Consider the following 288,358-nt stretch of genomic DNA (forward strand, 5'->3'; position numbering starts at 1 on the left):
TTGCAAACAGTAAATTAAACTATTAACCCCTAATCTGCCGCTCCCGACATCGCTGCCACTAATAAATGTTATTAACCCCTATTTTGCCGCTCCCCGACATCACCGCCACTAAATAGAGTTATTAACCCCTAAACCTCTGGCCTCCCACATCACCGCCACTAAATAAACCTATTAACCCCTAAACCGCCAGCCCCCCCACATCGCAAAAAAATGAATTAAATTATTAACCCCTAAACCTAACAACCCCCTAACTTTAAAGGGACAGTAAACCTTAAAAATAATGTTATATAATTCTGCACATAGTGCAGAATTATATAACATTATTTAAGTGCTATAGTTCTAATAGCCTTTTTTCTCTTTAAATATGTAAAAATTACGGCGCTTTTACAGACCCGCCCTCTGCTCTCTGCTGAGCGGGTCTGTAATATTTATTCAGCGCATCGGGCCAGCTGTATAGTCACAGCCTGGCCCGACCGAGCCATAGCACTAAGTGCAGCTCGCTCCTGTCACAGGAGCGAGCTGCACTTAGTCTTATGGCGCGGTCGGGCCGGGCTGTGACTATACAGCTGGCCCGATGCACTGACTAAATATTACAGACCCGCTCAGCAGAGAGCAGAGAGCGGGTCTGTAAAAGCGCCGTAATTTTTACATATTTAAAGAGAAAAAAGGCTATTAGAACTATAGCACTTAAATAATGTTATATAATTCTGCACTATGTGCAGAATTATATAACATTATTTTTAAGGTTTACTGTCCCTTTAAATTAAAATTTCAATATCCCTGTCTTAAAGGGACAGTCTACACTAGAATTGTTATTGTTTTAAAAGATAGATAATCCCTTTTTTACCCATTCCCCAGTTTTGCATAATCAACACAGTTATATTTATATATTTTTTACCTCTGTGATTATCTTGTATATAAGCCTCTGCAAACTGCCCCTTTATTTCAGTTCTTTTGACAGACTTGCAGTTTAGCCAATCAGTGATGGCTCCCAGGTAACTACATGTGCATGAGCACAGTGTTATCTATATGAAAAACATGAACTAACAACCTCTAGTGGTGAAAAACCTGTTAAAATGCATTCTTAAGAGGCGGCCTTCAATGTCTAAGAAATTAGCATATAAACCTCCTAGGTTTAGCTTTCAACTAAGAATACCAAGAGAACAAAGAAAAAATGGTGATAAAAGTAAATTGGAAAATTGTTTAAAATTACATGCCCTATCTGAATCATGAAAGTTTTTTTTGGACTAGACTGTCCCTTTAAAATAAATAAAAACTTTTTTTAAGTTTAAACTAACAATTACCCTAACATAACTATTAGACTAAAACTAAAATAACTACCAATTAAATAAACTAAATTACACATTAATAAAACCTAAGACTACTAAAAAAAATAATTCTAAAATTACAAAAAAATAAAAAATACTAAATTACAAAAAATAACAAACACTAAATTACAAAAAAATAACAAACGAAATTATCCAAAATAAAAACAATTGCACCTAATCTAATAGCCCTATAAAAATAAAAAAGCCCCCCCCCAATAAAAAAAACCTAGCCTAGCATTGCCCTAAAGAAATCAACTCTTTTACCTGTAAAAAAAAATACAAAGACCCCCAACAGTAAAATCCAAAACCCAACCAACCCCCAAAATAAAAAAAACTAACTCTAACAAAAACCTAAGCTACCCATTGCCCTGAAATGGATATTGTAAGGCCATTGCCATTAAAAGGGCATTTAGCTCTTTTGCATTGCCCTTAAAATAGCATTTAGCTCTTTTAAAAAAGCCCAAACCCTAATCTAAAAAAAAATCCCACCAAAAAAAAGTAAAAAAAAAAACTAACACTTACCCCTGATGATCCCCACAGATTCTGAAGTCCGGACATCCATGCGGCGAGAAGTCTTCATTCAGGCGGCGAGGTCTTCATCCATCCAGGCGGCGTCTTCTATCTTCATCCAGGTGGCATCTTCTATCTTCATCAAGACATTCGGCGTGGAGCGTCCCCTCAAAATAACTCAACACACAGCCATTAATGTCTAAACCATTGGCAACGAAAGTGAGTACACCCCTAAGTTGAAATGCCCAAATTGGGCCCAATTAGCCATTTTCCCTCCCCTGTGTCATGTGACTCGTTAGTGTTACAAGGTCTCAGGTGTGAATGGGGAGCAGGTGTTTAAAATGTGGTGTTATCGCTCTCACACTCTCTCATACTGGTCACTGGAAGTTCAAAATGGCACCTCATGGCAAAGAGGATCTGAAAAAAAGAATTGTTGCTCTACATAAAGATGCCCTAGGCTATAAGAAGATTGCCAAGACCCTGAAACTGAGCTGCAGCAAGACCATACAGCTGTTTCACAGGACAGTTTCCACTCAGAACAGGCCTCGCTATGGTCTACCAAAGAAGTTGAGTGCACGGGCTCAGCGTCATATCCAGAGGTTGTCTTTAGGAAATAAGTATGAGTGCTGCCAGCATTGCTGCAGAGGTTGAAGGGGTGAGGGGTCAGCCTGTCTGTGCTCAGACCATACGCCGCACACTGCATCAAATTGGTCTGCATGGCTGTAATCCCAGAAGGAACCCTCTTCTAAAGATGATGCACAGGAAAGCCTGCAGTTTGCCGATGACAAGTAGACTAAGGACATGGATTACTGGAACCATGTCCTGTGGTCCGATGGGACCAAGATAAACTTATTTGGTTCAGATGGTGTCAAGCATGTGTGGCAGCAACCAGTTAAGGATACAAAGACAAGTGTGTCTTGCCTACAGTCAGTGTCATGGTCTGGGCCTGCATGAACTACAGTTCATTAAGGGAACCATGAATGCCAACATGTACTGTGACATACTGAATCAGAGCATGATGCCCTACATTCAGAGACTGGGCCGCAGGGCAGTATTCCAACATGATAACATCCCCAAACACACCTTCAAGACGACCACTGCCTTGCTAAAGAAGCTGAGGGTAAAGGTGATGGACTGGCCAAGCATGCATCCAGACCTAAACCCTATTGAGCATCTGTGAGGCATCCTCAAATGGAAGGTGGGGGAGCGCAAGGTCTCTAACATCCACCAGCTCCGTGATGTCGTCATGGAGGAGTGGAAGAGTACTCCACTGGCAACCTGTGAAGCTCTGGTGAACTCCATGCCAAAGAGGGTTAAGGCAGTGCTGGAAAATAATGGTGGCAATACAAAATATTGACATTTTGGGCCGAATTTGGACATTTCCACTTAGGGGTGTACACTGATATACAGGCTGCACAATCACTACTTTACATTGTAGCAAAGTGTAATTTCTTAAGTGTTATCAAATGAAAAGATGTAAAATATTTTCAAAAATGTTTGGGGTCTACTCACTTTTGTGAGATACTGTGTATATATATATATATATATATATATATATATATACAGTATATATATATATATATATATATATATATATATATAAAACACACACTTACAAGCTCTCAGCAAAGATTTAAAAGCAAAAATGGAAAGGTTAGTCACCGCATCTGGCCAAATGGGACAAGCTCAGGTACCACGCCAAGGTCCTTTCCAATACCTGAGACCCTAAAACAGCCACACAATGCAAGCTTTCAAATCCAAACAAACTGAAAACAAGGGAAGGGTGCACAGGAATATGTAATCACCCTAGACATATACAAAACACGGAAGGGATCTGCATTAGAGTGCAGTTCCCTTCCGTGTTTTGTATATATATATATATATATATATATATATAAAAAATATATATATATATTTATATATATATATATATATATATATATATACACACACAAAAAGAGAAGTATTGCACATGCACAGTCTCAAAGTCCCCCTAAGTGGGTAAAATTTCTCCAACTCCCTCCAAAGGTTTTCTATGGGGTTGAGATCTGGAGACTGGATAGGCCACTCCAGGACCTTGAAATGCTTCTTACGAAGCCACTCCTTCGTTGCCCGGACGGTGTGTTTGGGATCATTGTCATGCTGAAAGACCCAGCCACGTTTCATCTTCAATGCCCTTGCTGATGGAAGGAGGTTTGCACTCAAAATCTCACGATACATGGCCCCATTCATTCTTTCATGTACACAGATCAGTCTTCCTGTTCCCTTTGCAGAGAAACAGCCCCAAAGCATGATGTTGCCACCCCCATGCTTCATAGTAGGTATGGTGTTCTTTGGTTGCAACTCAGCATTCTCTCTCCTCCAAACACGACAAGTTGTGTTTCTACCAAACAGTTCTACTTTGGTTTCATCTGACCATATGACATTCTCCCAATCTGCTTCTGGATCATCCAAATGCTCTCTAGCATACTTCAGACGGGCCCAGACATGTACTGGCTTAAGCAGGGGGACACGTCTGGTACTGCAGGATCTGAGTCCCTGGCGGCGTAGTGTGTTACTGATGGTAGCCTTTGTTACGTTGGTCCCAGCTCTCTGCAGGTCATTCACTAGGTCTCCCCGTGTGGTTCTGGGATGTTTGCTCACCGTTCTTGTGATCATTTTGACCCCACGGGGTGAGATCTTGCGTGGAGCCCCAGATCGAGGGAGATTATCAGTGGTCTTGTATGTCTTCCATTTTCTAATTATTGCTCCCACAGTTGATTTCTTCACACCAATCTGCTTGCCTATTGCAGATTCAGTCTTCCCAGCCTGGTGCAGGTCTACAATTTTGTTTCTGGTGTCCTTGACAGCTCTTTGGTCTTCCCCATAGTGGAGTTTGGAGTGTGATTGTTTGAGGTTGTGGACAGGTGTCTTTTATACTGATAACAAGTTCAAACAGGTGCCATTACAGAGGAGCCTCTTAAAGAAGAAGATACAGGTCTGTGAGAGCCAGAAATCTTGCTTGTTTGTAGGTGACCAAATACTTATTTTCCACCATAATTTGCAAATAAATTCTTTTCAAATCAGACAATGGGGGTAGTTATCAACGTGTCAACTTTCCTGCCTTCGCCGGCCCAATACGTCCGCCTAAGCTCGCCTACCTTCGCCGCCGCGGACCTGAAAAAATACGCCTCAGTTATCAAAAAAAGCTGTCAAAAAGCCGCGGGGCGATGAGCAGCGGACTGTGAGAGATATCACTCATCCGATCTCGCTGCTCTTCGGCTGTTTGACAGCTTTCTTGCTAGCCTGTCACTAAGCACTCACACTAAACTACACTGTTCTACCCCCTATACCGGCGCCCCCGGAGCCCCCCGCAACTAAATAAAGTTACTAACCCCTAAACCGCCGCTCCTAGACCCTGCCGCAAGTCTTATAAATGTATTAACCCCTAAACCGCCGGTCCTAGACCCTGCCGCAAGTCTTATAAATGTATTAACCCCTAAACCGCCGCTCCCGGACACCGCTGCCACCTACATTATACCTAGTAACCCCTATCCTGCCCCCCCTATACGTCGCCCTCTATAATAAAGTTATTAACCCCTATCCTGCTGATCCCGCACCTCGCCGCAAATTAAAAAAATAGTTTAACCCCTAAACCGCCGCTCCCTGAACCCTAAATCTAAATAATATTTCTATTATTAACTAAGTTAATCCTATTTAAAACTAAATACTTACCTATAAAATAAACCCTAATATAGCTACAATATAAATAATAATTATATTGTAGCTATCTTAGGATTTATTTTTATTTTACAGGTACCTTTCAATTTATTTTAACTAGGTACAATAGCTATTAAATAGTTATTAACTATTTAATAGCTTACCTAGCTAAAATAAAGAGAAATGTACCTGTAAACTAAAAACTAACCTAAGTTACAATTACACCTAACACTACACTATACTTTAATAAATTATTCCTATTTAAAACTAAATACTTACCTGTAAAATAAACCCTAAAACAGCTACAATATAATTAATAATTACATTGTAGCTATCTTAGGATTTATATTTATTTTACAGGTAACTTTGTATTTATTTTAGCTAGTTAGAATAGTTATTAAATAGTTATTAACTATTTAATAACTACCTAGCTAAAAGAAATACAAAATTACCTGTAAAATAAATCCTAACCTAAGTTACAATTAAACCTAACACTACACTATCATTAAATAAATTAAATAAACTACCTACAAATAACTACAATTAAATACAATTACATAAACTAACTAAAGTACAAAAAATAAAAAAAGCTAAGTTACAAAAAATAAAAAAAATAAGTTACAAACATTTAAAAACATATTACAACAATTTTAAGCTACTTACACCTAATCTAAGCCCCCTAATAAAATAACAAACCCCCCCAAAATAAAAAAATGCCCTACCCTATTCTACATTAAAAAAGTTCAAAGCTCTTTTACCTTACCAGCCCTTAAAAGGGCCTTTTGTGGGGGCATGCCCCAAAGAGTTCAGCTCTTTTGCCTGTAAAAGAAAAATACAACCCCCCCCAACATTAAAACCCACCACCCACATACCCCTAATCTAACCCAAACCCCCCTTAAAATAACCTAACACTAATCCCCTGAAGATCATCCTACCTTTAGTCATCTTCACTCAGCCGAGCAGCGATGGAACTGAAGAGGACATCCGGACCGGCAGAAGTTATCCTCCAAGGGGCGCTGAAGAAATCTTCCATCCGATGAAGTGATCCTCCAAGCGGCGCTGAAGAAATCTTCCATCCGGGCGAGGTCATCTTCCAAGAGGCGCTGAAGAAGTCTTCTATCCGGGCGAGGTCATCTTAGAAGCCGGGTCTTGAATCTTCATCCTGCCGACGCGGAACATCCTTCTTTCCCGACGAACTACCGACGAATGAAGGCTCCTTTAAGGGACGTCATCCAAGATGGCGTCCCTTCAATTCCGATTGGCTGATAGGATTCTATCAGCCAATCGGAATTAAGGTAGGAAAAATCTGATTGGCTGATGGAATCAGCCAATCAGATTCAAGTTCAATCCGATTGACTGATCCAATCAGCCAATCAGATTGAGCTTGCATTCTATTGGCTGATCGGAACAGCCAATAGAATGCGAGCTCAATCTGATTGGCTGATTGGATCAGCCAATCGGATTGAACTTGAATCTGATTGGCTGATTCCATCAGCCAATCAGATTTTTCCTACCTTAATTCCGATTGGCTGATAGAATCCTATCAGCCAATCGGAATTGAAGGGACGCCATTGCTTTGCTTTGTTGAAACAATGTATTGCTCTTTTTCTGTTCTCTGTATCTGATATAGAATATCAATAAACTTCTTTCAAAAAAAAAAAAAAAAAAAAGAAAAAAAAAAAAAAGGTATTAGTCAATACATTGCATATATCCAATATTGTTGCACTAGATATATACACACTATAGATATTCCAAGATAAAAATTGTGCCAGAGAATATCTTAATCTAGGTGTATCTGTAACATTTCTGTGGCATGAAACTAGATGTACATTCATATTAATATTAATATGGCTGTAAATTTAATTTAACTTTTTAATGAAGGATATAGCAATATGCTAGGCTCTTAGATTAGTATTAGGTTTGCAACTATTAATGAGTTTACTATTTCTTTTCATATAATGGGACATTATGACCTCTTTCATATAAATAACCCCTTCCATACAACTAACCCTTTTATATGAATATCCCCATGTTTGGGATTATATGACATATATACATTGTTTATATTGGTTAAGTATGTAATTTACATTTTTGGGAGGAAAGTTTAGAAACTCTAGTAATACGGAGATATGCTGAATAGATTCACAGGTTTTTTGGGAACAGTAAGGGTTAAATTATACAAATTTCAACACAGGTGATTGTTTTTTATTGATTGATTGATAAGGATCAATGGGGCTGAGCCGGCTGAAAAAAAACCTAACACCTGCAAAAAAGCAGCGTAAAGCTCCTAACGCAGCCCTATTGATTCCTATGGGGAAAATAAATTTATGTCTACACCTAACACCCTAACATGAACCCCGAGTCTAAACACCCCTAATCTTACACTTATTAACCCCTAATCTGCCGCCCCCGACATCGCCGACACCTGCATTATATTATTAACCCCCAATCTGCCGCTCCGGACACCGCCACCTACATTATACTTATGAACCCCTAATCTGCTGCCCCCAACATCGCCGACACCTACATTATATTCACCTACATTATATTTATTAACCCTAACCTGCCGCCCCCAATGTCGACGAAACCTAACTACATTTATTAACCCTTAATATGCCGCCCCAACGTCGCTGCCACTATATTAAAGTTATTAACCCCTAAAACTAAGTCTAACCCTAACCCCCCTAACTTAAATATAATTTAAATAAATCTAAATAAAATTACTATCATTAACTAAATTATTCCTATTTAAAACTAAATACTTACCTATAAAATAAACCCTAAGATAGCTACAATATAGGATTTATTTTTATTTTACAGGCAAGTTTGTATTTATTTTAACTAGGTAGAATAGTTACTAAATATTTCTTAACTATTTAATAACTACCTAGCTAAAATAAAAACAAAAGTACCTGTAAAATAAAACCTAACCTAAGTTACAATTACACCTAACACTACACTATAAATAAATTAATTCCCTAAATGAAATACAATTAAATACAATTAAATAAAATGATCTAAAGTAGGAAAAAAAACACTAAATTACAGAAAATAATAAAATAATTACAAGTTTTTAAAACTAATTACACCTAATCTAATCCCCATAATAAAATAAAAAAGCCCCCCAAAATAATAAAAAGCCCTACCCTATACTAAATTACAAATAGCCCTTAAAAGGGCCTTTTGCGGGGCATTGCCCCAAAGTAATCAGCTCTTTTACCTGTAAAAAAAAGTACAATACCCCCCCAACATTAAAACCCACCACCCACACACCCAACCCTACTCTAAAACTCACCCAATACCCCCTTAATAAAACCTAACACTAATCCCTTGAAGATCACCCTACCTTGAGAAGTCTTCACCCAACCGGGCCGAAGTCCTCAACGAAGCCGGGCAAAGTGGTCCTCCAGACGGGCAGAAGTCTTTATCCAAGCCGGGAAGAAGAGGTCCTGCAGATAGGCAGAAGTCTTCATCCAGGCGGCATCTTTTATCTTCATCCATCCGGCTCGGAGCTGGTCCATCTTCAAGACATCCGACATGGAGCATCCTCTTCAAACGACGTCCAACTGAAGAATGAAGGTTCCTTTAAATGACGTAATCCAAGATGGCGTCCCTTCAATTCCGATTGGCTGATAGAATTCTATCAGCCAATCGGAATTAAGGTAGAAAAAATCCTATTGGCTGATGCAATGACCCTACCTTGCTTCTAACTCTCCCAGTTTGCTTTAAAACATTACTGTGTGCTTGCTAGAGAGTGACAGATTTCTGTGTGTCGAATGTGTGTATAAAGATACAGTATATACAGTATATATATATATATAAAGTAAGTGAAGGAAGCCGACACAAATCTTCTTTTTAAAAATCCAATGTTTTAATAATACAGCTTAAAAAGAAAAACAGCTCAGTGAAAAATGGTTGAACATGTTTCGGCTTGTGGCCTTAATCATAGACTTAAATAAAATAACAATCACATTAAAATATATACCCTAAGTTGTAGTTTTATTGGTCTATCACTAATTGCTCGATGCTTAACCATTTACTAGTTTTATATTGCCATTATCTCCAGTACTGGTGCCTTATAAAATAATTATTTGAAACCTAGTATTGCATAGAAAAGTTATATTGTAATGAATCAAAACATCAACATAATATATTGCACCTTATTCCACCTTATTCAATGGCTTACAAATATCAAATAATGATTTTTGGTTGTTTATTTACTATAAATCAAATTATAGAAAGCTCATCTTAACCATATAATAATACTATTACAGATACTTTGCTTCTTTTTTGATATCTAAATGTACTTTACATTTAAATTTAAATGTAATGCTTGTCTCCTCAGATCAGTAATAGCTTAGAAAATAAATAAATAAATAAATACATCCTTGCTAGGCATATGCTGTAAAACCAGCTATAGTGTATATCTAAACTATTGCTCTCATTATTGTTTGACTGAAGCTGAAATTCACTAATGTACAGAGAACTATACATGCCCCAGAGTGGTAGCTCATTGGAAAAACTCAGATCAAAAAAGGGGATGAGATATCTACAATCAATGGTCCTATTCCCAGAAATTAATTATATCATAAACGGAATTATATCCATTAGGAATTCTAGTGGCCAAGGAAAAAATCAAAATGCCTCTCGTTTATATAACAATTTAGTCATATCACCTCCTCTTTTAGGTTTTCTGAGTTTTTCTACTATCATCCATTTAAAGGTCCGACTAGAACTGTTGTGTGGTTCAATATAATGTTTGGCTAGTTCAGATTTTGCGTCTTATTTTATGTCTGAAGATGCTGTCAGATTCTTTCCCTAGCTTCCCTGGAGGTGCATTCTATATATTGTTTGCAGCATATGTAAATTACATATTTGGATCTACAATTTACACAACTCTCAATCTGATATTCCTTATCTGTGGTAAATTACTTGAATTTTTCTCCTCTTTGGATAAAGCTACAAGGAATACATGGGCCATAGCCACATCTATACATTCCTTTTGAGGTGAGTCAAGAGGAGGTTGATTAATCATTTATAAATTATAAGAATGTGTGCACACTATCTAGACTACAAACAAAACAATTTTGGTGCTAGCAGTCACAATACAATAGTAACTAGATAAATAAAAGAGTAGTCACAGCTGCAAAATACTTGCTGTGAAAAAGAATGACAAGGCAGCACTCAAATTGCATAAATAACAAGTGGTTTATTTGGTAAACCTGCACATGTCAAAAACAATTCCCAAAACTCTTAATTAAACTAAAAAGGAGTAACTAATAAACCCAGGCCTGGTTAGTACTTTATCTAACACACTACCGTAAAGCTACGGTTAATACAAATGATTGTTCGCAGTATATTACATATTTGCACTATGCACTGTTACAAACAAACAAAAAATGTGTGAAAGATACACTGTTGCAACAATATCCAAAGGAGACACAGATAAACAAATGTCCGTTTAACAGAGCACTTAGTGTGAATCACACGCTCTGCAATTGAAATATGTTACAAAGAAGCAGTTCCTGCGTTACTGATTGGAAGGTCAACTGTTATAGATTACTGAGCAAACAGTCTCACCACATTCGCGGTACAAAGTTCCAGTATTCGCTTCAACACTAGCTTGTATAGTTACCACTTGATCACTCCAGACTTTGCATTTTTCTCATGCCGGATCCTGGTAATTCTCCAAACAAAGCAATGTGTGTTGAAAGCTCCATAACGGTTTCAGTACCTCCTTGTATTATAAACCGGAACTCCTCTTCAAGACTGCTGCATGCTTTTCAGTTGTCAGAACCACATAAAGGTAACACAGTATGCTTTTAATCAGCTGCCAGGGATTTAGGGATTTAGTACTCCACTTCAAACAGTTGCCGCTTCACAAAACGTCAGACATGACGCGTTTCGCCCCTCCCCTTAGTGGGCTGACTTTAGGGCCTCATCGGATGCTTACTTGTGGTGAAAACACCCCTTTTATAGCACTATAGCTAATTTAAATATTTGATTGACAGTTTTAGCACCATATTGCAACCTTATATTCGAAGATAAACAAAAACTTATTATTGCACAAACATCATATTTATTAAATAGTTACATGTTATGCAACAAATACTTGGGTTTTACTTTTTCATTCTGGGATGGCAAAATCGACGCTACACCATTTTTCTACCTTTGCAATCTATCACATCTCAAAACCTTTACTTATCATCAAGGCTAAACAAATGACTATTATATACACAACCAAAATAATGTATGTATGAAGAGTCCAACAGGTTCTTTTACAGTTGTCCCCTACTAGGGTTAATTCTACAGAAAGCATGAGAAATCTATTTTTTCATTAAGGCCATTTGGAGACAGAGTGTTTAATCGATAAATCCATCGAGATTCATTCCTTAATAACATATTATCCACATCACCCCCTCGGCGGTGCTGTTTTATGTGCTGGATGCCAGTTACTTTCATTATGGTAAAATCAGAATTATGATATAATTCAAAGTGTCTAGCCACTGGGCTATGCTGCTCTTTATTCTTAATGTCATCCCTATGCTCTCTGACTCGATCTTTTAGATCACGTTTAGTTTTCCCTATATAAAATAGGGGGCATGAGCAGTGCAAGAGGTAAATGACACCTGTAGTGTTGCAGGTTATCCATTGTTTTATATTATATTGTTTGCCTGTTAAAGTTTCAAATTTACATGTTTTTTGTATAAACCTGCAATACACACAATGCCCACAAGGACTACAACCTTGCCATTTGCCTCTTGTGCTTAACCAATTGGTTTTCGGTTCTCTTGTATATTCACTTCTAACAAGCTTATCCTTAAGACTGTCAGCTCTGCGTGCTGTCAACAATGGAAAGTCTCCTACATAGTCTTTTAGTTCAGTATCAATAGTCAGCATGTGCCAATATTTATTCATGATGTCTCTAAGTTTGCCCCAGTGTGCGTTATATTTAGTTATGAGGCGTACTTTATCACCATTCCTTTTAACTACATTCTGTTTATAGAGCAGTTCATTTCTTGTACTGTTCCTAGCCCTTGTCCAGGCCCTTTTTACCTGTCTTTTAGAATATCCCCTTTCAAGGAACCTAGACGACATGTCTTTGGCCTGTGATTCAAACTCCTCTAAGTCGGAACAACTCCTCCACATGCTGACTATTGATACTGAACTAAAAGACTATGTAGGAGACTTTCCATTGTTGACAGCACGCAGAGCTGACAGTCTTAAGGATAAGCTTGTTAGAAGTGAATATACAAGAGAACCGAAAACCAATTGGTTAAGCACAAGAGGCAAATGGCAAGGTTGTAGTCCTTGTGGGCATTGTGTGTATTGCAGGTTTATACAAAAAACATGTAAATTTGAAACTTTAACAGGCAAACAATATAATATAAAACAATGGATAACCTGCAACACTACAGGTGTCATTTACCTCTTGCACTGCTCATGCCCCCTATTTTATATAGGGAAAACTAAACGTGATCTAAAAGATCGAGTCAGAGAGCATAGGGATGACATTAAGAATAAAGAGCAGGATAGCCCAGTGGCTAGACACTTTGAATTATATCATAATTCTGATTTTACCATAATGAAAGTAACTGGCATCCAGCACATAAAACAGCACCGCCGAGGGGGTGATGTGGATAATATGTTATTAAGGAATGAATCTCGATGGATTTATCGATTAAACACTCTGTCTCCAAATGGCCTTAATGAAAAAATAGATTTCTCATGCTTTCTGTAGAATTAACCCTAGTAGGGGACAACTGTAAAAGAACCTGTTGGACTCTTCATACATACATTATTTTGGTTGTGTATATAATAGTCATTTGTTTAGCCTTGATGATAAGTAAAGGTTTTGAGATGTGATAGATTGCAAAGGTAGAAAAATGGTGTAGCGTCGATTTTGCCATCCCAGAATGAAAAAGTAAAACCCAAGTATTTGTTGCATAACATGTAACTATTTAATAAATATGATGTTTGTGCAATAATAAGTTTTTGTTTATCTTCGAATATAAGGTTGCAATATGGTGCTAAAACTGTCAATCAAATATTTAAATTAGCTATAGTGCTATAAAAGGGGTGTTTTCACCACAAGTAAGCATCCGATGAGGCCCTAAAGTCAGCCCACTAAGGGGAGGGGCGAAACGCGTCATGTCTGACGTTTTGTGAAGCGGCAACTGTTTGAAGTGGAGTACTAAATCCCTAAATCCCTGGCAGCTGATTAAAAGCATACTGTGTTACCTTTATGTGGTTCTGACAACTGAAAAGCATGCAGCAGTCTTGAAGAGGAGTTCCGGTTTATAATACAAGGAGGTACTGAAACCGTTATGGAGCTTTCAACACACATTGCTTTGTTTGGAGAATTACCAGGATCCGGCATGAGAAAAATGCAAAGTCTGGAGTGATCAAGTGGTAACTATACAAGCTAGTGTTGAAGCGAATACTGGAACCTTGTACCGCGAATGTGGTGAGACTGTTTGCTCAGTAATCTATAACAGTTGACCTTCCAATCAGTAACGCAGGAACTGCTTCTTTGTAACATATTTCAATTGCAGAGCGTGTGATTCACACTAAGTGCTCTGTTAAACGGACATTTGTTTATCTGTGTCTCCTTTGGATATTGTTGCAACAGTGTATCTTTCACACATTTTTTGTTTGTTTGTAACAGTGCATAGTGCAAATATGTAATATACTTCGAACAATCATTTGTATTAACCGTAGCTTTACGGTAGTGTGTTAGATAAAGTACTAACCAGGCCTGGGTTTATTAGTTACTCCTTTTTAGTTTAATTAAGAGTTTTGGGAATTGTTTTTGACATGTGCAGGTTTACCAAATAAACCACTTGTTATTTATGCAATTTGAGTGCTGCCTTGTCATTCTTTTTCACAGCAAGTATTTTGCAGCTGTGACTACTCTTTTATTTATCTAGGTTGATTAATCATGTTGAAAGTCACTAGGTGAGAGGATATTTCCAAGTGTGACTCCTTTACTGTAGGAAAATCTACAGCCCTTTTTAGCCACCTCTATTAATCCCTCATCTGCACTTAACATGGGTAGATGTTTTTTAATCCCTTTACATATATCTTTATAGTCCGATGAATACTGTGTTACAAATGTTATACAATATATTTCCTGATCATACTTAAATTTTGATGTGTTTGGTCTATCTTTAAGTAAAACTTTTCTGTCTCTTTTGTCAACCTATTCCTTTGCCTTCCTTATAGTGTGTTTTATATACCCCCTCTTGTGTAGTCTCTTTGTAAGTTCTTTACTTTGTAACTTATAGTCCAAATCTTCTGAGCAATTACATTTTGTTCTTATAAATTGTCCCTTAGCTATTGATTTTTGGACTATACTCGGATGGTTGCTGTTGCAATGTAAGAGGGTATTTCCTGAAATAGGTTTTCTATATATGGAAGTCTGTATTTTACCTAACTCAATATTAGATGTAAGTTTCACATCTAGGTAGCAAATAGAGAATTGGTTGGTTTCAGAGGTAAACTAACTTCAAACCATATATATATATATATATATATATATATATATATATATATATATATACACACACAGTATCCCACAAAAGTGAGTAAACCCCTCACATTTTTGTAAATATTTTATTATATCTTTTCATGTGACAACACTGAAGAAATGACACTTTGCTACAATGTAAAGTATTGAGTGTACAGCTTGTATAACAGTGTAAATTTGCTGTCCCCTCAAAATAACTCAACACACAGTCATTAATGTCTAAACCGTTGGGAACAAAAGTGAGTGGAAATGTCCAAATTGGACCCAACGTGTCAATATTTTGTGTGGCCATCATTATTTTCCAGCACTGTCTTAACCCAGGCTCTTGGGCATGGAGTTCACAGAGCTTCACAGGTTGCCACTGGAGTCCACTTCCACTCCTCCATGATGACATCATGGAGCTAGTGGATGTTAGACACCTTGCGCTCCCCTACCTTCCATTTGAGGATGCCCCACAGATGTTCAATAGGGTTTAGGTCTGGAGACATGCGAGGCAGTGGTCGTCTTGGAGGTGTGTTTGGAGTAGTTATCATGTTGGAATACTGCCCTGCGGCCCAGTCTCCAAAGTCACAGTACATGTTGGCATTCATGGTTCCCTCAATGAACTGTAGCTCCCCAGTGCCAGCAGAACTCATGCAGGCCCAGACCATGCAGACCAATTTGATGCAGTGTGCAGCGTATGGTCTGAGCACTGACAGACTGATCCTCCACCCCTTCAACTTCTGCAGCGATGCTGGCAGCATTCATACGTCTATTTCCCAAAGACAACCTCTGGATATGACGCTGAGCATGTGCACTCAACTTCTTTGGTTGACTATGGCGAGGCCTGTTCTTAATGGAACTTGTCCTGTGAAACCACTGTATGGTCTTGCCCACTGTGCTGCAGCTCAGTTTCAGGGTTTTGGCAATCTTCTTATAGCCTAGACCATCCTTCATGTAGAGCAACAATTCTTTTTTTTAGATCCTCAGAGAGTTCTTTGCCATGAGGTGCCATGTTGAACTTCCAGTGACCAGTATGAGAGAGTGTGAGAGCGATAACACCAAATTTAACACACCTGCTCCCCATTCACACCTGAGACCTTGTAACACTAACAAGTCACATGACACCGGGGAGGGAAAATGGCTAATTGGGCCCAATTTGGACATTTCCACTTAGGGGTGTACTCACTTTTTTTTGCCAACAGTTTAGACATTAATATCTGTGTTGAGTTTTTTTGAGGGGACAGCAAATTTACACTGTTATACAGGCTGTACACTCACTACTTTATATTGAAGCAAAGTGTAATTTCTTCAGTGTCACATGAAAAGATATAATAAAATATTTACAAAAATGTGAGGGGTGTACTCACTTTTGTGGGATACTGTATGTATATATATATATATATATATATATATATATATATATATATGCGCATGTAAATGTTGTTTATAAATACATTTCTATTTGTGAGTGAAATGGAGTATATTCGAATGTTTACTCTATTCACATTTATTTTTCCACATCATTTTTACTTATGTAGTGTAAAACACCTTCTGTGATTTTTTCCCCTTCCCTTGCTATCGCTAGTAAATCCTTTAAAAACGACCTTAGTGGTTAACTAATAGAGTCATCATGAAACCGAAGTAAGAACATGTAAGGGAAACAGGAACTACTTAAGTTTTAAAGGTTACATTTTTTTTATTTTTTTTTTACTTTTCATTTAAACAAAAGTTTATTACATTTCTAAAATAAATAAAATGTATTTTTCTTAAAACTGATCCTGAATTAATTGCTTTACTTAAAGTAGTCATTTTAAATGGTGCATTTTTTTGTTTAGTTTTTTCCCATTTTCACAGAGCTCTGCATTTTTCTGGAGAAGTTGTCACTGAGACTGTAGCCAGCTTGTATTCTGGATTTGCTTTCACCTGATTGACACAGCAATTTAATAGCGTCATCATATCTGCTCTTCCAGCCTCACTTACAAAGCAGTACAGAAACGGGTCAGCAATGCAATTGATGCTTGATAATGCAAGAGTAACTTTGTAGGGTACATACATAAGTTGAGCGAATTTGCAGTTGGAAGGTTCCCATATACTGCGTATAAGCAGCACAATATTATAAGGTGTTAAGGTTATCAAAAAAAAAACTAAAATTACCAAGATCAACTGCCTTATTTTCTTTTTGTCGCTATCCCCTGTGGCTTGATTTTTCTTCACTGCAGAGTAGATTTTATGATAGCAAATAACCATAATTATAAGTGGAATTAAATGTCCTAGGCAAACAATCATAATATTGAAGTTCGATTGCCATTTTGTCATAGGGAATACATCAAAACATAGTAAGTGAGAATCTTTATCACGTGATGTTTCTTCATTAACCAGAATTACAGCATTCAAGGTGCTTTGTATTATCCAAACAGCCAGACTGACAAACATTGCCATTTTCCTGGTTCGTAGATGACGAAATTTGAGAGGATGAACCACAGCAAGGTATCTATCAAGAGATATACAAGTGAGAAAACCTGCACTGCTGTATATATTGATGTGCATGAAAAAGGCATTTATCTTGCATATCACAGTGGAAAATCTCCAGTGATTATGATTTAAAGTAAAATCAACCCAGAATGGCAACATCAGAGTGTACAGAAGATCAGCAAATGATAAATGAAAGAGGTAGATCCCCAATTCATTCTTCTTTTTTATCTGTACGCAAGAAACATACAGGGATGTGCTGTTGGACAATAAACTTATCACAATGACAGTGATATAAACGGGTGGGAAAATATAAACATCTATATCATGAATAATTGTGCAATTACTGGAATTGTTGTTGACCATTATCATATCTCCAGAGTTAATCCTAATAACAAAATATGAGGCTAGACACCATACACTTAAAAGAAACTGCAAAGGTCTTCCATGTTAATCCAGAAAAAAAATTGATGTTGGATGCCGATTATAATAGCAAGCTCCCAATAAAATCCTGAACAGCTTCATGTTGAAAACTAAGATGATTGGGTAGTTATAGTTTTCTAAAAGTCAGATTTGCAATTATGGTTCTCTGGAAATCTTCCTGCAGGACACATCTCAAGCCCTTTAGCTGTAAAAGAAATGAGAATATTGTTAGAGCTTTATTGATTAATATATATAAGCAGTTAGACATAGTGATATTTATAGTTATGAATCAATATAATAAGTTATATTACCAGGGATAGGCAAGTTGTCCATACACGGACACTGGTGTTCGTGACTGGCCCTTGCAGTGTACGCCAACCATTTTGCGGTGTGGAGGGAGGACACAGTGTGAGACTGTGAGTGTGTGTGACAGTGTGCAAGCGTGTGTGTGAAAGCTGAGGCTGTGAGACAGTGTGTGTGACAGTGTGCAAAAGAGTGAGACAGAGTGTGAGACTGCAAGATTGTGTGTGTGACAGTGTGAGACTGCAAAAGTGTATGTGTGTGACTAAAGGTATGTGTAAGAGTGTGGGTGGGTTTATGAGACTGTGAGGGTGTGTGTGATAGTGTGCAATCAATAGTGTGTAATCAAATGTGTGTGTGTGAGACTATGAAGGTATGTGTGTGATAGTGTGTAAGGGGGTGTGGGTGTCAGACTGTGAGGGTGTGTGTGAGACCGAGTGTGCAATCGAGTGTGTGTGTGTGTGTGTGAGAGAGAGACTGATCTAGCATAACCTTATGCCTATCCCATGCATGTTTAAACTCCTTCACTGTCTCTACCACTTGTGCTGGATGTTTTTTTCCACGATGCATCCACTACCCTCTCGGTAAAGAGAGTGTTTTTTGATGTCTTTAATTTGAAATATACCTTAGTGTCCTTCACTAAGGTCTGTACTTTGAAAAATATTCACCATAGTCTTGGTGCGTGCCTATCCCTGTATATTACACCATGATTCTAAATCATTCAGCGAGGTCTTGCGGACCTGATCTGCACTGTCAGATCAGGTCCGCAAGACCTTTAATAAATTGGCCTCTCTAAGTAGTTGATTCCAATTCTTCCAGTCCTGTTTACCTTTCACATCTGGCTTTTCCCTGACAACTGTCTTGGATCATGATTTGGCTTGTTCAGTGCCCAACGGGTTTGGCCCCTTTGCCTGAACTGTACTATTCTTTTGTACTGTGATTTGTTACCGCTCTTGTCTGCCTGTTGCACAACCTGCCTGTCTGACTTTGCCTTTTTACTAGTCACGTTCTGGATTTCTTTTGTGCTGGGACACTGTTTTTTAATTATCCTTTCCCAACCTAAAAGTCCCTTTCTGGACGGACATTATCTTGATAGGTTGTTATATAAATGATGCCTAATCTAGAAATGGTGTTTATAAATAACATTTATTTTAAAGTTTATTATTATTTATGACATTTTCATGATTGTAGGTTACAGTAATTTTGTCTTATTAAGTGGGATTTCTATCAGCAATCATATATATATATACTGTATATTGATTTAACATTTTGCCATTCCATCTTGTTTATCGATGACTCAGGACTTTTGCCTTTGTTTTTACAGTTAACTGAAGTCACAAAACAGTGTTTTTTTTAAAAACAGTGATTTACAATATGTTAAACCTTATGTTGCCATCTTCAAACAGCAATAAATATTTAGCAAATCCCATCTAGAACCTCATGTTGTCATTTTCCTACAGTAATAGAAATTAAAACGCAGACAAACCTATGTATAGCAGTTTCACGATTTACAGTATGAGAAATCTTAAAATCCTGATATAGAAGAAGATATAATTTGTGACACTTTCTTCTTATTAAATTAATTTTCTGCACTTTTCATCTTGATTTTAGATAAAACCCTAACCAAAATGGAAAATTAGGTTTTCTCAATGTTTAAAAAAGACTAACAGCTAGATTACGAGTTTTGCGGTATGAGTAAAAAAGCAGCGTTAAAGTGAATGTAAATTTTGATGCTAAAGTGCCTGGTTTTTAAAACTTTGATTAAAAACAGGAGCACTTGAATTCATCAAAATTTACCTTTCAATCCTGTTGTGACAAAAAACTTACCTTTTAATCTTCACAGCAGCTCCAGCTTCCTCCGGTCGTCGCAAGCCATTTCTGATGTCAGAAATGATGGATAGGTCATCCTCCAATCACAGCTTCCCCCCCGGGGGATTCAGTGTCTGATTCACTGCTGTGATTGGAGGAAGCTGGATGCCTCATTTTAGACCCAGGAAGAGGCTTTGAAACAGGTGGAGGAAGCTGGAGCTGCTGTGAAGATTAAAAGGTAAGTTTTTTTTCACAAAAGGAGTGAAATGAAAATTTTGATGAATTAAAGTGCCCCTGTTTTTAATCGAAGTTTTAAAAATCGGGCACTTTAGCATCAAAATTTACATTCACTTTAAGGCTCTTTTTCACTATCGCTGGTATTACGAGTCTTGCAGGTTTAGGTGTACCGCACACTTTTTTGGCCGTAACGCAACGTAACTGCCGCAGCTTTCAAAAAGTCCTTTTCAATGGGACTTCCTTTGCGCCGGTATTTCGAGACTGCCTGGGAGGCCAAAAAGTGACAGCCTATACCATCAAGATCCATACTGTAAACCGAAAGTCAGTAGTTATGGGTTGTACGCTACAAAGCCGTAACATAAAACTCATAACTAAAGTCCTAAAAAGTACACTAACACCCATAAACTACCTATTAACCCCTAAACCGAGGCCCTCCCTCATTGCAAACACTAAAATAAAATTATTAACCCATAATCTGCCGCTCCAGACATCGCCGCCACTATAATAAACATATTAACCCCTAAACTGCCACACTCCCGCATCGCAAACACTAGTCAAATATTATTAACCCCTAATCTGCCGCCCCTAACATCGCCGTCACCTACCTACATTTATTAACCCCTAATCTTTCACCCCCAATGTCGCCGCCACTATACTAAAGTTATTAACCCCTAAACCTTACCCTAAGTCCAACCCTAACACCCACTAACTTTAATGTAATTCAAATAAATCTAAATAAAACCTACTATTAATAACTAAATAATTCCTATTTAAAACTAAATACTTACCTATAAAATAAACCCTAAGCTAGCTACAATATAACTAATAGTTACATTGTATCTAGCTTAGGTTTTATTTTTATTTCACAGGCAAGTTTGTATTTATTTTACCTAGGTAGACTAGTTAGTAAATAGTTATTAACTAATTATTAGCTACCTAGCTAAAATAAATACAAATGTACCTGTAAAATAAAACCTAACCTGTCTTACACTAACACCTAACCTTACACTACAATTAAATCAATTACATTAATTAAATACAATTAACTAATTTAAAAAAAAACAAGAAATTACACAAAATAAAAAAAGAAATTATCAGATATTTAAACTAATTACACCTAATCTAATAGCCCTATTAAAATAAAAAAGCCCCCTCCCCCAAAATAAAAAAACCCTAGCCTACAATAAACTACCAATAGCCCTTAAAAGGGCCTTTTGTGGGGCATGGCCCCAAAGAAATCAGCTCTTTTACCTGTAAAAAAAATACAAACAACCCCCCAACAGTAAAACCCACCACCCACACAACCAACCCCCCAAATAAAAATCCTAACTAAAAAACCTAAGCTCCCAATTGCCCTGAAAAGGGCATTTGGATGGGCATTGCCCTTAAAAGGGCATTTAGCTCTTTTTCCGCCCAAACCCTAATCTAAAAATAAAACCCACCCAACTATTTAATAACTATTCTACCTAGTTAAAATAAATACAAACTTGCCTGTGAAATAAAAATAAAACCTAAGATAGATACAATGTAACTATTAGTTATATTGTAGCTAGCTTAGGGTTTATTTTATAGGTAAGTATTTAGTTTTAAATAGGAATTATTTAGTTATTAATAGTAGGTTTAATTTAGATTTATTTTAATTACATTAAAGTTAGTGGGTGCTAGGGTTAGGTTTAGGGGTTAATAACTTTAGTATAGTGGCGGTGTGGTTGGGGGCGGAAGATTAGGGGTTAATAAATGTAGGTAGGTGGCGGCGATGTTAGAGGCGGCAGGCAAGGGGTTAATAATTTTTAACTAGTGTTTGCGATGCGGGAGTGCGGCGTTAAGTGGGGTAAATATGTTTATTATAGTGGCGGCGATGTCCGGAGCAGCAGATTAGGTATTAATAAGTGTAAGATAAGGGGTGTTTAGACTCGAGGATCATGTTACCTACAATTAAACCTAACACTACACTATCAATAAATTAATTAAATACAATACCTACAAATAACTACAATGAAATAAACTAACTAAAGTACAAAAAATAAAAAACAACTAAGTTACAAAAATTAAAAAAATATTTACAAACATAAGAAAAATATTACAACAATTTTAAACTAATTACACCTACTCTAAGCCCCCTAATAAAATAACAAAGCCCCCCAAAATAAAAAATGCCCTACCCTATTCTAAATTACAAAAGTTCAAAGCTCTTTTACCTTACCAGCCCTGAACAGGGCCTTTTGCGGGGCATGCCCCAAGAAATTCAGCTCTTTTTCCTGTAAAAAAAACACATACAATACCCCCCCCCCAACATTACAACCCACAACCCACATACCCCTAATCTAACCCAAACCCCCCTTAAATAAACCTAACACTAAGCCCCTGAAGATCTTCCTACCTTGTCTTCACCTCACCGGGTATCACACCGATTCATCCTGGCTCCGATATCTTTATCTAAGCCCAAGCGGGGGCTAGACATCCATCATCCGACGGCTGAAGAAGTCCAGAAGAGGCTTCAAAGTCTTCATCCTATACGGGAAGAAGAGTAGATCCGGACCGGCAACCATCTTCTTCCAAGCGGCATCTTCTATCTTCATCTGATGAGGACCGGCTCCATCTTGAAGACCTCCACCGCGGACCCATCTTCTTCCGACGACGACTTCCCGATGAATGACGGTTCCTTTAAGGGACGTCATCCAAGATGGCGTCCCTCGAATTCCGATTGGCTGATAGGATTCTATCAGCCAATCGGAATTAAGGTAGGAATATTCTGATTGGCTGATGGAATCAGCCAATTAGAATATTCCTACCTTAATTCCGATTGGCTGATAGAATCCTATCAGCCAATCGGAATTCGAGGGACGCCATCTTGAATGAAGTCATTTAAAGGAACCGTCATTCGGCGAGTAGGCGTTGGGAGAAGAGGATGTTCCGCGTCGGATGGAAGATGATGGCTCCCGAAGAAAGAAGATTGAAGATGCCGTTGATAGAAGACTTCATCCGGATCATGGACCTCTTCAGCTCCCGCTTGGATGAAGACTTCAGCCGGATCATGGACCTCTTCAGCTCCCGCTTGGATGATGACTTCAGCCGGATCATGGACCTCTTCAGCCCCCCGCTTGGGCTTGGATCAGGACATCGGAGGAGCTCTTCTGGATCGATCGGTGAACCTGGTATGGTGAAGATAAGGTAGGAAGATCTTCAGGGGCTTAGTGTTAGGTTTATTTAAGGGGGGTTTGGGTTAGATTAGGGGTATGTGGGTGGTGGGTTGTAATGTTGGGGGGGGGGTATTGTATGTTTTTTTTTACAGGCAAAAGAGCTGAACTTCTCGGGGCATGCCCCGCAAAGGGCCCTGTTCAGGGCTGGTAAGGTAAAAGAGCTTTGAACTTTAGTAATTTAGAATAGGGTAGGGCATTTTTTTATTTTGGGGGGCTTTGTTATTTTATTAGGGGGCTTAGAGTAGGTGTAATTAGTTTAAAATTGTAATATTTTTCTAATGTTTGTAAATATTTTTTTATTTTTTGTAACTTAGTTCTTTTTTATTTTTTGTACTTTAGTTAGTTTATTTCATTGTATTTATTTGTAGGAATTGTATTTAATTTATTTATTGATAGTGTAGTGTTAGGTTTAATTGTAGATAATTATAGGTATTTAATTTAATTTATTTATTGATAGTGTAGTGTTAGGTTTAATTGTAACTTAGGTTAGGATTTATTTTACAGGTAAATTTGTAATTATTTTAACTATTTTAGCTATTAAATAGTTCTTAACTATTTAATAGCTATTGTACCTGGTTAAAATAAATACAAAGTTACCTGTAAAATAAATATTAATCCTAAAATAGCTATAATATAATTATAATTTATATTGTAGCTATATTAGGATTTATTTTACAGGTAAGTATTTAGCTTTAAATAGGAATAATTTATTTAAGAAGAGTTAATTAATTTCGTTAGATTAAAATTATATTTAATTTAGGGGGGTGTTAGTGTTAGGGTTAGACTTAGCTTTAGGGGTTAATACATTTATTAGAATAGCGGTGAGCTCCAGTCGGCAGATTAGGGGTTAATAATTGAAGTTAGGTGTCGGCGATGTTAGGGAGGGCAGATTAGGGGTTAATACTATTTATTATAGGGTTAGTGAGGCGGATTAGGGGTTAATAACTTTATAATAATAGCGGTGCGGTCCGGTCGGCAGATTAGGGGTTAATAAGTGTAGGCAGGTGGAGGCGACGTTGTGGGGGGCAGATTAGGGGTTAATAAATATAATATAGGGGTCGGCGGTGTTAGGGACAGCAGATTAGGGGTACATAGGTATAATGTAAGTAGCGGCGGTTTACGGAGCGGCAGATTAGGGGTTAATAATAATATGCAGGGGTCAGTGATAGCGGTGGCGGCAGAATAGGGGTTAATAAGTGTAAGGTTAGGGGTGTTTAGACTCGGGGTACATGTTAGAGTGTTAGGTGCAGACGTAGGAAGTGTTTCCCCATAGCAAACAATGGGGCTGCGTTAGGAGCTGAACGCGGCTTTTTTGCAGGTGTTAGGTTTTTTTTTAGCTCAAACAGCCCCATTGTTTCCTATGGGGGAATCGTGCACGAGCACGTTTTTGAAGCTGGCCGCTTCCATAAGCAACTCTGGTATCGAGAGTTGCAGTGGCGTTAAATATGCTGTACGCTCCGTTTTTGGAGCCTAACGCAGCCATTCTGTGGACTCTCAATACCAGAGTTATTTTAAAGGTGCGGCCAGAAAAAAGCCAGCGTTAGCTACGCGGGTCGTTACCGACAAAACTCTAAATCTAGCCGTATATAAATGCTAGACAGAATGATGCAGTCAAATAAAAGATTAGTCTGAGAATAACATGTAGATGTATATTTTAAAGTTTCATTAGCTGCTTAAATATTGTCAAAATAATTGTAAAGTTTTAGGGGCCGATTTACCAACCCCCGTATCGGCACCAATGTAACTGTTTTCACGCGAGCCTTCAGGCTTGCCGGAAACAGGAGTTAAGAAGCAGCGGTCTTAGGACTGCTGCTCCTTATCTCGTCCGCTGCCTCTGAGGCTAAGGACATCAATCCACCCGATTGAATTGAATCGGGTTGATTGACATCCCCTGCTAGCAGCCGATTGGCCACAAATCTGTAGGGGGCGGCATTGCACAAGGAGTTCACCAGAACTGCTTGTGCAATGTTAAATGCAGACAGCGTATGCTGTCGGCATTTAGCGATGCATAGAGGACATGATTCGCTATAACGAATCATGTCCGTCCGGGGTATGATAAATCTACCCCTTAGTGTCTATAAAACATTGGGAGTGGCCATGTTGTAAATTAGGTTACCTTCCCTGCTGTGGCCAATTACACATGAAGATGTCCACAGCACTGGTGTTATAAAAAATGTCTTTATTGACAAAAAATCAGCAACGTTTCGTGACGACTGTCACTTAATTATGCTATCTTCGTATATTCGTATATATTCATGGAATTGGCAGATTTCCACTGTTTTCACAAGCACTGCATGATCCGGCAGCTGTTCCTAACTTTATTTGGATTGATTGCTGTGGCCAATTAGGGACAGCTATAAATAGGTCACTAGAGTGTGCAGCCAATGGGGCCGATTTATCAAATGTCTGACAGACATCATCCGCAGTAGTGATCATGTCTGCCAGACATCGATAAATGCCGACAACATACACTGTCGGCATTTATCATTGCACAAGCAGTTCTGGTGAACTGCTTGAGCAATGCCGCCCCCTACAGATTCACGGCCAATCGGCCATTAGCAGGGGGTGTCAATCGACCCGATCGTATGAGATCAGGTGGATTTATGTCCGCAGCCTCAGAGGCAGCAGACAAGTTATGGAGCAGCGGTCTAAAGAGTGGAATTACATGAAAAGGGGACAAAATTAAAAAAAATTAAGTATATTGCAGAGTTTTTTTTTTTTTCTAAATATGATTTAAATAAATAAAAAAAAAAATATGATATGAATTACTAGTTTTTTGTGTTTTTTTTGCACATCCAGGGTGCTTAAATTGCAATTTGCGTTGTACATTATTAATATAATTTATTTCTGAGTAATTTACATACATTTTACATACATTTTGTTTTTGCTAAAATAAAGTTTTTAGTTAATAATTTTGTTAACAATTTTGATGCACTTTAACAATTACATTTTTTCCTGTGTATTTTTGTGTCAATGGTTAAATTATTCATTTTGTATGATTTTTATTGTGCACTTTTATATTGTTTGCATCTCCTTCCCATATGAAAATGCAGTATATGCCCCTTAGAGAGAAAAAAAAATTGGCTGATTATATATTAGCCGGTCAGATCAGGGGTTATTCAGCTAGCAGCCGTATTGTGGTTTGAGCTCCAGGATTGCGGATTAGCTACAGAATATTATTGCTTATTAATTTGTTATTTAACTTATGTACTCTAGCTACAGAGTCATAGTATTTCCTGCTAAGTATTGTATTCATCTGTGGAGACATTCTGGGACTCTAAAAGGAACAGTACGGCACTATATCGGGCAATATCTTCGCAGATTTCAGCTATCCCACACTGTGAGTACAGAGTAATTATATAACACACGGCTCTTTATACTGCCCTAAGAAGATTCTCTTTTGTCACCAGGAATTTATCGCCTACACGAACCACAAGCATACTCAAATTCAGGATTTAAAAGACTCTTTTAGGATCTTTGATTTTTGAGGACTGTTTATCTATTTTCGGACATTTTGTTCAGTGATTTATTTGTAATTTATTTATCCACAATTTTATTGTCAAATTTTGTGAATTTTATTGTTATTTTATTTTATATTTTTCACAATTATTAAATTGTTTGTTGATTTAAATGAAATTGTAATGTTTATGTATTTTAAATGGTAAATTTGTCTCTAGGTTAATATATCATATTACCTCTTTCATTGTTGTTGCTTCTCTCACAAATATATTGGTGCATAGCTAGGATATATCGATTGTAGTAGTGATTGGCATTAGTGGTTAATCTTCTGCGCTTGCTAACTAATACATCTATCAGATCCCCTAGCATTTTTGCACTTCTGCATTTTTCCACTATCCAATACAGCTATACTTTAGCCTTTTTGTGCGCTCCTTTTGTTATTCTGTATTTATAAAGCTTATTTTTTAGAAGTTGAGAGACTTCTATTACATTTGGAGTTTGTGTAGCAGTTTTATTTTGGCGCGGTTGCACATCCTGTTGTTATTTTAATATCGATCATAATACCAAACTCCTGGGAGATACCAAGATATATCATCGCAGGGAAAAGTGGAAGTTTTTACCAGAAAAGTGCGATTAAAAAGCCTCCTGAGATACACCGGCGAAGACCCCTAGAAGATTTCCCTATCCTAAGGATTAACGGAGGAGAATAATTACTAACCAAATTATCATACCAGCATTGGTTTTCCTGTGTGCATACATTACCTCATATGATTGGGGTAATCTCTGGTAAGAAGAAAACCATTTACCAGCCATATTATTGTCATATTGACTTTTTATTTTTTATTATAATTATTTTTTATTCTTCATCTTTGCTGTATGGAACTTTAGAATTTAGAACTATAAGTATATAGTCTTTTATCTGTGCGCTGAAGTATATTGATTGGTTCTCTTGATTATTAATATCCCTAACAGTGTTAAGGGTACATTGAATCTTTTTTTCATGCAGCACGATAGATCCACATAATACAACACTATAACACACTCATTGAGACCCCCTTTTTTTTCCTTCTACGGGTACCATTACTCCAGGCAGGTATAGAACTTTACCGTATATAATTATATGTGCTTTGATCTATGTTTTAGCGCTGGTAATTCATCTTTATTCTTATATATATTAATATATATATATAATATATAAAACTGGTGATGACTCTGAGCTAAAGATAGAAACCTATCTCAAATATTCCATTTTTCACACTGACAGAGCTGTGTACATTTTTGGACATTGCAGTGTGAGCTTTGATTATCTTTTAAGCTCTTCCTTCCTTAACTTGTAAAACACAGAAACACACAAATCCGCAAATTAGAAGATTATGCTATGCAGTTAAAAGGTCCACATCAAGAATTAAACAGTTAAAAATAACAAATAGTAAAATGTACTAACAGTTTTAATGTTGGCAGTGTTATTACTCTAAGTGGTTTTATACAGAATGGAAGACAGCTAATAGTGCCTAATATTTACTTTTTAAAATCTAATCCTCAATCCTTCAATTAACATAAATTCTAGATAATTCACGCAGCATTGGATGAATTACATTTAAAAAATTTGAATGAATTAGCTACTCACCCTGTTCCCGGCAAACTATGTATCTGCTATCAGCAGTCTAGAGAATAAAAAAAAGTGTAGCAAACAGGATATTAAGCAAAAAACCACTTGCAGAAGAGGAAACAACCACAAATGTCAGATATGCCTTCTTTGATCCTCTATGTAGTTTCAAAATTTTATATTTTAATTTTTTTTCATCAGAACTACATTTGATCATTGCATTATTCGACCACATAATTGTTTCTTAAAATTGTACTCTGGAACGTAAGAATTTATGTTTGAAATAAACACATCATTTTAAAGCAAATAAACACTGTCTAGTCTACCATAACATATTTTCAGAAAATCAGGTGAGGTATTAGGCAGCTCAGGGGCATGGTTTGTAAGGTGTGGGAGGTTTTCATTAAAAACTAGAGCATGGTTAGAGGATCACTTTAATAACTCTTTTGATGGCAATGCGTCACCATTTTTGTAAATGTTGTGCAGTTAATGTGCACAACATGCTACTCCCTCCTGCAAGACATGTTGTCTATGATATTGTTATGCCCAGGAGGTAAAAGGTGTGGGAGTTCCTATAAAAGCTCACCCAGCCCATCACTCTGGGCTGAGTTATTGCTCACTTACCTGGCTCCTGCGTATGCTCCAGAAACAAGGGCAGAATCCAGCACTCAATCCCCAATCAATGCATACCTCTGGAGGGTCACTGCTGAGTGTCAAAAGCTATAGCAACGTTTTGGTAGTGTTACCTTAAAGGGATATTCCAGCCAAAATTGGAAACCACATGGATGTATTTCGGTATTGAACAGAAGACAGAAGCATTTTTGTAATAAGCATGTATTAGCAAAAATGCTTTTAATAAAAGCTATAGCTGTTTCAAAAGTGTATTTAAGTATGCCCCGTGCACCAGCATTTTAAACACAGAACTTGTTAAGAGAGCCTAACGTGCTTGTACCATCTGGTAATTACTCAGTTTGTTAATTGCTTACATGCATTATTTAAAATGTGGGTGCAGTGACAATATCTAGCTATGCTTCACATGCACGTGCAGAGAAAAATGTTAACACTAAAACAGTGATAACTTTTACTAGAAGCATTTTTGCCAATACATGTATATTGCAAATATGTTTCTATTCCAAGATGTAATAATTCTATGTGCATTTGTCAAAGTTCAAGCATACTGGATCTCAAAAAACAGACTCTTCCTAAACACTGACAAAACTGTTACAATGATCTTTGGAACGGGACCTAAATTACACAAACTACAAAATTCCCATCTATGCATAAAAAAAATAATCAATCCTATTGGCTGATTGCAACAGCCAATAGGATTTTTTTCTACCTTACCGTCTGGGTGAAAACTTCTGCGGGCTTGGAAGAAGACTTCAGCCGGCTTCTTGGAGGACTTCTTGTCGCTTCGATGAAGACTTCTTCCTCAAACTGTAAGTCGATCTTCAGGGGTTAGTGTTAGGATTTTTTAAGGGTTTATTGGGTGGGTTTTAGTTTTAGATTAGGGTTTTGGGCTGCAAAAGAGATAAATGCCCTTTTAAGGGCAATGCCCATCCAAATGCCCTTTTCAGGGAAACGGGGAGCTTAGGTTTTTTTAGTTAGCTTTTTATTTGGGGAGTTAGTTGTGTGGGTGGTGGGTTTTACTGTTGGGGGGTTGTTTGTATTTTTTTTTTTACAGGTAAAAGAGCTGATTACTTTGGGGCAATGCCCCGCAAAAGGCCCTTTTTAAGGGCTATTTGTAGTTTATTGTAGACTAGGGTTTTTTTATTGGGGGGGGGGGGGGGCTTTTTTATTTTCATAGGGCCCTTAGATTAGGTGTAATTAGTTTAAAGCTTTGATCATTTTTTTTTAATTTTTTGTAACTTAGTGTTTATTTTTTGTAACTTAGTTAGTTTTTTGTAACTTTGTAATTTTTTAGTGGAGATTTAAATTATTTAAATAGGGTTAGGTGTTTAAATATAGAATATAGTTATTTTAATTTGTAGTTTTATGTAATTTTAGTATAATAGTTAGGGTAGATTATTAGTTTAATATAGTTTAATGTAATTTTAGCATAACAGTTAGGGTAGATTAATTAATAGTTTAATATACTTTAATGTAATTTTAGTTTAAAAGTTAGGGTAGATTAATTAATAGTTTAATATTGTTTAATTTAATTTTAAAGGTAAGTTTAAAATTATAATAAGATAGGGATGAGTTAATATTTAATATAAAGTTAGCGGGTTGTTAGGTTTAGGGGTTAATAGGTTAATTTAGTTTATGGCGATGTGGGGGGCTGGCGGTTTAGGGGTTAATAACTTTATTTAGTTGCGGTGGGCTCCGGGAGCGGAGGGATAGGGGTTAATAACATAATGTAGGTGGCGGCGGTGTAGGGGGCGGCAGATTAGGGGTTAATAAGTATAATGTAGGTGGCGGTGGGCTCCGGGAGTGGAGGAATAGGGGTTAATAAGTTTATTAGAGTGGAGGTGGGCTCCGGGAGCGGTGGTTTAGGGGTTAATAACTTTATTTAGTTGCGGCGGGGTCCGGGAGCGGAGGGATAGGGGTTAAACAGTTTAGTATAGTGTGGGTGCTTAGTGACAGTATACAAATAAAGCTGTGAAAAAGCCGAAGAGCAGCAAGATCGATGACTGTTAGTTAACAACAGTCTGCTGCTCATCGTCCCGTACTTGGTGCGTGGCTTTTTACAGCTTTTTTGTTAAATATGGAGAGCGTATTCAGGTCCGCGGCAGCGAAGTTAGGCAATGTCAGGCGAGCGTATTGGTGCCGTCGAATGCAGCACAGTTGACGGGTTGATAAATAGGCCCCAATGTCTTCATTTCTGACAGAGACTCCCTCCCTCTCCCAGTCACGTGTGGTGTTCCCCAAGGTTCCATTCTCGGCCCCCTACTATTCACATTATTTATAAATGATCTGCCTAATGTCTGCAAATCTTTAACTGTACACATGTACGCAGAAGACACGGTAATCTATTCAAACAATTCTGATCTGCCGCAGCTTGAAGCAGTGCTCCAAGACCAGTTCACAGAGGTAGAAAAGTGGATCTCAAAAAACAAACTCTTCCTAAACACTGACAAAACTGTGACAATGATCTTTGGAACGGGACCTAAATTACACAAACTACAAAATTCCGATCTATGCATCAAAACAAAATCAAATTGCACACTGACCACAGTCCACTCTTTCAAATACTTGGGTATGTTGTTAGACCCCAATCTATCTTTTGGCCTCCACATAGAAAAACTTGCATCTAAACTCTATACAAAACCAGGTGCCCTGTACAGAAACAAATCCTGCCTCAGCCCTACAGTAAAGGAAAAGATTGTACAGCAAATGCTGATGCCAATCATGGATTATGGTGACGTAGTATATGCACCTCCACCGCAAACTCACCTAAATAAACTTAATACATTGTATAACTCGTTCTGCCGCTTTGTGCTACAATGTAACTACAGGACCCACCATTGTGTGAGATACACGTGTCTTCTGCTATCTCAAAGTTTAAGTTTACCATAAAATATAATCTACCTTAGTAGGTAGTGTATCTCTTAATTAGTACCCACCAGATGACAATGGCTATGTTAACTGGGGGATATACAGGGAGACAGTTACTGAAGAAGAATTCAAGTACATAAGGATATAGATCAAAATATCCTCAGCAAGATTGTATACAATATTATGATCATGGATACTAATTTTAGCAAGTATAATATCCAACTGGAGATCATATAAATATATAGATATATATCAGATCCAATCGGATGTTGAGTAATGAGAAGTGACCCAATGACTTCAGAATAATAAGGGTTACACTGATCCAAGCTTATGTCCCTCTTGATAATAATGTTCAGTAAGCGTTAATCCCAGTATTAAGATGAGAGTGGGTCATCCGGTATGATAAGATGCTTCTTCACACACACATACAATCTCACTAAAATATATACAATGTTCATTCACCCCACACTTCATATACTTATTTTAGGAAACAGTAATATTTCAATATATAGCGTTGTGGTTCCACAATATAAAGTTTGTTTGGCAGTTTGGTGAATTTGCAAACAAGCAAAAACAGAAAAAGACACAGGTTAGTAGCAATATTGCGGTTTACAAATACTGCAGAGATACGGTAACAGGCTGTTTATATCAAGCAATGTGCGGAGGCTGATGTGGAGGCATATACATTCTGAAATCGTTAAGTTTCGTTGTGCGGTACCTTAAGCTGTTGAATTACCCAGATAGATACTGTACCGCTCGGTTTGGAGTCCGGTGTGAGTGTGGCTGACTTCCGGAACGCCGGAGGATAAAGATCCATCCTGAAATGATGTGGAGTGATCCAAAAAGGTAGCCGGTGATGGCTAAACAAAAAGTAGATCAGGAGTTTTGATAGAGAGTTAGTTCTAAGTGTAACTTAGGTAGTAAGTTGATATTGAGAGCAATAGGTAGGATCAACCTGCCCAGAATATAAATCTAAATTAGACCTGAAGAAATAAACTAGCATAATAAATGCTTCAATTTTCAGGCAAGGTAAGCGTGTGAATGAGCTCCTTAAATAGGATGGTGATTAACATGGGAGGGGATATACCTTAAAGGTATATCACACATTGTGACATGCTAAAAGAACTAAACTGGCTGTTGCTGGAATCTAGACGCACCCTCCATCTTTCCTGCCTTGTGTTTAAGAGCATTTATGGGAAGCTCCAACCCTACCTGAGCAGAATGCTCTCCCCGGCTATTCCCACCTTTTATAACCTCTGATCCAGTACCAGCACATTATTTAGCTTGCCTCAATACAAAAAGAAAGCAGCTCAATCCTCCTTTTCCTACAGAGCACCACAATTATGGAACGACCTCCTGCACCCTTTCAAACCTTCCCCAAGCCTAATATCCTTTATGAGATCCCTCTCTAGATATCAAAACAGAATGCACCTGTCATGGTTGATTATATATTTCCTACCAGTTCTATGTTAAATCTTTGCATATATTGTGTATTATTATTGTTTTTGTATTTTATTGTACCCTATTGTATCAATGCAATGTTTTGTTGAACCAGGACATACTTGATAACAAGAGAAATCTCAATGTATCCATCCTGGTAAAATATTTTATAAATAAATAAATACAATTTTTGACTGGAATGTCCCTTTAATCATGCCATACAAACAAGTGATACAATTCACCATATATACACTGGTACCACTAGGGGGCACCATTACAATAGAAAAAAATGAACCCTTTATAGTTCAATACATAGTTATCATGTTACAATACATTATACTCAAATACTTAGATATGCTCATTAACAGGGCATTTATTCATAATCCAGACTTTAACCAAATATATTTAAAATAATCATCCTCTGAGATGAAGCAAAAAAAAAAAAAAAAACAGATTATAACCTATTTACAAAAATACTGGCAAATTCCAATATTTATTGAGACCAATTGTTTCTAAAGCATTAACCTCATAAATCCAAAAACATTTGCGTTACTTAAGCAATAATTCTCTATCTCCTCCTCTGTGTGGTTTAATTACATGATCTATGATCTGAAAACAAAACTGACTGATGTTATGAGAAGCATTACAGAAATGATTAGCTAATGGGGCAGAATCTTTATTTCTCCTAATATTACTCTTATGCTCAGTTATCCTGTCATGTATACATTGTGTCTTTTCTACGACATAGGCCCATCCACATGGGCATTTAATCATATATATGACATAAGTAGTATGACAGGTATAATACGCTTTAATAGAGTATTTTTTCCTGTGCCTGGATGGTAAAACTAGGGACCTTTGGTCATATTACTGCAACAGGAACATCCCAAGCAGGGGAAACTACCTTTATTTTCAGAAGTGATATAGCCCTATTTAGCTAATTTCATCGAACCTATATCCACTTTGACTAAATTGTCTTGTATATTGGCACTTCTTTTGTACGCAGGCATAGGCAATGATTGAAATTCAATAATATTAGGGTTACAAGCAGCTAAAACACCCCAATGCTTCTTAACAATTTTCAATATGAATTTACTTTGTACATTAAACTCTGACACAAAGGTCAGATGTTTATTTTTATCCTTAGTTTTACTTTTTACAGAATTATTGAGCAACGTTCCTCTTGGTATCTGCAATACAGCAATAATTTAATTTTTCATTAGGCTAGGGGGATAACCCCTTTCTATAAAGCAATTACCCATTTATATTAATCTATTCTCAACAACCCTTTCGTCTGATACAATTCTCCGAACCCTTAACAGCTGACTTTTTGGTAAGGAGTTAATCAAAGGGGGAGAATGTGCAATACTGTAATGTATTAAATTATTATGATCTGTAGGTTTCCTGTAAATATCAGTCACTAGAGTTGTGCCATTCTTAATTTCTCTAGTATCTAGAAATTCAAGATTAGTTTCAATCCAGATTAGTTTAAATTTAATTGAATTAGTGGCAGAATTAATTTCATCCACAAATTTTACCAGGGTTCCAACGTTCCCCAACCATATTCCAAAGATATGATCGATATAGGGCCAACTTGGCTGTTCACCTTGCTTCTGAGATTAGCATACGTACCTTGATACCTGTGTATGCTCACCTTGCTCATAAGACAAAGCATACTTACCTTAATACCTGTGTATGCTCACCTTGCTCCTGAGACTAAGCATACTTACCTTGACACCTGTGTATGCACCCCTTGCTCCTGAGACCAAGCATACTTACCTTGATACCTGTGCATGCTCACCTTGCTCCTGAGACTAAGCATAATTATCTTGATACCTGTGTATGCTCTTACAGGTATACACCAACAGTATTCACTGGGTATTCTGTGCCTGCTGAGAAACCTGTGTACCATACCAGTGACACTCACGGCCTTCTTCAGATCAGCTGTGCCTGATGTACCGAATAGGTATTCTGTGTTACTCTCACCTTTTACTACTCTAATCAAACACCAGTGTCTAATGGACTTTGTTTCTGCTAAAAGCCCTTAGTGATTTACATAGACCTCTTCTGTGATCTTCATTCTGCACTACCTACTGTTCCTTTTATTTATCAAACAGTAACATTTTCAAAAAAATATAATTTATGCTTACCTGATAAATTCATTTCTCCTGTAGTGTAGTCAGTCCACGGGTCATCCATTACTTATGGGATTATATCTCCTCCCTAACAGGAAGTGCAAGAGGATCACCCAAGCAGAGCTGCTATATAGCTCCTCCCCTCTACGTCATATCCAGTCATTCGACCGAAACCAAACGAGAAAGGAGAAACTATAGGGTGCAGTGGTGACTGGAGTTTAATTAAAATTTAGACCTGCCGTAAAAAACAGGGCGGGCCGTGGACTGACTACACTACAGGAGAAATGAATTTATCAGGTAAGCATAAATTATATTTTCTCCTGTTAAGTGTAGTCAGTCCACGGGTCATCCATTACTTATGGGATACCAATACCAAAGCTAAAAGTACACGGATGACGGGAGGGACAGGCAGGATCTTTACACGGAAGGAACCACTGCCTGTAGAACCTTTCTCCCAAAAACAGCCTCCGAAGAAGCAAAAGTGTCAAATTTGTAAAATTTTGAAAAAGTGTGAAGTGAAGACCAAGTTGCAGCCTTGCAAATCTGTTCAACAGAGGCCTCATTCTTAAAGGCCCAAGTGGAAGCCACAGCTCTAGTAGAATGAGCTGTAATCCTTTCAGGAGGCTGCTGTCCAGCAGTCTCATAGGCTAAACGTATTATGCTACGAAGCCAAAAAGAGAGAGAGGTAGCCGAAGCTTTTTGACCTCTCCTCTGTCCAGAATAAACGACAAAGAGGGAAGAAGTTTGACGAAAATCTTTAGTTGCCTGCAAATAAAATTTCAGGGCACGGACGACGTCCAGATTGTGCAGAAGTCGTTCCTTCTTTGAAGAAGGGTTAGGGCACAATGATGGAACAACAATCTCTTGATTGATATTCTTGTTAGTGACTACCTTAGGTAAGAACCCAGGTTTAGTACGCAGAACTACCTTATCTGAATGAAAAATCAGATAAGGAGAATCACAATGTAAGGCTGATAACTCAGAGACTCTACGAGCCGAGGAAATAGCCATTAAAAACAGAACTTTCCAAGATAACAGCTTGATATCAATGGAATGAAGGGGTTCAAACGGAACACCCTGTAAAACGTTAAGAACTAAGTTTAAGCTCCACGGTGGAGCTACAGTCTTAAACACAGGCTTAATCCTAGCCAAAGCCTGAACGTCTGGAACTTCTGACAGACGTTTGTGTAAAAGGATGGACAGAGCTGAGATCTGTCCCTTTAAAGAACTTGCAGATAAACCCTTTTCTAAACCTTCTTGTAGAAAAGACAATATCCTAGGAATCCTAACCTTACTCCATGAGTAACTCTTGGATTCGCACCAGTGTAAGTATTTACGCCATATTTTATGGTAAATTTTCCTGGTAACAGGTTTCCTAGCCTGTATTAAGGTATCAATCACTGACTCCGAGAATCCCCGCTTTGATAGAATCAAGCGTTCAATCTCCATGCAGTCAGCCTCAGAGAAATTAGATTTGGATGTTTGAAAGGACCCTGAATCAGAAGGTCCTGTCTCAGAGGCAGAGACCATGGTGGACAGGACGACATGTCCACTAGATCTGCATACCAGGTCCTGCGTGGCCACGCAGGCGCTATTAGAATCACCGATGCTCTCTCCTGTTTGATCCTGGCAATCAATCGAGGAAGCATCGGGAAAGGTGGAAACACATAAGCCATGTTGAAGACCCAAGGTGCTGTCAGAGCATCTATCAGTACCGCTCCCGGGTCCCTGGACCTGGATCCGTAACAAGGAAGCTTGGCGTTCTGGCGAGACGCCATGAGATCCAGATCTGGTTTGCCCCAATGATGAAGCAGTTGGGCAAACACCTCCGGATGAAGTTCCCACTCCCCCGGATGAAAGGTCTGGCGACTTAGAAAATCCGCCTCCCAGTTCTCCACGCCTGGGATGTGGATCGCTGACAGGTGGCAAGAGTGAGACTCTGCCCAGCGAATTATCTTTGAGACTTCCATCATCGCTAGGGAACTCCTTGTTCCTCCTTGATGGTTGATGTAAGCCACAGTCGTGATGTTGTCCGACTGAAACCTGATGAACCTCAGAGTTGCTAACTGAGGCCAAGCCAGAAGAGCATTGAAAATTGCTCTTAATTCCAGAATGTTTATTGGAAGGAGTCTCTCCTCCTGAGTCCATGATCCCTGAGCCTTCAGGGAATTCCAGACTGCGCCCCAACCTAGAAGGCTGGCGTCTGTTGTTACAATCGTCCAATCTGGCCTGCGGAAGGGCATCCCCTTGGACAGATGTGGCCAAGAAAGCCACCATAGAAGAGAATCTCTGGTCTCTTGATCCAGATTTAGTAGAGGGGACAAATCTGAGTAATCCCCATTCCACTGACTTAGCATGCACAATTGCAGCGGTCTGAGATGCAGGCGCGCAAAAGGTACTATGTCCATTGCCGCTACCATTAAGCCGATTACCTCCATGCACTGAGCCACTGACGGGTGTTGAATGGAATGAAGGACACGGCAAGCATTTAGAAGTTTTGATAACCTGTCCTCCGTCAGGTAAATTTTCATTTCTACAGAATCTATAAGAGTCCCTAAGAAGGGAACTCTTGTGAGTGGCAATAGAGAACTCTTTTCTACGTTCACCTTCCACCCATGTGACCTTAGAAATGCCAGAACTAACTCTGTATGAGACTTGGCAGTTTGGAAACTTGACGCTTGTATCAGAATGTCGTCTAGGTACGGAGCTACCGCTATGCCTCGCGGTCTTAGTACCGCCAGAAGAGAGCCCAGAACCTTTGTAAAGATTCTTGGAGCCGTAGCTAACCCGAAAGGAAGAGCTACAAACTGGTAATGCCTGTTTAGGAAGGCAAATCTTAGATACCGGTAATGATCCTTGTGAATCGGTATGTGAAGGTAGGCATCCTTTAAATCCACTGTGGTCATGTACTGACCCTCTTGGATCATGGATAAGATGGTTCGAATAGTTTCCATTTTGAACGATGGAACTCTTAGGAATTTGTTTAGGATCTTTAAGTCCAAGATTGGTCTGAAGGTTCCCTCTTTTTTGGGAACCACAAACAGATTTGAATAGAATCCTTGCCCGTGTTCCGACCGCGGAACTGGGTGGATCACTCCCATTAGTAAGAGGTCTTGTACACAGCGTAGAAACGCCTCTTTCTTTATCTGGTTTGCTGATAACCTTGAAAGATGAAATCTCCCTTGTGGAGGAGAAGCTTTGAAGTCCAGATGATATCCCTGAGATATGATCTCCAACGCCCAGGGATCCTGGACATCTCTTGCCCAAGCCTGGGCGAAGAGAGAAAGTCTGCCCCCCACTAGATCCGTTTCCGGATTGGGGGCCCTCACTTAATGCTGTCTTAGGGGCAGCAGCAGGTTTTCTGGCCTGCTTGCCCTTGTTCCAGGACTGGTTAGGTTTCCAGCCCTGTCTATAGCGAGCAACAGTTCCTTCCTGTCTTGGAGCGGAGGAAGTTGATGCTGCTCCTGCCTTGAAGTTACGAAAGGCACGAAAATTAGACTGTTTAGCCCTTGGTTTGGCCCTGTCTTGAGGCAGGGCATGGCCCTTACCTCCAGTAATGTCAGCGATAATTTCTTTCAAACCGGGCCCGAATAATGTCTGCCCTTTGAAAGGAATATTAAGCAATTCAGATTTAGAAGTCACATCAGCTGACCAGGATTTAAGCCACAGCGCTCTACGCGCTTGAATGGCGAATCCGGAGTTCTTAGCCGTAAGTTTGGTTAAGTGTACTACGGCATCAGAAATAAATGAATTAGCTAGCTTAAGGGCTTTAAGCTTGTTCATAATCTCATCCAATGGAGCTGTGCTAAGGGTCTCTTCCAGAGACTCAAACCAGAATGCCGCCGCAGCAGTGACAGGCGCAATGCATGCAAGGGGTTGTAATATAAAACCTTGCTGAACAAACATTTTCTTAAGGTAACCCTCTAACTTTTTATCCATTGGATCTGAAAAAGCACAGCTATCCTCCACCGGGATAGTGGTGCGCTTAGCCAGAGTAGAAACTGCTCCCTCCACCTTAGGGACCGTCTGCCATAGGTCCCGTGTGGTGGCGTCTATTGGAAACATTTTTCTAAATATAGGAGGGGGTGAAAAAGGCACACCGGGTCTATCCCACTCCTTGTTAACAATTTCTGTAAGCCTTTTAGGTATAGGAAAAACGTCAGTACACGCCGGTACCGCAAAATATTTATCCAGCCTACATACTTTCTCTGGAATTGCAACCGTGTTACAATCATTCAGAGCCGCTAATACCTCCCCTAGTAATACACGGAGGTTCTCAAGCTTAAATTTAAAATTTGAAATGTCTGAATCCAGTTTACTTTGATTAGATCCGTCACCCACAGAATGAAGCTCTCCGTCCTCATGTTCTGCAAATTGTGACGCAGTATCAGACATGGCTCTATTATTATCAGCGCACTCTGTTCTTACTCCAGAGTGATCACGTTTACTTCTTAATTCTGGCAATTTAGATAGTACTTCAGTCATAACATTAGCCATGTCTTGCAAAGTGATTTGTATGGGCCGCCCTGATGTACTTGGCGCCACAATATCACGCACCTCCTGAGCGGGAGGCGAAGGTACTGACACGTGAGGAGAGTTAGTCGGCATAACTTCCCCCTCGTTGTCTGGTGATATTTTTTTAACATATAAAGTTTGACTTTTATTCAAAGTAACATCTATACATTGAGTGCACAAATTTCTATTGGGCTCCACATTGGCCTTTAAACATAGTGAACAAACAGCTTCATCTGTGTCAGACATGTTTAAACAGACTAGCAATAACACTATCAAGCTTGGAAAAAAACTTTTAAATAAATTTACAAGCTATATAAAAAACGCTACTGCGCCTTTAAGAAACATAAAAATGTGACACAGTTGAATTAACAATGAACCACATATGTTAAAACAACCAAATTTTAACAGAAAATGTATAAAGTTAGCAGAGGATTGCAGCCACAAGCAAAAGGATGATTAACCCCTTAATACCCAAAACGGATAACAGTTGAAATAATAAACGTTTTTTATCACAGTCAAACACACTGTCACAGGTCTGCTGTGACTGATTACCTCCCTCAAAACTAGTTTTGGAGACCCCTGGGCTCTGTAGAGACGTCCTGGATCATGGAGGAAGAAATAGGAAGACTGTGACAAAAAATTTTCTGCGCAATAAAGCGCTAAAATAGGCCCCTCCCACTCATATTACAACAGTGGGGAAGCTCAGTAAACTGTTTTTATTCAGAAACAAACGACAGCCATGTGGTAAAAATCATGCCCATAAAGTTTTATCACCAAGTACCTCAGAAAAAACGATTAACATGCCAGTAAACGTTTTAAAATTGAAAATTATGAAGTGTTATTAATAAGCCTGCTGCTAGTCGCTTTCACTGCAGTGCAGGCTCAAATATTACTTTAATATAGACAGCATTTTCTTAGTGAAATTCCATTCCCCAGAAATACCTCAGAGTATACATACATACATATCAGCCTGATACCAGTCGCTACTACTGCATTTAAGGCTGCACTTACATTACATCGGTATTAGCAGTATTTTCTCAGTCAATTCCATTCCTTAGAAAATAATTTACTGCACATACCTCCTTGCAGGTGGGCCCTGCATGCTATCCCCTGTTCTGAAGTTACCTCACTCCTCAGAATGGCCGAGAACAGCAAGTGGATCTTAGTTACGACCGCTAAGATCATAGACAAACTCAGGTAGATTCTTCTTCTAATGCTGCCTGAGAAGAAACAAAACACTCCGGTGCCGTTTAAAATAACAAACTTTTGATTGAAGAAATAAAAACTAAGTTTAACACACCACAGTCCTCTCACACGTCCTATCTTTAGTTAGGTGCAAGAGAATGACTGGATATGACGTAGAGGGGAGGAGCTATATAGCAGCTCTGCTTGGTTGATCCTCTTGCACTTCCTGTTAGGGAGGAGATATAATCCCATAAGTAATGGATGACCCGTGGACTGACTACACTTAACAGGAGAAAGACTTTCATTTGTTCTGTGTATCTGTCCCTGCATTCTGAGTTCCACACACACCCATATCCTCACATACTGTGTATTTACTGTAAATATTTCCCATGCTAATGTTCTTCTCATGGGGAATTCTCTGTATATATCTATACCTATATATTATCATCTATATTTTACAAAAAAAATCATATATATATATATATATATATATATATATATATAAAACTATGTATTTAAGAATAGATAGAAAATATGATTCTATATGAGGAACATTGGAATGTGAAAAATTCATATTTCTTGTCGGGTTAGCACACTTGAAAAAAATGTGATCAGGTTTTTTGTTGACTTTTCACTCCATTGAAGTCTATGGGGCTATATGTTATTGGGGTTGTGATATTTGAAGTTTGCACTTTTTGCGCAACCTGACACACGCAAAAAGCAAATGCCCAGCAGGGTTAACGCGCGAGCAGGAGCGCAAACTACCACTCCACTCATAATCTAGCCTTTTATGTGCTCCACATAAGCAAATTAGACTGATATCAATTGTCTGAGAAATTTCTAAATGCCTCCCTAGTTCAAACAAAAACAATATACTGTATATTCTGGAAAGTGGAGCTTATAAAAAAAAAAATGACACAACGGTGATGCATGTGGCCCTCAGATCTTAGACTGCATAATCTTGCTATTCACCAAGATGATATTCTAATAGTTCTAAATAAAACACTACGGGCAATCACAAGTGGAGCGATATTTAGTGATCATGGTTGAGCGCTAATAGTGTCGAAAATAAACTTGGAAATTGTGCAGGGTAGCGCACCTATTACAAGTTGAAAGTAAAAACTGTAGGGCTTCAGATATCGCGACCGCGTTAACTTCTCCCCATAAACTTCAATGTAGAACGTAACTTTAAAAAACACTAACACTTATCGCTGGCGCGCTAACCAAACACCACGTTCAACATATAGCATTAACCCGAAGTGAGTGATAAATAGTTTACATTCCTATGTTCTTCACCTAGGATAAAAGTGGAATGTAAAATATTTACAGTAAAAACCATAATTAATATTAATATTCAACGATAATGATTTTTTTGTTTTCAGGTATTTGAGTGGAAAGGACTTCCAAGTATATATACATATGTATATACTTATATGTATACATTTGTATACATGTGTGTATATGTGTTTATCTATAAATATGTATGTATACACACACATATATATATATATATATATATATATATATACATACACATGTTACACATATATACTTATTGTTAAAAAAGGAGAGTGCCACACACTGAGAAATGTATATTTTAGTTACTTAGTTGCAATCAGCTAAAAACATGTATGTCACTAGTATATACTAGGTATCTAATCACTTGATTAAGGGCTGAACTGCAGCTGTTTTTAGAAACAAGAAAGGTTGTATGGGAGTATATAAATAGCGCTGTATACAGCAAATATAAACTAGAAATACACAATGTGTAGAAAAAAAAACACTTTATTTTACTGACAGACCATGTCTTAGAACATTTAGAAAGATATAACATATACCTATTCACAAAGCAATAGTATTAAATGTTGCTATTGTATATAGTCCTAACACATAGGTTAAAAAACTATTTGCCCAATGGAGGGAAAATTAAAGTTTTTGAGATAAAATGGAGCACTATTGTCCCCACTTTCATACAATATACACATTTACAACATACAAATATGCAGTATTAAATCACAAGTATAATTTTTTTAAAAAAAAAATAAAAATCATATAGTACTCTGATAAATGAAGAGCGAGAGAAACTGCAAACAGTTGCCTGGCCAGACTCTGTGTAAACTTTATTACTACTTGTTTCAGGGACACGCCCCTTCCTCAGGTGTCTGTCTAGTATTTTACAACGCTTGTGAAAAATAACAAATGTTGGTCACTTTCGATTTGTGAATTCTATTCAAAAGTATTATGTTTAAGTCAGTGACGTACGGTGAGCTCAGAGTCTAGTGAGGCAGTGGCTATGATACACCTGAGAAGCACATATATGAACCTAATAGAGGTAACTTAAATTTACTATTAAATTAGCTGGTTACACAATGACGATTAGAATTGTATCTAATATCTTGTATTTAAGCCTCTATAGACAGTCTCCTTATCTCAGGGCTATTCATTTATTATCTATTGACTTGCATTTTAGCCAGTTAGTGCTGTGTCCTGCACAACTTCATGGGAGAGAGCACAATGTTATCTATATGACACACATGAATTAGCAGTCTCTTGTTGTGAAAAAGCTAATAAAAAAGCATGTGATAAGAGGCTGTCTGTAGTGGCTTAAACAGTCAGAAATTTAGTGATTAAACGGTTATAAAGTATATTAATATAACAATGTTAATTGTGCAAAGCTAGGGAATGGGTTGTAAAGGCATTATCTATCTTTTTAAATAATAGCAATTTTGGTGTAGACTGAATTCTGACCCAGGCAGGATGAAATACCTGCAAGCACACAAACAAGGTTTCCAAACAATCTGACCACATGTTAAAACCATAAACTCCATAATGCAACTAATGCATAAAAAATGCAGGGGATAACTGGCAATTTTGGAACCAGGGGGCCAGTACAATTCAGTGGCCCAAGTACTAAAACCCTTCCCACTATGAAATTCTACATCTAAAATACAAGGTAAGCAAAGCACCTAAGAAATTATAGCAATAAGGCTATAAAAACAGAATTTTAATAAAAAAAAATATATATATATATTTATTTTTTACTAACATCCATGTATAGCCCTAGCATACTGCTTACATCATATACATTTCCAGAAAACTGCTGACATCCATGTACAGTCCTAACATACTCCTGACATTCTTGTACAGTCCCTTACAAAACCATGAATCAGGGTCCCCCACACATACATAGAAACACACACTCACAAACATAGATTCACATACACACAGAAACACACTCAAACATACAGAGGCACTAACACATACAGACACACAGTGACACACACATAAACAGACACATACGAAATTACACACAGAAATATACACTCAGATATACAAGAAGACTCACACAAACACACACAGATTGATTTTACTGGTTAAAGGTAATTTTATTGTTTATATTTTAAAAAGCTATTTTTTTTTACCCTTCTAGTAGTATTTTTAATAGAAAGATCTTTTGAAAAGTATTTTTCCTTTGCTAAAAGTTCTAGAAGTCATTGATTGATGCCATCTTTTCTTTGATAAATCAGTGGTATAGTTGATTACATTAGACATGTAAGACTAATCACATAAACAGCACCCATTAGCAATGTATAACATATTTGAAGCTGTTAAAACACTAGACATATATCCATATATAACTAACATGGCTGCCCCATGTGTACCCTATTGCAATAAACATGACATTCGTCAAATACACACAAGCAATTAGTTGGCCTCTTTATCAATAGGACAAAAGCAGGTCATCCGTTAAGACTTAAGGACCCTCACCATATATATATATATATATATATATATATATATATATATATATATATATACAGGGAGTGCAGAATTATTAGGCAAATGAGTATTTTGACCACATCATCCTCTTTATGCATGTTGTCTTACTCCAAGCTGTATAGGCTCGAAAGCCTACTACCAATTAAGCATATTAGGTGATGTGCATCTCTGTAATGAGAAGGGGTGTGGTCTAATGACATCAACACCCTATATCAGGTGTGCATAATTATTAGGCAACTTCCTTTCCTTTGGCAAAATGGGTCAAAAGAAGGACTTGACAGGCTCAGAAAAGTCAAAAAATAGTGAGATATCTTGCAGAGGGATGCAGCACTCTTAAAATTGCAAAGCTTCTGAAGCGTGATCATCGAACAATCAAGCGTTTCATTCAAAATAGTCAACAAGGTCGCAAGAAGCGTGTGGAAAAACCAAGGCAGAAAATAACTGCCCATGAACTGAGAAAAGTCAAGCGTGCAGCTGCCAAGATGCCACTTGCCACCAGTTTGGCCATATTTCAGAGCTGCAACATCACTGGAGTGCCCAAAAGCACAAGGTGTGCAATACTCAGAGACATGGCCAAGGTAAGAAAGGCTGAAAGATGACCACCACTGAACAAGACACACAAGCTGAAACGTCAAGACTGGGCCAAGAAATATCTCAAGACTGATTTTTCTAAAGTTTTATGGACTGATGAAATGAGAGTGAGTCTTGATGGGCCAGATGGATGGGCCCGTGGCTGGATTGGTAAAGGGCAGAGAGCTCCAGTCCGACTCAGACGCCAGCAAGGTGGAGGTGGAGTACTGGTTTGGGCTGGTATCATCAAAGATGAGCTTGTGGGGCCTTTTCGGGTTGAGGATGGAGTCAAGCTCAACTCCCAGTCCTACTGCCAGTTTCTGGAAGACACCTTCTTCAAGCAGTGGTAAAGGAAGAAGTCTGCATCCTTCAAGAAAAACATGATTTTCATGCACGACAATGCACACGCGTCCAAGTACTCCACAGCGTGGCTGGCAAGAAAGGGTATAAAAGAAGAAAATCTAATGACATGGCCTCCTTGTTCACCTGATCTGAACCCTATTGAGAACCTGTGGTCCATCATCAAATGTGAGATTTACAAGGAGGCAAAACAGTACACCTCTCTGAACAGTGTCTGGGAGGCTGTGGTTGCTGCTGCACGCAATGTTGATGGTGAACAGATCAAAACACTGACAGAATCCATGGATGGCAGGCTTTTGAGTGTCCTTGCAAAGAAAGGTGGCTATATTGGTCACTGATTTGTTTTTGTTTTGTTTTTGAATGTCAGAAATGTATATTTGTGAATGTTGAGATGTTATATTGGTTTCACTGGTAAAAATAAATAATTGAAATGGGTATATATTTGTTTTTTGTTAAGTTGCCTAATAATTATGCACAGTAATAGTCACCTGCACACACAGATATCCCCCTAAAATAGCTATAACTAAAAACAAACTAAAAACTACTTCCAAAACTATTCAGCTTTGATATTAATTAGTTTTTTGGGTTCATTGAGAACATGGTTGTTGTTCAATAATAAAATTAATCCTCAAAAATACAACTTGCCTAATAATTCTGCACTCCCTGTATACATATATAATTATGGCAGCCAGAAATTTGAATTCCCGTTTCCTCATCAACTTATTGTTAATGCATCTCATTATGATAATTGTGCTACCAATAATAGAAGTTCTTGTGGGCTAGTGACACTGTGACACATTCAGCAGCAGCTGTCCTACATGTCCTGGACTGGTGGACTCATGATCACGGCCCTACTAATCCTCACATTCCTCAGTGAAGAAGTCCTCCTCACTCTACCCAGTACCTAATCGTAACTCAGTGATGTAAAAGTCCAGTCGGTCACGACAGACACAGACAGTTGCCGGACACTCGTCCTCCTCATCCTTGAGGCTGAGCAGCTCGCTCTTAGTGCTGTGACACTGAGAATGTGACATACTGAGCTCTCTCACGTGGCTCCTGGCTCATCTACGGCGCAGCAGCAGCTCCCTCCTGTTACTGCTGTTGTCTTCCGGCCAAGGCGCCAAATGCCAAGTCACTCAGCCGAGTCAGCCAAGACCAACAGGCACGCCTCCCCTGCAGCGCTGATGCTGCTGATTCTCTGTAAATTTGCTCCATCCTAGAGGCGGTTTTGAGAACCGCCTCTATTGGAGCATGTATGGGGCCTGGAATCCACCACTGGGTGGTGCTAGCTCATAGTGAGCTAAGAACATATTCAGCATCCAGGTTGCGCAATCAATGGAGGGCAGCGGAACAGCTCACTGCCTTCTTATTGTGCAACATGGATGCTGAATTTGAATTATAATACTTATTCAGTGTGACTGTGTGATGGTAATCCTATCGGGTGGCAGGGGGTACCTAAAGGGGGGCGTGCCCCAAAAAATAAAACTGAAAATATATATTTTTTTATTATTATTAATCACATTTAAAAACTATTACTGCATGTCACTGGTTTAAGTAATATTCAACATATACTGTATCTATACAAGCAGTTGTATTTTTTTTCTTTATACAATGTAACACTTCAGTATGAAATGTAACATTTGAACTTTTGAATATTAATATTCAAATAATGATGCCCATAGACTTCAGTGTAAGTCTATGGGAATCAATATTCAAATGGAATACCTGAATGTAACACTTTATATTTAAATGTTTGTGCTATGAAACCCATCAAGGCGATCAAAAACATTAATTATGCTTACCAGATCATTTCCTTTCCTTCTGTATGAGGAGAGTCCATGGCTTCATTCCTTACTTGTGGGAAATACAGAACCTGGTCACCAGGAGGAGGCAAAGACACCCCAGCCAAAGGCTTAAACACCTCCCCCACTTCCCTCATATCCCAGTCAATCTGCCAAGGGAACAAGGAACAGTAGGAGAAATATCAGGGTATAAAGGGTGCCAGAAGAATAAACAAAATTTTGGTCCACCCAACGGAGAACACGGGCGGGGGCCGTGGACTCTCCTCATACAGAAGGAAAGGAAATTATCTGGTAAGCATAATTTATGTTTTTCTTCTTAATATGAGGAGAGTCCTTGGCTTCATTCCTTACTTGTGGGAAACATATACCCAAGCTCTAGAGGACACTGAATGAAAACGGGAGGGAAAAAAGAGAGGTGGACCCTATTCTGAGGGCACCACAGCCTGCAAAACTTTTCTCCCAAAAGCTGCTTCAGCCGAAGCAAAAACGTCAAACGCAACATTTTGAAAAGGTATGTAAGGAGGACCAGGTAGCTGCCCTACAAATCTGCTCCATAGAATCCTCATTCTTAAAGGCCCAAGAGGATGCCACAGCTCTAGTTGAATGAACCTTAATCCTCTGAGGAGGCTTGTGTCCCGCTGTCTTATATGCTAAGTGAATAAGACTCCTTAAACAAAAAGATAAGGAAGTGGAAGAGGCCTTCTGCCCTCTACACTTCTCAGAATAAACAACAAACAAAGAAGAAGTCTGTCTAAATTCCTTTGTAGCATGAAGATAGAACTTCAAAGCCCGGACCACGTCCAAATTATGGAGTAACCGTTCCTTCGAAGAAGAAGGATTAGGACACAAGGAAGGAACCACAATCTCCTGATTGATGTGGCGATCAGAAACGACCTTAGGGAGAAAACCTAACCCAGTACGAAGAACAGCCTTATCAGCATGAAAAACTAGGTAAGGAGGCTCACATTGCAGGGCAGCCATCTCAGAGACTCTGCGTGCCGAAGCAATAGCCAGTAGAAAAAGAACCTTCCAAGACAGTAATTTGATGTCAATCACATGCACAGGCTCAAACGGAGCCCTCTGCAAAACTTTAAGAACTAGATTTAAACTCCAAGGAGGAGCGGTAGATCTAAACACAGGCCTGATTCTAGGCAGAGCCTTAACAAAAGATTAAACATCAGGAAGCTCAGCGAGTCTCTTGTGCAATAAAACAGATAGAGCCGAAATCTGTCCCTTTAGGGAACTAGCAGAAAGGCCCTTCTCCAGACCATCCTGTAGAAAGGAAAAAATCCTGGAAACCTTGACCTTTTGCCAGGGGAATCCACGCTCTTCACACCAGAATAAGTAGGTCCTTCACACCTTATGATAGATGCGATGAGTGACCGTCTTTCGAGCTTGAATGAGAGTATCAATCACTCTCTCAGAAAAACCTCTCTTGGCTAGGACTAAGCGTTCAATCTCCACGCAGTCAGCCTCAGAGAATCTAGATTTGGATAAACAAAAGGACCCTGTTCCAGCAGATCCCTGCAACAAGGTAACCTCCATGGAGGAGATGAAGAAATTCCCACCAGGTCCGCGAACCACATCCTTCACGGCCACGATGGAGCAATTAGTATTGCCGAAGCTTGCTCCTGCTTGATGCGGGCCACTACCCGAGGAAAAAGTAGTAACGGTGGAAAAATGTAAACTAGATTGAACCTCCAAGGCACTGCTAATGTATCTATTAGCTACGCCTGAGGATCCCTGGACTGTGACCCGTATCTGGGTAGCTTGGTATTGAGCCGGGACGCCATGAGATCTATCTCCGGTGTCCCCCATCTGTTGCAAATCTCCGCAAACACCTCGGGATGGACAGACTATTCCCCCGGATGAAAGGATTGTCTGCTGAGGAAATCTTCTTCCCAGTTGTCCACACCCAGAATGTGGATCACTGACAGCGAGCAGTTGTGTGCCTCCACCCATTCCAGAATCCGAGATACTTCCCTCATTGCTAGGGAGCTCCTTGTTTCCCCCTGATAGTTGATGTAAGCTACCGACGTTATGTTGTCTGATTGGAATCTGATAAACTAGGACAAACCCAGAAGAGGCCAAGCCTTCAGAGCATTAAAGATCGCTCGAAGTTCCAAAATATTGATAGGGAGGAGAGATTCCTCTCGAGTCCACAGGCCCCGTGCCTTCCTGACACCCCAAAAAGATCCCCATCCTGATAGACTTGCATCCGTAGTCACAATCTCCCAGGATGGTCTCAAGAAGGATGTCCCTTGGGACAGGTGATCTGGACAGAGCCACCAAGAGAGCAATTCTCTCAACCAGTTGTCAAGAGAAATCTGTTGTGACAGATCCGAGTGGTCGCCGTTTCACTGACTCAGCATGCACAGCTGAAGAGGTCTGAGATGGAATCTGGCGAATGGGATGATGTCTATGCTGGATACCATGAGCCCAATTACCTCCATACACCGGGCCACAGAGGGCCTTAAGAAGGTCTGTAGGGCAAGACAATTGGAAGTTATTTTGTAACGTCTCTGGTCTGTAAGAAATATCCTCATGGATATTATCATACCCAGGAATTCCACCCTGGTACTGGGAACCAGGGCAGCCATCAGGGGGTGAATAGGGTGACTCCTGTCAGGGGCCCAGTGGGCCAGGGGGCCCCATGAGGCAAGCACAACTATTATTTTAAAAAAAATTACATTTTGGCCGCCACCAGAGGGCGCTACAGTAGAGTGCTATTGAGGATAGGGAAATGTCATTACAAGGAGTAAAGTATTAGCATTTGAGAGGATTTCTGAGTGTGCACTAAACCCCTAAGCACAGTTTGACACAGACTTGGCACTTCAATTTGTAGAGTGTGTGCCTGAGTCAGATGGCAGATCACTTAGTAAATGTTTTTTTATTTATTTGTGAAATTTCAGATAGTAACTTTAGTGTGGTAGTTGTATGGTGAGGTCAGGGTTCCATAAAAACACATTTCATTTTGTTAGCAATATGCAGCAGTGTATTTTATGATTATTTGACAATGCTGTAGAAATTCTATATTTAAAACCATGCAGAAATGTTTCTTCCTCGATACACAAATGGTAGGTGCCCTTTTGGCAGACATGATTTTTTTTTATTTATAAATATATTTTAATTACATTATAGTTTACGGCCCCTTTATGCAAGGACTTTCCAATTGCCAGGAGGCATTTTATCTAAGATTTTTACATCTGCATAAAATGTTATACTCTCAGGCGAAGATTGCTCAGTGTTTGAAATGAGACAGGTTAACTTAACACTGTTCAGTTTACACTACAGCTGATTTAATTTTTATATACATACAAACAAGCCTAAATCCTGCATTTAACCAATACTAATGGTATGAGACTGAGTACCACAGCTTATGGTTCCACCAAGACCATATAGAGTACAGCATTTTCAAAATCCATAAGTACAGCTGACAGATTTGAAGTGGTGCTCTTAGTTGGGGAAAATGGGGGGGGGGGGGGAACCAAAAACATATGTCAACCTTTAAAAAGTACTTTTCTTAATCTACCCATTCTGACAGATCAATAATGTACACTTTTGAATTCACAGAAGTATGTTTGCTCATTTACAAATATTAGAAAAGTGATTTCTGCTATTTTTTTTTATCATGCATGTCACACACTGCTGATTTATGGGATGGCAATGTGCAGAAATGTTACCTTCTGTGAGTGTTTCTGTGGGTGTCTGTGTTTATGTCTTTGTTGGTGTCTTTATGAGTGTGTATGTATTTCTTTTCTGTGGGTCTCTCTGTGAGGGTTTATGTGTCTGTCTGTGCATTTTCTGTGGATGTCTCTGTAAGGGTGTGTGTGTGTGTGTGTGTGAGTATATATGTCTTTGTGTGTTTTCTGTGAGTGTCTCTGTGTGTGTGTGTGTCTTTGTGCATTTTCTGTGGATGTCTCTGTAAGGGTGTGTGTGTGTGTGTGTGAGTATATATGTCTTTGTGTGCTTTCTGTGAGTTTCTCTGTGTGTGTGTGTATGTTGTGTGTTTTCTGAGGCTGTCTCTGTGGGTGCTTCCTTGGGTCTATGTGCAAGTTTGTGTTTGAGATTGCTGTCCATTGTCTGTTCCTTTTTAGGACATTTTGACCTTACTACTGAGTTCTGTGTTTGTGTGTTACTACCTTTACAACATTTCCAAGTTTGACTACACTTAAGAATAAAGTGCATATACGTTTTAGTAACTTGGTTGAAAATTGCACATGTCAAAGGGGGTTCTGATCATTGGTTAACGGGCCCCACAATTTCTAGTGGCGGCCCTGCTGGGAACGAGAGAACTATTTTCTAAGTTTATCTTCCATCCATGAGATCGAAGAAGAAATAGAAGAGCTTTTGAATGGTCCTCTGCCAGCCGGCAGGATGGAGCCTGAACCAGGATGTCGTCTAAGTATGGTGCTACTGCTATACCTCTGGTTCTCACCACTGCAAGCAGAGCCCCCAGAACCTTTTTAAAGACTCTTGGGGCAGTAGCTAGACTAAATGGAAGTGCTACAAACTGGAAGTGCTGGTCCAGGAACGCAAATCTTTTGGAACATGAAGGTAAGCATCCTTCAAGTCTATCGTTGTCATGAACTGCCCTTCTTGAACTAAGGGCAGAATGGACCCTATTGTCTCCATCTTGAACGATGGGACCGACAGGAACTTGTTTAAGCACTTTAGGTCCAGAATCGGGCGAAACATACCCTCCTTCTTTGGGACCACAAAAGGGTTTGAGTAGTACCCCAGACCTCTCTCTGCTAGAGGTACCAGCACAATTACTCCCAGGGAGGAGAGATCCCTCACGCACTCTAGAAAAGCTTCTAGTTTTTCTGGTCTTGAAGACAGGTTTGACAAGAGGAATCTGCCTCTGGGTGCATGAGATTTGAAACCTATCCTGTATCCCTGAGCGATGACCTCCAGAACCAAAGGGACTTGCACATCCCCAAGCCAAGCCTCCATAAAGAGAGATAGTCTGCCCCCAACATGATCCAGCAATGGATCAGGGGTCGCCCCTTAATGCCGACTTTGATTCGATGGGCTTCTTGTTCTGAATGGATTTATTCCAAGACTGAGTTGGTTTCCAAGTTTCCTTGGACTGTTCAGGCTTTGCGGAGGGCTGCTGGCTTTGGGATTTATCTGAACGAAAGGGAAGAAAATTAGGACCTTGTCCTTTAGGTTTATTCTTCTTATCCTGCGGTAGAAAGGCACCTTTGCCACCAGTGACTGTGGATATGATTGGGTCCAGGCCTGGACCAAAAAGAATCTTCCCGTTAAATGGAAGGGAAAGTAATCTAGATTTTGAAGTCATGTCCGCAGACCAAGACTTCAGCCACAGTGTCCTACGTGCTAGCACAGAAAAACCTGATGTCTTGGCATTCAGGTGAATAATCTGCATATTTGCATCACAGATAAAATAATTAGTTACCCTCAAGGCCTTAATTCTTTCCTGGATCGCGTCAAGGTGACCTTCCACCTTGATAATTTCAGATAAAGAGTCGTACCAATAGGTAGAAGCTCCAGCCACTGCAGCAACCACCGCTGCCGGTTGAAATAAATATCCTGTGTGCTGAAACATCTTTCTTAACAGAGTTTCTAGCTTCTTAATTATGGGCTCCTTAAACGACAAACTATCCTCAAGCGGAATAGTAGTGTGCTTAGCAAGCGTGGAGATAGTGACATCCACCTTAGGGATGGAACCCCACAACTCCAATTGAGAGTCCGGTACCGGGAACAACTTCTTAAAGGAAGAAGAGGGGGAAAAAGAAGAACCAAGTCTCTCCCATTCATTCTTAAAAATATTCACCATCTTTACGGGAACTGGGAAAGTCTGTGGCACCACCCTGTCCTCATAGACATTATCTAGTTTAGGAGTAGAAGGTTCCTCATGTAATTTAAGCTCTGGAACCTCTAAGGTAGCCAAAAATTCCTTTAACAGAAAGCGTAAGTGTTCAATCCTAAATCTAAAGTCTGGTTCCTCCGCAGCCGGAGGCTTAGAGGCAGCAGATTCAGACCCAGAAAGAGCATCCTCTGAAGTATCAGAGGCATCCTCATCAGCGGATAATCTTGAATCAGATAAATCCAACAAGTTGGTAGATGACCCCTGGGAAGGATAGCAATATTTGACCTTTCGCTTGCGCTTAGCAGGGCGAGGTAAAGCACTGAAGGCTGCAGACACTGCCATTTGTAGCTGTTCAGTAAAGTCTGGCAGTAAGAGGGCCCCTCCTGAAGGAGGAATAGCAGTGCAATGGGAAGCTGCATGTGAAATAGGAGATGATTGCAGGGAACGTACCTCACGGGACGGTGGAAATAACTTGCAAGTTATTTCCACCGCTCACCTTTAATAGGGCTGCTATTACAGGTTTGCAAAAATGGGCGATATGGCTGCGTTGAGCTCCATACTGCACACAAATATAAGCGCTGCTTTGAGCTGCTGGCTGTTACGTGCTCGTGCACGATTTCCCCATAGACATCAAAGGGGAGAGCTGGCTAAAAAAAAGCCTGTCACCTGCAATCACGGACCGTAAAGCAGCCCCATTGATGTCTATGGGGAATGAAAATGTATGTTTAAACCTAACACCCTAACATAAACCCTGAGTCTAAACACCCCTAATCTGCTGCCCCTAACATCACCGACCTCTACATTACACTTATTAACCCCTAATCTGCCACCCCAATGTCGCCGCGACCTACATAAATGTATTAACTCCTACACTGCCTGTCTGCATGTACTACTTTTTAATGGATGAACAATAAAGCATTTTTTCTGTTTTAATCTATATATCGTTCTGGAGTTGTGCCTGCCTATTTCTCTCTTTGTGCATAAATTTATTAACCCCTAATCTGCCGCCCCAATGTCGCCGTCACCTACATACATTTATTAACCCCTAATCTGCCGCCCTCAATGTCGCCGCAGCCACTATACTAAAGTTATTAACCCCTAAACCTCTGGCCTCCCACATCACTAACACTAAATAAATATATTAACCCCTAAACCTAACCCTAAGTCTAACCCTAACGTAACCCTAACGCTAACACCCCTAACTTTAACATAATTAAAATAATTTTAAATAAAACCTACTATTCATAACTAAATAATTCCTTTTTAAAACTAAATACTTACCTGTAAAATAAACCCTAAGCTAGCTACAATATAACTAATAGTTACATTGTAGCTAGCTTAGGTTTTATTTTTATTTCACAGGTAAGTTTGTATTTATTTTAACTAGGAAGACTAGTTAGTAAATAGTTATTGATTATTTACTAGCTACCTAGCTAAAATAAATACAAAGTTACCTGTAAAATAAAACCTAACCTGAGTTACACTAACACCTAACATTACAATAAAATTAAATACATTAAATAAAAAAAATACATTTATCTAAATTACAAAAAATAATAAACACTAAATTACACAAAATAAAAAAAGAAATTATCAAAAATAAAAATAAAAAAGCCCTCCCCAAAAAATAAAAAAAAAACCTAGCCTACACTAAACTGCTAATAGCCCTTAAAAAAAGGGCCTTTTGCGGGGCATTGCCCCAAAGAAATCAGCTCTTTTACCGGTAACCCCCAACAGTAAAACCCACCACCCACACAACCACCCCCCAAATAAAATCCTATCTAAATAAACCTAAGCTCCCCATTGCCCTGAAAATGGCATTTGGATAGGCATTGCTCTTAAAAGGGCATTAAGCTCTTTTACATTGCCCAAAACCCTAAGCTTAAATTAAAACCCACCCAATAAACCCTTAAAAAACCTAACACTAACCCCCGAAGATCCACTTACAGTTTTGGAAGACCAGACATCCATCCTCATCCAGCCGGGAAAAGTCCTCAACGAAGCCGGGAGAAGTCTTCATCCAAGCGACAAGAAGTCATTCTCCAGACGGCATCTTCTATCTTCATCCTTCCGACGCGCAGCGGCTCCATTTAATTTATTTTAGTATTTGCAATGCAGGAGGGCCTCGGTTTAGGGGTTAATAGGTAGTTTATGGGTGTTAGTGTACTTTTTAACACTTTAGTTATGAGTTTCATGGTACAGCTCTGTAACTTAAAACCCATAACTACTGACTTTAAGGTGGCGGTACAGATCAATACCAGCGCTATGGTAGTCCCATTGACAAAGCTATACCTACAAGACTCGCAATAGCAGCGGTAGTAAAAAAGCAGCGTTATGAGCCATAACACAAAACTCGTAATCTAGCTGTGTTTCTTTTAAAGTTTGTAATGTATGGAGGTTAAGAATTCTATCAGCCAATAGGAATTAAGGTTGATGCAATCAGCCAATAGGATTGAAGTTCAATCCTCGCTCAGCGCCGGATGTCTTGAAGATGGAGCCGCTCCGCGCTGGATGGATGAAGATAGAAGATGCCATCTGGATGAAGACTTCTGCCCGTCTGGAGGACCACTTCTGCCCATCTGGAGGACCACTTCTGCCGGCTTCGTTGAGGACATCTTGCCGCTTGGATGAAGACTTCTCACGGTAAGTGAATCTTCAGGGGTTAGTGTTAGGATTTTTTAAGGGTGTATTGGATTTTTTTTTCTTTAGGTTAGGGCTTTGGGCAGCAATAGAGCTAAATGCGCTTTTTTTACAGGTAAAAGAGCTGATTTCTTTGGGGCAATGCCCCGCAAAAGGCCCTTTTAAGGGCTATTTGTAGTTTATTGTAGACTAGGGTTTTTTTTATTTTCGGGGGGGGGGGGGCTTTTTTATTTTCATAGGGCCCTTAGATTAGGTGTAATTAGTTTAAAACTTTGATAATTTCTTTTTTCTTTTTTGTAACTTAGCGTTTATTTTTTTGTGTAACAGTGTAATTTTATTTAATTTATTTAATTGTAGTGTAGTGTTAGGTGTTATTGTAACTTAGGTTTTATTTTACAGGTCAATTTGTATTTATTTTAGCTAGGTAGTTAGTAAATAGTTAATAACTATTTAGTAACCATTCTACCTAGTTAAAATAAATACAAACTTGCCTGTAAAATAAAAATAAACCCTAAACTAGCTACAATGTAACTATTAGTTATATTGTAGCTAGTTACGGGTTTATTTTATAGGTAAGTATTTAGTTTTAAATAGAAATTATTTAGGTAATGATAGGAATTTTTCTTGAGATTTATTTAAATTATATTTAAGTTAGGGGGTGTTAGGGTTAGACTTAGATTTAGGGATTAATAAATATAATATAGTGGCGGCAGCATTGGGGGGCAGATTAGGGGTTAATAAATGTAGGTGGCGGCGATGTTAGGGGCGGCAGATTAGGGGTTAATAATATTTAACTAGTGTTTGCGATGCGGTTTAGAGGTTAATATATTTATTATAGTGGCGGCAGATTAGGGGTTAATAACATTATGTAGGTGTTGGCGATGTTGTGGGCAGCAGATTAGGGGTTAATAAATATAATGTAGGTGTTGGCGATGTGGGCAGCAGATTAGGGGTTAATAAATATAATGTAGGTGTCAGCAATGTCGGGGGCGGCAGATTAGGGATTAATAAGTGTAAGAATAGGGGTGTTTAGACTCGGGGTTCATGTTAGGGTGTTAGGTGTAAACATAAATTTCGTTTCCCCATAAGAATCAATGGGGCTGTGTTAAGGAGCTTTATGCTGATTTTTGGCAGGTGTTATACTTTTTCTCAGCCGGCTCTCCCCATTGATGTTTATGGGGAAATCGTGCACGAGCACTGGAGTGCGGTATGGAGCACAATTTTGCTCTGCGCTCACTTCTTGCCATTTAACGCCGGGTTTGTAAAAACCTGTAATACCAGCGCTGTAGGTAAGTGAGCGGTGACAATAACGTGCATGTTAGCAACGCACAGCTCATAACGCAAAACTCGGAATCTAGCTGTTAGTTAGTGGACCTGGAGAACAGCCCATTATAGAAATGGAAAAGTCACTTGTAGAATGTTGTGCTGAAAAATTAGAGGGAGGGGAACCTTATGTGACCTACCAAGGAGACACATTCCAAAAAGCACGAGTATAAGTGAAAGTGAATATTTCAACAAGATAACATTTTAAACAGGAAGTTGTGCTGTTATTCACTATTTTCTACTCACTATTTTTTTATCTTTGTTTTCATGTAAATATTTTTTATAAAATACAATAGACAAGCTTGCAAAGTGTTTTACACCTAAAAATCTAAATCCTATAATTATAAACTATTAAATAAACCAACAAAATGTTTTTTTTCCCTGTAAATACAGACATTATATAAATAAGAAGTCTAATAATCCTCATATATCAAAATACATGTAAATATTTGCTGTTTAACAAGTTCAGTAAAAAACAAAAAACAATTAAGAGAAACAAATCTAACTTGCACATTCTAGTACAGTTCTACGTATCAGAAAATAGAATGTTTAAAGTTGTGTTTTCCTATATTAACATTTAGATTATTCAGAAACTTACCCACTATTTTCTTCCGACTGAATTGATCTGAAACAAGTGTCCAGTTTTATTCAGATCCATTTTCCAAACAAGGTACTCATATTCCGTTGTGGGCTTTAATTCTCTATAAAACAAATGAACTCACGTACTGACTGCCATCAGAGACAGTGCCAGGTTTGGAAGTGCCAGAGACAGTGTTTGCATATCCTAATAATTATACCACAAAGAATCACATGTGCCTGCAATGTCATTTAATCTGATACCAGTGTGGGAAAACAGTGTTGAAATAATACTTTATTCAGTACAGACAACAGATAAGCTGTGAGGCGACTCAATTAAATATTTAAAGCAAGATCTAGTCCCTGGGTGACTTCAAGGCTTTTATGAAGTTTACATCCTAATATTTCATTCATTTTTAATACTTTAAAAGCAGTTAGGAAAGTAATAGTTTTGCATTTAACAAAAACTGTAGCAGAGTATACTAGATCAGTGTTTTTCAACCTGTGTGCCGTGGCACACTAGTGTGCCGTGAGAGATCCTTAGGTGTGCCACCGCACACTGACAACAGTGTGACATATTTTTTAAACTTAGCTTGTTTTTTACTCCCAGTGCAGGGGTAGTTTGTAGGAGGCATGGCATAACAGCACAATACATACAGTATGTGTGTGTTTGTGTGTATGTGTATATATATTTGCTGTATTAGGCTACAATGTGTGATTTTTTTAAAATTTTGGGATGGTGGTGTGCCACAGGATTTTTTAACGTAAAAAAATGTGCCACAGCAAAAAAAAGGTTAAAAATCACTGTACTAGATGAAAAAACTATTTCCAGTGTAGATTAAGGGGCATATTTATCAGGCTCGCCGGAAAAACAAGTTATGAAGCAGCGGTCTAAAGACCGCTGCTCCATAACCTGTCTGCCTGCTCTGAGGCGACGGACAGACATCGCCAGAAATCAACCCGATCGCACAAGCAATTCTTAAGAACTATTAGATTAGGTGTAATTGTTTTTATTTTGGATAATTTCGTTTGTTATTTTTTGTAATTTAGTGTTTGTTATTTTTTGTAATTTAGTGTTTGTATTTTTTTGTAATTAAGTATTTTTTTTTTGTAATTTTAGATTTAATTTTTTTTAGTAGTGTTAGGTTTTTTTTAATGTGTAATTTAGTTTTTTTAATTGGTAGTTTTTTTAATTTTAGTACAATAGTTGTTAAGTTAATTGTTAGTTTAAACTTAGTTATTTTTTATTTCACAGGTAAGTTTTTATTTATTTTAAGATAGGGATATTGTAATTTTAATTTAAAGTTAGGGGTTGTTAAGTTTAGGGGTTAATAGTTAAATTTAGTTTTTTGCGATGTGGGGGGCTGGCGGTTTATTGGTTAATAGGTTTATTTAGTGGTGGCGATGTGTGAGGCCAGAGGTTTAGGGGTAATAACTATTCCGCCGCTCCCCGACATTGCCACCACTAAATAAAGTTATTAACCCCTTTTAGTGGTGGCAATGTCGGGGAGCGGCGGAATAGGGGTTAATAAATTTTATTAGTGGCAGTGATGTCGGGAGCGCCAGATTAGGGGTTAATAACTTTATTATAGTGTTTGCGATGCGGGAGGGTGGCGGAATAGGGGTTAATAGGTAGTTTATGGGTGTTAGTGTACTTTGTAACATTTTAGTTATGAGTTTTGTGTAACAGTTTTGTTGCGCAAAACTCATAACTACTGGTCTCAGATTGCGGAACGGATCGTGTCGGTATAGGCAACCGTAACTGAAGCATTTTAGCCTCACCGCTATGGAAATCCCACTCAAAAACGTAATTTTTTTTGAGTGCGGGATTGACGTTGCGTTACAGGCTAAAATGCTTGCGGTATAGCTATATATGGCTATATGGCTGCATTATGGTTTTTACGCTGAAATGGCCCTTTTTTCAGCGTTAAAACCGTAACGCAAAACTCGTAATCTAGGTGACTAAAATTACCATTACAGGCAGCGAACAATTAAGCACCTACCTACCTTTAAACACCCACCTTGTATTGTAACAACATTCATATTGGTTTACAATTGATGTTAATATTTCAAAGACATTTTTGTTAACTGATGCATCAGTACTTAAATCTAATGATTTTTTTTGTAGAGTGAAAATGATTGTTATAAATAACTATTGTATTTTTTCAATTGTTTTCTACCAGGCCTACAATTTATTATAAGACATGTTTGTTTCAAACTGCTGTACCTCAGTGCACTTTTTGAAATATTTACAGTGATCAATTGCCTTATTTGAAAACCTAGCTGTTTTCATTTATTGATCTCACAAACATAGTTTGTGCAGAATGGAATGGAAAGAAACAACAGTTTGACTTAAATCAGATGATGGAGCCGATTTATTAAGTGTCTGGCGGACATGATCCGCTGTAGCGATCATGTCCGCCAGACATCGATAAATACAGACAGCATTTATCATTGCACAAGCAGTTCTGGTAAACTGCTTGTGCAATGCCGCCCCCTGCAGATTCACGTAGCAGGGAGTGTTAATCAACCCGATTGTATAAGATTGGGCGGATTGATGTCCGCAGTCTCAGAGGCAGCAGACGAGTTAAGGAGCAGCGGTCTTAAGACCGCTGCTTCTTAACTCCTGTTTCTGGCGAGCCTGAAGGCTCGCGCGGAAACAGGGGTATAAGGCCCCATTTGGGCTGTGATAAATCGGCCCCGATCCCTCTTGGAATACTGTTGTAGGAATGCAAGCTGAATGCTATCATCATATAAAAACTATTTCTATATCTAAAATGGTAATTTTCCAATTCAAATCTCAAAATGAACTCTCCATAAAGGGCTTGATTTACTCTCCATAAAGGGCTAGATTTCAAGTACGATTGGGATGATTGACACCTCCTGCTAGTGGCCGCAAAAGCTTGTGCAATGATAAATGCCGACAGCGTATGCTGTTGGCATTTATCGATGTGGGGCCAACATGATCTGCTATAGCCCGCACATTGATAAATCGGCCCCAAAGACATAAGACTTTAACAATTAAACATAACACCTTTTTAAAGTGTATGAGGTGTAATAACTACATTTTTATGCACTGTTTCAAACACCACTGCCACATAGTGCTCAAGACATGTGCATGCACCTGAGCATATCTACATATGGTCCACAAGAAAGGATTTTAAGAGAATGAAGTACATTTGATAACATAAGCAAATTTTATTGTACGTTCTATTTGGATCATATAGGTCTAATTTTTATTTTATATGCATTTAACTGTGAAAATTGTGAATCATAAAGGATTAAGAACACTCATCACCAACATTCTACATAGAAATTGCTTGTTCATAGTAGGAACTGATTTAATTTTGCCCTGCTTGACCACAACAAATGAAACATGATAAACAATACTAGGCTGCTAAACAATGATGATTTTGCTAACAAAAGGGCAATTTTAAATGTGCCCATTCCATGCGAAGCTTCAACCACGCTATGCTCTACATCCCCCATGAAGTGACGTATTTCTTCCTCTTGTTTGCTACAACTCTGACCCTGGAATTTCCTTACTAACCTTTTTTCATTAATAATTTGTTTCCTAAGTATTAAGCCTAAATATAACTTTATTTTCATAGGCTTTTCATGTGCTTTGTTATGCAAAATAGCAAGAGATAATTCTTTACCTCAGGCCTCAAAAAGCTTTAAATTTTTAAGGTATGAGCATTATAGTATTATATACAATAATAATAATTCCATATAAAATTCTTTCCAATTATGTTTTTTTTAACTATGGAGGTGGGGTAAAAATATTGACATGCATTACTAGCATTTGAGTGGGTTACAGGCATCTAAGGGGGGATAATTACTGTTATTGTAGTGTATTACAGGTATTTCAAGGGATTCTAAATTCTCTGACATTTGTTGCAGGCATATAAGAAGAGTTAGAAACAACAATGAACTATGTCTCTTAGCCAATGAGGTTGGGGAAGAGCCTAGGATAGGTTTGGGGATTGGCTATTTATTGCTATATTGCAAGTGGAGCTCCCCCTCGCGGGTTAGCTTCGCTAGATGGAGGCTTTTTGCGTGCATCGGGTTGTGCTTGTATTACAAGTTGAAAGTGAAAAGTCTGCACACGAGTGATAACCTAACATGCACAAATAGCCGAACTTCGAATCACAACAGACTTCAATGGAGTGCGAAAGTAAAAAAAACAAACTAACACCCATACCTGTGAGCAATCCCGATCGCGTTTAACCAAGTGCGCTAACCCGAAATTAATATTTCACAATCCAATGTACTTCACAGAGAATATAAATATTTCTATATTTATCAGATTTTTTTTGTCTAGTATAGATATATACAGATGTTTATAATAATATCTATTTAAAAATATTTAGAATATGTCCCCCTATGTGAAGAACATTGGGATGTGAGATATTTACAGTAAATGCACAATTAAATACTTTATTAAATATGAATATTGCATAAATATTTTTTTCCCCATGTTTTCAGCTACTTGACTGCAACGGCCTCCAATGCACTTAAATATGTCTATAGTAATATAATTGTTGACTAGGGATAAGTAAGGCTTTTATTTTCTATAATACTGAGCTAAATACTGATTCCATTCAGGCCAGTAACTTGTTTTCACTGGCAAGTAATTTTAAAGTCCTTTAGATGCAGTCATGTAGATAGATAGATAGATAGATAGATAGATAGATGATAGATAGATATAGACAGACAAACATACAGATAGATAGACCGCCAGACCAATGGATGGATGGATGGACAGATGTCCATGTCTAATAAAAATATGTTTTCTTATCTTGATATGTAATTATAGTATAAATAATCACCGTGAAGGGACATTAAAGGGTCATTAAACAAATTTGAGATGGTAATATAAGAGGATAAATTGTATACAAAAAAAACTCTATACTTTTATTATTTATTTTGTCCCCTTTTCCTGTAATTCCATTCTGAAATTGTGATCTTTTAAGTTCCTGTTAGAAATGGAAGGGCATAACACTGTTACATTCCACACAGCCATTGGCTGCACTCTCTAGTGACCTATTTATAACTGTCCGTAATTGGCAACAGCAGAGAAGGTAACCTAAGTTACAACATGGCAGCTCCCATTGTTTTATAGACACTAAAACTTTAGACTAATTTTGTCAATATTTGAACAGCTAATGAAACATTACAATATACATTTACATGTTATTTTCAGAATAATCTTTTCTTTGAATACGCCATTTTAACTAGCATTTATTTAGTGTTTAATATACCTTTAAGTCAACATTAAAGGGGCAGTCAAGTCCAAAAAAAACTTTCATGTTTCAAATAGGGCATGTCATTTTAACAATTTACTTTTATCACCAATTTTGCTTTGTTCTTTTGGTATTCTTAGTTGAAAGCTAAAAATAGGAAGTTCATATGCTAATTTCTTAGACCTTGAAGGCCGCCTCTAATCTAAATGCATTTTGATAGTTTTTCACCACTAGGGGGCATTAGTTCACGTGTTTCATATAGATAACATTGAGCTCTTGCACGTGAATTTACCATGGAGACAGCTCTGATTGGCTAAAATGCAAGTCTGTCAAAAGAACTAAAATAAGGGGGCAGTCTGCTGAGGTTTAGATACAAGGTAATTACAGAAGTAAAATGTGCATAATTATAACTGTGTTGGTTATGCAAAACTGGGAAATTGGTAATTAAGGGATTATCTATCTTTTAAAACAACAAAAATGCTTGTGTTGACTGTCACTTTAAGCTTTTATGGTTCAGACAGAGCATGCAGTTCCAAGATATGTTTCAATTTGCTTTTATTGTCAAATTGATTTTGTTATCTTGATACCTAGGAAGGCTCGGAAGCAGCAATGCAGTACTGTCATTGGCTCACCAGATATTTTCAGCTTGGTCCCAGCACTACATTGCAGCGCTAGAACTTATTTTATATGCTATTAACCACTATGCAAGGGTTAAAACCATAGTTATATGATGGATTTAAAGTGATGGTGAATCCAAGCGTCTAACAAACGCTAGGATTTACCATCACTAAAAATCAAGTGGAGTTTAAGTGATGACATATGTAAGAAGGGGTGCTAAACTCACCCTTTCTGTGCTGTTGCACAGCGCCAAATTCAGCAGCTCCGGCCGCCTACAGTACATCGCTCTTCTACCAATAAGGTGCTGCTTGCACCTCTAAACCAATATCCGTCCATAAATACAGAACACTGTCAGTTGACATTCACGGTTATTGGTTCAGAGGTGTAAACATCCCCTCATTGAAGGAGAGCGATGTGCTGTGCATGGCCGGAGCCGCTATATGTAGCGCTGTGCAACGGCACAGAAAGGGTGAGCTTAGCACCTTTATTTACATATCTCATGACTTAAACTCCACTTGATTTTTAGTGATGGTAAATCCTAGAGTTTGTTATACGCTTGGATTTACCATCACTTTAATTCTTGAACTTTAAATGTTTGGTAAGGTGATAAATGTTTGCTTATAGCTGATATTAATATCCTACCCTAGATTTTTGATGACATTGCACATTTGAATGTATTACTTAAGCTAAAAGCTAAGTGTTTATTTACTAAAGAAAGAAATGATCTGGTTGTTCTGCCCCATTAATCTGCCATCTGGGCTGCCTGTTTTCAGAAATGCTACCCGATCTGTTTGCAATTAAAGGCAGAAAATGTATATCTCCTGTTGTATTTGAAAATTAACCAATAAAGGAACAGTGAGTTGGGATTTATCTGTATACGTTATTTAGATACATTTTTAGAAAATGCAAATTACAGACATTTGCAAGAGTATCCATATTAATAAACGGCAGAGTATTTACATTCCAATCCATATCCTTACAATGCTATATATAATATGTTGCTTGAAGTGCACACTATTAATCATTATAACAATGTTTTTAACCATACATGTATCTGTATTATCACTCACTACTTTCTCAGTTCCACAGTTTGCAGTTACAGAAAAAAATAATTATGGAGAGTTAACCTACTTTCCTCTAGCTGTTATGTCTGATGACTTATCACAAACTGTTTTCTTGGAATAAACAGTGCTCCAGTCTCTATAGCACACATCCTAACCATTCCGCATCTTTTGGGATTGTGAGGTCACCCCCCTGGCTGAGCCCATGACATGCAACTCTGTCCAACCCCACATCACATCAGTTCTTCCTGTTACAGCTATGCCAACCAATCACAAGAAGGCCACTGGCCCCCTCACCTCCCTTGTGCTGCTGGGAAGTGTTGTGAGGTATGTTATATGAACTATGGATATTGTCATATAAAGTAATCATGTTACCTCTCATGCACCACATTTCAAGAGTTAATTACAGAGGTGTCAACAAACACTATGAGACAGTGTGACATACTGTTTAAAGACTGTTACCAGGTTACCAGGTGTAAAGTATTTAACTGGACTGTCCAGTATTTCAGCAGCAGGCTTTTCATTAAAATCTATACAAAAGTACTGGGCACTTAAATGCTATTTTTTTAATCCCCCAAATGACAGCTATAGGGTGTATTATGCCTCTATGCATTGCAAATATGTTGGTAAACATTAAAAAAACAACACTATCTTGTATGTTTTTGCCAGTCATTTATGAGCACTATTAATATATGTTTTGTTATCCACTGGTGTAAAATTTCTAATCTATGTTTTAATGGCAATCAATGTTTGTTTAAAAACACTGTTCAGTGGATGCTACTGGCAGTTAAGGGAGGTCAAATCCCTTATATGTGTTAATGGCAGATAAATAGGTAAAACTATCAATTTTTGTAATACTGGCAGCCAAAAAGGTAAAATCACTGCTCCGCTGTGAAAAATAAATCTGGCAAGGACAAGGGTGGGGCCTAAGGTATAGCTAGGGTTGCCACCTTTTCATCAAAAAAATACAGGCCCTGGGTGAAGGCGGAGCCACAAAAGGGCGGAGCTGAATAAAAAGGCTTTGTTACAATAGTTTTGGGGAGGGGCAATTGTGTGACTACCACTCTTTCACAGTTACAGATCTATAGATTTCAGGTTTTCCAGTACTGTTAAGGGCAGCTGGCAACCCTATCTACAGATAACATTGTTGATCATCAAAATCCCACCATGGATTTAAAAAAAAAAAAAATCAAACTGTGTAAAACTTTTTTTTTATGCGAACCAAGGCTTAGACATTATCAACAACTAACTTTTTTTTTAATTTTTTTTTTTTTTTTAATCAACAACTAACTTTAAAGAGACACACAATGGATCCCATTACAAACTAAAATAAATTTAAAAATATACCTTTTAGATGCTGTAAGAAACAAATGAAAGTAAATAAAACAGTTTGTACATACATACATTACTTGACTAGTGGCTGAGAGAACGTAGTGTGAGCATGTGCCTTTTCTTTCTATACAAGTCTGTATTACAGCTTCCCATTGGCTGTAGTGCTCTGCTTCTGAAATGGAAGAAAGAGCAGCAGACTTGTGGGGAGAACTAACTAGTAAGGTAAGTAACAGTAAATGGTGTTTGATTGTACAAACTTTTGTATTCACTTTAAAAAACAAATTCTTACAGCAAATGAAAGGTAAGTATGTTTTAAATTATAGTTTCAATAGATTAAAGGGACACTAAACCCTAATTTTTTCTTTCATAATTCAGATAGAGCATGCAATTTCAAGCAACTTTCTAATTTAATCCTATTATCAATGTTTCTTATTTCTCTTTAGGTTCAGCACCCTGGACAGTTTGTGCTTATTGGTGGCTACATTTAGCCACCAATAAGCAAGCATAACCTAGGTTCTAAACCAAAAATGGGCTGCCTCCTAAGCTTTACATTCCTGCTTTTTAAATAAAGATAGCAACAGAACGAAGAAATATTGATAATTGGAGTAAATTAGAAATTTGCTTAAAATTGCATGTTCTATCTGAAGCATTAAAGAAAAAAATTGGGTTTAGTATCCCTTTAACCCCTTAGTGACCAGACTGATTTTCAATTTTCTTACCGTTATGGACTAGGGCTATTTTTACATGCCGTGTTTGTGTTTAGCTGTAATTTTCCTCTTACTCATTTACTGTACCACACATATTATATATCGTTTTTCTCGCAGGTTTGAGTGGGATTCTGGGAGGCCTGTGAGAAGCCCCGAGATAGAGTGAATGGGGGATGGGTGAGAAGCTACTAAGGGGTTGTGCCTAAGTTTATCCCAGGCGTGTAAGCATTCAAGTATAACAAGATTTGATATGTTTAGGGTCCTGCGGTAGTGTGAAATATGTGTCAGAATGTCTGCATCATAATATCTAGTGAAAGAATGTGAGGCAAAACCGCTGCGGTATCTGGGGAGCTGTAAAGTCTTATGAGAGACTCGGAGAGTCTTGCCCTGCCATATAAATGTAGTGAATTCATTCGGAAATTAAAGGAGGAGGCACCTGGGGAGTCTAATGGGCAAACCGAAATAGGTATGTTATTTTTGAAAGGAAACTAATTTTTAGGGCTGCAATACGACCTAACCAAGATATGGATTGAAAGTTCCATTTGTGCTTAAGATTCCTCAACTCGTTTAGCAGGGGTAGATAGTTGCTTCTAATTATGTGTGTTTAAAAGGATAACTCCTAAATGTTTAACCCACTCCTTTGACCAGGAGAATCTATATTGGGATTTAAGATTGTGGGTGTAAATTTGTGGAAAGCCTCGGGTATAAACCTCCATCTTAGTAAGTTTTAGTTTGTAGTAGGACAATTCCCAAAAATTGTCTAAATTATTCAGGAGTGTTGGGATTGCTTGTGCTGGTTTGGTAGAGAAGATGGTAATATCATCAGTGAACAGTGCTATCTTATAGGTGGTACCATACAGAGTAATGCCCTCCATTTCAGAGTCTGCGCAGATCTTTTCGGCAAGGGGTTCTAGGGCCAGGGCAAAGAGTAGCCGAGACAGGGGACATCCCTGTCTAGTGCCGTTAGAAATGGGAATAAATGGGGAATGAAAGCCAACCCCATTGACAGTGGCTGTGGGGGATGAATACAGAGCTTTTATTGCTGATAATGTGTCATGGGGGAAACGAAAAGCTTTTAACACCTCCCATAAATATTCCGACCGTACTCCTGGATCAAACGCCTTTATAGCATCAAGGGAAAGGGCCGATAAGGGTTTGTTTCATCTGGAAGATTCACATAAGATGTTGAGAAGACGTCTAGGCCCATTTTGGTATATTTCAGGCCACCATTTCCCCGCAAATGCGATCAAATAAAAAAAATTGTTAACTTCACAAACTTTAGGTTTCTCACTGAAATTATTTACAAACAGCTTGTGCAATTATGGCACAAATGGTTGTAAATGCTTCTCTTGGATCCCCTTTGTTCAGAAAGCCGCTAAATGCTGCTGTGCACCACACTTGTATTATGCACAGCAGTAAAGGGGTTAATTAGGTAGATTGTAGTGAGCTTGTAGGGTTAATTTTACCTTTAGTGTGGTTAGTAGATAACCCAAAGTATTGATCTAGGCCCATTTTGGCATATTTCATGCCATCATTTCACCACAAAATGCAATCAAATAAAAAAAAATTGTTAACTTTTTCACAATTTTAGGTTTCTCACTGAAATTATTTACAAACAGTTAGTGCATTCATGGCACAAATGGTTGTAAATGCTTCTCTGGAATCCCCTTTGTTCAGAAAGAGCAGACATATATGGCTTTGGCCATATATGTCCAAATGGGCCCAATTAGCCATTTTCCTTCCCTGTTGTCATGTGACTTGTTAGTGTTACAAGGTCTCAGGTGTGAATGAGAAGTAGGTGTGTTAAATTTGGTGTTCAACATGGCACCTTATGACAAAGAACTCTCTGAGGATCTGAAAAAAAAGAATTGTTGCTCTACATAAAGATGGCCTAGGCTATAAGAAGATTGCCAAGACCCTGAAACTGACCTGCAGCATGATGGGCAAGATCATACAGCGGTTTCACAGGACAGGTTCCATTCAGAACAGGCCTCGCCATGGTCGACAAAGGAAGTTGAGTGCACATGCTCAGAGTCATATCCAGAGATTGTTTTGGGAGATAGACGAATGATTGCTGCCAGCATTGCTGCAGAGGTTGAAGGGGTGGGGAGTCAGCCTGTCAGTGCTTAGACCATACGCCCGCACGCTGCATCAAATTGGTCTGCATGGCTGTCGTCCCAGAAGGAATCCTCTTCTAAAGATGATGCACAAGAAAGCCCACAAACAATTTGCTGAAGACAAGCAGACTAAGGACATGGATTACTGGAACCATGTCCTGTCGTCCGATGAGACCAAGATAAACTTATTTGGTTCAGATGGTGTCAAGCGTGTGTGGCGGCAACCAGGTGAGGAGTACAAAGACAAGTGTGTCTTGCCTACAGTCAAGCATGGGGGTGGGAGTGTCATGGTCTGGACCTGCATGAGTGCTGCCGGCACTGGGGAGCTACAGTTCATTGAGGGAACCATGAATGCCAACATGTACTGTGACATACTGAAGCAGAGCATGATCCCCTCCCTTTGGAGACTGGGCCGCAGGGCAGTATTCCAACATTAAAACGACCCCAAACAAACCTCCAAGACGACCACTGCCTTGCTAAAGAAAATAATGTTAGAGGTGATGGACTGGCCAAGCATGTCTCAGACCTAAACTCTATTGAGCATCTGTGGGGCGTCCTCAAACGGAAGGTGGGGGAGCGCAAGTTCTCTAACATCCACCAGCTACGTGATGTTGTCATGGAGGAGTGGAAGAAGACTCCAGTGGCAACCTGTAAAGCTCTGGTGAACTCCATGTTTAAGAGGGTTAAGGTAGTGCTGGAAAATTAATTGTGGCCACACATAATATTGACACTTTGGCCCCAATTTGGACATTTCCTCTTACGCCAACCTGTTCATGGGTTGGTGGGAGCTGTTCCACGTCTACGGGGATAGGAACCCCCATGGAGGAGAAATGTTATGGTATGGGCGCTATATCGATGACCTCCTGTTTATCTGGAAGGGTGAGGAAAATAGCCTGTTGGACTTTGCACATGGCCTGAATACTAATGACATCGGTATCAGTTTCACCTGGGAGTTTGATAAACAGGAGGTCAATTTTCTGGACGTCACATTAAAGGGCACACATGGGCAAGAAATAGAGACAAGGGTTTATTATAAACCTATCTCGGGCAACTCCTTATTGCATGCAAGGAGTTGCCACACAGACTCAGTTTTCAGCAATTCATTTGCCTAAAACGGAACTGCTCTAATGATGCCACATACCAGCAGGAGGCAGATAATCTTATGAGAAAATTAATAGAGAGAGGGTACTCAAAAGAGTTAATAAGAAAAACCAGAGGAGTGGTCAACAAAATCCCAAGGGAGGAACTATTAAGAAGCAAGAGTAGGAAGAGTAGTCAGAGAGTGTCCAGGAGCCAAAATAGTGGGAAGGAAAATAGGAGTGTGATGTTTATAACAGACTATTCCAATCAATATAATGAGGTGTGTGGAATAGTAAAATCTCACTTCAATATGTTGTCAGCAGATGACAACCTAATGGACACAGTGAGGAGACAGTGTAAATTTGCATACCGCAAAAATAAGTCAATAGGCAATTTGGTAGCACCCACAGAATTGAAGTCCATGGAATCTGGAAGTGGTTCTGCATGGTTGAGATTAAATGGCACGTACAAGTATAATTTTGCAGCATGTAAAGCCTGTGAAAAGGTGACGATGGGAGATCATTTCCAGTCTATGGTAACAGGGGAAAACTTCTCCAAAAAATATTGTTTAAACTGTCGCTCAAATCATGTGATTTATCTTATCACCTGCCTGGACTGTCGGGTCCAGTATGTGGGGATGACAACTAGAGAGGCGAGGACTAGAATCAAGGAACACTTGCTGGACATTAAGCAAGGAACGCTCACTACCCCACTAATTAAACATTTCACACAATCACATGCTAAGAGATCAGACAGCTTTAGATGGACTCTCATAGAGCAGATTAAAAACACAAGCAGGGGTGGGAATAAAGCAGAGAAACTCGCTAAGAGGGAGATCTATTGGATCTTCCGTCTAAAAACTAGGGTCCCAAAGGAATTAAATTCCCAATATGATTTGATTAATTTTTGGTAAAATCTATGGAGATGAAATTTGGCGGTATACAGGTATAGACAGTGATTATTAAACTCTAATTGGAGTCTTAGAATATTTAATCTGTGAGAATATTATGGAACTTTGTTCAGCTTGTAACAGTATATTCTGATATAATTCTACACTGTATATCTTCTAATTATGATCCGTCTGTATATGTTCATCCTTCCCTGTTCTCTATCCCCTCCCCCCTCTTCCTCCCCCCACCTTCCCCCTATTTCAACCCCCCCCCTTCCTTCCCTCCTTCCTCCCCCCCTCCCCTTCCCTCCCTCCCCCCTCCCCCCCCCCTCCAAACCCATTATATACTCTGGAGAAAGCAACTATTACCCTGTTATTACTTATGGTATTAAGGTTTGAACATGCAATACAGACACAGATTTAACTGTTTTGATATATAACATGTCTTTATTTATCTTCAAATTAAAGGGACACTGAACCCAATTTTTTTATTTTGTGATTCAGATAGAGCATGCAATTTTAATCAACTTTCTAATTTGACTCCTATTATCTAATTTTTCTTTGTTCTCTTGCTATCTTTATTTGAAAAATAAGGCATCTAAGCTTTTTTTTTTTTGTTCAGGACTCTGGACAGCACTTTTTTATTGGTGGATGAATTTATCCACCAATCAACAAGGACAACCCAGGTTGTTCACCAAAAATGGGCCGGCATCTAAACTTACATTCTTGCATTTCAAATAAAGATACCAAGAGAATGAAGAAAAATTGATAATTTGAGTAAAGTACAAAGTTGCTTAAAATTCCATGCTCTATCTGAATCACAAAAGAAAAAAAAAATGGGTTCAGTGTCCCTTTAAATAAAACCAAGTTTTATAAAGAAAAAAAATGGAATATTTTCCATAAAGGGCCAGTAATTAGATATGCATTGATTATAACAACTTGCATATGACATTCTTCATTTTTTGAAGCAGAAGTGCAACTCTAAAATATTAAAAAGAACTGTATCAGCTATAATGCCATTGCACATATTACTTAGCCGTCTGTATAGGACTGGAAGTCCAAAGAGATTAGTTCTGATTGGATTTCTTTCCAAAATGTCCCTCCCTAATATTTTAGTCATAGTTTTAGATAGTCAACTAAAATGTCAATAGATTTTCTTTTTAGTTTTAGTCATTATAACTTAGTTTTTATTTAGTTTTAGTCACTGAAAAATTGTTGTTGACGTAAACTATGATGAAAATTATTAGTCAACTAAATTAACACTGGGACTGAGCAGTCGGGCACATAGGGCCTGGACTCTGGGTCCAGCACTTAGGGGGGCACGCCAGTGGCATTTCCAAGGCTTCTGGTATAGTACTTTCTCTCACAGTCATAGGCGGTGAAGGGACAGCTGAGCTGCACTAGTGGTTGTGACCATGAGCGGATGGAAGCTGGCAGGCAGCACATTTTAGTGTGGGCATACAGCCCTTCCCTTATTCAAAGATTAGCTAATGTAGCTGTAGTGCTGACAGATTCACTAGCATACTTGCCAACTGTCCCGTTTTTGCCGGGACAGTCCCGGAATTTGGGACCCTGTCACGGCCATTTAAATGTCCCGGACTGTCCCGGCAAGTTAGTAGCAGGCTGCAGCTTTGCTAGCTAGCGCGATCGTGTATGCCACTCCTGAGTCTCCTCCTCCATGAATTTCATCTATCTAGACTATTGCGCGTCAGGCAGCGACGTCAGCACCTCCTCAATGTCACCATCATGTGACCACCCCGCTTTGCCGCTCACTGTGCAGTGCACCAGCCTTCTCACAGACACGCGGCTGCAGGAGGACAGAGAGTGTCTCACTCTGTTGTGTCACACACCCTAAAGTTTGTTCTCAGAACTTGTCTTAGAGCCGATCATCAGTCACTCAGTGGACCAGCAGCAGACAGAGGTGAGTCACTCAGCCCTAACTAAAGTTAACCCAGCAGGCTCGGGAGGCAGGCTCGGGAGGCAGTCCTGCAATTCAAATAATTTATATGGTGCTGCTCAGAGTCACTCTCTGTTTTGTTAAGGTGACCGTGAATCACCAATGATTATTGAAAAAAAAATGCAGCTAGCTGTGACTCTTTTCTTGACTTGTCACTCAGTCTTTAACTAGCCGATCAGTGAGGACCAGCAGAGCGGTGAGACTCAGCCTATAACTGAACCGGAGCTCCTGCAATAAAATATGTGCTGCTGCTCAGCTGTTGTTAAGGTAACCAGACCGTGAATCACTGTCTACTTTAAAAAAAAAATGCTGTGAATCCATCTTTACTTGTTACTCAGTCAGTGTTTAATGCAAAGGGTAATTAAACTTTTTTTTACTGCAAAATATAATAATTCTGTGTACTTTATAAAACCAACAGAATATCTGTACTTACATACAGTTTATTTGTTATTATAATTATATCTGTTGGTTTTATAACAGTGCCAGATCATTTGCTAATATATCAGGGGTAATTCAAAAATGAAGAAGCTTTACTGAATAATATCTGTAACTTATACAACCAGCAGCATATATAATAACAAATAAACTGTATATAACACAGTGGTAGTGGTGGGGTTTAAATGCCAGTCACTTACAGTCATGACATGTTACTGTCTCATGTGTTACCTGTCCCTGGGAAAGGTCAAATTGATATTTAGACTCACTGCTATGACTTCTAATTGGAATCTCTTATTAGTTTGCAGGGATATTTTGGATATGTGGTGCTTTTACCTATAATTAATTTGCAATAAAAATTTACATTTAATTACATTCTGTACATTCTACTTCTATTTTAATATTTTAATATGTATATATATATATATATATATTCTGCACCATAAAAAAATGGGCAGAGCTAAATTATCCTAATTATGTGGGTTTGGCAAAGTGGGCGGGGCTTTAGGGCAGGGGTGTGGTTAAACATTTCATGCAGGTAATTGATAGCTGCAAAGTGTCCCTGGAATTTTTTTTCAAATGTTGGCAACTATGCACTAGTGGTTTTGAGCTGGGGCGGGAGGCACATTATCAGGAGTGCTGAGGACTCTTGTACTAGCCCTGGAGTGGGTGCCCAGTACCTGGATACAGAACCTGTTACTTTGGGTACCCTAAAGTCTGTGATCTGGCCCTAGAGATTATAAACCCTGTCCCTGGATTTATTTTGGTAATCGCTTGGATGTGGGGTGGGACATAAGGGGCAGGTTGGGTGAGGCGGTTGAGGGCCCATTCTGTATTTTTTTCTGGGCCCTTTTTGGTCTCAGTCTGCCCCTGCTAAAACTCAAACAAAGGAATCATTTGGCACACCCGAGATATCATCAGTGATGGCGAGCCTTGGCACTCCAGTTGTTTCAGAACTACATTTCCCATGATGCTTTGGCTCTCTGAAGTCCAATTTAGCATAATGGGAAATTGCCAAGGATTGCCATCACTGCTCTAGATCTTTCCTTTGTGGCATTTTTGATGACACCATCAAATATACAAATAAGTGCACTGTATAAAATATTTTAAAGGTACATTATAGTGTAATGTATGTTCTAATTTGTTGGTCTGGAGTAGATGTAGACTCTGAGCCAATCAGAAGTAGCAGTGGCTAGGTCCAGCAAATACCACTGCTGATTTGCTGTCTGTATCTGCTTGGGACTTGGCAATTCTCTAAGGCTTCTGTCTTCAGATCATTATTTTTTAACTATGTATTGAACCCTTAGTGGGGGTTAAGCACATAACAATTAGAATATGTATTTTTTGCTCTATAAGGTCACTTTAAATCTATCAGGGTTTAACTGAGTCCGTTTTGCTAGAGGTGATGAGATTACTTCACATAGAAATATATTATACCTAACCTATACAGAACAGGCAAGAACACGTTAGATAACTTTAAACGTTACTATTATCGTGCCATAACATTTTTTGACTTGGAAAACATCTTTGTCATTAATCGAATTAAAGCAAAACGAGTGACTCCCCCAATATGTTATTTAATTGAAATTAGAGCATTGACTTCTTTCCTGCAGATTGCTTTCCATACGTAGACTTTGAGCGCATGTTCCGAAGCTTCCGTGTTTTGTCAGCTGACCGGTCATGTGACCAAGTCTCAGGTGACAGTCAGCTGAAGTAGTGATGGCTGTGCTTGGTGCATTGAGGGGACTTGTCCCCGCGCTTGCTACTCTGATTATATTACTTGCTTTGGTACCGGTGCCAGTTACATGTGCTCAGTATGTGCTGGATGACCGGGGAGGATTGGGTCGTATGTTTGATGGAATCGGGGCTGTGAGCGGCGGAGGGGTGAGGCACTTGCTTTTAGAGAGATAGCATGAAGGTTATATAGATAGTGTAGTGCACGAAGTCTAATGTGTCTCAACTCCATATATAGCTCGTAAATAATTTTGTATATAGTTTAGCGCCGCCCCACACTGTATTCATTATATCTCCTCTGTTATTTCACATAATATATAACAATTTAAAATATTGTTGTGTATGTATATATATATATATTTATATAAAAGTGTGTGTTTGCAGTATGTGTAATAGGATATATTTTTGGGCAGGAAATATATTGATTGTTTTTCAATTTAAAACAACTTTTAAACATTTTTGTGTATCACAAAAGTTATAACATTTGGTTTTAAATTCCAAAGTTTCCCTCCAACTTCTGGAACATGATGCAGTCAAATAAAGATGGTGTTTGCATTATGTTTGTGAGCTAACTGCCCTTGTGAAAGGTATCTGATATGGAGTGTTATATCACTTGCATATGGCTCATCCTTGCTTGTCAGTAATTGAAATAGTTCCTACAGTTATTTATCTTTGTTTTATGTTTAATATCTATCTATGTATCTTCAGCCTGTTATTATTTAACCAATGATTATTACATATAGTGCTGGTGTAAATTATGCTTGATTGGGGTAACAGGTGCCTTGTTCTTTGATACAATTTGTTTTTTTTTAGTAACTTCTGAACATTGTAAAAGTTGACCATAAGAATAAATTAGTAAACCAGGAGCTGCTTATACAGGTAGCCCCCGGTTTACGCCGGGGTTAGGTTCCAGAAGGAATGGTTGTAAATCGAAACCGTTGTAAATTGAAACCCAGTTTATAATGTAAGTCAATGGGAAGTGAGGGAGATAGGTTCCAGACGCCTCTCAAAATTGTCATAAGTAACACCTAATAAATTATTTTTAAAGCTTTGAAATGAAGACTTTAAATGCTAAACAGCATTATAAACCTAATAAAATAATCACACAACACAGAATATATAATTAAACTAAGTTAAATGAACAAAAATATTTGCTAAACAACATTATAAACCTAAAAAAAAAATATCACACAATACAGACTTCACTTGCATTTTTCTGCAAACCGTTCTTTGTATGCATTTCAATCTGGACTGATTTATAGACAGGAAGATCTTGTTCCTTTGAAATCTGCTCGATAGCTCAGGTCTGGTTAAACTGATTAATTTCAGCTTGCTTGGCTTTGCTGCAACACAAGCAGACAGCTCCACCATCTGGCTATTTTAATAAATGCACTGCTTCTCAGTGCTTTTCAATAGCAGTCACATGACTGGAAAAAAAGGTTGTTATTCTGAAACAGTGTAAATTGAACCGTTGTAAAACGAGGGCCACCTGTACTTTGTTTTCCTCTTTATGTCATGACCTTCTGCAGAGAGAGTATTATGCATGTATGATGTGTTGTGCTATCGTATATAGGTTTTCATAGCTGCTGTAAATAGGCTGCTGATTTTCAGAAGCCTGTAGTGCTTATCTCATACCTCCTCTGTATTTCTTTTGTTTTTGTTATCAGTGTTCTGCAAAGATTCTATTTTTTTTCTGTTTCAAAAGCTCTAGTTAAAGCAATTTTAAGCAACTTTCTAATTTACTCCTATTATCAATTTTTCTTTGAACTTTGGTATCTTTATTTAAAAAAGCAGGAACATAAGCATACAAGCCGGCCCATCTTTGGTTCAGCACCTGGGTAGCGCTTGCTGATTGGTGGCTAAATTTATCCACCAATCGGCAAGCACTACTCAGGGTACTGAACCAAAAATGTGCCTGCTTGTAAGCTTACATTACTGCTTTGTCAAATAAAGATACCAAGGGAATGAAGAAAATTGATAATAGGAGTACATTTTTAAAGTTGCTTAAAATTGCATGTTCTGTATGAATAGTGAAAGAAAAAAATTGGGTTCAGTATTCCTTTTAAAGGGCAGAAACGCCAAAATTAAACTGTTGTGGTTTAAACAAAGCAAGCAATTTTAGGATTTATTTCAGTGTCTTATCAAATTTGCTTCATTTTCCAGGAATCCTTTGTTGAAGAGTAAACCTAGGTAGGCTCAGGAGCATGCAAGTCTGTGGCAGCAATATCTTCAACAATATTTCTAGCAATGTTATACATTGTTGCAAACACTGATGCCAAAGAAGTTTTACTCTTCAACAAAGAATACAAAGCAAATTGGATAATATAAGTAAACTAAAATCCTTGTTTCTTAATATGGCAGTTTCTAACCATAAAATCTTGACTGCCTGTGCTCGCTTAGCTTTACTGCTGTATGCATAGGCCGTCTGTTTATCTGTAGATCATAATCCTAGTTCACATCCGTCCTCCATGAAAAAAAATTATATAATTATCTTCTCTATCCTTAGCATTGTTTTAAACCCCTAGCTTAAAATGACACACTCCCATGCAAAATGGCATAGCTAAAATTCTGAATTCTAGCACTTCATTATTTTATCTGTTTGTTCTGAAACGAATATTTGCTACACAGGTTTTTCTACTTTTTCTGACTTATGGTTGTGTTAACCCTTTTTATTCTTTTGTTTCAGGCTACTTCTCGTCTGCTTGTAAATTACCCAGAACCTTACAGGAGCCAAATACTTGACTATTTATTTAAGGTAAATGATTTCCTTGTTAAATTGCATCCTTATTTGAGAATTTCGAGGTGTGGTTGTAAGATATACCAGTAACAGTTTATATTATATTGTAAAATGCCATTTTATTGCTTTTTGATCAAGCAGGCTGGATGTAGGTTTGGAACTTAACCACTTTTTTATAAAGGTGAAATGCATTTTACAAAATAGTTTTTGTCTTGTTGCAGGGCTTTAAATATCCAAGGGACCTATGGAGCCATAGCGCTTAAATTTTACCCCAGCACCTTTTTTAAAAAAAAAAATATTTCACATATAAATTTATATTCTGGTAGCCAGGTGGCTATGGTTTTTGCTTCTGACTCAAACCTTGTGGGTTTTTCAATATATCTATAAATACATGTCATTTTTGGGTCCTAAAACATATGTGGCTGACTTAAAGGGAAAATAAAGTCAAAATTATTATTTTTTGGTTCAGATAATGTACACAGTTTTAAGAGGCTTTTTAATTTTCTTATGTTGTCAAATTTACTTAGTTCTCTTGGGATAATTTGTTGAAAAACATACCTAGGTAGGCTCAAGAGCAGTAATGCACTCCTGGGAGCTAGCTTATGATTGGTGGCTACACACACACATACCTCTTGTCATTGGCTCACCATATGTGATCACTTAGGCCCCAGTAATACATTGGTGCTCTGGAACCGACTTTAAACCCTGCAAAGGGGTTAAACACATGCAAGCAAAAGTGCAATGTTAACATGCGTTACAGTATTTTCTTTATTTACTTTTAAAAGGGAAAATTACTGAGCACAACTACAAAAGAATAATAACTACTCACTATGTTTTTCATCCTGTTCCTGTAGCTCTTTTCAAATAATTTTTCCTGTTTTAATAGTTTAAAGGTGCCAAATACTGAAGCTCCGCCTCTTCGTAATGGGAGCCGCCATCTTGGGGCTCAGGCATTCTCACAGCCTGGGACAGAAGCGGTGCACACTCACAGATCAGTAACATTGGCTACTTTTCTTTATAGTTGCATCGTTTGCTTGGAGTTAGTGTGAATGATACATTGTGTGAGCTTTACATTTTTGCATTTTTTTTTTTACACAGATTTACAGTTACACAAAATATATTTTAAAAGAACTTTACAATAATATAACAACAAAAAATATACAGCTCCTGCTTTGTATCATGCACCCAAACCTAAAGCTCATGCAGGTTTTAAAAAGTTGACAACCTCATTAAAGGGATAGTAAACCCCAAAAATGTTATTGTTTAAAAAGATAGATAATCCCTTTATTTACCATTCCCCAGTTTTGCATAACCAACACTGTTATAGAAATATACCTTTTATCTCTGTGATTACCTTGTATCTAATCTTCTGCTGACTGCCCCCTTATCTCAGGTCTTTTGTCAGGCTTGCATTTCAGACAATTAGTGTTGACTCTTAAAGGGACATTCCGGTCAAAATTGAAATGCACATAGATTAATTGCATCATTGAAAAGAAACATATTTACAATATACATACATTACTAAAAATTCTTCTAGTAAAAGTTATTACTGTTGTTCTCTGCACGTGCATGTGAAGCATAACTAGATATTCTCAGTGCACCAGCATTTTAATTACTGCAGCATCTCAGAGAGTGAGTGGGGCTTGTGTCATTTCAGTCATTGCCAGATGGTACAAGCACCTTAGGCTCTCTGAGCAAGTGCTGTGTTTAAAATGCTGGTGCACTGTGCATACTAAAATACTCTCTTGAAATAGCTATAACTTTTACTAGAAGCATTTTTGCTAAATGTATCTGTATCTTTTTCAATTTTGACTTGAATGTCCCTTTTAAATAACTTCACGTACATGAGCACAATATTATCTATATGAAACACATGAACTAACGCCCTCTAGCGGGAAAAACTGTCAAATGCAGAGGCAGCCTTCAAGGGCTTAGAAATTAGCATATGAGCCTACCTAGGTTTAGCTTTCAACTAAGAATAACAAGAGAACAAAGCAAATATTTGGTGATTAAATTAGAAAGTTGTTTAAAATTACACACCCTATCTGAATCATGAAAGTTTAATTTGGACTTTACTATCCCTTTAATATGTAAATGGACACAGCTTCTGTCACAGTATGTTAGAATGCTGGTGTCCTATCGAAAAGAGCTACCTTGTCGTGAAGCATTTGAATGATAAAATATCAAGATCTGATCTGCCTGCAAGCATAGCATATTTTGATGGGCTGTGGTTCCAAACAGAAAATCCAGCTATTTATTTTGCAAAAAGAAACATAAATGAGCAATTTCTCATAAATGTTATACGCTGCAGCTAATGACAAGTCATGGGGAACATATTAAAGGGACAGTCAACACTTGCGGTAACATTATTTGATATTGAAAAATAAAAAACGAAGATCCGCCTGCACTATACCCCTTCTGCCTTGCCGCCTTGCTTCTTGTACTAATCACCGTCGATAACTTCTCTAATACCAGGTAAATATGGCAGCCGAACTCCCCCCACCGTTACGTAGCTACCTTCTTCTTAAAATGATCAGCAAATCGGAATCCAATCCTCAGTCAGAAATTGCACGCGCTTGCAATTTCTGACCGAGGATTGGATTCCGATTTGCTGATCATTTTAAGAAGAAGGTAGCTACGTAACGGTGGGGGGAGTTCGGCTGCCATATTTACCTGGTATTAGAGAAGTTATCGACGGTGATTAGTACAAGAAGCAAGGCGGCAAGGCAGAAGGGGTATAGTGCAGGCGGATCTTCGTTTTTTATTTTTCAATATCAAATAATGTTACCGCAAGTGTTGATTATCCCTTGAAAAAAACCCACACAGATAACAGGCAAAGCAGTACAAATAAATAGATTTTGCTTTCAGATAGTATACAAAGGACCATTGATTTCCTCTGTAATATGAAAGAAAACAAAGCACACCTTGCAAGTAATAATAGCTTTAATTTTTCATAAACTGTATATTCACTGTAAGTTGCTGGATACTGGAATAATGTATGTTTACAGTAGTAAGCTTAGGAGCCTGGCCCATTTTTGGTTCAGCACCTGGGTAGCGCTTATTGGATGGCTACATTTAGACACCAATTAATAAGCACTACCCAGGTGCTGAACCAAAAATGGGCTGTCTTCTAAGCTTACATTCCAGCTTTTTTAAATAAAGATAGCAAGCAAATGAAGAAAAATTGATAATAGGAGTAAATTAGAAAGTTGATTAAAATTGCATGATCTATCTGAATTGTTAAATCTAAATTTTGACTACACTACCCCTTTAAGTATGAGAATGTGGGGGGCCCTGCTTAAAAGAGATTGTGATCATTTATAGACCAGGTGCAAGGTATAAATACATAATTAAAAAATGAAAATATTTACTTTTTCTTTATTCTTAGAAAACAAACTGCTAATTGATAATAATTTGTTAGAACATAGGGCTAGATTTATCAAAGCTGAGGCGTACAGGGGCACGTATACGCGCCCCTGTACGCCTCTGCTCGCCTGTGGCGGCGCGAAATTACCCGCAAGTAATAAACATTGCACACAAGCGCATTTTTGCGCTCGCGTGCAATCCTGCCCGCGCACAGCCACTCATGCGTGGGCAGGAGCTGTCAATCTCCTCGGTCTGACTCGACCGCGGAGATTGAATTTCGCCACCTTAGAGGTGACGAAGAGGTTAAGGAAGCGGCGGGCTGGTGACCGCTGCTTGATAAATTACGGCGAGCAAGTTCTTGTGAGAACTTGCAGCCGTAGGGCTTTGGTAAATCGAGCCCATATAACAAGCAAATTCTCATTGCTAATTATGCAGTTGATCTTTTATGTGTTATCGGCAAATACAGATTTCTGAACTTTTCTAGTATTGGAAGTACTTTGTTTTTTCCCAGTGATCACAATACTAAAATGGTTCTGCTGTTAAAGGGACAGTCTAGGCTAAATATATTGTTTTATTAACTTTTAAATGCCAGGCAAGCAATTTTTAACATGTCCCTCATCTCTCTGCTTCTATAAAGTGCAGGGAATTTTTAAATATACATTGCTAGCTAACAGTTGAAAATGGAAGCTAAGCTCCGCCCACTGCTTGGTATATAATTGTTTATGTCTTGTTGTGGCCAATAATGATCGACTCGTAAATTCGTTTTAACATGCACATGCTCAGTTTATGCATAAGAGTGCCGCTGCCTAATCATTCCCCAAAACCTGTATTTAAAAAATTTAGTTGTAGAAGAACTAGTGATTATTGTTTACGGCTCTGCAAGCATAACGCTATACTGGTATAGAGGTGTGTGTCTCAGTTTGTTTGAATTTGTATTCCTTTTGTGTCAGGCTGTGGGTAGTATGAGCAGAGGGACCGCTCTGCTTACAGGTAGTGAAATGTTAGGACTGGGGAGCTGGAGGGATTTTCAAGGCGGGGGGCAGCCTAACCATTCATTTTAATATTTATCACATACCCATGCTTTTTGAAACAGTGTTTGTCCTCAGCTTTAACGTAATCCAGCTCAGCACAAAGTCCTACTTTCTTTTTACTGGCTCTCCTGCCTTCAGTGCTGTCAATATGCAGCTATGCGCAGGGTAAGGCAGGCAGAGACTGTGACATCTACATTGAGGTGGTAAAAGACTGCACGCTGTAGTAGCTATCTATGCTCTATGTTCTTTTTGCTCGGAGCACTCCCCCTATTCCCGATGTCTGCTCCACTAGAAAATAGATTGGAAGACAGAAGCTGCCCTCAGTGTGCGCAGGAATGGGGCAAGCAGTCAGGGAGCAAAGCACACAGAGGTAGTTCCTTGTGGGTCCTGTGTGTTCCATAGCTGCTAATCTAATGTGTTCCTGCTGTGCCTGCAATGTGACAGCTTTAGGGCTAGGTGATTTGTGTGACAAGGTGCTGCCACTGCTGCAGAACAAAGCACAAGAGAATTGGATCAGTTAGGGCAGCTTTATTGTCTCTAGCCCAACCTTCACTGTCTTAAAAAAACACTAACTATTAACATGCTTTCCTGCCTAAATATATAGTGTCTCAGGAGGAAGGTCTGTAACTTAATTGAGCTGCTTTACCTTCTTAAAACTGTTGTGTGTGTGTGTGTGTGTGTGTGTATATTTGAATTATGTGTGTATGTGTGTATATACAGGCATACCCCGCTTTACGGACCTTCACTTTACGGACACTCGCGAGTATGTACATAGCTATTACGGACCCTCTCTTTACGGACACTCGCGAGAATGGACAAAACCCGCCCCTGCGCACATGAAACAGTTAGTCTCTATGGTTCAGGAAGAGGTTGCCGCGCGCCAGGAAGATGTTGCTGCGCACCAGGAAGAGGTGGGGTTTCCGCTCACTGTGTAGAAGCCGCGCACTTTGCAAGTAAAAAAGTGAAGTTAAAAAGTGAATCGTGTATAGAAGATTCCTGCACCCAAATTGTTATTTTATTCTTGCCATAATACTGCACTGTACCACTACTGTACATAGAACTTTGGGGAACATATACTGTATACAGTACTGATTGTAACATGCTTTGCACACACTGTGTATAGAAGATTCCTGCACCCAAATTGTTATTTTATTCTTGCCATAATACTGCACTGTACCACTACTGTACATAGAACTTTGGGGAACATATACTGTATACAGTACTGATTGTAACATGCTTTGCACACACTGTGTATAGAAGATTCCTGCACCCAAATTGCTATTTTATTCCTGCCATAATACTGCACTGTACCACTACTTGTACATAGAACTTTGGGGAACATATACTGTATACAGTACACGTACAGTACTGATTGTAACACCCTTGGCACACAGTACAAATGTACCTTTACCTAGAGCTGATAATGACAGATAAAAAGAAATGCCATAAATCTATTACCTTGGATATGAAGCTTAAAATTATTAGATTGTATGATGAAGGTGTAATTTAAGCTGAAATAAGCCCAAAGCTAGGCTTCACTAGGACCACAATTAACACAGTCATGAAGAACAGAGAAAAAATTGTTGCAGAAGTGCTACACCTGTTAACACCACAACAATTCGAAAAAGGGATAGCATTGTTGCAGACATGGAGACTCCTAATACTTTGGATAGAAAATCAGACAACACGCCATGTTCCTGTAAACCAGGCAATTATACAAAGTAAAGCCTTAAGCTTATTCAATGACCTGAAGGCTAAGAAAGGTGAAGCAGCAAAGGATGCTGAATTTGTTGCAAGCCGTGGATGGTTTGATAGGTTTAAGAAGAGGTCTAACCTACATAACATCAAAGTACAAGGAGAGGCAGCTGCTGCAGATACTGAGGCTGCAGAAAGCTATCCAAGTGAATTTGCAAAAATTATTGAAGATGGAGGCTACTCCATGGATCAAATTTTTAATGTGGATGAGACTGGTCTATTCTGGAAGAAGATGCCTGCAAGAACCTTTATTGCAAGACAGGAAAAATCAATGCCAGGCTACAAGCCAGCTAAAGATAGAATAACCCTTCTTTTAGGTGGCAATGCTTCTGGTACCTTAAAGCTAAAGCCTTTGTTTATTTACCATTTTTAAAAATCTAAGAGCTTTGAAGAACTACGTTAAAACTAGACTTTCAGTGCATTGGAGGGCAAATAAAAAAGCATGGGTAACTGCAGCCCTTTTTGAGGATTGGTTTGACACCTGCTTTGTTCCAGAGGTGAAAGCTTATTGCAAGGACAATAATATACCTTTCAAGATTTTGCTGCTTGTTGATAATGCTCCTGGACACCCTCGAACGCTAGATGAGCTCAACCCTAACATTAGAGTGGAATTCCTACCACCAAATACCACCTCATTACTGCAGCCCATGGATCAATGTTTCATAGCTGCCTTCAAGTTAAACTACTTAAAAAGAACATTCAGTAAGTGTATTGCAGCAATAGACAAAGAAGAAGGTGCAGGGCAAGAAGTCCTATCGAAATTCTGGAAAAGCTACAACATCTTGGATTGCATTAAAACTGTAAGAGATGCTTGGAATGACATAAAGGATACCACAATGAAAAAGGCCTGGAAAAAATTATGCCCACAGTTAGCTGATGATTCTGAAGGCGTTGATGATTCTGTAGCTAATGTTACTGAAAATATTGTAGAGATGGCAAGGCAGTTAGAGCTGGAAGTAGAGCCAGAAGATGTTGCTGAACTGCTTGCGTCCCATACTGAGCCCCTCAGCAATGAAGATCTAGAACTTGAAGAGGAGAGAGAAGAAGATGTGCAAAATGGGGTTGAGACCATTGAACAGCCTGAAGGCTTAACTTCAAAAATTCTCTTTCAAGCTTTCCGTCATCTTGATAGCGCCATGGCTCTTTTTGAAAAGCATGATAGGGACTTTGAAAGAAGCTTCACAGTCAATGGTAACATTTCAGGGGCTTATTCCTGTTACAAAGAAATCTACAGAGAAAAGAAGAGAGCTACACTTCAAACCTCCATAGAGACTTACTTTTCTAAAAGTCCATCAGCAAGCAGATCATCATCATCATCGACAGACAGTCATTTGGATACCAGATCATCAACTGACAGTCCATTTCCAGCTCTGGCATCACCACCCAGTCCTGCTCCTTCTCTTATTGCTACTTGTAGTACACCTAATTCGCCAGCAAGAAAGCGTTTCGCCTTTGAAGAGTTGACTTGTGAAACAGAAGATACCAGTATGACTTCATCCTTACTAGAATAAATGCTCATAGCTGATCCTAAGCTTAGAAAATGTTGTGTTTATTTTGCAATACTGTACTTTACAGTAAAAATGTTCTCTTGCCCTAAGCTGATCCTAAGCTTACAAAATGTTGTGTTTATTTTGCAATACAGTACAGTACAGTAAATATGTTCTCTTGCCCTAAGCTGATCCTAAGCTTACAAAATGTTGTGTTTATTTTGCAATACAGTACAGTAAATATGTTCTCTTGTCCTAAGCTGATCCTAAGCTTACAAAATGTTGTGTTTATTTTGCAAAACTGTACAGTACAGTAATTATGTTCTCTTGTCCTAAGCTGATCCTAAGCTTAGAAAATTTTGTCTTTATTTTGCAATACAGTACAGTAAATACTGTATGTTCTGTTGCCCTAAGCTGATCCTAAGCTTAGAAAAAAATGTGTTTATTTTGCAATAAATATTTTATTTTGGCCTAACCTTATAGTATTGTGTTTATTTTAGTTATAAATGTATTATTTATATCAGTTATGCCTATAAATGACTATTATAATGCAGTACAAGCATTGAGAAGTGAAAAAAAAGTATTGCTTCACTTTAAGTACATTTTCGTTTCATACATGCTCTGGTCCCATTGTGTACGTAAATGTGGGGTATGCCTGTATGTGTGTGTGTATATATAAATAAATTTACTTTCAACACCAGAAATAAATATGAAGAGGACACGGTAGTGTCCTCTCCAAAAAAGGCAGGGATTTCAGCACTCCATAAAATTATAGAATAATTAAGTCAATGACACATTTGAAAAATTTATTAAATTTATTATAGACAGGTGTAAGCAGCTTCAGCGTGAACTAAACAACTTCTGGGTCCCCTAAGCGAAAACCACACACACATAAAGTATTAATAAAATTTAATATTTGTGCAAACAAAACAAAAAACATACATTTCAATATACAATATGTAGATTAAATGCATAGTTAAAGCTGGCCAGCTCACTAAGAGTTAAACACGATGCAAATGATATCCTGAAATAAGGCTAATAAAGTTATTAAGCAACACCCCTACCAGCGGGTAGCCCTGTATAACCACAGGAATCTGCTACCATGGATAATACTGGGGATCCATGCAAAATAACTCAGAATACAGAAGAAATGGTGGCAACACCTCTCTCAGAGGATAACCCAATCGAAATTGGAAACTTATCTTGAGAATAACCTGAGGATCTATGCCAGTCACTAAAATATACTGTAATTTTAGAAAAAAGCTAATAATTACATGCTTCACATTTTACACTCTATGTTAAATAAACAACACCCCGACCAGAGGGTAGCACCAATATTACAAAGAGGTACCTGCTACCTTGGTACTACTTGGGGATCTATGTTTATATAGTGATAGATGTGTAATCACAGCAATTATGGTAACCACATGTATAGGTTAAGCAAGGTGAACTTTAAAGATTTTTTTAGATAAGAAACACTTCTGTTCCGCTGCAACTTTGTTCAAGCTGTAATGTGTGCAGTTCATTACGTTTCATTAATCCCAGACAGTACATTCCATTTTAGACTCGTAAGTCCGTAAATACGTTACAAATAACTCCTGGAGCTCGAAATCCTCCTCCTTTTTAAGGTGATGTAAGTCCGGGTGCAGTGCCTGCTAGCTGCTGTGGTTAAGGAGCTGTGTATGCATCGAGTAGCATCGAGTAACACTCAGGGGCTGGATCTCAGCTGTGCATGATGACGTCACACGCAAACGGCCGTTTCACCCCCACGTGACTAAGCGTCATTGGGGCTTCCTCAGGGCGTATCGTGTGTTACAGGGCCTGCACCCAAATAATAAATAATAAATTATCAAGTAGAATTTTGGTACCTTCTCCCTAATAAAACAGTGTATTTTATTTATATATATATATATATATATGTATGTGTTTGTGTGTATATACATATACAGTGGATATAAAAAGTCTACACACCCCTGTTAAAATGTCAGGTTTCAGTGATGTAAAAAAATGAGACCAAGATAAATCATTTCAGAACTTTTTCCACCTTTAATGTGACCTATAAACTGTACAACTCAATTGAAAAACAAACTGAAATCTTTTAGGTGGAGGGAAGAAAACAAAAAAACTAAAATAATGTGGTTGCATAAGTGTGCACACCCTCTCTTATAACTGGGGATGTAGCTGGGTTCAGTATTAAGCAATCGCATTCAAAATCATGTTAAATAGGAGTCAGTACACACCTGCCATCATTTAAAATGCCTCTAATTAACCCCAAATAAAGTTCACCTGCTCTAGTTGGTCTTTCCTGAAATTTTCTTAGTCACATCCCACAGCAAAAGCTATGGTCCACAGAGAGCTTCCAAAGCATCAGAGGAATCTCATTATTAAAAGGTATCAGTCAGGAGAAGGGTACAAAAGAATTTCCAAGACATTAGATATACCATGGAACACAGTGAAGACAGTCATCATCAAGTGGAGAAAATATGGCAGAACAGTGACATTACCAAGAACTGGACTTCCCTCCAAAATTGATGAAAAGACGAAAAGAAAACTGGTCTAGGAGGCTACCAAGAGGCCTACAGCAACATTAAAGGAGCTGCAGGAATATCTGGCAAGTACTGGCTGTGTGGTACATGTGACCACAATCTCACGTATTCTTCATATGTCTGGGCTATGGTGTAGAGTGGCAAGTCGAAAGCCTTTTCTTACGAAGAAAAACATCCAAGCCAGGCTACATTTTGCAAAAAACACATCTGAAGTCTCCCAAAAGCATGTGGGAAAAGGTTTTATGGTCTGATGAAACCAAGGTTAACTTTTTGACCATAATTCCAAAAGATATGTTTGGCGCAAAAACACTGCACATCACCAAAAGAACACCATACCCACAGTGAAGCATGGTAGTGGCAGCATCATGCTTTGGGGCTGTTTTTCTTCAGCTGGAACTGGGGCCTTAGTTAAGCTAGAGGGAATTATGAACAGTTCCAAATACCAGTCAATATTGGCACAAAACCTTCAGGCTTCTGCTAGAAAGCTGAGCATGAAGAGGAACTTCATCTTTCAGCATGACAATGACCCAAAGCATACATCCAAATCAACAAAGGAATGGCTTCACCAGAAGAAGATTAAAGTTTTGGAATGGCCCAGCCAGAGGCCAGACCTGAATCCGATAGAAAATCTGTGGGGTGATCTGAAGAGGGCTGTGCACAGGAGATGCCCTCGCAATCTGACAGATTTTGAGTGTTTTTGCAAAGAAGAGTGGGCAAATGTTGCCAAGTCAAGATGTGCCATGCTGAAAAACTCATACCCAAAAAGACTGAGTGCTGTAATAAAATCAAAAGGTGCTTCAACAAAGTATTTATGCAACCATATTTTATTTTTATATTTTTTCATCCCTCTACCTAAAACATTTCAATTTGTTTTTCAATTGAGTTGTACAGTTTATAGGTCACATTAAAGGTGGAAAAAGTTCTGAAATGATTTATCTTTGTCTCATTTTTTTTTACATCACAGAAACCTGACATTTGAACAGGGGTGTGCAGAGTCTTTATATCCTCTGTGTGTGTGTATATATATATATGTATGTATGTATGTATGTATGTATGTATGTATGTATGTATATCTATCATCTCCTATCTCCCTCACAGCAGGAAAAGGCACAAGGAGACTTACCCAGCAACCCCATATAAAGCCCAATAGTAAAAACAAGAGATTATCAGTCTCCAAAAACAAACAGGGATCCCTGTTCTAGGCTTCTTAGTTTTGATTATTTTTTTTTTGTCTTGTAATTTTCCCTAATAAATTGCTATTTAAGTGCATATTGTGTCAGTGTGCTTTTTGGAGACCAATATTATCTTGTTTTTACTATTGGGCTTTATATGGGGTTGCTGGGCAAGGTTTCCTTTTCTTGCTGTGAGAAATTATCTTTTGAAACGTCCGTGCACCAGTGTTTCCACAGTATATTTTGTTTGTGTGGGGACCCTGTCCATAGCCATCTATATCACTAGCAGCTGGTTCTACCTCATTGTATTTATTATATAGATAGATATATATAGATAGAGATATATATATATATATATATCTATATCTCTATGTGTGTGTGTTTTTATAATTTTTTAAAAATGTTTTATAGTTTATTAACTAGTAACTAAATATTTGTAATGTGTGTGTGTATATGAATGCGTGTGTGTGCTTGCATGCGTGGGTAAAGTCTAAATGAAAACACTCTGCAGAAATCAGTAACACTCCCTCCACCACCCCTAATTAGTGGACGATTATGGCACACCTACACCTCTGCGGATTCTCTCCTGGTCCACATATTTTAGACCAGACCTGTGATGTTTTGGCTGAGTGCCAGCCAAGGGCTGTACATCTGTACAAAGATAGCCGACAGACAGCGATCCACAGTCCAAAATGCCACCGTTTCCCCTTCTAAGACTGCTGAGTGAGCAGAGCTAACAGAGAGCACTCCCCCAAACCCCTGTAAAAAAATTTGAATAGTAATTTTTCCTAATTTATTTAAAAAAAAAAACAAATAAAAAAAAAATATTTTTTATTAATGACTAGGCGATAAGCCTGACCAGTCTATTTTTTTTTTAAAGTTAGGTCCATCTATCCCGGTCCCTATCCCTCTAGCCGTGATTCCCCCCTCAAACAGCTCTCTAACCCTCCCCCCTCTATTACCGCCATCTTAGGTACTGTCTGCCAGTACCTATAAACCCCCCCTTTTTTTTTTTTCTATTTTTTCTTTTCTTTTTTTTTTCTGTAGTGTAGTGGTACAGTGGCGAGAGGCCCTCTTGAGTGCCGTGTCCTTGGTCAAGGGCCGACTTTACTGAATGGTCAGTACGCCTCTGATGTGTGTATGTGTATATATATATATATAACACACACACACACACACACACACACACACACACACACACACACACACACCTGTTAAAAAAGACCACTGCAAAGCTATAATTTTCTCTGGTTTTACTGTTTTATATGTATGTGTTTGAGTAATATAAACATTTTTGTTTTATTCTATAAACTACTGACATTTCTCCCAAATTGCAAATAAAAATATTGTCATTTAAAGTATTTATTTGCAGAAATTGACAACTGGTCAAAATAACAAAAAGATGCAGTGTTTTAAGACCTCAAATAATGCAAAGAAAACCAGTTCATATTGGTTTTGAAATAACTTTTTTTTTTTTTTAAATCAATAATTGAAGAAAATATATTTTCTTACCAGAAGAATATAAAGATAATTTATATGCTAATAATCACTCACAGTAAAAAAAAAATATATGCACAAGTAAAAAGCAAACAGAACTGCCAATTGACAGCCACAATAACTATTAATAGTTGTTAGTACTGATGCTGGTCCGCCTACAGTAAATGTCCCCTGCATTTCCAGTTTCACGTGCAGAATTTTAAATGGCTAAATGAAAAATATTAAACGTGCACTGTTAAACTGACACCCAAGAAAAAGGCTAACTAGACAAGAAGAAAGCTGTGGGCGGAGCTCGGTGGCCATTTTCAGTTGCTAACAAACAATGATTAATTTAAAAGTTTTAATGTACTTCTTACAAGCTTATAGATGTGGAACCCCTTGCAAGATGCTTGTCTGGTATGTAACAATAAGTAATAAAGAATAAGTATTGGGTCTAGACTGTCCCTTTAATGCCACTGAAGCTGGATAATTTTATCTTGTGAAAATAACACAAAACTGTTATCTTCTTCATCCAAAAACCAAATGCACAGGATTAATGACAAACAAAATGGCGATTTCATGGGTATTAGTGATGGCATCACAGAGTAAAGTGTTTGTATGTTGAGTGATCCCTTTTAATATTGAGTAGTGAAGCTTATAGATGAGGCTAGCTCCCAGCCTCTAAGCCTACCTAGGTATTGTTCCCAAAAAGGATACCAAGAGAATGAAGCAAATAAGATAATAGACCATGTTTTTCCAATTTATTTCTATCTGAATCATACAAGTTTAATTTTGACTGTTTCTTTAATTGATTTGAACAGGTGGCATTTGGGTAGTGTGTGTTGTCCATGTGAAAATCCAGTTACATATAAATACTTTTTGAGGTACCAAGTCTTTTTAGCTGTTGAATTTGGTAAATGAAAAATGGCCGCATACATATGTCATGTGCTCAGGATCTGCAGGACATCGCTGTTGAACCAATGGTCATGTATTCTCCACTCTAGTTGTCATGATTGGAAATGTAAAGCATCAAGCCAGGCTGGTAACTATGCAATTAGTCCACTTGCAGGGGTTAAATACAGAGTTAGCAGCAATTAAATACATGCTGTAATGATTTCTACATACACTATTTGGTGTTGGAGCACGGTACTAAGAGGGCATGCTGGCCATTGGCAATCCCTCAGCTAAAATGAATCTGTCGCAAACTGGTCCACTGTGCTTCCCAGGAGCACGAAATGCTAAAAAATATATAATGAAAACTACATTTGCAATTAGAATCTAGTAGGAGGGGTAGAGAAGGGAGAAAGGTGACAGAGTGCCATAATGGTTTAAAATCACCATGGGAACAACCCATGTCATACATTGGGCACAAAAAAGATTACAAATCCTTTGATAACTTTTCTGAGAAGCATTTTTGTAAATGTAATCATACACAAAATGCGTATAAGCAAATATGAGGCTTTGCATTTCAAATTTACTGTTTTGTCCCTTTGATTTTGAATGAGGAAGTACATATTTGTGCACAACTGATGCACAGCATAGAAGTTCTCTGGTTGATAAGAACCTCCTCCCCAGTTCTATTATGGCATAATGATATGCCCAGTCAGTGTGTGTGTGTGTGTCTATATATTTTATATATATATATATATATATATATATATATATATATATATATATATATATATATATATATATATATATATATATTTTTTTTTTTTTTTAAAAAGCAGGAATAAACACTTACAAGCCGGCCCATCTTTGGTTCAGCACCTTGGTAGTTCTTGCTGATTGGTGGCTACATTTAGCCACTAATCAGCAAGCGCTACCCAGGTGCTGAACTAAAGATGGGCCAGCTCACAAACTTACATTCCTGCTTTTTCAAATAAAGATACCAAGAGAATGAAGAAAAATTGCTATTAGGAGTAAATTAGAAAGTTGCTTAAAATTGCATGCTCTATCTGAATCGTGAAAGATAAAAATTGGGTTCAGTGTCCCCTTAATTTTCCTTTTTAAAGATATGTTGTAATTTTGATTTTGCTTGCACTTATTTTTTTCTGTTTTTTGTTTGTTTTTTTGCAGCCTAATTTTGGAGCGTCTTTGCATATCCTTAAAGTAGAGATTGGAGGTGATGCCCAGACAACAGGTATGATGTAGTGAGAAAATGCAGGTCTATTTTTTTATGTTATTTTACCACTTAATCAAAAGACATACTTGGAGATTTCACTATGGAAATCAGCACAACTAATTGGACCACCAATTCATTGCAGTATTTTTCTCTTTACACTTATTATGAATAGTATTTAAAAATAATGTATAGACGACAAATATGTAAAGTGCAAGCTGTTAGCCTCTGGTCAGTGATTATTAAAAAGGCATAAAATTCCCTACCATAAATAAATCACTTTTTTAACTGTTGATGGTTTAATAGTTTTAAAAAAATAAATACAAAAGCACTGAACCTTTTAAAAGACACATCTGCAATCTTTGAAAATTCCAAAGTGTTGCTGACTTTCTACTGGTTACAAAAACTGGCTTATTGTGAATAATGACCTCTTGTGCAATAAAGGGGCTGCAGTCATGTGACAACTCAGTTTTTTTTTAACCAATGTTCAGCAAACGCACCTATACAGTGAAAATCTCCAGAGGAAGCTCTACCCTCAGTATTTTCAAACATAGCAAATGTATAGAAACGTAACCCATTGAGAAAAGGGGTAAACTGTGTCTGAAATATCACTTTAAATAAACATGATATGTGTTTCACATAAAGACGACTGGTGAGTGTCTCTTCCTTTTTTTTTTTTATTTGGCAAACGACAAGTGATGTATTATTAATGCTACAGACACCCAGTGAGTTTATCACTGTCAGTCCCAATGGTCCCTAACAATAAATATATATATTATAAAAAGTCTACACACCCCTGTTAAAATGTCATGTTTCTGTGTTGTAAAAAAAAATTAGACAAAGATAAATCATTTTAGAACTTTTTCCACCTTTAATGTTACCTATAAACTGTATAACTCAATTGAAAAGTTGTATGTATATGTGTGTGTGTGTGTGTATGTATGTATGTATGTATGTATGTATGTATATATATATATATATATATATATATATATATATATATATATACATGCATGCATGCATGCATGCATACATACATACATGCACTCTGAATTTTATTATAACCATACCTTTATTGTGAGTTAAACACCCCTTCCTCAGATTAAAATATTATTTTCAATGTTTGTTGCACATAGTATCCTTTAAAGGGACAGGAAACTCCAAAATTCATGATTTGGATAGAACATACAATTTTAATCAACTTTCCATTTTACTTCTATTATCAAATTTACTTCATTATCTTGTTATCCTTTGCTAAAGAAACATCATTACTGTACTGGCAACTAGCTGAAAACATCTAGTTAGCCAATCACAAGAGACAAATGTGTGCAGGCACCAATCAGCAGCTAGCTCTCACTAGTGTAGGATAGGTATGTATTCTTTTTCAACAAGGAATACTAGAAGAACAAAGCACATTTTGAAATAGAAGTGAAATTAAGTGTCTTAAATTTTGATTTTCCTATCCCTTTAATTCAATGTATGTTAAATTATTCATTTATTTGTCCTTTGAATAGCTTTAGCAACATTTTACAAAAAACAGGAAATGTTGTTATATTTCAAACTATTACACTGCCCCACCCTGCTACTTATAATGCCACTTATAACCATATAAGATATAAATAAAACACGGAACGTTGCTGGTGATTTGTTTTGCTAATAAGAAAGAGATAATGAGGATAGACATGAGTACACCATACAGAGTAGAGTGGGGTTCTTCCCTGAGTTATAAAGTGCAGGGATACAGTGTGCAGGTATTGAGATTAGCTGATGTGGCAATGAAATGGTGATAATTGACATTGTATGATTAGTTGCCCCCACATTCATCCAACATAGCCACCTCTTGGAAGTTTAATATTATACTCATCTACAAGAAAAATAAATGCCAACTTCCAGTTGATGAATAATTTTCTATTTAGGGCAATCTGCTGAGCATAATTCAAAGTAATATGGATTTATAATATACCCACAAAGTCGGTAACATACACATATTCTCTAAAACGGTTTTAGCTCCAATATTGAACACCATGGGGCATATTTATCAAACTCCGTACAGGTTCAGGTTCGCCGGAAACACAAGTTATATCGGATCATGTCCGCTGGCACAATGATAATTCGGCCCCCATGTTGGAAAATTATTTTCCCCTCTCTCCTGTTCTTTACTTTTATTGCAACACAAAGATATTCAGGTACCAGGTATATAACCAAACAGATAAAAGTCCTCCTATGTATGCTAGACCTGTCTTCAGCTATATAAAAAAATCAAGTAGCACAAATCTATACACTGGCTATTCCTCTATTGACCATCACATTGTATAGTCACTTACTTGTCTCACCACTAACCGCGGTACATTCAGTTCCTCTTCTGCCCAGTATTACAACATAGCCAGCAAAAAGAAGTAGAATAAGCAGACCTATTTTATTGACAAAGTGTGATGAGTTGGACAGTGATTTACCTCCTTGAGTCTATCGTCAATTATTTTGATTGACTTTATTTGCGAAAGGTTTTCCGTAATCAGACCAAAAAAATGGGCCCTAGCAGCCAATGCAATGTCCCTGAGTGCAGACATGGTTGTAGGGGAGTGGAGCAGAAGCATAACATTCCCCCTTTATGGTTTGCAATGTCACACCTGAGGGCCACGTCTGCCCAGCTGCTTTGAGCCCACTAAACAGCCAGGTTCAGCTCTTTTCACTAGAGGTAAAGAGCTACAAAGAGGTTTAGTTGCTAATTAATTGTGTTAATGTTTCGGGTAGGTTCTTACTGGTAATCAAGAAACAGGGAAAATGGTTTCAGTACTGCCTTAAAGGGACACTAAATACATTTCATACACCCCCCTCCAATCATGAGTGCTGCCATTTTGGAACCTAGGTTACACTGCTGGCATCTGAAGGAGAGCTCCTGCACATGTGCAAACAGGTCAGCACTGGAATGCAGTGGCAGATTTCAACATGGCGGCCCCCACGACTTGCAGGAGGTGGGGAAAACCTCAGTACTATGCTTATAAAATGTATTTAGTGTTCAATGTCCTCTTTAATATACATTCAGAATTAACCCTCAGTTATTTTGAAAATGTTGTTGATGGATAGAAAGGTCCTTGACACAAAGAGTTTCTTTATTCATGTAGTGCTTGTAGTCTTCATTCAGGCAAAAGCGAGAGCACAGAGTTTGTAGCAAATTTATATTAAATGTAAAGAGAATTTAAAACCTAATAATACAGCACTTTATTATTGCACTATTGCTTGCTAATGACTATGTGATTAACCTCCACAGAGTTTTTTTTATGATTCAGCTAGAGAATACAATTTTAAAAAGTTTCCAATTTATATTCAAATTTACTTTGTTCTCTTGTTATTCTTTGTTGAAGATATATCTAGATAGGTGGCATGCACATGTTTGCAGCACTACTTGGCAGCACTATTTCCTGTCATCTAGTGCTCTTGCTAATTTATAACTATAGTACATGCACACTCCTGAGCAGAATTGCACTGCCGAATCTGTGCTGAACACAGCCAGTGATTTAGTGCAATAATAAAGTGCCCTTTCTGAGCTTTAAAGTGAAGCATTTACAGTTCTGCTGTGAGTATTTGTAAATCACAACAAAAATACTCAAAATACTGCAGTATCTCCTTGATCCCTATACGCTGCTATGTTGCTTCTCAGATATATTTAGAAGTTGGGAGCTGATGTCATAAAAACCCTCTGCAACTTTCTTCAGAAAAGGGGAATTTTAAGAGGAAATAAAACATGACACAGATGATTTTGAAATGTTTAGTCTGTGTAAATTTCCTTGAAAATGATGGCAAAAGGATTTTTTTTTTCCGATCCACATGATCTACTGTATTCAGTAGTTTCCCTTCTGTTTAGACTTTCTTCTTTAAAAGGACAGTCTACTTGAAAATGTGTATTGTTTCAAAAGATAGAAAATCCCTCTATGACCCATTCCCCAGTTTTGCATCACCAACACTGTTATATTAATATACATTTTACCTCTGTGATTATCGTGTATCTAAGCCTCTGCAGACTGCCCCCTTATCTTAGTTCTTTTCACAGACTATCATTGTAGCCAATCAGTGCTGACTCATAAATAACTCCATAGGAGCGAGCACAGTGTTATCTATATGATACATGTAACTGCGCTGTCTAACTGTAAAAAAACTGTCAAAATACACTGAGATAAGAGGCAGCCTTTAACGGCTTAGAAATCAGTTTTAGCCTACCTCGGTTTAGCTTTCAAAAAAGTATACAAGAGAACAAAGCAAATTTGATGATTAAAGTAAATTATAAAGCTGTTTAAAATTGCACGCCCTATCTGAATCCTGAGTGTTTAATTTTTACTAGACTGTCCCTTTAAATTTTAGTATATCACCTGTAATAATGTATACATATTATGGTCACAAAGTCTTTAGAGTTATAGCCGCACCTTTTTTTCTTTTATCTATGATATTACAGAATGTATTGTGTACACTGTATAGCATTACATAGATATTGACGGCAGATAAGAGCCATAGGCCCAGCAAGCCAGCCCGATATTTTCTAACAGTATAAACGTATCTAATGCTTGTCCCAGGCATTTTTAAGTCCCCCATAGTGTTTGTCGCTACTACCTCTTGAGGAAGTTTATTCCATAAATCAATCACTCTTTCTGTAAAGAAGCTTCCTCAAATTACTCCTGAATCTACTACCCTTTAGCTTGAGAATCAACAGTACCCATGGGTAGATTCAAACTCTTGACTATTGACTTGCTAACCACTAAGCTATGACAGAACATTACATTGCTTTTCTATGTAAATTGAATGTGGATTGCTATATATGTACATTTTGTTCCCTTTTCCTCAGATGGCACAGAGCCTTCCCATATGCATTATGAAGATGACCAGAACTTCTTCCGCGGTTATGAGTGGTGGCTGATGAAAGAGGCAAAAAAGAGAAACCCAAATATTAAACTTATAGGTAAATATTGTTTACGTACCTAGAATTGAATCATTATTTCAGTTACAATTCTATGTTTATTTATTTCGGAATAATATTTAGGCTCTTCACGCCTTAAGATATAAACATTTATTCCAACTTTTTCCAGAACCATGGTTACACCTATACCATACTTAGGTAGACATTCTTAAAGGGATATATATGCAGATTTTGCTTTATACTGTTGCTGTTTGTTTAACCCCCTACAAAAAGGTTAAACACCTAGGTAAAGTCCCAGTTGGGAGTTGTTAGTTCATGAGCAGGACACAGTGATTGCCCACTAGGTGTGACTTCCAGTCCTGATTGGCTCGCTGGTTGGGATCTGTTCAGGTGCTTCCATGTGTGTTGCACCTTGGCAGAATATTATATTTGTCTATCAACCTTTTTTATTAGATAAACAGGGCACATGGGTAGATAAATAATAAACAGGAATTTAATGCTGAAAAATGAAAACAAAGCATGCTTTAGCATTTTTCTTTAAAATAATTTCTACACGACTAGTGAAGCTAAAGAACAACAGAGTCAGTCACAGTGATCACGTCATAAATGACCCGAAGTCAGGCGCAAATGGTTTTGCACTAGCGCAATCATGTTTTTGCTAGCCATTTTCATTTTGCTGATATTACAAGTGGAGCGAAATCGCCCTTTACGCTTCAATCCTTTCCACAATCTCAGAGCTGTGGTGAACTGTTTTCTGAAAACTAAAAAGTTGCACAAAACACTTCAAAATTACATTACAAAGTACAGTTACACTCATAATAACACCATCTAAGAATTATTTTAATAAAATATTGCTCAAAAAAGGGTTATAAGGGCTCAAAGATATGAGATCTCAGGTAGGCAAATGGCTAACATTGAGACATACATAAACATTGCTAAATATGTATTTGTATGTGTGTATATGTATATTTTTTTTTATTGTTTTAAAAGATGGATAATCCCTATTACCCATTCCCCAGTTTTGCACAACCAACACGATTATATTAATATACTTTTTACCTTTGAGATGACCTTGTATCTAAGCATCTTCTGACAGCCCCGTGATCACATGGCTATTTATTTATTATCTATTGACTTGCATTTTAGCCAATTAGTGCTGTGTTGTGCTGACTCTTAAATAACTCCACGGGGGTGAGCACAATGTTATCTATATTGCTCACATGAACTAGCAGTCTGTAGTGGCTTAGAAACAGGCAGACATTTAGAGGTTTAAAGGTTATAAAGTATATTAATATAGCTGTTGGTTGCACAAAGCTGGGGAATGGGTAGTAAAAACAATAACAATTTTAGTGTTGACTGTCCCTTTAATGTATTTATATGTATTTACAGTCATATATACACACATAAAAACATTAATAAGTGTATATATATATCCCTTTGCCATTAAGCAGATAAAAACATGATAAAACATATTTCTGCAATATTCATATTTAATAAAGATTTTAGCTATGTATTTACTTTAAATATTTCACATTTACTAATGCGAATAGCTGTGTTTGCGTGTGGTTTTCCCATTGACTTCTATGGAGAATGCAAAAAGGCGATGCAGTTTGCGCAATCTCGGGTGTTAGGTTTTTTTTTCTCCATTAATCTCTATGGAGGAATAAATGTATGCGCACGTGAAAGTTAGGATTTTCGCGCTATTCGTGTTAACATCAACAAAAAGTAATTTTTTTTTTATTTATTTTTTTACGAACGTCTAATGCAAACGCAACCCGAAAAGCCCAAAAATGAAAATCAAAGCGGAATTTTCGCTTACGCAAAAAAAACATACCACGCCACTCGTAATCTAGCCCAATGTTTGTAAACTGTCTCTGCTGACAGATACAGAGAAGTCACCATTGATACAAATAGTATAAATTTAATGCTGCATATTTTTTTTTCCAATTAAGTGTATTTTGTTTTGTTTTTGACCCCTTAGTATTATTTTTGGTCCTTGGTTATAAAATAGTTAAAGGGATATGAAACCTCAAATTTTTCTTTTGTAATTCAGAAAGAGCATTCCATTTAAAAAAAAAAAAAAAATCCAATTTACTTCTATTATCAAATTTGCTTTGTCTCCATGATATTCTGTGATGGAGATACCTAAATAGGCATCTGGAGCACTGCATGTCAGGAAATAGTGCTGCCCTGGATAACATTCTTGCAAGACTGCTCCCATATAGTGCTTCAGGAATGGGCAGTCTCCTAAGCTCAAGTCACTGCTTTTCAACAAAAGATACCAAAAGAACAAATAAAAAATGACAATAGAAGTACATTAGAAAGTTGTTTAAAATCACATGCTCGGTCTGAATCATGAAAGAAACATTTTGGGTTTCATATCACTCTAACTAAAAGTGTCAATATGCTATTAAACTTACAGTCCTAGAATAGCAAACAGCGTTAAACCAATAATTCCAACCTTCTAGAATCTGGCCTATGTTTGTACTAAATTACTTGGAAACCTAAACTTATGAGGTATTCCTAACCTCAAGACAAAATGATCTATTATTTTTATAAGGTATTTTTCTTTAGTTACACTAGTTTTGTAGAAATTTTTATAAAGAAATGTTTTTTTAATTTCCCCCATTTTCAGTATAAATTCCTATTTATTGTTTTATGTACCATATAGGTAGGCTGACCATATTGCTGCTTTACAAAGGGACACATATGAAAAATACATATGTCTGGGCTGTTCAAAGAAATGCTTTGAATAATGTTCTGTTATAAGAACCCTGACATATGTATTTTTCATATGTGTCCCTTTTTAAAGCGGCAATATGGTCAGCCTACATATAGGGTAACACAAGAAAGCCATGTTCAGCTGTTAAAAACCAGGTTATAATACGTAAGGGTGCTGTTAACAAGAGAGCAGATAATTATGGTGAAACCAATACAGAGGAGCATTTCCAAAATTACCTTTTTCATGACATTGAAGCATGGAATTTGGGAATAACCTTCATCCTCAAGAGGTTACAGCGCACACGATCATATAGCTCTTCAAAAGTAGATTGTGATGTAAACATAGATATTGACGGCAGATAAGAGCCATAGGCCCAGCAAGTCTGCCCGATATTACCTAACAGTATAGACTTACCTAGTTCGTATAGCCATATGCTTGTCCCAGGCATTTTTAAAGCTCCCCACAGTGTTTGTCATTACTACATCTTGAGGAAGTTTAATTCCACAAATCAATCACTCTTTCTGTAAAGAAGGGCTTCCTCAAATTACTCCTGGTTTTTAACATTTCCTGAAAATTAAAGGGGGGGGGGGTGATTTATGAAGATACCTATATCTCAAAAACCAAAGATGTTACAGACATGAAAATTGGTATTTAGATTTACGAGAAACACAGAGAATTAACAAAATTTCACCAAGTTCATGTCAGCGACTGTGCAACCTAAACGGGCACACGTTGTTTTGCGAGTAGTCGTTTTCTTTGCTATTTTTATTTTATACAAATCACAAAATCCACGCAAGCGAAGCCGTGGGCAACAGCTAGTATTTAATACAGTTTAATTTACTGTCCCTTTAAGTTTTTTCATATATTCTGTTTATCTTTTACTTTTTTGAGTGGGCTTTAAAACATTGCTATCCATTAAGTTGCAGAACTGTGCCAGTCAGTGGGTTAATGTGTAGAGTGTAATGACTCTAAAAGCAAGGCTGATGACAGAGCTTTTTGCAGTTCATGACAACAATAATGCTTATTGTATCCACAAACTTGCGTGCTGATGGTGTGTAATATATTCTGTCAGGTTTGCCTTGGTCATTTCCTGGATGGATTGGTCGCGGCAAGAGCTGGCCTTATGATTTCCCTGATGTAACTGTTCACTATGTGGTTTCTTGGATTATTGGTGCCAAACAGTATCATGATTTAGATATTGATTATGTTGGGGTAAGTGCCATTTAATATAAACAAATATATATTAAAAAGACAATACAATAGATGCTCTTAATTTTATATAAGCAGAAGATTTATTTTTTTGTGACAAATTTTAAAATTTCCTTCAGTTTGCCACCTCCCCTGTATCATTTGATAGCTGTCAGCCAATTACAGACTCCTATACATATACACTGTGAACTCTTGCACATGCTCAGTTGGAGCCTCAGAAAGTGAACTGGAAAATGACATTCTCTTTCTGAATCATGAAAGATTATTTTCTCATCCCTTTTAATCACATTTGTAACATGCATTATTGATTCACAGTTTTAGTCTTTGTAGGGATATTAAATAAATATTAATGTCCCCGCACTAACAACCAACGAGTCAATATGCAAATAAAGTTCATATCTAGTCATGTATGCTGAAGTGAAAAATGACTTATTTAGGTCAGACCTATTGCTGCTGCATACTTGGTGCCGGTATTACTCCTTACACCTTGCATGTGAAATGTATGCTGAGGTCATCTGTACTTATATTAACCCCATGCTTCTAACAAGGCAATCCTTTTGCATGAACTGCTTAATTAGTCCGCTTAAAAGCTCTGCATTTCTAACCGCTTGCATATAACCCTGCTGCATCTGTATTCAAGTTTACAGTTTACCTATACTCTGGAGGCACATGTTGTCTAAAACTGGACATTCTTGATAAGGGCTTGGCTCTGTTTTTGCATCCTTGCAGAATTGTGCATTATATATGTATTTTCACTACTGTATATTAGGTGTATATTAAGTCATTTTTTACTTCAGCATACATATGACTAGATATGACCTTTTATTTGCATATTGACTCTTTGTTAGTGCGGGGACATTAATATCTATTACACCTTGGTCCCTGACATTATTATCTTTATTCTATACATCTTACTTTTCAACTGAACCTTATACCTTAGTGCTTATCCATAATTTTGTATGTATATATGTGTGTGTATGTCTATGCATGTATATGTGTGTGTGTGTGTATATATATATATATATATATATATATATATATATATATATATATATATATATATATATATATATATATATATATATATATATATATATATACACACTGTTGTATTTCCCCCAGAAAACAATGTTACCAAGCAGTGATTCAGCCTACTCCCAGCTGATGAGTGGCAATAACCACGAAACAGCTGTCCTGGGATTGGTCTGAATCACTGTACTACCCCTAGCTAAGCTTAAAAGCTGTGTAATGCAGCGATGCTTTGGCACAAAGAGAAGTCTGCCTTAAAAAGCAGGCTAGAAGTAAAAAAGTGAGTCATTGTGAACCTCATTTGCATATATCACCCAGAATCCTTTGCTGCATTGGAGACAGTGTAATCAGAGTTTCTGTGGTAAAAGCAAGTCTTCTGACTTGTCTAGATTTGTAAATGGTTTACACAATGAGTTATTTTCTCTACATTTTTGATTTAGTGGAGGATTTTAAACTCACTTTCTTTTGCAAGATGTACCGAGTCCACGGATTCATCCTAACTTGTGGGATATTGTCCTTCCTGACAGGAAGTGGCAAAGAGAGCACCACAGCAGAGCTGTCTATATAGCCCCCCCTTAACTCCACCCCCCAGTTATTCTCTTTGCTGGCTCTAAGCAGGAAGAGTAAAGAGAAGTGGTGTTAAACTGTTAGTTTTATTTTATCTTCAATCAAGTGTTTATTTTTAAATGGTACCGGTGTTGTACTATTTACTCTCAGGCAGGACATAGATGAAGATTTCTGCCTGGAGGATGATGATCTTATCATTTGTAACTAAGGTCCACTGCTGTTCCCACATGAGCTGAAGAGTACAGGAAAACTTCAGTGTGAGGAACGGTTTCTTGCTATACAGCAATGAGGTATGTTCAGTCATATTTTCTGCAGAGACTGTGTTAATTCAGAAAGGCTGACAGTGTCCCCATTAGGGGAAAGGTAAGCAGTAATCCTAGTGTTATCAGAGGTTTTTACTAGCTTGCATAAAGGGTTAATTTTTTGTGGGCACTCAGATTTTCTAAGTCGTCAGACTTTTCATCCGGGGGAGTGGGAGCTCCATCCGGAGGTGTTTGCTCAACTGGTTCAGCTATGGGGCACACCAGAACTGGATCTGATGGCGTCTCGTCAGAACACCATCTTGCTTGTTACGGATCCAGGTCAAGGGATCCTCAGGCAGTACTGATAGATGCTCTAGCAGTACCCTGGTCGTTCAACCTGGCTTATGTGTTTCCACCATTCCCTCTCCTTCCGCGTCTGATTGCCAGAATCAAACAGGAGAGAGCTTCAGTGATTTTTGATAGCGCCTGCGTGGCCACGCAGGACTTGGTATGCAGACCTGGTGGACATGTCATCTCTGCCACCATGGACTCTGCCACTGAGACGGGACCTTTTGATTCAAGGTCCATTCAAGCACCTTTTGATTCAAGGTCCATTCAAGCATCCAAATCTAATTTCTCTGCAACTGACTGCTTGGAGATTGAACGCTTGATTTTATCAAATCGGGGTTTCTCTGAGTCGGTGATAGATACCTTGATTCAGGCTCGAAAGCCTGTCACCAGGAAGATCTATCATAAGATAAGGCTTAAATATCTTTTTTTTGTGTGAATCCAAAGACTACTCATGGAGTAAGATCAGGATTCCTAGGATTTTGTCTTTTCTCCAAGAAGGATTGGAGAAAGGATTGTCCGCTAGTTCCTTAAAGGGACAGATATCTGCTTTGTCTATTCTGTTGCACAAGCGTCTGGCAGATGTCCCAGACGTTCGGCTTTTTGTCAGGCTTTAGTTAGAATTAAGCCTGTGTTTAAACCTGTTGCTCCGCCATGGAGTGTCAAATAAGTTCTTAAAGTTCTTCAGGGGGTTCCGTTTGAACCCATGCATTCCATAGATATTAAGCTTCTATCTTGGAAAGTTCTGTTTCTAGTTGCTATCTCTTCAGCTTGAAGAGTTTCTGAACTATCTGCATTACAATTTGACTCGCCTTATCTTGTTTTCCATGCTGATAAGGTGGTTTTGCGTACCAAACCTGGGTTCCTCCCTAAAGTTGTTTCTAACCGGAATATCAATCAGGAAATTGTTGTTCCTTCTCTGTGTCCTAATCCTTCTTCTAAGAAGGACCGTCTGTTGCACAACTTGGACGTGGTTCGTGCCTTGAAGTTTTATTTGCAGGCAACCAAAGATTTTCGCCAATCCTCTTTTTTGTTTGTTGTCCATGCTGGAAAGCGAAGAGGTCAAAAGGCTACGGCTACCTCTCTTTCCTTTTGGCTGAAAAGCATCATCCGTTTGGCTTATGAGACTGCTAGACAGCAGCCTCCTGAAAGAATTACAGCTCACTCCACTAGAGCGGTGGCTTCCACATGGGCTTTCAAAAATGATGCTTCTGTTGAACAGATTTGTAAGGCTGTGACTTGGTCTTCGCTTCATACCTTTTCCAAATTTTCCAAATTTGATACTTTTGCTTCTTTGGAGGCTATTTTTGGGAGACAGGTTCTACAAGCAGTGGTGCCTTCCGTTTAGGTTCCTGTCTTGTCCCTCCCTTCATCCGTGTCCTAAAGCTTTGGTATTGGTATCCCACAAGTTAGGATGAATCCATGGACTTGGTACATCTTGCAAAAGAAAACAGAATGTATGCTTACCTGATAAATTTTCTTTCTTTTGCGATGTACCAAGTCCATGGCCCGCCCTGTCTATTCAAGACAGATAGTATTTTTTTTTTTTATGTAAACTTCAGTCACCTCTGCACCTTATAGTTTCTCCTTTTGTTCCTTGGCCTTCGGTCGAATGACTGGGGGGTGGAGTTAAGGGGGGATATATAGACAGCTCTGCTTTGGTGCTCTTTGCTACTTCCTGTCAGGAAGGACAATATCCCACAAGTTAGGATGAATCCGTGGACTCTGTACATCGCAAAAGAAAGAAATTTATCAGGTAAGCATAAATTCTGTTTTTCGCCTCCCCATATTTTAAATTGCTGATATATATATATATTTAGCCTGTTCTATGGCGATTTACCACCTGGGTGCAGCTTTTTTTAGCCCAGTAATGCTTTTCACAGAGAAGAACTTTCCTGTAGTATATCAGTCTGATCCCGCCTATTACGGTCAGTCCAGCGCCGAAATACCAGGCAATTCCTCTTTGAACAAGGAACACAGCAACACCAGACTATATAGTTTCGGCCTTCATTGGGACTCGTCAGTGAGGTGTAGCCATATTCCTCTAAGCACACTGAGCAAGGAGTCCACGTCTGGTTTCCCCTTTCTTTCATGTAATTAGCAAGAGTCCATGAGCTAGTGACGTATGGGATATACATTCCTACCAGGAGGGGCAAAGTTTCCCAAACCTCAAAATGCCTATAAATATACCCCTCACCACACCCACAATTCAGTTTTACAAACTTTGCCTCCCATGGAGGTGGTGAAGTAAGTTTGTGCTAGATTCTATGTTGATATGCGCTTCGCAGCAGACTGGAGCCCGATTTTCCTCTCGGAGTGCAGTGAATGTCAGAGGGATGTGAAGAGAGTATTGCCTATTTGAATTCAATGGTCTCCTTCTACGGGATCTATTTCATAGGTTCTCTGTTATCGGTCGTAGAGATTCATCTCTTACCTCCCTTTTCAGATCGACGATATACTCTTATATACCATTACCTCTACTGATTCTCATTTCAGTACTGGTTTGGCTATCTACTATATGTAGATGAGTGTCCTGGGGTAAGTAAATCTTATTTTTTGTGACACTCTAAGCTATGGTTGGGCACTTTATATGTAAAGTTCTAAATATATGTCTTTAAACTTATATTTGCCATGGTTCAGGATAATCAGTATTCCTTTATAATTCAGACTGTCAGTTTCATTATTTGGGATAATGCATTTTAATTCAATTTATTTTTCATTAGCTTGAAAATTCTCAATTGACCATTTTCCCTGCGTGCTGTTAGGCTCGCGGGGGCAGAAAATGTTGCTTTTTATTGCGTAATTCTTGGCGCGGACTTTTTTGGCGCAAAAATTTTGTCATTTCCGGCGCCGTAGTTGACGCTGGAAGTTGTATTTTGTAAACGTCATATTTTGCCGCATGTATATTCAGACATTTTTTTCCCGCCAAAAAATGTGGGCGTCGGTTTCGGCGTCAGAGGATGTGGCGTCATACTTGGCGCCAAAGAATATGGGCGTTGTATTTAGCGCCAATAATGTGGGCGTCATTTTTAGCGCCAAAAAATGTGGTTATTTAAATTTTCACTTTTTTATTGCTTCTGGTTTTTAGAAGCTTATTATTTTGCATTTCTTTTCCCATTCCTGAAACTGTTATTTAAGGAATTTGATAATTTTGCTTTAAATATTGTTTTTTTCTATTACATATTGCAAGATTTCACTGTTCCTGTTTCAAAATCGTTCTAAGGGATTCCTTTTGACTGAAGTTCAGTCCTACCATAGCTAAGTTCATTTATTTTAAAAATGTTATGAATGTTTTTTCTTTAGCTATGGTTTGTAATAAGTTATCATGATAAACTTTTACATGCAGAATCCGTTAGTATTTATGCTTTATATATTTGCTATTCTTTTTACATCTTATGTACAAGAATTACGTAGAAGATTTATAAGAATATTTTTCTGATTCTATTTTAAAGGCTTTGTCTGACATCGTGCCTTCAAAAAAAATAAAATAATTTTTTAGGTCTTTTTCAAACTTCTTTTTTAATTATTGAGTTTTCAAATGACCAATTACATAATGATTTATCCTTCTCTGATGATGTTTTTTCTCATTTCAGAATTTTCTTCATCAGATATTGATACTATCAAATCCACTTTTTTATTTTTAAAGTACATTTGTTCTTTGTTGAAAAGGTGTTGATTATTTTGGATATTAAGGTAATTATTTCTTTCAAGACTAACTAACATTTTATTCTTCTGTATTTTCAGAGGTTTTTTCCAGTTCCTCATACTAGGGAATGGAATAGGCTGGGAATTTTCTTTTATTCCTTCTTTAAAGGTTTTAAATTATATTCTTTGCCGGCAGTTCATTTCAATTTTGATGGTTCTCCAATTTAATGGGGCTATCTCTACTCCTGCTAATTATGCTATTGTTTCTATAGCAAAATAGTATTTATTTTTCCTTTAGATGGTTGTATCCTATTTAAGGAAAATTATTTTTCTGGTATTTTTCTTGGACCTGTGTTTTATTTGAATGATGTTGCAATTGCTTCATTTTTTTTCTGTTTACTTTAAAATCAAGTATCAGATTATGTTTTTATTTAGCATTGTTAAGGGACAAAGTCTACTGCTCATTTGAGGTTAGACTGGGTGCTGTTGCATTTGTTTTGTTGTCTTGCATTTGTTTATGCAAGTCTGGTGTGTTGACTGGTCTTTTAACTGGATTAACATGCTAATAATTTCATTTGTATCTTCATTTTATTGAATATTTTCACAAATGAGGTTTTAATCTATGTCTTTAGCTAGAAGAATTTTGTGATTTCTAAAAAATCCTTATTTCTTTTTTTCCAAGATAATCAATTATTTGGTTCATTTTGGATTCAATTCTTAACTGTTACTCTGGGCTTCAAGATTGAGTTCTAAGACTAAAACTTTAAGCTTATTTTAGTTTGGTTGTTCTTACTAAGGAACACAATTCTAATTCTTATCCAAGTAACATGTTTTTTTTGGTTCTATTCTGTCCAAATTTCTTAGATTTTGGTACGGAATAAAATTTAGAGTTAAACCGTCTATGAGAAGTCTTTTTCTCTCTATTATATTCCAGCTATTCCAGTAAGGCTAACATTTTCCTATATATTTTGGGTAATGTTGAAGTGCGGCTGATCACCTGTTGGGGCTCAAGCGCTGCTCAGATCTGGAATCTCCTGGGGTATTTATTCCAGTTCCATTTTTAGGAACTGGGTTTTGGGGGTTTTATTCAAAACTATTCATTGTTCCAAAGATAGAAAATCTTTTTATTATGTACCATCTTTTAGATTGGTATTTATATGGTCTATTCTGCCTTTTTTTGGTCAGTGATAGCATTATTTGTTTTCATTAGATACAATAGATGCATATCTTCATTTTCTGTTTTCATTCAGATTATTTTTATTTTCTGAGACTACGGAATCTCATATGATTCAACTTTGTTTTTTCAAGACATGGTTAGAGGATCTTTTTATCAAAAGCCCTTTTTTAGGTTTCCAGATAGATTGTGTCACTGTCTTGGTCTCTAACAGACAAGTGACTTTTTATTGGGTTTTGTCTGTCGGTACCTTCAGTCTCTATTATTTCCTTCAGTTGCTATATATGCATGGAAATTTAGGTCTTATGGCTGCAGCATTAGATTCAATTCTCTTTGTTCATTTTCATAGAAAACCTTTCCAGTTTTTTATGCTGAATAATGGTGCAGGGATTCTAGGATTTCACTTTTTAAATCTTCGAATTCTATGTTTATCTATCTTTGATTCGGTGGTTAAGATCACCATCATTTAGTTCTACAGGTCTCTTCGATTCTTTCAACCTGGACCATGATCTCTATAGATGCGAGTCTTTTAGGTTGGGAGGCTGTCTGAGGTTCTCTGTCAGCACAAGGGGTTTGGAAATCTCAGGAGGCGAGATTACCATTTTATATTTTTGAACTCCGTGCATTCTCAGAGTTCTTCAGTTGGTTTCTTTTGAAGAAGAGATGTTTATTGTTTTTTCAGACATTATCACATCTGTGGTGTATGTCAATCATCAGGGTGTGACTATTAGTCTTTAGACTGTGACAAAAGTATCTTGGATATTTGCTTGGGCTAAATCCAGCTCCTATCTAAATTCTGGGGTCCTTTTCCCAGGTATAGACGTTTGGGAAGCGGGTTATCTCTGTTAATCAAGCTTTACATCCGGGAGAATGGTCTTTACCCAGATATGTTTTTCAATTTTTCAGATGTGAGGGCTTCCAGAAATAGATCTGTTGGCCTCTCGTCTTAACAAGGAACTTCCCAGGGGCCTATTTCAGGTCCGGGGATCCTCAGGCGGAAGTAGCGTATGCATTGACACTTCCTTGGATTTATCATTCTGTCTATATCTTCCGCCTCTAGTTCTTCCAAAATTCTAATTGAGCGTTCGTTTGTACTGCTGGTGGTTCCAGTATGGCCTCACAGGTTTTGGTATGCGGATCTCATTCGGATGGCCAGTTGCCAACCTTGGACATTTCCTTTAAGTCCAGACCTTCTTTCTCAAGGCCCATTTTTCCATCAGGATCTCAAATCATTTAATTTGAAGGTATGGAGATTGAACGTTTGATTCTTAGTCATAGAGGTTTCTCTGACTCAGTGATTAATACTATGTTACAGGTTTGTAAATCTGTCTCTAGAAAGATTTATTATCGAGTTTGGAAGACTTACATTTCTTGGTGTTCTTCTCATAAATTCTTTTGGCATTCTTTTAGAATTCCTAGAATTTTACAATTTTTCAGGTTGGTTTAGATAAGGTTTTGTCTGCAAGTTCTTTGAAAGGACAAATCTCTACTCTTTCTGTTCTTTTTCACAGAAAGATTGCTATTCTGATATTCATTGTTTTGTACAGGCTTTGGTTTGTATCAAGCCTGTCATTAAGTCAATATCTCCTCCTTGGAGTCTCAATTTGGTACTGAGGGCTTTACAGGCTCCTCCGTTTGAACCTTTGCGTTCTCTGGACATTAAAATTACTTTCTTGGGGGCGTGTCCGGGCAGCCTGCAAGATCAGTCGCCAAGGCATGGAGCTCCTGCCATGGAATAACTATTCTGTCGATTAGACTTTGTCTACTGCCCCATCCATTGATAAAACTTACATAAATGAGCCCTACATACTCTACTGAGCAAATCAATACCAGGAAGGAGGTACTTATGACTGCAGGGCCTAAGAATGCTTTACTAAAATTGATGACGGAGGCCTAACACAAGCTCTGGGCACCCTTTCATTCGCTAACAGAGGGCGGATGGCTGCATGCTGAACATATTGCTTCTCAGCACATTACAGTTGTAGATAGCACACCAATATCCCCTACCTCCTCATCATGGATACACAACTACCTATTGATACTATTATGGCCATGCTGACAGGTCTCGAGAAAAGAATGGAGGACCAATTCAATGACCTCATCTGGGTGATGCAGGACTCAAGCGGCAAGAGGTCTGACAGAGCTCGTGTGGATGTGTGTCAGTAGATTGCACAGACCGGCACTCAATTCATGCCTCCCTCGTCCCCTTCTAAGAGTGATGTCAGTGACGCATTGATTTCAGTGGAGAAACCTTCCAGGCTCAAGCGGGTAGATTGTTTTACGATGGCTCTGGAGACAGGTCCTTTTCATGTGGGACGGTACTGCGGACCCCCTATGAAACCCCTCTGCAGAGTGACACCTTTCAAAAGGGAGAATAATTTGCAGACCCGATTCAACATCTTCCAGTCAAGTACCCGCACAAGTCACCAGATGCTCCTGTGGATAATACAGCCTAACCAGGACTTGTTCTTTTCTTCAAGTAGCGTTAGGAGGGGCATCGGCTAATACAGCTGTTAACATGATTGTGTAATAGAGAGATGCAGACGAGACTATCTTGGACAAGAGGTTAATGCGTGCAATGTTATGTTTCTAACTTTCTTTTTTTTTAGCTGTGTCCTGTTATCGCAAATATTGTTTTGTTAAAGGGGGGTTTATTTGTGGCTAGTATCTTTTATTTTGCCTGGTATGTATTCACTCAATCAAGATGGCGCTACACACATCAGAAGAACTTTCTCGCACCATATTTGTTGCCGGGGCCGGGCTGCATGCGGCCGGTGTGGCGCGGTCTTGGCCGTGAATCCACTTCTCTGTAATTTGAGACCTCTTCTAACCGAAATTAACTCTGCGCAAGTCTCACAATTAGGTATACGAGGCATATGTAACTAGTTCAAGACTTTCCCAAATACCCAGCTTGGATGCAATAAATTGTTATCACGCTAATTTTCTTAAGGCCCCTGTTCATGTGGCTTCATCAGAACCGCATTCTTAGAGATACACAAACCCGCCACAATTATGAGCTGTAGTCATGTATAATGTCTGAGGTGGGCAATATCCACATTTGCTATTCCCCTACTGTCTAGTATTATTTATGTTCCTTATGGCATAAGTATGAGTCTTGGAGTTATCCCTTTAGGGAGGTACCTACACCCCACTCTGTTAACTTGTACCCCTCTTTATTAGTCGAATATAGTGGGTATATATTTGAAGCTGAGTTTATGTGAATTGCATACCAGTAGTTTATAAACACAAAAATCCAGACACACTGTTAATACATGCTTTGTCTGACTTTAACGGCATGTTCCTACAGCTTATATTTCATAACCTATAGATAGCTCCAAAACTATCATCCTGAGTGTTATATATTAGGGGGTGTAAATTGCATTAGCTTGAAGGTTGTCCCTGTTTGGCAGTTCAGAGCTCTACTGTGTCGATGGGAGAGACATATGGAGTATCTGCACTGACTTTGTACTTACAGGAGACATAAGTGCAGTAAAATGTTGATCTCTAACTTTTTATATTGTGATATGTTTCATACTGTTCTGTGTATATTATTAATGTTTATAATGGGTTTAAGAGAGATCGATAATATCGTTAATAGAGGATGAACTATTACGTTTATGTGCATAATACTTATCCTGTTATACCAGCAACATATGAGATAATAGATAATGGTTCTGTATATTCCTTATAACCTTAAGGTTCTGCGTGCTGAATTGATAGTTAGCCCTTTTCATATACATTCCATATGACTTATGACAAGCCCAAAAGAGGCTCGTTCCCTAATGCGAGTTTATTAGACGTCCTGGACACGCCCCCCCTTTTCCCCCCTTCCCCCCCCCCTTTTTTCCCCTACCTATTATAAGAGCAGCTTTTCAAACCCCAATCTGATATCTGCTGTTATCACTATAACGCCTGGCACCCTCTCAACGTTTAGTGTCAATTTATTATATACCTATAGATTTACATAAGGTATCTCCCCTCACCCTTTCCCACTCTGTGAATCGGAGTGGGTCATATCCAATATCCCTTTTCCGTCTCCGTCCAGTGGTGACATTAACCCCTGAGGGGAGATACAGTACATGTCCAGTACACGCATTATTCATGTTTGGGCAGGGTACAGTAGCTTTGCCTTATTCATTTTACCTATTCCATTTAAGCTAACCTTATTTGATCTTTAGGAGTAGTTTTACTGGGTATGAAAAAGAGGTCTCGAAGGCCAGAGTTTGATACTGATCCAAAGCTCCCTGCTTCTGTGTTTTATTTTTCTACCTATAAGCTCCCCTATTCTAATTCTAGCATTTTCCCTTCCCCTCCCCCACTCCCTCCCCCCCTTCCCCCCTTATACATCACACAACACATTGTTTGCCCCCTACCCCATACTGTTTATCGTGCCACCGTACACCCTTACTTTAGGTGTACAAACAAGCGGTATTTACCCGCTATTAATATTGTACTGTTATAAGTTGCTCTTATCCTTCTGTCTATAAAGAAAATGAGGCAATTTGCCCTCCAATTACGTGCATTTAGTAGGAGCAACTTGTTATGACTCCCTATAATTTGTACATTTTCAGATAATAAATACATCTATTTTATAATTAACATATCACTCTATAAGAAGTATAAGTTTCTCTGGCTGTTCAAATTCTATCATTCTTTCTTGCGTTTATATAGGAAACAAATGGAAAAAAGAGGCAATGCTTGATTATATGTATTTGATTTTGTACTCGCATACAATGTCCTTTATTTTCATTATGTTCCCTTGGTGAGATATATGATGTCTGAATTAAGATTTCTTTACTCTCTTATATGTAAAGGTTTCATTGTCCAATGGATAAACAATATCTTGTATGCAAAATTTACTAAAGTAATGTAAAATGTATATTATGTTTATGTTCTTTTTTTTCTTGTATTGCCTCAATAAAAATCTTTGATTCAAAAAAATTACTTTCTTGGAAAGTATTGTTCCTTTTGGTTATCTCTTCTGCTAGAAGACTTTCTGAGTTTTCTGCTCTTTCCTGTGGATCTCCTTTTCTGATTTTTCATCAGGGTAAGGCAGTGTTCCTTCCTGTTGTTAATTATTTTGTTCAGGCTTTGGTTCTTATCAAACCTGTCATTAAGCCAATTTCTCCTCCTTGGAGTTTTAATTTGGTTCTAAAGGCTTTACAGGCTCTTCTATTTGAGCATATGTTTTCTCTAGACATTATTTACTTTCATGGAAAGTATTGTTCTTTTTAGACATCTCTTCAGCTAGAACAATTTTTAATTATCTGTTCTTTCTTGTGAGTCTCCTTTTTCTGATTTTTTTCATCAGGATAAGGTGGTTTTTGCTATCCTCATTTCAATTCTTACCTAAAGTTGTGATTTCTATCAACATTAGGGAGGAATTATTGTCTTTTCCTAAGACTTCTTTGGTAAGATTCTTACATTCTTTGGATATGGTAAGCGTTTTGAAATCTTATGTTGAAGCTATTCAGATTTCAGATAGTCTTCTAGTCTATTTGTTATCTTTTCTGGTGTTAGGAAGGTCAAAAGGCTTCTGCCATTTATTTGGCATCTTGCTTAAACTTTTGATTCATCATGCTTATTTGGAGTCGGGTGAATTCCCGCCTCGGAGGATTACGGCTCATTCTACTAGGTAAGTTTCTACTTCCTGGGCTTTTTAAGAATGAAGCTTCTGTTGATCAGATTTGCAAAGCAATGACTTGGTCTTCTTTGCATACTTTTACTATGTTCTACCATTTTGATGTTTTCTCTTCTTTAGAAGCAGTTTTGGTAGAATGGTACTTCAGGCAGCTGTTTCAGTTTGATTCTTCTGCTTATATTTTCAGTTTTTTTCATTATAAAAATTGAAACTTTTTTTATTTGGGTAGTGGATTAATTTTTCAGCGGAATTGGCTGTCTTTATTTTTTCCCTCCCTCTCTAGTGACTCTTGCGTGGAAGTTCCACATCTTGGGTATTTATTATCCCATACGTCACTAGCTCATGGACTCTTGCTAATTACATGAAAGAAAACCTAATTTATGTAAGAACTTACCTGATAAATTCATTTCTTTCATATTCGCAAGAGTCCATGAGGCCCACCCTTTTTGTGGTGGTTATGATTTTTTTGTATAAAACACAATTATTCCAATTCCTTATTTGATGCTTTTGCTCTTTTCTTATCACCCCACTTCTTGGCTATTCGTTAAACTGAATTGTGGGTGTGGTGAGGGGTGTATTTATAGGCATTTTGAGGTTTGGGAAACTTTGCCCCTCCTGGTAGGAATGTATATCCCATACGTCACTAGCTCATGGACTCTTGCTAATATGAAAGAAATGAATTTATCAGGTAAGTTCTTACATAAATTATGTTTTTTCCCATAGGGAGACTAAATACACACAGAGAGAAGCCTGGTATTTCGGCGCTGGACTGACTGTAATAGGCAGGATCAGAATGATATACTACAGGAAAGTACTCTACTCTGTGAAAAGCATTACTGGGCTAAAAAGTTGCACCCAGGTGGTAAATCGCCATAGAACAGGCTAACAATGTTATTGAGCCAGTTGTTCATTCCTGTTAGTGCACTTCTCTCTGTATGTATTTGGTCTTCCTATAGGTAAAAGGGGCAACCAGACGTGGACTCCTTGCTCAGTGTGCTTAGAGGAATATAGCTACACCTCACTGATGAGGCCCAATGAAGGCTGAAACGATCGTCTGGGGTTGCTGTGTTCCTTGTTCAGAGCGGAATTACCTGGTATTTCGGCGCTGGACTGACTGTAATAGGCAGGATCAGACTGATATACTACAGGAAAGTTCTACTCTGTGAAAAGCATTACTGGGCTAAAAAGTTGTACCCAGGTGGTAAATCGCCATCGAACAGGCTAACTATGTTATTGAGCCAGTTGTTCGTTCCTGTGAGTGCACTTCTCTCTGTGTATATGTATATGTATATGTGTGTGTGTATATGTATGTATATATATATTAGGCCAAGTGTGTTTGTCCGAAGCTGTCATGCGCAGTAGCAGTAGAGACTGCGCGCAAGGACAAACACACCTGGCCGCCTAACTGACCTGGCGTCGGGGAGTGGGCGTGGCCGGGCGTGATGCAGGAGGGGCTGGGCGGGGCCAGATGCCAGGGCTGCTGAGAGACAGAGAGCTCTAAAGAGGGAGGGGATAGAGAGAACAGAAGAGGGTGAATAGAGAGAGCAGAAGAGGGGGGATAGAGAGGGGGAGAGAGACGGCAAAAGAGAGAGGGGGAGAGAGACGGCAAAAGAGAGAGGGGGAGAGAGACGGCAAAAGAGAGAGGGGGAGAGAGAGGGCAAAAGAGAGAGGGGGAGAGAGACGGCAAAAGAGAGAGGGGGAGAGAGACGGCAAAAGAGAGAGGGGGAGAGAGAGACGGCAAAAGAGAAAGGGGGAGAGAGAGACGGCAAAAGAGAGGGGGAGAGAGAGACGGCAAAAGAGAGGGGGAAGAGAGAGCGCGCAAAAGAGAGGGGAGAGAGAGCGCGCAAAAGAGAGGGGGAAGAGAGAGCGCGCAAAAGAGAGGGGGAAGAGAGAGCGCGCAAAAGAGAGGGGGAAGAGAGAGCGTGCAAAAGAGAAGGGGAAGAGAGAGCGTGCAAAAGAGAGGGGTAAGAGAGAGCGTGCAAAAGAGAGGGGTAAGAGAGAGCGCGCAAAAGAGAGGGGGAAGAGAGAGCGCGCAAAAGAGAGGGGGAAGAGAGAGCGCGCAAAAGAGAGGGGGAAGAGAGAGCGCGCAAAAGAGAGGGGGAAGAGAGAGCGCGCAAAAGAGAGAGGGAAGAGAGAGCGCGCAAAAGAGAGTGGGAAGAGAGAGAGTAAAAGTGAGGGGTGGGACCGCTGTACTGCAAAAAATGGCCCGTGTACATATACATACATACACACACACACACACACACACACACAATGTTTATTTACCAGGCAGTCTATGTTTAAAAAATACAAACACCCCAAGCTAAAGTTACAAAAATTAAAAAAAAGTAAAATTACAGAAAAAAAATAAATAAAGAAAGCTATCCAAAATAATTTTTTTTTAACAAACTATTACTCCTATAAAAATAAATAATCCCTCCCCTCAAAATAAAAACACCCCTTAATCTAATACTAAACTACCAATAACCGTTAAAAAGGCCTTTTTGGATGGCGTTGCCCTAAGTTAAACAGGTCTTTTACTTACAAAAATGACCAATTACCCCCTAACGGTAAAACCCCCCACCCACCAAACCCCCCAAAATAAAAAAAACCTACCACTAAAAAAAAAACAAAAAACTACCGATTGCCCCTAAAGGGGCATTTGTATGGGCATTGCCCTTAAAAGGGCAATCAACTCTTCTCCAGCCCAAAAAACCCTAATCTAAAAAAGAAGCCTAAGACTATCTTCATCTGGAACAAAGAAGGTGTGTAGCAGAGGTGCGGAGCTGTCTTCCCCGATGCGTGGTTCCGTGGCGGCAGCATTCCTCGGGGGCATGGAGGCTCCCATCCTATTGGCTGATTTCAAAATTTCAGCCAATAGGAATGCACGGTACCCCAAAAAATTTGGGGTACCTTGCATTCAATCTTCAGTGTGCGACGAGCGATCACCTGGAGAGGAGCCTCCACGCCGCCGAGGACAACGCTGAGGATCTACTCATCCGGAAAGCCACCTCCGCTCCTCGTCGCCTTTGCTCCGGATGAAGATAGAAGATGATTAGGTATTTAATGTGCAGTAAATGCCCATACAAATGCCCCTTTAGGCATTTAGGGTAGTTAAGGTTTTTTTTTTAGTGTTTTTTTTTTTTTTATTTATTTTTTTATTTTGGGGGATTTAGTAATTTTTAAATGTAAAAGAGCTGTTTAAAGTGAAAGTAAAGTCAGGGGTTGCGCTCTTTTTATATATCGAAATTACATGCAAAATAAAGTTAACTTTCATTCATGAATTTTTAAACATCTGTTTCTAAACACCTTTTTTAGTATGTATCAGCGTAGTGAGTGTAAGTGCGCATGCACAAATTTTGGATTGTCGGGTACGAGCGCGCATCCTTACGCAATTGACTGTTCTGTCAGTTGAATAGTGAAGACGGCATAAACCAGGAAGAATGCGAGGGGGCGGAGGAACACACTGCACAATGCGATCTGTAAAAATAAAATTATTTACAGATACTTATATGTTTTGAAAAAACAAAGTTAGCGACTTGAGTATTTACAGTGGCGTCACTAGGGTTGGTGTCACCCGGTGCGGTAAGTCATGGTGTCACCCCCCCCCCCCCAGAAAGCAGACACACACAAAAACACAGGCAATTACACATACAAACACTCAGACACACTTAAAAACATACTCAGATGCACACACAAACACTCGGAAACACACTCAGACACACACACAAAAACACACACACAAAAACACTGAGACACACAAAAACTCAGACACACACATACAAAATATGTAAACTGCACTGCATTAATTAGGAAGCTCATGCCTAGAGCTGCTCTCTGGCTCAGCAGAACATCAAATGAAAGATAAACAGAGCACTCTAAAATAAATCACTGAAGGAAAGGTTTAGGCACACAAACTATGAAAATTCTGCTCTCTGACTCTGTTCCAAGTCTGTCAGTGCACAGCCCTGGGCCGCATGTCACTGAGCAGTGAGCACAGATAGGCAGGCAGGTTTAGGCTAGCAGCGCAACTTTGCAAGCCCCACGGCACACCCACAACATTCATAGTGAAATTGGGCAGGGGAGGAGCAAAGTACAAACAAGCAAAAGCAGCCGGGAAAACTATTTGTTGAAATTGCAGCACTGGCTCAAGGGGCAAAAAAATTGTGTGTCTACAACTTCCCCAGTCCCACTAATGTTCACAAATGCCAGCCTCTAATAAAATAATCTATGCATCTCAACATTGTATTTCTTTGAATTTCAATAAAATTAAAAAAAAAAAAAAAAAAAAAAAATTTTTTTTTTTTTTTTTTTTTTGGTGTCACCCCCTGGAGGGTGTCACCCGGGTGCGGCCCGCCCCCCCCTAGTGACGCCACTGAGTATTTATTAGGAAGGCTTGATTCACTGGAAGCAAAATTAACTTTCACTTGAATGCCTTTTAAGGGCTATTGGTAGGGTAGTTTAGGGGGTGTTTTTATTTGGGGGGGGGGGGTTTATTTTCATAGGGATTAGGATTAATTTTTGATAATTTTTTTTTGTGCGATTTAATGTTAGGTTTTATTTAAGTGTAACTTGGTATTGGGGTTAATTTAGGGGGTGTTAGGTTAGGGGGCTTAATTAAATTAGTTATTTGCGTTGCGGGGGTTGGCGGTTTAGGAATTAATAGGCTAATTAGGTTTATTGCGATGAGGAGGTTTGTCGGTTTAGGGGTTAATAGGTTAATGAGGTTTATTGTGATGTGGGGGATTCTTTCACCACCTTGCCATTTTTCGGAATCCAGGTGGATTCTTTTGGCTGCGCACGCAGCCAACATCCTTTTGGCTGCCTCGCTCTGCCAGCATTCCTTTGAGGATGCGTGCGCAACTGGGACACCGACGGACGTGTTACAAATGAGATTTTAAAATATAGAACTGCTATGTGCTATCAGCAAAAATACAATCTTTTAGACACTGGTACCTTAAAATAATATAAAATGTTAAAATGTGACATAATGCCCAGGTTATTTTAAAGTCATATGACGCGTATCAGGTGATCAACATGTTTCAGCTCATAAGCCTTTATTAAATTGCTTTGAAATATGAAATGGTTAACAATGAGCATACTCTAGTTAAGGGAATATTACCCCCTTAATAACCAGCAACATACCATGTACAATAGCTATTTTAGCAAGCTTTTCCGGAGGGAGAATCTAATAGTGCGGGCATGCAGCTTGCGGCAAGACCTGCACTATTATAGTCACACAATCCCTTAACGAACAGTGACTTACAGGGTACGTTGCAGTTGTTAAGGGGTTAAAGACTATTTTATAAAGGCAAAGCACTTACTTGCTGCAATATCCTTGTAAATGTCTTCTTTAATTCCCCCGCACTTGTTTTTATGTATGATTAGTTTACCATTTTTGCTTTCGTTTTTGGTGTTTTTTTAAAAAATTTAACTTTTTCATATCTTAAAGGGACAGTCTACACCAGAATTGTTATTGTTTTAAAAGATAGATAATCCATTGTTTACCCATTCCCTAGTTTTGCATTACCAACACAGTTCTATTTATATATTTTTTACCTCTGTGATTATCTTGTATCTAAGCCTCTGCAGACTGCCCCTTTATTTGTTCTTTTGACAGATTTGCAGTTTAGCCAATCAGCGATGGCTCCCAGGTAACTTCACATGCACAAGCACAGTGTTATCTATATGAAAAACATGAACTAACACCTCTAGTGGTGAAAAACCTGTTAAAATGCATTCTTAAGAGGTGGCCTTCAAGGTCTAAGAAATTAGCATATGAACCTCCTAAATTAAGCTTTCAACTAAGAATACCAAGAGAACAAAGAAAAATTGGTGATAAAAGTGAATTGGAAAATTGTTTAAAATTACATGCCCTATCTGAATCATGAAAGTTTTTTTGGACTAGACTGTCCCTTTAAGTTATTTCTTTATAATAAATGTGTTCAGTATACTTTAAAGGGGAAGTACGTAGTTGTGTTGCTATAGAATAACGTCAGACAAGTAATGTTTTAAAAACAAATTAACATAATTTTTACTACAATTAGTTTTCAGTAGCCAAACTCTACTCACCATTTGCCTTATATGGATTAACCACTTTGCCATTAAGTCCACAGATATCTAGGCTAACCACTGTCATAAAGTTAGTTTATAGCACATTGTTTTTGAGTTGTTAGCATATTTCAAGGTTGTTTCATTACGCATAACTAAATATATCTAAAAATCTGAAGGTGTTTACTGTCCCTTAACCAGTTTCATGTGCACGGCCTGTATGCGCCTGACAAGCCTCATCATGCAGGGGGATCGCCAATCAAACCCTGTTTCTCTTGTTAAGTGTAGTCAGTCCACGGGTCATCCATTACTTATGGAATATATCTCTTCCTAACAGGAAGCTGCAAGAGGATCACCCAGCAGAGCTGCTATACAGCTCCTCCCCTCACATGTCATATTCAGTCATTCTCTTGCAGCCTAACTAAGATAGGTCGCTGTGAGAGGTCTGTGGTGTTTTTTAACTTAGTTTATTTCTACAATCAAAAGTTTGTTATTTTAAATGGCACCGGAGTGTGCTGTTTATTCTCAGGCAGCATTAGAAGAAGAATCTGCCTGCGTTTTCTATGATCTTAGCAGACGTAACTAAGATCCACTGGCTGTTCTCATCTGAGGAGTGAGGTAACTTCAGAGAAGGGGAATAGCATGCAGGGCCCCCCTGCAAAAAAGGTATGTGCAGTAAATTATTTTTCTGAGGAATGGAATTGACTGAGGAAATACTGCTGATACCAATGTAAAGTAAGTTCAGCCTTAAATGCAGTGATAGCGACTGGTATTAGGCTGATGAGTGTGTGTACACTGAATGTATTTTTCTAAGGAATGGAATTGACTCTGAAAATACTGTTAATACTGAAATAATGTATGAGCCTTAACTGCAGTAAAAGCGACTGGTAGCAGGCTTATTAAGAACAATTCATAACTTTTCAAATGTATGTTTAAAACGTTTACTGGCATGTTAATCGTTTTTTGTGAGGTACTTGGTGATAAAACTTATTGGGGCATGATTTTTACCACATGGCCATCTTTGTTTTCTGCATAGAAACAGTTTTCTGAGCTTCCCCACTGTTGTAATATGAGTGGGAGGGGCCTATTTTAGCGCTTTTTTGCGCAGTAAAAATTCAGTCACAATCTGTCTACTTCATCCTCCATGATCCAGATCGTCTCTAGAGAGCTCAGGGGTCTTCAAAATTCATTTTGAGGGAGGTAATCAGTCACAGCAGACCTGTGACAGTGTGTTTTGAATGTGAGAAAAACGTTAATTATTAAATTGTTAATCCGTTTTTGGGTATTAAGGGGTTAATCATCCATTTGCTGGTGGGTGCAATCCTTTGCTTAATACATTAACTTAATACATTTACTGTGAAAAATTGGTTGCTATAACTATTTTGGTTCATTGTTATTTCAACTGTGACAGCTTTTTGTGCTTCTTAAAGGCACAGTAGCGTTTTTTATATTGCTTGTAAATTTATTTAGAAAAGTATTTCCAAGCTTGCTAGTCTCATTGCTAGTCTGTTTAAACATGTCTGACACAGATGAATCTCTTTGTTCACTATGTTTAAAGGCCAATGTGGAGCCCAATAGAAATTTATGTACTAATTGCATTGATGCTACTTTAAATAAAAGTCAATCTTTACATGTAAAGAAATTATCACCAGACAACGAGGGGGAAGTTATGCCGACTAACTCTCCTCACGTGTCAGTACCTTCGCCTCCCGCTCAGGAGGTGCGTGATTTTGTGGCGCCAAGTACATCAGGGAGGCCCTTACAAATCACTTTGCAAGACATGGCTACTGTTATGACAGAAGTATTATCTAAATTGCCAGAATTAAGAGGCAAGCGCGATAGCTCTGGGTTAAGGACAGAGCGCGCGGATGAGGTAAGAGCCATGTCCGATACTGCGTCACAGTTTGCAGAACGTGAAGACGGAGAGCTTCATTCTGTGGGTGACGGATCTGATCCAGGGAGACTGGATTCAGAGATTTCTAATTTTAAATTTAAGCTTGAGAACCTCCGCATATTGCTAGGGGAGGTATTAGCGGCTCTGAATGATTGTAACACGGTTGCAATTCCAGAAAAATTATGTAGGTTGGATAGATACTATGCGGTACCGGTGTGTACTGACGTGTTTCCTATACCTAAAAGGCTTACAGAGATTATTAGCAAGGAGTGGGATAGACCTGGTGTGCCCTTTTCCCCTCCTCCCATATTTAGGAAAATGTTTCCTATAGACGCCACCACACGAGACTTATGGCAGACGGTCCCTAAGGTGGAGGGATCAGTTTCTACTTTAGCTAAGCGTACCACTATCCCGGTGGAGGATAGTTGTGCCTTTTCAGATCCAATGGATAAGAAATTAGAGGGTTACCTTAAGAAAATGTTTGTTCAACAAGGTTTTATCTTACAGCCCCTTGCATGCATTGCGCCTGTCACTGCTGCGGCGGCATTCTGGTTTGAGTCTCTGGAAGAGGCCATTCGCACAGCTCCATTGGATGAAATTATGAACAAGCTTAAAGCACTTAAGCTAGCTAACGCATTTGTTTCTGATGCCGTCGTACATTTAACCAAACTTACGGCTAAGAACTCCGGATTCGCCATCCAAGCGCGCAGAGCGCTATGGCTTAAATCCTGGTCAGCTGACGTGACTTCTAAATCTAAATTGCTTAATATTCCTTTCAAAGGGCAGACCTTATTCGGGCCCAGCTTGAAAGAAATTATAGCTGACATTACGGGAGGTAAGGGCCATGCTCTACCTCAGGACAGGGCCAAATCAAAGGCCAAACAGTCTAATTTTCGTGCCTTTCGTAACTTCAAGGCTGGAGCAGCATCAACTTCCTCCGCTCCAAAACAGGAAGGAGCTGTTGCTCGTTACAGGCAGGGCTGGAAAGTTAACCAGTCCTGGAACAAGGGCAAGCAGGCCAAGAAACCTGCTGCTGCCCCCAAGACAGCATGAAGAGAGGGCCCCCTATCCGGAAACGGATCTAGTGGGGGGCAGACTTTCTCTCTTCGCCCAGGCTTGGGCAAGAGATGTCCAGGATCCCTGGGCGTTGGAGATCATATCTCAGGGATATCTCCTGGACTTCAAAACTTCTCCTCCACGAGGGAGATTTCATCTTTCAAGGTTATCAGCAAACCAAATAAATAAAGAGGCGTTTCTACGCTGTGTACAAGACCTTTTACTAATGGGGGTGATCCACCCAGTTCCGCGGACGGAACACGGGCAGGGATTCTATTCAAATCTATTTGTGGTTCCCAAGAAAGAGGGAACCTTCAGACCAATCTTGGACTTAAAAATCCTAAACAAATTTCTAAGAGTTCCATCATTCAAAATGGAAACTATTCGAACCATCCTTCCCATGATCCAAGAGGGTCAGTACATGACCACAGTGGACTTAAAGGATGCCTACCTTCACATACCGATTCACAAGGATCATTATCGGTACCTAAGATTTGCTTTCCTAGACAGGCATTACCAGTTTGTAGCTCTTCCCTTCGGATTAGCTACGGCTCCAAGAATCTTTACAAAAGTTCTGGGCTCCCTTCTGGCGGTACTAAGACCGCAAGGCATAGCGGTGACTCCGTACCTAGACGACATTCTGATACAAGCGTCAAGTTTTCAAACTGCCAAGTCTCATACAGAGATAGTTCTGGCATTTCTGAGGTCGCATGGGTGGAAGGTGAACGTGGAAAAGAGTTCTCTATTACCACTTACAAGAGTTCCCTTTCTAGGGACTCTTATAGATTCTGTAGAGATGAAAATTTACCTGACAGAGGCCAGGTTATCAAAACTTCTAAATGCTTGCCGTGTCCTTCATTCTATTCCACACCCGTCAGTAGCTCAGTGCATGGAAGTAATCGGCTTAATGGTAGCGGCAATGGACATAGTACCATTTGCGCGCCTGCATCTCAGACTGCTGCAATTGTGCATGCTAAGTCAGTGGAACGGGGATTACTCAGATTTGTCCCCCCTACTAAGTCTGGATCAAGAGACCAGAGATTCTCTTCTATGGTGGCTCTCTCAGCCACATCTGTCCAAGGGGATGACCTTTCGCAGGCCAGATTGGACGATTGTAACAGACGCCAGCCTTCTAGGCTGGGGCGCAGTCTGGAACTCCCTGAAAGCTCAGGGATTATGGACTCAGGAGGAGAAACTCCTCCCAATAAATATTCTGGAATTAAGAGCAATATTCAATGCTCTCCTAGCTTGGCCTCAGTTAGCAACTCTGAGGTTCATCAGTTTTCAGTCGGACAACATCACGACTGTGGCTTACATCAACCATCAAGGGGGAACCAGAAGTTCCCTAGCGATGTTGGAAGTCTCAAAGATAATTCGCTGGGCAGAGTCTCACTCTTGCCACCTGTCAGCGATTTACATCCCAGGCGTAGAGAACTGGGAGGCGGATTTTCTAAGTCGCCAGACTTTTCATCCGGGGGAGTGGGAACTTCATCCGGAGGTCTTTGCTCAACTGATTCATCGTTGGGGCAAACCAGATCTGGATCTCATGGCGTCTCGCCAGAACGCCAAGCTTCCTTGTTTCGGATCCAGGTCCAGGGACCCGGGAGCGGTGCTGATAGATGCTCTGACAGCTCCTTGGGTCTTCAATATGGCTTATGTGTTTCCACCATTCCCGATGCTTCCTCGTTTGATTGCCAAGATCAAACAGGAGAGAGCTTCGGTGATTCTGATAGCGCCTGCGTGACCACGCAGGACCTGGTATGCAGACCTAGTGGACATGTCGTCCTGTCCACCGTGGTCTCTGCCTCTGAGACAGGACCTTCTAATTCAGGGTCCTTTCAAACATCCAAATCTAATTTCTCTGAGGCTGACTGCATGGAGATTGAACGCTTGATTCTATCAAAGCGTGGCTTCTCGGAGTCGGTTATTGATACCTTAATACAGGCTAGGAAGCCTGTTACCAGAAAAATTTACCATAAGATATGGCGTAAATATTTATATTGGTGCGAATCCAAGAGTTACTCATGGAGTAAGGTTAGGATTCCTAGGATATTGTCCTTTCTACAAGAGGGTTTAGAAAAGGGCTTATCTGCTAGTTCGTTAAAGGGACAGATTTCTGCTCTGTCTATTCTTCTACACAAACGTCTGGCTGAAGTTCCAGACGTTCAGGCTTTTTGTCAGGCTTTAACTAGGATTAAGCCTGTGTTTAAGACTGTTGCTCCGCCGTGGAGCTTAAACTTAGTTCTTAATGTTCTTCAAGGCGTTCCATTTGAACCCCTTCATTCCATTGATATCAAGCTGTTATCCTGGAAGGTTTTGTTTTTGATGGCTATTTCCTCGGCTCGAAGAGTCTCCGAGTTATCTGCCTTACATTGTGATTCTCCTTATCTGATTTTTCATTCAGACAAGGTAGTTCTGCGTACTAAACCTGGGTTCTTACCTAAGGTAGTTACTAACAGGAATATCAATCAAGAGATTGTTGTTCCATCACTGTGTCCTAACCCTTCTTCAAAGAAGGAACGACTTTTGCATAATTTGGACGTAGTCCGTGCCCTGAAGTTCTATTTGCAGGCAACTAAAGATTTTCGTCAAACTTCTTCCCTGTTTGTCGTTTACTCTGGACAGAGAAGAGGTCAAAAGGCTTCGACTACCTCTCTCTCTTTTTGGCTTCGTAGCATAATACGTTTAGCCTATGAGACTGCTGGACAGCAGCCTCCTGAAAGGATTACAGCTCATTCTACTAGAGCTGTGGCTTCCACCTGGGCCTTTAAAAATGAGGCCTCTGTTGAACAGATTTGCAAGGCTGCGACTTGGTCTTCACTTCACACCTTTTCAAAATTTTACAAATTTGACACTTTTGCTTCTTCGGAGGCTATTTTTGGGAGAAAGGTACTTCAGGCAGTGGTTCCTTCTGTTTAATGTTCCTGCCTTGTCCCTCCCTTCATCTGTGTACTTTAGCTTTGGTATTGGTATTCCATAAGTAATGGATGACCCGTGGACTGACTACACTTAACAAGAGAAAACATAATTTATGCTTACCTGATAAATTTATTTCTCTTGTAGTGTAGTCAGTCCACGGCCCGCCCTGTCTTTAAGGCAGACCTAAATTTTAATTAAACTCCAGTCACCACTGCACCCTATGGTTTCTCCTTTCTCGTCTGCTTTGGTCGAATGACTGAATATGACATGTGAGGGGAGGAGCTATATAGCAGCTCTGCTGGGTGATCCTCTTGCAGCTTCCTGTTAGGAAGAGATATATTCCATAAGTAATGGATGACCCGTGGACTGACTACACTACAAGAGAAATAAATTTATCAGGTAAGCATAAATTATGTTTTTCAGAGATCCCCCACACTACAGGCCGTGGATCCTTGGTGGCACTACCAGGCTTCATGGTAGTGCTGTTGATGTCTCCATGTACACACATGTTGATGTCACAGAGGTGCTGAATCTAGATGCATCCGGTAGCTGCAAGGGAGCTGGATGGGCGGAGATTCTTCAAACCCCTCAATTTCAGCTCCCTTAAAAGCTGCAAACCTCCAAGACCCCTCATTTGAAAGATAATTGATTGCTTTTTCAAAATGTGATGGTCTTGGAGCAGTACTAGAAAGCAGATAAAAAAAATAATGACATGGGGATTTGCTTGGGGATGTTACATTATATGCACAATTAAAAAATCTGGTTTGTCTAGAGACCCCTAATAAAGTCCCTCTTTTTTAAAAAATATATGAATTTTGTCTATAGTCAGGTGATCACTGTGGTAAGAATAAAAGTGCTTTTTTTATTTACTGCACAAAGGGGTCTCTCAAATCTGTATGATAACCACTTAAAGCCCCTATTTCACATGTGGCTACCCTTGATTTAGTAAGGTGGTCACTGGGCAAATTTCAATGTTATTTACTAAAATCTATGCAAAAATTATACATTATTATTTTATTTTTTTGTATTTTTTGCCGCAGCTATCACACATGCCATAAATTATAAATATAATAACGATATATGTTTTCTTTAAGTCGCTCAATGAAATTTGACTTACAATGGGGTTTAAATGTAGGTAGCAAAAATAAAAAACACTCAAAATTTGCACAAAAAAAAAGGCTTAGCAGTGAAAGGGGTAAACATTAACATTGCAGTTTGCGTTTAGCTGTGTATAAAATTATGATGATCACTGAAATGTCACAGCCCAGCTTTGATTTGTAAAAAAGTGTTTTGGATGTCTACAAACTGTATTTTTTCCCTCAGATCTGGAATGAAAGATCATTTGATGTCACATATATAAAGGTAGGAACAATATATGATTAGCTATACACAAATAATGTAGTCTTGGTGTATGTATTCTTAGTTCCAGTTGCTTTGTGTACCTTGGGTTTAATTGTGTGATTGTCCCTTTAATACCAGTATTTTTTTGTTGTAACACAAGACCACGTCACTCCTGTCCTGAAGAGCTTACTGTGCTATAGCCCAAGGTTTCAAGACATAACAAGAAACCTGATTCTTTTTTTTGTTGATATGGGAACAATTTAGTTTTTTTTTTGACAAGTCCATAGTTCCACGTTGGGCTGGAAAAAAGTTGAGCCTGGTGTTTAGATTTTAGAACCCTGCTTTTACCCCATTAACCTACTGCTATACTGCCTTTTAAATAATCAACCTGATTAATTTAAACCCTTTTAAGGACTAGGAGTTATTTAAACATAAAGCCTTCATTTATCAAGCGGCAAAAGTCCTTGCAATAAATGTTTGCTTATGAGAGCCTGCACCCACAACTTAAGAGACCGTGGTCTGCTGCTAAGACTGTTGCTTCTTTAGAGGACTTAAATTATCCTGGAAGAATGGTTGCCAAGTTTTGAACCTTGTCCGCTTTCAACTTGATAAATGGGACCTAAAAAAACAAATACTTTTGTCAAATTGTGTGTGTGTGTGTAATCTCTCAGTAAAGCAGGGAATCACAGATGACATAATCTTTGACATCACTTCAGCTTCTATCAGTGCAATATATGGCTCCTGCTGCCACAACAATGCTGGTGGCACATACCATGCAGGTACCCAATCAGCTGCCTACACATACACTATGGCTGTCAGGAACATATCTTTATACTATCTGGATGTGTGAGCACATCAATACAGTCCTTAAAGGCAAGGACCATGTGATGTATATAAATGTTTAGATGGTCCCTTCGTTTGTTAAAGGCCACATTCGTGTTCTGTGGTCGCCAGCATCAAATCCTTCGTCTCTTGCTGTAAATAGGTTATGCAGCAATAATTTAACCTCTTGATTGCCCATATATGGGTGTGACAACAAGGGATTAATTCACGGCCCATACTAGGCAAACTGAAAAATTTCATGTTTTCTAGATTTTTAACAAATTTCTGAAGCCCTGATTTATCTACATGAAGTGCTTTTTAAACAAAGACAAATACTCTCTAAAGTTTAAAGACAATGTCATTTTATGGAAACAATGATGTAACTCAAATGGCCTCATCACATTTTCTTTTGTGATTCAGATAGAACATACAATTTTTAACAACTTTGTTGTTTGCTTCTATTATATATTTTTTCTTCTTCATTTTTTTGTTATCCTTAGTTGAAAAGCAGGCATGTAAGCTCAGGAGTGTGCACTAGATGGCAGCACTATTATCTGTCATGCGGCGCTTCAGGCATGTGCACACTACCTACCTAGGAATCTCTTCAACAAAGAATAACAGGAGAATGAAGTAAATTTGATAATAGAAGTAAATTTGAAACTTTTTTTAAATTGTATTCTCTATCTGAATAATGATAGAAAAAAAATTGGGTTTCATGACCCTTTAACCATCCCAGGCATTTAAAGTTAATGAATCTAGTGTTATACAGTCTTTACCTTTTAATAAAGGTGTTCAAGATTTCCTTATACATATGGTTTCTATTTAACAAGTAGAACATTAATATTTGACACTAGTTCTTTTATTTGTATTTTGCAAAATTGCCAAACTAAATAAACATAATTATATAGATATAGATATATATAGCAGTAATAGCCATTCTGTAAAATCTGTCACAAGGTTCTTCGACACACTTTGGACAGACTGGGTTTACAGAACGTTGGCATCATCGGTACTGATGGAGATTGGGATATTGCGAAAATCATGGTATTTGATCCTTATCTTAATGAGGCTGTGCAGGTCATAGGGTAAGTTATATTCGAGATATAACTTGTTTTTCTTGTCCCATGCTTGGTGCTGGATTAGTACGTAAACTTCAGTCTTCTCTCACTCCTGAACCTTTAGTCATCCCAGGGCTACATTAGTTTTTGACTTTGATACTCTTCAGTTTCATTGCTTTTTTCCTGTAAAATTGAATTTATTAAACAAACCCCTTTCAAAAAATTTCATTAATTTGCTCATATTCTTTTAAAATTATAAAACAAAAACTTTAAGTAGTTGTTTTCCAAACTTTAGCACCCTTTATAGTTCTTAATTTAACATCAGTTCTATTTTTCATAACAATAACCTTTAAGACTGCACATCTGTGGTTTTGAATAAATATTAGTAATTATAAATTAGAACGCTAATTAGTTTTTTTGCAGATGCATAGAATTGTAGCATTCTGTCCATACTATATTAAAGGGATAGTCTAGTCAAAATTAAACTTTTAATATTCAGATAGAGCATGCAATTTTAAGCAATTTTCATTTACTCTTATTATCATTTTTCTTTCTCTTGGTATCTTTATTTAAAAAAGCAAAAATGTAATCTTAGGTGCCGGACCATTTTTGTTTCAACACCTGGGTAGTACTTGCTGATTGGTGTCTAAATGTAGCCACCAATCGGCAAGCGTTTCCCAGGGTTCTGAACCAAAAATGGGCCGACTCCTAAGCTTACATTTCAGCTTTTTCAAATAAAGATACCAAGAGAATGAAGAAAAAAATGATAAGAGTAAATTAGAAAGTTGCTTAAAATTGCATGCTCTATCTTAATCATGAAAGTTTAATTTTGACTAGACTATCCCTTTAATAATGCATTGTCTATCATAATCTAAGCATTGAAAATGCATTATATACCTTAAAAAAAATGTATTGGTTTTAATGAACCCCTCTCTGCAAAATAATTTTTTACTTACTTTGACAAGCAGGTGGCACAACCAATAGGAACCACACTACTTGTGCTGCTGGTAGACTGAAGGATTGTCTGTCACTCAGTAGATTGTCTGTCACTCAGTGTAGCAGAAGCGCTAGAGCACGCTGTTACAGACTTGCATGGTGCGAGCTGTGCCGCCTGCTTGTCAAAATAGGAAAAACGTATTTTTACAGGGGCGGTCGGGGATCAGTAAAACCAAAATATTGTCATTTTATTGTAAATAATGCATTTTCACTACTTGGGTTATTATAGACTTGACCCTTTAAGCTTTATAAATATTTAGTGGGCAATCACTTAAAGGACTAGTTGAACACAAACAGGCACTTCCTGTCAGTTTCAAAATAATTTTCAAGTTAACCATGCAAAAATCATTTTAACATGTGTAATTTAGTTCTCTTTCATATGCATGGTAGCCATTTGTAGAATACACTGTGCCCTTAATTAATAAAATGTGTATGCCATTACCCTTAGCAAACGATCTTAGCTTATGTAGCAAATACACTTGCCACATAAAGTTTAGAATACTTACATTTTTCAACGTTCCTTTATACACCTACCTTAAAATCTCTGTTAATACACCCTCAGTTCTCTCACATGTTAGCATATACAGGTATACATTTAATTTAACAAAACATACCATGCACAAAGTGCAAAATTAGCCTACTTGTAGTTGCCATTTGATAAGTACTTAGTTGTTTATATTATATAGGCACCTATTTGTTCAATGGAACATTCCTCTTTACTATGAGGGTTCCTAAGATTTATTCTAATATTTGTTGTGCATAAGGGCTTTGCATCGTTCTAACAGAACATATAAAATCATTGCCTTAGGTTCTATTGTGATTGCAACAATCTGACATGACAGCTGGGGGAAGATTTCTTGTTTTGAATAAGGGATCAAATAAGCCTTAATATGCTATGGGATCAAATAAGCCTAAATATGCTATGGGATCAAATAAACCTAAATATGCTATGGGATGAAATAAGCCTAAATATGCTATGGGATGAAATAAGCCTAAATATGCTATGGGATCAAATAAGCCTAAATATGCTATAGGATCAAATAAGCCTAAATATGCTTTAGGATCAAATAAACTTAATATGCTATGGAAGAAAGCTACATGCTACATATTATCTCCCACCTTCTTAAGTTTCAATCAGTTGGTGGGGATTACCTCTTTGCCACCTTTGCTTGGGACTTCTTTCTCAAAGGGTCCACACCTCCTGCTCTGACACAAAGGATTGGTTTTGATGTCCTTATTAGGCTAAGTATCACTTAGTAAACAGACTATGCTAGTAATTTGCTACCGATAAGGAATTTTAATCAAACGTTTGATATGTGGAATTCACAACTGCATGCTGTCTTTGGAAAATATTTACTTGTTTGGAGCCCGGCTCTATCCACCAAACATTAAATAACCAGGCATTTCTTATGGAAATCCTCTACTAGTAAAATGGGATCTTCCAAATTAATTTCATAAGCACATATAGTAAATTCCCAATCCCAATTGTTAGCAGTTTGCATTTTTCAGGGACACATTAATTGTGAACCACCTTGTCCCATAGATAGGTCAAGAATTCTAAAAGTATTTGTGTAACTCTTCCACAAGCATAGTCTTATAAGTCCCTACGTGTGCAGGGACTAATGGTGGACTTCCTAGAAGCAACTTTTTGGTGTCTGGTTAGGCCAGTGGTTTTCCACATGTTAGAGGGTTCTTGAAAATGGCTTTTTTCCCAGTGCAAGGGGCATCATTCCCTTCTTAGTAACTGTGGATGAGCTCAAGGGTATATAAGAATTTCTGCTAGCTTTACAGGTTGGTGTAAACTGTGTTTGTTACACGTCATACTATTTTGTTCTATATTACTCTTCAGTTTTTGTTTACCTAATAAAGGTGTAGCAGTCAGATGCTGATTGTAGCCCCAATGTACATACTGTGGTATATTTGCCATGACAAACTGGGCCCATACATTCTGAAACATATGCTCAGGCACAATTGTAAAATCTTACAAATTCAGAGCAGAGTTTACTGGTATTCTGGTGTTAGTTTGTCATTTTGGATTGGACCAGAAAAATATACTTAGAAATAGTAAACACTTAGTAATTACAATATATTTCTGCACTGGTGCAACAAATTTATATACTAGGTGAGGGTGATATTTTGTTTTTTGGTGCAATTGTTTTTCAATAGCTAAACTCTACCTACCACTTGATTTATTTGGAGGAGCTAATCCAGACTTATTACTGGACTAAACACAACTAGAAATGGTCATTTTGTCAGTAAAATCGCTATTGTTTTCCAGATCTTTATATTATTTTATACTGAGGCCAATTAGGGACAAGTATGTGGCAGAGGTAGGTTTGTGATGTCTGCAGACCACAGTTATTATCTATATGTAAAAGGGACATAAAGACAGTCTTAGCCAAGCAGGAATGCAAATGCACGTATGGGGGAAAACAGAATTCCAGGAAGAGACTGTAAGCTCTTCAGAACAGTTTGTGTTTGTTAACTGCAAAAGATCCATTTGTAATTAGCATTGTGTGTCAGTCCATTAACTTTTTGTAATTCTTATATTGTGGGGGGGGGGGATTCTAATTGCTGGCATCTTGCTGTGTATTTTTGTTTTAATCTTTTGCATTTATTTAAATCGGTTATCACTGCTTTTTTCTTATTATTAGAATATTTTTAGTTTGTAAAATAATGGTTTATGCAAATTAAATGCAGGAAACATGATTTAATTATTGTTACATTTATCCTTTATCAACTTTTAAGAAAAGTCAATACACACAATGTGCTAAAGGAATTTAACATATAGACACTAATATATATTTATATATATATATATATATATATTTCTTTCATGTAATTAGCAAGAGTCCATGAGCTAGTGACGTATGGGATATACATTCCTACCAGGAGGGGCAAAGTTTCCCAAACCTCAAAATGCCTATAAATACACCCCTCACCACACCCACAATTCAGTTTTACAAACTTTGCCTCCTATGGAGGTGGTGAAGTAAGTTTGTGCTAGATTCTACGTTGATATGCGCTCCGCAGCAAGTTGGAGCCCGGTTTTCCTCTCAGCGTGCAGTGAATGTCAGAGGGATGTGAGGAGAGTATTGCCTATTTGAATGCAGTGATCTCCTTCTACGGGGTCTATTTCATAGGTTCTCTGTTATCGGTCGAAGAGATTCATCTCTTACCTCCCTTTTCAGATCGACGATATACTCTTATTTATATACCATTACCTCTGCTGATTCTCGTTTCAGTACTGGTTTGGCTTTCTACAAACATGTAGATGAGTGTCCTGGGGTAAGTAAATCTTATTTTCTGTGACACTCTAAGCTATGGTTGGGCACTTTGTTTATAAAGTTCTAAATATATGTATTCAAACATTTATTTGCCTTGACTCAGAATGTTCAACATTCCTTATTTTTCAGACAGTCAGTTTCATATTTGGGATAATGCATTTGAATTAATCATTTTTTCTTACCTTCAAAAATTTGACTCTTTTTTCCCTGTGGGCTGTTAGGCTCGCGGGGGCTGAAAATGCTTCATTTTATTGCGTCATTCTTGGCGCGGACTTTTTTGGCGCAAAAAATCTTTTCCGTTTCCGGCGTCATACGTGTCGCCGGAAGTTGCGTCATTTTTTGACGTTATTTTGCGCCAAAAATGTCGGCGTTCCGGATGTGGCGTCATTTTTGGCGCCAAAAGCATTTAGGCGCCAAATAATGTGGGCGTCTTATTTGGCGCTAAAAAATATGGGCGTCGCTTTTGTCTCCACATTATTTCAGTCTCATTTTTCATTGCTTCTGGTTGCTAGAAGCTTGTTCTTTGGCTTTTTTTTCCCATTCCTGAAACTGTCATTTAAGGAATTTGATCAATTTTGCTTTATATGTTGTTTTTTCTCTTACATATTGCAAGATGTCTCACGTTACATCTGAGTCAGAAGATACTACAGGAAAATCGCTGTCTAGTGCTGGATCTACCAAAGCTAAGTGTATCTGCTGTAAACTTTTGGTAGCTATTCCTCCGGCTGTTGTTTGTATTAATTGTCATGACAAACTTGTTAATGCAGATAATATTTCCTTTAGTAAAGTACCATTGCCTGTTGCAGTTCCTTCAACATCTAAGGTGCAGAATGTTCCTGATAACATAAGAGATTTTGTTTCTGAATCCATCAAGAAGGCTATGTCTGTTATTTCTCCTTCTAGTAAACGTAAAAAATCTTTTAAAACTTCTCTCCCTACAGATGAATTTTTAAATAAACATCATCATTCTGATTCTGATGACTCTTCTGGTTCAGAGGATTCTGTCTCAGAGATTGATGCTGATAAATCTTCATATTTATTTAAAATGGAATTTATTCGTTCTTTACTTAAAGAAGTACTAATTGCTTTAGAAATAGAGGATTCTGGTCCTCTTGATACTAATTCTAAACGTTTAGATAAGGTATTTAAATCTCCTGTGGTTATTCCAGAAGTTTTTCCTGTTCCTAATGCTATTTCTGCAGTAATTTCCAAAGAATGGGATAAATTGGGTAATTCATTTACTCCTTCTAAACGTTTTAAGCAATTATATCCTGTGCCGTCTGACAGATTAGAATTTTGGGATAAAATCCCTAAAGTTGATGGGGCTATTTCTACCCTTGCTAAACGTACTACTATTCCTACGTCAGATGGTACTTCGTTTAAGGATCCTTTAGATAGGAAAATTGAATCCTTTCTAAGAAAAGCTTATCTGTGTTCAGGTAATCTTCTTAGACCTGCTATATCATTGGCTGATGTTGCTGCAGCTTCAACTTTTTGGTTGGAAACTTTAGCGCAACAAGTAACAGATCATGATTCTCATGATATTATTATTCTTCTTCAGCATGCTAATAATTTTATCTGTGATGCCATTTTTGATATTATCAGAGTTGATGTCAGGTTTATGTCTCTAGCTATTTTAGCTAGAAGAGCTTTATGGCTTAAGACTTGGAATGCTGATATGGCTTCTAAATCAACTCTACTTTCCATTTCTTTCCAGGGTAACAAATTATTTGGTTCTCAGTTGGATTCTATTATCTCAACTGTTACTGGTGGGAAAGGAACTTTTTTACCACAGGATAAAAAATCTAAGGGTAAAAACAGGGCTAATAATCGTTTTCGTTCCTTTCGTTTCAACAAAGAACAAAAGCCTAATCCTTCATCCTCAGGAGCAGTTTCAGTTTGGAAACCATCTCCAGTCTGGAATAAATCCAAGCCTGCTAGAAAGGCAAAGCCTGCTTCTAAGTCCACATGAAGGTGCGGCCCTCATTCCAGCTCAGCTGGTAGGGGGCAGGTTACGTTTTTTCAAAGAAATTTGGATCAATTCTGTTCACAATCTTTGGATTCAGAACATTGTTTCAGAAGGGTACAGAATTGGTTTCAAGATGAGACCTCCGGCAAAGAGATTTTTTCTTTCCCGTGTCCCAGTAAATCCAGTGAAAGCTCAAGCATTTCTGAATTGTGTTTCAGATCTAGAGTTGGCTGGAGTAATTATGCCAGTTCCAGTTTCGGAACAGGGGATGGGGTTTTATTCAAATCTCTTCATTGTACCAAAGAAGGAGAATTCCTTCAGACCAGTTCTGGATCTAAAAATATTGAATCGTTATGTAAGGATACCAACGTTCAAGATGGTAACTGTAAGGACTATCCTGCCTTTTGTTCAGCAAGGGCATTATATGTCCACAATAGATTTACAGGATGCATATCTGCATATTCCGATTCATCCAGATCATTATCAGTTCCTGAGATTCTCTTTTCTGGACAAGCATTACCAGTTTGTGGCTCTGCCGTTTGGCCTAGCTACAGCTCCAAGAATTTTTACAAAGGTTCTCGGTGCCCTTCTGTCTGTAATCAGAGAACAGGGTATTGTGGTATTTCCTTATTTGGACGATATCTTGGTACTTGCTCAGTCTTTACATTTAGCAGAATTTCATACGAATCGACTTGTGTTGTTTCTTCAAGATCATGGTTGGAGGATCAATTTACCAAAAAGTTCATTGATTCCTCAGACAAGGGTAACCTTTCTGGGTTTCCAGATAGATTCAGTGTCCATGACTCTGTCTTTAACAGACAAGAGACGTCTAAAATTGATTTCAGCTTGTCGAAACCTTCAGTCACAATCATTCCCTTCGGTAGCCTTATGCATGGAAATTCTAGGTCTTATGACTGCTGCATCGGACGCGATCCCCTTTGCTCGTTTTCACATGCGACCTCTTCAGCTCTGTATGCTGAATCAATGGTGCAAGGATTACACAAAGATATCTCAATTAATATCTTTAAAACCGATTGTTCGACACTCTCTAACGTGGTGGACAGATCACCATCGTTTAATTCAGGGGGCTTCTTTTGTGCTTCCGACCTGGTCTGTAATTTCAACAGATGCAAGTCTCACAGGTTGGGGAGCTGTGTGGGGATCTCTGACGGCACAAGGAGTTTGGGAATCTCAGGAGGTGAGATTACCGATCAATATTTTGGAACTCCGTGCAATTTTCAGAGCTCTTCAGTTTTGGCCTCTTCTGAAGAGAGAATCGTTAATTTGTTTTCAGACAGACAATGTCACAACTGTGGCATACATCAATCATCAAGGAGGGACTCACAGTCCTCTGGCTATGAAAGAAGTATCTTGAATTTTGGTTTGGGTGGAATCCAGCTCCTGTCTAATCTCTGCGGTTCATATCCCAGGTATAGACAATTGGGAAGCGGATTATCTCAGTCGCCAAACGTTGCATCCGGGCGAATGGTCTCTTTACCCAGAGGTATTTCTTCAGATTGTTCAAATGTGGGAACTTCCAGAAATAGATCTGATGGCGTCTCATCTAAACAAGAAACTTCCCAGGTATCTGTCCAGATCCCGGGATCCTCAGGCGGAGGCAGTGGATGCATTATCACTTCCTTGGAAGTATCATCCTGCCTATATCTTTCCGCCTCTAGTTCTTCTTCCAAGAGTAATCTCCAAGATTCTGAAGGAATGCTCGTTTGTTCTGCTGGTAGCTCCGGCATGGCCTCACAGGTTTTGGTATGCGGATCTTGTCCGGATGGCCTCTTGCCAACCGTGGACTCTTCCGTTAAGACCAGACCTTCTGTCACAAGGTCCTTTTTTCCATCAGGATCTGAAATCCTTAAATTTAAAGGTATGGAGATTGAACGCTTGATTCTTGGTCAAAGAGGTTTCTCTGACTCTGTGATTAATACTATGTTACAGGCTCGTAAATCTGTATCTAGAGAGATATATTATAGAGTCTGGAAGACTTATATTTCTTGGTGTCTTTCTCATCATTTTTCTTGGCATTCTTTTAGAATACCGAGAATTTTACAGTTTCTTCAGGATGGTTTAGATAAGGGTTTGTCTGCAAGTTCCTTGAATGGACAAATCTCTGCTCTTTCTGTTCTTTTTCACAGAAAGATTGCTATTCTTCCTGATATTCATTGTTTTGTACAAGCTTTGGTTCGTATAAAACCTGTCATTAAGTCAATTTCTCCTCCTTGGAGTTTGAATTTGGTTCTGAGAGCTCTTCAAGCTCCTCCGTTTGAACCTATGCATTCATTGGACATTAAATTACTTTCTTGGAAAGTTTTGTTCCTTTTGGCCATCTCTTCTGCCAGAAGAGTTTCTGAATTATCTGCTCTTTCTTGTGAGTCTCCTTTTCTGATTTTTCATCAGGATAAGGCGGTGTTGCGAACTTCTTTTGAATTTTTACCTAAAGTTGTGAATTCCAACAACATTAGTAGAAAAATTGTGGTTCCTTCATTATGTCCTAATCCTAAGAATTCTAAGGAGAAATCGTTGCATTCTTTGGATGTTGTTAGAGCTTTGAAATATTATGTTGAAGCTACTAAGTCTTTCCGAAAGACTTCTAGTCTATTTGTTATCTTTTCCGGTTCTAGAAAAGGCCAGAAAGCTTCTGCCATTTCTTTGGCATCTTGGTTGAAATCTTTAATTCATCTTGCCTATGTTGAGTCGGGTAAAACTCCGCCTCAGAGGATTACAGCTCATTCTACTAGGTCAGTTTCTACTTCCTGGGCGTTTAGGAATGAAGCTTCGGTTGATCAGATTTGCAAAGCAGCAACTTGGTCCTCTTTGCATACTTTTACTAAATTCTACCATTTTGATGTATTTTCTTCTTCTGAAGCAGTTTTTGGTAGAAAAGTACTTCAGGCAGCGGTTTCAGTTTGAATCTTCTGCTTATGTTTTTCATTAAACTTTATTTTGGGTGTGGATTATTTTCAGCAGGAATTGGCTGTCTTTATTTTATCCCTCCCTCTCTAGTGACTCTTGTGTGGAAAGATCCACATCTTGGGTAATCATTATCCCATACGTCACTAGCTCATGGACTCTTGCTAATTACATGAAAGAAAACATAATTTATGTAAGAACTTACCTGATAAATTCATTTCTTTCATATTAGCATGAGTCCATGAGGCCCGCCCTTTTTTTGTGGTGGTTATGATTTTGTATAAAGCACAATTATTCCAATTCCTTATTTTTTATGCTTTCGCACTTTTTTATCACCCCACTTCTTGGCTATTCGTTAAACTGAATTGTGGGTGTGGTGAGGGGTGTATTTATAGGCATTTTGAGGTTTGGGAAACATTGCCCCTCCTGGTAGGAATGTATATCCCATACGTCACTAGCTCATGGACTCTTGCTAATATGAAAGAAATGAATTTATCAGGTAAGTTCTTACATAAATTATGTTTTATATATATATATATATGTGTGTGTTTGTGTTTGTGTGTTAAATTCCTTGAAAGTGATTCATATATCTGTAAAAATCTGAGCAGAAAATATCACATGAAGAAAGTGTTCTTCAAGCAGTTTTTCGAGCAGTTATCCCTCAGCTACTCTTTTTTTTTTTTTTTTTACAAAACAATAACCAATCGGCATCATCCGTGTGCTCTTGTGAGATTCCACTATAATCCCACGAGATTTCATGGTAAACCTCCGTAAACTGTGGTGGGAAATAAAGCGACTGTGCCTGCATGTCATATGCATGCTGCATTGTAAGCCCCAGGACACACATACTGATTGGATGCTTAAAGGCCCTTTTCAATGGGATGTGGCTACTAAGAAACTGTTGAGGTAAAATACCTTTCTTGTTTACATACAGAAACTTATGTGATGTTTTCTAGTCAGCTTTTTACAAATATTCACAACATTCTTATCACTCACTTTTTGTTTTCACTGTCTGCGCAGTGTCCCGTGGTACTAATGTACCTGGACACTTTTGTCCAGTGATGATAAATAATGTCAAGCCGAAGTTCCAAATTTTCTCTATTAGAAATAACAACAATGACTAAATTAAAAATGTTATCGTGCCCTGAGATAGTAAAAATTTATAAAACTCAACACTGGCACTTGCTGTGAATATACAATGGTAAAAGTGCATTCTTGTGCATGCCCAGCTTGACTGAGAGTGCATACTTGTGGGCTAGGGGGTATGGAAGTTGAAGGATTTGCTGAATAAAGCCTATATAAAGCAGCATATTATAAAAACATACTTGAGTTTTTTTTTTTTTTATTTAATTCCTGTTGATACATTTAAAAAATATTTTATGTCCAAGTAAACGTGGTCCTCTGTTTTTTGTTGTTGTTTTTTTAATTAAATTTTGAATTCTCTTTTTGCTTTTAAAATATATTTCTCTTGTAAGGTGTATCCAGTCCACGGGTTCATCCTTTACTTGTGGGATATTCTCCTTCCTAACAGGAAGTGGCAAAGAGAGCACACAGCAGAGCTGTCCATATAGCTCCCCCTCTAGCTCCACCCCCCAGTCATTCTCTTTGCCGGCTCTAAGCAATAGGGTCCCTCTCGGAAGGGTAAAGTGAATGTGGTGTTAGATTTGTAGTTTTTGTTCTACAAGCAAAAGTTTATTTTAAATGGTACCGGTTTGTACTATTTACTCTCCTGCAGAAAAGAGATGAAGATTTCTGCAGGGAGGAAAATGATTTTAGCATGTTGTAACTAAAATCCACTGCTGTTCCCACAAAGGACTGAGGAGTACCAGAAAAGTTCAGTTGGGGGGAACGGTTTGCAGGTTAGGCTGCACTAAGGTATGTTCAGTCATTTATTTCTAGACAAGACTGTGATAATGCTAGAAAAGGACTGATGAGATCCCCATGAGGGAAGGGTAAGCTTTATTCAGAGACTAAGTATGGAATTACAAGCTTACAGAACAGGGCTAATTTAGGCTGGTTGACACTATTTTATGGCAAACGTTTTTTTACTAATAAATATCGTTTTTTGAGACATTTTGAGGTTCCTTTGGGTTTCTTTCAGGGGTTGTTACCCACATGGCTATTAATATAACACTTAGGAGTGTTTCTTTAGGCCTCACAACACCGGAGTAAGGTGGGAGGGGCCTAATTTTGCGCCTCAGATGCGCAGTTAGACTGACTAGATCTTCAGGCTGTTTCACATGGAGGGTCCTGCTGCAGTTTGAGGGCCTATAAGAAGCTTTTTCCCCACAAATCTGGTTCCTAAGGGCAGGTAGGGCCACAGCAGAGCTGTGGCAAGGTGCTGAAGTCGTTTTAACCGGTTGTTAGCTTGCTATTGATCCGGTTTGGGCATTAAGGGGTTAATCGTTTTTCTTGCTAGTTGTGCAATCTTACCAATTCTTTAGGTACATACTGTGAAAATTTCGAAAAGTTTGCTGCATTTTTCACTGTTTTGGAAAATTGTGTGCCTTTTTTATCTCTTAAAGGCACAGTAACGTTTTTTGCAAAGTGTGTTTTTACTTGATTAAAGTGTTTTCTAAGCCTGTTTGTCTTACTACTAGTCTGTTAAACATGTCTGACACTAAGGAAAATCCTTGTTCAATGTGTTTAGAAGCCATGGTGGAACCCCCTCTCAGAATGTGTCCCACTTGTACTGATATGTCTATACATTTTAAAGAACATATTGTTGCACTTAAAAATGTGGCCCAAGATGATTCTCAGACAGAAGTTAATGAGGTTAGCCGTTATCCTCTCCCCAAGTGTCACAACCAGTTACGCCCACTCAAGCGACGCCTAGCATCTCTAGTGCGTCTAACTCTTTTACCTTGCAAGACTTGGCGGCAGTTATGGATAATACCCTCTCAGTGTTTTTATCTAAACTGCCTATGTTACCTGCAAAGCGTGATAGCTCTGTTTTAAGAACAGATTCTGAGCATTCTGACGCTTTAGTAGCCGTATCCGATATACACTCACAACGCTCTGAAATGGGGTCGAGGGATGTGCCGTCTGAGGGAGAAATTTCCGATTCGGGAAAGGTTGCTCCTCAGACAGACTCATATACGTTGGCATTTAAATTTAAACTAGAACACCTCCGCTTATTGCTCAGGGAGGTACTAGTTACTCTGGATGACTGCGACCCTTTGGTGGTTCCTAAGAGGATTGCGGATATAGTAACTAGGGAGTGGGATAGACCAGGTATTCCGTTTGTTCCCCCTCCTGTTTTTAAGAAAATGTTCCCCATATCTGACACCACGCAGGACTCGTGGCAGACGGTCCCTAAGGTGGAGGGGGCTGTTTCATCACTTGCTAAACGCACAACCATATCAATTGAGGACAGTTGTGCTTTTAAAGACCCTATGGATAAAAAATTAGAGGGTTTACTTAAGAAAATTTTTGTTCAACAAGGTTTTCTTCTCCAACCTATAGCGTGCATTGTTCCTGTAACTACTGCAGCTGCTTTCTGGTTCGAGGCGCTCCAGACGGAGACCTCATATGAGGACATTATGGACAGAATTAAGGCTCTTAAGCTGGCTAATTCTTTTATCACAGATGCCGCTTTCCAACTAGCTAAGTTAGCGGCAAATAATTCAGGTTTCGCCATTCTGGCGCGCAGGGCGCTATGGCTGAAGTCCTGGTCGGCCGATGTGTCATCAAAATCCAAACTACTGAACATCCCTTTCAAAGGAAAGACCCTTTTCGGACCTGAATTGAAAGAGATTATCTCAGAAATCACTGGGGGAAAAGGCCATGCTCTCCCTCAGGACAAGTCCTTTAAGACAAAAAACAAACAAAATCATTTTCGTTCCTTTCGAAATTTCAGGAGCGGTCTCACTTCATCCTCCCCTGCTGCAAAGCAAGAGGGTAACACTTCACAACCCAGGGCAGCCTGGAAACCTTACCAGGGCTGGAACAAGGGTAAACAGGCCAAGAAGCCTGCAGCTGCCTCCAAGACAGCATGAAGGGGTAGCCCCCGATCCGGGACCGGATCTAGTGGGGGGCAGACTCTCTCTCTTCGCTCAGGCCTGGGCAAGAGACGTACACGATCCCTGGGCCTTAGAGATTCTATTCCAGGGATATCTTCTAGAATTCAAGGACTCCCCTCCAAGGGGAAGGTTCCACATTTCTCGTTTGTCTACAGACCAGATAAAGAAAGAGGCGTTCTTACGCTGTGTAGAAGATCTACATACAATGGGAGTGATCCACCCAGTTCCAATTGTGGAACAAGGGCTGGGTTTTTACTCAAACCTGTTTGTGGTTCCCAAAAAAGAAGGAACTTTCAGACCAATCCTGGATCTCAAAATTCTAAACAAATTCCTCAGGGTCCCGTCATTCAAGATGGAGACCATTCGGACAATCTTACCAATGATCCAGGAGGCTCAATATATGACTACCGTGGATCTACAGGATGCGTATCTGCACATTCCTATCCACAAAGATCATCACCAGTTTCTCAGGTTCGCCTTTCTGGACAAGCATTATCAGTTTGTGGCTCTTCCTTTCGGGTTGGCCACTGCTCCCAGAATTTTCACAAAGGTGCTAGGGTCCCTCCTGGCGGTTCTAAGACCGCAGGGCATAGCAGTGGCGCCTTACCTAGACGACATCTTAATTCAGACGTCGACTTTCCAAAGAGCCAAGTCTCACACGGAAATTGTATTGGCCTTTCTGAGGTCTCACGGGTGGAAGGTGAACATCAAAAAGAGTTCTCTCTCCCCCCTCACAAGAGTTTCCTTCCTAGAAACCTTAATAGACTCGGTGGAAATGAAAATATTTCTGACGGAGGTCAGAAAGTTAAAACTCTTAACTACTTGCCGAGCTCTTCATTCCATTCCGCGGCCGTCTGTAGCTCACTGCATGGAGACAATCGGACTAATGGTAGCGGCAATGGACATAGTCCCTTTTGCACGGATACACCTCAGACCACTGCAACTATGCATGCTCAAACAGTGGAATGGGGATTATGCAGATTTGTCTCCTCAAATACAGTTGGACCAGGAGACCAGCGATTCTCTTCTCTGGTGGTTGTCTCAGGATCACCTGTCTCAGGGAATGCGTTTCCACAGACCAGAGTGGATCATCGTTACGACCGACGCCAGTCTATTGGGCTGGGGTGCAGTCTGGGACTCCCTGAAATCTCAGGGCTTATGGTCTCGGGAAGAAGCTCTTCTCCCGATAAACATTCTGGAACTGAGGGCGATATTCAACGCTCTTCAGGCATGGCCGCAGCTAGCTGCGGCCAAATTCATCAGATTTCAGTCGGACAACATCACGACTGTAGCTTACATCAACCATCAAGGGGGAACAAGGAGTCCCCTAGCAATGATGGAAGTAAACAAAATAATCAGGTGGGCGGAGGATCACTCTTGCCACCTCTCAGCAATTCACATCCCAGGAGTAGACAACTGGGAGGCGGATTTTCTAAGTCGTCAGACTTTTCATCCGGGGGAGTGGGAACTCCACCCGGAGGTATTTGCCCAGCTGACTCAGCTATGGGGCACTCCAGAATTGGATCTGATGGCGTCCCGTCAGAATGCCAAACTTCCTCTTTATGGGTCCAGGTCCCGGGATCCCCAGGCGGTGTTGATAGATGCTCTAGCAGCGCCTTGGTCCTTCAATCGGGCCTATGTGTTTCCACCGTTTCCTCTCCTTCCTCGCCTGGTTGCCAGAATCAAGCAGGAGAGGGCGTCGGTGATTCTAATAGCGCCTGCGTGGCCACGCAGGACCTGGTATGCAGACCTAGTGGACATGTCATCCGTTCCACCATGGACTCTGCTAATGAGGCAGGACCTTCTACTTCAAGGTCCTTTCAAACATCCAAATCTAATTTCTCTGCGTTTGACTGCTTGGAGATTGAACGCCTAATTCTATCTAAGCGTGGGTTCTCTGAGTCGGTTATCGATACCCTGATTCAGGCTAGAAAGCCTGTCACCAGGAAAATCTACCATAAGATTTGGCGAAAATATCTTTGTTGGTGCGAATCCAAGGGTTACTCATTGAGTAAGATTAGGATTCCCAGGATATTGTCTCCAAGACGGATTGGAGAAAAGATTGTCAGCTAGTTCCTTAAAGGGACAGATATCTGCTTTGTCTATTCTTTTACACAAACGTCTGGCAGAGGTACCAGACGTTCAAGTGTTTACTCAGGCTTTAGTCAGAATCAAGCCTGTTTATAGACCTGTGGCTCCGCCATGGAGTCTGAATTTAGTCCTTTCAGTTCTGCAAGGTGTTCCGTTTGAACCTTTACATTCCATAGATATTAAGCTTTTATCTTGGAAAGTTTTGTTTTTGGTAGCTATCTCTTCTGCTCGAAGAGTTTCAGAGTTATCTGCTTTACAGTGTGACTCACCTTACTTGGTGTTCCATGCAGATAAGGTAGTTTTGCGTACTAAACCCGGTTTTCTTCCTAAGGTTGTGTCTAATAAGAATATTAACCAGGAAATTGTTGTTCCTTCTCTGTGTCCTAATCCTTCTTCGAAGAAGGAACGTTTGTTACACAATCTTGATGTGGTTCTTTGCTTTACAAGCAACTAAGGATTTCAGACAAACAGCTTCATTGTTTGTTATCTTTTCTGGTAAGAGGAGAGGTCAGAAGGCAACTGCTACCTCTCTTTCCTTTTGGCTGAAAAGCATCATCCGTCTGGCCTATGAGACTGCTGGCCAGCAGCCTCCTGAAACAATTACTGCTCATTCTACCAGAGCAGTGGCTTCCACATGGGCTTTTAAAAATGAGGCTTCTGTTGAACAGATTTGTAAGGCAGTGACTTGGTCTTCGCTGCATACTTTTTCCAAATTTTACAAATTCGATACTTTTGCTTCTTCGGAGGCTATTTTTGGGAGAAATGTTTTACAAGCAGTGGTGCCTTCCGTTTAAGGTACCTGTCTTGTTCCCTCCCTTCATCCGTGTCCTAAAGCTTTGGTATTGGTATCCCACAAGTAAAGGATGAACCCGTGGACTGGATACACCTTACAAGAGAAAACAGAATTTATGCTTACCTGATAAATTACTTTCTCTTGTGGTGTATCCAGTCCACGGCCCGCCCTGACTATTAGTCAGGTAGATTTTTAGTTAAACTACAGTCACCACTGCACCCTATGGCTTCTCCTTTTTCTTCCTAACCTTCGGTCGAATGACTGGGGGGTGGAGCTAGAGGGGGAGCTATATGGACAGGTCTGCTGTGTGCTCTCTTTGCCACTTCCTGTAGGGAATGAGAATATCCCACAAGTAAAGGATGAACCCGTGGACTGGATACACCACAAGAGAAAGTAATTTATCAGGTAAGCATAAATTCTGTTTTTTTTTCTTTGATCTTTTTGACTATTTTAACTCTGCTTCTCTGTTAAGCTTTTGCGCTACACACTGGATAAGAGAGGTTTGGGCCGAGTGGGTATCATAGCCAGTGATAACCTGTGGGAGCCAATTTCCTTTCACATGCTGCATGATCCTGAGCTTCTAAGAGTGGTCGATGCAATAGGGTAGGGATTTATTAATAAAAAGCTTGATTTTATTGTTATAACTTGTGCTGTTCTGTTAAAGTCCTAGCTAATTGGAAGTCAAAATTGTATTTGCATCCATATTAACACTGACATTTAGTATTGTTTCTTTCATGTAATTAGCAAGAGTTCATGAGCTAGTGACGTATGGGATATACATTCCTACCAGGAGGGGCAAAGTTTCCCAAACCTCAAAATGCCTATAAATACACCCCTCACCACACCCACAATTCAGTTTTACAAACTTTGCCTCCTATGGAGGTGGTGAAGTAAGTTTGTGCTAGATTCTACGTTGATATGCGCTCCGCAGCAAGTTGGAGCCCGGTTTTCCTCTCAGCGTGCAGTGAATGTCAGAGGGATGTGAGGAGAGTATTGCCTATTTGAATGCAGTGATCTCCTTCTACGGGGTCTATTTCATAGGTTCTCTGTTATCGGTCGTAGAGATTCATCTCTTACCTCCCTTTTCAGATCGACGATATACTCTTATTTATATACCATTACCTCTGCTGATTCTCGTTTCAGTACTGGTTTGGCTTTCTACAAACATGTAGATGAGTGTCCTGGGGTAAGTAAATCTTATTTTCTATGACACTCTAAGCTATGGTTGGGCACTTTGTTTATAAAGTTCTAAATATATGTATTCAAACATTTATTTGCCTTGACTCAGAATGTTCAACATTCCTTATTTTCAGACAGTCAGTTTCATATTTGGGATAATGCATTTGAATCAATCATTTTTTCTTACCTTAAAATTTGACTCTTTTTTTTCCCTGTGGGCTGTTAGGCTCGCGGGGGCTGAAAATGCTTCATTTTATTGCGTCATTCTTGGCGCGGACTTTTTTGGCGCAAAAAATCTTTTCCGTTTCCGGCGTCATCCGTGTCGCCGGAAGTTGCGTCATTTTTTGACGTTCTTTTGCGCCAAAAATGTTGGCGTTCCGGATGTGGCGTCATTTTTGGCGCCAAAAGCATTTAGGCGCCAAATAATGTGGGCGTCTTATTTGGCGCTAAAAAATATGGGCGTCGCTTTGTCTCCACATTATTTAAGTCTCATTTTTCATTGCTTCTGGTTGCTAGAAGCTTGTTCTTTGGCATTTTTTCCCATTCCTGAAACTGTCATTTAAGGAATTTGATCAATTTTGCTTTATATGTTGTTTTTTCTCTTACATATTGCAAGATGTCTCACGTTGCATCTGAGTCAGAAGATACTTCAGGAAAATCGCTGTCTAGTGCTGGAACTACCAAAGCTAAGTGTATCTGCTGTAAACTTTTGGTAGCTATTCCTCTGGCTGTTGTTTGTATTAATTGTCATGACAAACTTGTTAATGCAGTTAATATTTCCTTTAGTAATGTACCATTGCCTGTTGCAGTTCCTTCAACATCTAAGGTGCAGAATGTTCCTGATAACATAAGAGATTTTGTTTCTGAATCCATCAAGAAGGCTATGTCTGTTATTTCTCCTTCTAGTAAACATAAAAATTCTTTTAAAACTTCTCTCTCTACAGATGAATTTTTAAATGAACATCATCATTCTGATTCTGATGACTCTTCTGGTTCAGAGGATTCTGTCTCAGAGATTGATGCTGATAAATCTTCATATTTATTTAAAATGGAATTTATTCGTTCTTTACTTAAAGAAGTACTAATTGCTTTAGAAATAGAGGATTCTGGTCCTCTTGATACTAATTCTAAACGTTTAGATAAGGTATTTAAATCTCCTGTGGTTATTCCAGAAGTTTTTCCTGTTCCTAATGCTATTTCTGAAGTAATTTCCAAAGAATGGGATAAATTGGGTAATTCATTTACTCCTTCTAAACGTTTTAAGCAATTATATCCTGTGCCGTCTGACAGATTAGAATTTTGGGACAAAATCCCTAGAGTTGATGGGGCTATTTCTACCCTTGCTAAACGTACTACTATTCCTACGTCAGATGGTACTTCGTTTAAGGATCCTTTAGATAGGAAAATTGAATCCTTTCTAAGAAAAGCTTATCTGTGTTCAGGTAATCTTCTTAGACCTGCTATATCATTGGCTGATGTTGCTGCAGCTTCAACTTTTTGGTTGGAAACTTTAGCGCAACAAGTAACAGATCATGATTCTCATAATATTATTATTCTTCTTCAGCATGCTAATAATTTTATCTGTGATGCCATTTTTGATATTATCAGAGTTGATGTCAGGTTTATGTCTCTAGCTATTTTAGCTAGAAGAGCTTTATGGCTTAAGACTTGGAATGCTGATATGGCTTCTAAATCAACTCTACTTTCCATTTCTTTCCAGGGTAACAAATTATTTGGTTCTCAGTTGGATTCTATTATCTCAACTGTTACTGGTGGGAAAGGAACTTTTTTACCACAGGATAAAAAATCTAAGGGTAAAAACAGGGCTAATAATCGTTTTCGTTCCTTTCGTTTCAACAAAGAACAAAAGCCTGATCCTTCATTCTCAGGAGCAGTTTCAGTTTGGAAACCATCTCCAGTCTGGAATAAATCCAAGCCTGCTAGAAAGGCAAAGCCTGTTTCTAAGTCCACATGAAGGTGCGGCCCTCATTCCAGCTCAGCTGGTAGGGGGCAGGTTATGTTTTTTCAAAGAAATTTGGATCAATTCTGTTCACAATCTTTGGATTCAGAACATTGTTTCAGAAGGGTACAGAATTGGTTTCAAGATGAGACCTCCTGCAAAGAGATTTTTTCTTTCCCGTGTCCCAGTAAATCCAGTGAAAGCTCAAGCATTTCTGAATTGTGTTTCAGATCTAGAGTTGGCTGGAGTAATTATGCCAGTTCCAGTTCCGGAACAGGGGATGGGGTTTTATTCAAATCTCTTCATTGTACCAAAGAAGGAGAATTCCTTCAGACCAGTTCTGGATCTAAAAATATTGAATCGTTATGTAAGGATACCAACGTTCAAAATGGTAACTGTAAGGACTATCTTGCCTTTTGTTCAGCAAGGGCATTATATGTCCACAATAGATTTACAGGATGCATATCGGCATATTCCGATTCATCCAGATCATTATCAGTTCCTGAGATTCTCTTTTCTGGACAAGCATTACCAGTTTGTGGCTCTGCCGTTTGGCCTAGCTACAGCTCCAAGAATTTTTACAAAGGTTCTCGGTGCCCTTCTGTCTGTAATCAGAGAACAGGGTATTGTGGTATTTCCTTATTTGGACGATATCTTGGTACTTGCTCAGTCTTTACATTTAGCAGAATCTCATATACGAATCGACTTGTGTTGTTTCTTCAAGATCATGGTTGGAGGATCAATTTACCAAAAAGTTCATTGATTCCTCAGACAAGGGTAACCTTTCTGGGTTTCCAGATAGATTCAGTGTCCATGACTCTGTCTTTAACAGACAAGAGACGTCTAAAATTGATTTCAGCTTGTCGAAACCTTCAGTCACAATCATTCCCTTCGGTAGCCTTATGCATGGAAATTCTAGGTCTTATGACTGCTGCATCGGACGCGATCCCCTTTGCTCGTTTTCACATGCGACCTCTTCAGCTCTGTATGCTGAATCAATGGTGCAAGGATTACACAAAGATATCTCAATTAATATCTTTAAAACCAATTGTACGACACTCTCTAACGTGGTGGACAGATCACCTTCGTTTAATTCAGGGGGCTTCTTTTGTGCTTCCGACCTGGACTGTAATTTCAACAGATGCAAGTCTCACAGGTTGGGGAGCTGTGTGGGGATCTCTGACGGCACAAGGAGTTTGGGAATCTCAGGAGGTGAGATTACCGATCAATATTTTGGAACTCCGTGCAATTTTCAGAACTCTTCAGTTTTGGCCTCTTCTGAAGAGAGAATCGTTCATTTGTTTTCAGACAGACAATGTCACAACTGTGGCATACATCAATCATCAAGGAGGGACTCACAGTCCTCTGGCTATGAAAGAAGTATCTCGAATTTTGTTTTGGGCGGAATCCAGCTCCTGTCTAATCTCTGCGGTTCATATCCCAGGTATAGACAATTGGGAAGCGGATTATCTCAGTCGCCAAACGTTGCATCCGGGCGAATGGTCTCTTCACCCAGAGGTATTTCTTCAGATTGTTCAAATGTGGGAACTTCCAGAAATAGATCTGATGGCGTCTCATCTAAACAAGAAACTTCCCAGGTATCTGTCCAGATCCCGGGATCCTCAGGCGGAGGCAGTGGATGCATTATCACTTCCTTGGAAGTATCATCCTGCCTATATCTTTCCGCCTCTAGTTCTTCTTCCAAGAGTAATCTCCAAGATTCTGAAGGAATGCTCGTTTGTTCTGCTGGTAGCTCCGGCATGGCCTCACAGGTTTTGGTTTGCGGATCTTGTCCGGATGGCCTCTTGCCAACCGTGGACTCTTCCGTTAAGACCAGACCTTCTGTCGCAAGGTCCTTTTTTCCATCAGGATCTGAAATCCTTAAATTTAAAGGTATGGAGATTGAACGCTTGATTCTTGGTCAAAGAGGTTTCTCTGACTCTGTGATTAATACTATGTTACAGGCTCGTAAATCTGTATCTAGAGAGATATATTATAGAGTCTGGAAGACTTATATTTCTTGGTGTCTTTCTCATCATTTTTCTTGGCATTCTTTTAGAATACCGAGAATTTTACAGTTTCTTCAGGATGGTTTAGATAAGGGTTTGTCCGCAAGTTCCTTGAAAGGTCAAATCTCTGCTCTTTCTGTTCTTTTTCACAGAAAGATTGCTATTCTTCCTGATATTCATTGTTTTGTACAAGCTTTGGTTCGTATAAAACCTGTTATTAAGTCAATTTCTCCTCCTTGGAGTTTGAATTTGGTTCTGGGGGCTCTTCAAGCTCCTCCGTTTGAACCTATGCATTCATTGGACATTAAATTACTTTCTTGGAAAGTTTTGTTCCTTTTGGCAATCTCTTCTGCCAGAAGAGTTTCTGAATTATCTGCTCTTTCTTGTGAGTCTCCTTTTCTGATTTTTCATCAGGATAAGGCGGTGTTGCGAACTTCTTTTGAATTTTTACCTAAAGTTGTGAATTCCAACAACATTAGTAGAGAAATTGTGGTTCCTTCATTATGTCCTAATCCTAAGAATTCTAAGGAGAAATCGTTGCATTCTTTGGATGTTGTTAGAGCTTTGAAATATTATGTTGAAGCTACTAAGTCTTTCCGAAAGACTTCTAGTTTATTTGTTATCTTTTCCGGTTCTAGAAAAGGCCAGAAAGCTTCTGCCATTTCTTTGGCATCTTGGTTGAAATCTTTAATTCATCTTGCCTATGTTGAGTCGGGTAAAACTCTGCCTCAGAGGATTACAGCTCATTCTACTAGTTCAGTTTCTACTTCCTGGGCGTTTAGGAATGAAGCTTCGATTGATCAGATTTGCAAAGCAGCAACTTGGTCCTCTTTGCATACTTTTACTAAATTCTACCATTTTGATGTATTTTCTTCTTCTGAAGCAGTTTTTGGTAGAAAAGTACTTCAGGCAGCGGTTTCAGTTTGAATCTTCTGCTTATGTTTTTCATTAAACTTTATTTTGGGTGTGGATTATTTTCAGCAGGAATTGGCTGTCTTTATTTTATCCCTCCCTCTCTAGTGACTCTTGTGTGGAAAGATCCACATCTTGGGTAATGAAAACATAATTTATGTAAGAACTTACCTGATAAATTCATTTCTTTCATATTAGCAAGAGTCCATGAGGCCCGCCCTTTTTTGTGGTGGTTATGATTTTTGTATAAAGCACAATTATTCCAATTCCTTATTTTATATGCTTTCGCACTTTTTTATCACCCCACTTCTTGGCTATTCGTTAAACTGAATTGTGGGTGTGGTGAGGGGTGTATTTATAGGCATTTTGAGGTTTGGGAAACTTTGCCCCTCCTGGTAGGAATGTATATCCCATACGTCACTAGCTCATGGACTCTTGCTAATATGAAAGAAATGAATTTATCAGGTAAGTTCTTACATAAATTATGTTTTTTTTGTGTTTTATTGGGATCTTAAAATGTATGTGCTACAGCAGTGAATACAAACTAAATCTCAGACTGTAGGTTTTTAATTATAATCTAAAATATGTTGGCTGATATAGGCTAGTTAAAGTGACAGTAAAGTAAAAAATAAATTTGATTAATGCAATTTTAAACAACTTAACAATTTACTTCCATTATCTAACTTGCCTTGTTTTCTTGGTATCCTTTTGTTAAAAAAAGCATACTTGGGTAGGCTCAGGAGCAGCAATGCACTACTTATTGGTGGCTGCAAATATAAGCCTTTTTTCATTGTCTCACTCAATGTGTTCAGCTAGCTCCCAGTAGTGCTGCTCTGTTAACAAAGGATACCATGAGAATGAAGCAAATTTGATAATAGAAGTACATTGGAATTTGTTTATAATTGTGTGCTTTATCTAAACCATGAAAGAAAGAATTGGGATTTTACATTCCTTGAATTTAAATGTTTATTGAATATTCTATAATTTTTTTGCTTGAAATAGTTGCCATAGAAGTGAGAAGTATTTGGTCGGTAACTTCTGAGAGCTGCAAGACTTTTTTTTTTACACTGTAATGGTTGTTGTTTTATCAGCCTTTGTGTAGACTGCAGCAAAATCTGGTTAATGAGCAACAGACACTGAAAATGTGGAAGTCTCAAAAGTATAGGTCAAAGGTGCTTTTCAATGCTAAATCAACAGATGAATGAAATACTTCCTAATTACAGCAAGATTTAGAGCACAGGCATTTTAAAGGGCATCAAGTAATGATGGTGTCAATGTGCTTATGCAAACATAGGGCTAAATTACAAGTGGAGCGCTAATTTATCGCGCAACCACAAACTGGTTGTTTATGGCGTGGCTGTAAACTGGCAAATTTGCCAGCCATTACAAGTGGCTAAAAAATGAACCCCAATTGCCCCCAAAATAACACGTGTGGTCCCTTTTTTTAAAAAAACATGCGAGGTCCTTTTTTTAAAAAAGAAAAAAAAAATGTAGCATTTTAAAAAAAAAAAAAAAAAAACTGCTCCAGGCAGTATTTTGGGGGCTAAATCTGGCGGGTGTGGGGTGTTAGAAAAGAAAATAGCACTGAAAATTGCCTTTACATTGCGGTCTATGGAAACTGTGTTTCCAGTAAATTATATATGTATATAGATATATATTATGTGTTAATATGTGTGTATATACGTTTTTGGGTTTCATGTCCCTTTAAATTTGGTTCCAGAATAATGAGATCTTTGCTATATGGTAACATTGAGTTCATGCTCGCCATAGAAAGATAAACCATACAAATCATTCATGGCACACATTTTAAGTTGTGTGTGCTTGTTTTGCTATTTCTATTGTTTTTTATATCCTTTTCATTGTAAAATATGGATTGTTTGAAGATGATGTTTACCTGTTCTAATTAAAGGGTCATGAAACCCAGTTTCTTTCTTACTGTTTGGAATATCACTCCTGGCCAGCAGGAGGAGGCAAAGAGCACCACAGCAAAGCTGTTAAGTATCACTTCCCTTCCCACAACCCCCAGTCATTCTCTTTGCCTTCACTGCAAGGAGGAGGTGAAGATTTTTTTGTTTTGAAGCCAGAGCAGGTTTGCTCTGATCTTCCTTATCTGCAGGGTTTAGCTGTATCCCATGTCAGTGTCTTCAGTAGGGCTGTGGTAGCTTTAAAGCAGTCAGAAACTTGTGGGCCTCACTGTTTTCCTGACAGGTTGCTGCCCTCTAACAGAACGCCAGAGTAGGCTTACTCTGTTCCTTCTTCAATCCAGGGTCTCTGTGAGGAGTGGCTTCCTCTCTTGCCGGTGAGATGTCCCCCTGTCGGACAGAGGTGCAGGTAAGTGCCATTTTGAACAGTTTTATTCAGAATCCCTGGCACTTGAGTAAATTTGCTGCATCGGTTATGGGGGTGAGTTATCCTGAGTTCAGGATATTTTGACAGGTTGCAGGGCACTGCTACGGTGTGTGAGAGAGATTATAAAGAGGAGAAACATTTTATTTGTGTAAAGTTTTTATTATTATTGGTGGCTCAGTGTTTTAAACTTCTGGGTTCAGTCGTTTTAGTTTATTAGGAGGGGGCAGTCACTATTCGGTACTTGTGTTTAGTTGCGAGTTGCGGACGTGTATCGGCCATTATGTGACGTCACAGGAGCGGAGCTTATTTTTCCCGGCTTCAGTGCGCACTTTAACTTTGTGCCTTTTCCCTACACTTAACTTGTGACGGTTGCACACGCAGTTTATCCTCAGCTGTGTCGATTCTCTACTGTTTAAGTCAAGGTTCAGGTAGGCACCCAGGCTTAACGCTAAGATGTGGAGGGGCCAGACGTTTTTCTATAACTGTTTTAAAAGCATTCTGTTATTACTCAAAGAGTGAGCTTGTTAACAAGGGAGGCTATCCGGTTTAGCTGCGGTTCCTGTAACCGATGTCCTACTATGTTTTTATGGGTTTTTTTTTATAACGTGTCTATTTAAAGGGACAGTACTTAAAATTGAAAAACCATTTTTTTTTTTTACTTGTTTTCCTATATCTTTTACAAAGATGGACTTAGAGTCTGTGCCTGAATTAGAGTGCAAGATTTGTTTAAGTGCCCATGTTGAACCTCCTTTGCCTTTTTGTGGTTCTTGTATTGAAAGAACCTTGATGTATAAAGACAGACTTTTTATTAATGAGCCACCATTCTCTTAGGCGGATTCTGTTCAAGCAATGCCACAGTCTCCTCCTCAAGTATCGTTACCGTCTCAGGCAGTGCCCTGCGGTTCCTCGCAGACTCAGGTGTCCTCAGCAGTATCTGAGTGTCATGTTCCGGTGTATATTCGCTCAGGACACAGACCCTCGGGGCAGTGGTAGGGAATTGGAGACACCGACCCCTGACCCGGGGAAGAGTATCCTGGATGTGGATAGATGATATTCTGTGATTCATAGTTGAAGAAGTTATTGTAGAATTCATAGAGAGTGCAACATATGTATAAAATATATTCTGGCTTCACTGTGACTTATAGTTAGTTAATAGGAGTAGCTGCAAGATTCATGAGAGAAAAATATAGCAATGTAGGATGTTCAGGCTTCAGAATAAACTGGTAGAAGATTGACTCATAGATCCAAACTAAGGTTTGTTGCAGATTCACAGTACATAATATTATATAGAGCTGTATGTCAGTAATAAGCAGAGCAGCACAGGTGATAGACAAGTTGCAAGTTTTAAAGGCATTAAATACTGTTTGTGCATATATTGGAGAATAGCATGAAAGCTTTTTAACTGAACACATAGATGCAGAGTTCTGAATATATTAACATATTTGGAGGAGGATATTTCAGCTATGACAACTTGTAGCAGAGAATAGTTATAAAGTTCTGAGTAAGATTCTGTTGTAGTAATTAGAGAGTGATTATAACCAAATGCATACAGTACTTGTAATTTAGAATAAAGTTCAGAGTTTGTTAAGCAGCAGTGTCCAGGAAATAAAATGGTATTATATGGATAATTGTGATTTAGATGATTTTAAGCATAGCTAAAAGGAAAGGCTGTAGCTTGAATATGCTGGTAAAATCCATGCAGTAACAGTCACAGACCTCTGTTGTTCTGTAACACAACTTTAAAGCTAATGCAATGCACATTAGGCCTGAGATAGTTTAAAAAGAGGCTGAGGGAATCGGGTGCATGAATGATTAATTAGGCAGGTAAGTTGAATGCAGATACTGCCCAAACCAGCATGATTGTCAGTAGCAGGGAAGGCAGTCTTAAAGGGACAGTGGTATCAGGCAGGCATATGTTACAGAACCCCCTCCTTAAAGGCGACCTCCGGGCGCCCAACACAATCCAAATGGAGAGAGAACAACAATGATATGGGGAGCCGGTAGTAGCTGCATGGAGGTAGTGAGTCCATTCCGAAATCAAGAAAGGAGGGTTGGAAACCTCTTGAAAAAGCAAAATGACAATGCAAAGGCCATGGATTTCAGGTATCAAAAGATCTTGAAAATGATGAGAGCAAAACTTGAAGTCATCTTTCTTGTAGTCATTGTGAGAATGCTTGAAAGTAACATACAATGAGCTTCCAATCACGGAATCATCCTGAGGGTTGATAGGCAAATGTACTTTATGACAGATGACCATGTACACAGCCAATGAAAAGGCACCCAGTCCTAGACATATGAATAGGCTTTCCTCAACTTCAGAAATATAGATGCAGCATTCTGGATTGTAAACCAGATTAAACCACCTTTGGATCAAAAATTTGAGTACCCTCAGAATTAACCTCTTGGCTGAGGATTAGATCTATTCCAAAAGAAAAAGCTATAGCCACTTCTAATCCAATAGTAGGGCTTTCTTCAAAGTAGGAGATAGGAGTGTAGAGTGCAAGATTTGACCAGTTCTTGCCATCTTCTGGTTCAATATCAAATGTGTCCTTACTGGATTCAGAATCAAGACAGTCCTCACTAGGATCAGGTATATGAATGCCCACTCCAGGGCAAGGTTCAGGAATAACCTCAGTAGGATCAGGTACAGGAATGCCCAGTCCAGGGCATAGTTCAGGAATGCCCAAACCAGGGCAAAGTTCGAGGACAGAAGAACTGAGGCTAGGTGTGCCAACATCAAGGCTTTGTTCATGGACAAGAGGCTTGAAGACTAATATGCCCTCATTAGGGTTAGAAACATGAGTGTCCAAATTTGGGACAGTTGCTGAGATACTTGTACTGGGATCAGGTTCAACTCTAGAAAAAGAAAAATAACCCACTTTAGAGCCAGGAAACATACTCTCTTCTGAGCAGAGGGCAAGGCTTTCTTCAGGATCAAGTATTTTTACACCCATTTCCGGGTTAAACAAAGGAATACCCATACCAGGGTCAAAAACAGGAGAGTCCACCTTGATTCCAGGTTTAGTAGTAACATCATGGAAAACAGGGACAGGAATGGCCACTGGGAATCTTGTTAAAAAATTTAAGTACAAGTTTCAGGGTCAAGAACGTCCACTTGGGAACTAGGTTCAATGATATCCTCACAGGGTTCAGTATCAGGAATTCCTGTACAGGAAACAGATGTAGTAGAAAATATAGGTTGATGCAAAGTATCTCCCAAGGAAAACATTTACTTAGATTCAGTAACAGAAGAATTTTGAGAAGGTGGAGTGTACTGAAATATGCCACTCTCGGGTAGATGCGGAGGAATTGTGACACAAGATTCTGACTGAGAAGTTTTCTGGGGTTCAGCAGGCATACTTATTTGAGTTTGAATTTCAGAGCTAAATTCTCCAGGAACTACCTCTGGAAAACTGAAAGGTTTTATATCTGGAACAAAATTATCTTTTGCTTCTAGCACATGGTTTACAGACATTGAGGCAGCATGATAGGGATGTAAGGAATCGGCAGTTGAAAGCAGTTTTTGTAATTGTAGAGTTTAAGATGATAAACCATTAAGTGCTTCAAAAACAGACTGATGGCGACTAGAGACAACATCCAGCTTGGTGTGGAAAGTATCATGAGGCAAGAGAGGATCTGGCACAACAGAAACTAAATCATGAGATTCAGGTTGAGTTTCCTCTTTACACTTCAGAGTTTATGTAGGCAGAAAGATTTTCTTTTTCTGTTCATTAGAGAGCTTAGATAACTGAGATTTCTTCCCAATATGAGGATTCTTAGGGTGGTACCACTGTGGCCTGGAGTACCTTATATCAGTTTGAGAACATAAATCCTCTTCATCTTTGGATGCATAATTCTGAGATAAAAAATCTGCATAGTTCTTGAGGGGACCATTTCTCCAAACGGCAGTCTGTAAACCAGATGTCTCTTCTTCCAGCTCTGAATCCGTCCAATCTACAGAATTCCTGGGAATATCAGTATTTCCATGAGAGATTTCATGATGGGAGCTGTCTGCAGCATCTATATTGTAAATATAGCTTCCAAGGATGTCATTATAGCCAATAGGTTGAGGTTTTGTCTGAGTTTGTGGCGAATTAAAGTTGCGCTCATACCAGTCTGCCAGTTCAGCTGGATCTCTGAAGATATCCTCCTCGTTGATATATTCAGACTCCGAGTCAGTATCACCAGGATGGGAATCACAAACAGGAGGAGTAGATGGTATTCTGGAACAGTAGTCCTGTCTCTTTAAATCTTTAAAGATCTGATTTTTTTCTGCTGAATTTATGGATACATTCTCTTCAGTTACATAGTCAGATTCAGAATCAGTTTTACCAAAATAGGAACCACGAACATGAATAGAGGATACTCTAGAATGGGAGTACTGTGTCTTTTTTAGGCATTAGCTTTCTGTCACGTTCCGGTGTATATGCGCTCACGACACAGGAAATTGTTGTTCCCTCTCTCTGTCCTAATCCTTCTTTTGATAAAGAACGTTTGTTGCACAACTTGGACGTTGTGCGGGCTCTTAAATTCTATCTGCAGGCTACGAAGGACTTTCGTCCGTCTTCTGCATTGTTTGTTTGCTTTTCTGGGAAACGTAAGGGCCAGAAAGCTACTTCTTCTTTTCTTTCTCTATGGTTGAAGTGTTATTCGTATGGCTTATGAGACTGCTGGACAGCAGCCTCCTGAGAGAATTTCAGCTTAGTCCACTAAGGCCCTTTGGGCCTCCAAGAATGAGGCCTTTGTAGAACAGATTTGTAAGACTGCGACTTGCTCTTCTTTGCACACTTTTTAAAAATTCTATTAATTTTATACTTTTGCCTCGGCTGAGGCTTCTTTTGGGAGAAAGGTTTTGCAAGCCGTGGTGCCTTCTGTTTAGGTTACCTGTCTTGTCCCTCCCTAATCATCTGTGTCCTCTAGCTTGGGTATTGATTCCCAATAGTAATTGATGATCCGTGTCTTAAGAGAGAAAACAAAATTTATGCTTACCTGATAAATTTCCTTCTTTCTTGACACGGTGAGTCCACAGCCCTCCCTGTTTTCAGACAGTTTTTTTTATACAAACCTCAGGCACCTCTGCACCTTGTGTTACTTCCTTTCTCCTTTTCCTTCAGTCGAATGACTGAGGTTGTGGGAAGGGAAGTGATACTTAACAGCTTTGCTGTGGTGCTCTTTGCCTCCTCCTGCTGGCCAGGAGTGATATTCCCAACAGTAATTGGTGATCCGTGGACTCACCTTGTCAAGAAACAAAGAAATTTATCAGGTAAGCATAATTTTTGTATTTTTTTATTTCATAATTCATTCAGAGCATACAATTTTAAATAACTCTTCCAATGTATTTCCTTTATATAATTAGTTTTGTTCCTTTTTGTATCCTTTGTTGAAAGGTAGGCTGCTGATTGGTGGCTGCACCTATGTCTCTTGTCATTGGCTCTGATAGCTCCTATTAGTGCATTACTGCTCTAGTAAATTGGAAAGTTGTTTCAATGTATGTATCTTAATGGAAAAACAGTGTTTCATGTAGGTTAGCAGCGGCGCTAGTCTGGTGTCATTGACTATATGTTATCAACCACTTTTGTTTTCTATGGATAAAATACGTTGTTTTGCCGGGTGCGTAAAGAACGCAATGAAATGAGCGGTACCACACTTTCCATTGCGCTGCCATTACGAGTTACTGAAAAACCTCCTTGTGCTGTGCATTATGGTGTGTTAAGCTTCATACCGCACAAAAGCCAAGGGCTGAGTTTACGTGCTCGTGCACGCTTTCCCACATATACATCAATGGGGAGAAAGTGTTAGAAAACCTGCAATCGCGGAATGGTAAATTGGCGTAATGCAACCAGATTGATGTCTATGGGGAAAAGAAAGTTACGTTTAAATCTAACACCCTAACATAAACCTCTAGTCTAAACACCCGTAGTCCGCCGCTCCCCGACATCGCTGACACTAATAGTTATTAACCCCTAATCCTCCGCTCCTCAACATCGCAGACACTATATTAACCTATTAACCCTTAAACCGCTGCCCCCCACATTGCAACTAATAAATAAACCTATTAACCGCTAAACCCCCGCACCCCACTTTGCAAAACACTAAATTAAACTATTAACCCATAAACCTAACACCCCCCTAACTTTAAGTTAAAAGTTACAATATAACTATCTTAAAATAAATAAAAACTTACCTGTGAAATAAAAAAAAAAAACCCCAAAGATTAAGCTATCAATTAACCTAACATAACTATTCTTCTAATAAAATAAAATAAACTACCAATTAAAAATCATAAATTACATGATTAAAAAACAAACACTACGAAAAAATAAAAAATCTAAATTACAAATTTAAATAAATCTAACATTACAAAAAAAATAAAACGCTAAGATTACAAAAAGTAAAAAACAAAATTATCCAAAATCTATCTTCATCCCGGTGTCGCGGAGCAGTTTAGGATTTTTTTTTTAGATTTAGTTTTTTTTTTAGGGGGGAAAGTCGTAATTTTTTAATGTAAAAGATCTGTTTAACTTAGGGCAATGTCCTACAAAAGGCCCTTTTAAGGGTTATTAGTAGTTTATTGTTAGGTTAGAGGGTGTTTTTATTTTGGGGGGTGGCTCTTTTGTTTTTATAGCGCTATTATATTATAAGTAATTTTTATTAATTTGGATAATTTCGTTTTTTTTTTCCTTTCCTATGGCATGGAGAGTCCACAACTTAATTCTAAATACTAGTGTGATATTCACCTCCTGGCCAGCAGGTGGAGGCAAAGAGCACCCCAGCAGAGCTGTTAAGTGTCACTTCCCTTACCCATAACCCCCAGTCATTCTTTGCCTCTATCAACGGGAGAATGGCGAAGATGAGTGTCTAAAGATATTTAATCCTTTAATGGGTACTTTTCCCTGCAAGCAAGGATTGGGGCCTAGCTGTGTCCATGTCAATCTCTTTAGTAATAGTAATGGTGGCTTTTAGCAGTTGGAAGACGGCGAGATAGTCTTTGCTTTACTTCTAACACTATTTGGTTACTCTGTTTTTTCTCTTTCTACAGGTCCCTGACAGAGGGGCATATTTATCAAGCTCCGTATGGAAACAGAAGTTATGAAGCAGCGGTCTAAAGACCACTGCTCCATAACCTGTCCGCCTGCTCTGAGGCTGCAGGCAGAAATCAACCCAATCGAATACGATCGGGTTGATTGACACCCCCCGCTAGCGGCCAATTGTCCGTGAATCTGCAGGGGGCGGCATTGCACCAGCAGTTCACAAGAACTGTTGGTGCAATGATAAATGCCGAGAGATTATGCTGTCGGCATTTATCGATGTGCAGTGGACATGATCCGCTATATCGGATCATGTCCGCTTGCACAATCATAAATATGCCCCAGAGTGTGATTGTCTGTCTGTCACACCTAAGAAGCTGTTCCTGCCTTGCAGCTGGATTCACAGGTAAGTGCGTTTGCCTTCTAGGTACTGAAGGCCAGCACCTTGGTGGTTAACTTTTCAAGTGTATCTGTATTTGGGACACTATCCCTTTTTATTACGGATCATGTAGATGGGCAGCTCTGCAGGTTTTTTGGTGTGTGTGAGGAGGACATAAGGGATTAATACATTTTCCCTTAATTTGAGGATATGAGACTGGCTCAAGGGTTAAGGGGTTAATTCTCCTTGGAGTTAATACTCCTTTATTTTTCAACTTAGCATTCAAAATACTGTAGAGGACAGAGATTGTTATTTACTGTAACGGTTCCCTTAAGAAACGTGCACCTTTATTATATGGCGCAGTTTCTTTTTCTCTATTCCACTCACATGACACTCCGCTCTTCTGCATTTCTCACTTGAAGAGCCGAGCGTAGTTCGTCAGTGAAGTTCTTCTGTGACGGCTGATATTTGTAAAACATATTGTCTGTTTTAGGAGGAAGTTCTCTGATCTGTGCTGTGGAGACTCCCGATGATATCTAGTGGTGCCTTCCTGGTCCGGTGTGGTAAGACTCCTTAGTGTGACTGAGGTTATAGAAGTGGCAATTTAGAATTCTTTTTTCATATTTTTCTGCCTATTTGACTACTTATTGTTTAGGAATAAGGGAGGTGCTTATATATATATATATATATATATATATATATATATATATATATATATATATATATATATATATATATATATATATATATATATATATATATATATATATATATATTAGTGGGAATCAATTCTGTGATTATGGACACAGATCAAGACTCTGTTGCTTTTGACATATGCTTACTCTGACCTTAACATTTAAAGATAAATTAAACCCTTCTGAGCCATATGTCTCTCAGGATAATGTTGTTCAGGATATGCCTCTTTTATCTCCTCAAATGTCCCAATCCTTAGTGGTTTCAAATGCAGTGCCCTGTGGTTCCTCTTAACATCCTCCTGGGGGAGTTTACCAGGAGATTTTGCTGCGCAGATAACTTCTGCGGTTTCCGCAGCTTTCCCTGCTTCGGGTAAGTGTAAGGGGAAATCTAAAAATATTTCTGCTAGTAACGTTTCTGACCCCACTAAATCTGCGCTGGTCAACCTTTCCCATATGTCTGACGAGAATGATACCTCCTGTAGCTTCTGAAGGTGAGATCTCAGACTCTGACATGATGGTGGAAAATTCTGCAGAATCTGAAGAAGTTAATTTCAGATTTATACTTGAACACCTCCGGTTACTTCTGAAGGAGGTTTTATCTACTTTGGACAACTCCGAACCTTCTGTCGTTGTCAACCCTAAAAGGGCTACTAAACTTAATAGGGTTTATGATACTCTCATCCGTGGAAGTTTTTCCTGTTCCAGACCATATGTCGGAGATTATAGCTCAGGAATGGAAAAAGCCAGGGATTCATTTTTCCCCTTCCCCTGTTTTTAAAAAGATGTTTCCTGTTGCTGAGACTATTCATGACTCGTGGTGCACTGTTCCGAAGCAATAAGTGCTATCTCTACTCTAGCCTATAGAGGATAGTTGTTCTTTCAAGGATCCAATGGTTAAGAAGCTAGAGGCTTACTTAAAAAAGATGTACATTAATCAGGGATTACAGTGGCAACCTGCTGCAAGTATTGCTATGGTTGCGGGGGCAGCATCTTATTGGTGGAATGCCTTGACTGACCTGATTTCAGAAGAGACTAGTAAAGAGGATAGGATCAAGGCTCTTAAGTTGGCAATACTTTTATCTGTGATGCCAAAATGCAAGTGATTAGACTGGGAGCCAAGATTTCTAGCTTCGCTGTTCTAGCTCGCAGAGCTCTCTTGTTAAAATCTTGGTCTGCAGATGTTTCTTCAAAGTCCAAACTTCTGTCTTTGCCTTATAAGGGCAAGATCTTATTTGGTCCTGGTCTGGCTTAGATCATTTCCGAAATTACGGGTGGAAAGGTATCTTTCCTTCCTCAGGACAAGAAGAATTTTCGTTCCTTTTGTAACTTTAAGGTACAGAAGTCTTCCTCCTCCTCTTCCAAGCCGGATCAGTCCAAGTCTTCTTGGAGGTTCAGTCAGCCTTGGAATAAGGGGAAGCAAGCCAAGAAACCTTCCTCTGATTCTAAATCAGCATGAAGGGACTGCCCCCGATCCAGTCTTGGATTGGGTAGGTGGCAGGCTTTCCTTTTTTCAACAGGCTTGGATATGCAATGTCCCAGATCCTTGGGTCGTGGACATAGTATCCCAGGGTTACAAAATAGGATTCAAGACTTGTCCTCCCAAGGGCAGATTTATCCTGTCAAGGTTATCTGCGAACCAGGTAAAGAGAGAGGCCTTCTTAAACTGCATAAATGACCTATCTTCCCTGGGAGTGATTGCCCCAGTTCCCGTAGAGGAACTGGGTCAAGAATTATATTCAAATCTGTTTGTGGTTCCAAAAAAAGGAGAGAACTTTCCATCCTATTTTAGACCTAAAGTGCCTCAACAAATTCCTCAGGGTTCCGTCCTTTAACGTGGAAGCCATTCGTTCCATTCTTCCATTGGTTAAAGAGGGTCAGTTCATGACGACCATAGACCTGAAGGACGGGTATCTCCATGTTCCCATTCACAGGGATCATTATCGGTTTCTGAGATTTGCCTTCCTGGACAAGCACTTCCAGTTTGTTGCCCTTCCGTTTGGTCTTGCTATGGCGCCCATCATTTTCATGAAGGTTCTGGGGGCTCTTTTGGCATTGGTAAGATCTCAGGGAATAGCGGTAGCGCCTTACCTAGACGTCATCTTGGTTCAAGCGTCATCTTTTCAATTAGCAAGATCTCATACAGTTATGTTGTTGTCTATTCTATGTTCCCACGGGTGGAAAGTGAATCTGGAAAAGAGTTCCCTCGTACCAGCAACAAGGGTGTGTTTCTTGAGAACAATGATAGATTCTCTATCCAGGAATTTTTTTCTGATGGATGTCAGAAAATCCAAACTTCTTGCTTTATGCCTTTCTCTCCAGTCTTCTGTTTGTCCATCAGTGGCTCAATGCCTAGAGGTGATCGGTCTGATGAAAGCTTCTATGGGCATAATTCCTTTTGCTCGGTTCCATCTGAGACCTCTGCAGCTCAGCATGCTAAGTCAATGGAACAGAGGATAAATCTGGATCCCCTAACTAGGGACTCTCTCTTATGGTAGATTTCTCAGGACCATCTATCTCGGGGCAAATGCTTCCTGAGACTATGACCACGGATGCCAGCCTGTTAGGCTGGGGTGCGGTTTGGGGCTCCTTAAAAGCTCAGGGTCTGTGGACTCGGGAGGAGTCGTCTCTTCCCAAAAATATTCTGGAATTAAGAGCAATCTTCAATGCCTTGACAGCTTGGCCTCAGTTAGCCTAGGTCGGACAACATTACCTCGGTGGGTTACATTAACCACCAAGGAGGAACTCTAGTTCCTTAGCTATGAAGGTGGTGACGCGTATCCTACAGTGGGTCGAAACTCACGATTGTCTATCTGCCATCCACATTCCAAGTGTGGACAACTGGGAGGAGGATTTTCGGAGCAGACAGACCTTTCATCCCGGGGAGGGGGCTCTCCATCCGGAGATTTTCTCAAAATTAACCCTCAGTGGGGGTTTCCGGAATTGGATCTGATGGCTTCTCGTCAAAACGCCAAGCTTCCAAAGTACGGTTCAAGGTCAAGATATCTTTAAGCAGCTCTGATAGACGCTCGTATCAAACAGGAGAGCGCGTCTGTGATTCTGATAGCTCCTGCATGGCCTCACAGGATCTGGTTCGCGGATCTGGTGAAGATGTCATCTCTTCCACCTTGGAGGTTACCTCTGAGGAAATACCTTCTACTTCAAGGTTCCTTCCTTCATCCAAATCTAGATTCTCTGAAGCTGACTGCTTGGAGTTTGATAGTTTTGGCTAGGTGTGGCTTTTCTGAGACTGTTATTGATACCATGCTTCAGGCTCGTAAGCCTGTTACACGCACGATTTACCATAAGGTATGGCGCAGATACCTCTATTGGTGTGAATTGAAGGGTTTCTCTTGGAGCAGGGTAAGGTTACCAAGAATTTTGTCTTTTCTCCAGGAGGGTCTGGAGAAGGGTTTGTCAGTCAGTACTCTGAAGGGTAAGATTTCTGCACGGTCTATTCTTTTGCACAAATGTTTGGCAGATTTGCCAGATGTCCAATCTTTTGTTCAGGCCTTGGTCAGAATCAGGCCTGTATTCAAATCTGTTGCTCCTCCTTGGAGTCTTAATCTTGTTCTTAAAGTTTTGCAGCAGGCTCTGTTTGAGCAGGTACATTCTGTTGATATTAAATTGTTATCTTGGAAGGTTTTGTGTCTTCTTGCTATTTCTTCTACTCGCAGATTTTCTGAACTTTCGGCTCTGCAGTGTGATTTCCCCCTACCTTATTTTTCATTCGGATAAGACTTTATACTAAGTTGGGATTTCTTCCAAAGGTAGTGTCGGATCGTAATATTAATCAGGATATTGTTTGCCCCAATCCTTCTTCCCAAAAGGAACGTCTTTTGCATAACCTGGATGTTGTGCGTGCTCTAAAATTTTACCTTCAAGCAACTAAAGATTTTGGTCAAACTTCTGTCCTGTTCGTTGTTTTCTCTGGTAAGCGTAAAAGTCAGAAGGCTACTTCTACTACCCTTTCTCTCTGGTTGTGAAGTGTTATACGGTTAGCTTATGAGACAGCTGGACAACAGCCTCCTGAGAGAATAACGGCTCATTCCACTAGGGCTGTCTCCACTTCTTGGGCTTTCAAGAATGAAGCCTCTCTGGAGCAAATTTGCAAGGCGGCAACAAGGTCCTCTTTGCATAGCTTTTACAAATTCTACAAATTTGATACTTTTGCCTCGGCTGAGGCTTCTTTTGGGACAAAAGTTCTTCAAGCGGTGGTGCCTTCTGTTTAGGTCTACCTGTCTTGTTCTCCCTCCCTTTTCATTCCTTGTCCTTTAGCTTGGGTATTGGTTCCCGCAAGTAATTGGAATGAAGTCGTGGACTCTTCATGCCATAGGAAAGAAAACAAAATTTATGCTTACCTGATAAATTTCTTTCCGTGCATGGAGAGTCCACGACCCCGCCCTTATTGAAATTTAAGACAGCAGGTTTTTTTGTGTAAACTTCAAACACCTCTATACCCTTTTGTTATCATCTTTTTTATGGGTAATGGGTAAGGGAAGTGACACTTAACAGCTCTGCTGGGGTGCTCTTTGCCTCCTCCTGCTGGCCAGGAGGTGAATATCCCACTAGTAATTGGAATGAAGTCGTGGACTCTCCATGCCCGGAAAGAAATAAATGTATCAGGTAAGTATAAATTTTGTTTTTGTAATCTTAGTATTTTTTTCTTTTCGTAATTTTAGCAGTTTTTTTTTTTTTTTTTAAATGTTAGGATTTTTTTTTTTTTCATGTTAGGTTTATTATTAAAAAAAAAATGTAATCATGTAATTTAGAATTTTTAATTGGTAGTTTTTTTATGTTACGTTAATTTATAGTTTAATCTTAGTTTTTTTTTATTTTAAGATAGTTATATTGTAACTTTTAATTTAAAGTTAGGGGGGTGTTTAGGGGTTAATAGTTTAATTTAGTGTTTTGCAACGTGGGGGTTCCGAGGTTTAGGAGTTAATAGGTTTAGTTTAATAGTTACGATGTGGGGGGCTGGTGGTTTAGGGGTTAATAGGTTTAGTTTATTAGTTGCGATGTGGGGGGCTGGAGGTTTAGGGGTTAATACTTTATTATAGTGTTGGCGATGTGTGGGGCCGGCGGTTTAGGGGTTACTAGATTGATTTAGTGTTGGCAAAGAGGGGGGCCTGCGGTTTAGGGGTTATTAGATTAATTTAGTGTCAGCGATGTGGGTGGGTGGCAGATTAGGGGTAAATAGGTGTAATATAGTATTTGCGATGCGGGAGGGTGGCGGTTTAGGGGTAGTTTATGGGTGTTAGTGTGCTTTGTAACATTTTAGTTATGAGTTTTGTGAAACATTTTTATTTTGCAATTTATTTTACTGGTCTCAGATCGCGGAATGGATCCTGTCGGTATAGGCTGTAATGCAAGCATTTTAGCCGGACAGCACAACCTGTTATAAGGCGCTATGGAAAATCCTGCACTCATACATAATTTTTTGAGTGCGTAATGGAGGGTTGTGTTAAGGCTAAAATGCTTGCGGTATAGCTATACCGCAGCGACTTGTAATATGCGTTACCTGCCATTCCATGTGCAATGTCCAATTTTTCAGCGGTATAGCCGTACCGCACTATAACGCAAAACTTGCAATCTAGCTGAAAGTGTTTTCCTAGGTTCCTTGCCTACAATATTTTATATATACATCAATTCTGTCCCAGAAGTGAAAGATCTTCACAATAATCTCAAGGGCCTATCCCACCAGTCTTGTGGTCCAGCTAATGGCTGAGTTGCATTTCTTGATCATGTGATCTTTAAATCAGTGTCACAAGTTGTGGTTGTAATGAGCTAACAGCCTTATTGTAGAAGCATCACTTGTTATTGGATCTTACGGACAGATATTGTTTAACAATTTATCTTCCCCAGTTTTGTTACAATAATATCTGCAAAACAGATGTGTTTTTTGTTAAACCCAAGTCTACTAAGAGCTCACTTTCAGCAGTAACTTATTGGAATTGTTATAATTTTTATTGCATTTTTTCTATTTATTCCGAATTGGTAATAAATTATGCTTATAATATCAGTGCAAATACTATATGTATAAGTCAAATAATGTTTGCATGGTTACAAATGTAAATTAGATTAGTTTGATATGATTACATTTCTCATGGTAGGTGGTTCGGCAAGTTAATTTCTTATTTAATACATTAAAGGGACATAAAACCCAAACTATTTTCTTTCATGATTTACGTAGAACATACAAATTTAAACAACTTTTTAAATTTACTTCTATCATATTTTCTTTGTTTTCTTGTTGAAAAGCAGGAAAGTATGTTTAGCAGAGTGCACGTGTCTACAGCATTATATGGTAGCAGTTTTGCAACAATGTTGTACATTAGCAAAAACACTAGGTGGCAGCACTATTTCCTGTCATGTAATGCCCCAGAGATGTGCACGCTACCTATCTAGATATCTCTTCAAATAACATGAGAATTAAAAAAAAATTTGATAACAGAATTACATTGGAATCTTTTTTTTAAATTGTATTCTCTTTCTAAATCGTGAAATAAATTTTTTGGGTTTCATGTCCCTTTAAGTCAGGGGTGTCCAAGGGAAATGTAGTTCCAAAACCTCTGGAGAGCAAAGTTTGGACACCCCTGCTTTAAGTCTTTCACAAGTTTATTAATGCAGCCTTTGTGGGAACCTTCCCATTTTGCACCGCTGCTGTTAAACCATTTGTTCTTTTGGTTTTTGCTCATAAACAAGGGATGTAAATGGATGAGGTAATGCATGGTTTGGTCGTCCTCCTTGTCATCTGATATTATCTAAAATAAACAATTTATTTTTTAAGGTATGAGGTCAAAGCTACTATTCAGTCACTCTTTCATATATTTTTTAAAGAAGTGCAACAGAGAATCAATATGTGCTCCAGTCTGCATAATCTTTTTTTTTTTTTTTCTGGGGCCAATTTGTTTGTATTAGAAACATGTCTAATAGAGGTGTTGACTAGTCTTCGCAGACATTAATTGGACACTTAAAAATCCATAGCCATCAAATAGTGGAGCACACACCCTCTCATATTCATTTCTGATTACCTTATATAGGTACATATTTATATTTCAGTAGCTTTACTATAAACATAAGCTAAGCATTAGGAATGCTTCTGTATTTTGATCATAGATTGCAAAAAAAAAATGCCATTCCTCATAGGTTGCGAAATAAGAGAGTCTTGTTAGCTTATGTCAAAGGAACATTAAAGTAATATCAATGTATAGCATGTTGCAGAGTCAGGGTTCTGTATTCTACAAGATATACTGTGGTTTTTTCTGAGGGTAGCGAAAAAACCTCTAATTTTCAGAATTTAATTTACAAGCAAATTGGGTAGGTAAAGTTAGTAATGAAAGTAATTGAAACATTGTCAGGGAATTACATTTAAATGCCCTTTGATTACTGTAGTTACGCTGGCGAGTTGTCAAGCCTGAAGTCTATTATTTAGTAATGCAGAGTGAAGGGACATGGAAAGTCAGCATTTGAAAGAGCATATTTTAAACATTGGAAAATACTTTATCAATCACAATATTTGAAATTTAAAAACTATTCTTGATATGTAGTAGCTTTTCAAGCACTGCTTGATTTTCTTCAGTGTTACAGTGAGTGTATTAACTTCTCAAAATTGAAAGCAGTGTATAAAATAACACCATAGATCCTGATAGGCTGAACAGAATTTAAGACTCATATAGCCTAGTCTATAGACTTATTGAAAAGTAAAATAAAGGGACATACTTATATGCATAACTGTAAAAAGCTGACCGGAAAATATCATCTGAACATCTCTATGTAAAAAAAGAAAGATATTTTACCTCACAATTTCTTCAGCTCACCAGAGTAAGTGCTGTGTATAGTAACAGTTATACTTCAGCTGCTGTCCAGCTGTAGGTAAAAAAAAAATAAAGAAAAAAGGAAGAAATGAACAGAAGCCAATCAGCGTCACCAGTGCTGAGGTCATGAACTGTTTTACTGTGATCTCATGAGATTTCATAGTAAACTTCCTTAAACTGAATAGGGAAATAACATGAGTGTGCATGAGGAACGCTCCCTTGCAAGCCCCGGGACAGGCATACTGATTTGCTGCTTAAAGTCCTTTACAATGGGGTGTGAATACTTAAGACATTTTGAGGTAAATATCTTCCTTTTTTACCAGATGTTCAGGTGATATTTTCTAGTCAGCCTTTTAAAGTTATGCTGCATCACTTTCAAGTGTTTCTACATTTAGTTATCATGTCCCTTTAAGATAGAATTGTTCTCATCCTTTGCATTCCTGAAGTATTTTTAATTTATTTTTCTCTCCTTTCAAATTAAGTGCCCACTATCCAGGAACCTACACTGTGCAGGATGCCCTTAAGACGGGGAAGAAGCTTTGGGCTTCAGAAGATTATAGCACTTATAATAATGAAGTTGGGGGAGGCTGCTGGGCACGGCTTCTCAACCAGAATTATGTAAATGGAAACATGACTTCGTAAGTAAAGACATCTTGATGAAGTGCATCTCAGTACCCTTAAAGGGATATTAAATCTAATTTGTTCTTTCATGATAGAGCATGCAATGTTAAGCAACTTTCTAATTTACCCCTCTCTTGGTATCTTTATTTAAAAAGTAGGAATGTAAGCTTAGGAGCCGGCCCATTTTTGGTTCAAAACCTAGGTTGTACTTGCTGATTGGTGGATAAATCAGGAAAGAAACAAAATGTGGTTTTCATATCCCTTTAAATAAAGATTTACCTGCTAAAACTTATTCAAAACCGTATTCATTGTGGTTGACTTACCTGTTTGTAGGTCAGTAAATCCTTTCTGTCTTGTTGTAAGTCATTTAAAAGACTTTATTATACAGGGAAATATGTTTTGTTTGTAAGATGCATTAGAAAGAGCATACCATTTTAAACAACTTTCCAATTAATTTCTATTATCAAATTGACTTCATTCTCTTGATATCCTTTGTTAAAACTCATATCTAGATAGGCTCAAGTAGCTGCTGATTAGTGGCTGCACATAGATGTCTTGTGTGATTGGCTCACCCATGTGCATTACTGTTTCTTCAACAAAGGATATCTAAAGAATAAAGCAAATTGGATAATAGAAGTAAATTGGAATATTGTTTAAAATTGTTTTCTCTCTGAATCATGTCCCTTTAAACATATCCAGTTACAGAAGTTGCCATACAAAGTCAATGAGATGATCTTACTAATCGATATTCTTTTTAGCAGTGAGCTGCCTCACATTTATTCTGTATCCGCTCTAGGTTGGCCAGAGAGCTTGCAATCAGTTAAAGGGATGCAAAAGCGAAAAACTGTCTTTATGATTCAGAGCATGCTATTTTAAAATAGTTTCCAATTTGCTTCTGTTATCTAATTTGCTTTGTTCCCATGATTATTAGAAAATTGTTTAAAATTGCATGCTCTATCTGAATCCTGAAAGTATAATTTAAGTGCTGATGCAGAAGTAATGCAAAGGCGCAGTGTCAAGGAAGTAAAAGTGTTACAAGCAGCAGACTTTCTGTAGTCTTGAAAGGAACATTATGTATTTTATTGGCAGAGGATTTTTCTAAGACACTTAAAGGGACACTGAACCCAAATTTTTTCTTTTGTGATTCAGATAGAGCATGCAATTTTAAGCAACTTTCTAATTTACTCCTATGATCAAATTTTCTTCGTTCTCTTGGTATGTTTATTTGAAAAGCAAGAATGTAAGTTTAGATGCCGGCCCATTTTTGGTGAACAACCTGGGTTGTCATTGCTGATTGGACAGCACCAATAAACAAGTGCTGTCCGTGGTCTGAAACAAAAATGTGCTGGCTCCTTAGCTTAGATGCCTTCTTTTTCAAATAAAGATGGCAAGTGAACGAAGAAAAAATTGATAATAGAAGTAAATTAGAACGTTGCTTAAAATTGCATGCTCTATCTGAATCATGAAAGAAAAAATTTGGGTTCAGTATCCCTTTAAGTTGAATTAGGATTTTTTTTTTTTTATCTCAGTGTATTTTGGAATTCACATATTATTTCTTCCAGAACCATCTCATGGAATTTGGTTGCCAGCTATTATGAACAGTTGCCCTTTGGCCTGGAAGGGCTGATGACGGCCAAAGAACCATGGAGCGGAAACTATGTTGTGTCCCCACCAATCTGGATCACCGGTAACTTGCTGGCAAGAGATATTTCTATTTCAGTCACCACATTTGGGGGTTAAAGAACGGATTTCACATTTTTAGTCATTTTATATTTGAAGTAAGCAGTTAATTACAGAGGAAGTTTGTAGTTTTGCAAGACAAGTTATACACACTTAAATAAATATTTAAAGGTAGTTATTTATTATGTTACATCTAAAAAACACATTACAAATGTATAACTGTTTTTTAAATATTTTTGTTTCTATTGGTTTTGCCATTGGACACCTATAGAACTGAAAGAGTTGTTCTGGTCAGCCAATGAGCAGTTTGACCCTAGGTATGAGTTGTCCACACAAATGCAGTTGTTGGTTTATTAAATCAATTTTAAAAAAAAAGAGGTTTATTTGACCTTTTCTCCAACATAGGTGTGTCCGGTCCACGGCGTCATCCTTACTTGTGGGATATTCTCTTCCCCAACAGGAAATGGCAAAGAGCCCAGCAAAGCTGGTCACATGATCCCTCCTAGGCTCCGCCTTCCCCAGTCATTCTCTTTGCCGTTGTACAGGCAACATCTCCACGGAGATGGCTTAGAGTTTTTTAGTGTTTAACTGTAGTTTTTATTATTCAATCAAGAGTTTGTTATTTTAAAATAGTGCTGGTATGTACTATTTACTCAGAAACAGAAAAGAGATGAAGATTTCTGTTTGTATGAGGAAAATGATTTTAGCACCGTAACTAAAATCCATGGCTGTTCCACACAGGACTGTTGAGAGCAATTAACTTCAGTTGGGGGAACAGTGTGCAGTCTCTTACTGCTTGAGGTATGACACATTCTAACAAGACGATGTAATGCTGGAAGCTGTCATTTTCCCTATGGGATCCGGTAAGCCATGTTTATTAAGATAGTAAATAAGGGCTTCACAAGGGCTTATTAAGACTGTAGACTTTTTCTGGGCTAAATCGATTCATTATTAACACATATTTAGCCTTGAGGAATCATTTATTCTGGGTATTTTGATATGATTATATCGGCAGGCACTGTTTTAGACACCTTATTCTTTAGGGGCTTTCCCTAATCATAGTCAGAGCCTCATTTTCGCGCCGGTATGGCGCACTTGTTTTTGAGGACAGCATGGCATGCAGCTGCATGTGTGTGGAGCTCTGATACATAGAAAAGTCTTTCTGAAGGCATCATTTGGTATCGTATTCCCCTTTGGGCTTGGTTGGGTCTCAGCAAAGCAGATTCCAGGGACTGTAAAGGGGTTAAATATAAAAACGGCTCCGGTTCCGTTATTTTAAGGGTTAAAGCTTCCAAATTTGGTGTGCAATACTTTTAAGGCTTTAAGACACTGTGGTGAAATTTTGGTGAATTTTGAACAATTCCTTCATACTTTTTCGCAATTGCAGTAATAAAGTGTGTTTAGTTTAAAATTTAAAGTGACAGTAACGGTTTTATTTTAAAACGTTTTTTGTGCTTTGTTATCAAGTTTATGCCTGTTTAACATGTCTGAACTACCAGATAGATTGTGTTCTGACTGTGGGGAAACCAAGGTTCCTTCTCATTTAACTATATGTATTTTATGTCATAAAAAAATTTAGTAAAAATGATGCCCAAGATGATTCCTCAAGTGAGGGGAGTAAGCATGGTACTGCATCATCCCCTCCTTCGTCTACACCAGTCTTGCCCATACAGGAGGCCCCTAGTACATCTAGTGCGCCAATACTCCTTACTATGCAACATTTAACGGCTGTAATGGATAATTCTATCAAAAACATTTTAGCCAATATGCCCACTTATCAGCGAAAGCGCGACTGCTCTGTTTTAGAAAATTCTGTAGAGCATGGAAAACTGATGATATGGTTTCTGAAGGGCCCCTACACCAGTCTGAGGGGGCCAGGGAGGTTTTGTCTGAGGGAGAAATTTCAGATTCAGGAAACATTTCTCAACAAGCTGAACCTGATGTGATTACTTTTAAATTTAAGTTGGAACATCTCCGCGCTCTGCTTAAGGAGGTGTTATCCAATTTGGATGATTGTGATTATCTGGTCATTCCAGAACCACTATGTAAAATGGAAAAGTTCTTAGAGGCCCCGGGGCCCCCCGAAGCTTTTCCTATATCCAAGCGGGTGGCGTACATTGTTAGTAAAGAATGGGACAGGCCCGGTATACCTTTAGTACCTCCCCCCATATTTATAAAATTGTTTTCTTATAGTCGACCCCAGAAAGGACTGATGGCAGACAGTCCCCAAGGTCGAGGGGGCGGTTTCTACTCTACACAAGCGCGCCACTATACCCATAGAAGATAGTTGTGCTTTCCAAGATCCTATGGATAAAAAATTAGAAGGTCTGCTAAAGATGTTTGTTCAGCAAGGTTCCCTTCTACAACCAATTGCATGCATTGTCCCTGTCACTGCAGCCGCGTGTTTCTAGTTTGATGAGCTAGGAAAGGCGATTATTAGTAATTCTTCTTCTTATGAGGAGATTATGGACAGAATTCGTGCTCTTAAATTGGCTAATTCTTTCACCCTAGACGCCACCTTGCAATTGGCTAGGTTAGCGGCGAAAAAATTCTGGGTTTGCTATTGTGGCGCAGAGCGCTTTGGTTAAAATCTTGGGCAGCGGATGCGTCTTCCAAGAACAAATTGCTTGACATTCCTTTCAAGGGGAAAACACTCTTTGGCCCTGACTTGAAAGAGATTATCTCTGATATCACTGGGGGCAAGGGCCACGCCCTTCCTCAGGATAGGTCTTTTCAAGACCAAAAATAAACCTAAGTTTCGTCCCTTTCGCAGAAACGGATCAGCCCCAAGGGCTACGTCCTCTAAGCAGGAAGGTAATACTTCTCAAGCCAATCCAGCCTGGAGACCTATGCAAGGCTGGAACAAAGGAAAGCAGGCCAGGAAACCTGCCACTGCTACCAAGACAGCATGAAATGCGGGCCCCCGATCCGGGACCGGATCTGGTGGGGGGCAGACTCTCTCTCTTCGCTCAGGCTTGGGCAAGAGATGTTCTGGATCCTTGGGCGCTAGAAATAGTCTCCCAAGGTTATTCTCTGGAGTTCAAGGGGCTTCCTCCAAGGGGGAGGTTCCACAGGTCTCAGTTGTCTTCAGACCACATAAGAAGACAGGCATTCTTACATTGGGTAGAAGACCTGCTAAAAATGGGAGTGATTCATCCTGTTCCATTAGGAGAACAAGGGATGGGGTTCTACTCCAATCTGTTCATAGTTCCCAAAAAAGAGGGAACGTTCAGACCAATCTTAGATCTCAAGATCTTGAACAAGTTTCTCAAGGTTCCATCGTTCAAGATGGAAACCATTCGAACACTTCTTCCTTCCATCCAGGAAGGTCAATTCATGACCAAGGTGGATTTCAAGGATGCGTATCTACATATTCCTATCCACAAGGAACATCATCGGTTCCTAAGGTTTGCATTCCTGGACAAGCATTTCCAGTTCGTGGCGTTTTCTTTCGGATTAGCCACTGCTCCTAGGATTTTCTCATAGGTACTAGGGTCCCTTCTGGCGGTGCTAAGACCAAGGGGCATTGCTGTAGTACCTTACTTGGACGACATTCTGATTCGAGCGTCGTCCCTTCCTCAAGTAAAGGCTCACACGGACATTGTCCTGGCCTTTCTCAGATCTCACGGATGGAAAGTGAACGTGGAAAAGAGTTCTCTATCTCCGTCAACGAGGGTTCCCTTCTTGGGAACTATAATAGACTCCTTAGAAATGAGGATTTTTCTGACAGAAGCCAAGAAAATCAGAGGACCAGAGACTCATTCCGTTGGTGGCTGTCCCTGGACAACCTGTCACAAGGGATGACCTTCCGCAGACCAGAGTGGGTCATTGTCACGACCGACGCCAGTCTGATGGGCTGGGGCGCGGTCTGGGGATCCCTGAAAGCTCAGGGTCTTTGGTCTCGGGTAGAATCTCTTCTACCGATAAATATTCTGGAACTGAGAGCGATATTCAATGCTCTCAAAGCTTGGCCTCAGCTAGCGAGGGCCAAGTTCATACATCAACCATCAGGGGGGAACAAGGAGTTCCCTAGCGATGGAAGAAGTGACCAAAATCATTCTATGGGCGGAGTCTCACTCCTGCCACCTGTCTGCTATCCACATCCCAGGAGTGGAAAATTGGGAAGCGGATTTTCTGAGTCGTCAGACATTGCATCCGGGGGAGTGGGAACTCCATCCGGAAATCTTTGCCCAAGTCACTCAACCGTGGGGCATTCCAGACATGGATCTGATGGCCTCTCGTCAGAACTTCAGAGTTCCTTACTACGGGTACAGATCCAGGGATCCCAAGGCGGCTCTAGTGGATGCACTAGTAGCACCTTGGACCTTCAAACTAGCTTATGTGTTCCCGCCGTTTCCTCTCATCCCCAGGCTGGTAGCCAGGATCAATCAGGAGAGGGCGTCGGTGATTTTGATAGCTCCTGCGTGGCCACGCAGGACTTGGTATGCAGATCTGGTGAATATGTCATCGGCTCCACTATGGAAGCTACCTTTGAGACGAGACCTTCTTGTTCTAGGTCCGTTCGACCCACTCCAGCTGACTGCTTGGAGATTGAACGCTTGATCTTATCAAAGCGAGGGTTCTCAGATTCTGTTATTAATACTCTTGTTCAGGCCTGAAAGCCTGTAACCAGAAAAATTACCACATAATTTGGTATATCTGTTGGTGTGAATCTGCAGGATTCCCTTGGGACAAGGTTAAGATTCCTAAGAGTCTATCCTTCCTTCGAGAAGGATTGGAAAAAGGATTATCTGCAAGTTCCTTGATGGGACAGATTTCTGCCTTGTCTGTGTTACTTCACAAAAAGCTGGCAGCTGTGCCAGATGTTCTAGCCTTTGTTCAGGCTCTGGTTAGAATCAAGCCTGTTTACAAAATTTGGACTCCTCCTTGGAGTCTCAACCTAGTTCTTTCAGTTCTTCAGGGGGTTCCGTTTGAACCCTTACATTCCGTTGATATTAAGTTATTATCTTGGAAAGTTTTGTTTTTGGTTGCAATTTCTTCTGCTAGAAGAGTTTCAGAATTATCTGCTCTGCAGTGTTCTTCTCCTTATCTGGTGTTCCATGCAGATAAGGTGGTTTTGCGTACTAAACCTGGTTTTCTTCCAAAAGTTGTTTCTAACAAAAACATTAACCAGGAGATAGTTGTGCCTTCTTTGTGTCCTAATCCAGTTTAAAAGAAGGAACGTTTGTTGCACAACTTGGATGTAGTTCGTGCTCTCAAATTTTACTTAGCAGCTACTAAGGATTTCAGACAAACTTTGTCTTTGTTTGTTGTTTATTCTGGTAAACGGAGAGGTCAAAAAGCAACTTCTACCTCTCTCTCCTTCTGGATTAAAAGCATTATCCGATTGGCTTATGAGACTGCCGGACGGCAGCCTCCTGAAAGAATCACAGCTCACTCCACTAGGGCTGTGGCTTCCACATGGGCCTTCAAGAACGAGGCTTCTGTTGATCAGATATGTAAGGCAGCGACTTGGTCTTCACTGCACACTTTTTCTAAATTTTACAAATTTGATACTTTTGCTTCTTCTGAGGCTATTTTTGGGAGAAAGGTTTTGCAAGCCGTGGTGCCTTCCATTTAGGTGACCTGATTTGCTCCCTCCCTTCATCCGTGTCCTAAAGCTTTGGTATTGGTTCCCACAAGTAAGGATGACGCCGTGGACCGGACACACCTATGTTGGAGAAAACAGAATTTATGTTTACCTGATAAATTACTTTCTCCAACGGTGTGTCCGGTCCACGGCCCGCCCTGGTTTTTTTAATCAGGTCTGATAATTTATTTTCTTTAACTACAGTCACCACGGTAACATATGGTTTCTCCTATGCAAATATTCCTCCTTAACGTCGGTCGAATGACTGGGGTAGGCGGAGCCTAGGAGGGATCATGTGACCAGCTTTGCTGGGCTCTTTGCCATTTCCTGTTGGGGAAGAGAATATCCCACAAGTAAGGATGACGCCGTGGACCGGACACACCGTTGGAGAAAGTAATTTATCAGGTAAACATAAATTCTGTTTTTATGCAACATATATTTAACATGTTTATAAGCATGATAGGGTATTAATCTTGAATACATACCTAAGTGGCGAGCAAATGTGGGTATAATTTGTATGCACCAGTCAGCAAATCAATATTCCCAAATATCAACTAAATGACCCCAGCATAGTTAGAGAGATTTTAATTTATTCCTCCCTGCTCCCCCTTCCTATTCCTTTCTCTATAGAGTGGTCCCACATCAGGTAGCAATAATTGTTTTAAAAATACTTGCATAGCGTATTTAAAAAAGAAAGGGAACACAAAGACAGCATTAGCATCTGCTATTTGTAAAGTAGTGTAATCTGCTTCCTATGATATGTACGTTTGCTATCGCTTTAAAGAGACATGGCAGTGCAGAAATTGGCAAACCACTCCGCATATCTATGAGTTTAACCTCACAAAGGCATTTAAATACATAGTTAATGTACTGTCCAAAAGCCTTGTAGGGTCTGCAGTGCTAAAATGACATTCTCTAACAAATAAGAGCATGTAACATTTACACTACAGTGTCCCTTTAAGATCACGATAGATCCCTTCAGGTCAACATGTTCCAAACCCTTATATTCACACCACTCTTTCTTTAATCCCTATTGGTTTTCCCAAATGCTCTCGATACACATTGGTTTCTCATTTTGCTGTGATCTCCCTTTTGAGTAGATACTTTATTAAAAGGACACTAGAGCCATACATTTTCTGCAAGGTACCTTCAAGGGACATGAAACCCAAAATGTTTCTTTCATGATTTAAGTAGAACATACAATTTTAAACAACTTTCCAGTTTACTTCTATTATCTAATGTCCATTCTATTTGTATCATTTGTTGAAGGAGCAGCAATGCACTACTGGTTTCTAAATGAACACTTGGGTGAGCCAATGACAATCGGTATATATATGCAGCCACCAATCAGCAGCTAGAACCTAGGTTATTTTCTGCTCCTGAGCTTTCCTAGATAAACCTTTCAGCAAAGAATAACAAGAGAAGGAAGCAAATTAAATAATAGAAGTAAATTTGAAAGTTTAAAATTGTACACTGTCTAAATCATGAATGTCTAATTATTACTTTACTGTACCTTTAATAAACCTTGCTGTAAGTGCTTACCGCCTGTCCTTCTAGCAAGTTGAAAGCTCTGTATTTATTTGTTCTCCCCAGGTGCTGCTATGGCACTTATTGCAATGGCTGACCATAACCTCAAGCTATTTTTTCACTTTTGACATTTTTCTTTCATGGGTCTTATAGAGCATACCATTTTAAACACCTTTCCAATTTACTTCTTTTATCTAATTTGCATCATTCTCTTTGTATCCTTTGTTAAAAAGCATACCTAGGTAGAGTCGGGAGCTGAACTGGTGGCTGTACATATACGCCTCTTGTAATTGCCTTACAGATTTGCTCAGCTAGCTCCCAGTAGTGCACATTGCTGCTCCTTTGATAAAGGATACCAAGTAAATTAAGCTAAATGGATCATGGTAAATTGGAAATCTGTTTAAAATGTATGCTCTATCTTGCTCATAAAAAAAAACATTTTGGGTTTCATGTCCCTTTAAGCTTATAGTGCAGGCATATGAACTGTCATGATGGCTCTATTTAAGATTATTATCATATTAGACTTACATTTAGTTCTGTGTGTGTATGTATATGTGTGTGTGTGTGTGTATCTATTTATATATGTGTGTGTGTGTGTGTATCTATTTATATGTGTGTGTGTGTGTGTATCTATTTATATATGTGTGTGTGTGTGTATCTATTTATGTGTGTGTGTATCTATGTGTGTGTGTGTGTGTGTATCTATTTATATGTGTGTGTGTGTATCTATATGTGTGTGTATGTATGTATTTATGTGTGTGTATGTGTGTATTTATGTGTGTGTATGTGTGTATGTATTTATATGTGTGTGTGTGTGTGTGTGTATGTATGTATATGTATGTGTGTATGTATTTATATGTGTGTGTGTGTATGTATGTATATATGCGTGTGTGCATGTATATATATGTGTGTGTATGTATGTATATATGCGTGTGTGCATGTGTATATATATATATATATATATATATATATATATATATATATATATATATATATATATATATATATATATATATATATATATATATCTCATTATGCTCAGCTGCTGCTATTTACAAGTATTGGCTTTTCACTGAAGGCTGTTCAGGCAGAGTGATAAGCTGATATTTATAAAGAGCATGAGTTCAAGAGTGCACTGCTATACATAGAAACATAGATTTTGACGGCAGATAAGAACCATAGGCCCAACTAGTTTTTCCTGATATTTCCTAAAAGTATAAACTTCTCTAGTTTGTAGGATAGACTTATGCTTGTCCCAGGCATTCTTAAAGTGCCCCACAGTGTTCCATTACCACCTCTTGTGGAAGTTTATTCCATGAATCAATCACCCTTTCTGTAAAGAAGTGCTTCCTCAAATTACCCCTGAATACACTACCCTTGAGATCATGACACCTTGTTCTTGAAATGAAAAATACTCACAGCCTCAGTTTTACTAAGCCACTTAATATACTTGAAAGTTTACTATCATATTGCCTCTTTCCCTTCTCTCCTCCTAAGCTATACATATTTAGGTCATTGAGCCTCTCGTGGTAATTTTTTTATTTTTTAGTCCATGTACCATTTTAGTAGCCCTCCTTTGCATGAATGATCTGTAAAATGGCATACGAACCTTACTATTTCTACTGGAAATATCTCTCCCAATACAACCAAGCATTCTACTGGCCTTACTTGCTGCAGTACTACATTGTTTACTAAATTTCAAATCATCTCAAATAATAAGTCTCAAGTCCCATTCATCATTTGTAATAGTGAGAAAATTGTCATTGAATCTGTAATTTAACATTTGGATTTTTCTTTCCTAAATGCATAATTTCTCCTGTTAAGTGTAGTCAGTCCACGGGTCATCATTACTTATGGGATATTAACTCCTCCCCAACAGGAAGTGCAAGAGGATCACCCAAGCAGAGCTGCTATATAGCTCCTCCCCTCTACGTCACACCCAGTCATTCTCTTGCACCCAACTAATAGATAGGATGTGTGAGAGGACTGTGGTGATTATACTTAGTTTTTATATCTTCAATCAAAAGTTTGTTATTTTAAACAGCACCGGAGTGTGTTGTTCCTTCTCAGGTAGAATTTGAAGAAGAATCTACCTGAGTTTTTGTATGATCTTAGCGGACGTAACTAAGATTCATTTTGCTGTTCTCGGCCATTCTGAGGAGTGAGGTAAACTTCAGATCAGGGGACAGCGGGCAGGTTTACCTGCAAAGAGGTATGTTGCAGTATATTATTTTCTGAGGAATGGAATTGACTGAGAAAATACTGCCAATACCGATATAATGTAAGTTCAGCCTTAAATGCAGTAGTAGCAACTGGTATCAGGCTGTTATGTATATATGTTTACACTTCAGTATTCTGGGGAATGGCACTTCACTGGGACAATACTGTATGCATATAACTTTTAGCCTAACTTGCAGTGGGAACGACTAGCAGCAGGCTTTTTAATGACATTTCATATTGTTAGATTTTAAACGTTTGCTGGCATGTTAAATCGTTTAATTATCTGAGGTACTTGGTGAAAAATTGTTTTGGGCACTATTTTCCACTTGGCTGTCGTTTATTTTAAATTTAAAACAGTTTCACTGAACTTCCCTCACTGTTGTGTGTGAGGGGGAGGGGCCTATTTTGGCGCTTTTGCTACGCATCAGAAATTCAGTCACAAGTCTGTTTCTCTCCCTGCATGATCCGGATCGTCTCTACAGAGCTCAAGGGTCTTCAAAACTTATTTTGAGGGAGGTAATCACTCACAGCAGACCTGTGAGATTGTGCTTTGACTGTGATAAAAAACGTTTATATTTTATAAAATTTTTTCTGCTATTAAGGGTTAGTTATCCATTGCTAATGGGGGCAATCCTTTGCTAAATTTATGCCTTTACCGGGAAAAATTTGGTTTTTATAACTTCTCCGGTTCATTGTTATTCAACTGTTATAGTTCTTTCTGTGCTTCTTAAAGGCACAGTACGTTTTACATATTACTTGTAAATTTAGTTGAAAAGTATTTCCAAGCTTGCTAGTCTAATTGCTAGTTTGTTAAACATGTCTGACTCAGAGGAATATCTCTTTGCTATATGTGCAAAAGCCAAGGTGGAGCCCAATAGAAATTTATGTACTAATTGCATTGATGCTACTTTAAATAAAAGTCAATCTGTACAAGTTGAACATCATTCACCAAACAACGAGGGGGAAGTTATGCCGACTAACTTGCCTCACGTGTCAGTACCTGCATCTCCCGCTCGGGAGGTGCGTGATATTGTAACGCCGAGTACATCAGGGCGGCCATTACAAATCACCCTACAGGACATGGCTAATGTTATGACTGAAGTTTTGTCTAAATTACCAGAACTTAGAGGTAAGCGAGATCACTCTGGGGTGAGAACAGAGTGCGCTGATAATAATAGGGCCATGTCAGATACTGCGTCACAATTTGCAGAACATGAGGACGGAGAGCTTCATTCTGCAGGTGACGGATCTGATCCAAATAGAGTGGATTCAGACATTTCAAATTTTAAGTTTAAACTAGAAAACCTCCGTGTACTGCTAGGGGAGGTATTAGCGGCTCTGAATGATTGTAACACCGTTGCAATCCCAGAGAAATTATGTAGGCTGGATAGATACTATGCGGTACCGGCGAGTACTGACGTATTTCCTATACCTAAGAGGCTTACAGAGATAATTACTAAGGAGTGGGATAGGCCCGGTGTACCCTTTTCCCCCCCTCCTGTATTTAGAAAAATGTTTCCAATAGACGCCACCACACGGGACGTATGGCAGACGGTCCCTAAGGTGGAGGGAGCGGATTCTACTCTGGCTAAGCGTACCACTATCCCGGTGGAGGATAGCTGTGCTTTTTCAGATCCAATGGATAAAAAGTTAGAGGGTTACCTTAAGAAAATGTTTGTTCAACAAGGTTTTATATTGCAACACCTTGCATGTATTGCGTCTGTCACGGCTGCGGCCGCATTTTGGTCCGAGTCTCTGGAAGAGACTCTTGACTCAGCAACTATAGATGAGATTTCAAACAAGCTTAAAACCCTTAAGCTAGCTAATTCATTTATTTCAGATGCCGTAGTACATTTAACTAAACTTACGGCTAAGAATTCCGGATTCGCCATTCAGGCACGTAGAGCACTGTGGCTAAAATCCTGGTCAGCTGATGTTACTTCTAAATCTAAATTACTTAACATACCTTTCAAGGGGCAGACCTTATTCGGGCCCGGTTTGAAAGAAATTATCGCTGATATTACAGGAGGTAAAGGCCATGCCCTGCCTCAAGACAGAGCCAAACCTAGGGCTAGACAGTCTAATTTTCGTGCCTTTCGTAACTTCAAGGCAGGAGCAGCATCAACTTCCTCTGCTCCAAAACAGGAAGGAGCTGTTGCTCGCTACAGACAAGGCTGGAAACCTAACCAGACCTGGAACAAGGGCAAGCAGGCCAGAAAACCTGCTGCTGCCCCTAAGACAGCATGAATTGAGGGCCCCCGATCCAGGAACGGATCTAGTGGGGGGCAGACTTTCTCTCTTCGCCCAGGCTTGGGCAAGAGATGTCCAGGATCCCTGGGCGTTAGAGATCATATCTCAGGGATATCTTCTGGACTTCAAAACCTCTCCCCCAAAAGGGAGATTTCATCTTTCAAGGTTGTCAACAAACCAAATAAAGAAAGAGGCGTTTCTACGCTGTGTACAAGATCTTTTACTAATGGGAGTGATCCACCCAGTTCCGCGGTCGGAGCACGGACAGGGGTTTTACTCAAATCTGTTTGTGGTTCCCAAGAAAGAAGGAACCTTCATACCAATCTTGGATTTAAAGATCCTAAACAAATTCCTAAGAGTTCCATCGTTCAAAATGGAAACTATTCGGACAATCTTACCCATGATCCAAAAGGGTCAGTACATGACCACAGTGGATTTAAAGGATGCCTACCTTCACATACCGATTCAGAAAGATCATTACCGGTATCTAAGGTTTGCCTTCCTAGACAGGCATTACCAGTTTGTAGCTCTTCCATTCGGATTGGCTACGGCTCCAAGAATCTTCACAAAGGTTCTGGGCTCTCTTCTGGCGGTACTAAGACCGCGAGGAATTTCGGTGGCTCCGTACCTAGACGACATTCTGATACAAGCGTCAAGCTTTCAAACTGCCAAGTCTCATACAGAGTTAGTACTGGCATTTCTAAGGTCGCATGGGTGGAAGGTGAACAAAGAGAAGAGTTCTCTCTTTCCACTCACAAGAGTTCCCTTCTTGGGGACTCTTATAGATTCTGTAGAAATGAAGATTTACCTGACAGAAGACAGGTTAACAAAGCTTCAAAATGCTTGCCGTGTCCTTCATTCCATTCAACACCCTCAATGCATGGAGGTAATCGGCTTAATGGTAGCGGCAATGGACATAGTACCCTTTGCACGCCTGCATCTCAGACCGCTGCAATTGTGCATGCTAAGTCAGTGGAATGGGGATTACTCAGATTTGTCCCCTACTCTGAACCTGGATCAAGAGACCAGAAATTCTCTTCTATGGTGGCTTTCTCGGCCACATCTGTCCAGGGGGATGCCCTTCAGCAGGCCAGACTGGACAATTGTAACAACAGACGCCAGCCTACTAGGTTGGGGCGCTGTCTGGAATTCCCTGAAGGCTCAGGGATCATGGACTCAGGAGGAGAGTCTCCTTCCAATAAACATTCTGGAATTGAGAGCAGTTCTCAATGCCCTTCTGGCTTGGCCTCAGTTAACAACTCGGAGGTTCATCAGGTTTCAGTCGGACAACATCACGACTGTAGCTTACATCAACCATCAAGGAGGGACAAGAAGCTCCCTAGCGATGATGGAAGTATCAAAGATAATTCGCTGGGCAGAGTCTCACTCTTGCCACCTGTCAGCGATCCACATTCCGGGAGTGGAGAACTGGGAGGCGGATTTCCTAAGTCGTCAGACTTTTCATCCGGGGGAGTGGGAACTTCATCCGGAGGTCTTTGCCCAAATACTTCGACGTTGGGGCAAACCAGAGATAGATCTCATGGCGTCTCGCCAGAACGCCAAGCTTCCTTGTTACGGGTCCAGGTCCAGGGACCCGGGAGCGGTCCTGGTAGATGCTTTGACAGCACCTTGGACTTTCGGGATGGCTTATGTGTTTCCACCCTTCCCGATGCTTCCTCGATTGATTGCCAGGATCAAACAGGAGAGAGCATCGGTGATTCTAATAGCGCCTGCGTGGCCACGCAGGACCTGGTATGCAGATCTAGTGGACATGTCATCCTGTCCACCTTGGTCTCTGCCTCTGAGACAGGACCTTCTGATTCAGGGTCCTTTCAAACATCAAAATCTAATTTCTCTGAAGCTGACTGCTTGGAAATTGAACGCTTGATTTTATCAAAGCGTGGATTTTCGGAATCAGTAATTGATACCTTAATACAGGCTAGGAAACCTGTTACCAGAAAGATTTACCATAAAATATGGCGTAAATACTTACATTGGTGCGAATCCAAGAGTTACTCATGGAGTAAGGTTAGGATTCCTAGGATATTGTCTTTTCTACAAGAAGGTTTAGAAAAGGGTTTATCTGCTAGTTCCTTAAAGGGACAGATCTCAGCTCTGTCCATTCTTTTACACAAACGTCTGTCAGAAGTTCCAGACGTTCAGGCTTTTTGTCAGGCTTTGGCCAGGATTAAGCCTGTGTTTAAAACTGTTGCTCCACCATGGAGCTTAAATTTAGTTCTTAACGTTTTACAGGGTGTTCCGTTTGAACCCCTTCATTCTATTGATATCAAATTGTTATCTTGGAAAGTTCTGTTTTTAATGGCTATTTCCTCGGCTCGAAGAGTCTCTGAGTTATCGGCCTTACATTGTGATTCTCCTTATCTGATTTTTCATTCAGACAAGGTAGTTCTGCGTACTAAACCTGGGTTCTTACCTAAGGTAGTCACTAATAGGAATATCAATCAAGAGATTGTTGTTCCATCATTGTGTCCTAACCCTTCTTCAAAGAAGGAACGACTTCTACACAATCTAGATGTAGTCCGTGCCCTGAAATTTTATTTACAGGCAACTAAAGATTTTCGCCAAACTTCTTCCCTGTTTGTCGTTTATTCTGGACAGAGGAGAGGTCAAAAAGCTTCTGCTACCTCTCTCTCTTTCTTTCTGGCTTCGTAGCATAATACGTTTAGCCTATGAGACTGCTGGACAGCAGCCTCCTGAAAGAATTACAGCTCATTCTACTAGAGCTGTGGCTTCCACTTGGGCCTTTAAAAATGAGGCCTCTGTTGAACAGATTTGCAAGGCTGCAACTTGGTCTTCTCTTCATACTTTTTCCAAATTTTACAAATTTGACACTTTTGCTTCTTCGGAGGCTGTTTTTGGGAGAAAGGTTCTTCAGGCAGTGGTTCCTTCCGTATAAAGATCCTGCCTGTCCCTCCCGTCATCCGTGTACTTTAGCTTTGGTATTGGTATCCCATAAGTAATGATGACCCGTGGACTGACTACACTTAACAGGAGAAAACATAATTTATGCTTACCTGATAAATTCCTTTCTCCTGTAGTGTAGTCAGTCCACGGCCCGCCCTGTTTTTTATGGCAGGTCTAAATTTTAAATTATTCTCCAGTCACCACTGCACCCTATAGTTTCTCCGTTCTCGTTTGGTTCTCGGTCGAATGACTGGGTGTGACGTAGAGGGGAGGAGCTATATAGCAGCTCTGCTTGGGTGATCCTCTTGCACTTCCTGTTGGGGAGGAGTTAATATCCCATAAGTAATGATGACCCGTGGACTGACTACACTACAGGAGAAAGGAATTTATCAGGTAAGCATAAATTATGTTTTTGCACTTTGCAGTGTTAAACTTTAGATCCCAGTCATTTGTCCAATACTCCAATTGTTGTATATCACTTTTCATTTTGTCTACCCCAATCTCTGATACATATGTTAAACAAAACAAGCCCCAGAGCTGAACCCTGAGGAACAACACTAGTAACTGCCCCCTCTGCTGAATGTACTCCATTTACTAGGACACTCTGTTTTCTATCCTTGAAAAGGACAGTCTAGTCAAATTAAACTTTCATGATTCAGAGCATGTAATTTTAAACAACTTTCCAATTTACTTTCAAATGTGCTTTGTTCTCTTAGTATTCTTAGTTGAAAGCGAAACCTAGGTAGGCTCATATGCTTATTTCTAATCCCTTGAAGGCTGCTTCTTATTTGAATGTATTTGACACAGCTAGAGGGCGTTAGTTCACGTGTGCCATATATAAACCTGTGCTCACACCTGTGGGTTACTTATGAGAGGGCACCGATTGGCTAAAATGCATGTCTGTCAAAAGCACTGCAATATTTATTTAGTAAAACATTCATATGGTGTGCTTTAATGTTTAACTTACTCCTAATATTATTGTTTGTTTTTTAAAGCACACACTACACAGTTCACACAGCCTGGCTGGGTCTACCTTCGCACGGTTGGTCATTTGGAAAAAGGTGGTAGCTACGTGGCACTGACTGACAGACAAGGAAACCTCACGATTATTATTGAAACCATGGTGAGAAAATCTAATTTGCACAGCCTTTCTTTTTCAAACCAGACCTTCTCTTATCACCCAAAAAGTCATAACCTGTTATAGAGACCAAAAAGCACTAATTGGAAATGAATAAGGCCAGTATCCACTTCCTCAGGAGGGGAACTTTTATATTATAGAGAGATTTCTGTCCAGCATTTAAAGTTAGCTTTGGTCCACAAATGGGCACCATTTTTATTACTTATATACTACACTTTGTCCAAGACACAGTCTCCAGTGCTTCTGTCACAGCAAGTAGACTGTTTATCTCTCAGCAGTTTTATGCCATTTGGAAAAAAAAAGGCACATCTTATACACTTGAATACTGATTCTGTTTTGGGAGTGTTTTTTTTTTAGCTTAGCACTTTAAATTTAACATTTAATGCTTCCAAGTATTTTTGTGTGCTTGAAATATTAATGGCTAAGAGTAGTTTGCATATTATACACAAAATATTTTTCATAGTTTTGGGATGATTAAACCATTTTTCTTCTGTTATGTGTGATCAGTCCACGGGTCATCATTACTTCTGGGATATAACTCCTCCCCAACAGGAAATGCAAGAGGATTCACCCAGCAGAGCTGCATATAGCTCCTCCCCTCTACGTCAGACCCAGTCATTCTCTTGCACCCAACGACTAGATAGGATGTGTGAGAGGACTATGGTGATTATACTTAGTTTTTATGACTTCAATCAAAAGTTTGTTATTTTAAAATAGCACCGGAGCGTGTTATTACTTCTCTGGCAGAGTTTGAGGAAGAATCTGACAGAGATTTTTACTATGATTTTAACCGGAGTCGTTAAGATCATATTGCTGTTCTCGACCATCTGAGGGAGGTAAAGGCTTCAGATCAGGGGACAGCGGGCAGATGAATCTGCATTGAGGTATGTGGCAGTTTTTATTTTCTGAATGGAATTGATGAGAAAAGCCTGCCATACCGTTAAAATGACATGTATGTATACACTTCAGTATTCTGGGGATGGTATTTCACCGGAACTACTCTGTTAAAGGTCATTAATCCTTTTAATAACTATTCTCATGTTAAACGTTTTTGCTGGAATGTAGAATCGTTTAATTTTGCTGAGGTACTGTGTGAATAAATATTTGGGCATTAATTTCCACTTGGCAGTTTTGTTGCTTTAATTGTGACAGTTTCGTTTCTCTTCACTGCTGTGTGGGAGAGGGAGAGGCCGTTTTTGGCGCTCTTTGCTACGCATCAAAAAATTCCAGTCAGTTACTTTTATATTTCCTGCATGATCCGGTTCATCTCTGACAGATCTCAGGGGTCTTCAAACTTCTTTGAAGGGAGGTAAATTCTCTCAGCAGAGCTGTGAGAATCCTTATAGTGACTGTGAATAAAAACGTTGTTTTATTTTCTTATGTACAAATTTAATTAGTGTTGTTTTTACTAATGGGTACAAACCTTTGCTAAAAGATTGTGTTGTTTTAAAGTTTGATGCTATAACAGTTTTTCAGTTCATTATTTCAACTGTCATTTAATCGTTAGTACCTCTTTGAGGCACAGTGCGTTTTTTTGCTAAAAAAGATTATAACCAAGTTGTAAGTTTTTTTGCTAGTGTGTTAAACATGTCTGACTCAGAGGAAGATATCTGTGTCATTTGTTCCAATGCCAAGGTGGAGCCCAATAGAAATTTATGTACTAACTGTATTGATGCTACTTTAAATAAAAGTCAATCTGTACAATGTGAACAAATTTCACCAAACTGCGAGGGGAGAGTTATGCCGACTAACTCGCCTCACGCGGCAGTACCTGCATCTCCCGCCCGGGAGGTGCGTGATATTTTGGCGCCTAGTACATCTGGGCGGCCATTACAGATAACATTACAAGATATGGCTACTGTTATGACTGAAGTTTTGTCTAAATTACCAGAACTAAGAGGCAAGCGTGATCACTCTGGGGTGAGAACAGAGTGCGCTGACAATGCTAGGGCCATGTCTGATACTGCGTCACAGCTCGCAGAGCATGAGGACGGAGAGCTTCATTCTGTGGGTGACGGTTCTGATCCAAACAGATTGGACTCAGATATTTCAAATTTTAAATTTAAATTGGAGAACCTCCGTGTACTACTAGGGGAGGTCTTAGCAGCTCTCAACGATTGTAACACCGTTGCAATACCAGAGAAACTGTGTAGGTTGGATAAATACTTTGCGGTACCGGCGAGTACTGACGTTTTTCCTATACCTAAGAGACTAACTGAAATTGTTACTAAGGAGTGGGATAGACCCGGTGTGCCGTTCTCACCCCCTCCAATATTTAGAAAGATGTTTCCAATAGACGCCACCACTAGGGACTTATGGCAAACGGTCCCCAAGGTGGAGGGAGCAGTTTCTACTTTAGCTAAGCGTACCACTATCCCGGTGGAGGATAGCTGTGCTTTCTCAGATCCAATGGATAAAAAATTAGAGGGTTACCTTAAGAAAATGTTTGTTCAACAAGGTTTTATATTACAACCCCTTGCATGTATCGCGCCGATTACGGCTGCGGCAGCATTTTGGATTGAGTCGCTTGAAGAGAACCTTAGTTCCTCTACGCTAGACGACATTACGGACAGACTTAGAGTCCTTAAACTAGCTAATTCTTTCATTTCGGAGGCCGTAGTACATTTAACCAAACTTACGGCTAAGAACTCAGGATTCGCCATACAGGCACGCAGGGCGCTGTGGCTAAAATCCTGGTCAGCTGATGTTACTTCTAAGTCCAAATTACTTAATATACCTTTCAAGGGGCAGTCCTTATTCGGGCCCGGTTTGAAAGAAATTATCGCTGACATTACGGGAGGTAAGGGCCACGCCCTACCTCAGGACAAGGCCAAAGTTAAGGCTAGACAGTCTAATTTTCGTCCCTTTCGGAATTTCAAAACAGGAGCAGCATCAACCTCCACTGCACCAAAACAGGAAGGAGCTGTTGCTCGTTACAGGCAAGGCTGGAAGCCTAACCAGTCCTGGAACAAGAGCAAGCAGGCCAGGAAACCTGCTGCTGCCCCAAAGACAGCATGAACCGAGAGCCCCCGATCCGGGACCGGATCTAGTGGGGGGCAGACTCTCTCTCTTCGCCCAGGCCTGGGCAAGAGATGTTCAGGATCCCTGGGCACTAGAGATCATATCTCAGGGATACCTTCTAGACTTCAAATTATCTCCCCCAAGAGGGAGATTTCATCTGTCAAGGTTGTCAACAAACCAGATAAAGAAAGAAGCGTTTCTACGCTGCGTACAAGATCTGTTAACAATGGGAGTGATCCATCCGGTTCCGCGGTCGGAACTAGGACAAGGGTTCTACTCAAACCTGTTCGTGGTTCCCAAAAAAGAGGGAACTTTCAGGCCAATCTTAGATTTAAAGATTCTAAACAAATTCCTAAGAGTTCCATCGTTCAAAATGGAAACTATTCGGACAATCCTACCCATGATCCAAGAGGGTCAGTACATGACCACAGTGGATTTAAAGGATGCTTACCTTCACATACCGATCCACAAGGATCATCACCGGTATCTAAGGTTTGCCTTCTTAGACAGGCACTACCAGTTTGTAGCTCTCCCATTCGGATTGGCTACGGCTCCAAGAATCTTCACAAAGGTTCTGGGTGCCCTTCTGGCGGTACTAAGGCCGCGAGGGATTTCGGTAGCTCCATACCTAGACGACATTCTAATTCAAGCTTCAAGCTTTCAAACTGCCAAGTCTCATACAGAGTTAGTTCTGGCATTTCTAAGGTCGCATGGATGGAAAGTGAACGAAAAGAAGAGTTCTCTTTTTCCTCTCACAAGAGTTCCATTCTTGGGGACTCTTATAGATTCTGTAGAAATGAAGATTTACCTGACAGAGGACAGGTTAACAAAGCTTCAAGATGCATGCCGTGCCCTTCATTCCATTCAACACCCGTCAGTAGCTCAATGTATGGAGGTGATCGGCTTAATGGTAGCGGCAATGGACATAGTACCTTTTGCACGCCTACACCTCAGACCGCTGCAATTGTGCATGCTAGGTCAGTGGAATGGGGATTACTCAGATTTGTCCCCTACTCTGAATCTGAATCAAGAGACCAGAAATTCTCTTCTATGGTGGCTTCATCGGCCACACCTGTCCAGGGGGATGCCATTCAGCAGGCCAGACTGGACAATTGTAACAACAGACGCCAGCCTACTAGGTTGGGGCGCTGTCTGGAATTCTCTGAAGGCTCAGGGACTATGGAATCAGGAGGAGAGTCTCCTTCCAATAAACATTCTGGAATTGAGAGCAGTTCTCAATGCCCTTCTGGCTTGGCCCCAATTAACAACTCGGGGGTTCATCAGGTTTCAGTCGGACAACATCACGACTGTAGCTTACATCAACCATCAGGGAGGGACAAGAAGCTCCCTAGCAATGGTGGAAGTATCAAAGATAATTCGCTGGGCAGAGTCACACTCTTGCCACCTGTCAGCAATTCACATCCCGGGAGTGGAGAACTGGGAGGCGGATTTCTTGAGCCGCCAGACTTTTCATCCGGGGGAGTGGGAACTTCATCCGGAGGTCTTTGCCCAAATACTTCGACGTTGGGGCAAACCAGAGATAGATCTCATGGCGTCTCGCCAGAACGCCAAACTTCCTCGCTACGGGTCCAGATCCAGGGATCCGGGAGCGGTTCTGATAGATGCTTTGACAGCACCTTGGAAATTCGGGATGGCTTATGTGTTTCCACCCTTCCCGCTGCTTCCTCGATTGATTGCCAAAATCAAACAGGAAAGAGCATCAGTGATTCTAATAGCGCCTGCATGGCCACGCAGGACTTGGTATGCAGATCTAGTGGACATGTCATCCTGTCCGCCTTGGTCTCTACCTCTAAGACAGGACCTTCTGATACAGGGTCCATTCAAACATCAAAATCTAACTTCTCTGAAGCTGATTGCTTGGAAATTGAACGCTTGATTTTATCAAAACGTGGTTTTTCTGAGTCAGTTATTGATACCCTGATACAGGCTAGGAAGCCTGTTACCAGAAAAATTTACCATAAAATATGGCGTAAATACCTATACTGGTGCGAATCCAAACGTTACTCCTGGAGTAAGGTTAGGATCCCTAGGATATTGTCTTTTCTACAAGAAGGGTTAGAAAAGGGTTTATCAGCTAGTTCATTAAAGGGACAGATTTCAGCTCTGTCCATCTTATTACACAGGCGTCTGTCAGAAAATCCAGATGTCCAGGCTTTTTGTCAGGCTTTAGCTAGGATCAAGCCTGTGTTTAAAGCTGTTGCTCCGCCATGGAGTTTAAACTTAGTTCTTAACGTTTTACAGGGTGTTCCGTTTGAACCCCTTCATTCCATTGATATAAAATTGTTATCTTGGAAAGTTCTGTTTTTAATGGCTATTTCCTCGGCTCGAAGAGTCTCTGAGTTATCAGCCTTACATTGTGATTCTCCTTATCTGATTTTTCACTCAGACAAGGTTGTTCTGCGTACTAAACCTGGGTTCTTACCTAAGGTAGTCACTAACAGGAATATCAATCAAGAAATTGTTGTTCCATCCTTGTGTCCAAATCCTTCTTCAAAGAAGGAACGTCTTCTACACAATCTAGATGTAGTTCGTGCCCTCAAGTTCTACTTGCAGGCAACTAAAGATTTTCGCCAAACTTCTTCCCTGTTTGTCGTTTATTCTGGACAGAGGAGAGGTCAAAAAGCTTCCGCTACCTCTCTCTCTTTTTGGCTTCGTAGCATAATACGCTTAGCCTATGAGACTGCTGGACAGCAGCCTCCTGAAAGAATTACAGCTCACTCCACTAGAGCTGTGGCTTCCACTTGGGCTTTTAAGAATGAGGCCTCTGTTGAACAGATTTGCAAGGCTGCAACTTGGTCTTCGCTTCATACTTTTTCCAAATTTTACAAATTTGATACTTTTGCTTCTTCGGAGGCTATTTTTGGGAGAAAGGTTCTTCAGGCAGTGGTTCCTTCTGTATAATGAGCCTGCCTATCCCTCCCGTCATCCGTGTACTTTTGCTTTGGTATTGGTATCCCAGAAGTAATGATGACCCGTGGACTGATCACACATAACAGAAGAAAACATAATTTATGCTTACCTGATAAATTCCTTTCTTCTGTTGTGTGATCAGTCCACGGCCCGCCCTGTTTTAAGGCAGGTAAATATCTTTTAAATTATACTCCAGTCACCACTTCACCCTTGGTTACTCCTTTCTCGTTGATTCTTGGTCGAATGACTGGGTCTGACGTAGAGGGGAGGAGCTATATGCAGCTCTGCTGGGTGAATCCTCTTGCATTTCCTGTTGGGGAGGAGTTATATCCCAGAAGTAATGATGACCCGTGGACTGATCACACAACAGAAGAAAGGAATTTATCAGGTAAGCATAAATTATGTTATTTTGTTTTTAAAAAATTCTATACAAATAAGCAGCTTTCTTTTGATGCAATACATGCAGCATGTCTCTATAAATGTTAATATTTCTGTAATAACCCCATTACTGGTTTTGTAAAAAGTGTCCCATTATTTCACTTGAGGGCTTTACCTCCATTAAAGGGACAGTCTAGTCAAAATTAAACTTTCATTATTCAGATAGGACTTGTAATTTTAATCAGCTTTCCAATTTACTTTTTTTTAATCAAATTTTCTTTGTTTTCTTGTTATTCTTAGTTTAAACTAAACCTAGGTAGGCTCATGCTAATTTCTAAACCCTTGAGGACTGCCTCTTATCACATGTTTTTTAAATAGCTTTTTACAACAAGAGACTGTGGGCCATACAGATAACACTGTGTTCAGGCACAGGGAGTTATTTAAGAGTTAGCACAACACTGCTAAATGCAAGTCAATAGATTTTATATGGTCAGTCTTGTGATCAGGGGGCTGTCAGAATGTTCTTAGATACAAGGTAATCACAGAGGTAAAAAGTATATTAATATAACAGTGTTGGTTATGCAAAACTGGGGGATAGGTATTAATGGGATTATCTATCTTTTAAAACAATAAACATTTTATTGTAGACTGTCCCATTAAGTACCCCATGAACTGCAAAGTTAAATCCACCTTGTGCAATTAATTTGATGTTTCTGGTTCTTCCTTCCATATCTCTAGAGTTTCTACATGTGTAGGCAGAACTGTCCATTTGTAAATTTGTCTTTAAATTACTTCAGAAAGATTCTTTCTATCCTGATGAAAGTCTATTGTCTTGGATAAATCTATACAGAAAATCACAGACTGTAAAGAAGCAAAAGCCTTGTTTATCACCTTTAATTCCCTAGATGATCTTCCTTTTTGCCTCCAGTCTTCCCCAAGATCTTTGTTAAAATCAAACGCTCCTTAATGGTCTACCTTGAAAATGACCCTAAAGCCCTTTAAAGGTATAGGTAACACTAAATTGGCAGCACTATTTTTTGCTATTTAATACTCCAGATGCCTACCTAGAAGTAAATTGAAAACTATATTTCTTTTACAAGATATGCCGAGTCCACGGGTTTCATCCTTACTTGTGGGATATAATCCTCCTGCTAACAGGAAGTGGCAAAGAGCACCACAGCAGAGCTGCTATATAGCTCCTCCCTTAACTCCTCCCCCCAGTCATTCTCTTTGCCTATGCTAGCAATAGGAAGGGTAAAGTGATAGTGGTGATAAAATGATAGTTTTAATTTCTTCAATCAAGAGTTTATTTTTAAATTGTACCGGTGAGTACTATTTCTCTCAGGCAGCATTGGAAGAAGATTGCTGCCTTGAGATTGATGATCTTAGCAGACGTAACTAAGATCCATGTTGGTTCCCACAGTGTGCTGAGGAATGCTAGAGAAATCTTCAGTGTGAGGAACAGTTTTCATGCTACAAGCAGCATTGAGGTATGTTCAGTCATTTATTTCTGAGGAGACTGTGATATATCAGAACTGGCTGACATAGTTCCCATAGAGGGAATGGGTAAGCAGTAATTCTGTGGAAAAAATAGGGTATTACTGTAATCCTGGGCATTATTTTGTTTTCAAGACTAATGCATTATATGTTATGGTGAGACACTGGGGCAGCCTAACGATTTTATTGTCAATCTAAAATGGGTGGCTGGTTGTTATACTTTTCCTCTAAAGAGGATACACATGGCTAGCACTTTATTTTTTTTTTATTTTTTTTAAATTTTTTTTTTTAGCTTTATTGTGAATTCAAACATTCATTTCAAAAATAGAGCCACTTTCAGAACATACAATTTCAAGGAAATGAGTACCCTTGTGGGATAAAAATAAAGTCTTTCTTTTGACTAAGTGATATTGTCCAACTCTTAAGCTTGACATGAGGGGGTTCCCCTCTAGAGGTCCGTGGGGCTTTGAACTGCCCTTATGAACATGAAGAATGAGTCGCTTGGGTACTAATGCAGTAGTCTCTATTAAGCGAAGCTTGACTTTTCAATATATTTTTTAACAAACAAGCATATAAACAAAATGTTCAAGTTTAAACATCATGCATACACCGGGCGAAGGAGAGAAAAATAGTGTGCTTATGGGCAGAGGAAGAAGTAGTCTGTAGAGAGTGGGAGAAGAGGGGGAGGGATAATAGGGTGGGAGAGAGGAGGGGAAAAAAAAAAAATATATATATATATATAATTGACCGTTATTATATGGGTATTAGATCTATTTTGTAAGAATCGCTGGCTATGTGACTTGTGTAGGAGTGGGATTCCAAGCAGTCAGCATCATGTCGTGCTGATCTAATTGGTTGCTTTTGTAGTAATGTAGCCTTTCCAGAGCAAGAAGCTCGTCCACGGCTGAGCGCCATTCAGCAAGAGTGGGCACCTCCCCCGATTTCCAGTGTCTTGGTATGAGCCTTTTTGCTCCTGTGAGCATGATCAGGAGAAGGGCCCGCTCATGCCTGTTCAGAGTGTCGGGGAAGCATAGAAATAATATTGTCTCGGGTATGACTGGAATGTGTGTGTTGATCTTGTTAGCCATTTCCCTTATGACAGTCGCCCAGTAATTTGTCAGTTTGGGGCATGCCCACCATATGTGGATGAGCGTACCCATCTCTCCGCATCCCCTCCAGCATAAGGCAGAGGCCGCCGGGAAAAACCGGTGGAGTCTGGCGGGTGTGTAGTACCATCTGGTTAATAACTTAAGTTGTATTTCCTGGACAGTGGCCGATACCGAAGATCGCTTAATCAGTCTAAATGACTTAAGCCAATCTTCTTCCTCAATTGTGTTGTTGAGGTCCCTGTTCCAAATTCTAGTGTATGTCGGTAGTTGTGTGTCTGGGGGGGTGAGTAGCAATTTATATATTTTTGAGATCAATCTTTTTGGTGGAGTGATCCCGGTACACAGAGTTTCGAAAGGAGTGAGGTCTCTAAGGAATTCAATTTTGTTTTTGTGGTGCATTAAAAAATGTGATAATTGATGATACCTTAGCCAAGACGAAAATATGTTTCCATGTATTTCTAACATCTCTTGTTGTGTACGTAGTCTGCCCTCTACTAGTGCAAAGTGTAGTGTGCCCTGTCTCAAGCTATGAGGAGAACACTTGTGCCTACTTAAGTCACAGTAGGGTAGCTCAGGATTCTCGAGGATTGGCATCAGTGGTGAGGTTGTAGTGGAAATATGTGTGCTGGTGGATATTAGTCTGTCCCATTCAAGGAGTATTGCTGTCATTAAATGATATTTGTGAAGCAATTTGGGACGTTTTGTTGCTGGGATCCACTCTGTAAGCTTCTGCAACAATATGGCCCTTCTGTATAATGTCAAGTCGGGAAACCCCAATCCTCCCTTGTCTCTAGGAAGGTATAGTGTCTTTTTAGGTATTCTGGGTTTAACACCTGTCCAGATGAACCGTTCTAGTGATTTTTGTAAATGGGGGAGATAGTCTGCTGGTAGGAGGATTGGCACGGTTTGCATTATATATAGGATTCGAGGCAAGATATTCATTTTGATTAGGCCAATCTTTCCCAACCAAGATAACTGTTTATTCCTCCAAGAGGATAGGTCATTAATTATTTCTCTCCGGAGGGTAAGATAATTGTTTCTAAACAGGTCGGAAGATTTTGCAGATAGATAGATACCTACCTAAATATTTCAATTTGTTAACTGCTATGGGGACCTCATAATTTGTTGCTACGAATTGGACGTGTTCAGTCGGAGAATTAATGTTGAGGAGTTCGGATTTTGAAAGATTTAAGTGGAAGTTGGAGAGTTTTCCATATGTGGCGAGTTCCGTGAGGAGCTCTGGTATCGACGAATCGATACTGGAGAGAGTGTAAAGAACATCATCCGCGTATAACGCTTGTTTATGTTCCACATCTCCAATCCGGACTCCTTTTGATTTTAGGGTTAAGTCGTACCTTCTGAGCTAATGTCTCAATCGAGAGAGCAAAGGTGATAACGGACACCCCTGCCTGGTCCCATTTGATATGGTGAAAGTATTTGATAACGTACCGTTGATTCTAATCCGAGCATTGGGAGCCGAGTAAAGGGCAAAGGTCATATTGAGGAATGAGTCACCAAAGTTCATGGCCTTCATGACCCGACGCAGAAAAAGCCAGTCGACCCGGTCGAAGGCCTTCTCCACGTCCGTTGAAAAAAGTGCCATAGGCACTCCTTCGACTTGGGCATAATTCAGGATTTGGATTATCTTATTGGTGTTATCCCGTGCTTCCCTCCCCGGTATAAAACCCACTTGGTCAGTGGAAACAAGTCCTGCAAGGTATTTGTTGAGGCGGTTCGCTAGTATTTTAGCTAAGATTTTGATATCTAAATTTAGCAAAGAGATGGGTCTAAAATTTGCTGGGGCGTTGGGTGGCTTGCCTGGTTTGGGTATGACAGCTATATGTGCTTCAAGCATTGTGTTAGGGAGTGATGGTGCTTCTGTCAGATTATTAAAGAGTTGAGTCATCATAGGCCCTAATGTGTCGCCAAAAAGTTTGTAATATTTTAAGGATAAACCGTCTGGTCCTGGACTTTTTCCGCTGGGGAAATCTTTGATGGCTTGCTTAAGCTCAACTATAGTAATGTTGGAGTCCAAGGTATCTCTTTGTTTTGTTTCCAGTTGGGGAAGTTTTAGAGTAGCTATATACTGGTTTATCATTAGTTCCTTGCTAGGCAGGTCTCCTAAGGAATCTGATGCGGTCGGGGACTGGCTTAAGTTATAGAGTGCTTGGTAGTAGGAATGAAAGGAGTTGGCTATCTGTTTACTACCTTTTATCACTGTTCCGTTTGGGGTTAATATATGATGTACGTGTGTTTTTAATTGCTTCCTACGAATCGCCCTGGCCAACAGTTTCCCAGGTTTATTGCCTCCTTCGTAGTATTGTTGTTTCATATGTAGGTACTTGCGTTGGTAAGCTTCCATGAGATGTGTGTTAAGTTCTTTTTTAGCAGTGTCTAATTTGATCTTAGTGAATGTGTCTAGTGGGGTTTTTTTGTGCGACTCTTCTAATTGTGTTATAGTTTGTAATAATTGTGAATGTTTTAGTCTATATTGTTTGGTGAGGCGTGCCTTATGTTTAAGGAATTCACCCCTTATGACACATTTGTGCGCTTCCCAAACGTTTGTAATTGATGTGTGCTGAGGATTATTATGGGTGAAATACTCCTCTAGCGCCTTTTGAATGTCTAATTTAATGATAGGGTCATTCAGTAAAGAGTCGTCTAGTCTCCAAATGTAGGACGTAGGTGGAAGATCAGGCCATTGTACTGTGCATGTGACTGGTGCATGATCTGACCAAGTTATAGGGCCAATAGAACATCCGGTGACCATGTCAAGGCCGTTTGAGTCATTGTAAAAGTAGTCTATGCGAGAGTACTTGGTGTGTGGTGGCGAGAAATATGTGAAGTCTTTTTCCAATGGGTGTAGTGTGCGCCAAATGTCGTGAAGTTGGACGTTCAAAATCGAGTTTTTTACAGATTTAAGTACCTTGGGAGGAGTGCTAGTAGTGCCGTTTGATGTGTCTAGCTGGGCGTCCATGACGAGATTAAAATCCCCAGAGAGGAAGACTGTACCCTTCGCTAAGTCTAGGAGAAGCTTTGAAACCCTAGTCACCAAGATGTGTTGTTCGGTGTTTGGGCAGTACAAGGTAGCTAAGGTGATTGGGTGTTCGTATAGTGTTCCCACCACTATCAAGTATCTGCCTTCTGGGTCTTTCTCAATATTTGTGATTTTAAAGGGTAGGGAGTAATGAATCAAAATACCCACACCTCCTTTTTTTGTTCGCCCCGAGGCAAAATAAGCTGTGGGGTATTGTGAGTTGAACCATTTCGGCTCCTTCCCTTTCCGGAAATGTGTTTCTTGGAAAAACAGCACATGGCTGTATAAGTTTTTTAGTGCTCTAAAGGCAATGGACCGCTTACCAGGGTTGTTCAGTCCTTTGGCGTTGACAGTAGTCAACGTTGGATTGTGCGATCCGAACCTGCTGGATCGTTGATTCATCCTGAAAAAAAAAAGGGGGGAAGGGGAGGAAAGGGTTAAAGGAGGGGGATGATATGGATAAGACTTAGAGAAGAGGCAGCTAGATAAGCCTAAGAAGAGAAAGCAAGAAAGTTGGAGGTTAACAGATATGGAAAAGGGTCCGGTGTATGTTTTTGGACCGAGAAGTACACAATGTATAACAAACTAACTCCTCGATTCTAAAAGATGTATCAACAAATTTAGAACAATAAAGTAGAAGAAAAATGGTTTAAACGGGGTAGTAACCCCCAAGCTAGTACAAATACAAAATAAAATAATTATTAAATAACTCCCAAACCCCCAAAGGTATTGGTATCTTTTTTTTTTTTTTTCTGTGAGTGTTGAGGACTGGCTAGTAGTATTTATCCGGTGGGTAGGGTAAGATTGGAGGGTTGGAAGGGGAAGGGGGTATAGAGGGGTTTGAGAGGGGGTAGGGGGGAAGGGACTAAGCAAGGAGTGGGTATAGGGCGGGGATGATATTTAATGCAAAGACCAGTCGTGTGGGGGATTAGGGGAGGTTCTAGTTAGGTAATTAGGTTAATTGTGTGTAGAATTTATGTTTCGCAAATAGGTGGTCTGTATTTGAAACACTGTTGTGACAACCATAAAAACATACAAGGCCAGAGGAGGCATATGGGAGGGAGAATACAACTACACCAGTAAAGGGGACATCACCGTTGACTGGGCTAACTTGGTTACCCTTACGGGTCTTTGAGTCTATGTAGGAGCTCCACTGCACATTAAGTAATTTATACAGTGTTGGGAGTGGTTATGAATCTCAATGGGTACCTCATATCAGGCTGTAGGCGAGGTGTAATATATCGAGCCTAAGGTGGGTCTTTGAGTGGTCAGCCTCCCATCTCTCACTGAACCCTGCTAGAGGACTGTAGATTGTGGGCTCTCACAATGTTATATGCAACTTTACCTCCCCTATAACCTAATAACACAAAGTTAACTAAATCTGTGAATCCATATCAGACTCCTTGATTAACATTATAACGTTCAAAACTGCAAAGGATACTGTAGCATTTGTTTGAAGTTAATGCCTCAGAGTCTTTAGATCTGCAGCAGTCTGAGTCTATGGCTGAATTTTCAGGTGCTTGACTGTGCTGTCTCGAGGGAAGAGTCCTGATGCAACTGAGTAGAACCAATGGAAAGTCCCGCAAGGAACATCTTTTCATCTGATCATGGAAGGAACACCGTTGTCCTGTTCTGGTGGGTGGCAATTATGGATACCGGGAAACCCCATCGATACTGAACTTTGTGAGCCCTCAGTTTGGCTGTGATGTGGCCTAGATCCCTTCTTTTCTGTAGAGTGGTGGGGGATAGATCAGAAAAAATTTGTAATTCCTCTTCCGCGTGATGGACTGGGTGCTTGAGTCGGGCACATCTAAGAATCTCCTCCTTATCTTTGTAGTTTAGGAAGCGGACGATGATATCTCTGGGGGGGGGGGGCCTTTGGTGGAGGTTTGGCCCTAAGCGCTCTGTGAGCGCGCTCTAATAATATGTCCGGTGAGGAAGGGGAGTCTTTTAGGGTTCGGAACAGGCTCTGGAGGTACCCGTCAATGGCAGGGGGGTGTATGGTTTCTGATATTCCTCTGAAACGTAAATTGTTCCGTCGACCCCTGTTATCCAGATCTTCAATTTTGTCTGACAATTGTTGTATTATTTCTGAATTGCCCCTGATATCAGAGCTCATTAATTCAACAGAAGTGGAGTGTTCTTGCTGCTTGGTTTCTACCTGGGAAACCCTAGTGTCCAAAACAGAAATGTCTCTTCTTAGGTCATTGAACAGATTGCGCATCTCCTGGACAGCATTTCTGATATCTTCTTTAGAAGAAAGATGCCGAAGATCCTCTTTTGTAATTATATGTTGCCCTTGCACTTCAAGGGCAATGGTCTGTGTGTTGTGATCTCGCTGGGGTGTTTCCATGTTGTCCGTAGGGGGTAGTGGTAGGGGTAGCTGTTCAACTTGCTTTAGGTATTTGCTGAGCGTGCGTACTGGGGTATTCTTATCAGCCTTGTTTTGTTTTTTGCAAGGCATCACTCAGCCCTCTTACTGCCGTGTCAATGAGTCCACAGTAATTTCAGACCAACAGGGAAATCATTACTTTCTTAGTACCACAATGTGCAAAGAGTTGCTGGAAAAGGGGATGTAAAGTGTCAAGGCGTGGAGTGCCAGAGAACCAGCAGCTGCCTCCCTTTATTATTATTTTTTTATGTTTTTTTTTTTTATATATTCTTTTTGATCTTTATTATTATTTTTTTATATATGTGTTTTTTTGTTTTTTTTTGTCTGTAGAATAGTGTAGGGGACAGACACCCCAATCATCCCCTTCCCAAGTGTGACAGTCTCTGTTACTTGACAGTGATACTGATGGAGCTGAGGGAAAGGTTTTTAAATCCTGTGGTCTTTCGATAAAGTTCAATATGGTCTGTTCACTATCAATCTGTTTTTGCTGTAAATGCTGATGTAAAGTGTAAAATGACTCAAAAAGGCCAGATTATGCCAGGGCTCTCACTATTTTCTTTTCCTGTCTCTTCCTCCCCCTCCTGTCTCCTTCTCCCTCTCCCCCCTGCTTTTTTATCTTTCCCCTCTCTCCTTCCTTTCTTTCTTCCTTTTTTTTTTTTTTTTTTCCTTTTTATTTTGTATATTCTCTGTTCCAGTTATTATGTATTTTAAATCTGCAGCAGCTCTTTGGGCCGGTTGTCTGCGGCTGCTGGCTTCCCGCTTCCCCCCCGTGTGTTCTACTACCAAGATGGCCGGAGGGTTTTCATTACCCTCATAAGGCTATTTAATTAAGGTGTGTTCTGGCCACTGTTGTATGAGTCACGCTATGCGGCAAGAAGCGTTGCCGTGTTGACTTTTTTATGTAAGAGCCAAGTTGTGACCGATGGTTTGTTCGGCTGCTATCCGGTGCGTGTGTGCGGGCAAAAATGGGTTGGTGCGCACTAGGGCCCTGCAGTTGCGGCCACCGCGCGGCAAGGTAAGAAGTTTGCTGGTTTGCCCTGAGTGGCTTGTTATGTGTCTGGGCTTACCGCTGCTGGTTTTAGTAGTCGGGTGGCGATCTCTCCCTCTTGGTTCTTGTAGTGTGTTCAGTGGGGGAAGATTAGGTTTCTGCACCGCCACACTGAGTCTTCCGCCGCAGTGTGAAAGAGAGCCGGGTCTCCTGCACTGCTGATGTCCGTTCTTGCAGACGAATGTAATCTTTTGAAATTCAGCCTTAGGCTATGTCAGGGATTGGAGGTGGGTTTAGCATTCCCAGATATAGGGAAATATTGGCTTGGGAGTTCAAATTAAGTTAGATATACATATTGTACTACTTGAGGGTTGAGGAGCTCTCCTAAAACACCGCCATCAGCCTGCGTGGTTTGGTTCCGCACCCAGCACTTTATTTTTTATACCCACATGGCTTATGTTTGACTGCTTTACTGCGGTTGTTTAGGCTCAGCTTATTCCGGAGAGGATGGGCGGGGCCTAATTTTGTGCCTCAATGGCGCAGTTTCTTCACAATACCAGAGTGATTTTCAAACTGTAATTTTCAGCTCCGGTTGGGCCCAAACTGACTCCTGGTGTTCCGGAGTGATTTTGAGGCTTGATTAAGATCCCTGGGGGCAAGTAGGCGCCACAGCATAGCTGTGGTGTGGTGCAGGGGATTATAAAGTTTTCCTAATAAACGTTGTTGTTTTATTGATAATTCAGAGGGTTAATTGCTCTTTCCTGTGGGGTGCAACATATGACTGCATTATAGGGCAGGTTTATCTTAAAATTGGGCATATGTGAACACTTTTAATCTGTTTTGCAAAATAGTGCGCTTTTTATTTTCTTAAAGGCGCAGTACCGTTTTTTTAAAAAAATGGTGTTATCTCACTAAATAGAGTGTTTAACGACTTTGTGGTGTTTACATAGCCTGTTTAACACTGACACTAAGGAAGTTCAATGTTCTATGTGTTTAGAAGCCATTGTGGAACCCCCCCTTACATTGTGCCCTTCTTGTACTGAAAGGGCCTTACACTGTAAAGAACATATTTTATGTAATGAAAGTGTGTCTAAGGATGATTCTCAGGCTGTAGAGAATCAGGATACGCCATCTAATTCTCCCCAAGTGTCTCAACCTTTAACGCCCACTCAAGCGACGCCAAGTACTCCTAGTGCGTCTACTTCTTTTACTTTGCAAGATATTGCTTCAGTGATGACTACTACCCTTACAGAGGTACTATCTAAACTGCCAGGTTTGCAGGGTAAACGCAGTAGGTCAGGTATTAATGTAAATACTGAACCCTCTGATGCCTTAGTGGCTATTTCTGATACACCCTCACAATGCTGATTTGGGGGTTAGGGATTTTATGTCTGAGGGAGAACTTTCAGAGTCAGGAAATTTATTACCTCAGACAGACTCGGACGTCACGTCCTTTGAATTTAAACTGGAACACCTCCGCCTGTTGCTCAGGGAGGCTTTAGCGACTCTGGATGATTGTGACCCTATCACAATTCCCCCAGAAAAATTGTGTAAAATGAACAAATATTTAGAAGTACCTACTTACACAGATATTTCTTTCATGTAATTAGCAAGAGTCCATGAGCTAGTGACGTATGGGATATACATTCCTACCAGGAGGGGCAAAGTTTCCCAAACCTCAAAATGCCTACAAATACACCCCTCACCACACCCACAATTCAGTTTTACATACTTTGCCTCCCATGGAGGTGGTGAAGTAAGTTTGTCCTAGATTTCTACGTTGATATGCGCTTCGCAGCAGGCTGAAGCCCGGTTTTCCTCTCAGAGTGCAGTGAATGTCAGAGGGATGTGAAGGGAGTATTGCCTATTTGAATACCATGGTCTTCCTCTAGGGGATCTATTTCATAGGTTCTCTGTTATCGGTCGTAGAGATTTCTTCTCCTACCTCCCTTTTCAGATCGACGATATACTCTTATATACCATTACCTCTACTGATTCTCGTTTCCGTACTGGTTTGGCTATCTACTATATGTAGATGAGTGTCTTGGGGTAAGTAAATCTTATTTCTATTTATGACACTCAAAGCTATGGTTGGGCACTTTTTATGTAAAGTTCTAAATATATGTCTTAAAACTTATATTTGCCTTGATTCAGGATAATCAATATTCCTTCTTTCAGACTGTCAGTTTAATTTTTTGGGAAAATGCATTTGAATAAATATTTTTTCTTACCTTAAAAATTTCAATTGACTTTTTTCCTTGCGGGCTGTTAGGCTTGCGGGGGCAAAAAATGCTTCAATTTATTGTCATTTTTGGCGCAAATTTTTTTGACGCAAAATTTAGTCATTTCCGGCGCCATAGTTGACGCCGGAAGTTTTCACGTGGTTGCGTCATTTTTGACGCATGCGTGTTAGACTTTTTTTGGTGCCATTTTTTTGTTGCTTCTGGTTGCTAGAGGCTTGTTTGTTTTGCATTTTTTCCCATTCCTGAAACTGTCATTTAAGGAATTTGATAAAGCAAAATTATATGTTGTTTTTTCTATTACATATTGCAAGATGTCACAACCTGACCCTTGATCAGAATCTACTTCTGGAAAGACGCTGCCTGATGTTGGTTCTACCAAAGCTAAGTGCATTTGTTGTAAACTTTTGGTAACTGTTCCTCCGGCTGTAGTTTGTGTTAGTTGTCATGAAAAACATTCTAACGCAGATAATGTCTCCATTAGTAATAATCCATTACCTGTTGTTGTTCCTTCAACATCTAATGTTCAGGATGTTCCTGTTAATGTAAGAATTTGTTTCTAATTCTATTAGGAAGGCTCTATCTGTTATTCCTCCTTCCAGTAAACGCAAAAGGTCTTTTAAAACTTCTCATATTTCAGATGAATTTTTAAATGACCGCCATCATTCTGACTTATCTATTTCTGATGAGGATCTCTCTGGTTCAGAAGATTCTGCCTCAGATATTGACACTGATAAATCTTCATATTTATTTAAGATGGAGTTTATTCGTTCTTTACTTAAAGAAGTATTAATTGCATTAGATATGGAGGAGTCTAGTCCTCTTGATATTAAAACTTATAAGCGTTTAAATTCAGTTTTTAAACCTCATGTAGTTATTCCAGAAGTTTTTCCAGTTCCTGATGCTATTTCAGAAGTAATTTCTAGGGAATGGAATAGTCTGGGTACTTCATTTACTACTCCTCCGAGGTTTAAGAAATTGTACCCTTTGACATCTGACAGATTAGAGTTTTGGGAGAAAATCCCCAAAGTTGATGGGGCTATCTCTACTCTTGCTAAACTTACTACTATTCCTACGGCAGATAGTACTTCGTTTAAGGATCCTTTAGATAGGAAGCTTGAATCTTTTCTAAGGAAGGCTTATTTATGTTCAGGTAATCTTCTTAGGCCTGCTATTTCTTTGGCTGATGTTGCTGCAGCTTCCACTTTTTGGTTGGAGGCTTTAGCACAACAAGTGTCAGACCATAATGCTTATAGCATTGTTAAACTTCTTCAACATGCTAATAACTTTGTTTGTGATGCCATTTTTTATATCATTAGAGTTGATGTCAGGTATATGTCTTTAGCTATTTTAGCTAGAAGAGCTTTATGGCTTAAATCTTGGAATGCAGATATGACTTCTAAGTCAACATTGCTTTCTCTTTCTTTCCAAGGTAATACATTATTTGGTTCTCAGTTAGATTCAATAATTTAAACTGTTACTGGGGGGAAGGGAGCCTTTTTGCCTCAGGACATAAAATCTAAAGGTAAATATAGGGCTGCTAATCGTTTTCGTTCCTTTCGTCAGAATAAGGAACAAAAGCCTGACCCTTCCTCTAAAGGAACAGTTTCCGTTTGGAAACCTTCTCCAGTCTGGAATAAATCCAAGCCTTTTCGAAAGTCAAAACCAGCCCCTAAATCCACATGAAGGTGCGGCCCTCATTCCAGCACAGCTGGTAGGGGGCAGGTTACGATTTTTCAAAGATGTTTGGATCAATTCGATTCACAATCTTTGGATTCAGAACATTGTTTCACAGGGGTACAGAATAGGTTTCAAGGTAAGGCCGCCTGTGAGAAAAAATTTTCTCTCACGCATCCCAGTTAACCCAGTAAAGGCTCAGGCGTTTCTGAAATGTGTTTCAGACCTAGAGTCAGCTGGGGTAATTATGCCAGGTCCAGTTCTGGAACAGGGTCTGGGGTTTTACTCAAATCTATTCATTGTACCAAAGAAGGAGAATTCCTTCAGACCAGTTCTGGATCTAAAAATATTGAATCGTTATGTAAGAATACCAACATTCAAAATGGTGACTATAAGGACTATTCTGCCTTTTGTTCAGCAAGGGCATTATATGTCTACAATAGACTTACAGGATGCATATCTTCATATTCCAATTCATCCAGATCACTATCAGTTCCTGAGATTCTCTTTTCTAGACAAGCATTACCAGTTTGTTGCTCTTCCGTTTGGCCTAGCAACAGCTCCAAGGATCTTTTCAAAGGTTCTCGGTGCCCTTCTCTCTGTAATCAGATAATCAGAGAACAGGGTATTGCGGTATTTCCGTATTTGGACGATATCTTGGTACTTGCTCAGTCTTTACATTCTGCAGAATCTCATACGAATCAACTTGTGTTGTTTCTTCAAAGACATGGTTGGAGGATCAATTTTCCAAAGAGTTCATTGATTCCTCAGACAAAGGTAACCTTTTTAGGTTTCCAAATAGATTCAGTGTCCATGACTTTGTCTCTAACAGAAAAGAGACGTCTGAAATTAGTTTCAGCTTGTCGAAACCTTCAGTCTCAATCATTCCCTTTGGTAGCTTTGTGCATGGAAATTCTAGGTCTCATGACTGCTGCATCGGACGCGATCCCTTTTGCTCGTTTTCACATGAGACCTCTTCAGCTGTGTATGCTGAACCAATGGTGCAGGGATTATACAAAGATATCACAATTAATATCCTTAAATCCCAATGTTCGATCTTCTCTGACTTGGTGGTTGGATCACCATCGTTTAATTCAAGGGGCTTCTTTTGTTCGTCCAACCTGGACTGTGATCTCAACAGATGCGAGTCTTTCAGGTTGGGGAGCTGTATGGGGATCTCTGACAGCGCAGGGGGTTTGGGAATCTCAGGAGGCGAGATTACCAATCAACATTTTGGAACTCAGATTTTCAGAGCTCTTCAGTTCTGGCCTCTTCTGAAGAGAGAATCGTTTATTTGTTTTCAGACAGACAATGTCACAACCGTGGCGTATGTCAATCATCAAGGAGGGACTCACAGTCCTCAGGCTATGAAAGAAGTATCTCTGATACTTGTATGGGCGGATTCCAGCTCTTGTCTAATTTCTGCGGTTCACATCCCAGGTATAGACAATTGGGAAGCGGATTATCTCAGTCGCCAGACGCTACATCCGGGCGAATGGTCTCTTCACTCAGAGGTATTTCTTCAGATTCTTCAAATCTGGGGACTTCCAGAAATAGATTTGATGGCCTCTCATCTAAACAAGAAACTTCCCAGGTATCTGTCCAGATCCAGGGATCCTCAGGCGGAAGCAGTGGACGCGTTGTTGCTTCCTTGGAATTATCAACCTGCTTATATCTTTCCGCCTCTAGTTCTTCTTCCAAAAGTGATTTCCAAAATCCTAATGGAGCGTTCGTTTGTACTGCTGGTGGCTCCAGCATGGCCTCACAGGTTTTGGTATGCGGCTCTCGTTCGGATGGCCAGTTGCCAACCTTGGACACTTCCGTTAAGGCCAGACCTTCTATCTCAAGGCCCATTTTTCCATCAGGATCTCAAATCATTAAATTTGAAGGTATGGAGATTGAACGCTTGATACTTAGTCATAGAGGTTTCTCTGACTCAGTGATTAATACTATGTTGCAGGCTCGTAAATCTGTATCTAGGAAGATTTATTACCGAGTCTGGAAGACTTACATTTCTTGGTGTTCTTCTCATAAATTCTCTTGGCATTCTTTTAGCATTCCTAGAATTTTACAGTTTCTTCAGGATGGTTTGGATAAGGGTTTGTCTGCAAGTTCTTTGAAAGGACATATCTCTGCTCTTTCTGTTCTTTTTCACAGAAAGATTGCTAAACTTCCTGATATTCATTGTTTTGTACAGGCTTTGGTTCGTATCAAGCCTGTCATTAAGTCAATCTCTCCTCCTTGGAGTCTTAATCTGGTTCTGAGGGCTTTACAGGCTCCTCCGTTTGAACCTATGCATTCTCTGGATATTAAATTACTTTCTTGGAAAGTTTTGTTCCTTTTGGCCATCTCTTCTGCTAGAAGAGTTTCTGAGTTATCTGCTCTTACTTGTGAATCTCCTTTTCTGATTTTTCATCAGGATAAGGCGGTGTTGCGGACTTCATTTAAATTTTTACCTAAAGTTGTGAATTCTAACAACATTAGTAGAGAAATTGTTGTCCCTTCATTGTGTCCTAATCCTAAGAATTCTCTGGAAAGATCTTTACATTCTTTGGATGTGGTTAGAGCTTTGAAATATTATGTTGAAGCTACTAAAGGTTTCAGAAAGACTTCTAGTCTATTTGTTATCTTTTCTGGTTCCAGGAAAGGTCAGAAGGCTTCTGCCATTTCTTTGGCATCTTGGTTAAAGTCTTTGATTCATCATGCTTATGTGGAGTCGGGTAAGTCCCCGCCTCGAAGGATTACGGCTCATTCTACTAGGTCAGTTTCTACTTCCCGGGCTTTTAGGAATGAAGCTTCTGTTGATCAGATTTGCAAAGCAGCAACTTGGTCTTCTTTGCATACTTTTACTAAATTCTACCATTTTGATGTTTTCTCTTCTTCTGAAGCAGTTTTTGGTAGAAAAGTACTTCAGGCAGCTGTTTCAGTTTGATTCTTCTGCTTATTATTTCATTTTTTTGTTTTGGGTTGTGGATCTTTTTCAGCGGAATTGGCTGTCTTTATTTTATCCCTCCCTCTCTAGTGACTCTTGCGTGGAAGTTCCACATCTTGGGTATCTGCTATCCCATACGTCACTAGCTCATGGACTCTTGCTAATTACATGAAAGAAAACATAATTTATGTAAGAACTTACCTGATAAATTCATTTCTTTCATATTAGCAAGAGTCCATGAGGCCCACCCTTTTTTGTGGTGGTTATGATTTTTTTGTATAAAGCACAATTATTCCAATTCCTTATTTTTGATGCTTTCGCTCCTTTCTTATCACCCCACTTCTTGGCTATTCGTTAAACTGAATTGTGGGTGTGGTGAGGGGTGTATTTGTAGGCATTTTGAGGTTTGGGAAACTTTGCCCCTCCTGGTAGGAATGTATATCCCATACGTCACTAGCTCATGGACTCTTGCTAATATGAAAGAAATGAATTTATCAGGTAAGTTCTTACATAAATTATGTTTTTTTCCGGTTCCTAAGAGAATTTCGGAAATTGTTAAGAGGGAATGGGATAGACAGGTTTTCTCCCCCTCCTAACTTTAAGAAAATGTTTCCTATATCTGACACCATACAGGACTCCTGGTGATTGGTCCCTAAGGAGGAGGGAGCTATAGCTACTCTAGCTAAGCGAACAACTATACTCATTGAAGACAGTTGTGCTTTTACAGACCTATGGATAAAAAATTAGAGGGTCTTCTAAAGAAACTATTTTTCACCAGGGTTTTCTCTTACAGCCTGCATTGTTCCAGTAACTACTGCAGCTGCCTTTTGGTTCGACGCCCTGGAAGAGTCTCTGAAGGTAGAGACACCTTTTAGAGGACATTTTAGACAAAATATAGGCTCTTAAATTAGCCAATTCATTTATTACTGATGCTGCTTTTCAAATTGCAAAATTAGCAGCGAAAGACGCATGCCATTCTGGCGCGCAGAGCGTCATGGCTAAAGTCGTGGTCCGCTGACGTATCGTCTAAATCTAAGTTTTTATCTATTCCCTTCAAAGATAAGACCCTATTCGGGTCTGAGCTGAAGGAAATAATTTCTGGAACTAGAGGCACGCCCTACCTCAGGACAAGTCCCTCAAGATGAGGGGTAAACAAAATGATTTTCGTTCCTTTCGAAATTTTAAAGGAGTATCCTCTGCATTTTAACGGAGTATCCTTTGCTTCCTCTTCCTCCACTAAGCAGGAAGGGAACTTTGTTCAATCCAAGTCGGTCTGGAGACCTAACCAGGCCTGGAATAAAGGTAAACAAGCCAAGAAGCCCACTGCTGCTACCAAGACAGCATTAAGGGGCAGCCCCCGATCAGGGACCGGATCTAATTGGGGGCAGACTCTCGTTCTTTGCTCAGGCTTGGGCAAGGGATGTACAGGATCCCTGGGCATTGGAAATTGTGACCCAGGGGGACCAGCTGGAATTCAAGGATTTCCTCCCAAGGGGGAGATTCATCTTTCACGTCTGTCTGTAGACCAGACAAACAGAGAGGCGTTTCTTACGCTGTGCAAAAGACCTTTACACAATGGGTGTAAGTTGCCCAGTTCCAGAACTGGAACAGGGGCAGGGGTTCTACTAAAATCTATTTGTGGTTCCCAAAAGAGAAGGAACCTTCAGACCAATTTTAGATCTCAAATGTCTAAACAAATTTCTTAGAGTCCCATCGTTCAAGATGGAGACCATTCGTACAATTTTTGCCAATTGTCCAGGAGGGTCAATATATGACCACTGTGGATCTGCTGGATGCGTACCTTCACATTCCTATCCACAAGGCTCATCATCAATTCCTAAGATTTGCATTTTAGGACAAACATCTGTTGGTGGCCCTTCCCTTCGGGTTGGCCACGGCCCCCATGATCTTCACAAAGGTTCTAGGGTCCCTTTTAGCAGTTCTCAGGCTCCGAGGCGCCCTATCTGGGCGATATCTTGATCCAGGCGTCAACCTATCATCTGTCCATATCTCACACGGACATCGTGTTGTCCTTTCTAAGAACTCTCGGTTGGAATGTGAATGTAGAAAACAGTTCACTGGTTCCACAGACAAGAGTTCTATTCCTGGGAACTCTAATAGGCTCGGTAAACATGAAACTATTCTGACAGAAGTCAGAAAATCAAAGATTCTAAATACTTGCCGAGCTCTGCAGTCCTTTCATCGGCCATCAGTGGCTCAGTGTATGGGAGTCATCGGACTAATGGTAGCAGCGATGGATATCATCCCGTCTGCTCGCTTCATCTCAGACCACTACAACTGTGCACGCTCAGTCAGTGGAATGGGGATTATGCAAATTTATCTCCTCAGATAAATCTGGACCAAGAGACCTGAGACTCTCTTCGGTGGTGGTTGTCACTGGACAATCTGTCCCAATGGATGTGCTTCCGCAGGCCATCTTGGACTGGGGTGCAGTCTGGTATTCCCTGAAGGCTCAGGGTGTGTGGAGTCTCAATTGCCAATCTTTATTCTGGAACTGAGAGCGATATTCAACGCGCTGCTGGCGTGGCCTCAGTTGGCTTCCGCCAAATTCATAAGATTCCAGTCGGACAATATCACTACTGTGGCATGTATCAATCATCCGGGGGGAACAAGGAGTTCTCTAGCCATGATAGAAGTATCAAAGATAATTCGATGGGCGGCTCACTCTTGCCATCTGTCTGCGATCTATATCCCAGGAGTAGAAAACTGGGAAGCGAATTTTCTAAGTCATCAGACTTTTCATCCGGGGGAGTGGGAACTTCATCCGAAGGTGCTTGCAACCTTGATTCATCAATGGGGCATACCGGAAATTGGATCTGATGGCATCTCGACAGAATGCCAAGCTTCCACGTAACGGGTCCAGATCAAGGGATCCCCAGGCTGTACTGATTGATACTCTAGCAGTACCTTGGTCGTTCAACCTGGCTTATGTATTTCCACCAGAATCAAACAGGAGAGGGCTTCAGTAAACATGTCGTCTCTGCCACCGTGGAGACTGCCATTTAGAAGGGACCTTCTCATTCAAGGTACTTTCCAACATCCAAATCTAACTTCTCTGCAGCTGACTGCTTGGAGATTGAACGCTTGATTTTATCTAAGCGGGGTTTCTCTGAGCCGGTCATTGATACTCTGATTCAGGCTCGCAAGCCGTTTTCTAGAAAAATCTGCCATAAAATATCTTTATTGGTGTGAATCCAAGGGTTACTCATGGACTAAGATTAGGATTCCTAGGATTTTGTTTTTTCTCCAAGGATTGGAGAAGGGATTATCAGCTAGTTCCTTGAAGGGACAAATTTCTGCTTCACAAGCGTCTGGCAGATGTCCCAGATGCTCAGGCTTTAATCAGAATCAAGCCTGTGTTTAAAACAATTGCTCCGCCATGGAGCTTGAATTTAGTTCTTAATGTTCTTCAAGGGGTTCCGTTTGAACTCATGCATTCCATAGATATTAAACTATTATCTTGGAAAGTTTTGTTTTTAGCAGCTATTTCTTCGGCTCAAAGAGTTTCTGAGCTTTCTGCATTACAATGTGATTCCCCTTATCTTATATTCCATTCTGATAAGGTGGTTTTGCGTACTAAACCTGGATTCCTTTCTAAGGTTGTTTCACATAAGAATATAAATCAGGAAATTGTGGTTCCTTCCTTGTGTCCTAATCCTTCCTCTAAGAAGGAACATTTGTTACATTATTTGGATGTGGTTCGCTCTTTAAAGTTTTATTTACAAGCGACCAAAGATTTCCGTCAAACATCTTCCCTGTTTGTTGTTTATTCTGGGAAGTGTAGGGGTAAAAAAGCTACGGATACCTCTTTCTTTTTGGCTGAAAAGCATTATCCGTTTGGCATACGAGACTGCTGGAAAGCAGCCTCCTGAAAAAAATACAGCTCATTCTACTAGAGCGGTGGCTTCCACTTGGGTTTTTAAAAAACGATGCTTCTGTTGAACAGATTTGTAAGGCTGTGACTTGGTCCTCCCTTCATACTTTTTCCAAATTTTCCAAATTTGATACTTTTGCTTCTTCTGAGGCTATTTTTGGGAGAAAGGTGCTTCAAGCAGTGGTGTCTTCCGTTTAGGTTCCTGTCTTGTCCCTCCCTTTCATCCGTGTCCTAAAGCTTTGGTATTGGTATCCCACAAGTAAGGATGAAACTCGTGGACTCTGTATATCTTGTAAAAGAAAAGGAAATTTATGCTTACCTGATAAATTAATTTCTTTTACGATATACCGAGTCCACGGCCCACCCTGTCATTTTGAGACAGGATTTATTTATTTTTATAAACTTTAAATCACCTCTGCACCTTGTTAGTTCTTTCCCTTTCTCTTCCTATACCTTCGGTCGAATGACTGGGGGGAGGAGTTAAGGGAGGATCTATATAGCAGCTCTGCTGTGGTGCTCTTTGCCACTTCCTGTTAGCAGGAGGATTATATCCCACAAGTAAGGATGAAACCCGTGGACTCGGTATATCGTAAAAGAAATTAATTTATCAGGTAAGCATAAATTTCCTTTTTTTGAATGATATGCTCTGTCTGGATCACAAAATATTTTTTTTTGGGGTTTCATATCCCTTTAAGATCAATCCCAGAAACCCCTGACATGACTAGGCTTCTCCTGCTGATGCTTACAATAAATGTCTGGCTGTTGCTTTTCCCTGGGTATGTCTATTCTCTTTAACACTAGAAACATTGTATACTATTTAAATTTTGTGTGTGTGTGGTGCAGGTAAATTTAATCTTTTACAGATCCGTACCCTAATAAACCTATTCATTGATCAGTGTTTAAGCAGTTCTCACGATATTCAGAGTTATGCAATAGTCAGCCTTTTATATAAAGGTCTTCCTTTCAAAATCGGAGTATAAAATGTATATGGCTGGATGGATATAGAATACTTTATAGCTACTCAATAGCTAGGGGAAATGTCTAATATTGAATCTATCATGGGGTTGGTGTTGCCATGAAAGCATGTGATGGCTGGACTTTTGTGATGTGCCTTTTTTAAAAGCATTTCCTTCCTTTCTTGCAAATGAGAGATTGGTTTAATTGTGTTATAATAAATGGGGGGCAATAGGGGTCCCCTTGAATTATAGAAATCACCTGAGATAAATGGTTATAAGCCTCAAGAACAGACTATTCCTCATGAAAGTGCTGACAGTTGGGAGTCATTATGGGCACTCAATAGGTTAATATTATTATAAGTAAATTTGTGATCTCTGGTAATTGTGAAATTGTCTTTAGTCATAAAGTATGAAATAACACGGTGTTCCATTAGACATTTTATAGAACTAAGCTATATAACAGTTAACGTCCTTGAATCTGTTCTCTGCTGGGAAGACATTTGCCTCTGCTTTCATGCATGATTATAATGCTTTATGCATCTGTTTGTTGTTTTCCCAGTCCCATAACCACTCCATCTGCATCCGTCCACCTCTTCCAGCCTTCAATGTCTCTGCTCAGAATGCCACATTCTACCTCGGGGGCTCTTTTGTAAGTATCGATTGCTTTACACATGCTGTAATCCATCAACTGATGATAAAATGATAGCTTGAAATTGATCCCGCAATATTTGGATTGAAGACCTTTTGTTAGTAGCAGAAAATACAGAATTTCAATCCTCCTGGAATTGATGAAAAGCCACTCTTTAAGAAGGGCCAATACTGTGTTGTGTCACAAAGGACCAAATCTAAAAAGCAGACAGTAGAGATTGGACTAAGAAATATTAGTTCTTTATTTGTATTCCCGTCAGTCTGCTAGGTCTGTGCAATAAACTGGAACATTTGTACTAAAAGCTTTCATCTGAAATAAACTAATACAATGTGGGATACATTATGATCTATGCTTATGCATGTTTATGTTGTGATTATTTGTGACTATGCCTTTGGCTTTTAAAACTGCATGAGTTTATAAAACTGATTTATACTCTGTCTTGTAGGATAAACTGAAAACCCTACAGGTTTGGCATTCAAAACTGAACATCAATTCCAGCAAGCCTGTGTTTTTTGGAAAGCTCTCACCTGTAACGGTAAAGACCTCTCCTTTGTTTTCTTGTTGTGTTTTGATTTTCTTTGCACTCTTCTCTAAATGTACTCTTTATTAGTATATAAGTTTTAAAACAAATCCGTAATTCTATCTGACAGCAGTATATGGAATGTTTTTCACTTAAATGGACAGTAAAGTGAAAATTAAGTTTAAATTGATTGTTTAAAATGCCTTGCTCTATTCAACCAATTAATATTGTTAATTTGCTTAGGTCTCTTGGTATTCTTTGTTTAAGAGTAATCACAGGTGAGCTCAGGATCTGGCAGCAGTGTCTGCAACAATGTTTATAGCAATTTATACATAGTTACAATCAAACTTGTGCCATAGTTTGCGAAAGACGTGCACGCTCCTATCAGCCTACCTAGGTTTATGCTTTAGCAAAGGATACAAAGAGAATGAAGCAAGTTAGATAATAGAAGTATATTGGAAAGTTGTTTAGAATTGCATGCTCTATTGGAACCATGAACGTTTAATAATGAACAAATAGTTTATAGAATGGGATCATATTGCCAAAAATACACACAATGTTGTGATGAATATTGTGATCTGTGGTTGCTCTCAATAGACATCTAGGAGAATGCTTTTTGAGAAGAGAACTAATTAGACTACTGAGTTTGTAGTTTTGTTAACAGGGCATGGAAGTAAAAATTTAAAGTGACATGAAACCAAAAATTATTCTTTCATGATTCAGATAGAGGATACAATTTTAAGCAACTTTCCAATTTACTTCTAGTATCAATTTTGCTTAATTGTAGTATCTCCTTTATTGAAGGAACAGCAATGCACTACTGGGAGCTAGCTGAACACATTGGTAAGCTAATGATAGTAGGCATATATGTGTAGCTAGCTCCCAAGACTACCTCGGGATGCTTTTCAACAAAGGACACCAAGAGAATGAAGCAAATTAGAAGACACAATTTGGGTTTCATATCCCTTTAAAGTTTCATAAATCATGTAGAGCTTTCAATTGAAGTAAAAACTGTCCAATTCACTTTTATTATTGTTTCTTCTTTCTCTTTTCATCCTTTGACGAAAACCTAGCTCCTTTCCATGAGAGCATAGGTTAAGGTAGGTTAAGGAGTGGGCACATCTTGAGCACTATATGGCAGCAGTGTCTGGAATAATGTTTACAATAATATTATACATTGTGGCAAATACCACTGTCTTATAGTGCTGAAGACACTTGCACACTCCTGAGCCTACCTAGGTATGCTGTCATGTCAATTAGCTATTTTTCAACAAAGGGTGCCAAGAGCAAGACCTAAATAATAATTAACAGAAGTAAGCTTGAAAGGGTTTTTGTTAAATGCATATTCTAGCTGTATCATAACACCTCATTTTTTACTTCCATGTAACTTTAATTAAATAGAAAGCTTAAGTAGAAGAGTGTAAGCCTACTAGATGGTGCTATTGTTGTGTGTGTACATATATGTGTATGTATATATATATATATATATATATATATATATATATATATATATATATATATATATATATATTGAAAGGGGCAATACTATTTTTCTGATTTCTCAGGTTCAAAATGGTTCCTTCACCTTGGAGCTAGGTGTGGATGAAGTTTACACTTTAACAACCATCACAACTGGTCAAAAAGGTTCCTACCCTGACCCTCCACAGTCTCAGCCCTTTCCACGGAAATACAAGGATGACTTTAATGTCCGTAAGTCCTTATGTTTCATAGGGGGATTTTGTAACCTAAAGGCTTCCCTGACATGGTGCTCTTTAGGCAGGACAATACTGAGTCAGTGAAATGTAAGTCACTATTAAACATTACCGTATTGTCACACCTGGTCCCTGTATCTGCAGAATGTTAAAAAGTAATGCAGAAAAGATTTACTAAAACTGTGCTTGATCTGAATGGGTGAAAAAAGCTTCTACAATAGGAAATGTAAACTCTCTATATTTAAATATGTTAATAAGTGTGAATTAGTGGAATGAACTACAAAAGAAACATTAAGGTACTGGGCATAGTACACAATAGTTAGATTTTATTAGTAATACATTTTGAGTAATATGTAATATTTTAGTCATTTTGTAGTTATTCTAGGATGTAATTGAATGTATACTAATTTATTCAGATATAGGTAGAGATATTCTTAACATAGTATAATACCAAATTTTGTGGGTTTTTATTTTTTATTTTTTTTTATTTAAAGCCTGTAGGAAAATCAGGATTTTCACTTGGCGCTATCTCTGTCACTTTTTCTAATTTTCTAGGAAACCCTCCATTCACAGAAGCCCCTTACTTTGCAGACCAGTCAGGTGTGTTTGAATATTTCATAAATACAGCTGACCTTGGAAATCACACATTTACATTTCGCCAAGTCGTAAATCAGCGTCCTATTACCTGGGTGAATGACCCCGATCAAGCTATTAGTTTTATTGGAGATTTCACATGGTAAGTGATCCGTACGTCAAGTACGCCGAGTGCTGTTTGTCTGAGCCATAAGCAGTTTACTGTATGTATCTTTCAATATATCTCTGTATTTACAATAGAATTAAATTCGGTAGAAAAAGACAATGCAATATCACGTACATTTAATTTTAAATGAATAGTAGATTTAAATTTTTTTGCCAAATTTCAAAATGTACTTATTTGCTGGCCCCTGTATCATGTGACAGCGATCAGCTCATATCTGTATACAATGTGAACTCTTGCACATGCTCAGTAGGAGCTGATGCCTCAGTGTACGTATACAAAGACTGTGCACACTTTGATAGTGTAAGTAAATTGGGAAGTTTCCTAAAACTTCATGATCTATCTGAATCATAAAAGATTAATTTTGATTTTAGTTTCTTTAACAAGCTTGTGGTGGTGAAGGATACAATGGGGTACTGTGGTTCTTGCACTGTAACACTCGTAAGTCTGTGAGTGCTTATAGCATGTTTTAAAGGGACATTATATGCTAGATTTTTCTTAGCATACATGTTTTGTAGATGATCCATTTATACAGCCCATACATTTTTTAAATGTATAGTTTTGCTTATTTTAAATAACATTGCTCTGATTTTCAGACTCCTAACCAAGCCCCAAAGTTTTAGGAGAATACTAATGTATACCTACCCCAGCTTGCTCCTGTTTGTGTAAAGAGTCTTTTCATATGCAGAGGAAGGGGGGGGGGGAAGTGTCTGTTATTTCCCACTTAAAGGGACAGTATACTGTAAAATAGTTTTTCCCTTAATGTGTTTACAATTGTTTTTTTTACCAACTGCAGAGTAAAAAATGTATGAAAATTAGCTTTTTAAGGCTTATTTGTGTATATTAAAGCTCTGATTTTGTGTTTTGAAGCCACAAACTAATAAAATGGGTTGAGCTTGTAGGTATAATCAGAACTCATTACTTTATCACATTGTGTAAATATACTTGCTTCTTTATCTTATATCTGTCCATAAAACAATCACCAGTACCTTGAGAGAACAATGGAAAATCAACATTTTATTACCTTATCTCTGCTATATCCAACTGGGAGTGTAATTTCTTCTGCTGGCTGTGTTTACAAAGCTTATCTATAGCTGGTACGCGCGGCCACAAACTTTCAGAATAGGTGGGGATACCACCTGCTAAATCAACCATTTCAAATGCCAATATAAGGGTAAAGGAGCTACTTGTAAACAATTTAATACACTCCAGCAGGTAAAGTGGATCATTGGGAACACATTAAAGGGGAGACATTTTTTGAGTAAACTGTCCCTTTAATGAGGGTGTTCTAGCTACCTTTTTAACAGAGCTAAACTGGGAGCTTCTAAGTACGTTTATAAATGGGTTTTATACTGGATTTTTATATCGGTATCTGTGCAGATTTTTCTTTATAGTAGTGTCTATTACATGCAGTTATATCAAAATTGGTGTATACTGTCCCTTTAAGGAAAAGAAAGACAGGAATTTTTTTTTAAAATAAATTTTTATTGAGATTTGTTACCAATAACAAAACAGTGTATGTCCGTTTACAAAAGGAGCAAATGCAAAGAAACATTACATTCTAGATGATTTAAGGGATATATACGTGTGTTTGATCTAGCAACAGGTGTACCTGCATCTTCTGCAGAAGTTAAAAAGTTGTTACAGTATGATGGCAAATAGTGGATTAACAAATATAGCTCTTAGCATAGCAGGCTAGGCAATATCCTAAAGGAAACCAACATATAAATAGTTAGCATGTACACTTAACCGCTTTTTTTTTTTCTTTTTTCTTTTTTTTTAACAGTCAAACTGCTTTTACATTAAGAATGCAAATCTCATTTTAAGTAGAAATGCTTAAAGGGCCACTAAACCCAAAATCTTTCTTTCATGATTCAGATAGAGAATAGAAATTTAAACAACATTACAATTTACTTCCATTATTTATTTTGCTTCATTTTCTAGATATCCTTAGTTGAAGAAAAAGCAATGCACATGGTGAGCCAATCACACGAGGCTTCTATGTGCAGCAACCAATCAGCAGGTAGTGAGCATATCTAGATATGCTTTTCATCAAAGAATATCAAGAGAATAAAACAAATTAGATAATATAAGTAAATTAGAAAGATGTTTATAATTGCATTCTCTTTCTAAATCATAAAAGAAAAAATGTGGGTGGCATGTCCCTTTAACCTCTTAAACTAAGCAGGGTCACTTTTGCATCCAATAAAAGGTCATCTGAAAAAGGGGAGAGTCTCAAGTGGTACATGCTGCTGCTCCAGGGCCACTAATAAGAATAGCTTAGCAACTAATAAAGTCAATAGTAAAACAAATAAGTAGAAGACCTAGAAATTGCTGTTATGAAGTATTGGTAGAAAGCCCCCAACTATCTCCTATTAGGTGGGAAGCGAGTAAGGACTTATGAACCATATCACTAAATTGTGACCAGTATCTACCATAAAATAGTGAGCATTGATAGGGGTTGGTACTTATGTTATATTGTGAGGCTATGAAGTATTAAGTCTGTAACGAAACCAAATGAGCTCTTGTCGGTGAAGTACCAATGGTTGAAAGGCTTAAATCAGGCGTATTAAGAGAGAGTTCAGAGTAGGGCTGACTTTTATATGGAAAGTAGGTAAGAACAGCTTGTACAGTTGTGCTCATAAGTTTACATACCCTGGCAGAATTGATGGTTTCTTGGCCATTTTTCAGAGAATATGAATGATAACGCAAAAACTTTTCTTTCACTCATGGTTAGTGTTTGGCTGAAGCCATTTATTATCAATCAACTGTGTTTACTCTTTTTAAATCATAATAACAGAAACTACCCAAATGACCCTGATCAAAAGTTTACATACCCTGGTGATTTTGGCCTGATAACATGCACACAAGTTGACACAAAGGGGTTTTATTAAAGGTAACCATCATCAGGCATGGTTATGGAATTTCTAGGAACTTATGGAAGTAGTTGCTGAAAATGGGAAATAACTATATGAGTACCATTTTTGTTAGTAAGGTATATAGAAAAACAGCAGGCAAGAGCCGCTCATATAAAGATTGGATACAGCCTAATTGCAATAAGTGTTGAATGTTAGGGGGAAAAAAATGCCGGCTACTCGCAACAGTCAAAAACGAAGTCTTTATTATCCAATTAAAACATGGAGACGGTAGCAAAAACACACATATGGAGGGGAGCCCCTCCATATGTATGTTTCTTTCATGTAATTGGCAAGAGTCCATGAGCTAGTGACATATGGGATATACAATCCTACCAGGAGGGGGAAAGTTTCCCAAACCTCAAAATGCCTATAAATACACCCCTCACCACACCCACAATTCAGTTTTACAAACTTTGCCTCCTATGGAGGTGGTGAAGTAAGTTTGTGCTAAGATTTCTACGTTGATATGCGCTTCTCAGCATTGTTGAAGCCTGATTCCTCTCAGAGTACAGCGAATGTCAGAGGGACGTGAAGGGAGTATCACTTATTGAATACGATGATTTCCCTAACGGGGGTCTATTTCATAGGTTCTCTGTTATCGGTCGTAGAGATTCATCTCCTACCTCCCTTTTCAGATCGACGATATACTCTCAATTTACCATTACCTCTACTAAGAACTGTTTTAGTACTGGTTTGGCTATCTGCTATATGTGGATGGGTGTCTTTTGGTAAGTATGTTTTTTATTTCTTAAGACACCTCCGCTATGGTTTGGCACTTTATGCATTTATATAAAGTTCTAAATATATGTATTGTACTTATATTTGCCATGAGTCAGGTTCATGTAATTCCTTCTGCAGACTCTGTTTCATATTTGGGGAATATAAACATCTTTAAAATATGAAATTTATTTCTTACCTGGGGTTTAGTCTTTTTTTCAATTGACTACTTCTTACAAATTGCGTGTGGTATTAGGCCCGCGGGTGCGACAAATGCTAAACTTTATTGCGTTATTCTTGGTGTGAAATTTTTTTTGGCGCGAAAAAGTACGTCTATGATGCAAGTTAGTCACTTCCGGCGTCATACTTGACGCCGAGACCTTTCACACTGTTGCGCCATTAGTGACGCGAGTGTGTCATTTCCGGTTATTTTTTTGGCGACAAACTTTTTTATTATTTCAATATCCCATTGATGTTTGCCTCTTGCTTTTTTCTATCAGAGGGCTATGCTATTTGCATTTTTTCCCATTCCTGAAACTGTCATATAAGGAAATGGATAATTTTGATTTATATGTTGTTTTTTATCTTACATTTCGCAAGATGTCTAAACCTGATCCTGCCTCAGAAGTTTCTACTGGAACATTGCTGCCTGACATCGGTTCAACCAAAGCTAAGTGCATTTGTTGTAAAATTGTAGAAATTATTTCGCCGAATGTCATTTGTAATAGTTGTCATGATAAACTTTTACATGCAGATAGTGTATCCATTAGTAATAGTACATTGCCAGTTGCAGTTCCTTCAACTTCTAATGTGCATAATATACCTGTAAATTTTAAAGAATTTGTTTCTGATTCTATTCTGAAGGCTTTGTCTGCATTTCCACCTTCAAATAAACGTAAAAGGTCTTTTGAAATTTCAAATGACCAACAACATAATAATTTATCCTCTTCTGATGAGGATCTATCTGATTCAGAAGATCCTTCCTCAGACATTGACACTGACAAATCTACTTATTTATTTAAAATTGAGTATATGCGTTCTTTATTAAAAGAAGTGTTAATTACTTTGGATATTGAGGTAACCAGTCCTCTTGACGTTCAGTCTAATAAACGTTTAAATGCTGTTTTTAAACCTCCTGTGGTTTCTCCAGGGGTTTTTCCTATTCCTGAGGCTATTTCTGATATGATTTCCAAGGAATGGAATAAGCCAGGTACTTCTTTTATTCCTTCTTCAAGGTTTAAAAAATTGTATCCTTTACCAGCAAATCTATAGAGTTTTTGGAAAAGATCCCCAAAGTTGATGGGGCTATTTCTACTCTTGCTAAACGTACCACTATTCCTATGGAAGATAGTACTTCCTTTAAGAATCCTTTAGATAGGAAGCTTGAATCTTATCTAAAGAAGGCCTATTTATATTCAGGTCATCTTCTCAGACCTGCAATTTCTTTGGCTGATGTTGCTGCTGCATCAACTTTCTGGTTGGAGAATTTAGCGCAACAGGAATTGAATTCTGACTTATCTAGCATTATTCGCTTACTGCAATATGCTAATCATTTTATTTGTGATGCTATTTTTGATATTATCAAAATTGATGTTAGATCCATGTCTTTAGCTATTTTAGCTAGAAGAGCTTTGTGGCTTAAATCCTGGAATGCTGATATGACATCTAAATCTAGATTACTATCTCTTTCTTTCCAAGGTAATAATTTATTTGTTTCCCAGTTGGATTCTATTATTTCAACTGTTACTGGGGGAAAGGGAGTTTTTCTGCCTCAGGATAAAAAACTTAAGGGTAAATCTAAGGCTTATAACCGTTTTAGTTCCTTTCGTCAGAATAAGGAACAAAAACTCAATCCTTGCCCAAGGAATCTGCCTCCAATTGGAAGCCTTCCTCAAATTGGAATAAATCCAAGCCTTTTAGGAAACCAAAGTCAGCCCCTAAGTTCGCATGAAGGTGCGGCCCTCATTCCAGCTCAGCTGGTAGGGGGCAGATTAAGGTTTTTCAAGGATATTTGGATAAAATCTGTTCAAAATCAATGGATTCAAGGGTATCGAATAGGATTCAGAGTAAGACCTCCTGTGAGAAGATTTTTTCTCTCTCACGTATCCCAGTAAATCCAGTAAAAGCTCAGGCTTTCCTGAAGTGTGTTTCAGACCTGGAGTCTTCAGGGGTAATCATGCCAGTTCCTCTTCTGGAACAAGGTTTGGGGTTTTATTCAAATCTATTCATTGTCCCAAAGAAGGAAAATTTATTCAGACCGTTTCTGGATCTGAACATTTTGAATCGTTATGTAAGAGTACCAACTTTCAAGAGGGTGACTATAAGGACTATTCTGCCTTTTGTTCAGCAAGGACATTATATGTCCACAATAGACTTGCAGGATGCATATCTTCATATTCCGATTCATCCAGAACATTATCAGTTTCTGAGATTCTCTTTTCTAGACAAGCATTACCAATTTGTTGCTCTTCCATTTGGCCTAGCAACAGCTTCAAGAATCTTTTCAAAGGTTCTGGATGCCCTACTCTCTGTAATCAGAGAACAGGGTATTGCGGTGTTACCTTATTTGTACGATATCTTGGTAATAGCTCAGTCTTTACGTTCTGCAGAATCTCACACGAATCAACTAGTGTTGTTTCTTCGGAAACATGGTTGGAGGATCAATTTTTCAAAGAGTTTCTTGATTCCTCAGTCAAGGGTCACCTTTTTAGGCTTCCAGATAGACTCAGTGTCCATGACTCTGTCTCTAACAGACAAGAGACGTTTAAAATTGGTTGCAGCCTGCCGGCGCCTTCAGTCTCAGTCTTTCCCTTCAGTGGCTATGTGCATGGAAGTTTTAGGTCCCATGACTGCAGCATCGGACACGATCCCCTTTGCTCATTTTCACATGAGACCTCTTCAGCTTTGTATGCTGAATCAATGGTGCAGGGATTATCACAATTAATATCCTTAAATCCCAATATACGACACTCTCTGACATGGTGGATAGATCGCCATCGTTTAGTTCAAGGGGCTTCTTTTGTTCGGCCAACCTGGACTGTGATCACAACAGATGCAAGTCTCTCAGGTTGGGGAGCTGTTTGGGGATCTCTGACAGCACAAGGGGTTTGGAAATCTCAAGAGGCGAGATTACCAATAAATATTTTATGCAATTCTCAGAGCTCTTCAGTTTTGGCCTCTGTTAAAGAGAGAACCGTTCATTTGTTTTCAGACAGACAATATCACAACAGTGGCATATGTCAATCGTCAGGATGGGACTCACAGTCCCCAAGCTATGAAAGAAGTATCTCAAATACTTGCCTGGGCGGAATCCAGCTCCTGTCTAATCTCTGCGGTGCATATCCCAGGTGTAGACAATTGGGAAGCGGATTATCTCAGCCGCCAGACTTTACATCCAGGGGAGTGGTCTCTCCATCCAGATGTGTTTTCTCAGATTGTTCAGATGTGGGGTCTTCCAGAGATGGATCTCATGGCCTCTCATCTAAACAAGAAACTTCCCAGATACCTGTCCAGGTCCAGGGATGTTCAGGCGGAAGCAGTGGATGCGCTGACAACTTCCTTGGTGTTATCATCCTGCTTACATCTTCCTGCCTCTAGTTCTCCTTCCAAGAGTGATTTCCAAAATCATCATGGAACAATCATTTGTGTTGCTGGTGGCGCCAGCATGGCCACACAGGTCTTGGTATGCGGATCTGGTTCGGATGTCCAGTTTGCCCGCCTTGGCCACTTCCGTTACGGCCAGACCTACTTTCTCAAGGTCCGTTTTTCCATCAGGATCTCAAATCATTCAATTTGAAGGTATGGAAGTTGAACGCTTAGTTCTAAGTCATAGAGGTTTCTCTGACTCAGTTATTGTAACTATGTTACAAGCTCGTAAATCTGTCTCTAGAAAGATTTATTATAGAATTTGGAAGACTTACATTTCATGGTGTTCTTCTCATAAATTTTCTTGGCATTCTTTTAGAATTCCTAGAATTTTACAGTTTCTTCAGGATGGTTTGGATAAGGTTTTGTTTGCAAGTTCCTTGAAAGGACAAATCTCCGCTCTTTCTGTTTTTATTTCACAGAAAGATTGCTATACTTCCTGATATAAACTTTTTTGTACAGGCTTTAGTTCGTATTAAGCCTGTCATTAAATCAATTTCTCCTCCTTGGAGTCTTAATTTGGTTCTGAAGGCTTTACAGACTCCTCCATTTGAGCTTATGCATTCTTTGGGCATTAAACTACTTTCTTGGAAAGTGTTGTTCCTTTTGGCCATCTCTTCTGCTAGAAGAGTTTCTGAGCTATCTGCTCTTTCTTGTGAATCTCCTTTTCTGATTTTTCATCAGGATAAGGCGGTTTTCCGGACTTCATTTGAATTTTTACCTAAGATTGTGAATTCTAACAACATTAGTAGAGAAATTGTTGTCCCTTCCTTGTGACCTAATCCTAAGAATCTTTTGGAAAGATCCTTACATTCTTTGGTTATGGTGAGAGCTTTGAAATATTATGTTGAAGCTACTAAAGATTTCAGGAAGACTTCTAGTCTATTTGTTATATTTTCTAGTCCTAGGAAAGGTCAGAAGGCCTCTGCTATTTCCTTGGCCTCTTGGTTAAATTTTTTGATTCATCAAGCTTATTTGGAGTCGGGTCAAGCCCCGCCTCAGAGAATTACAGCTCATTCTACTAGATCAGTCCCCACTTCGTGGACTTTTAAGAATGAAGCTTCAGTTGATCAGATTTGCAAAGCAGCAACTTGGTCCTCTTTGCATACATTTACTAAATTCTACCGTTTTGATGTATTTGCTTCTTCGGAAGCAGTTTTTGGTAGAAAAGTTCTTCAGGCAGCTGTTTCAGTTTGATTCTTCTGCTTTTGATTTAAGTTTTTCTTTCAAATGAAAATAAACTTATTTTTTTGGGTGTGGACTAATTTTTTCAGCGGTATATGGCTGTTTTTATTTTATTCCCTCCCTCTCTAGTGACTTGAGTGGAGATCCACATCTTGGGTATTGATATCCCATATGTCACTAGCTCATGGACTCTTGCCAATTACATGAAAGAAAACATAATTCATGTAAGAACTTACCTGATAAATTAATTTCTTTCATATTGGCAAGAGTCCATGAGGCCCACCCTTTTTATAGTGGTTATGATTTTTTGTATAAAGCACAATTATTTCCAAATTTAATTTGTTGATGCTTTCTACTCCTTTCTTTATCACCCCACTGCTTGGCTATTCGTTATCCCATATGTCACTAGCTCTTGGACTCTTGCCAATATGCAAGAAATGAATTTATCAGGTAAGTTCTTACATAAATTCTGTTTTTTGCTACCGTCTCCATGTTTTAATTGGATAATAAAGACTTCGTTTTTGACTGTTGCGAGTAGCCGGCATTTTCTTTTTTCCTTGTATGCTTGCGGCTGTCCTCCGCTAACTTGTCATTGCTGGCTCCACTGCTCCCCTCACCTTGGCGTGCTTTGGGATCATCTGCACGCGAGAATACTGCAGCGGCACTTCCGCTTTCTCCTTCCCAAGTGTTGAATGTTGATGGAGGAGTTTAGTAAATACTGATGGAGTATGTATATTATCTGGGCGGGAGTATAGAGTATGGGAAAGTAAAGAAGGCTATTAAACTGTGACTTGGGGAGGAAAATAGCTGCAGGTGTGTGTGTGGCTTTTTAGCTAGACAATGACCATGAATTTGAAGGTCTCTATAGGGATAAAGTAGGGTATAAATGAGCTTGTATAAAGTATGTGTAATGTAGAAGATTAAATCTATAAGTTGGTAGGCATGAAATAGATACTGGGAAACATAGTTGAACTTACAGGACATGTAACTTAGATCCACAAGGAGTAACTTAATAGGAGTACTTCACAAACTAGAATAGCTTTGATAAAACTGATGAGCATGTAAATATTTTTACACTAAATACAAACTATATACAGGATATTATAAATATTATTACAAATAACCACGTTCATTTGAGGTCTGGAAGTGGCTCTGTATTCAGATAGACCAGGTAAAGGAGTATATAAACTACATTTCCGCATGATCTAGGGTAAATTAAAGGAACTTCGCTAGGTGTTAGATGACAAATAAAGTAAACGTTGCCAAGACAGTGAGTAAAACAGATGCTAAGGGCAGTTAATAAAATTCAGTACAAATAATATGCCTACAAACCATTCGCCTGACCGCGCTATGAACTTCTAAATATGCTTTCAATAAAAACTAAGAGAGAACAAAGGAAAACGCTGAGAATAGTCTCAAACATGTATATATACTTTGGTCATGTAAGCAAAGGTAAAAGTCCTCTGGATCGTGTAAAGATCTTTTCTAGCCTACTCCTATTCTACAGCCAGTCTGCATGTAACGGTAGGCATCTGGATTAACCCATGTGATGAAGTGGGGCTTCCGTGGCAGTAAACCATGTCGGACACTCAATTCGTAGATAAGTGACAGTCCTGCTATCCAGTTTCTTTTCTCCCACTCGGTATGTCCCTTATGTGGAAAGTAAAAAATTTCTGATATTTGCCCGCGGGAGTCGGCCACACCTCCCAAAGACGTGGTCAGAGGTAAGGGATCAAGTTTTAGTTCATGTCGGGAACATTGGCTGGGAGGGAGAGGATGCTGACAGTGCTGCCAAATGGTGATCGGGATAGACCCTACTGGCACTGGTGTATCGTCAGCGAAGCATAGTGAGCTATCCATATGGAGCAGTGTCATATCGCTATATGCAGCATTAGGCATGGTGGTTATTGAAGCCCCTCTGAACTTCCTCTCTTGTGTCTGATAATGAGGGTGTTGTACAATGGGCAGGTCCTCTATCCGGGTTCGAAGTTTGAGTGTCATAGCTGGTTAGTTGACTGACGCCATCTTGGATAAGCATGTCTTCTTTCGGCTTTACATCCCAGCTCCTCCAGTAGAAAGGTGATGTTTGCGTAGAACTTCTCCATCCTAGGAATATTGCAGTATCAATGTTACCCGACTAGATGTTAACCCGGGTGGGGGAGGTGTCGGTATAGTAGATTAGGCCGCTAAATTCAGTTTTGGTCAAAATATGTGGTCAGGTGTTATGAAAAGACAATGTTGTAATCGTAAATAACATCTCACTTAGAATCTTCCTCCAAGGTAGAAGTTAGAAGCGCGTTGCAGGATGACTTGTTAGAAGGGGGATAGTCAGTGGATTGTTGAGGTTACAACAAGAGCTACTGAATATAGAGTCCGACCATGGCTGCGGCTTAGACATGCCCCGAAAAACAGCAATTTTAATGGCAATGCCTTTAATGGAATTATTTGTCTCACAACTTTAAGGGACATGAAACCTACAACTTTTATTTCAAAATTCAGATAGCGCACACAATTTTAAACAGTTTTCCAATTTACTTCTATTAGTTTTTTTTTGTTCTGTTGGCATCCTTCATTGAAAAGTAGGGATGTTAGTTCAGGAGTGTGCACGTGTCTGCAGCACTATGTGGCAACACTTTTTCCTGCCATGTAGTGCTCCAGACGTGCACACTACCTATCTAGATATCTCCTTTTACAAACAATACCATGAGAAGGAATCAGATTTGACAATAGAAGTAAATTGGAAACTAATTTAAAATTAAAGACTCTGTCTGAATCACAAATGTGTTTCATGTCCTATAAAGACTTAGACTGTTGTCTAACATGATGTATTTTGGCAGTAAAATAAAAGTAGCATCTTTGACTAAGAGCAGTAGATACAACTTACTTAGATTTTAAAGGGACACCAAAACCAATTTATTTATTTCATGATTCAGATAGAGCAGGCCATTTTAAGCAACTTTCTAATTAACTCGTATTATCAATTTTTCTTAATTCTCTTGATATCTTTATTTCAAAGGCAGGAATGTAAAACATTGGCCCATTTTTGGTTCAGAACCTGGGTTATGTTTGCTTATTGGTGGCTAAATGTCAGCCACCAATAAGCATGCACAATCCATGGTGCTGAACCTAAAATGGGCTGGCTCCAAAGCTTTACATTCCTGCTTTTTAAATAAAGATAGCAAGAGAACGAAGGAAAATTGATAATAGGAGTAAATTAGTAAGTTGCTTAAAATTGCATGCTCTATCTGAATCATTAAATAAAAAAAAGGTTTCTTTCATGTAATTAGCAAGAGTCCATGAGCTAGTGACGTATGGGATATACATTCCTACCAGGAGGGGCAAAGTTTCCCAAACCTTAAAATGCCTATAAATACACCCCTCACCACACCCACAATTCCGTTTTACAAACTTTGCCTCCGATGGAGGTGGTGAAGTAAGTTTGTGCTAGATTCTACGTTGATATGCGCTCCGCAGCAAGTTGGAGCCCGGTTTTCCTCTCAGCGTGCAGTGAATGTCAGAGGGATGTGAGGAGAGTATTGCCTATTTGAATGCAGTGATCTCCTTCTACGGGGTCTATTTCATAGGTTCTCTGTTATCGGTCGTAGAGATTCATCTCTTACCTCCCTTTTCAGATCGACGATATACTCTTATATATACCATTACCTCTGCTGATTCTCGTTTCAGTACTGGTTTGGCTTTCTACAAACATGTAGATGAGTGTCCTGGGGTAAGTAAATCTTATTTTCTGTGACACTCTAAGCTATGGTTGGGCACTTTGTTTATAAAGTTCTAAATATATGTATTCAAACATTTATTTGCCTTGACTCAGAATGTTCAACTTTCCTTATTTTTCAGACAATCAGTTTCATATTTGGGATAATGCATTTGAATTAATCATTTTTTCTTACCTTTCAAAAATTTGACTCTTTTTTTTCCCTGTGGGCTGTTAGGCTCGCGGGGGCTGAAAATGCTTCATTTTATTGCGTCATTCTTGGCGCGGATTTTTTTGGCGCAAAAATTCTTTTCCGTTTCCGGCGTCATACGTGTCGCCGGAAGTTGCGTCATTTTTTTGACGTTATTTTGCGCCAAAAATGTCGGCGTTCCGGATGTGGCGTCATTTTTGGCGCCAAAAGCATTTAGGCGCCAAATAATGTGGGCGTCTTGTTTGGCGCTAAAAAAAATATGGGCGTCGCTTTTGTCTCCACATTATTTAAGTCTCATTATTTATTGCTTCTGGTTGCTAGAAGCTTGTTCACTGGCATTTTTTTCCCATTCCTGAAACTGTCATTTAAGGATTTTGTTCAATTTTGCTTTATATGTTGTTTTTTCTATTACATATTGCAAGATGTTCCACGTTGCAACTGAGTCAGAAGATACTTTAGGAAAATCACTGCCGGGGCTGGAGCTACCAAGCTAAGTGTATCTGCTATAAATTTTTGGTATCTGTTTCTCCAGCTGTTGTTTGTATTGCATGTCATGACAAACTTATTAATGCAGATAAAATTTCCTTTAGTACTGTTATATTACCTGTTGCTGTTCCGTCAACATCTAAATTTCAGAGTGTTCCTGATAAACATAAGAGATTTTATTTTTTAAATCCATTTAGAAGGCTATGTCTGTCATTTCTCCTTCTAGTTTACATAAAAGTCCTTTAAAACTTCTCTTTTTTTCAGATGAATTTTTAAATGAACATCATCATTCTGATACTGATAATGGTTCTTCTGGTTCAGAGGTTTCTGTCTCAGAGGTTGATGCTGATAAATCTTTGTATTTGTTCAAGATGGAATTTATTCGTTCTTTATTTTAAAGAAGTATTAATTGCTTTAGATATAGAGGATTCTGGTCCTCTTGATACTGAATCCAAACGTTTAAATAGGGTTTTTAAATCTCCTGTAGTTATTCCAGAAGTGTTTAATCTCCCTGATGTTTTTTCTGAAGTAATTTCCAGGGAATGGAATAATTTGGGTAATTCTTTTACTCCTTCTAAACGTTTAAGCAATTATATCCTGTGCCATCTGACAGATTAGAGTTTTTTGGGACAAAATCCCTAAGGTTTGGGGCTGTCTCTATTCCTGCTAAAATGTACTACTATTTCTACGGCAGATAGTACTAAATTTAAGGATCCTTTAGATAAGAAAATTGAATCCTTTCTAAGAAAAGTTTACTTATGTTCAGGTAATCTTCTTAGACCTGCTATATTTTTACCGGATGTTGCTGCAGCTTCAACTTTTTGGTTAGAAGTTTTAGCACAACAAGTAACAGATCATAATTTTATAGCATTATTATTATTCTATAACATGCTAATAATTTTATTGGTGATACCATCTTTTGATATCATTAGTGTTGATGTCAGGTATATGTCTCTAGCTATTTTAGCTAGAAAAGCTTTATGGATTAAACTTGGAATGCTGATATGTCTTCTAAGTCAACTTTGTTTTCCCTTTCTGTCCAGGGTAATAATCATTTTTTCGTTCTTTTTTTCATAATAAGGAACAAAAGCCTGATCCTTCATCCTCAGGAGCGGTATCAGTTTGGAAACTTTTTCCAGTTTGGAATATATCCAAGCCTTATAGAAACCTATAGTTAGCTCCTAAGTGCCCATGAAGGTGCGGCCCTTTTTTCCAGTTCAGCTGGTATGGGGCAGATTACGTTTTCTTCAAAGGAATTTGGATCAATTCCGTTCTCAATCTCTGGTTTCAGAACATTGTTTCAGAAAGGTACAGAATTGGCTTCAGGTTAAGGCCTCCTGCTAAGAGATTTTTTTCTTTCCCGTGTCCCAGTTAACACAGCAAGGCTCAGCATTTCTGAAATGTGTTTCAGATCTAGAGTTGGCTGGAGTAATTATGCCAGTTCCAGTTCTGGAACAGGGACTAGGGTTTTATTTTATCTCTTCATTGTACCAAAGAAGGTCAATTCCTTCAGACCAGTTCCGGATCTATCAATATTGAATCGTTATGTAAGGATACCAACATTCAAGATGGTTACTGTAGGACTATTCTGCCTTTTGTTTAGTAAGGGCATTATATGTCTACAATAGATTTACAGGATGTGTATCTGCATATTCCGATTCATCCAGATCATTTTTAGTGTCTAAGATTCTCTTTTTAGACAAGCATTAACAGTTTTGTGGCTCTACCGTTTGGCCTAGCCTCAGTTCCAAGAATTTTTTTCAAAGATTCTCGGTGCCCTTCTTTCTGTATTCAGAGAACGGGGTTTTGGTATTTCCTTATTTGGACGATTATCTTGGTATTTGCTCAGTCTTCTCATTCGAAGAATCTCATGCGAATCGATTTGTGTTGTTTCTTCAAGATCATGGTTGGAGGATCAATTTACCAAAAAGTTCATTGATTCCTCAGTCAAGGGTAACCTTTCTGGGTTTCCAGATAGATTCAGTGTCCATGACTCTGTCTTTAACAGACAAAAGACGTCTAAAATTGATTTCAGCTTGTCGAAACCTTCAGTCACAATCATTCCCTTCGGTAACCTTATGCATGGAAATTCTAGGTCTTATGACTGCTGCATCGGACGCGATCCCCTTTGCTCGTTTTCACATGCGACCTCTTCAGCTCTGTATGCTGAATCAATGGTGCAAGGATTACACAAAGATATCTCAATTTAAATCTTTAAAAACCGATTGTTCGACACTCTCTAACGTGGTGGACAGATCACCATTGTTTAATTTAGGGGGCTTCTTTTTGTGCTTCCGAACTGGACTGTAATTTCAACAGATACAAGTCTCACAGGTTGGGGAGCTGTGTGGGGATCTCTGACGGCACAAGGAGTTTGGGAATCTCAGGAGGTGAGATTACCGATCAATATTTTGGAACTCCGTGCAATTTTCAGAGCTCTTCAGTTTTGGCCTCTTCTGTAGAGAGAATCGTTCATTTGTTTTCAGACAGACAATGTCACAACTGTGGCATACATCAATCATCAAGGAGGGACTCACAGTCCTCTGGCTATGAAAGAAGTATCTCGAATTTTTTTTTTTTGGTTTGGGCGGAATCCAGCTCCTGTCTAATCTCTGCGGTTTATATCCCAGGTGTAGACAATTGGGAAGCGGATTATCTCAGCCGCCAAATGTTCCATCCGGGCGAATGGTCTCTTCACCCAGAGGTATTTCTTCAGATTGTTCAAATGTGGGAACTTCCAGAAATAGATCTGATGGCGTCTCATCTAAACAAGAAACTTCCCAGATATCTGTCCAGATCCCGGGATCCTCAGGCGGAGGCAGTGGATGCATTTTCACTTCCTTGGAAGTATCATCCTGCCTATATTTTTCCGCCTCTAGTTCTTCTTCCAAGAGTAATCTCCAAGATACTGAAGGAATGCTCGTTTGTTCTGCTGGTAGCTCCGGCATGGCCTCACAGGTTTGGTATGCGGATCTTGTCCGGATGGCCTCTTGCCAACCATGGACTCTTCCGTTAGACCAGACTTTCTGTCGCAAGGTCCTTTTTTCCATCAGGATCTGAAATCCTTAAATTTATAGGTATGGAGATTGAACGCTTGATTCTTGGTCAAAGAGAGTTCTCTGACTCTGTGATCAATACTATGTTACAGGCTCGTAAATCTGTATCTAGAGAGATATATTATAGAGTCTGGAAGACTTATATTTTTTGGTGTCTTTCTCATCATTTTTTTTGGCATTCTTTTAGAATGCCGAGAATTTTTCAGTTTCTTCAGGATGGTTTAGATAAGGGTTTGTCTGCAAGTTCCTTGAAAGGACAAATCTCTGCTCTTTCTGTTCTTTTTCACAGAAAGATTGCTATTCTTCCTGATATTCATTGTTTTGTACAAGCTTTGGTTCGTATAAAACCTGTCATTAAGTCAATTTCTCCTCCTTGGAGTTTGATTTTGGTTCTGGGAGCTCTTCAAGCTCCTCCCTTTGAACCTATGCATTCATTGGTCATTAAATTACTTTCTTGGGAAGTTTTGTTCCTTTTGGCCATCTCTTCTGCCAGAAGAGTTTCTGAATTATCTGCTCTTTTCTTGTGAGTCTCCTTTTCTGATTTTTCATCAGGATAAGGCGGTGTTGCGAACTTCTTTTGAATTTTTACCTAAAGTTGTGATTTCCAACAACATTAGTAGAGAAATTGTGGTTCCTTCATTATGTCCTAATCTTAAGAATTCTAAGGAGAAAGCATTGCATTCTTTGCATGTTGTTAGAGCTTTGAAATATTATGTTGAAGCTACTAAGTCTTTCCGAAAGACTTCTAGTCTATTTGTTATCTTTTCCGGTTCTAGAAAAGGCCAGAAAGCTTCTGCCATTTCTTTGGCATCTTGGTTGAAATCTTTAATTCATCTTGCCTATGTTGAGTCGGGTAAAACTCCGCCTCAGAGGATTACAGCTCATTCTACTAGGTCAGTTTCTACTTCCTGGGCGTTTAGGAATGAAGCTTCGATTGATCAGATTTGCAAAGCAGCAACTTGGTCCTCTTTGCATATTTTTACTAAATTCTACCATTTTGATGTATTTTCTTCTTCTGAAGCAGTTTTTGGTAGAAAAGTACTTCAGGCAGCGGTTTCAGTCTGAATCTTCTGCTTATGTTTTTTCATTAAAAATTTTATTCTGGGTGTGGATTATTTTCAGCAGGAATTGGCTGTCTTTATTTTATCCCTCCCTCTCTAGTGACTCTTGTGTGGAAAGATCCACATCTTGGGTAATCATTATCCCATACGTCACTAGCTCATGGACTCTTGCTAATTACATGAAAGAAAACATAATTTATGTAAGAACTTACCTGATAAATTCATTTCTTTCATATTAGCAAGAGTCCATGAGGCCCACCCTTTTTGTGGTGGTTATGATTTTTTTGTATAAAGCACAATTATTCCAATTCCTTATTTTATATGCTTTCGCACTTTTTTATCACCCCACTTCTTGGCTATTCGTTAAACTGAATTGTGGGTGTGGTGAGGGGTGTATTTATAGGCATTTTAAGGTTTGGGAAACTTTGCCCCTCCTGGTAGGAATGTATATCCCATACGTCACTAGCTCATGGACTCTTGCTAATATGAAAGAAATGAATTTATCAGGTAAGTTCTTACATAAATTATGTTTTTGTATCCCTTTAACAATGTTTTTGACAATGTCCTAATTATCAAAGCTGTAATTTCTGGCTTTGGAACTATTATGGATGATTAGTAGGTTATTGGCTAAAAGGCGCATTTGGAGTACAGTAAATGGAGTGTGAATGTACTACTGGTGTTTGAAGCTGGTTTCAGACATTACATTATTTATAGTGTGTGTTTGTTTTTTGCAGATGGGAGTAAAATATGTAACAGAGTTTATATTCTTGCTGGTGTGAGTCAATCTAATTATTATATTGTATACGTTAAGACATTGGCAAACAGTGGGATCCTAAATCTAATGCCCTAAAAGTTCAAAACTCAAGATTTATTAAACTAAAACTCACATAAATATAGAATTAATAGCACATATTGGGCAACATTATAAGAGAAAAAAAGTGAGTTGTTCTGTGTATTTAGTAAGTTACAAAAAGCCTAGAAATAAACATATTTATTGGTACATTCCAATACAAAAATGCTTTAATTTGTTAGACTTAAACGTAACGTGTTTAGCCAATGTAAACACAAGTTAAGTCCTGCAAGCACTGCATCTCCTGTTGAGAACACGGCTGGTCAGCCAATCATGAGTAGCAGTAGCACAACCCTGCAATGCTTGTGGCTCCTATGCAGGACTTTACTAATGTGTTTAACCTTTTTGTGGGGTTACACACATACTAAGCTGGAGTCACTGATGTAAAAAGTACATGCTCTATGTGATTATTTCTGCATTAGAATGTCCATTTAAGAGAGTCTGACATAAAAAAGTTCATACATTTCCTCAGACTCATTTAAATATTTAAATTAAGCTGTATTTTTTAGACTATTTAAATATGGCCAATATAATAGTGCATGGTCTGAGACACCTAAACATAGAAGGACTCACGTTTAGTGGGTTTAATATACATACTCAGAGGATATATGAATTTATTATAAAGTTTATTAATGGTCAGAAGGAAAGCATTTTTAATAAAGAGGACTAGAAGCATAAGGAAGGGGGTACGATAGAAGTCTTAGGGAAGTAGGCTCAGGGACAATTTGTAAAGTCTTATATTTACTTGATTTGTGGCAAAGTTTGTGTTCTCTCCAGGACCTTTTTAAGGGGGCACCACCCAACTAAAATTTAAGCCAATATTAAGCTAAATTTGGCTAATATTAAAAAATGTTTAGTGTTTTATTGCACAGATTATCATTAAATACATTTACGTATTGAAGAACATTGTATATAATAATCCAAGAATCCCTGGGATTAAGCATACAGCTAATCTGGTTAAGCCTAATTATGAGGTATATGGGATATCTGGTTCTTGCCTACCATTCATAACTATGTTTTTATCTTTCAGGTCCAATGTTACAGTAACCTGTGATATCTACATCGAGACTCCAGAAACTGGTGGTGTGTTTATTGCTGCTAGAGTGGACCAAGGTGGATCCCCCAGTCGACTGGCAAAGGGGATCTTCTTTTGGGTATTTGCAGATGGTACTTATAAGGTCACTGGGGATTTGTGTAAGTGCTCTCTCAGTTCTACCTATTTAACAAGCTGTTCAGTAGTGCAGCAGAGACCTGTGATGCAAAGCTCAATATTAATGTAAGTTTTATGTTTATTATAAATATCTTTATTCTATAGGTGGAAAGATTGTGCTCAGTAAGGGCCAGTCGGGCGTTCGTGCAGAGAGGTGGCACACACTCACCTTGATTGTTGATGTAAGTAGACACTTGCATAGGTTATCAGCGTTTGCTTAAGGGCATTTATGATGTCATTATTGTTTTATTTCCTCTACATTGATGTTTATTATATTAGTGATATTTACAATAGCTATGTTTCTTTGCAGGGTATATATGCTTCTGGGCTAGTAAACGGACAACAGTTATGGAAGGATGTAATCACTATCGGACCTTTACACGGCTGGACTGCCATAGGAACAAGCTCCTTTGAATTTGCCCAGTTTGATAACTTTATGATAGAAGCCAAATAACATAAAACACATTTTCTACTGCAATTCATCCTGTGAAACTTGCAATTAACAGACCCATCAGGAGCAAGAGTAATGCTAGGGTGTGCTGACTTGTGATTAGGTGCCAATACTGGTAGATGTGCCAGCTTATCAGAACACACAGAACATTCTGTAATAAGGGCTTAAAGGGACATTCATTATTTCTTGCCTTTGTGTAAATATTGTGCCGTGTCCCACGCTCCATAGCATCCAAAAAGCAAAAGCTGGAACCTAGATTTTCAAAATGCAGAAAATCACCTAAATCGGTTATTTCCAGGTTACAGAATTTGAGTTTTGGCCTTTTAGAGAGCTTGGGACAAGAACACTTTTTTAAATAAAATCAAGACGTGTTTAAAGTAGTTTCAAATGTACAGAAAAAAATGTGTACTGTACCATACTGATCTACTTTGTATGCTTTATTTAAGAGGAAGGATCAGGTGACTCTTAAACTTTCTAATCTTTGATTTCGAATGATTTTTTTAATAGGATTTTTATATTTTTGGGGTTTTTTTCAGAATTTTTTTGTAACTAAAAAAAAAGTCCTTCATGTTTACTAAGATTCGGCTTTGGTACGCTATGTGTCATGCAAACTGTGAGGTTAATAGACAGCAGCTGCTTTAAGGATTTACATGAATATTTTTTTTTTCTCACTGCAGTTTTTTTACAAGCTTCTTCTTGAGGAGCTAACGGTACCTTGTGAATAGCGGACTGGGCCATACTTTGCCTACTGAGCATAACAGGTATACACTGTGATTAAAGGGATATTTTACCCACGTTTTTTTATTTCTTGATTCAGATAGAGCATGCAATTTTAAGCAACTTCCTAATTTACTCCTTTTATCAATTTTTCTTCGTTCTCTTGCTATCTATTTAAAAAGCAGGAATGTAAAGCTTAGGAGAAGGCCCATTTAAGGTTCAGGACCCTGGATAGCACTTGCTTATTGATGGCTACATTTAGCCACCAGTAAGCAAGCGTAACCCAGGGTCTGAACCAAAAATGGGCCTGCTCCTTAGCTTTACAATCTTGCTTTTTAAATAACGAGGGCAAGAGAACGAAGACAAATTGATAATAGAAGTAAATTAGGAAGTTACTTAAAATTGCATGCTCTATCTGAATCATGAAAGAAAAAAATTGGGTTTAGAGTCCCTTTAAAGGGACATGAAACCCATATTTTTTCTTTCATGATTTAGAAAGAGAATGCAATTTTAAACAACTTTCTAATTTACTTCTATTATCTAATTTGCTTCATTCTCTTGATATACTGTGCTGAAAAGCATATCTAGATATGCTTAGTAGCTGCTGATTGGTTGCTGCACATAGATGCCTCGTGTGATTGGCTCACCCATATGCATTGCTATTTCTTCAACAAAGCATATTTAAAGAATGAAGCAAATTAGAAAATAGAAGTTAATTGGAATGTTGATTAAAATTGTATTCTCTATTTGAATCATGAAACAATTTTTTGGGGTTTAGGGTCCCTTTATGGACTTGGGATATGTCATTAATAGTCATTCCCTGCTCCCTTGTTGCACAATATGTCAGTTTTCTCAAGGTCTACATATTCAAGAGCAGCTGAATTTATATTCAGTGTATATTTAATTATTGAAGTACAGTTATTACTTTGTTAGTTTGCTATTTTCTTTTAAACATTATTTAATATCCTAACATATCTAAAAAAATAAATTTACTGTCAAAATACTTTACTGACTTAAATTAATAAATATATATAAAAGTCATGCAGAACTGGAGAGGTCTTCTAATTATGCAACTATTAGTCAAAAAAATAACATATCGTTATTTTAACTTTTTTTTTTTTTTTTTTACTATCAGAAATATAATCACCACAGGTTGCAATATATAAACATACTAAAATGGATACTGGCATCATAAGCTAAAAATGCCTCCACTATTGAAGTGCCTCTATAAGGAGTAGTGTCTACAATATCTTGCTAAGATGGTATCATGGGATTATTATTTTTACTAAAAACATAATGGGAGTATAGTATACTTAAAGCTAGATTACAATTGGTGCGCAATATTGCGCCTACGCGGGTGTGATATTTGTCATCACTCGATAATACTAGCGCACGTAAATGTGCCCTGGTATTACAAGTGCGCCGCAATGTGAACGCGACCATAGGCTTCAATGGGAGGCTTGTTTTCATGCCAACAGACACGGCAAACCACCTAGCGCAGCGCAGGGGGCAAATCGCAAATCTTATCTCTGGTTAATGATTTTTAGCGCTAAGTGTAAAAGTAATCTTGCGGTAGCATTAACCAGCCACTTGTAATGGCTGGTTATTTGACATTCTCTGGTAAAGGGACAAATTTTCCTCTTTACCAGTCAAAAATAAACTTTCCTGATTCATATAGGGCATGTCATTTTAAGCAACTTTCCAATTTACTTTTATCATTTGCCTTGTTCCTTTGGTATTCTTAGTTGAAAGCTAAACCTAGGTAGACTCATATGCTAATTTCTTGCCCTTGAAGGCAGCCTCTTATCAGAATGCATTTTGACATTTTTTCACTTCTAGAGGGCATTAGTTCCGGTGTGCCATATAGATAACATTGTGCTCACGCCCGTGGAGTAACCTAGGAGTCAGCACTGATTGGCTAAAATGCAAGTCTGTCAAAAGAACTGAAATAAGGGGGCAGTCTACAGAGGTTTAGATACAAGGTAATCACAGAGGTAAAAAGTGTATTAATATAACAGTGTTGGTTGTGCAAAACTGGGAAATGGGTAATAAAGGGATTATCTTTCTTTTTAAACAATAAAAATTCTGGTGTAGACTGTCCCTTTTACAATAGCTCCTCACTTGTAATCTGGCCCTTAATGTGCGGTGAGTTCTGAGTTAGATATGAAAGATACACTGAATGTAAAAAAAATGTTTTTACTTGAAATATTTGGATTGGTTTTGTCCCCCCTAACCCTTATACCTCAGCTTTATTGAGCCTGGTCCTTCCTTCCAACCTATTGATTCTGAATGTGACTGCAGTTATAGTTCTGTTAAATCTTTGTAAGAATTCCTTTATCTGTTAAACTTGTAGCAACCAACACACTCCAATATGTTCAGATCTCTTTAAAATGTCAGTTTTAGAATTTATAAAACAAGTGATTTAATAAAAAAAAAAAAACGGGTACCGTTGCATTTGTGTGTACAAAATAACTAATACTGCGTAAAAATAAACCGTTTTCTAGTTTGATACAAGTCACTGTGTGTAAGTGTTTTTAGTAAAAAGAAAAAAAAAAAAATTCCTCCTACAATTGATATAAATTTATGTGTGTTATTTGCTGTCACTATGGAATAAAGTTTTTTTTTAACTCAGATACAGTAAATACATTTGGTTGGTGACAACTATTGTTATAGCAGTAACTTACTAATGACAGGGCTATCACACCCTGCATTGGAAAAGGGGGCTCCCCTTTTTCAAAAACTGGGGTTTTGTGCCCCTCTGTGTTTTCTGGGGGTGATAGGAACTCTAAAAGAAACCCCTACACTTCATTAATCACATCCTATGTGCCTATTTTTTGCAGGTAATCGCCATTACCATCTTTTCTGTAAAGAAGTGTTTTCTAAAATGTATTACTGAGACTATTAGCTTCAACCGTAAAGGGATATGAAACTCAACCATTTTCTTTCAGATACAGACAGAGCATACAATTAAAAAAAGAAAAAAAGTTTCATATTTACTTTCATCTTTTTACTATTTTATTCAAATTTGCTTAATTCCCATGGTATTCTTTTATTGAATAGATACTTGGTTATATGTCTGGAGCACTACATAACAGGAAATAGTGCTGCCATCTAGTGCTCTTGCAAATGGATTCAATTCTTGCAAAACTGCTGCCATATAGTGCTCCAGACACATACGCATTCCTTCGGTCACTTCCCGCTTTTCAGCAAAAGATACTAAGAGAACAAAAAACTTTGATAATGGAAGTAAATTATTTTGGCTTTCATGTTCCTTTAAAACATGAATTCCTTGATTTGGTGTTGCTGTTAATTATTTAATTTTCCACTCTCTTTAATCCCTTAGTATTTGTAAAAGATATCTCTCACTTTACACCTCTCCGTTTTCTCCTCTGAGCTATACATATTACGGCCATAAATTCTTTCATTATGAGATTCTTTATGGTGACTTAAACCCTTCTCTGTTTCTGACTTGCAGGAAAGGATTTACCAGACCTACCTCTAGTAGGGTGTTGATTACACTGAACCCTTTTATTCCTTCTTGGTAATGTTATTAAACATGTGCTTTTGTGAGCTTATCGCTTTTTAGGATACACATTCCTTAGAATAAACTGGATTGCAGAGTGATTAGTTTAAATATTAACAAATCTAACTGAATTGAACTGCTATCTAGCAGTATAGAATTTATGATGATATATACATGAAAATAAACATTCTATTTTTTTTTAGTAATTGGATAACGTGACAGCGCTGCTAATCTAATAAATCAATAACCAATGAATTATATGCCCATGCCCGGGATAGAATGTAGTCTAACCACCCTAATAATATATAGCTTAAAAACGATCCCAGCACTCTATAACAATATAATTGTTAATCCATAAAATTCATTTAACGTCTACAATCAATTTGTATATATGTGTCCTTTAGGATTAAAATTATTATACTAAAGGCTTTAATAAGAGGTTGCCTTTGATCTCCTTTTACAGCATACAATTAATATGGTTTACCTAGTCAATTCTCATCTTGAGTTCAATATATTTATGTTATTGTAAATTACCAATAGCATACCAAACTATTGATCCTGGATCAATGTAGTCTCACATCTAGTATCTATAATAGACTATAGTTCTCACTAGGGTTTTTATAAAAATCATAGCCTATATTGGATATTTATTATTGCCAATAGTTGATCTCCCTCAATGTTCATGCCGAATAGCCTGCGTGTATGCAATTTAAAAATCCGGAATGCTTCTTTTTTATATAGTTCTGTCATTCCACTGCCACCCCTAGGTTTTGTAATCAGATCTATAATCATCCATGTAAATTACCTAACATATCCATCATGTTCATATATGAAGTGTTTTGATGCACCCGTTATCGTCCTGCCTCTCTCTATATCATTTAGGTGTTCACGTATCCTGACATGTGTTACCCTATATACTGTTTCTCACAGGAGGTACAGGTTATCATATACACTGCATATTCTAAACGGCAATTAGTGCAAAAATTACAGTCAAATACCTGTTGTGTATAGAGTGACTAAATCATCCTATTTGTCAAAGTGTGACTGCATGCTATGCAACTATGTGTACCACATTTGTAATGACCTTTACTAGTAAGCCAGCTGCTCTGTTTCCTTGGTTTTCTTAGAGCACTGGGTGAAACCAGATTCCCAATAGTAATATTCCTTTTTGAGATAAACCTACATCCCTTATCTATAACATCCTTAAGAAGGTCATCAGCTTTGAGAATCGGTAGATTCTTCTTGATAATATTACATACCTCCCTACATTGATTGGAATATGTAGTAATAAAATAAATCTGACTTGTTTCTTTTTTATTAAGTGCTCTCTCTACTCAACTTAGGTTTTAATAGGTCAATTCTAGGTATTCTCAAGACCTCCCTGTACGCTTTTCTGATAGGTCCATCTGGATACCCCCTGGCTTTTAACTTACTCCATAATGTCCCGCTCTCTGCCAAAAATTCTTTCTCCTACGAACAGTTCCTCTTGATTCGTATGAATTGACTTTAGCCACCCCATGGGGATGGCAACTCTTGGCATGGAGCAGGGCATTCGCAGTTATTGGTTTAACATATAATGATGATGTCACTTTTTTCCTTACAGTATCACCCTCTAATTCAACACCTAGGTAAGTTACCTTGTGTTTGTTATATACAGCTGTAAACTGAAGACCCAATTTATTGTGGTTTAAATATCCATAAACTTATGGTATTCAGACTCAGTTCCTGACCACACTAATAAGAGGTCATCAATAAATCGCTTGTATGCGACAATACTTCTCCTGTAAGGATTGATATCTGCAAAGACGTGGGACAGCTCCCAACATCCCATATAGATGTTGGCAAATCCCGGGGCAAATTTAGCCCCCATAGCTGTCCCACGTCTCTGCAGATAATATACGCCATTAAACTCAAAATAATTAAGTGTCAACAGAAACTGTAATGTCCTTATAATAAAGGCTTTCAAACTTTCATCATTGTAGCTTAACATATTCAGCATAATTTCTGTGGCTTCCAGCCCTTCTTTATGTGGTATTACTGAATATAAACCTACCACGTCTATAGTAAGCCAACTATAATTGTAATTCCAAATGAAGCCCTCAGTTAAGTTAAGAAGATGTTTGGTATCTTTTTGGAAAGATGGTAATTTCCAAACTGTGGGTTGTAATAAGGATTCTATCCAGTTTGACAAATTTTCAAACAATGATCCGATCCCTGACCACACTAATAAGAGGTCATCAATAAATCGCTTGTATGCGACAATACTTCTCCTGTAAGGATTGATATCTGCAAAGACGTGGGACAGCTCCCAACATCCCATATAGATGTTGGCAAATGCCGGGGCAAATTTAGCCCCCATAGCTGTCCCACGTCTCTGCAGATAATTGGCAAATTTAGCCCCCATAGCTGTCCCATGTCTCTGCAGATAATACACGCCATTAAACTCAAAATAATTAAGTGTCAACAGAAACTGTAATGTCCTTTATAATAAAGGCTTTCAAACTTTCATCATTGTAGCTAAACATATTCAGCATCATTTCTGTGGCTTCCAGCCCTTCTTTATGTGGTATTACTGAATATAAACCTACCACGTCTATAGTAAGCCAACTATAATTGTAATTCCAAATGAAGCCCTCAGTTAAGTTAAGAAGATGTTTGGTATCTTTTAGGAAAGATGGTAATTTCCAAACTGCGGGTTGTAATAAGGATTCTATCCAGTTTGACAAATTTTCAAACAATGATCCGATCCCTGATACAATCGGACGTCCTTTGACGTCTTCAATTGACTTGTATACCTTTGGTAGATGGTGGAAGATCGGTGTAACCGGTTCCTCCACCATCAAATATTCAAAGGTCACTTGGTCAATCACCCCAATTTCCATCCCATCATCCAACAAACTTTTAAGCTCTCTTCCATATATTGAAACCGGATTACGTGGAAGTACTATGTAAACTTCATCATCCTCTAGCTGTCTAAGTGCTTCCCTAATGTAAGCGGACCTATCCATGACAACTATGGATCCTCCCTTATCGGAGTTTTTTATCACTGTCTTCTCTTTGAGTTTTCTGAGACCTATCTTTTGTTTGAAAATAAGATTGTCCCTTTTTATTTTTCCCTCCGATTTGAGTTTAACTAGATTCTCCTCAACTCTTCTATGGAATTGTTCTAATATATGTCCCCTGTTTTGGATAGGGTAAAATATTGATTTGGGCTTATAACCAGTATGTGAACTTTTTTTTTTTTTTAAATTCTTTTTATTAGTCAGGAACAAATACAACAGGAACAATCAGAACAATCAGATGCAAGGTCATTAGCAAATGCAAGCTGCAAGATAACAAATACATCATGATGGTACAGGTTCCAGAGGCAAGACATGGCAGGGTGTGTTAACAAAGTTTTACTCCATGATGAATAGTAGGTCGTACATCCGAGAATGATTCATTTAACCCTGGTGCATCTTAATAAAAGTCTCTTTATAATCACAGGTTAAAGTCCGTCATATCTGCCCTGATTTTACAAAATTTTCTTTCTTTTAATTATCAATCATCAAAACAGTGTATAACATTATATAACATACTAACAACAAAGCCTTAACTTTACCCTGAGATTACCCTTCATGGAAGAGGGACAGGGGAAGAAGGGGGAAGGGAAGAGAGCGGAGAGAGAGAAAGAGAGAAAAAAAAAAAAGGGGGAAAATATTAAAAAACCATAATCTCTGTTGGGAGAGTTGCGCCGCTGGCACGCTCATTAGGAGGGTCAGGTTGCACCAATGATGCATCACCACCCTCTCCAATATTGAGCGAGGGTAGTATTTCGGAGTGTAAGAACGGTTTTATGATTTGGTTTTTCAGGTCCCTGTGTAGGGTATTTATAAACGGACAGCATTTTTTCCAAAACGGCCTTAGTCTACGCATCGTATCTAAACGTGCATCATATTGCTCTATGTATAGCTGTCTGATTAGCAAACGTTTAAACTGAGCTATAGTTGGAGGATGTTTGGAGGTCCATCTAGACAAGATGCACTTCCTCGCCAGCAACATGCATAATGTTAGTATCTGATGGTGTCGTTTATTTGCGTCGCCCCACTTAAAGAGGTAAATCTCCGCTGTTGTTATCTCTATCTCTATATGGAACGTGGTTGTAACCCAGTATTGTATATGGCCCCAGAAGCGTCTGGTAATCGGGCAGGCAAACCAATAATGTAAGAAAGAAGGGGATACACTGCTACATTTAATACATCGGTTGGGGTACCGATCATTCCATTTAGATAGTCTATTAGGTGTGATATAATCTTTGTGAAGTAGTCTGACCTGCGCCTCCCTGAGAGTAATCGCAAGTGTGGCCCGTCTTGTAAAGTCTAGGCTGTCCGTTAAGTCTTGTACCGTCACCGCCGTTGGAAGGTCCGCGACCAGTCTCGTCAGCATGTTGGTTTGGATCAGAGTCTCTGTTTGTCTCACCAGGCGGGTGTAGAAGTGCGAGAGAGAAAATCTCCCCACCTGAAATAGTGTCTGCGCTATGGCGAAAGGCGATGGGTCCCAGAAACCAGCGTTGGTTGTCAGTAGGGACGTTGCATAGTGTCGCAGTTGGAGATATACATAGAAATGCCGATGCGGGATCCGGTATTTAGCCTGTAGCTCCTGAAAAGAGCGTATAGTGCGAAGCAGAGGGTCCAGAACATCCCCCAAAACTCTGATACCGAGGGTTTTCCATATGAGAAATGGTTCATGCTCACTTCCTGCTCGGAAATCCGCATTCCCGGCAATAGGTATGTATCTAGGGGGAGGACTGGCCACCCCCAAGAACTTGTGAATCATTTGCCATGCTTTCAGAGGATCTCGATATAGTACACTACAGGCAATTGCAGGTGGCAGGGATGATAATTTTGCATACGGAAGGTAGGCCGGCTTCAGAGGCGCGAGAATCGCTTCCTCCAGAATCGGCTCGGAGAAGTTATTCGTAGTTAGTTGCCAGTCAGTCAATTACCAGTCTGGCCAGTGCCGCCCAATTGTAAAGTTTTAGATTTGGAAGACCCAGGCCTCCCCCCTGGAATGGGAGGTGTAGTTTGTCTGTAGCAATCCGTGATTTGCCACCCCTCCATATGAATCGCGATACTGCATGGGAGAGGATATTTAAATCCCTTTTTGCAATCAGAAATGGCAACATGAGTAGGGGATACAAGATCTTGGGTAAGATCGTCATTTTAGTCAGACTGATACGACCAGATAAACCCAAGGGGAGGTTAGCCCAGTTCGTCAGCAAGGAGACCAGCTCCGAACACTTGGAAGATATATTTAGATCATACATTTTAGACGGGTCCCGGTGCAATTTAATACCCAGGTAGGTGAGTCCCCCCGATATCTCCACAAACGGATAGGAGTGATTCACATTCTGATGTCTCTGCAGCCACAAAATCTCCGACTTTGCGGTTTTTATTCTGTAGCCCGAGAAGGTGCCGAAGTCCGCAATTGTGCTTAGTATATGGGCTATATGCGCGGAAGGCGTATCCACAAAGAGCAGCATGTCATCGGCGTATAACGCCAAGTGCAGGGAAACCCCTTTTATCGTTATTCCTGGGAAAATTTGCCGCAGCTTCAAAGCCAAGGGCTCCAATGCCATGTTAAACAGCAACGGCGACAGAGGGCACCCTTGTCTGGTGCCTCTCTGTAACTGAAAATCTGATGAAAAGAGCCCATTCACCATAACCCGTGCTGTCGGGTGTTGATACATTTTGTTTATGATCTCTAGAAATGGACCCCTGAAGCCGAATTTGTACATGGAATCTACAAGGTGAGGCCACTCCACCCTGTCTAAGGCCTTCTCTGCATCCAAGGATAGTAGGAAGGCCTCCGATCTGACCCCCTCAGATCTCTCCTGTCCTTTTACCCAATAGTGCTCTATTACTTGCAGCACCCTACGGAGATTCACCACCGACTAGCGTTTGAACACGAAACCCGTTTCATCAGGGTGTATAATGTCTGGAAGGACTACTTTTAGTCTGTTCGCTAGAATCTTCATGAACAGCTTGTAGTCCGTGTTCAGCAGCGATATCGGCCTGTAAGACCCTGGTAAGGAGAGATCTTTCCCTGGCTTGGGAATAAGTGTAATGTGAGCTGCCGTGAAATTATTGGAGGGAGATGCTTCCGTATGTAGGAGAGCATTGTACAAATTGGTCAAAGTGGGTGTGATTTGGGGCTGAAGCAACTTATAGAATTCAGCCGGTAGGCCGCCAGGGCCCGACGCCTTGCTCGTCGGCAGAGACCTCAGAGTAGATGTCAATTCCTCCACAGTTATGGGGGCATTAAGTGCATCACTCTGCTCTTGCGTTATTTGGGGGAGTTGCATCGATTGCCAAAACTGAGCCTGGACACCCTCCGGGGCTCTGTCTTGCTTTGTGTATAATTCTGCGAAGAACTGTGCAAAGCATTGTGCCATGTCAGCCGGTTTAGTGTGTGTCACGCCTCGTGATCTAATTGCTGCTATGTTGGTCCTAGATGTCTGCGGTCTTGTCAGAGACGCGAGCATTTTACCTGCTCTGCTCCCAAACCTGTAATATCTACCCGCAGTCTTTAGTAGCCCAGATGCGGTTTGTTGTTTCATAAAGGCCTCCAGCTCTGCTTTGCTCGCTATATATGTCTCATAGTTTGTTTTTGTCTTAGCTTGTAAGTAAGATTGGTAAGTCAGTCCCAACTGTCTCTGCAAGGATCTATATCTATATTGTGTGTTATGCCGCAGTTTTGAGACATAAGAGATTATGGCCCCCGCAGACACCGCTTTCGCCGTGTCCCAGAAGAGCTGTGTGTCATCTACATGAGCAGCGTTGTCTGTGACAAAATCTGTCCAAGTGTGTCGCAAGAATCTAGAGAATGCCTCTGAAGTAGATAAATATGTAGGGAATCTAAGGATGTTCCTATTGGACCGCGGCCCCCGGGTTCCAAGTGTTAGCTCCACAGGTGCATGATCTGAGAGCAGGATGTCATGTATTTTACACCTATGAATGTGGGTGATTAAGTTACCGGCCGTCATGAAAAGGTCAAATCTGGATAGTGTGTGTTTAGCTTTGGACAAGCATGTATAATCTTTTCCCTCTGGGTTCTGCAACCTCCAGATGTCACAGACCCCCAGGTCGGCCTCCAACATACCAAAGATTTTTGTTTCATATCTAGCTTTATAGTTTGATTTGGGGTCCCGAAAAGAGTGTGGTTCCAACCAAAGTCTGTCCAAAGTGTGTGTGTGTGCGAAATATTAAAGTCCCCCCCAATTATCAGGTTTGAGCCTATATGTGGAGCTAGGTGTCGTGTCAAGTCAGTCCAGAAGCCCATCGCTCTATGATTAGGGGCATAGAGATTACAAAATACATGTCTCTCTGAATTTACCACGGCCTGTACTATCATATATCTACCGTCCCTATCAAAATAGGAATTGTCCACCTTGACTGAGACTTTCTTTCCAAATGCAATGGCCAAGCCGCGACTGGCACTAGTATGTGAGAGGAATACTACATGTCCTACCCAGTCCCTCTGTAACTTCTGATGCTCTATGTCTGTTAGGTGGGTCTCTTGTAATAAGGCAACGTCAGTACCCAGTTTTCTAAGATGCGTGAGAATTGCCTTACGCTTTATAGGGGAGTGAATACCTCCCACATTCCAGGTCACTACTTTTAGAGACAAGTCAAACTATAATAAGCATACCAGCAACGAGAAGAAAAAAAAAAAAAAAAGGGGGGGGGTTGAGAAAGAAGGGAAAGGACAAGGACGGGGTACCAACACAGTAATATAACATATAACAAAGCAGCGCTCGACCTATAAGAAGGCATAGGACCAATATGAAATGCATAGGATGATATAATACACACATGATGTAGTAAACTGGTTTAGGTACAGCAGCAGTCAACATAATGTGGGTCTCTACCTCAGTGAAACCTAATCGTTCTAGACCAGACTCCAGGGGCAAAATGGGGGATTGTACCATGGGAAGCAAGGGTGCCAGGCGTATGTATATGGCAGGCATGCATGTTAGGGATATGTGTGCTACCAGCAAGAACCCCGGAGCAGTTACAGTAGCAGCATTTTCCAGCAAAAATTAAGATAACTGCTCTATAAGGTGTTATAAGGTTGCGCCAGTGAATGTTTGCTTTCTGTGGTGTGGGCCGTCTGTATGTAAACCCACCCAGTGGTCTGATACTATCCCCAGTGATTATCCCCGTATAGTACAGTGTTGCATAATTAATCCCAAATAGTTGGAGCTTTAACCCAACTATGCCACATGATGGCAGCCTCAGATACCTTCTAAACGTAGGCAGTTTACCAAACCACAAAAATAACAGGTAAAACAAGCAAAACATATCAATATCTTTGGTAAAATGCAGAATTGATAACAAATACATAAAAGAAAGTGGTGTGCACATGATATCACAGCCTAGATCAAATACGGTAGTGGTCAATAGCCCATGCAAGCGGAAGTGGGGGTAAAAGTGAGTCCTCCTCCCGATGATACCTAGCCGTACCATATCAGCACCCAGGGGCGGGGTGGGTGATTGTGCCAAGGATGTTAGGGGCACCAGACTACCAAACATGTTTGAATGGGGGGGGGCATACATACTAATGGTGACATTGGAGGTGGCTGATACACCAGTGCCATTATAACAGTGGAATTTTCTAGCAAAAATTAAAGTGAACACTATGTATGGTATTATAGGGCAAGTCCAGTAAGTGCCTGTGTGCTGGGTCATGGGCCATCTATGTGTAATCCCGCCAAGTGGTCTGTGAGTATTGCCTATAATAAGCCCCGTACCTTGAGGAGTTGGATGCTTAACCAGAAGTGGTTGAGGTGTTAACCGGACAGTATTACATAATGACAACAGTGAGAACCTTCTGCATATAAATAACTTATCAAACAAAACAAATAACAAATATAACCAGCAAAACATTACAATATCAGTATTCAACATTACCCAAGAGGCATCGTCCAGCCTCTTACCGGAGTCCAGAAGCCCCTCAGGGCAATAGTCCCCTCCGTTCTCCGAGGGAGTAAAGCAAAAAACAGATTCAGCCATTTCCTAGCCTTTGAGGCCTATGGCAGAGAAAGGGAAATATAAAAGAGCAGAAAAAAGGAGACTCTTCAAGTTGGTGGACATTGATTTTGATTTTCAGTGGCCAAGTAACTTCTCACAGCCTGAGGTGAGTGAAAGATCTTGACGCCATATTGGGTTTGAAGACGTAGCTTTGCAGGGAACAGCAGTGCCACCTGCCTTCCCTGTTCATGTAGCTGGGTACATATTGGGGCAAATTCCTTCCTCTATCTAGAGACATCCATAGAAAAGTCCTGGAATAGGAGTAATTTTGAACCTTCATACAAAAGTTCTTTATGAGAGCGGTAGGCCCTTAGGATTTTCAGCTTTTCTTGAAAGTTTAGACACTTGAATATGACCTGTCTAGGTCTTGCTCCTGCCTGATCCAAGGCTCTCTCTGGACCCACACGATGGGCCCTCTCCACATCTATGGGTAGTATATCATGGTGTAGGCCCAGCATCCTCGGCAATTTGAGTGCCGGAGTATGTGAACTTTTGTTATTCATTACTTCTCTACTATCTAGTTCTAATTGATATAGTGATAAAAAATCAATAGTGTCATCTACAAGAAAATGATCATGAGCTACTGTCCTCTCCACTTGACTATGTATTTGAACACTCTGTTGTTCTGAACTCTCGGTACTGAAATGTTTTTTCAAAGTTAGGGTTCGAATACATTTATTGACATCTATTATGGTTTCAAACACATTAAAGTCTGTGGCTGGTACATAGTTCAGTCCTAATTTCAGAACCTCCATTTCTTCATGATTTAATTCTACTGAAGAGAGATTAATGACCTTTAGACTTTGTATTTGTTCTGCCTCCCTCTCCTCAGAGTATATCAGTCTCTCTGGTTCATGGGCTGTTGATCTCCCTGTGTTAACTGGGTTTTGCTGTTCCCTCCTCTCTCCCCTCCTCCCTGTCCAGCCCCTGCTTCGTGAAAATCCTGTTGCTTGTCTGTATGAACAAAGTGTAGAGCTAGTATCACTATCCAAGGCCCTAACATATCTATTTCTATGTATATCTTTGGTTTTATGTTTAAGTATTCCACCACTGGCAGTGGCAGGTAACTGAACTGAAGGGGGCTGCGGGCCTACCACTGGCCCATCATCAGAATCATAGTTAGGTCCAACCTAATCAGATGAGGGACCACTGATCATAAAGTCAATAAAGTCTTGGACATTGCCATCATCATTGGAATCAGGATCAGTGTCTGAAAATGTAACTTGTTTCTTGGCCTGTATGTTTTGTTGGCTAGAATGTCCATTTACATCAATGTCACCTCCTTTTTTCTGTCTCCTCTGTTGTCTATTTCTCCTGTTCTGTTGTGGCCTATTCTCATAGACTCTGTTGTTAATATAGTCCTCAGAGTCCCTAGAAAACTTCCGGAACTTCAGTTTATGTCCCTTTTCATATTATCAACAGTTTGTCTAAGTAGATTGTCTAACTTCATATAATGATGATGATCAACAAACTGATTAAGGTCCTTTTGAATGACTTCTATATATTTCCTAGCTTCTATTAGTTTTTGTTCCTTGTGTTTAATGATGAGAAGCATTAGCCTTATGGAGCAATCTGTAAGTATATCATTCCACTCTTGTAAAAAGGCATCATCTATTACTAGAAATGAGGGTCTCTTATTTTTAAAAATTGCTTGTGGCCATGTTTATGACAATCAACTTCAATATCCCAATACTGAATTTCGGTTATTTGGGAGTGATTTTCTTATTTTATTTATATGCTTAATTATAAGTTGATAGGCTTAAATAAATGTCCCACATTCCACAGTGTTTTTTTTAAAACGGTATGCTGTGATTATAGCAAAGTGGTAATGTCAGTTCACTAAGGTAATTTGACTATTTTCCAGAGAAACGTAAAACAACCAGTATTGTAATCAATGTCAAAATTACCTTACCGCTCCAGTGACACCCCCAATACGGTCCTTGACTCGTCACCTGCAATGTGAACAAGTACTGACCTATTAGTGTGCCCTGAGGACTTTGAGAAACTCAGGTGTATATACAGCAACTTAGAGGTGTGGAAAGGGTTAATGAACTTTCTAATCTGTATTGGTGTGCATACATACATTTTCCTTGTGAGGGGTTCTTTGGAAAGGGACACTATTTATTTATCTTGCTTGCTTTGTTGTAAAATATCTCTGAAAAGTGTGCTTGTGCTATTCTCTCCAGAGCGACTGGATTGCCTCCATCTTATATCAGTATGATGTCATTTCCCAAGTTTGCAACATCCAATAGAATGTTTACATTAGAGCAGGAGCCCTGCTAGCTTTCAGTAGTCCATTGCTGTTCCTAAGCCTGCCTAGATATGCTTTTCACAAAGGGTACCAAGAGCACAATCTAAATTTGATAATAGAAGTAATTTGGAAAGTCTCAGAATTGCATGTTTTTTACTCTGCAGCCAATAGTTAATGACCGCTTCTTCTTAAACAATAAGCCAACTTGTAACAAGTGTTTTATCAATCCCCCAAGACTTGTCAGACCGAGGTGATTGACAGCCCTTGCTTATGCGCGAGCAGGGGACGGCATTCGGAGATGCCTGCCCAGCATTTAATAAATTGACCTCTTTATTTGAACCACAAACGTTTAATTTTGACATTCGTGCCCTTTAACAGCTTTTATTTGCTATGACCTTAAAGGGACATATGTCCAAAAAAAAAGAACATTCTCTTATATGGTACATCATTTTATTATGGCACTATTGCTTGTATATATCTGGGTTTATCCCTGCTAAGGCTTTAAACACACAGTTAAAATCCACTCCAGAGCAACAAAGCACAACTGGGCGCTAGCTAAAAAAGCATCTGGTTAGCCAATAGCAAGATATTGATTATGTGTATAGCAACCAAGCACCAGCTAGGTCTCAATAGTGCATTGCTGCTGCTGAGTGGATGCAAATATGCTTTCTCTTGTTAAGTGTATCCAGTCCACGGATCATCCATTACTTGTGGGATATTCTCCTTCCCAACAGGAAGTTGCAAGAGGATCACCCACAGCAGAGCTGCTATATAGCTCCTCCCCTCACTGCCATATCCAGTCATTCTCTTGCAACTCTCAACAAAGATGGACGTAGTAAGAGGAGAGTGGTGTATTATAGTTAGTTTTTTAACTTCAATCAAAAGTTTTTTATTTTTAAATGGTACCGGAGTGTACTGTTTCATCTCAGGCAGCATTAGAAGAAGAATCTGCCTGTGATTTCTATGATCTTAGCAGAAGTAACTAAGATCCACTGCAGTTCTCACATATTCTGAGGAGTGAGGTAACTTCAGAGGGGGAATGGCGTGCAGGTTTTCCTGCAATAAGGTATGTGCAGTTAACATATTTCTAGGGATGGAATTTGCTAGAAAAATGCTGCTGATACCGGATTAATGTAAGTTAAGCCTTAAATGCAGTGATAGCGACTGGTATCAGGCTTATTAACAGAGATACATACTCTTATAAAAGTGTAATATAAAACGTTTGCTGGCATGTTAATCATTTTTATATATGTTTGGTGACAAAACTTATTGGGGCCTAGTTTTTTTCCACATGGCTGGCTTGATTTTTGCCTAGAAACAGTTTCCTGAGGCTTTCCACTGTTGTAATATGAGTGGGAGGGGCCTTATTTAGTGCTTTTCTGTGCAGATAAAAATACTGACAGAGACATTCAGCTTCCCTCTGCATGATACAGGACATCTCTGAAGGGCTCAAAAGGCTTCAAAGTCGTGTTTGAGGAGGGTAACAATCACAGTAGACTGTGGCAGTTGTTGTGACTGTGTTTAAAAAACGTTTTTGTCATTTATTATTCTGTTTTTGTTATTAAGGGGTTAATCATCCATTTGCAAGTGGGTGCAATGCTCTGCTGACTTGTTGCATACACTGTAAAAATTTTGTTAGTGTAACTGCCTTTTTTCACTGTTATTTAAAATTTTGTCAAAATTTGTTTCTCTTAAAGGCACAGTAATGTTTTTTATATTGCTTGTTAACTTGCTTTAAAGTGTTTTCCAAGCTTGCTAGTCTCATTGCTAGTCTGTACAAACATGTCTGAAACAGAGGATACTTGTTCATTATGTTTAAAAGCCATGGTGGAGCCCCATAGGAGAATGTGTACTAAATGTATTGATTTCACCTTAAACAGTAAAGATCAGTCTTTATCTATAAAAGAATTGTCACCAGAGGGGTCTGTCGAGGGGGAAGTCATGCCGACTAACTCTCCCCACGTGTCGGACCCTTTGCCTCCCGCTCAAGGGACGCACGCTAATATGGCGCCAAGTACATCAGGGACGCCCATAGCGATTACTTTGCAGGACATGGCTGCAATCATGAATTATACCCTGTCTGAGGTATTATCCAGATTGCCTGAATTGAGAGGCAAGCGCGATAGCTCTGGGGTTAGACGAGATACAGAGCGCGTAGATGCTGTAAGAGCCATGTCTGATACTGCGTCACAATATGCAGAACCTGAGGACGGAGAGCTTCAGTCTGTGGGTGACGTCTCTGAATCGGGGAGACCTGATTCAGAGATTTCTAATTTTAAATTTAAGCTTGAGAACCTCCGTGTATTGCTTGGGGAGGTATTAGCTGCTCTGAATGACTGTGACACAATTGCAGTGCCAGAGAAATTGTGTAGGCTGGATAAATACTATGCAGTGCCGGTGAGTACTGATGTTTTTCCAATACCTAAAAGACTTACAGAAATTATTAGTAAGGAGTGGGATAGGCCCGGTGTGCCCTTTTCCCCACTTCCTATATTTAGAAAAATGTTTCCAATAGATGCCACTACACTGAACTTATGGCACACTGTCCCTAAGGTGGAGGGAGCAGTTTCTACTTTAGCAAAGCGTACCACTATCCCGGTTGTGGACAGTTGTGCTTTTTCAGATCCAATGGATAAAAAAATTAAGAAAATGTTTATTCAACAAGGTTTTATTTTACAGCCCCTTGCATGCATTGCGCCTGTCACTGCTGCGGCGGCATTCTGGTTTGAGGCCCTGGAAGAGGCCATCCATACAGCTCCATTGACTGAAATTGTTGACAAGCTTAGAACTCTTAAGCTAGCTAACTCATTTGTTTCTGATGCCATTGTTCATTTGACTAAACTAAAGGCTAAGAATTCCGGATTCGCCATCCAGGCGCGTAGGGCGCTATGGCTCAAATCCTGGTCAGCTGATGTGACTTCAAAGTCTAAATTACTCAACATTCCTTTCAAGGGGCAGACCTTATTCGGGCCTGGTTTGAAAGAAATTATTGCTGACATTACTGGAGGTAAGGGTCATACCCTTCCTCAGGACAGGGCCAAATCAAAGGCCAAACAGTCTAATTTTCGTGCCTTTCGAAATTACAAGGCAGGTGCAGCATCAACTTCCTCTGCTTCAAAACAAGAGGGAACTTTTGCTCAATCCAAGCAGGCCTGGAAACCTAACTAGTCCTGGAACAAGGGCAAGCAGGCCAGAAAGCCTGCTGCTGCCTCTAAGACAGCATGAAGGAGCGGCCCCCTATCCGACAACGGATCTAGTATGGGGCAGACTCTCTCTCTTCGCCCAGGCGTGGGCAAGAGATGTTCAGGATCCCTGGGCGTTGGAGATCATATCTCAGGGATATCTTCTGGACTTCAAAGCTTCTCCTCCACAAGGGAGATTTCACCTTTCAAGATTATATGCAAACCAGATAAAGAAAGAGGCATTCCTAAACTGCGTACAAGATCTCCTTGTAATGGGAGTGATCCATCCAGTTCCCGCGGACGGAACAAGGACAGGGGTTTTATTCAAATCTGTTTGTGGTTCCCAAAAAAGAGGGAACCTTCAGACCAATTTTGGATTTAAAGATCCTAAACAAATTCCTCAGAGTTCCGTCATTCAAGATGGAAACTATTCGAACTATTTTACCCATGATCCAAGAGGGTTCTGGGCTCACTTCTGGCGGTCCTAAGACCGCGAGGCATAGCGGTGGCTCCTTACCTGGACGACATCCTGATACAGGCGTCAAGCTTTCAAATTGCCAAATCTCATACAGAGATAGTTCTGACATTCCTGAGGTCGCATGGGTGGAAAGCGAACGAAGAAAAGAGTTCTCTATCTCCTCTCACAAGGGTCCCCTTCCTAGGGACTCTAATAGATTCTGTAGAAATGAAAATTTACCTGACGGAGTCCAGGTTATCAAAACTTCTAAATGCTTGCCGTGTTGTTCACTCCATTCCGCGCCCCACGGTGGCTCAGTGCATGGAAGTAATCAGCTTAATGGTAGCGGCAATGGGCATAGTGCCATTTGCGCGCCTGCATCTCAGACCGCTGCAATTATGCATGCTCAGTCAGTGGAATGGGGATTACACAGATTTGTCACCTCTACTAAATCTGGATCAGGAAACCAGAGATTCTCTTCTCTGGTGGTTATCTCGGGCCCATCTGTCCAAGGGTATGACCTTTCGCAGACCAGATTGGACAATTGTAACAACAGATGCCAGCCTTCTAGGTTGGGGTGCAGTCTGGAACTCCCTGAAGGCTCAGGGTTCATGGACTCAGGAGGAGAAACTCCTCCCAATAAATATTCTGGAGTTAAGAGCAATATTCAATGCTCTTCTGGCTTGGCCTCAGCTAGCAACACTGAGGTTCATCAGATTTCAGTCGGACAACATCACGACTGTGGCTTACATCAACCATCAAGGGGGAACCAGGAGTTCCCTAGCGATGTCAGAAGTCTCCAAGATAATTCGCTGGGCAGAGACTCACTCTTGCCACCTGTCAGCGATCCATATCCCAGGTGTAGAGAACTGGGAGGCTGATTTCCTAAGTCGTCAGACTTTTCATCCGGGGGAATGGGAACTCCATCCGGAGGTGTTTGCTCAATTGGTTCTCCGTTGGGGCAAACCAGAATTGGATCTCATGGCGTCTCGCCAGAACACCAAGCTTCCTTGTTACGGATCCAAGTCCAAGGACCCAGAAGCGGCACTGATAGATGCTCTAGCAGCGCCTTGGTTCTTCAACCTGGCTTATGTGTTTCCACCGTTTCCTCTGCTCCCTTGTCTGATTGCCAAAATCAAACAGGAAAGAGCATCGGTGATATTGATAGCGCCTGCGTGGCCACGCAGGACCTGGTATGCAGACCTAGTGGACATGTCATCCTTTCCACCATGGACTCTGCCTCTGAGACAAGACCTTCTAATACAAGGTCCTTTCACTCATCCGAATCTACTTTTTCTGAGACTGACTGCATGGAGATTGAACGCTTGATCCTATCAAAGCGTGGCTTCTCCGAGTCAGTAATTGATACCTTAATACAGGCACGAAAGCCTGTCACCAGGAAAATTTACAACAAGATATGGCGTAAATATCTTCATTGGTGTGAATCTTAGAGTTACTCATGGAGAAGGGTTAGGATTCCTAGGATATTGTCCTTCCTCCAAGAGGGTTTGGACAAAGGATTATCAGCTAGTTCTTAAAGGGACAGATTTCTGCTCTGTCTATTCTTTTACACAAGCGTCTGGCAGAAGTTCCAGACGTTCAGGCATTTTGTCAGGCTGTAGTTAGAATTAAGCCTGGGTTTAAACCTGTTGCTCCTCCATGGAGCTTAAACTAGGTTCTTAAAGTTCTTCAAGGGGTTCCATTTGAACCCCTTCATTCTATTGATATCAAACTTCTTTCATGGAAAGTTCTTTTTCTGATGGCTATTTCCTCGGCTTGAAGAGTCTCGGAGTTATCTGCCTTACATTGTGATTCTCCTTATCTGATCTTTCATTCAGATAAAGTTGTTCTGCGTACAAAACCTGGGTTTTTACCTAAGGTGGTTTCTAACAAGAATATCAATCAAGAGATTGTTGTTCCATCATTATGTCCTAATCCTTCTTCAAAGAAGGAACGTCTTTTGCATAATCTAGACGTAGTCCGTCCCTTGAAGTTTTACTTACAGGCTACTAAAGATTTTCGCCAAACATCTAACCTGTTAGTTGTTTACTCTGGACAGAGGAGAGGTCAGAAGGCCTCGGCAACCTCTCTTTCTTTTTGGCTTCGGAGTATAATCCGTTTAGCCTATGAAACTGCAGGACAGCAGCCTCCTGAAAGGATTACAGCTCATTCTACTAGAGCTGTGGCTTCCACCTGGGCCTTTAAAAATGAGGCCTCTGTTGAACAGATTTGCAAGGCTGCAACTTGGTCTTCACTTCATACTTTTTCCAAATTTGATACTTTTGTTTCTTCGGAGGCTGTTTTTGGGAGAAAGGTTCTACAGGCAATGGTTCCTTCCGTTTAAGTTCCTGCCTTGTCCCTCCCATCATTCATGTACTTTAGCTTTGGTATTGGTATCCCACAAGTAATGGATGATCCGTGGACTGGATACACTTAACAAGAGAAAACATAATTTATGCTTACCTGATAAATTTATTTCTCTTGTAGTGTATCCAGTCCACGGCCCACCCTGTCCTTTTCAGGCAGGTCTAAATTTTAATTAAACTACAGTCACCACTGCACCCTATGGTTTCTCCTTTCTCGGCTTGTTTCGGTCGAATGACTGGATATGGCAGTGAGGGGAAGAGCTATATAGCAGCTCTGCTGTGGGTGATCCTCTTGCAACTTCCTGTTGGGAAGGAGAATATCCCACAAGTAATGGATGATCCGTGGACTGGATACACTACAAGAGAAATAAATTTATCAGGTAAGCATAAATTATGTTTTTTCATCAAGATACCTAAAGAATAAATTAAACTAAATAGTGTATTTAAAAGTGTCTTAAAGAGCTATATAGGTCAAAATTGAAATATGCATGTGTCTTGAAGAGCTATATAGGTCAAAATTGAAATATGCATGGGTGTATTTTGATTTGAAAGAGAGAATCATTTTTTGCAATATACTTCTATTAACAAAAATGTTTCAAGTGAAAGCTATTACTGTTTTTACCTGCATATGCACATATACTGTGAATGCTTGTGCACCAGTATTCAAGCACCATGCCTGCTCAGAGAGCTTGTGTTGATATGTATTGTGTCTGTGAAGACTTAAAGTGATGGTAAACCTGATTCTAAAAATAGAGCTGATAACTAGTAGAGTCGCTAACTTTATTTTTTAAAAAATCACTTAGGTATTTCTATTATATATTTCTTATTATCATATAACGCAGTGTTTTTCAACCAGTGTGCCGTGGCACACTACAGGGAGTGCAGAATTATTAGGAAAATGAGTATTTTGACCACATCATCCTCTTTATGCATGTTGTCTTACTCCAAGCTGTATAGGCTCGAAAGCCTACTACCAATTAAGCATATTAGGTGATGTGCATCTCTGTAATGAGAAGGGGTGTGGTCTAATGACATCAACACCCTATATCAGGTGTGCATAATTATTAGGCAACTTCCTTTCCTTTGGCAAAATGGGTCAAAAGAAGGACTTGACAGGCTCAGAAAAGTAAAAAATAGTGAGATATCTTGCAGAGGGATGCAGCACTCTTAAAATTGCAAAGCTTCTGAAGCGTGATCATCGAACAATCAAGCGTTTCATTCAAAATAGTCAACAGGGTCGCAAGAAGCGTGTGGAAAAACCAAGGCGCAAAATAACTGCCCATGAACTGAGAAAAGTCAAGCTTGCAGCTGCCAAGATGCCACTTGCCACCAGTTTGGCCATATTTCCGAGCTGCAACATCACTGGAGTGCCCAAAAGCACAAGGTGTGCAATACTCAGAGACATGGCCAAGGTAAGAAAGGCTGAAAGACGACCACCACTGAACAAGACACGCAAGCTGAAACGTCAAGACTGGGCCAAGAAATATCTCAAGACTGATTTTTCTAAGGTTTTATGGACTGATGAAATGAGAGTGAGTCTTGATGGGCCAGATGGATGGGCCCGTGGCTGGATTGGTAAAGGGCAGAGAGCTCCAGTCCGACTCAGACGCCAGCAAGGTGGAGGTGGAGTACTGGTTTGGGCTGGTATCATCAAAGATGAGCTTGTGGGGCCTTTTCGGGTTGAGGATGGAGTCAAGCTCAACTCCCAGTCCTACTGCCAGTTTCTGGAAGACACCTTCTTCAAGCAGTGGTACAGGAAGAAGTCTGCATCCTTCAAGAAAAACATGATTTTCATGCAGGACAATGCTCCATCACACGCGTCCAAGTACTCTACAGCGTGGCTGGCAAGAAAGGGTATAAAAGAAGAAAATCTAATGACATGGCCTCCTTGTTCACCTGATCTGAACCTCATTGAGAACCTGTGGTCCATCATCAAATGTGAGATTTACAAGGAGGGAAAACAGTACACCTCTCTGAACAGTGTCTGGGAGGCTGTGGTTGCTGCTGCACGCAATGTTGATGGTGAACAGATCAAAACACTGACAGAATCCATGGATGGCAGGCTTTTGAGTGTCCTTGCAAAGAAAGGTGGCTATATTGGTCACTGATTTGTTTTTGTTTTGTTTTTGAATGTCAGAAATGTATATTTGTGAATGTTGAGATGTTATATTGGTTTCACTGGTAAAAATAAATAATTGAAATGGGTATATATTTGTTTTTTGTTAAGTTGCCTAATAATTATGCACAGTAATAGTCACCTGCACACACAGATATCCCCCTAAAATAGCTATAACTAAAAACAAACTAAAAACTACTTCCAAAACTATTCAGCTTTGATATTAATGAGTTTTTTGGGTTCATTGAGAACATGGTTGTTGTTCAATAATAAAATTAATCCTCAAAAATACAACTTGCCTAATAATTCTGCACTCCCTGTAGTGTGCCGTGAGAGATCCTCAGGTGTGCCACGGCAGACTGACAACAGTGTGACATATTTTTTAAACTTTGCTTGTTTTTTACTCCCAGTGCAGGGGTAGTTTGTAGGAGGCATGGCATAAAAGCACAATACATACAGTATGTGTGTGTATGTGTATATATATATATATATATATATATATATATATGCTGTATTAGGCTACAATGTGTGATTTTTTTTAAAATTTTGGGATGGTGGTGTGCCACAGGATTTTTTAATGTAAAAAAGTGTGCCACGGCAAAAAAAAGGTTAAAAATCACTGATATAGCGGCATCCGTTCATTCCGCCCTCCTTGTTGTTCCTGGTTTGTGCCCAGCGTGTTAGAGAGCGTTCCTAACCGCTCTGCTGACGTGCTTGCTATGACTGTTATAATTGGATGCTTTTAAAATTTGTGATCGGAGCTCCGTATCTAATGAGCTGTGGGCATTGATTTCTTAAAAATCGCAAATGTGCATGCGTTGCTGTAAGGTTGGGCATATCCATGAGGTAGCGAACGCATGTTTAAAAGAACTGTTTTTTTTTAATATATAAATACAAACATTCCGAAATGCCACAAATCTAATTGGACAACAGCATTGTCATCCAAAAAAATGCACTTAGTGGTGGGGCTGCCGGAGTTCACAATACAATCAAAGCGGTTTTATTTACAATACAATAATAGATTTGATAATTGAAAGTTTTCATGAATGAAACATAGTTATTTATATAGTTGCACTGAATGAGGATAGGCAGGCTTGTTGAATTTACCATCACTTTTTAATTTGTGTTATACAAGCCACTGCTGACTCTCTTAGAAGGTGTGGTATTGGAGTACTGGTGCACTGGCCCTCACAGGATATGTTGCAGGAAAAACAGTAAAAACTTTTTTTGCTAATTAACCTTTTAAAGCCGTTATGCCATTCTATTCCGTCATAATTAGACTAGGCTTTAAAGCCGTTATGACGGAAAAGAATGTCATAGCTAACGGCTGTCCTGAAGCCTTCTGTGCTGTCAGGATTAGATTGCGGTCTGGAGGGCGTTCCTAGGGTTGTAGGGACGCCCCCCAGGTGTGATCCAATAATTGAAATCTCGCAATTGTGTGCACAATCGCGTGGTTTCAATTTGTCTACATCGGAACAGTTGTTCCGATGTAGGCACTTTAGCCCTGACACGAAAGGGTTAAAGTATATTGCATAATGTTTCTATTTTAAACTGAAATGTATCCATACACATTTTCAATTTTGACCTTTCTATCCCTTTAAAACCACATGCTCGCTCTGACTTGTGAAAGTTTAAATTTCAAGTCCCTTTAACAAATCGGGTTGTTTTTACCTAAAATGCTATTAACAGAGCTTTTAATTTAGCAGTCTGATTGTAAGCGCAATCCTAAATTTCTTTAGTAAATTTTTTTATTATTATTATTCCATCTGCAAAAAAAACGACAGCAGCAATTGTTGAACTCACCTGTTGGAATGAGAAAATAGAATCCCTGAGAGTAGTTAGGATTCCGTAAAATGACAGCCGCTGCAGGAAAGGAAATGTAATTTGAAGGGAGTATGAGGAAAACAGTCTGAAGTGGACAGAGGCTGTTAGCTGATCGAAGAGGGCTTGTTCAAGTATAGATCTGCATTTCCACTGATCCATCCTGTGGAAATTGCCTGTAAATTGTTTCATAACCTAGTATCAGGGTTTTGAATTTTCTAGCAGATTGGATGGAAAGCCAGCTGATACTGTGAACAATTGAAGTAACACAAAAAAATATCAAAGGACTTAAGCAATCACACTAGCGCTGATAACAGGTGAACCTCATTTTACCCAACTTGTCTGACTACGCCACTTAAATACTTTTATAGCTCAAACTTAACTTTTTATTTTCACATATCAATCTATTTATTTCTGAAAGTTCAATATTAGGGCCTTATTGGACACAAAGAGTATAATTAAACCGTAATTATCATGATCTCAATTCATACATATAATTAAATGTATGTATTTATAAAATAAAACTAATTAGGTAGACCATGTAGATTTTGCATGGGTAAAAAATGAGTTTCAGATTAATTATCCATCACAAAAATGTATGTTATCTTTTGTTGTGTCAAATATTTTTTAACGGCATGGTTTGGAATTTAATAACGAAAATCAGTTCACTTTCTCTTTTGTATGGCGAGCATCTTCAGGGCAGCGTAGTAGCAGCTGGACAGCATCTTAAAGGGACAGTCTACACCTTGGTCATCTTAAAGTCATACCTTAGATTAAGCTGCAAATAGTCTCCTGCACCTTTTCTATATCATGCAGCAGGAATGGTAAAAAAAAGTTATTTTACAATGAATATTGTTTCTGGCCACTTTGAAATGGCTGACAAGCTCAGACCACTGATGACATCAGAATCTGGGCTGCATATGGCATCCAATTACAAAAGGCTCACTAGTTGGATTCAACAGATTGTCAAAGCTATTCAGCAGAGTGCCTAGATGCAGCCCAGATTGTGATGTCATCAGTGGACTGAGCTTGGCAGCCATTTCAAAGCGACCAGACACAATTTTAATTTTAAAATAACTTTTTTTACTGTTCCTGCTGCACGATATAGAAAGGGTGCAGGAGAATACTTGCAGCTTAATCTAAGGTAAGACTTTAAGATGACTAAGGTGTAGACTGTCCCTTTAAACCGAAATAAAGTTAACTTCTACAATGTGCGTGACAAAAACGTGTCATCATGCAAATCTCTGCCTGTGAGCACAACAGCCCATTCTCGTTATAGAGGGAAATTGTTGATTGCAGCATTGGATTGGTGATTGCTTGCTCCACAGGCCTGATTGCTGGGAGTAATAGTTGGTGGCACTCCCAGAGCTACATGGAAATGCTGATGGTGTCACCAACAATATTTGTGATGGTATCACAAAGGGGGCAGGACCAGGATGTGCCAGGTAAGGTAGCTGGATGGGGGGGAGGTTATTCAAATCCCTTGACTGGCTTAGCAAAGGGGTGTGAAAAAGGCTCAGCAGGGTTAAATTAATAGCTAGTATGACTGCTGAAAATTGGGAGTGTTACAATAAATAAGATATTTTCCTTCTTAATATAAGGAGAGTCCGCAGCATCATTCCTTACTGTTGGGAAATACTGAACCTGGCCACCAGGAGGAGGCAAAGACACCCCAGCCAAAGGCTTAAATACCTCCCCCACTCCCCTCATCCCCCAGTCATTCTTTGCCTTTCGTCACAGGAGGATGATGGAGAAGTGTCAGAAGATTTTTGAGTAGTTCCTTAGGAGGGGTATCTACCCTTTGATATGGGAATGGAGTTGTAAGTAGTCTTGTCAGCCTCTCAGTGAAAGCATTGACAAAAGTTAGATTCTGGAGATGCAGGGAAAATCTGCGAACCCATCCAGACTACCTGCTAACAGCTCCTAAGCAATCAGTGTTGACGAGTTTCACTGCCTGTTTGTCTTTCTCACTAAAGTCCATGTCAGGAGCGATGCTACAAGACTGTAAACTTGAAAGGCTGTGTTTGTTCCACAGCATAGATTCTGGTAAGATCGTTTATGTTTACATATGTTGAAAATGCTAGAAGACAGGGTCACAGTGTGGCTCCTTTTATCTTTTTTTTTTTTTTTTAAATGTTTTTTATTAAGGAAACGAAAAAAGAAAAAAAAAATACAGAAACAGAAGAAATATATATCTGAGCGCACAGCGTACAAAGATACAATTCACAGTCAGAAATACACTTAGTGATCAATATCAATACATTATTAGGTAATAATAAAATTATTAGAAAGAAAACAAAATTCATTACATTTGCTATTTTCAATAAAAGGAAGACAAAATTAAACTTAAACCCAACTTAAACAAATAAATTGTGAGCTTTAAGTGCATACCAATAAAAATAACGAAGATAATTTCAAATTAGTCAGTTGTTATTTTTTATATACTTGTGTATCCTATATTAATAAAACACAGAAAGATATTAAAGGGAGAGGAAAAGAAAAAAAAAAGAAAAGAAAAAAAAAACATGATAACCATAATATACATTCCCTTATTAATTAACATCATTTTCTCATTTTTCAAGTTGTATCCAATAAAGCACCACACAAAAAACCATTGAAAAAATTTAACTTATTAAAAATAAAACATAGTAAACTAGATTCTTAAACAGTTATAAAATACATAAGGAGTATCTGACTAAGAAAAGAGGATAAAAAAAATACCATACACCTATTTGTGATACACTGACATAAAACCTGAATCCATAATTGTTGTCACAATAAAAATAACCCTTCTAAACTAAAATAAGGGACCGCAATTATTGTTCTGTGAAGTTAAAGATGACTAACATTGACGCCTTGTCTGACAAACATATAATGGATAATGTTGATAGCATCTCCATTGTTCGCACCATTTATGCCGCTAAATTAGAACAGCAATAACTATATCTTCTATATCTACCTAATCAAATTTTATTTAAAGTAAATTAAACACACAAAAAGAAACTTCAACAAAACAAGACAAAACACCCCAATACAAGACAGACCAAAACAAGACAACACAAAAGCATAACAATACAAAGGACAAACCAAACACAAGAGGAAAAAAAAAAGGGAAAAAATAAGACAAAACTTCCACCTCTCCCTCACCCCCTGTGCTCCCATATCTCAATGTACCACAAGACTATCCTCTAACCAGCATTGAGGGAAATGCCCAGTATATATATATTGATCTGTACGAAAATTGAATTAAGCAATGGTTTCAACAAACTTTTTTGTCATGTAATCGGTAATGAAAAAATGAAAGTTTCCCATTTCTTGAAAAACAGGGGTAAGTACTCTTCCTGAGGATATAGTAAGTTGGTTTGTTCTACCGTAAATTGTAAAATCAGGGCTTTTATTAACTGGTGAACTTTAGGAGGTGCCCTAGCTTTCCATCTTTTAAGAATAAGATTCCTAGCAATTAATATAATGGTGTTTATAAGCTTGAGGTTTTTCGCAGTTCCATGGGACTTCACCAGAAAAAAACTTTCACTTGGTTTAGGGCAGAAATTTAAATGTAATACATTATTCATCCAATATATAATTTTTTGCCAGAACTGAGCAATTTTTGGACATTCACAAAAACCGTGCATTACATCTTCTGAAGTTGACCTACATCTAGGGCAAAGGAGACCTGTTTTATACCAATTTGACAAAGTAGCTGGTGTAAGATAACTCATGAGACAGATCTTTATCTGGGATTCCCGCCAAGATGTTGGGACCCAAGTTTGTGCAGTTATTTTAAAACTATCAATTATAGTCTGATCATTAATGTCGGAAATTTAATTTGACCATTTTGCCACAATACCATCCACCTGTAAGCGAGATGTTTTTTCATTTAGTAGTAAATATAATGGAGCAATTGTATAACTACCAGTGACATAGCTATTTATTCTATTTTATAATTCTCCAAGTGTCCACTCTGGTCCATATTTATGTACCAGTTCATATGTATAATGTCTTACTTGAAGATACGCATAGAATTCCCGAGAAGGAAGAAAAAATCTATTGGCCAATTCTGCATAAGTTGCCAGATGACCATCTGTCCCCTGTAACTGATGGACCCAACATAATCCTTTCGAGGCCCACGATTTAAAAATCATATTTGAAAGTCCCGGGCCAAAATCAGGGTTACCACAAATATGGAGAAAACGCAAAATATATGGGGAAGTACCTAGCTCTACACATAACTTCTGCCATGCTGTTATGACATTTTTAAACATGTTGACAAAAAAAAGATATTTGAGGGTAAGGCTGTTAGGGGACAGTGTAAAATGACCTTTAAGCTGAATGGAAATATCAATTTAGATTGCCATATTGTAGATGTAATCTGTTGTTTCTCTGTTATCCAGTCTATGGCATATCTTGCCAAAGCTACTAGGTTATAACTTAGTATATTCGGGAGTGCTAGACCAGCAGACATTTTAGAGATCATAAGTCGATGTATCACAATCCAGGGTCTAGCACCCTTCCAAAGAAATCTAGAGCAGGCTTTGTCATATTTATGGACATCTGCCTTATGAATAGGAAGCGGGATATTTTGGAAAATATAAAATAACTTAGGGAAAAGAATGGTCTTAATTAAGACGACGCGTGCTGTCAGTGAGATAGGTAACATAATCCAATCCACTAATTTTTGGTTACAAGATTCCAAGCAATAAGTGTAATTCAAGCTGTACCATTGATTCGGATCTTTTTTTTTTTTTTTTTTTTTAAATAATTTTTTATTGAGGTTAAAAATACAATACAACATCACTGTGAGAAAAAGAAAAAAAACACACTGTGCAAATTTGTTAAACACATAATCATTTCTGTTTCATCACAGAATAATCCAACAAAACACCAAAAGAAAAAATAAACTTAACCTCACTTTTTCAATTTTAGAACAACATAAGACATAAAAATGTTAACATTTGAAAGTAAACAAATATACAGTCTAAATTATTAAGAGCTAAGCAAAAATTATTGTCCACCATCAAGCTAAATGTTCTATACGTCAGCAAATAATATTATACATAATAATTTTTGGAGCCGCAGCTCCAACAACCTCAAAAACCACAAGACTGTATATAGAATTTTATCCAGATTCGGATCTTTAGATATTCTGAGCCCTAAGTAAGTTATTTGGGTGACTACAGAGAAGGGATGTTTACTTCTGACTGTCGAGCTATTATATAACCACATCAATTCAGATTTAAGTGCGTTAATCTTATAACCCGAAAGTGCTCCAAATTGTTTGATTATGTTCTGTAACTTCGGCAATGTGATTTGGAAGTTAGATAAAAATAATAGTAAATCATCTGCATATAGAAGTAATACCAATTTCTCATCTGCCACTGTGATACCGTCTAACTTCTGACTGAGCAATATAGCTAAAGGTTCTAAGCAAATGTTAAATAGCAGTGGTGATAACGGGCATCCTTGCCGGGTTCCTCTTTGAAGTATAAATCGTGGGGAAGTCATGCCATTAATAATAATAATGGCAGAAGAAGGCCTACTATAAATGGCATGAATAAAGTTATAAAAGTTCCCAACTAGACCAAATTGTGCCAACGCAAAGAACATGTGGTCCCAACTTATCCGATCAAAAGCCTTCTCGGCGTCTACCGTTAGGATGGCTTCGTCAGATATTACAGGGGATCTAGGATCCTTACGCTTATTCCACATATATTCTAACAATAGTAAGAGTTTCCGTATATTCCTGGCCGGATTTCGCCCTGGCATGAACCCCAATTGATTTTCATGTATTATATCTACTATTTGTGCGGCTAATAATTTATAATTGGTATTGAGAACCGAAATAGGTCTATAGGAACTAGGACATTCAGGAACTTTATCCTTCTTTAGAATTAATGAAATATTTGCCGCCGCAAAATAGGGTGAACATTCTAAATTTTCACAAAAATAGTAATTATATAATTTATTAAATTTTGGAGTGATCTGCGTTTGTAGAATACGGTAGAATTCCAATGGAAGGGCATTCAGTCCAGGAGCTTTATTTAATTTAGCCTTTTTAATAGCATGGACAATATCCTCATCTGTAATAGGGGAATTAATAGCCGAGATTACTTCTGGCGACAGCTTAGGGACTTGAAACCTGCCCCAGAATTCACTTTGATTGTTCAAATTATACGGTTCTGCCTTATAAAGGTCCTCAAAGAATTCCAGGAAAACGTTTTCAATATCTAACTGGTTGGTAACTCTCTTTGTGCCCATTTTAATAGCCGGAATAACATTTCTTGAGCGGGGCTTAGTAATTCTGGCAAGATATTTGGCTGATCTACCAACAAATCCACCATAGAGAGTTTTCAGTCTGAATGCTTCTTGTGTACTTTTTTGTTCTAAATGAATATCTCGCGTTGTTTTAGCCTTCACATATATATCCCATTTACCTTTAATGGGATTATCTATGTAAGCTCTATATGTATTTTTAACATAATTAGCTAGCTGCACTTCAATACGGCTAAATTTTTTCTTCTGCTGGATCATATATGATTTTATCTCCCCACGTATAACAGCTTTGGCCGTTTCCCAGAACACTTCAACTTTCTCAAGATAATTTGCATTATTATTATAGAATTCATACCATTTATTACTGGAAATTAATATTATTGCTGAGGTCTGTTTAGGGAAAAAAATATTATTGTTATTAACAGCCTTCATACCAGACTTACAGTGTAATGCTATGGCAGAATGGTCCGATATTATAATATCTTCAATTTTAGCCTCCCAATTCCACTTCAACAGAGAGTCTGAAATACAAAAATAGTCAATTCTAGATAACGATTGGTGTGCATTTGACAGACAAGTATATGCACGTAGATCAGGATTCTGAACCCGCCAGATGTCAATAATTCCCAATTGAGAACAGAATTTTTGAAAAATTCGGACTTTCCGGTCTCTAGATTTAACAACTTTTCTATTAGAATTGTCTAGAATAGGATCCGCTAATAAATTAAAATCACCAGCAATTATTAGATTAAGGCCTATGTATCCATGTAATTTCACAGCCAGATTATCCCAAAATTCACGATCAACTAGATTAGGGCCATAGATATTGCATATAATATATTTAATTTTATTAATGATTATTTCAACAATTAGGAATCGTCCGTTTGGGTCTAATTCTTGACTCACAATATGATATATTAGTTTTTTGTTCAATAGAATTGCTACTCCCCTTTTCCTAGTGTCCTGTGATGTGGCGATAACCTCCCCCACCCATTTAGTTTTTAATTTGATAATTTCTGGAGCTTTAAGATGAAGCTCTTGTAATAAAACAATGTCAGGTTTAAATTTCCCGAGATATTTTATTATTGATTTCCTTCAATTGGGGAGGTTATTCCCCCAACATTCCATGACATTAAATTAGGGCCTGAATTCATCTCACTGGTTGGGGTCCAATACGAATAGTATACAATCTCTTAAAAAGAGGAGTATATAATCAACCATGGTACTCATTGGAAAGGGACAGTGCAAGGGGGCGAGAGGTAGAGAAAAAAAAAGGAAGCACACAAAAAGAAACCCACACATAATAATGAATGTAATATCCAATCAATACCCTCATAGGTACTGTAACAACTCAGTTATCCATATTGATCTGCTCAGCACCCACTTCCCTACAAAAAGTTTCAGCTTCTGCAGGATTGTTTAAGATACAAGAGGTGCCAGCTTTTAGTACAATCAGTTTGGCAGGGTAAATCAATTTGATGTTATATTTAGCCTTCAATAATCGCCCATAATAGGGGGACATTTCCCTTCTTTTGCTTAAGGTTTCGGCAGAGAAGTCTTGAAATATTAGCAATTTGTGCGTACCAAATGCTAAAGACTTCATTTTCCAATAGTATTTAAGAAATAGTAATTTATCCTGAAAATTGACAAATTTAAATACAATGGGTCTTGGTTTCAAATTCTCCTGATTTTCTCTGCGATATCCAATTCTATGCGTGCGTTCAACTAAAAAGGGAGTCTCAGGCATTGGTATATGTAATGCTTGGGGAAGGGTGCTGGTAACAAAAAGCATCAAGTCTTGAAATTCAGGAGATTCATGTAACCCAATCATTTTTAAATTATTACGTCTTGAGCGATCCTCAAGATCTTCAATTTTGGATTGTAATATCGCCGGAGATTTACTATGGGCTGTTATTAGTGATTCATGTATATTATATTGATCTTCTAGATCAAATATTCTATTTTCCACCTCATCTAATCTCATGGTGAACTGTCTGACTTCCGTTGTTAAAGTGGAAATCTCTTGTCTGATCTCCATTTTAATAGATTCAAATTGAGGTGCCAAGATTTTTGCAACCTCAGCTGCAAAATCTGCCATATTTATATTTAATGGGCTACCAATTCCTGTATCTGGGGGAACCTCTATACTTGAATCAGGGTTCTTAGTATTCCCTTTTTTATCCTTATGCTTGGGGGGCATTTTTGGGGAGGAGCTCTTATTGAACATATATCTATCCATGTACCAAACAGTGTTGAAATGTGTCTATATATATATATATATATAATCCAAGTGTATCAGATATTATAATCCGTGAAATTCAATAGTACAATATAAAATAGTAGATAAGTGCGATAATATCAACAAATTTAGCTGCACATATCTCTTATATTCAAAAAGTAAGCAGCATGTGACAAAATAAATTATTATGTGTTATTAAGGAGAAGAAAAAAGGGGAAAAGTGAAACTAAATTAACATAAATATTTAACTTATCTGAATAATTCAAAAAAATATATACCAGTAATAACACACAGAAAAGTCAACAACTTTTAAAATTCCTCCCAAGCAAATAATGTAGTTAACAATCTAGTCAATTTCAGAGATTCAGGTTTCTAGGCCAACTTGTACAGGAGAGTACAAAATTGTTTAAAAGATAGTACAAAACCTACCACTCTATCAGTATGAGTACATCTAGATATTGATATACACACATAAGACAACTTTCAATCAGCCCATGTACCTTAACGATACATTAAGCGGGATACCAATAGGGCAATTTTTGCGTAAGAATCACTAGTCACCACTCCCATAACAGTAGTGAAGTTACAGATTTTTAATTCCCACAGGAGGGAATAACTTTGGGGTGGGGACTAGGGATAATTAAGGCAAACAGCATTTAGGTAAACAAAATAAGTCAAAGTGTTACAATGTTATTTTTAAGTTCCAGACCAATTATTTAAGGATACTTTTAGGTCTCAATTGCTACAATAAATTTTCCAGCTGACAAAAATGCAAATAGTATTATATATTGGCAAATTGTTGCAACTTATCAGAAACAACCGAGCATTTGCAGTCCAACCCAGAAGCAAAAATGTACCAAGACATTCATATACAGCCATGCAGGGGATATCAGGTTAGGGCCGGTTTGCAGTGGTGGAGTCCTCGGTTATTGAGCCAGTACCATCAGAGTAGTAACGAACCCACCAGGTCTTATCCCCAGTATGTTGTATTATGGACAGCACCTACACCTTTCAGGCGTTACTACACGAGAATACACAGCCTGTAATAGTAGAATATAGAAAAGGTACCAGAGATCACATGCTAGTGATACTGCAGCAGTTCTCCGGCTTTATATTTTAGGCAGCCCAGGGTCCACTAGCACATTGAAATGCTCATCAGTTTAATACTGACAAGTTGTCAGTCGTAGAATTTCCTTCCTTTAGCAGGTGCTCCCAAAGAAAAAGCCCCACTCCGAAAACGAGGAGCGTAGTAAGACAAACACAGGCCTCCTTATCAGTACCGACTAGCTGAGTTGCACGGCTTACCCTCGCAAGCCCGTGCATCCAGACCTGGCCGCCCAGCTACTCCAGCCAAATTTCCTGCAGGGGGGGCGTTCCTCTGTAGCCCTATCCGGTTGACCTCCAAGACACTCTGACCACGTTGGAAGGCACAGGCAAGAGGCAGGGAGACCACTGAAATCCCGACTCAGCAAAACAATCACTTAATAGCTCACCGCACTTGCAGTGATCGGCATTGAGTCTTCGCCAAGTCCCAACACCCGGCAACCAACAGCAGTGATTCCACCGCCGTGGCTTAGGTTCTTGCACACCGGGGGGAGCGCTGTGAAATTGCAACCGGGCTGGGCTCCACCAACAACTCTCTTCGCCTCATACCATCTCTTGTCTTTTTGGCACCATCCTCAGCCAGAAGGAGTCACGTCCTCACACCACCTCTCCGCTTCAGAGCAAGCAAAACCGACTACTAGATGTCAGTGACGACAGGTCGTGCTGGGGAAGACAGATATCAGTTGGAATAATGTGCCTTAGCCAACAGGCACACTTCGGCTATATGAGCAGACTTCCTTTTGTAGGACTGCTAGAACGCTAGTCCAACTACCCAGGCCAATTGTAGCCAAGGGTGCTGCAAAATGGCTGGCAGGTGTAGAGTATCTCCTGTCAGAGCCGCAGCAGTAACTACCTGCAGCTACCTGTCTGCCCCACCTCCAGCCGAAAGTCCCTGATGTGTATTTCTAACATGTTTAGCGCTCCTTTTATCTTAATAGAATAATGGGTTAATATCTCCTGAGGGGGATTATTGAACAGTGCGGTTTAATAAAATGTGATTGCTTTGATGTTATGCTGCTTTATATGTGAGATTTTATTGGGCTCATAGGCTGTTTGTTATAGGGCTGGAACGCACAGGTTTTTACTTTCCCTTTGAGTGCTGTGCAGCTTAGCTTGGCAACCCTTTTCTCATAGCAGGGGCAGTCCTGCCTTGTGCACCATGTGACCGGAGTGGTCACACTTTCATTTACTTTTTCCTGACCGAGCTGGCTGTTGGAGAAGAAACTATTTCTCTGTATTGTCTGGGTCTAGGAGGTGGTGAGTGCCCCAACCATTGGGAGTATAAAGGTGCCATTTTTGAGAAATAAAAATAGTTTAGTTTCTGTGTCCTACTGTCATTAGCTTAAGCTATGGAGGATTCTGAGATACTAGAGTGTACTCCCTCTATTCCAAATAGTAATACCTATTTATATTGTGAGTAGGCCTTGGTATGCCTGCCCTCTCAACTATGTTCCACATGCCTTGACAACGTTATTAGGTCAAAGAAGGTTAACCCCTTTAGTATCACTGAGCCATCCATCTTTGAGGACTCGCTGTCCCGTGAGGTGCATACCCAACAGTCATCTTCTTCTACACACACAGCTTCCCATAGCACGCTTCATTCTCCACCTGGAGGGGGCCTTTTACCATCAGATTTTACTGTGCAGTTAAAAACCTTCAGTGCTTTACCTTGTCCTGCTAAACGCAAGAGGAAGGTTAAACATAGCTCTCCTGCCCAGGGGTCATCATGTAATTTATTGGATTTCTCTGCTTTGTTGCAGTTATCCGAGGATGAGTTGCACTCAGAGACTTAAGAGGGTGAACTTTCTGGGACGGAGTCTGCTGCCTCTAAGTCTCCTGCTGTGGAGGAACCAGCCTTTAGATTTAAGATCGAACACTTACGTTTGTCCTGTCTACATTAGAGCTTCCATAGGCCAAGCTGCCTGATGAGCCTTTGATTCCTAAATTAGACAGAGTTTACGAGGACAGGGTAGTGCCTAAAATTTTTCCTGTGCCTGTAAAGATGACGAACATTATTAAGAACGAATGGGACAGAATTGTATCTTCTTTTTCCCCTTCGTCTTCCTTTAAAAAATTATTCACGGTGCCGGACTCTCAATTGGAGTTGTGGGGTACCATCCCTAAGGAAGATAGCTTGTCATTCAGAGAGCCAATGGATAAGAAGATGGAAACTCTTCTACAAATTATCTGAATTGATCGAGGTGGAGGGTCCCCTCAACATTATCCAGGAAAGAATGAAAGCCTTGAGAATTGCTAATTCTTTTATCTGTGATGAAAACATGCAGATTATTAGCCTAAATGCTAAGGTTTCTGGCTTTTCGGTTCAGACCCGTCGGGCGCTCTGGCTGAAGTCCTGGTCTGCGAGTATGACTTCTAAGTCTAGACTTCTTTGCCTTCCTTTTAAAGGAAAAATGTTATTTGGTCCAGGCCTGGACTCCCATTATCTCCATGGTTACTGGGGGCAAGGGTGCCTTCCTACCGCAAGATAAAATGAACAAGTAGTCTAAGGGACAAATTTCAAATTTTATTTCCTTTCGTTCTGATAAATCCCAATGACAGCAGCCCTCCTCTAAGCCCGAGCAAACCAAGAGTACTTGGAAGCTGGCACAGTCCTGGAATAAGTCCAAGCAGAGCAAGAAGCCCGCCGAGACTAAATTGCCATGAAGGGGCGGCCCCCGATCCCACTCTGGATTATGTATGGGGAAGACTGTTGATCTTTTCAGAAGCTTGGTTCAGGGACGTGCAGGATTCATGGGTCCTGGAGGTCTTAGCTCAGGGATACAAGCCTATCTTCCAGACCAAAAAAGAGGAAAGCCTTTCTGGGGTGTGTGCGGGATCTGTCCTCCTTAGGGGTCATTGTCCTGGTATGCAAACCTTTTCGTGGTCCCAAAGAAGGATGGAACTTTTCACCCAATTCTGGACCTAAAGTGCTTAAACAAAATTCTAAACGTCCCATCGTTCAAGATGGAGACGATAAGGTCCATCCTTCCCTTAGTTCAGTAAGGACAGTTCATGACCACTATAGATCTAAATGATGCGTACCTTCACATTCCAATCCACAAGGCTCAGTTCCTAAGGTTTGCGTTCCTGGACCAGCACTTCCAGTTCATTGCACTTCTGTTTGGTCTAGCTACTGCTCTAAGAATTTTTATGAAAGTTCTAGAGGCTCTTCTAGCCGTTGCCGGAACCAGGGGAATAGCAGCTCCCTAATTGGACGATATTCTGGTACAAGCACCATATTTTCATCTGGCGGAGGACCATTCTGAATCTTTTCTCTCTCTTCTTCGATCTCATGGATGGAAGATAAATCTAGAAAAGAGTTCTCATATTCCAAGCACCAGGGTAGAATTCCTGGGTACTATAATAGACTCCATATCCATGAGGATATTTCTAACAGACCAGATACGTTGCCCTCTGTGGCTCAGTGTATGGAGGTAATTGGTCTCATGGTGTCTAGCATGGACATCATTCCCTTTGCCAGCTTCCATCTCAGACCGTTGCAATTGTGCGTGCTGAGGCAGTAGAACTGCGATCATTCGGATCTGTCTCAACAGATCTCTCTGGACAACCGGTCAAGAGAATCGCTCTCTTGGTGGCTCTGTCCAGATCATCTTTCACAAGGGACACCCTTCTAAGACCATCCTGGGAGATTGTGACTATGGACGCAAGTCTATCAGGATGGGGGCTTTTTGAGGTGCCAAGAAGGAACAGGGCCTGTGGTCTCAGGAGGAACGCTCCCTCCCGATCAACATTCTGGAACTTCAAGCAATCTTCAATGCTCTGAAGGCTTGGCCCCTTCTGGGTTCGTCCTGGGTTATCAGATCCAATCAGACAATATAACCTTGGTGGCTTACATCAAACATTAGGGGGGAATGAGAAGCTCCCTAGCAATGAGGGAGGTATCTCGAATTCTGGAGTGGGCGGAGGTCCACAGCTGTTTGATGTCAGCGATCCACATTCCGGGCGTGAACAACTGTGAAGCAGATTTTCTCAGCAGACAATCCTTTCATCCGGGGGAAATAGTCTCTCCATCCCAAAAGTGTTTGCGGAGATCTGCAACAAGTGGGGGATGCCGGAGATAGATCTCATGGTGTCTCGTCTCAATACCAAGCTACCCAGATATGGGTCGAGGTCCAGGGATCCTCAAGTGGAGCTAATATATGCATTAGCAGTGCCTTGGAGGTTCAGTCTAATTTACCTTTTCCCGCCGTTACCACTTCTAACTCATGTAGTCGCCTGCATCAAGCAGGAGCAAGCACCAGTGATGCTGATTGCTCCATCATGGCCATGAAGGATCTGGTTCGCGGATCTGGTGAGGATGTCATCATCTTCTCCATGGAGGTTACCTTGTTGCAGGGATCTGTTGGAACAAGGTCCCTTTGTTCATCAAAATCTAGTTTCTCTGAGGCTGACTGTGTGGAGATTGAACGCTTAGTCCTAGCCAAGAGAGGTTTCACTGAGAGAGTGATTGGTACTCTCATTCAAGCTCGTAAGCCGGTTACTCGTTGCATCTATCATAAGGTGTGGAGAACCTACTTATTGTGGTGTGAAGAGCGTGGATTTTCCTGGCATAAACTTAAGGTTGCCAGGATCCTATAGTTTCTCCAGGATGAACTGGAGAAGGGCCTTTCTGCCAGTTCCCTTAGGGGACAGATTTCGGCCCTATCTGTTTTACTGCACAAGAGGCTCTGTGAGCTTCCTGATGTACAGTCCTTTGTTAAGGCTCTGATTAGGATCAGACCTGTGTTTAGATCTAAGGCTTCTCCTTGGAGTCTAAATCTTGTTCTTAAGGTTTTTGCAACGGGCTCCTTTGAGCCTATGCATGAGATTGACATTAAATTGTTGTCCTGGAAGGTTCTATTTCTACTGGCTATTGCTTCTGTGCGCCGAGTATCTGAGATTACCGCCTTGCAATGCGAGCCTCCTTATCTGGTGTTCCATTCAGATAAGGCTGTCCTACGTACTAGGTTAGGTTTTCTTCCTAAGGTCGTGTCAGACCGCAACATCAATCAAGAGATCGTGGTTCCTTCCTTGTGTCCAAATCCTTCTTCTGCGAAGGAAAGTTTGCTTCATAATCTGGACGGGCTCGCGCCTTGAAGTTCTACCTTCAGGCTACTAAGGATTTTAGACAAACTTTGTCCTTGTTTGTTATTCTGGGAAGCGTAAGGGACAGAAGGTCTCTTCAACTTCCTTATCTTTTTTCCTTATCTTTTTCCACTTTGCTTATGAGACAGTGGGACATAAACCTCCTCAGAGGATTACGGCTCATTATACTAGAGCAGTGGCTTCCTCTTGGGCCTTTAAGACCGAGGTCTCTATGGATCACATTTGTAAGGCGACTACCTGATCCTCCTTACATACTTTTTCTAAATTTGATGTTTTTGCTTTGGCTGGAGCAGCTTTCAGGAGAATGGTTTTGCAGGCTGTGGTGCCCTCAGATTAGGGTCTGCCTCTCTTTTTGTCCCTCCCATTATCATTCAGTGTCCTTTAGAGCTTAGGTATAAGTTTCCCAACAGTAAATAATGATGCCGTGGACTCTCCTTATATTAAGACGGAAAACATAATTTATGCTTACCAGATAATTTAATTTCCTTCTATATAAGGAGAGCCATGGCCCCCGCCCGTGTTCTCCGGTGGGCAGCCCTCTAAATTCTTTTTTTTCTTCTGGCACCAGTTATACCCTGATATTTCTCCTACTGTTCCTTGTTCCCTCGGCAGAATGACTGGGGGATGGGTGAAGTGGGAGAGGTATTTAAGCCTTTGGCTGGGGTGTCTTTGCCTCCTCCTGGTGGCCAGGTTCAGTATTTCCCAACAGCAAGGAATGATGCCGTGGCCTCTCCTTATACAGAAGGAAATTTAAATGATCTGGTAAGCATAATTTATGGGGTGTTTTAAAGTAAGGCTTTTTTTGGTAATTTCCCATTATACAGGAGGGCTGTGAGACCTCATGTGATCGGTTCTTCCTTTTTAGTAACCACAGTGCCATCTGTTATAGCTTTATCCCCCCTCCAAAAAAAAAAAGCAAAACAAAAAAAAAAACAACTGCTTCTTACCACTATTAAATATTCCAGCGCAGCACAGATCGGGTACAGAATGGTGTTTCGGGTTAATGTTGCCTGCTATCTGTACAGCAGCCATAGTTGATAATGGTGCATTATATAGAGAGTATAACCATAATGATATAAGCCTGGAGTTGGTAGACAAGTTCCATCACCGGTGTAATGGGTGTCACTTCCATTTTCACTGGGACAGAAATTGTAGGAATCTGGCAGTATCTACTGGGTGCAGAGTGAGAGCAAGTGCAGGAGGTAAAACTGTACTGTCTGGTGTGAGAAGTAACTAGCTCTGCATGGTGATGTAAAAAACATAAAACCACAGAATCTAAGGTTATTGCAGTGCCAAGGTATTTTGGTCTATTTTGTGCATGGAGAACTGCTCATGTGAGGTTGCACATCTGTCCTGTATAATGGGAAAGTAATTGTAGGGGGAAATTATTGAAATAAGTTCCGCCTTACAGAAAAGCTAAAAGCATAAGGTACGGCACGGAGGTTACTGAGGTAATGGTTTGAACAATAGATGGCACTGCAGTTATTAAGGACATCATGGATAGATCCATTTCATAGATATTGAATGCAGATAAGAGCCATAGGCCCAGCAAGTCTGCCCGACCTTACCTAACAGTATAAACTTATCTTATTTGTAGGATAGCCTTATGCTTGTCCCATGCATTTTTAAAGTCCCCCACAGTGTTTGTCGCTACTACCTCTTGAGGAAGTTTATTCCATAAATCAATCACTCTTTCTGTAAAGAAGTGCTTCCTCAAATTACTCCTGAATCTACTACCCTTTAGCTTGAGATCATGATCCCTTGTTCTTTAATTTTCCATTTTATTTAAAATACCCACAGCCTCAGTTTTATTAAGCCCTTTAATGTACTTGAAAGTTGCTATCATATCACCTCTTTCCCTTCTTTCCTCTAAGCTCTACATATTTAGCTCATTGAGCCTATCCTGGTAAGTTTTATTTTTTAGACCATGTACCATTTTGGTAGCCCTCCTTTGCACAGATTCAAGTTTGTTAATATCCTTCTGAATATATGGCCTCCAGAACTGCACACAATACTCAAGATGAGGCCTAACTAATGATCTATAAAGTGGCATAAGAACCTTACTATTTCTGCTGCAAATACCTCTACCAATACATCCAAGCATTCTGCTAGCCTTACTCGCTGCATTACTACATTGTTTACTAAGTTTTAAATCATCTGAAATAACAATTCCCAAGTCCTGTTCCTCATCTGTAACAGTCAGTAAAGTGTCATTGAGTCTGTAATTAACATTTGGATTTTTCTTCCTTAAATGCATTATTTTACACTTTGTTGTGTTAAACTTTAAAACAGTCGTTTGTCCAATCCTCCAATTGTTGTATATCATTTCTCATTTTGTCTACCCCCTGGACCATCCACTCTGTTACAAATTTTTGTATCATCTGCAAACAGACATACTTTCCCCTGTAGCCCTTTGCTGATATCCCAGATAAATATGTTAAACAAAACAGGCCCCAGAACTGACCCTTGAGGAACACCACTAGTAACAGTCCCCTCTGCTGAATAAACTCCATTTACTAAAACACTTTCGGATAGATTACGAGTCTTGCGTTACCCTTAAAAAGCAGTGTTGAGGGGTCCCAACGTTGCTTTTTAACGCCCGCTGGTATTACAAGTCAGGCAGGAAAGGGTCTACCGCTCACTTTTTTTCCGCGATTTTAGCATACCGCAAATCCCCTTACGTCAATTGCGTATCCTATATTTTTAATGGGATTTGCCTAACGCTAGTATTATGATCGCCTGAAAAAGAGAGTGGTAGACCCTCTCCAGTCAAGACTCCTACCGCATTTAAAAGTCAGTAGTTAAGAATTTTATGGGCTAACGCCGGAACATAAAACTCTTAACTAAAGTGCTAAAAAGTACACTAACACCCATAAAGTACCTATTAACCCCTAAACCGAGGCCCCCTCCCACATCGGAAACACTTAACTAAAATGTTTAACCCCTAATCTGTTGACCGGACATCGCCGCCACTTTAATAAATTTATTAACCCCTAAACCGCCGCACTCCCGCATCGCAAACACTAGTTAAATTTTATTAACCCCTAATCTGCCGTCCCTAACATCGCCAACACCTACCTACATTTATTAACCCCTAATCTGCACCGACAACATTGCCGCTACTATATTAAATTTAAATATAATTTAAATACATCTAAATAAATTGACTACAATTAAATAAATGAATCCTATTTAAAACTAAATACTTACCGATAAAATAAACCCTAAGCTAGCTACAATATAACTAATAGTTACATTGTAGCTAGCTTAGAATTTTGTTTTATTTTACACCTAAATTTGTATTTATTTTAACTAGGTAGAATAGTTACTAGTTATTAAATATTTAATAACTTCCTTGTTAAAATAAGTACAAATTGACCTGTAAAATAAATCCTAACCTAAATTACAATTACACCTAACACTACACTATCATTAAATAATTTACCTACAATTACCTACAATTAAATAAAATAAACTAAAGTACAAAAAAAACAAACACTAAATTACAGAAAATAAAAAAATTACACCTAATCTAATCCCCCTAATAAAATAAAAAAGCCCCCCAAAATAATAAAATTCCCTACCCTATACTAAATTACAAATAGCCCTTAAAAGGGCCTTTTGCAGGGCATTGCCCCAAAGTAATCAGCTCTTCTACCTGTAAAAAAATAATAATACAATACCCCCCCAACATTAAAACCCACCACCCACACACCCAACCCTACTCTAAAACCCACCCAATCCCCCCTTAAAAAAACCTAACACTACCCCCTTAAAGATCTCCCTTCCTTGAGCCGTCTTCACCCAGCCGGGCACAAGTGGATGTCCAGAGGGGCAGAAGTCTTCATCCGATCCGGGCAGAAGAGGACCTCCAGACTGGCAGAAGTCTTCATCCAGGCAACATCTTCTATCGTCTTCCATCCTGAAGACATCCGACGCGGAGCATCCTCTTCCATCCAACGGCGAATGAAGAATGAAGGTTCCTTTAAGTGTGTATCTTTTTTGGCCTGCAGCCATCCTGTACAACGGGAATGTACTTTTTTTTAAAAAAAATTTAAATAGTGTCATGGATTGGCCAAGAACAAAACAAGTTTACATACTTATTGGCTGACACAGGTATCAAGGATATTGCTGGATCATTATTGGTGTAAATTTAAAGCCTTTCCCACCTAGTAATTGATTTAACAACATGGATGAATCAACAGATTTTGTCACATGCATTTATTCGTTAACTCTTTCCACTCTTTTATCGTATTTCTGAAGAGTGCAAAAAATAGTTGACTTTAGCATTCATCCAAAAGTTAACACTCTTCTCTTATTTGTGCTCTCACCTTACAATTTGTAAGCAATATTTTATAACCTGAGCAAAAGTCTAGTGTGCGTTTACATCTGGATGTCGGATAATGCGAGTGAGCTAAAGCCCTCACATAATAGAATTCTAAGGCGACACATAGGGTTTGCCACTTTTAGTTCAGGCCAAAAAAGTACACACTTGCGCGATGCACAGCAAAAAAATTATATGCTATGTAAAATGTACACATATACACAAACTCGCACATTCACACTCTCACACATGGATTCACTACCACACAAACTCTCTTTCTTTCATGTAATTAGCAAGAGTCCATGAGCTAGTGACGTATGGGATATACATTCCTACCAGGAGGGGCAAAGTTTCCCAAACCTCAAAATGCCTATAAATACACCCCTCACCACACCCACAAATCAGTTTTACAAACTTTGCCTCCTATGGAGGTGGTGAAGTAAGTTTGTGCTAGATTCTACGTTGATATGCGCTCCGCAGCAGGTTGAAGCCCGGTTTTCCTCTCAGCGTGCAGTGAATGTCAGAGGGATGTGAGGAGAGTATTGCCTATTTGAATTCAATGATCTCCTTCTACGGGGTCTATTTCATAGGTTCTCTGTTATCGGTCGTAGAGATTCATCTCTTACCTCCCTTTTCAGATCGACGATATACTCTTATATATACCATTACCTCTACTGATTCTCGTTTCAGTACTGGTTTGGCTTTCTACTACTTGTAGATGAGTGTCCTGGGGTAAGTAAGTCTTATTTTCTGTGACACTCTAAGCTATGGTTGGGCACTTTTATATAAAGTTCTAAATATATGTGTTCAAACATTTATTTGCCTTGACTCAGGATGTTCAACGTTCCTTATTTCAGACAGTCAGTTTCATATTTGGGATAATGCATTTGAATCAATCAATTTTTTCTTACCTTAAAATTTGACTTTTCCCTGTGGGCTGTTAGGCTCGCGGGGGCTGAAAATGCTTCATTTTATTGCGTCATTCTTGGCGCGGACTTTTTTGGCGCAAATTTTTTTTCCTGTTTTCGGCGTCATACGTGTCGCCGGAAGTTGCGTCATTTTTTTTACGTTTGCGTTCCGGATGTGGCGTAATTTTTGGTGCCAAAAGCATTTAGGCGCCAAATAATGTGGGCGTCTTTTTTGGCGCTAAAAAATATGGGCGTCACTATTGTCTCCACATTATTTAAGTCTCATTATTTATTGCTTCTGGTTGCTAGAAGCTTGTTCACTGGCATTTTTTCCCATTCCTGAAACTGTCATTTAAGGAATTTGATAAATTTTGCTTTATATGTTGTTTTTTCTATTACATATTGCAAGATGTCTCCGTTTGTCCCTGAGTCAGAAGCCACTTCTGGAAAAATGCTTAACTGAGTTTCAGTTCTACCAAAGCTAAGTTCATTTATTTTAAATGTTATAAATGTTTATCTTTAGCTATGGTTTGTAATATACTTTTACATGCAGATTCCATTAGTATTTATGCTTTATACATTTCCTGTTTAGAAGATTTATAAGAAATATTTTTTCTGATTAAGGCTTTGTCTGACTTTGTGCCTTCTAATACAATTTTTAGATCTTTTTCACTTCTTTTTTTATTATTGAAGTTTCAAATGACCAACAACATACTGATTTATCCTTCTCTGATGTTTTTTTTCTCTTTCAGAAATTCTCTTCATCAGATATTGACACTAAACAAATCTACTTTTTTATATAAATTTTTATTATTAAAGTACATTTGTTCTTTGTTGAAGAGGTGTTGATTATTTTGGATATTAAGGTAACTAGTTCTTTAAAACTAGCTGACATTATTTCTGCCTTTTTATTCTTCTGTGATTTCAGAGGTTTTCTTTCCAATTCCCCATACTAGGGAATGGAATAGGCTGAGAATTTTCTTTTATTTTCAAACTATATTCTTTGTCAGCAGTTAAATTTAATTTGGAGGGTTCTCCAATTTATTGGAGTTATCTCTACTCCTACTAATTATGCTATTGTTTTTATAGCAAAATAGTATTTATTTTCCTTTATATAGCTATATCTTATTTATGGAAAATTATTTAGTTTCAGGTACTTTTCTTGGTCCTGTGATATTGCATTTGCTTCATTTTTTCTGTTTACTTTAAGATCAAGTATCAGATTATGATTTATTTTAGCATTGTTAAAGGGACAACATTTACTAGACTAAGTGCTGTTGCATTTGTCTTGTTGTTTTGCTTTTTGCAAGTCCTCTGTTTTGACTGGTCCTTTAAACTGGACTATCATACTAATGATTTCATTTGTGTCTTCATTTTATTGAATATATTTGCAAATGAGGGTTTATCTATGTCTTTAGCTATTTTAGCTAGAAGAATTTTGTGATTTTTTAAAAAACAAAAAGAAAATCCATATTTCTTTTGTTCTAAGATAATCAATTATAATTTTATTCAATTCTTAAACTGTTACTATGGGCTTCAAGATTGAGTTCTAAGACTAAACTTTAAGCTTATACTAGTTTGGTTGTTCTTATTAAGGAACGAATTCCTGAGTTCTTTCCCAAGTAACATGTTTATAATTGGGGTTCGAAATCAGCTCCCTAATATTGCGATGTACGTGCCGTATTCCAGCTTGGCTGGTAAGGGGCAGGTTAAGACTTCTTTGAAATCTCTTTGATTTTATTCCAGTAAGGCTAACACTTTCTTTCAGTGTGTTTCTGTCCTATATATTTTGGATACTGTTGAAGCATGGCTGGGTACCCATGGGGTTCAAGCGCTGCTCAGACCTGGAATCTTCTGGGGTATTTCTTCCAGTTCTTTGTCTAGGAACTGGGTTTTGGAGTTTTATTCAAACTATTCTGCCTTTTTATGGTCATTAATAGCATTATTTGTTTTCATTAGATACAATAAATGCATATTCTTCATTTTTCTGTTTTCATTCAGATTATTTCCTGTGGATACGGAATCTCATATGTTTCACTTGCTCTTCAGGACATAGTTAGAGGATCTTTTTTTCAAAAGCTCTTGATTCCTCACGCAAGGGTCACCTTTTTTTTTTTAGGTTTCCAGATGGTTTATGTCACTATTTTTGTCTCTATCAGACAAGGGACATTTTGTATTGGGTTCCGTCTGTCGGTACCTTTAGTCTCTATTATTTCCTTCAGTTGCTATATATGCATAGAAGTTTTAACAGCATTGGATTCAATTCCCTTTGCTCATTTTCAATGGAAAGATCTTTTCCAGCTTTTTATATGTGTTGTTTCTTCAAGAACATGGTTGGAGGATCAATTAACCTAAAAGTTTGTTGATTCCTCAGACAAGAGTAACCTTTTTTTTTTTAGATTTCCGGATAGATTCAGTGTCCATGACTCTGTTTCTGTTGGATTAGAGACGTCTGAAATTGGTTTCAGCTTATCGAAACCTTCAGTCTCAATCATTCCCTTCGGTAGCCTTATGCATGGAAATTCTAGGTTCTTATGACTGCTGCATTGGACGTGTTCCCCTTTGCTCATTTTCACATGCGACTTCTTCAGCTCGGTATGCTGAACCAGTGGTGCCGGGGTTATACAAAGATATCTCATTTAATATCTTTAAAGCCGATTGTTCGACACCCTCTGTCGTGGTACAGACCACCATCGTTTAGTTCAGGGGGCTTCTTTTTTTCTTGAAAACCTAGTCTGTGATCTCAACAGATGCAAGTCTGACAGGTTGGGGAGCTGTATGGGGGTTTCTGACAGCACAAGGGGTTTGGGAAATCTCAGGAGGTGAGATTACCAATCAATATTTTGGAACTCCGTGCAATTTCAGAGCTCTTCAGTTATGGCCTCTTCTAAAGAGAGAATCGTTCATTTGTTTTCAGACAGACAATGTCACAACTGTGGCATATATCAATCATTAAGGAGGGACTCACAGTCCTCTGGCTATGAAAGAAGTATCTCGAATACTGGTATGGGCGGAATCCAGCTCCTGTCTAATCTCTGCGGTTCATATCCCAGGTATAGACAATTGGGAAGCGGATTATCTCAGTCGCCAAACGTTACATCCGGGCAAATGGTCTCTTCACCCAGAGGTATTTCTTCAGATTGTTCAAATGTGGGGACTTCCAGAAATAGATATGATGGCTTCTCATCTACACAAGAAACTTCCCAGGTATCTGTCCAGATCCAGGGATCCTCAGGCGGAAGCAGTGGATGCATTGTCACTTCCTTGGAAGTATCATCCTGCCTATATCTTTCCGCCTCTAGTTCTTCTTCCAAGAGTAAATCTCTAAGATTCTGAAGGAATGCTCGTTTGTTCTGCTGGTGGCTCCAGCATGGCCTCACAGGTTTTGGTATGCGGATCTTGTCCGCATGGCTTCTTGCCAACCATGGACTCTTCCGTTAAGACCAGACCTTCTGTCACAAGGTCCTTTTTTGCCATCAGGATCTCAAATCCTTAAATTTAAAGGTATGGAGATTGAACGCTTGATTCTTAGTCAAAGAGGTTTCTCTGACTCTGTGATTAATACTATGTTGCAGGCTCGTAGATCTGTATCTAGGAAGATATATTATCAAGTCTGGAAGACTTACATTTCTTGGTGTCTTTCTCATCTTTTTTCCTGGCATTCTTTTAGAATTTCAAGAATTTTACAGTTTCTTCAGGATGGTTTGGATAAAGGTTTGTCTGCAAGTTCCTTGAAAGGACAAATCTCTGCTCTTTCTGTTCTTTTTCACAGAAAGATTGCTATTCTTCCTGATATTCATTGTTTTTATACAAGCTTTGGTTCATATAAAACCTGTTATTAAGTCAATTTCTCCTCCTTGGAGCTTGAATTTGGTTCTGGGGGCTCTTCAAGCTCCTCCGTTTGTACCTATGCATTCACTGGACATTAAATTACTTTCTTGGAAAGTTTTGTTTCTTTTGGCCATCTCTTCTGCTAGAAGAGTTTCTGAATTATCTGCTCTTTTCTTGTGAGTCTCCTTTTCTGATTTTTCATCAGGATAAGGCGGTGTTGCGAACTTCTTTTAAATTTTTACCTAAGGTTGTGAATTCTAACAACATTAGTAGAGAAATTGTGGTTCCTTCATTATGTCCTAATACTAAGATTTCTAAGGAGAGATCATTGCATTCTTTGGATGTTGTTAGAGCTTTGAAATATTATGTTGAAGCTACTAAGAATTTCCGAAAGACTTCTAGTCTATTTGTTATCTTTTCCGGTTCTAGGAAAGGTCAGAAGGCCTCTGCCATTTCTTTGGCATCTTGGTTGAAATCTTTAATTCATCATGCTTATGTCGAGTCGGGTAAATCTCCGCCTCAAAGGATTACAGCTCATTCTACTAGGTCAGTTTCTACTTCCTGGGCGTTTAGGAATGAAGCTTCGATTGATCAGATTTGCAAAGCGGCAGCTTGGTCTTCTTTGCATATTTTTACTAAATTCTACCATTTTGATGTGTTTTCTTCTTCTGAAGCAGTTTTTGGTAGAAAAAATACTTCAGGCAGCTGTTTCAGTTTGATTCTTCTGCTTATAATTTCAGTTTTCTTCATTATAAGATTTAAACTTTATTTTGGGTGTGGATTATTTTTCAGCGGAATTGGCTGTCTTTATTTTATCCCTCCCTCTCTAGTGACTCTTGTG

General features: G+C 39.2%; 2 protein-coding genes across 3 annotated transcripts; one reads left to right on the forward strand and one right to left on the reverse strand.

The window, feature by feature from the left end:
• Window positions 1-16,724: 16,724 nt before the first annotated feature.
• GPR65 (G protein-coupled receptor 65) lies at window positions 16,725-58,333 on the reverse strand. The gene is made up of 2 exons (XM_053689424.1): window positions 58,234-58,333; window positions 16,725-18,145 (listed from the first exon to the last, which is right to left on the reverse strand). Exon 2 carries the CDS (start codon window positions 17,887-17,889, stop codon window positions 16,897-16,899), a length of 993 nt encoding a protein of 330 aa, XP_053545399.1. The 5' UTR covers window positions 17,890-18,145; window positions 58,234-58,333; the 3' UTR covers window positions 16,725-16,896.
• Window positions 58,334-75,330: 16,997 nt separating this feature from the next.
• GALC (galactosylceramidase) lies at window positions 75,331-238,709 on the forward strand. Of its 2 annotated transcripts, none has more exons than XM_053697581.1 (17): window positions 75,331-75,537; window positions 78,074-78,142; window positions 93,037-93,100; window positions 97,914-98,027; window positions 101,780-101,919; window positions 127,785-127,823; window positions 146,235-146,365; window positions 170,570-170,725; window positions 172,271-172,395; window positions 187,896-188,023; window positions 215,651-215,740; window positions 216,186-216,275; window positions 217,826-217,970; window positions 218,528-218,708; window positions 237,601-237,764; window positions 237,886-237,962; window positions 238,091-238,709. In XM_053697581.1, exons 1-17 carry the CDS (start codon window positions 75,373-75,375, stop codon window positions 238,232-238,234), a joined length of 2,022 nt encoding a protein of 673 aa, XP_053553556.1. In that variant the 5' UTR covers window positions 75,331-75,372; the 3' UTR covers window positions 238,235-238,709. The 2 variants fall into 2 exon arrangements, with proteins under 2 accessions (XP_053553556.1, XP_053553557.1); XM_053697582.1 differs by lacking the exon at window positions 146,235-146,365 and adding an exon at window positions 129,582-129,709 and having other exon boundaries at window positions 75,332-75,537.
• Window positions 238,710-288,358: the final 49,649 nt, after the last annotated feature.

Source organism: Bombina bombina, chromosome 1 (genome assembly GCF_027579735.1).
Source record: "Bombina bombina isolate aBomBom1 chromosome 1, aBomBom1.pri, whole genome shotgun sequence".
Taxonomy (NCBI): Eukaryota; Metazoa; Chordata; class Amphibia; order Anura; family Bombinatoridae; genus Bombina; species Bombina bombina.

Bases quoted from the DNA above. Each gene is read 5' to 3' on its own strand.
- GPR65 (XM_053689424.1), bottom strand. From the start codon at position 17,889: ATGATAATGGTCAACAACAATTCCAGTAATTGCACAATTATTCATGAT.
- GALC (XM_053697581.1), top strand. From the start codon at position 75,373: ATGGCTGTGCTTGGTGCATTGAGGGGACTTGTCCCCGCGCTTGCTACT. The intron at 146,366-170,569 runs GTAGGGATTTAT...TTTCAAATTAAG, and splicing joins AGAGTGGTCGATGCAATAGG to TGCCCACTATCCAGGAACCT. The intron at 217,971-218,527 runs GTAAGTCCTTAT...CTAATTTTCTAG, and splicing joins CAAGGATGACTTTAATGTCC to GAAACCCTCCATTCACAGAA.